General features: G+C 40.5%; 13 protein-coding genes and 5 long non-coding RNA genes across 23 annotated transcripts in view; 7 read left to right on the top strand and 11 right to left on the bottom strand.

The window, feature by feature from the left end:
- LOC124116537 (heparanase-like) overlaps positions 1-5786 on the bottom strand; it is a 6841-nt gene extending 1055 nt beyond the window's left edge. Inside the window, exons 1-8 of one of the 2 annotated variants that reach the window (XM_048394595.1) lie at positions 5732-5786; positions 4896-5069; positions 4265-4424; positions 3966-4016; positions 3408-3605; positions 2777-2888; positions 2386-2495; positions 1058-1201 (exon numbers count right to left, since the gene is read on the bottom strand). In XM_048394595.1, the coding sequence (XP_048250552.1) occupies positions 1058-1201; positions 2386-2495; positions 2777-2888; positions 3408-3605; positions 3966-4016; positions 4265-4424; positions 4896-5046 (926 nt within the window). In that variant the 5' untranslated portion in view covers positions 5047-5069; positions 5732-5786. Of the gene's footprint in view, positions 1-1057; positions 1202-2385; positions 2496-2776; positions 2889-3407; positions 3606-3965; positions 4017-4264; positions 4425-4895; positions 5306-5731 lie in introns of those variants that run through there. The other variant, XM_048394594.1, reaches the window with a different exon arrangement.
- A 51725-nt stretch (positions 5787-57511) lies between these two features.
- Positions 57512-67965, bottom strand: LOC125378672. Its single transcript, XM_048394599.1, has 4 exons — positions 67902-67965; positions 67376-67640; positions 60149-60297; positions 57512-57789 (listed from the first exon to the last, which is right to left on the bottom strand). The coding sequence occupies exons 1-4, from the start codon at positions 67960-67962 to the stop codon at positions 57542-57544; spliced, it is 723 nt and encodes a 240-aa protein (XP_048250556.1). The 5' UTR covers positions 67963-67965; the 3' UTR covers positions 57512-57541.
- A 7760-nt stretch (positions 67966-75725) lies between these two features.
- LOC124129035 (heparanase-like) lies at positions 75726-83231 on the bottom strand. Of its 2 annotated transcripts, none has more exons than XM_048394588.1 (10): positions 83092-83203; positions 81448-81578; positions 80757-80930; positions 79905-80064; positions 79205-79255; positions 78371-78568; positions 77702-77813; positions 77268-77377; positions 76395-76538; positions 75726-76008 (listed from the first exon to the last, which is right to left on the bottom strand). In XM_048394588.1, the coding sequence occupies exons 1-10, from the start codon at positions 83100-83102 to the stop codon at positions 75828-75830; spliced, it is 1272 nt and encodes a 423-aa protein (XP_048250545.1). In that variant the 5' UTR covers positions 83103-83203; the 3' UTR covers positions 75726-75827. The 2 variants fall into 2 exon arrangements, with proteins under 2 accessions (XP_048250545.1, XP_048250543.1); XM_048394586.1 differs by having other exon boundaries at positions 75727-76008; positions 83015-83231.
- A 9537-nt stretch (positions 83232-92768) lies between these two features.
- Positions 92769-100642, bottom strand: LOC124129047 (heparanase-like). The gene is made up of 10 exons (XM_048394589.1): positions 100419-100642; positions 99015-99145; positions 98367-98540; positions 97773-97932; positions 96992-97042; positions 95896-96093; positions 95086-95197; positions 94547-94656; positions 93432-93575; positions 92769-93003 (listed from the first exon to the last, which is right to left on the bottom strand). Exons 1-10 carry the CDS (start codon positions 100604-100606, stop codon positions 92823-92825), a joined length of 1449 nt encoding a protein of 482 aa, XP_048250546.1. The 5' UTR covers positions 100607-100642; the 3' UTR covers positions 92769-92822.
- Positions 100643-114462: 13820 nt separating this feature from the next.
- Positions 114463-124971, bottom strand: LOC125378747 (toll-like receptor 4). Its single transcript, XM_048394705.1, has 3 exons — positions 124951-124971; positions 119224-119251; positions 114463-118150 (listed from the first exon to the last, which is right to left on the bottom strand). Exons 1-3 carry the CDS (start codon positions 124969-124971, stop codon positions 115524-115526), a joined length of 2676 nt encoding a protein of 891 aa, XP_048250662.1. The 3' UTR covers positions 114463-115523.
- A 7571-nt stretch (positions 124972-132542) lies between these two features.
- Positions 132543-136273, bottom strand: LOC124125342. Its single transcript, XR_007220460.1, has 2 exons — positions 135979-136273; positions 132543-133887 (listed from the first exon to the last, which is right to left on the bottom strand). It is a non-coding gene; the product is annotated as an uncharacterized LOC124125342 (long non-coding RNA).
- A 1996-nt stretch (positions 136274-138269) lies between these two features.
- On the top strand, positions 138270-143321 carry LOC125378746 (heparanase-like). The gene is made up of 7 exons (XM_048394704.1): positions 138270-138487; positions 138798-138928; positions 139940-140113; positions 140548-140716; positions 141859-141909; positions 142617-142817; positions 143210-143321. The coding sequence occupies exons 1-7, from the start codon at positions 138270-138272 to the stop codon at positions 143319-143321; spliced, it is 1056 nt and encodes a 351-aa protein (XP_048250661.1).
- Positions 143322-144992: 1671 nt separating this feature from the next.
- On the top strand, positions 144993-145622 carry LOC124116519. Its single transcript, XR_006858116.2, has 2 exons — positions 144993-145134; positions 145431-145622. It is a non-coding gene; the product is annotated as an uncharacterized LOC124116519 (long non-coding RNA).
- Positions 145623-161643: 16021 nt separating this feature from the next.
- Positions 161644-163260, bottom strand: LOC125378676. The gene is made up of 3 exons (XR_007220464.1): positions 163092-163260; positions 162551-162678; positions 161644-161728 (listed from the first exon to the last, which is right to left on the bottom strand). It is a non-coding gene; the product is annotated as an uncharacterized LOC125378676 (long non-coding RNA).
- Positions 163261-164123: 863 nt separating this feature from the next.
- LOC124116507 (serine/threonine-protein phosphatase 6 regulatory ankyrin repeat subunit A-like) lies at positions 164124-187067 on the top strand. 2 transcript variants are annotated; one of them, XM_048394562.1, is made up of 7 exons: positions 164124-164172; positions 178749-178830; positions 179082-179126; positions 179374-179445; positions 179708-179779; positions 182140-182259; positions 182917-187067. In XM_048394562.1, exons 2-7 carry the CDS (start codon positions 178773-178775, stop codon positions 186957-186959), a joined length of 4410 nt encoding a protein of 1469 aa, XP_048250519.1. In that variant the 5' UTR covers positions 164124-164172; positions 178749-178772; the 3' UTR covers positions 186960-187067. The 2 variants fall into 2 exon arrangements, with proteins under 2 accessions (XP_048250519.1, XP_048250518.1); XM_048394561.1 differs by lacking the exon at positions 164124-164172 and adding an exon at positions 165237-165317.
- Positions 187068-195896: 8829 nt separating this feature from the next.
- LOC124116514 (heparanase-like) lies at positions 195897-224331 on the top strand. 2 transcript variants are annotated; one of them, XM_048394568.1, is made up of 10 exons: positions 195897-196312; positions 196450-196580; positions 197880-198053; positions 221359-221530; positions 221801-221851; positions 222007-222207; positions 223103-223217; positions 223482-223594; positions 223780-223920; positions 224121-224331. In XM_048394568.1, the coding sequence occupies exons 1-10, from the start codon at positions 195942-195944 to the stop codon at positions 224272-224274; spliced, it is 1623 nt and encodes a 540-aa protein (XP_048250525.1). In that variant the 5' UTR covers positions 195897-195941; the 3' UTR covers positions 224275-224331. The 2 variants fall into 2 exon arrangements, with proteins under 2 accessions (XP_048250525.1, XP_046340814.2); XM_046484858.2 differs by lacking the exons at positions 221359-221530; positions 221801-221851; positions 222007-222207; ... (2 more) ...; positions 223780-223920; positions 224121-224331 and adding exons at positions 198268-198439; positions 198813-198863; positions 199002-199202; ... (2 more) ...; positions 201132-201272; positions 201530-201738 and having other exon boundaries at positions 195926-196312.
- LOC124116515 lies at positions 205051-206142 on the top strand. Its single transcript, XR_007220462.1, has 3 exons — positions 205051-205358; positions 205507-205637; positions 206130-206142. It is a non-coding gene; the product is annotated as an uncharacterized LOC124116515 (long non-coding RNA).
- A 2137-nt stretch (positions 224332-226468) lies between the features above and the next one.
- On the top strand, positions 226469-234845 carry LOC125378667 (heparanase-like). The gene is made up of 11 exons (XM_048394590.1): positions 226469-226556; positions 227419-227638; positions 228432-228562; positions 231154-231327; positions 231570-231741; positions 231978-232028; positions 232182-232382; positions 233415-233529; positions 233835-233947; positions 234179-234319; positions 234640-234845. The coding sequence occupies exons 2-11, from the start codon at positions 227454-227456 to the stop codon at positions 234791-234793; spliced, it is 1437 nt and encodes a 478-aa protein (XP_048250547.1). The 5' UTR covers positions 226469-226556; positions 227419-227453; the 3' UTR covers positions 234794-234845.
- A 2719-nt stretch (positions 234846-237564) lies between these two features.
- Positions 237565-238183, bottom strand: LOC125378675. Its single transcript, XR_007220463.1, has 2 exons — positions 238128-238183; positions 237565-237805 (listed from the first exon to the last, which is right to left on the bottom strand). It is a non-coding gene; the product is annotated as an uncharacterized LOC125378675 (long non-coding RNA).
- A 47-nt stretch (positions 238184-238230) lies between these two features.
- LOC125378670 (heparanase-like) lies at positions 238231-244106 on the bottom strand. Its single transcript, XM_048394597.1, has 8 exons — positions 243893-244106; positions 243289-243419; positions 241579-241752; positions 241157-241328; positions 240570-240620; positions 240011-240211; positions 239664-239778; positions 238231-238500 (listed from the first exon to the last, which is right to left on the bottom strand). Exons 1-8 carry the CDS (start codon positions 244081-244083, stop codon positions 238381-238383), a joined length of 1155 nt encoding a protein of 384 aa, XP_048250554.1. The 5' UTR covers positions 244084-244106; the 3' UTR covers positions 238231-238380.
- A 5550-nt stretch (positions 244107-249656) lies between these two features.
- LOC124116516 (heparanase-like) lies at positions 249657-262253 on the top strand. Of its 2 annotated transcripts, XM_048394576.1 has the most exons (10): positions 249657-249882; positions 251011-251150; positions 253035-253208; positions 254762-254921; positions 255899-255949; positions 256214-256414; positions 259311-259422; positions 259826-259935; positions 260829-260975; positions 262031-262253. In XM_048394576.1, the coding sequence occupies exons 1-10, from the start codon at positions 249692-249694 to the stop codon at positions 262209-262211; spliced, it is 1467 nt and encodes a 488-aa protein (XP_048250533.1). In that variant the 5' UTR covers positions 249657-249691; the 3' UTR covers positions 262212-262253. The 2 variants fall into 2 exon arrangements, with proteins under 2 accessions (XP_048250533.1, XP_048250534.1); XM_048394577.1 differs by lacking the exon at positions 259826-259935.
- A 4298-nt stretch (positions 262254-266551) lies between these two features.
- LOC124116518 (sodium- and chloride-dependent glycine transporter 1-like) lies at positions 266552-280136 on the bottom strand. Its single transcript, XM_048394565.1, has 14 exons — positions 280020-280136; positions 276935-277189; positions 276356-276487; positions 275501-275792; positions 274452-274584; positions 273974-274108; positions 273233-273336; positions 272159-272283; positions 271136-271248; positions 270283-270414; positions 269530-269629; positions 268963-269063; positions 267630-267800; positions 266552-267501 (listed from the first exon to the last, which is right to left on the bottom strand). Exons 2-14 carry the CDS (start codon positions 277053-277055, stop codon positions 267382-267384), a joined length of 1779 nt encoding a protein of 592 aa, XP_048250522.1. The 5' UTR covers positions 277056-277189; positions 280020-280136; the 3' UTR covers positions 266552-267381.
- A 7953-nt stretch (positions 280137-288089) lies between these two features.
- The window catches only part of LOC125378665 (heparanase-like), an 8080-nt gene continuing 7811 nt past the window's right edge, over positions 288090-288358 (bottom strand). The window contains exon 10 of the mRNA XM_048394575.1: positions 288090-288315. Within this exon, the coding sequence (XP_048250532.1) occupies positions 288135-288315 (181 nt within the window). The 3' untranslated portion in view covers positions 288090-288134. The remainder of the gene's footprint in view (positions 288316-288358) is intronic.

Here is a 288358-nt window from a genome sequence, read left to right as displayed (position 1 = left end):
TTGTGTCAAAGATATATCTATCATACTGATTTGCGATAAGATCGCTGCAGCCAAGCCTGAGGCGACTGTGAATAATTTGACATAATCTGCTTCCATACTTTAAATCCCAGTGTATACCATTATCTCCCATTACGTGAAGCAAATTCTTAAATTGTGTAACGGCCCCCGTCAGGTTTTCTGGTAACATCTTCCAAAGTTGTGTTGTAACTGGTATAAATGCATCTGTATAAGCTTTTGTTTTTTACACTTCGCTGTTTGAAGATTAGTTTTATCCCTTCAGTCATAATTTGTGTTTTCCGAAACTGTATTAGGAATAAGTCTACAAAGATATTCCGGGGAGAAATGGTTATTCATTTTGTAAAATATAACCACTTTTGAACTGTATCTTCTGTCTTTTAATTACTTTCATTGTAAATCTCCTGATGACTCGTACTTTTGACAGCGCCAAATATGGTTCTGAGAGCATGTACTTTTTCCAATACGTAAGCTTGTTCATTGGTACAGTTGTAACAATAATAAAAAATTGGTAAATTAAATGATTTGTACATAGTTTCTAAGGTAGTTCGTAATAGACGATATTTATAACTTCTTAAACAATTAACCAGAGGATAACATTTCCTAACAATATCATCAATGTGCATTTTCCATGTACAATTGCTTTGTAAAGTAATACCAATGTGCTTATGACTTTGCACATCATCGATTTGTGTACCTTTCATATATAAATTAGGTTTGCGACTTGGGTTTACTTTAAGGGTAAATTGAATAGATTAAGATTTGTCGGGACTAAATGTAACTTGACATCTAGCAGCCCATTCCGAAATTCTGTCCAAGTCATTATTTAGACCATGAGCAGCTATACCAGGATCTCCTATGATCACATACAAAGATGTGTCATCAGCAAATGGTCTTATATTACTCACCTATGTCAGTGCCTCTTATCATTATCCTCGGCATTTGACAACATTCACAATGAAATATTTTCTGACTGATGAGTTTGTGATACTTGAAAAATCATTAAGCTAAATGGTTGAAAGAAAACAAATTATATACAAACTGTGATTTCAAATCTCCTCCCTCTGGAGTCAGCCAGAATATGTCCACGCTTTTGATGTTGAGATCCGATATGGTAAGGATTACGGGGTCACTATTTAGGTTAAGGGCATACACTGTTATACTGCCAGGCATGTAGTTGTACACGCTGAAACATAACCGATGATGTCATAACAAATGTCAGTATATATGATTTTTAACATTACGTTCGTGAATTCCAGTTATTTGTTTTGCCAGCCGCTGTTTTGTTTACCGTCCATGCAAATGACGGACATGACGTCATTTTGTGTGATCTGACGTCATTTGTTTGTTAGGTCACAATCGCTCTGTTCACTTGCATAGTCACTATACGTAGATTCTGCTGGCAACCACAGGATTGTCACATGAAATAAAAACATTACATGGAAAAAGGGCTTTGTGGCTTGTGAACTCGAATGAAATGTATTCAGGACATATGCATATCCAAGAAATCTAGCCATTTGATTTGCCAAATTGCCATTTTGTGAACTTTCTGTACAATTCAGTTGGCGACATGTAAGGATATCATAAGAGTCAATGAGCTGAGAGCTTTTTGCAAAGGTGTAATTGTGTTGTTAATTTCAATGTTTGTGTCCATCTTAACTTTGATATAATGTTGTTGTTGTTGTGTTAAACATACATTTATTGCATGTAGAACATTCACACAATTAGATGAAATGCGTACCAGATCTATGAAGTTTACCTTGAATATTTTGGAATGTTGACTTTGTTTGAAAAGTATTTTGAAGTAGTGCTACGGAGGAGTTAGAATATTGCTTTTCTGGGATCATCATTATTTGTCTCTGAAAAACCAAATAGTACATTTACTTTAATTAAATGTATCCATGTCTTCCAAGCATGTCCATGCACTACTTTTCAGTGGAGGTACGGGTCTCGTGTAGGGCACGACAATTCTCTGTGCAGAGTTTCATCCCTTGGTCTCGCAATAAACCAATGATCGTGGGTTCAAATCCCGAATTCACCCCAATTTGTTTCTAGGTTTGTCAGGGCTATACCGGTGCTCGTGGGTTTCACAAGAGGTTTTAAACCTGCATCACTTTGTGCTTTGCTTCCATACCATAACACGCCGTGATATAACTTGAATAGTGTTCAAATTCGGCGTTGAACTGAACTCGATCACTCACTCTAATTCCTTGCTATAATGTTGGTTGTGTCTGTGATTTCTACTGTGATGTCATGGGTATTTCGTAAATTGTTTGAAGGTTGGAAAATGTCTGTGTGCAATTTAGGTGAACGCTTGCTAGTAAACTATTTCAAGAGGTTTAGAATAAAGTGTGTGACTAAACAACTCACTTGTTAAGGTTCGTGCAGTGGGCATACAGACGGAGGTTGTTAGATGAAGATGGAACATCAAATACCTTGTTGCCAACAAGTCTCTTGTAAAGAAGCGTCAACCAGTAGTCCTGTCAAAAGGCATTATGGTGTGCGTCACTATAAGAGAGGCAATGTTGTACTTTAAGCTGTCAAATGTGTCTTGACATGTAAACCAGCAGTTGATGCTGTGATAGGATGATGCAAGTCAAACAGCCTGCTCACCCAAAACCCAATGCAGTCGGCCTTTGCACACAGTAGGTGCAGTTGAATTTTTATGATGCGGAATTCCGACAACGGAGCACCGACACAATGACATTGGCGATCGTTAACGTGACCTAAGGACATGTTTACAGTACATACGTATACTCACGGGGGTAGGGTCGTTGTTATTGTCAATAAGTGAATAATGCCCTCCGAAGAGTGACTGGCGAAGGACTCTTTTTAAGCCGTATTTTGCTGATACACCAAGTTTATCAAGCCACCTGGAATAAGGATATGACAGTCAACATTTTTATATTACATACACACACAGTGATCCTTTCAAAACATGCCACTTTTTGCATCATAATAAAACGAAATATAATTGTTTACAGTGAGTGAGTGAGTGAGTGAGTGAGTGAGTGAGTCAAGATTTAACGTCACATCGGCAATATTTCAGCCATATAGAATTGTTTTGCAGAGGCGCTTCAGACATCAGCAGCAGCGTCATGTAATACCCGTGTAAACGTGAACTTCTACACGTCAAATCGACACGATTTACAATTATTTTTCATTATTTCGAGTTTCAACGGACATAAGAACACCAATCATTACCACCTATCAAGCATAAATTGACAATCTGCATCTACATCAACGTATGCTTGCACTCCCTCGAAGATGTTCCCGCTGACATCCGTATGCTGTATTCGATCTTTGATAGTTTTGTGTGAGCCAGAAAAAGTTTCAATCGAAATCAGAAAGAAATATAACTCGAAAATCAGTAGGATAACTAAAATGCTCACAGATTGCCAGCCACATATCTGTTGCCTATGCCAGGTGTGCCACCCCCATAGCCGGACGATGTCTCTCCTAACCACGCCACCAGACCATTATAGCTTCGGATCGTACTCATCACTGTCTGTAGTTCAGGTATAAGATGATCCATTATAGAATAGTTAGAAAAGTCTTTCAGTTTGGCGGTGTGTCCATCAAAGTAGTAACTGAAGAGATTAATAATTCATACAGCAAATCTCCACCGCGTTTCTGTACATGCAACAATCAGCTGTACAAATGCTCATTTCTGTCTTCATCCCTCTCATTATTTAGTCATTAACACATTCCTGTTCTTGATGATATAGAAGTTACACAGAGTGATCAATTTAATCTTTTCAATCCATCTTCCTAGAATTCTACCAACATGTACAGCAGTTACTATCCCATTGCTACCTCTACCTATTATTTCGGAATATATATGTTGTCATCTGCAATGTGCTGACTATGTAAGTTGACCCTCAATTGTTACACGTGACATTGAAACTGTATTGTAGTCAATGTCCCTGAAGTCCCTGAAGTACACTCACTGATTGATGGTCAATACGTCTATGACACTGGCTCCACCATGGGACAGGAAGCTGGAAATGCACGGCCACATTGGAGAGTTGGTATGGACAAAGAAAGTACTTTAGCATTGCCGTCGTTAGCATTTGTGCAAATAGCACATCTGATGTGTGATGTTTTTTCTAACATAGAGAATGCTAATAAGAGTACAAACTAGTCATAGATATGGCAACAACAAGATTAACAACAACAATCTAGCCCTGATCACCATGCAGCTTATTCCCTCGTTGTACAGGGTGTGCAACGTGGATTTGGTACACACGTTTTAATGTACTTGTCTTTATAACCGGCTATGTCAGGTCCAAGGATGAGACTGTCCTTATAGGCCGTTCCTTGAAGGACTTGTTTTAGTTCCTTGTAGTCGCTTCCCAGCTGAACATCACTGACAGTAGTATTCCAGTGACGATAGTACAAGTTTGGTTCTCAATGAAAAATATGTACAGTGATAATAAATACATCAAGCATGACAGGAAAACCTGTATCAATTGTGGTACATTTGTCGCGAAGTGAATAAATATACAAAATACAGTCAAACACTGTTGTACTCGAAGTATTAACGTACGCCCCTTTAACCTGTACACAACGGTATTTGACTGTATATTAAATCGTTCTTCAAGTATTAACACTGATGACAATATGCATGAAGCAGATAATCCTCTATTTATACGTTGTGTTTGTCTATTATTCAAAGCCGCAACTTTACAGCAATATTACAGTGGGATGAAGGTAATCGGATCAGACAGGCTAGGCTGTTGGAGTACGATATGAACGCTCGCAGATGAACAACCTGACCACCGATCTTTCTTGGTCATCTCATACAGGTCTAAGTTGTTGCCCACAGGGATATTATTTAGGTGTGGTTGATGCGACATACACATGGCTTCAAAACCTACCATTTCCCAGTTCAATCCCTGCAAAAGTGTATCCTTTGTCAGAGGAATACTTGAGCAACTGCTTAGCATTTGATGGGTTCCACTTAGTTCCATCGCGGAGCATCAGGTTGAGACCAATCACCAGTTTTAGCCCAATCTTGTGAACATACATGTTGAGATCATCCCAGGTGTTTACTGAAAATATGTGTTTCTCAATTTGCGTATGTTCTAAAAATACGTTGTTCACGTTCATAAGTTTCAATAATGAGTCAGGCATACTTGCTCATATCTGAATCTTAAAGAGTGACGGATGGAATAAGATTATGTAAATAAAGAAATACATCAGTCACATGGTTATTTGATACAGTGTCAACCAGCAACCTCGGCAAAGTTCTCTGTCAAGCAATGTCCGGATTAACTAATTGTGGGAACAAAGTACTGTTCCTTTCTATACACGTGAGCATCTTCAGCTGCGATGTTCGGAAAACGCGATTTCAATATTACCACGGTCCGCACAAATTAGGTTTCAATGTACAGCAAAATATATAACTTTTATTGTAAGTCAGATGTCCCTACAGGTATAATTCAATCCAACCTTCAGAACCCACTGTGCATAAAACTTCGGTCAAATTTCCATTTGTACAGAGAAAACCAACAGCTGTGGTAGTTTGATAGAATGACCAAAAAGCTTATTCAAAATGAATCGACTCTTGTTGGAGATTGATTATATATTTAGTTGGTATCAGGTAGCCCGGTGTAGCCATTATGGCCTCTGTAGTACCTTTGGGAAGTAGAGTGAAAGTCATTTTTATAAGCTTTTTTTCTAGGAAGATATAACGATTTTATACAGCTATCACCTGGGAGTTGGAACTGCTACCCAGTGGCTATATTGTGAGTCGGGTCAAACACCATCGCGTCCACTGATGAGCCTCCGATTCTCAGATACCCCGGTGCTAAAGCTTTTCCTAGAGCCAGCAGTTTTGGAGAGCTGTTAAAACAGGGAAGTTCTTGAAAATATACTGATGTTCAAATTATAGTGCCTTAGTGAGTTATATTTTATGCGTCTTTAAGCAATACTCTTGCAACATCACGACGGGGACACCAGAAATAAGTTTCACACATGGTACCCATGTTTCGAAACAAACCGGGACCTTCAGCATGACTCTTTAACTTACCACCAGCCTACCCGACAGCCCGGTCAAATAAGAAGCTGTAAATATCGTGAAGAAACAATTGCTATACCGATAATAGCATCCGTAGCTTTGCTATGGCACTAGACACCGATGAGTAAGTACATACTTTAGTGTATAACCAGTCTACTTTGATACATCACTTTTACCCATTACTTATGTCGCATGCATGATGGCTATCTCAACGCCATGTACAGTAGAATACGCTTATAACGAACTCACGGATATTACGAACATAATTTTTGGTCCCCAGCGTTTACTGCCTAGATGTATGTATGTTTTTAACGAAAGACGGTTATAACGAACTTAAAGTTGTGGTCCATTTGAGTTTGTTATAACTGTAGGTTACGGTATCCTGAATCGGGCTCCGAACAAACATGTGACAGTGAAATGGTCCAGGTTCTTCTACGAGATTAGGCATTTTCTGGGATGGATAAGCTAGGATACTGATTACAATGTTTGGTGTATGTGTTGTGTTCTACGCGAACATTGCAACAATTGTTCGACCGTTTTGCTATATCATGAAAATAACTAAATATATATAAGGTGTCAGCTTGATGTGGAATGGATACTCTTTCAAACATAAAGCTACAGAGTGACAAAAATATATCCACAAGACTTCAACTGTCCAGCCAACAACTTGTCCTACATTTCGAGCAATATTCCAACAACTTCAGCCTTCGGTATCGACTTTTCTCAACTTTAGAGGTACAATCCCAGATTTCACCCATATTTTAAAGAGCGTCATTTGACTCAAAATTTGTTCTATTCGTTCAATGTTGCAACATTCAAGGCCTCAGTTTGTTGGTTTGTTGTTGTTTGTAACGCCGCACACACCAATATTCCAGCTGTATGACAGCGGTCTCTGAATAATCGAGTCTAGACCAGACAATCCAGTGACCGACATCATGAGCATCGATCTACGCAATTGGGTTAAGATGGCATGCATCAAACCAAGTCAGCGAGCCTGACAACCCGATCCCGTTAGTCGCCTCTTACGACAAGCATAGTCGCCTTTTATGGCAAGCATTGGTTGCTGAAGATCCATTCTAACCCGGATCTTCACGGGTCAAAGGTCTCAAAACGTTTTATGGAAGACGTGTGGAGGACATTTCAAACTTTTGACGCATCAGTAACAAAAACTATGTTTGACGGAATTCGCTATTTTGACATATGTCCCCGTGTTTTTCAGATAAACAACTGACTTGACTTTGCATGTGTTTGTGACGGGTGCCACCGATGGGGCAGGGTACGCTCACCTTCTTGCGAACACCTTGTATCATCACTATCTGATATTGACTCTTAAACACATACTCATGATATAGCCAAAAAACGTAAAATCGAGATTATTGGTGGCTATGGAAACGGTTTTATTGCTTTATGTATTCTGATGATCCTAAAAAATGCATTCTATGTTTATTTTATTTCCCACCGACCAACCAGGATCCGCGCACAAGCCCGTAAACCACGTGACATACTTCATGCAACAAAACGATCAGACGTAGCTGTACAGATGTTATGTGTACCTGACATTGTGATACTTCAGACTGGACCTCAGTTGACTGCCGGCGATGGTGACGCCAACAATTACCTGTAACACGTGGTCAGTTTTTACCCAGTGAACGACTGTATCCAAGCCAATACAATGAAACACAAGATGATGATATCCTGGAACATGCTGACTGTTACTTCATGTAGAAGTATATTATCTCTGATATCGGCTGAGGTGCTGGAAGACAGCAGGTGCTGCCAAGCCTTGACAACAGATAAGGGAAGTTGTGTATTTCGCAACCTGGAACAATTCTAATGAATATCTAGATAATGCTCAGACTATCTGTCAAGAATGGGGCGTGTGTGTATCTCTTTTGGTATCTAGTCTTAGCTTTATCACGCACTTTTGGAACTGAGTAAATTAGGGTTATTAGGGTTACCACATGTTGGATGTTCTGGAATTATATAGACACATCCCTTGTCGTTAATCTCATAGAGTTACACCTTACACAGACGAGACCAAGGCGAAATTAATACAAACTGAGTAATTTACTCTCACACATTTCATTTCATCAAGACCAGCTTTCGTGTGAGGAGCACTCATAACTTCGAGTTCCTTGCCTAGGCCATCTCTTGACCACTGTCGCTGCTGGGTGGATATATTATTATCACTGAGTTTTGCTATCATCACTCTGTTTTTGTATTTGATACTGACCCATGCCATCATATTATATACTGTCACTGAATAGTGTACCACCACTCTATTGTATACTGACATTGTAACTGCTGTGCAGTAATTTGTAAACCTAGTTAATTTTGTAATACATGTGTTGACTGTATACCACTTGTTGGTTGTTTGATGGTTTCACACTTTTACGTACATATTTTGGGTCAACAAACTGTTTCTTTTTTGGAATCGACGCTTAACAACGTTGAGGCGAAAATATTTGAGAATATGCCACAACTGTACAGGAAGAATGTAGTCCAAGATTGTAGCAACATTGACACCTCCTAACAAGCGAAAGAAAAACAGTGCTTGAGAGAAGAACATACAGTGACATCGATTCATTCCATGGTAATTACTGAAGTAATATGTACTTGTTGAAAGAAAGTCATTCAATTACATATTGACCTATAACTTCAACAGCCAGGTAATTATTATGTACAGTTTGGACAAGTGGTTTGTTTCTTTGCTTAGGAAATAAAATCGTTTGTAATTATAAATATGTAAATGTGAGAATGGAATTACAATACACCATATTCTCAAACTATCTTCAGTAATGATGGTTTCCTCATGTCTGTGTGTCTTTGAGCAAGCGCAGTAAGAGAGATTGCAGCATCAACCTTCTGCTGTGTCAAGTCCAGCCTGTAACGTTCCAGAGCCAAAGACCTGCCGCCCTTGCCACGTCACCGATCTGACATCCGTCTTGCCTTGTCCTACCCGCAGACTTCAAGTGATGATGATTTTCCCTGCATTACGTGTGTCCCAGTCGTCTAAGGCGTCGCAAGTCGCTGTGCAGAGTTGCATTCCTTGGGCATGCCAGAAACCTATGATTGTGGGTTCGAATACCGGTTCGCCTCGATTATGTTTCTAGGTTTGTCAGCACCATACCCGTGCTCCTGGGTTTCACCGAAGTGGTAAACGTCTAACTGCATCACGTCGTGCTTTCCTCCCACATCAAGCTGACACCACGTGATTATAAGTTGAATAATTTAAAACCTGCGTTCAACTCACTCATTCCTCCTGCATTCCAAAGAAAAGATGAAGATATTTGAAACCAGTATATACCGCATTTGGCCGCAGATGACACCTGCTTTGGAGATGGTTCTTTCAGCTTATTGGGGTAGAATAGGTCTTCAGCAACTGGGATCGATGGCATGCATCAACCAAGTCAGAGAGCCTGACCACCCGTTAGTCGCCTTTTACGACAAGCATAGTCACCATTTAAGGCAAGCATGGGTTGCTGAAGACCTATTCTACCCCGGATCTTCACGGGTCTAATGTACATGGGCCATGGGCCATGGTCAGTAGGCCACGTCAACTCGACACATGCACTGTAGTTGTGCACATTCCTCTCCTGATGTTGTTATCGACTGCACGGATTATGCAGGTTTGCGGGCTCTGTGGCCAGGTTGTAACTTTCCTTACATCTGTCTGTCAGTAGTTACTTCTCCTAGGTCTTGTACACGAAATAGTTACACCACAGGGCACAGAACTACATGTTGATATCCACATCTGCTGCGGAGGTCTTATCAAGTTTCCATCATCCTCTTTATCATCAAATTTATTTTGAAATTCGTCATTAAATCATGAATGCTACATCCACTGTTTATTTTCATCACGTTATTTCTTCGGTACAGATAGAACATGCTATGTCAATACTGTATTACATTTTGTTGGTCAACATAGGCATATGAAGATATTCTACTGTGATACATATACAATACATGTAGTATAGGCAAATTGTGAATCTTATCTATAGTTTTTATATTACCAGTTCTTTTCTCTATCCACTTATCAGGTGCTGCCACAACATTTTTGCATGTGTGCATTCAAATAGTAAATGGGAGAAGATTTCAGTTTCAGTGGTGAAAAGAAACATTGTAAGGAAGTTATACTTTTATACTTGTACAAATCGTTATTCGAATAATACGGTATTGGAACCATCTTAGCTGTGTTTTGTTTCTTGTTTTAAATGGTAAAGAGTTGTAGGTTCTCCATATGTCGTCCGGTTTTTCTGTGTTAATAATTATATTTTCACATTTTAATTTGACTCGTTAATTTTTTCGTTTAATACATATTCGTTAAATAGTGAGTGAGTGAACCCCGCTTTTAACAGTATTCCAGTTATATCACGGCGTTTCAGCTTAATGTGGGAGGAAAGCTCGAAGTGATGCAGGTCCCAGACGTTTACCACTTCGGTGAAACACACAAACACGGGTATGGTGCTGACAAACCTAGAAACATAATCGGGCGAACTGGGATTCGAACCCACAATCATAGGTTTCTTGCGTGCCCAAGGGACGCAACTCTGCACAGCGAATCGCGGCGCCTTAGACGACTGGGCCACCCGTGCCCCCTATTCGTTTAATAACGTGCCAGATACTAATCTAGTCTTCTCTTCTTTAAATATAATTTTGAAATTACATGTGATAAAAGGTTCCATGTTTCTTATCTAATGATACAGATTTTGGAATCAATACATGTTTTTTTATAGATTTATTAAGACCTGCGTATTCTCAGAAATTTGATTTTAAAGTATTCTCCTTTCCTTTCCTAGTCATTTCTTTAATGTAACTAATGTACCGTTAACTTTTGTCAGATCATTTATATTTGCGTTTAGGTAGTGTTTGTATATTATTTGTTTCATGTCCAATCAGGATATGTTTGTTTTCCTATATATACTGTTTTGGTAATTCTGCGTTGTAGTTTGTTTGCCGTGACTGTGTTTTAGCCCATGATTCACAGACATCTTTCCCCAAAAACATTTTTGATATTAGGTGAGACATTTTTGCTTAAATATTTTGATCCCATTTCTGTTGGATGCAAGTTGTATGATGGGTTTATTAGTTCAATGAGTGTGCTTAGTTTTTTTAAATTTTTGTAAAGGTTCTTCATATCCAAGATATCTTTGGAGCTTGTATTGTTTCTAATATAAGTGGTACCTTCAGTCCTCCATATTTATATGTTTGAATAATAGCGGTACGTTTACCTTCTCAGGTTGGCCTTCAGAATACATTTAATTTCCTTTCATATTAGTAATAGTGTCGGCAAAGTGTTGTAAAACGATGATTTAGAGATTGTAAGCTTATTATTGTGACTTATGAGAACAGTTATTCTAACAAAAGGTGGAGTAGGGACCACAGTGTCTATATTCATTTTTTTTTATATGGGCAAAATCGAAGAAAACAAAGGAAGATTCTACAAACCTCTATTCAACTGAATCAAAAGCTTTGTCGAAATCAATCAATATGGTATATTCATGCATGCTGTATTATCCATAATGGCGTATACAAATCTGGAGCATTGATCGATGTATGTATCTTCCTTTCATAAAAACGCTTCATATAACTGGAATAATGATAAAAGCGGCGCTAAACCCAACTCACACACTTCTTTCATGAAACCTTTTTGATCGTCACAAATTATATAATGAAAGTCGAAGTATTATCTTATGCGTGGTGCTATTGCTGCTGATACTATCTTATAAGAAAAGTTCAGGGGGGATGTAGGGCAGTAATTTTCAATTGCTCTCTTGATTGATCTTTCTAAGGTATACATTCTAGGAATTTGTTAATATTTTTCAACATTGTTTTTGGAGAATTCTGCCGTGAATCCGGATGGGCCGGAACTTTTTCATTTCTTTCAAAGTCCGAAGCACTTGTTTGAACATATCTTCCAAATAAACATCTGTTGTGTCTTTAGTTGTATGTAAACTGTGCTTTAGTTGTATATGAACTGTGTGATGGTATTTCTGAACATGATCAATAACATCTTTGACATCTGTGAAAAGTTTATTATTGTTTTCAAGTTTAGTAATACCCTTATTTAGGAAATTTTGTTTTTCAAATGATAGAAGGACTTAGTATTTCTCCTGCCAATTTGCTTTAGCTCTCATTATAATTCCGTCAGTTTTAATTTTATGTTAATATTTATTCTTTTCAAACTCTTCATTAGTTTCTTTTTCTTCATTGGTTTTATCACATTTCTTTATTGGTAAGTATTTTATCGTGCATCCTCATACATTTGCATAGCAAAGCTTCCTTAAATAGTTGTCTTTGATGTTTTTCACCATTATTTCTCATTTTGTAGTATTGTTCAACTGTTTGACATATATTACATACTCTGGATCGTATAGCAGACTATTATTTAATGTCCAAAAGGCTTTCCCCCTTTCAAGTCTTGTGATTTTATAAATATATATATACCACTGAATGATCTGTGTGGTAACCCGTTGTCATGTCAGTTGAAACAATTGATTTGTCAAGACTTCTACTCACTAGGAAGAAGTCTGGCCTGTTTTAATATTGTTGTATTTTGTTTTCACCAAATATGTCTTTTGCTATCCAGATTAACTTCCCGCAATGGATCAAAACGATTTGGTTCTTCTGACAAAAAAAAGAACCATGTTCTTAATTTGCGATTATTTAAATGTTTGTAAGTATCCATTTCCAGTACACAATTATAACGCCTCGTCTCTACAAATTTAGGTTGGTTTTATAATCTAGATCATACATGTATTTAGTTTCCTAATGTTTCGATAGAATTCTGGTGAATCCGCATTAGGACCATAACTTTGGTGAGAACTTTGACAGCCGTCTTAATCTTAAGTATCAAATAATTTACATTTTCTTTGTCACTAAATTCTTTTAATATCAGGTACTCGTAATTTTATGATGTTTAAGCTAGTTTGACGTGATTTGGTGTTTTCATATGTTCTACCTTGTTGCAAAAACTGGAGTAGGTTTGAATCTGTCCCAATTTTTTTATAGATAAAGTGGCTGAAACAAGAAACAAAGTGGTCTTCCAAATGAAATGATAAACAGAAAGGACAGACAGAAACAACACGTTAGCTTCCGTCAATAATTGAAAAGCAGGGCGAACTTAACTAACCCACCGAGAGTAGTATTGTATAACCAAAATATTACTTAAAATAAGCCACGAATGCAATACGAAGCCTACATAAGTCATTACTACATTACATAGTTAGTCAAGTGTAGAAAGGAATAATTTGTCGTACTGACTTAGTATTTGTTCCAATGTAAATCCAATTAATCCCTTCTGAATCATTAATGCTCGCAATCAAATATCCCATTCGTGTCGGGGAAACTATGTTATGTATCAACACGTCCAAATGACCATAACCGTGGCTCACAGTTCAACACGTGATGACGAGTGTAGGTTCCCGCACGCGAAATGCACGTTCTTCCTTTGGTACTGATTATAGATGCTCATGATGTCAATCACTGGATTGTCTGGTTTAGGATCGATAATTTACAGACCGCCGTCATATAGCTTGAATATTGCTGAGTGCGGCGTTAAACAACGAACAAACAAACATGCATCAACCATTTCAGCGAGCCTGACCACCCGATCCCGTTAGTCGCCTTTTACGACAAGCATAGTCGCCTTTTCCGGTAAATGTGGGTTGCTGAAGACCTGTTCTATCCCGGATGTTCACAGGTCTGTCGGATATTTGAACAAGCATCATGTTTTCCTCATTTTTTTAATAAACGTTTTCCCAAAACGAATCGATCTTTGTGTTTAAGGAATGTCGGCATGTTAGGTGCCCGTTGAAATATATTAATGAAATTGCTCAAAACAATGAGAGACTCTTACGGAACAAAAATGTCTCGAGTATATATAGAGGCTTTTTTACAAAACACAGATGAAGATGTTGAGTGTGAGTGAGTTGGGTTTAACGCCGCTTTTAACAGTATTCCAGTTATATCACGTCGTGTCAGCTTAATGTGGGAGGAAAGCTCGAAGTGATGCAGGTCTCAGACGTTTACCACTTCGGTGAAACCCATGAGCACGGGTATGGTGCTGACAAACCTAGAAACATAATCGGGGAGAACCGGGATTCGAACCCACAATCATAGGTTTCCGGCGTGCCCAAGGGACGCAACTCTGCACAGCGAATCGCGGCGCCTTAGACGACTGGGCTACCCGTGCCCCCTGAAGTTGTTGAGACGATCTGTTAACCAACATATTTCCCAGGGTGCAATTCGAAAGAAAAACAACAGGGTGATGTAATTAAGCATTTATATTCAAACTTGAAACAAACTTCAAACAATGCAAATAAATACCATGTTCTTGGATTAAGGGCTCAGTAGGTGAATAGATGTTCTGTATCCGATCAAGGATACACTAAAGTCAATCTTATATAAGAAAAAATGCGCTTTAGTTTTAGGTGAGGTGAGGTGAAATGGGGTTTAACGTCGCGTCCAAGATTATTGCACTTATATAGCGACGTGCATGCACGTGTGTGTGTGGCTGCTTGTACTAGTCCGGACTGATGCCGATTTTTAGTGCTAGCACACTGAGTTACCATGACGCAGTTTAACATGAATACCCCACTCAGACACAGTTTACGACTCGGAGCCGACCAGTCCTTGTTTTGGCCCTTTAATGCCGAACGCCAGGCAGGGTAACAACAAGTACCATCTTTTAACGTCTTTTGGTATGACGCGGCCGGGAATCGAACCCCGGACCTTCCGCTCTCCGGGCGGACGCTCTACCACTAGACCACGGAGGCGGTCCACTTTAGTTTTAAACTCCAAAAGGAAATCAATTCATGTTCTCACAACCACTGGCCTTCCATCACAAGGTCTATTAACTCATACTGATAACATTCTCATACTTCCTTCCTTACACATAGGGGGGGGGGACACGGGTGTTCCTGTCGTCTAAGGCGCCGTGATTCGCTGTGCAGAGTTGCGTCCCTTGGGCACACAAGAAAGCTATGATTGTGGGTTCGAATCCCGATTCGCCCCGATGATGTTTCTCGGTTTGTCAGCACCATACCCGTGCTCATGGGTTTCACCGAAGTGGTAAACGTCTGATACCTGCATCACTTCCGGCTTTCCTCCCACATTAAGCTGACACGCCGTGATATAATTGGAATACTGTTAAAAGCAGCGTAAAACCCAACTCACTCACTCACAATCATTGGCCTTCAATCACAAGGTCAACCAACTAATACTGATAAAATTCTCATACTTCCTTCCTTACACATAGTCATGTGCCCCAAGCGGACAACAAATATCTACTTTAGATTATAAATAGTGATGATACCAATGTTCCATTATGAATGTTGCACTGAGGCCTTGAACGTTGTAGCCTTGATCAAACAGCTTTTGAGCAAGAGTCGTATAAGAAACTGCATATGTCAGGTGGACAATACAAAATTAAAATGAGAGGGAGAAAGAAAGTGGGATTCTTTATTTCCTCCAGATGTCATTTCGACGATTACAATGAAACAATATTAACACAACAAAAAAGTCATAACATATTTACAATTACACACAGTTTATCAAATTCAGATACCTAAACGAAGACAGATATTCACTAAAAGATGTTGGTGGTGAAAAAAACCATGAACATATTTCGACACATTACTTTGTTGGCTCGCTTCCAATAGTATTACATTGCAATAATCTGGCACACACGGGTTGATAAAAGACTGTTGTCTAAAATTCAACTTTGTTTCACATTGGTGAAATTTACGCAAAGAAAAACTGTTCAACACATATTTAAGAATAGTTTAAAGAAGCAAAGAAAACACTCTAACAAAAATGCAAACGTGATAATTACTTCTATGCACAAAGCGTTTATGTAAAAAATGCAAAGACATGTACTATTCATATTGTTATGTAGAGATTGCTGTGGGTTAATTTCCGGTCATTGTCAGTTTCAGCAAACGACTGAGACGCTCATAAACTATCGAAACCTGCAATCGCAGAGTTGCACCGTAAGTGTGATTTATTGTTAACAAACAGGATAGACTTCAAAGTTTGAGAGGTTTCGAACATGACAGATTCTAAAAGTCTGGCTGGCAAGGCGAGGGCGATTTCAGGCCTTTCACGAGCGCCTTTTATGACTGTCTTATCTATAGTGCAGACTGGATACCTATAAAAATCACCGAATTCCTGCCAATCTCCAACACATTTTCGGCGCACGTACCCCTTTCAAGACATTGAAAGGTAACAAATTCTGGACATTCGAGTGCACCGATTAATTTTATGAAACCTGATTCTTGTTGCTCTGCTACTTCATCCATCATACACTGCAAACACGAAAACGTCGTTTTTTCACTTATATGGTCATTGGACGGAAAAACGACGTTATTTGGACGCTTTCAAACCATCGTTTTCCGTCCAAATAACGTCGTTTTTTGACATCGGAATTTACTTGGAGAGAATGATATCATCAAGCTCCCCCGTTTTTGATTGACATTGTAATTTGACTTTTGTAATTGTAAACTTAGGATAATGTAATTCTTTAATTATTCATTGGTCTTGTGTGGTCTTTAGCTGATTTCACAATTCAGTTTTGTACGAACCGAATTTTTGGGGATAAAACTTTTGCATTTTAACTTTGAATTCCCCTCTTTACAATATGTATGAGCCGACAGTGATGTGTACCAGAGGATGTTTCTCATACATATATATATATGTGTGTGTGTGTGTGTATTTTTTTGTTGAAGTTGGTCGATACGAAACATTGAGATCTAGAAAATAGACTTTTGTTCTCACGACTACATTGTGGACTTGATGTAAAAGAATATGAGTCGATTGTACGATTCCGACTATATCATGTGTTTATGAATCACTATCAAATAGTGATACCGGGTGTTAGAGAAAAGGTGAGCGTATCCTGCCCCACCGATGGCACCCATCACAAACACACGCAAAAGCAAGTCAAATAATGAATATTCACAGCTGCGGAAGTTTATCTGCAAACTCAATACTCATAACACATTTACTGAATTATTGTCATGAACATGGAACTTATTATATTAGCATGGCCCGACATTTATATATTTTGCCTTTTGACGCCATTTATCCTCGTAATGGTTACTTACCTGCAATATGTACAGCGTGTGACACCAGCCACAATTACCCCAAATTGTTGCTAAAACAGCCAGTGGTGCAATCTTATTACGTTATATTTCTCTCTAATTATACATGTTTGTTTGTTTGTTGGTTTGTTTGTTTGTTGGTTTGTTTGCACTCAGCAATAGTCCAGCTATATGGCGGCTAAATATACATGTATACCACTGTGTGTACAATACAGTCTGTGTGCATGTTCTGAGGGTAAATAACTAGAAACTTCACCAATAACATGTTCCCCATTCAGAAACTAAGGATTTAATCACAATAACGAAGTTGGTAGGAAACCCATCCATTTTCGGACGTCAAAGTGAATGATGACATGTCTCTATTGTAGAGGGCGCAGATAGCCTGGTTTTTCTGGTGGCTGTACATGTGACAGTTCCCGTGTGCCTGACACTGCGTGGCACAGTGTACACCACTCCAGGCCTTGCACTCGTACAGCAGCCCGTCGGAGTATCTCCCAGTCAGGCTGGCTACACCATAATGGGACTCATAGCCTTCACCTACAAACACAAATGTATCTCAGTGTGCGAGGTTAAGATAGCTAGATGTTGCAAGACACTACCATTCAACATGCTTATTATTCCCCTCAAGTTGTTTTTCTTTTCACTGGAATTTCCCAATATATCCAGTTTCGAAAGTCTTTATTAGAAATTGGATCACAGCTAAAAGCTCTCGTAATTGTCATTTGAGATAAGTGCAATGCAATTATGCATAACCCATGTGGTTAGAATTAACAGAGTTCATAAAAATCTACTGATATGCTCTGTTGCAAATATCACTTCACCATTGTTTGGTTACGCCACCTGGACGACATTATTGACGTCACACTAGAAAAGACGCCATAGCTCAAGATTGTTGACGTCTTTCTACAATCGTGGTTTTATGAGACAGCAAAACCCCTATGGCACACATGCTCGCAGAATAGTCTCTTTATCCCGTCACGAATTACAACCAATATAGTCAATACTACAGTGTAACCGAGGTGGTTGTACCTCGAAATTTACCCCTAGGAATTAGCCTTGAGTTTTGGGACAGGTAAAAGTACAAAAGCGTGGGGTAAGGAAGCGCCAGGTGTTGAGATCTGATCCCGCTAGTGATCAGATTGTTATTTCGCCATATACACCAAGACCCCAAGTGTCAAAAAGATGTCTTCCTGGGCAAGTGGCTTTGTTCAAACGTGCCTCTGTTCACCCAACAGGGAACGAGTACCCGATATGTGAGGTGGATGAAGAAACCCACCAGGACTATAGGCACCTCGGGTAGTTGAGAATGATACCCGGAATGCATACGGAGACACTGATCGGGAAACAAATAAAACCCCATTTGAGCAGAGATGTCTGTTTAAGTGCAGAATATACTTGTACACTAGGAAAATACAATGTGAATTATTTATGGGTCACGAGTATTGTCTGCGCTGTAAGACTCGAGTGTAAATATATATTCTGATAAAGTACTGTCACTCATTCTACATCTATTACTTGAACAAAGACAACCAATTCTCAAACCCGAATCACACTTTTCTGCTTGCTATTTCATTAAGATCTGTGCACACCAGTAGAGTGATCAGGAAAATACACTCCCGCCCCAAAATATGGAAAATGATGCAATCATAGTGATGATAAATGTCTTGTAAATTATATTTTCGGGCGTGTAGATCCATTTCTGGCGATCCATGCACGACTTGTACATCTTGAAGGCATTAGGGTGCGTATTTTGTTTGATTGTTTGTTGTTTACTGCAAGCATGGGTTGCTGAAGACCTATTCTACCCCGGTAAGGTTGCCCGTGGCATTAGCCGTTATCCGCTTGAAGAGAAACCCCTACAAGTGTACTTAGTTCTTTGCATTAGTGACAGTGAGTTTCCTATAGGTTCACACACTTTGATTTATGTGTGCACGTGCACAATGTCAAGTGCATGCGTGATGTGAAATTCCATTTCACACATCTACGCTTTTCAATATTTTCTATGAGATAATAGCATTACAATGCAACACCAAGAACAATAATTGATCTGTTGGTAGATACATGAAGCTGATTCTATTGATCAGCCATTATGCGTGAAATAATGACGTCCCCAATTACTTGCTACCGTAAACCCCGGGGTGGATATTCTTGTTTTATTACACTGGATCTGTCCACAGCAGATCAATTTTGTGTATTCAAAAGAAAATGTTCAGAACACAGGGTGATATGTGTAAATAAATGCAGTTTACTTAGTCATAAGGTAATGACGTACGGTGAATTGAAATTCGCCAGTAATAGATAGGTGCATACAGGTATTTCTAAAGTAATGTGTTGGACACTATGTGTCAATAAGATGTCACATTCAACTGTGTAGTCTGATGCTGAATTGCATATTTGTTTCAGTGCTTTAGAAGCACTGAGGGACCCGCCTTTCAATATCCCCCTCAACGTTTGTATGTTTGTATGTATGTATGCTTGTGTGTGTGTGTGTGTGTTTTGGGAGGGTGTGGTGTGTGTGTGTGTTGGGATGGGTGATGCTTACAATAGCACTAACATACCCAGAATGTACTCGACCGTGTATACATATGATGACACCCTGAACTCTTCAATGGGTCCGTTGATTGGTTCATCAAACACAAGCTGCAAGCCAGCAATGCGACCTTCGCCAAACTCCAGACGGCCTTCACCCCACCGGAACCAGAACCACCTGAAAACATCAATTGTAACACAACAAAAAAAAGAATACGGAATTGAGACAAGTTTGTTCTTAGTTGTTTCGAAACTACTTCCTAAAGCGCCGAGTATCAAATAAAGTTTAAAACTCCTTCATATGGTATACGTTCAAACAGATAGCAATTGTTTCCTATTTTTTCATAAAGTGTGCCTGGACCATTCGTAAGCGGCAGTTACGTTTGCTATAAAAGATTAGGAACATCAAGAAAATACGACATTAAAGAGGGTTCTGCCTAACTCACTTCCGACTTCAACAAGTAACGTCACCAGTAAAGGCCTAAATCGTCACTGATGGATAGTGATTCATAAACACTTGCTAAAAATATTATCGGAATCGTACAATGGATCTCTTATAATTAAATTAAGATGGTTCTATGGCTTGTATTTACCTACATGTACAGTACGATTTACTGGACTCTTTGAAATCATTAACCATAAGTGTACATCAGACATTTAAGAACACTTATGACACAGATGAGTTTGAGAGTCACACTGAATGACGACTGCGTGAGATAATGTGCATTTGTTAAACAGTTTGGTTCTTATGTGTATCAATTGTATTTCATAAGTGCTTTGGGGAACTGGGTTCTTCCAAGACAATACAATTCAACAAAGTATGTATAATGTAATTCAAAGTATTGAACATGTCCATGTACCAACAATTCGCTATAATGTGTACGGTGCTCCAGAAAACACATGGCTAAAGTGTAGTGATGAAATGATCTACAGATAATGTATATGTAAATTGTCCAGTTGCACAAACAAACACGCAGATAAATGTACTATGTAGCAAAACGAACAATTTTTAAACTTATCCTATCTTACACTATGCATACTTCTTTCTTCTTTCGATTCTGAGTGGAAACGTGTCTGAAATAAAGGTTTCCAGCTTCTAAAGTTAATCAACCCTGTCGTACCTCACATCGCCACGGTCACCTCCCAGATCTGGATCATGCACCCTATGCATGCTTGTTGTCCCTCTTGCACTGATCACGTGTCTATTCATTTTTTTGTTGTCTTCTTCCCTGCAAATGTACCTTTATCCCTGTTTGGGATAGTTATTCTTCATTATGGACGAGCGGTCCACACGGAGATCTGTCTGCACTTTGTGCAGACGGGTGTCAGATCGTATCTCTAAGACTGCAGAAAAATCAACGGAAACCAAGAAAACACCTGTCAAGAAAGCAAGATCGGGCCGATCACCCTCATCGGCGGGCCAGGATACTAGGGATCCAACTGGTCCCATGATCTCGTTAGACGATGAGGGAGTCTCTGACTCTTTTCTCACAGACGACATGTCTAAAGTCTCCACGAATCCACCTTCAAAAGCCGAACCTACCGTCCACATCCTGAGACTTGGACATTCGACGAGTCCACTCGTTAGACACGAGTGTTGAGCACCGGCTTACGTCAGCCAACGTATCGAGCCGGACCGAGGTTTGTACTTTGTCTCATCGTGTTCTATGACAAACATGGAGCTCGCTCCTGTCATACATTCGGAGGGTACACATAGTACTGGTATCGCTGTCAACTCTACAAGTTCGGTCCGTCGCTCGAAATCTCCCTTTCGACGATCTTCTCAAGACCAAGAGTCGTATGACGATTTATCGGATCAAGAATCCCTTAACTCCCATCCCCGAGAGTATTCACAAGACAATAGAAATTCGTCCTGGGAGCGACTAGCATCGACAGTTAATGCACTTTATTCCGTGCAATCATCAGGGGTTCGGCCTTCAGACCGGGACCATTGGACTTCTCACTCTCGACACCGAGATGATTCACCGGACCACCCACCACGTACTCCCGAACACCAAACCTCTGAACTTGGACCCTCGAAACTCCGAACCAACAGAACCTCGTCCAACCTCTGAAGTTCAACGAACATAATCTGACTGAACCTCGAAGGACATACGGACTCCTAAGTATCGACACACTTCAAAGGAGGTTCAATGGGACATGAGAGATCATAAAACCTCCAAGGATCGGAGACATTCGAGAGATTCCCCTAAGATGCGTTGTTCACCTACAGATTGTTAAGCGTCTTATGAAAAGGCGAGCAGATTATCACTCCCCTTATTATATCTCACACTGAGACTATTCAGACCCATGACGTCTAGGCTCGAAGGATGAACGCCTCGATGAGTCTATTAGTCATCCATCCTACATGTCTCGATCTCTCCTTCAATCATCCATCCGGATTTTCGACGAAGAGAGTACCCTCACATTTTTATATTTTCATCAACGTGGTGATTACCCTTGGAACCCTACATCATGTAGTGCCTACGTACATTGGTTGGAACTATACCCAAACTACAGGGATCCCCAACCTCCAAGGCATGGGTATGCTCTTGATCCCACTTTTCTGGATTACAGACCTTCTCAGTCAAGCAATTTTTCCTCCCCTCGTCATAAGGATTTTCCTCGGTGACATAGATATAGACCACTCCCATCAGCTACCGTGAGTAGATGCCCTTCACCTAAAGATAGGCAGAGTTCTACTTCATCTACTCATCGTACCTACTCCCCATCACCACCTCCGGTTCGATGCCCTCCGGTTTCGTGTGAACCAGAGACTCCTGCTACATCACAAGCTCCACCTCAAGCTATCCCTATATCATGGATCCCTCGCGAGTTTCCTGTCATTTCAGTAGAACAGTGAGTGAGTGAGTTAATATTTAAAGTCACATCGGCAGTATTTCAGCCATATCGTGACTTGAACAAGTTAGGCATTGATATTATATATTAAAAGCTGTCATCGAAGGACAGTACAACAACCAGCAATATATCACAGATTATAATTTTAAAACTAGTTTTAGAGCAATAAAATAATCAGATACAATTCAAACAATACAATATAAAAACGGGCTGTAGATCGCCAGCAACCAAAGTTAGGCCACCATACTAGGGACCATGGGGACTTACGGTACTTCTGCTACCTACATGGTACCCCAGCAGGATTTACACCATCCCTCTGGGCACTGGCGATTATCAGACAGATTAGCCAAAGAGTTAAAATCAACAAAAATACTACGATTAAAATCACAGAGAAAGGAAATGATACCTTGAATGATACTGGACTTACGTACCTTCCCAGGGGGACAATTATTTTACGATACTTCAACCCCCTGTGAAGATACAGCCACTAACAATCTCAGTTATGATTTCATTCCACCAAATTAAAAATCATTTACTTTATACTGTACATATTATAATCAAAATTTATCTATTAATTCTATTTCTTTTAAAAAACCGATGATTAAGGAGCACTGATTTGATTAAAAAGATCCTTTATGGATGTAATTTTGAAATATTTATCCCTTGTGATGGAAAAATCAATGCAGTCAAGCAGGACATGCTTGACCGTGATTCTCTCATCACAAGGGATGCAAAATGGAGGATCTTCACCTTTCAACAAATATTCGTTAGTGTATCTGCTATGGCCAATACGACATCGTCGTAAAATGACCTCCTCAAATCTGGACTGACAACCCAAGTAGGTGTAACCGATAGTTGGTTTTATTGCATGTAATTTATTTGTACCTACTTGGGTGTCCCACTTCTTTTGCATAAGGACTTTGATATAGCATCTAATTAATGGTTTGTAGTCGCTGTATGGTATAAGAAGTGGGGTCACAGATTTGTTGAGAGCTGCTTTTGCTGCAGCATCAGCCATAGTGTTACCCGTGATTCCAACATGACTGGGTAACCAGCAATAGACGATGTCGTATTGGCCAGTGGCAAGAGTATTGTGTAATTCTAAAATATCAAGAGTGAGTGGATGATTTGAGCGGACATTTTTTAATGCCTGTAGGCATGACAAAGAATCAGAGAGGATGATGAAGTTTTTGCAGATATTGTGTGTCTGAATATATTCCAAAGCTGTTTGAATAGCCTTGGCCTCAGCAGTAAAGATAGAACAATTGTTTGGTAATCTGGAAGAAATAGTTTTTGATCCAACGATGGTAGCACTGGCAACTTTGCCACCATCCTTGGAGTGAGTGAGTGAGTTATTATTTAACGTCACATGGGCAATATTTCAGCCATATCGTGACGAGAAAGTACATTTATGATACATTTATGATACATATATTTAAACTGAATAAAAAGCTGTCAACGAAGGACAGTAGAATAACTAGAATATCACAGACTTGATTTAAAACTAGTTGAGAATATTAAAAGGCAGTAAGCATTAATGAACATCACAATTTAAAAATGGGCTAGAAATCGTCAGCAACTGAAGGGAGATCACCATACTGGGGACCATGGGTGCATTGCTTCCTGCATGGACCCCGGCAGGATTTATATCATCCCTTCAGTCACTGGCGACAGTGTACCAGTTAAGCCTTAGATTAAAATAACGAAGATACTACGTTTAAAAGCCTAGTGTGCAGAAAAATACTTCGAATGATTTGGGACTTACATACCCTCTTAGGGGGACAATAATTTTACGCTACTTCAACCCCCCGCAAGGGTACAGCCACTAACAATCTAAGTTATGAATTTCGCACTACCAATTTGTATAACAATACATTGAACACATCAAAATTTATGAAAAAGCTCTATTTCCTTTAAAAAACATAATATTAAACGAAAATTAACATCATTAAAAAGGTCCTTAATTGTTTTTACATTGAAATATTTATCCCTTGTGATGGAAAAATCAACACAGTCAAGCAGGACATGCTTGACCGTGATTCCTTCATCACAAGGGATACAAAACGGAGGATCCTCACCTTGTAATAAATATTCGTGCGTATATCTGCTGTGGCCAATACGACATCGTCGCATAATGACCTCTTCAAATCTGGACTGACAGCCCAAGTAGGTATAACCGATATTTGGTTTAATTTCATGTAATTTATTGATACCTACTTGGGCGTCCCACTTCTGTTGCATAAGATCTCGGATGTAAGATCGAATCATGGGTTTAAAATCAGTGTATGGGATCAGAAGTGGTGTCACAGATTTGTTGAGTGCTGCTTTTGCAGCAGCATCGGCCATTGTGTTACCAATGATACCAACATGGCTTGGTAACCAACAAAAGACGATGTCATATTGGCCAGTAGCAAGATCATTAAATAACTCAAGAATTTGGATTAAAAGTGGATGTTTTGAAGACATATTTTTAATTGCCTGAAGGCATGAAAGAGAATCTGAAAACAGTATGAATTGGTTATGTTTAGATTGATTACCGATATATTTAAGTGCTGTAAAAATGGCGTTTGCTTCTGCAGTGAATATTGAACTGTTATCAGGTAAACGTGAAGAGATTGTTCTGGATCCAATGACAGTGGCACTAGCAACTGCGCCACCATCCTTGGATCCATCTGTAAATATAGATTTATAAGTGTCATAATTGTTTCTTAGTTGATGGTATTCTTGTTGGTATATTAATTGGTTAGTATCTGATTTCTTAAGTTTGGTTAATGTCAGGTCTACCTCTGGCTTTACCATTTGCCAAGGAGGAGATGAGAAAAGTTGAGTAGGAGCTATATCTTGGAGTTTAATATTCGAAGCCGATATTGCAGATTTTATTCTAATTCCGAGTGGTGGATTGAGTGCTGATTTCTTATTGTAAAGATCTTCGTAAAGAGGATGGAATATACATTCAAAAGCTGGATTTGACGGATTAGAATATAATTTAGTGATGTATTGTAGAGATAATTTTAGTCGGCGTTGTTTAAGAGAAGGTTCATCTGCTTCTATATAGAGACTGTGAATGGGAGACGTTCTGAAGGCTCCAAGGCAAAGCCTCAGACCCTGATGATGTATCGTATCTAGTTTTTGTAAATTACTTTTGCAGGCTCCACCATAGACGATGGAGCCATAATCAAGTTTTGAACGGATCAGTGACCTGTATAAGTGTAAGAGGGTTGTTTGATCCCCTCCCCACTTTGAATTGGAAACAACTTTCAAGAGATCGAGTGCCTTCAGGCATTTAGCTTTTAGGTATTTTATATGTGGAAGGAAAGTTAAGTGGTGATCAAAAATAAGTCCCAAGAACTTGGCCTCCTTAACAACTTTGATAGGAGTGTCATTCAGAAATAGTTCAGGGTCCTTATGCGGTTTATATTTTCGGCAGAAATGTATGCAATTAGTTTTTGATTTGGAAAATTTAAACCCGTTTTCTAAACACCATTTGTGAATTTTATTAAGACATAATTGTAATTGCCTTTCTATTGTGCGCATATTTTTACCACTACAAGATAGATTAAAATCATCCACAAAAAGTGATCCATCAACTGAATCATTTAAAACTTTGGACAAACTGTTAATTTTTATACTGAATAAAGTGACAGACAAAATACTGCCTTGTGGGACACCCTGATCCTGATTATAATGATCAGACAGGGTTGTACCCACTCGGACTTGAAATTGCCTGTCTGTTAAAAACTGTGATATGAAATGAGGCAAACGGCCTCTTAATCCAAAATCATGAAGATCTTTTAAAATACCATGTTTCCATGTTGTATCGTAAGCTTTTTCTAAGTCGAAAAAGATCGATACAGCATGTTGTCTATTTACAACGGAATTTTTTATGAACGATTCTAAACGCACTAAGTGATCGATAGTACTTCTGTTTTTACGGAAACCGCATTGTATATTGGAAAGAAGATTATTTGTTTCCAAGTACCACACTAATCGATTATTTACCATGCGTTCCATCGTTTTACAAACACAGCTAGTAAGAGAGATAGGTCGGTAATTTGATGGATCAGAATGATCCCGCCCAGGTTTGGGTATGGGGATAACAATGGCTTTATGCCATGAAGGTGGAAATGTCCCTGCTGTCCAAATATCATCGAATATATTCAACAAAGTTTCAAGACATGATTCTGGCAAGTGTTTAAGTAGCTGATAATGAATATTATCAGCGCCTGCTGCTGTATCATGAGCTTGCCCTAAGGCAGTATGTAGCTCATGTAGTGAAAATACCTCATTGTAATCCTCACCATTATCAGATGTAAAATTTACTTTTTTCTTTTCCTGTTGAAGCTGATATTTTTGAAATTTGGGAACGTAATTTGATGAAGACGAATGTTGAGAGAAAGTTTTCCCAATTCTATTGGCAATAGCAGATTTATCCGTTAGCAAAGTGTCACCATCCTTTAAATGGTTAACTGTAGAATTTGATCCCTTGCCTTTGATCTTTTTGATCATATTCCATACCTTGGACATAGGGGTACGAGTGTTTATTTTGGAGACATAGTTCCTCCATGATTGACGTTTATTTTGCTTAAATAGACGTCTTGCCTTAGCATTTGAAATTTTGACAGTGTTTAAATTATGGACAGTAGGATGTTTACGGAAGTATTTCTCCGCCTTCTTACGACATTTCCTAGCTTGTTTGCACGTGTCATCAAACCATGGTTTACGAACACGTGGGTTGATAGAGGACTTAGGTATTGATTCATCAGCAATTTCATTCAGTTGATCTGAGAACAACTGAATGGGGTCAATAACATCCTGAAAAGACGTAGGTTGTAATTTATCTTTGCATAAAGATTGAAATAAAAGCCAATCAGCCTTCACAAAATTCCATCGAGGTGAAGGTGGATCATCAACGGGATGAATGGGTTTAAGCACGGTGGGGAAATGGTCACTCCCACATAGGTCATCATGGACGGACCATGAGAATTCATTCAACAAAACTGAATCCGTCAAAGACAGATCTAATGATGAATACGTACCAGTTGCAGGGTGTAAGTAGGTGTCCGAGTCATCGTTAAAGATGCAGAGGTCATTATCAGAAACAAAATCCTCGATGACTTTACCCTTTGGATTAATGATAGAACCTCCCCATAAAGGATTATGCCCATTTAGATCACCCATGATGACACAGGGCTTTGGGAGCTGGTCGTACAGTTTTTGGAGATCATTACGCCGAAGATTTGAGGATGGAGGAATGTATAAGGAGCAAAATGTGAAGGCAATATGCAGTGTAAGTCTAACTGCAACAGCTTGCATATTTGTGTCAAGCGGAACAGGACTGTGAACAACGCCCCGCCGCACCAAAATAGAAGCTCCTCCAGTAGCTTTATCTCCCGGAGGAGAGAAGGAATGATACGAACTATACTGCCTTAAATCAAATTTGTCGGTTGTTTTAAGGTACGTTTCTTGTAAAGAAATTGCTGATGGACAAATATCCGTTGATAATAATTGCAGTTCGTTAAAATTGTGCCTAAGTCCTCGGCAATTCCATTGAATTAGATTCGAATGATTCATGGTGGTTCTACCGGAGATCGTTCACGTAAACGTGAAGAGGAGTCACCACTGCTGTGGTGTGAAGATGGGGTGACATCCATCTCAAGAGGCTCAAAGTAATTGTGAACATCTACAGATGTTTCAGTGAGAGTAGGGATCTTCGTAGAAATTTTCTTGTTTTGCTTCTTCTTTTGTTTTTTGGGCATTTCAGTTAATGGTTTGTTGGTAGCTGGTATATCAGGAGTGGGTGTAGATGGGGCCACAACCTGAGTCACAATGATAGAATCTGGAGACATTTCACCTGGGCTGACAGAATGAGTTGTTGGACTGTCACATGATGTAGTCAGAGGCAGCGGGTGTTCAGAATGTGTCCACGTCAAGTCCGTCTGACATTCTATAGATCTACTTGTTGAAGGGCGAGAGACAGCAGCAGCAGCAGCAGCAGCAGCATAAGATTGTTTGGATGAAGGTGTCCGGCTATCAAAGAGTTTTTTTGCATCAAAGTAACTGATGTTGTTTTGACATTTGATTGTCAAAATGTCTTTTTCACGTGTCCAAAAAGGGCAGGATTTAGATGATGCTACATGTTCACCCTTACAATTTGTACATTTCAGGTCTGCTGTACAGCCTGTACCATCATGATTTCCACCACAACGGTGGCAAACAGTTGGACGATCACATGATTTGGAGCCGTGCCCAAACTTCTGACATTTGTAACATCGGAGCGGATTGGGGACATACACCTCCACTCCGATGTTAAAATAGCCCGCCTTAATAGATTGTGGAATTGTTGAAAGAGAAAAGGAGAACAAATAAGTATTTGTTGGAACGAAATTTTCACCATCTTTTCTATTGAAACGTTTCACTGATGTGACACTTTGTCCTTTGAGTTCTTCCAAAATGTCTTCTTCTGACATTTCTGCCAGGCAACGAGCTCTGTCGCGGATGATCCCCCGACTCGAATTCAACGTTCTGTGTTCGGAAACAACAACTTCTGTGTTAGCAAAGCTAGTACATTTTAAAAGATTAATAGCCTGCTGTCTCCGTGCACACTCCACCAAAAGAGAGCCGCTCCGGAGCCGTGAAACATTCTTCACCTCACCACAGATTCCTTCAATGGCTTTAGAAATAGCGAAGGGATTGATTTTCAAAGGTAGTTGATTACGTGATTCCACTACGATAAACCGAGCCCAAGAATTTGAAGTTTGTGAAATAGAAGCATCGTCGTCAGATGAGAAAATCTCAGCTTCCAGACGTCTCTTCTTGTCAGTGCGGTTTGAACCAGTATGATTGTGTGCCATGATGAAAGTAATTGATTCAGCACCCCTGCTCCCCACCCACCATGGAGTGCTACAAAGAGCGATGTGTTCCTGCACCGGATCTCCAACATGCAAACATCAGGGATACAGAGGTGTTATACTCCAGTAAAAACAACATGAATAGCTGCATTTGTCTAACAAATAAAATGCCAGGCTGGTCCGGCCCATGACAAGAAATTGAAGACATACAGAACTCAGAGGTCGAAAGTACCAGATTGGCCCATGAGCCACCGCCTTCTGGCGTAAGACTCTAGGCAATTTATTCAATCCAAAAGTTAGAATTCACACAAGTTATGGATGGCCAAGACCGAAATATACAGTAAAATACAACACACATGTGTATGTACAATATTACGCACAGGGCCTGGCATGACCAGCCGATTGATAAGACCGGGCCCATCTTACCACCCGTCTAGGCGAAGTAAGGGTCGAAGTAGTGTGTTGGGCAAAGGAACACAGTTCCAGGAACCAGTGCCCTCAACTACCAGACTCCCGTCCTCCGCCGACACAGGGACGCAACCCACGGCAAACGGGCTGCCCACTTTGGTCGCCTCTTACGACCAGCAATGGGGTGCTGTGGAAATATTCTACCCCGGTTCCACACGGGGGAAGAGCGATTAGCGTTACCCAGCACTCACCACGAGGAGGTTGCTCTTCACGAGTGCCCCACCATCCTTGGATCCATCAGTGAAAATGGAGCGGTGAGAATCGTACTTTGATCTCAACTGGAGATATTCTTGCTGAAAGACTAACGGATTTGTGTCTGATTTTTTAAAATTAGTAAGTGTGAGGTCTACAACGGGGTGGACTAGTTGCCAAGGAGGGGTAGACAGTAAACGGTACGGTGCAACAAAATCAAGATCAATATTTGCTGCTGTAACATGAGTTTTTATTCTAATCCCTAGTGGAGGAACAAGCTTCGGTTTTGTATGGAATAAGTCCTCGTAGGGAGGATTAAATATGCAATCATAGGCTGGATTAGACGGATTTGATTTTAATTTTGTGATATATTGTAAAGCAAGTTTTAAACGGCGTTGTTTTAATGAAGGCTCATCAGCCTCAACATAGAGACTGTCAACAGGAGAGGTCCTGAAAGCTCCAAGACAGAGCCTCAAGCCCTGGTGATGAATTGAGTCCAGTTTTTGTAAGTTACTTTTACAGGCTCCACCATAAATGATGGAACCGTAGTCTAATTTTGAGCGGATCAAAGATCTGTATAAATGGAGAAGGGTTGTCTGATCCCCGCCCCACTTAGAGTTTGAGACGACTTTCAATAAGTCTAATGCTTTCAGGCATTTTGCCTTGAGATATTTTATATGTGGCAAGAATGTCAGGTGGCGGTCAAAAATAAGCCCCAAGAACTTTGTCTCCGCAACTACCTTTATGGGTGTGTCAGATAGAAATAGTTCTGGGTCCTTGTGCTGTCTATATTTCCTGCAGAAGTGTATACAATTAGTTTTTGTTTTAGAAAATTTAAAGCCGTTAGCAAGCGACCATTTTTGGATTTTATTGAGACACAACTGCAATTGTCTTTCAATAGTGTTCATGTTTTTCCCGCGACAAGAAATGTTAAAATCGTCCACAAATAACGACCCATCAACGGAATCATTCAAAACTTTTGACAGACTGTTTATCTTGATACTAAATAATGTTACAGACAAAATACTGCCTTGTGGGACACCCTGATCCTGAGTATAATGGTCAGACAGGGTCGAACCCACTCGGACTTGAAATTGTCTGTCAGTTAAAAACTGTGATATAAAATGAGGCAAACGGCCTCTCAAACCAAAATCATGTAAATCCTTTAGAATGCCGTGCTTCCAAGTAGTATCATAGGCCTTTTCAAGATCGAAAAAGACTGACACTACATGCTGTTTGTTTACAAAAGCATTTTTCACAAAGGATTCTAACCGTACTAAATGGTCGATAGTACTTCGATTTTTTCGGAAACCACATTGGATATTTGTAATTAGATTATTGGTTTCCAGATACCAAATTAATCTATTATTCACCATTCGTTCCATGGTTTTACACACGCAACTTGTTAAGGATATAGGTCTATAGTTAGAGGGATCTGTATGATCCCGGCCAGGCTTTGGTATTGGAACTACAATAGCATTATGCCATGAAGGAGGAAAATTCCCAGATATCCATATTTGATCAAATATATCTAAAAGTGTCTCCAGACAGGATTTAGGTAAATGTTTTAAAAGCTGATAATGTATGTTGTCAGCACCCGTTGCTGTGTCATGAGCTTGCTCAAGGGCGGTGTGTAGCTCATGAAATGAGAAGACTTCATTATAGTCTTCACCATTATCAGAAGTGAAATTTACTTTGATCTTTTCCTGTTGTTTCTTAATTTTTTGAAACTCCGGGACATAATTTGATGTTGAAGAATGTTTTGCTAACGTTTCTCCAAGCTTATTTGCAATGTCAGTTTTATTAGTTAATAACTGATCACCATCCTTAAGATGATGAACGGAAGATTTGGAGCCTTTGCCTTTTATTTTCTGAACCATGTTCCACACCTTGGACATGGGTGTACGGGAATTTATCTTGGAGACATAGTTCCTCCAAGATTGTCGCTTGTTTTGTTTAAAAGCACGTCGTGCCTTGGCATTTGTAATTTTAACCTTATCCAAATTATGGACTGTAGGATGTCGGCGAAAATATTTTTCTGCTTTCTTCCTACACTTTCTGGCCTGTTTGCAGTCATTTGTAAACCATGGTTTACGAATATGGGGAATCGCAGAGGACTTTGGAATGGTTTGGTCAGCAATGTCATTAAGTAAATCCGAAAACAACTGTATCGGATCTGGAATATTCTGGAAAATGTGATGTTTTAATGTGTCAGTACACAGTACCTCATATAAGGACCAATTAGCCTTGGTAAAGTTCCATCTGCATGATGGTGGCTCATCAGTAGGATTAACAGTTTTAAGTACTGTGGGAAAATGATCACTCCCGCACAGGTCATCATGGACTGACCATGCAAATTCATTATACAAGTTTGAGTCTGTGAGTGACAGATCGAGGGCAGAATAAGTTCCAGTGGCTGGATGTAAATATGTGGCAGAATCATCATTAAAAATACACAGGTTGTTGTCAGAAATAAATTCCTCAATGATTTTTCCTTTAGAACTTGTATTTGCACTTCCCCAAAGTGGGTTGTGTCCGTTCAGATCACCCATGATGATGCAGGGCTTTGGGAGCTGGTCATACAGATTTTGAAGATCAGACTGTCGAAGATCAGAAGAAGGAGGGATATACAAAGAGCACAGCGTAAAAGCAATGTGCAGAGTCAGACGAACAGCAACAGTTTGAAGATTGGTATTAAGAGGGACAGGACTATGTATTATCCCCTGTCGCACCAAGATAGAAGAGCCTCCCGTTGCTTTATCTCCTGGAGGAGAAAATGAATGATAGTCATTGTACTGTCGTAAGGTGAACTGATCTGTAGTTTTCAGGTATGTTTCCTGAAGACACAATGCTGACGGTTGAAAATCCTGTATTAATAATTGTATCTCATTAAAATTATGCCTAAGTCCTCTGCAATTCCACTGTATTATGTTGGACAATTGAGTCATGGTGGCTCAATTGGAGATCGCTCGCGTGAATGTGAGGAGGAACTACTCCTCCGCCTGTCCGGTGAGGACAGAGTAACCTCCATGTCCAGAGGCCCAAAGGAGTTCTGTAAAGGAACCTCTGAAGGTGAAGGGACAATAGGTGGCTGTTTTCTACTCAATTTCTTTTTCTCTTTTTTTTTCAGATTTGCAGGTTGTTTCCCAGACGTTTGGGATTGTGTCTCAGACTGAATCTCAGTCTGAGATCCTGAACTTGATTGACTGATGGCAGGAATAGGTGTGGAAATAGTGGAATTTGGAATTGTAGCAACAGGTTGTTCTGACTTGACCCATGTCAAGTCAGTCTGACACGAAATAGATGATGTTGTTACGGGGCGTGAGACTGCAGCGGAGTAAGAAATAGTTGAAGTAGTTGTGGTCTGATCTTTCAATAGTTTCTTTGCATCCAGGTAGGGTATGTTCCTTTCACATTTCAGTTTCATTATTTTAGATTCAATCTGCCATACAGGGCAAGATTTAGATGAAGCAACATGGGGGCTAGAACAGTTTGCACATTTCAAATCATCTTCGCAGTCAGTGCTCTCATGGTTGGCACCACAACGATGACAAACAACCGAGTTTCGACAGGATTTGGAGCCATGACCAAAACGCTGACACTTGTAGCATCGGAGCGGATTGGGGACATACACATCCACTCCGATGTGGAAGTAACCTGCTTTAATTGACTGGGGAAGGGTTGTACGAGCAAACGTCATTAGATACGTGTTTGTATTGGTGATGACACCGTCCTTCTTGAAAGTAAAACGTTTAACTGCAGTAACAGCCTGGTCTTCCAACTCCGTAGCGATTGCTTCTTCAGACATGTCGGACAGACAACGAGCCCTGTCACGAACAATGCCTCGACAAGAATTTAATGTTCTGTGCACAGACACAGCAACCTCAAGATTGGCAAATGTAGATATAGATAAAAGATTGAGAGATTGCTGTCTCCGTGCACACTTCACAAGAAGCGAACCACTACGGAGACGGGTGACGTTCTTGACTTCACCGCAAATCCCGGACACAGCCTTAGAAACAGCAAAAGGATTCAATTTGATAGGTAAGTTATCAGTAGCCTCAATCACCAGGAATTTTGCCCAGGAATCAATAGTTTGCGAAAGATTTCCAGTTGAAATTTCAATTTCCTCTAGACGTCTCTTTTTTTCATTACGAGATGAACCAGATTGTGGGAGAGCCATGGTGAAAAGAAAATGATTCAGCACCCCTGTTCCCCACCCCCCATCGAGTGTCAACAAGGACGGTGTTATATTGCACCGGATATCCAGGATGCAAACACCAGGGATACAGAGATGGTATACTCCAGCAAATATGACGTGAATAGCTATATTTATCTACCAGATGTAGTGCCAGGAAGGTTCAGTCCATGACAAGAAACTGGAGACATACAGAATACAGAGGTCAACATCACCAGATTGGCCCATGAGCCACCGCCTTCTGGCGTAAGACTCTAGGCAATTTATTCAATCCAAAATGGAGAAGTCACACAAGTTATTCACGGCCAAGACCAAAATATACATCAAAATACAACACAGTTGTGCATACACAATATTACGCACAGGGCCTGGCATGACCAGCCGATTGATCAGACCGGGCCCATCTTACCACCCGTCTAGGCGAAGTAAGGGTCGAAGTAGTGTGTTGGGCAAAGGAACACTGTTCCTGGAACCAGTGCCCTCAACTACCAGACTCCCGTCCTCCGCCGACACAGGGACGCAACCCACGGCAAACGGGCTGCCCACTTTGGTCGCCTCTTACGACCAGCAATGGGGTGCTGTGGAAATATTCTACCCCGGTTCCACACGGGGGAAGAGCTATTAGCGCTACCCAGCACTCACCACGAGGAGGTTGCTCTTCACGAGTGCCTCAGTAGAACAGATTCGTCCTCTGTTACAGGCTGTAACAGCAGCATGTCTTCCACAACCGGCACCTGCTCTACCAACTATGGTACCTCAATCTGCATCGACAGCCACTACATCCCTTTCAGTGGACCAACCACCAGAATCAGAGTCATCAGACCACTATAGCTCCCTAGCTTCGTCATCTGGGAGCAACATTATCGCCTAAGCGTCCGTACTCTGCTTCTTCAGTGGATGATAGGGACCTCGTTCACCTCGACACCACTGTTCAAAGGACCCTCCCGTTGGTCTCCGCTATTTTATCAGCAACTTAAGCACTCTCATTGGCTTTAGCTCATGCATCTTCCTCGGAAGAATCCTGTATTCGAGGTACTGTGACCCTCATCCAGGATAAAACGACAGCTATACTAGGGATCTTTGCTCACCATGAGGGATCTATCCCTACTCTTTGTAGACGTGGGGTGTTACAGCATTGCTCATGGGATGATCAATTTCAGAACAGGCTGTACCAGCTGCCATGGTCAACAGCCTCCCTTTTCGCTGGGCGCATACAGGAGGTCGCCCATGAAGTCCAAAGAGACACTTCCCTGCATGTCACTGTTGACTTACTTAGTCTCCAGAAAAATCAACTGGAAGAGCAAATGAAAGTCCGAAGGCGACTAACCTTTACTCCCTCCCAACAAGACCTTAGAGAGGTTTTTAGTAACAGGTCTACTTCTTTTTGTGGCCGTGGCCAAGGATGCCAACATCAGCAAGGAGGGAAATCAGGCGGACGCACCGTCTCCTTTTCAGGCACTAAAGGAAACAAAAACTCTCCTAAGTCAGGAGAAACTTACCCCAGATGACCCACTTCAGAAGAACGACTGGGACTTTCCGATACAGCCATTCCAATTTTTTCGTTTCCTGTAGGCGGAAGACTAGGCACGTTCCCTTTAAACTGGACCATCCTAGACGACACATATGTGTCTTGTCTCCTACAAACAGGTTAACCTCTACCTGTTGCCACGACACTTCCGACGACGTGCAAACGTCTCAACATCTGTTCCCGGCCAAACAACTTGCAGTTCTCATAGACGCCATAAGCATGTTACTTATAAAGAATGCAATAGAATGTCTGGGCACTTGGCCAATGACACCAGGGTTATATTCTCCATTTTATCTGCTTAACTAGAAGGACAGTCCTCAACTACATCTCATCTTCAACATGAAAACCTTCAACAAACTATACCTGGAGACTCCTCCACACTCCTTGACATCAATCGCCCTACTACGAACGATTATTCATCCCACGACTTCAGGATCCGCCTAGCTCTACAAGACGCGTACTTACACGACCCTATCATGCCAGAGCACCGCAATTTTCGAATTGTGTTCCTAGGCCAACACTTCCAATGGCAAATGCTCCCATTTGGAATTTCCTCAGCCCCGTGGCTATTTACTCGCCTCACAAGACCTACCGTCAAGTTCCTACACACTCGAGGCATCGTCTTCGAAACCTACATCGACGACTGTATTCAAGCCAACAAGGATTTGAACACTCTACTTCGTCACCGCGATTTCTCTCAACGCCTACTTCACCAACTAGGTTGGATCATCAACACAAAAACGTCCGAAACGATTCTAAGTTCATCAGAGCCCTCTTCGACAGTTTGTATCATCAATCTCAGACCCACTAGACTGGGACCACGATGCATTAGCAATCTATATGCTTACACTTTTCCTCCAACCGGCATGCTACATCAGGTTCTACAGAAGATAACAACGACCAATCGCCTCGCTCTTCTTTTGGTTGCGCCCTTCTGGCCAACACGCAGTATTGCAGACAGGAAATTTTACCATCTACATCTAAGAGACAATCTTCTGCATAACCACACTCTCAGCTCTGTCATCCATCGCCAACAACTCTCAATCTGTGCGTTTGGCCTTCCATTACACTTATAACATTCTCATACTTCCTTCCTTACACATAGGGGATACGGGTGGCCCAGTCGTCTAAGGCGCCGCGATTCGCTGTGCAGAGTTGCGACACTTCCGCACGCCAGAAACCTGTGATGTGGGTTCGAATCCCGGTTCGCCCCAATTATGTTTCTAGGTTTGTCAGCACCATACCTGTGCTCGTGGGTTTCACCGAAGTGGTAAACGTCTGAGATTTGTATCACTTCGAGCTTTCCTCCAACATTAAGCTGACACGCCGCGATATAACTGGAGTACTGTTAAAAGCCATCTCACTCACTCACACGCACATTACACATAATCATGAGCCACTTAACGGAAACTTATATCTACTTTAGATTATAAATAGTGATGATACCAATGTCCCATTCTGAATGTTGCACTGAGGCCTTGAACGTTGTAGCCTTGATCAAACAGCTTTTGAGCAAGCGTATGGAAACTGCATATGTCAGGTGGACAATACAAAATTAACATGAGAGAGGAAGAAAGAAAATGGGATTCTTTATTTCCTCTAGATGTCATTTCGGCGATTACAATGAAAAAATATTAACACAACAAAAACTGCCATAACATATTTACAATTACACACAGTTTATTCAATTCAGATACCTAAACGATACAGATATTCACTAAAAGATGTTGGTGGTGAAAAAACCATGAACATATTATGACACATTACTTGGTAAGGTTCGCTTCCAATAGTATTATACTGCAATAAAATGTTGTCTAAAATTCAATTTTGTTTCACATTGGTGATATTTACGCAAAGAGAAACTGTTCAACACATATTTAAGAACAGTTTAAAGAAGCAAAGAAACACTCTTACAAAAATGCAAACGTGATAATTACTTCTATACACAAAGCGTTTATGTAACAAATGCACAGACATGTACTAATCATATCGTTATGTAGAGATTGCTGTGGGTTAATGTCTGGACATTGTCAGTATCAGCAAACGACTGAGGCCCTCATAAACGATTGAAACCTGCAATCGCCCAGTTGCACCGTAAGTGTGATATATTGTAAACAAACTTCAAAATAGACTTTTGAGAGGATTCGAACGTGACAGATTCTAAAAGTCTGGCTGGCAAGGCGAGGGCGATTCCAGACGTTTCACGAGCGCCCTTTATGACTCACTCACTTAGTGCAGACGGGATACCTATAAAAATCACCGAATTCCTGCCAATCTCCACTTTATCGGCGCACGTATTGAAAGACAGACATTGAAAGGTGAATAAATTCTGGACATTCGAGTGCACTGATTATTTTTATGAAACCTGATTGTTGTTGCTGCTGCTACTTCATCCATCATATGACCTTTTGTAATTATAAACTTACGATAATCTAATTCTTTAATTATTCATTGGTTTTGTGTGGTCTCTAGCTGATTTCACAATTCAGTTTTGTACGAACCGAATTTTTTTATAAAACTTTTGCATTTTAATTTTGAAATCCCCTCTTTACAATATGTATGAGCCGACAGTCATGTGTACCAGCGGATATTTCTTATATTTGACGCCATATTTGACGCCATATTTGACGCCATTTATCCTCGTAATGGTTACTTACCTACAATATGTTCAGCGTGTGACACCAGCCACAATTACCCCAAATTGTTGCTAAAACAGCCAGTGCTGCAATCTTATTACGTTATATTTCTCTCTAAATATACATGTTTGTTCCTTTGTTTGCACTCAGCAATAGTCCAGCTATATGGCGGCTAAATATACATGTATACCACTTTGTGTACAATACAGTCTATATGCATGTTCTGAAGGGAAATAACCAGAAACTTCACCAATAACGTGTTCCCCATTCAGAAACTAAGGATTTAATTACAATAACGAAGTTGGTACGAAACCCATCCATTTTCGGACGTCACAGTGAATGATGACATGTCTCTATTGTAGAGGGCGCAGATAGCCTGGTGTTTCTGGTAGCTGTACATGTGACAGTTTCCGTGTGCCTGACACTGCGTGGCACAATGTACACCACTCCAGGCCTTGCACTCGTACAGCAGCCCGTCGGAGTATCTCCCAGTCAGGCTCGCTACACCATAATGGGACTCATAGCCTTCACCTGCAAAGACAAATGTATCTCCGTGTGCGAGGTTAAGATAGCTAGATATTGCAAGACACTGCCATTCAATATGCTTATTATTCCCCTCAAGTTGTTTTTCTTTCCACTAGAATTTCCCAATATATCCCGTTTCGAAAGTCTTTATTAGAAATTGGATCACAGCTAAAAGCTCTCGTAATTGTCATTTGAGTTCAGTGCAATGCAATTATGCATTACCCATGCGGTTAGAATTAACAGAGTTCATAAAAATCTACAGATATGCTCTGTTGCAAATATCACTTCACCATTGTTTGGTTACGCCACCTGGACGACATTATTGACGTCACACTAAAATTGTTGACGTCGTTCTACAATTGTGGTTTTATGAGACAGCGCTCGTGATCAGTGGACATTTCTGAAGGGGAGTTTAAAAGGATTAAGAAATAATGGGTAATAAAGAAAGTATAACAGTTGACGTAAATCATATTGATATTAAGAAACTCGTTTAAGAATTCTGCACCCGGTTGGTAAAATCCCTATGGCACACATGCTCGCAGAATAGTCTCTTTATCCCGTCACGAATTACAACCAGTATAGTCAATACTACAGTGTTACCGAGTTGGTTGTACCTCGAAATTTACATAGGAATTAGCCTTGCGTTTAGGGACAGGTAAAAGTACAAAAGCGTGGGGTAAGCAAGCACCAGGTGTTGAGATCTGATCCCGCTAGTGATCAGGTTGTTATTTCGCCATATACACCAAAACCCCAAGTGTCAAAAAGATGTCATCCTGGGCAAGTGGCTTTGTTCAACCGAGCCTCTGTTCACCCAACAGGGAACGAGTACCCGATGTGTGAGGTGGATGAAGAAACCCACCAGGACTATAGGCACCTCCGGGTAGTTGAGAATGATACCTGGTATGCAAACGTAGCCACTGATCGGGAAACAAATAAAACCCCATTTGAGCAGAGATGTGTGTATAAGCGCAGTATATACATGTACACTATGATAATACAATGTGAATTATTTACGGGTCACAAGTACTTGTCTGCGCTGTAAGACTCGAGTGTAAATTTATATTCCAATAAAGTACTGGCACTCATTCTACATCTACTTCAACGTGGACAACCAATTCAAAACCCGAATCACACTTTTCTGGTTGCTGTTTCATTACGATCTGTGCACACCAGTAGAATGATCAGGAAAATACACTCCCGCCCTAAAATATGGGAAATAATGCATTCACATGAAGGAGTACTGACGATAAATTTCTTGTAAATTATTTTCGGGCGTGTAGATCCATTTCTGGCGATCCATACACGACATGCACATCTTGAAGGCATCAGAGTGCGTATTTTGTTTGTTTGTTTGTTGTTTAACGCCGCACTCAGCAATACTCCAGCTCTATGACGGCAGTCCCTAAATAATAGAGTCTGGACAAGACAATCCAGTGACTGACATCATGGGCAGCGATCTATGCAATTGGGTTAAGATGGCATGCATCAACCAAGCCAGCGAGCCTGACCACCCGATCCCGTTAGTCGCCTTTTACGGCAAGCATGGGTTGCTGAAGACCTATTGTTCCCCGGTAAGGTTGCCCGTGGTATTAGCCGTTATTCGCTTGAAGAGAAACCCCTACAAGTGTACTTAGTTCTTTGCATTAGTGACAGTGAGTTTCCTATAGATGCACACGATTTGGTTTATGTGAGCACGTGCACAATGTCCAGTACATGCGTGATGTGAAATTCAATTTCACACATCTACGCTTTTCAATATATTCTATGAGATAATCGCTTTACAATGCAACACCAAGAACAATAACTGATCTGTTGGTAAAGACATGAAGCTGATTCTATTGATCAGCCATTATGCGTGAAATAATGACGTCCCCAATTACTTGCTACCATAACCCCGAGGTGGATATTCTTGTTTTATTACACTGGATCTGTTCACAACAGAACAAAGTGGATCAATTTTGCGTATTGGAAAGAAAATGTTCAGAACACAGGGTGACTTGTGTAAATAAATGCAGTTTACTTAGTCATAAGGTAATGACGTACGGTGAATTGAAATTCGCCAGTAATAAAAAGGTGCCTACAGGTATTTCTAAAGTAATGTGTGAGACACTATGTGTCAATAAGATGTCACATTCAACTGTTTAGTCTGATGCTGAATTGCTTATTTGTTTCAGTGCTTTTCACTCGCCTTTCAATATCCCCCTCAATGTTTGTATGTATGTATGCTTGTGTGTGTGTGTGTGTTTTGGGAGGGTGTGGTGTGTGTGTGTGTTGGGATGGGTGATGCTTACAATAGCACTAACATACCCAGAATGTACTCGACCGTGTATACATATGATGACACCCTGAACTCTTCAATGGGTCTGTTGATTGGTTCATCAAACACAAGCTGCAAGCCAGCAATTCGACCTTCACCAAACTTCAGACGACCTTCACCCCACCGGAACCAGAACCACCTAAAAACATCAATTGTAACACAACAACAAAAGAATACGGAATTGAGACAAGTTTGTTCTTAGTTGTTTCCAAACCACTTCCTAAAGCGCCGAGTATCAAATGAAGTTTAAAACTCCTTTATATTTCACACTTTGGTAACGTTCAAACAAAACGAAATTGTTTCCCATTTGTTCCTATAGTGTGCCTGGTCCATTCGTAAGTGGCAGTTACGTTTGCTATAAATGATCAGGTTTGGTTTGGTTTGTTTGTTGTTTAACGCCGCACTCAGCAATATTCCAGCTTTATGACGGCGGTCGGTAAATAATCGAGTCTGGACCAGACAATCCAGTGATTGATATCATGAGCATCGAGCCACGCAATTGGGATCGATGACATGCATAAACGAAGTCAGCGAGCCTGACCACCCGATCCCGTTAGTCACCTTTTACGACAAGCAAAGTCGCCTTTTATGGCAAGCATGGGTTGCTGAAGACCTATTCTACCCCGGAATCTTCACTGGTCATAAAAGATAAGGAACAAGAAAATACGACATTAAAGTTGGTTCTGCCTAACTTACTTCCTACTTCAACAAGTAACGTCACCAGTAAAGGCCTAAATCGTCACTGATGGATAGTGATTCATAAACACTTGCGTAAAATATAATCGGAATCGTACAATGGATTTCATATATTTAGAATAAGATGGTTCTATGGCTTGTGTTTACCTGCATGTACCGTACAACTTACTGGACTCTTTGAAATCATTAACCATAAGTGTACATAAGACATTTTAGAACACTTGTGACGCAGATAAGTTTGAGAGTCACACTGAATGACGACTGCTTGAGATAATATGCATTTGTTTGTGCGTGATAAAGTAAATACTTTATTTATACAGCTTGGTTCTTATGTGTATCAATTGTATTTCATAAGTATTTTGGGGAACTGGGTTCTTCCAAGACAATACAATTCAACAAAGTATGTATAATGTAATCCTAAGTATTGAACATGTCCACGTACCCACAATTCACTATTATGTGCACGGTGCTCCAGAAAACACATGGCTAAAGTGTGGTGATGAAATGATCTACAGATTTACGTATATGTAAATTGTCCAGTTGCACAAACAAACACGCAGATAAATGTACTATGTTGCAAAACGAACAATTTTTAAACTTATCCTATCTCACACTATGCATTCTTCTTTCTTCTTTCGATTCTGAGTGGAAACGTGTCTGAAATAAAGGTTTCCAGCTTCTATAAAGTTATTCAACCCTGTCGTACCTCACATCGCCACGGTCACCTCCCAGATCTGGATCATGCACGCTATGCATGCTTGTTGTCCCTCTTGCACTGATCACGTGTCTATCCCAGTCAACTCATTCTCTTTCAAATCGCCACGTAGCGGTGACGTGTTGTTATTACAGGAATACATTTTGGTGTTTTTTTCCTTGCAAGATAGCTTCATATTTTTGTTGTCTTCTTGCCTGCAAGTTTACCTTAATCCCTGTTTGGGATAGTTATTCTTCATAATGGACGAGCAGTCCACACGGAGATCTGTCTGCACTTTGTGCCGACGTGTTATCTCTCCGTCTGACCCTCATTCTCAGTGTTTGGATTGTAGAGGATTATGCAGCTTTTTAGAGCGTTGCGAACTATGCTCATCTATCAGATGAATCATTCCAACTGTACCTGCATAAATGTCGGAGTCGGGTGTCAGATTGTATCTCTAAGACTGCAGAAAAATCCACGGAAACCAAGAAAACACCGGCCAAGAAAGCTAGATCGGGCCGATCACCCTCATCGGCGGGCCAAGATACTAGGGATCTCACTGGTCCCATGATCTCGTTAGACGATCAGGGAATCTCTGACTCTTTTCTCACAGACGACATGTCTAAAGTCTCCACGAATCCACCTTCAAAGCCGAACCTAACGTCCACATCCCGAGACTTGGACATTCGACGAGTCCACTCGTTAGACACGAGTGTGGATGACCGGCTTACGTCAGCCAACGTATCGAGCCGGACCGAGGTTCGTACTTTCGTCTCGTCGTGTTCTTTGACTAACATGGAGCTCGCTCCTGTCATACATTCGGAGGTTACACATAGTACTGGTATTGCTGTCAACTCTAAAAGTTCGGTCCGTCGTTCGAAATCTCCCATTCTACGATCAAGAGTGGTATGACGACTTATCAGATCAAGGCTCCCGAACCTCCCATCCCCGAGAGTATTCACAAGACAATAGAAATAGTGAGCGACTAGCATCGACAGTCAGTGCACTTTATTCCGTGCAATCATCAGGGGGTCGGCATTCAGACCGGAACCAATGGACTTCTCACTCTCGACACCGAGATGATTCACCGGACGACCCACCACGTACTTCCGAACACCAAACCTCCGAACTTGGACCCTCGAAACTCCGAACCTCCGAACCTCGAACCTACGAACATAGGGCCTCCGAACCTCGAACCTTGCACCCCGAAACTTGAACCTCCGAACATCATGGAACCTCCAAAGATCGCCGTACTCGAAACATACATCTTCAGACAAAAAAAAAACAACAGAACCTCGTCGAACCATAATCTGACTGAACCTCGAAGGACATACGGACTCCTAAGTATCAGCACACTTCAAAGGAGGTTCAACGGGACACGAGAGATCATAAAACCTCCAAGGATCGGAGACATTCGAGAGATTCCCCTTAGATGCATCGTTCACTTACAGATCGTTACTCGTCTTATGAAAAGGCGAGCAGATTATCACTCATCCACTTATTTTGTCTCACACTGAGACTATTCAGACCCATTACGTCTAGGCTCGGAGGATGAAAGCTACAATGAGTCTATTAGTCATCCATCCTACATGTCTCGATCTCTCCTTCACTCATCCATCCGGATTTTCGACCAAGAGAGTACCCTCACATTTTTATATTTTCATCAACGTGATTACCCTTGGAACCCTACTTCATATAGTGCGTACGTACATTAGTTGGAACGATACCCACACTACAGGGATCCCCAACCTCCAAGGCATGGGTATCCTCTTGATCCCACTTTTCTGGATTACAGACCTTCTCAGTCAAGCAATTTTTCCTCTTCTCGTCATAAGGATTCTCCTCGGCGAATAGAGATAGACCACTCCCATCAGCTACCGTTAGTAGATGCCCTTCACCTAAAGATAGGCAGAGTTCTACTTCAACTACTCATCGTTCCTGCTCCCCATCACCATCTCCGGTTCGATGCCCTCCTGTTTTTGTTGAATCAGAGACTCCTGATACATCACAAGCTCCACCTCAAGCTATCCCTATATCATGGATCCCTCGCGAGCTGCAGCATGTCTTCCACAACCGGCACCTGCTGTACGAACTACGGTACCTCAATCTGCATTGACAGCCACTAGATCCCTTTCAGTGGACCAACCACCAGAAGCAGAGTCATCAGACAACTATAGCTCCCTAGCTTCGTCATCTGGGAGCAACATTAGCTCCTAAGCGTCCGTACTCTGCTTCTTCAGTGGATGATAGGGACCTCGTTCACCTCGACATCACTGTTCAAAGGACCCTCCCGTTGGTCTCCGCTATTTTATCAGCAACTTAAGCACTCTCATTGGCTTTAACTCGTGCATCTTCCTCGGAAGAATCCTGTTTTCGAGGTACTGTGACCCTCATCCAGGATAAAACGACAGCTATACTAGGGCTCTTTGCTCACCATGAGGGATCTATCCCTACTCTTTGTAGACGTGGGGTGTTACAGCATTGCTCATGGGATGATCAATTTCAGAACAGGCTGTACCAGCTGCCATGGTCAACAGCCTCCCTTTTCGCTGGGCGCATACAGGAGGTCACCAATGAAGTCCAAAGAGACACTTCCCTGCATGTCACTGTTGACTTACTTAGTCTCCAGCAAAATCAACTAGAAGAGCAAAGGAAAGTCCGAAGGCGACCAACCTTTACTCCCTCTCAACAAGACCTTAGAGAGGTTTTTAGTAATACGTCTACTTCTTTTCGTGGCCGTGGCCTAGGATGCCAACATCAGCAAGGAAGGAAATCAGGCGGACGCACCGTCGCCTTTTCAGGCAATTAAGGAAACACCAACCCCAAATGACTCACTACAGAAGAACGACTGGGACTTTCCGACTTCAGCCATTCCAATTTTTTCGTCTCCTGTAGGCGGAAGACTAGGCACGTTCCCTTTAAACTGGACCATCCTAGACGACCCATATGTGTCTCGTCTCCTACAAACAGGTTAACCTCTACCTGTTGCCACGACACTTCCGACGACTTGAAACCGCCTCAACATCTGTTCCCGGCCAAACAACTTGCAGTTCTCATAGACGCCATAAGCATGTTACTTGTAAAGAATGCAATAGAATGTCTGGGTACTTGGCCAAAGACACCAGGGTTCTATTCTCCATTTTTTCTGGTCCCCAAGAAGGACAGTCCTCAACTACATCTCATCTTCAACATGAAAACCTTCAACAAACTATACCTGGAGACTCCTCCACACTTTCGCATGACATCAATCGCCCTACTACGAACGATTATTCATCCCACGACTTCAGGATCCGCCTAGCTCTACAAGACACATACTTCAAGACCCTATCATGCCAGGGCACCGCCATTTTCGAATTGTGTTCCTAGGCCAACACTTCGAATGGCAAGTGCTCCTATTTGGAATTTCCTCACCCCCGTGGCTATTTACTCGCCTCACAAGACCTATCGTCAAGTTCACTCGTGTCATCGTCTTCGAAACCTACATTTACGACTGTATTCAAGCAAACAAGGATTTGAACACTCTACTTCATCACCGTGATTTCTCTCAACGCCTACTTCACCAACTAGGTTGGATCATCAACACCAAAAAGTGCGAAACGATTTCCAGTTCATCAGATCCCTCTTTGACAGTTTGTATCATTAATCTAAAAACCCACTAGACTGGGACCACGATGGGTTAGCAATCTACATGTTTACACTTTTCCCTCAACCAGCATTCTACATCGGGTTATACAGAAGATAACAACGACCAATCGCCCCACTCTACTTTTGGTTGCGCCCTACTGGCCAAGACGCAGTATTGCAGACAGGAAATTTTACCATCTACCTCTAGGGACGATCTTCTGCATAACCACACTCTCAGCTCTGTCATCCATCGCCAACAACTCTCAATCTATGCGTTTGGCACATTTACAGAAATCATTGATAGCTAAGTGTTATTATGAACGAGTGGCCAAGACCATTGCGGAGGCTCACAGATCATCTATGAAAGCACTATATGACCATAAATGGAAGGCATTTGAATTGTATTGTCATTCACATGACATTTCCACTACTGCCACGGCATCCCCGCAACAAATTGCTGAATACTTTCACTATCTTCGATCATCTCATAAACTAAAAGGTTCTGTCATCACAACTACAACTGGCACGAAGATTTCTACAATCACCGGATTAAATTATTGATCAGATTGTACAAGTTTGCGGACCAAACATCACGTTTTCGACACACAACTTAGGATCTAAACATCATACTTCGCCATCTCACTTCAGCCGAGTACGAGCCTCTCACCAAGAAAGATTTCAAACACATTTCTTTGAAGACAGTTTTTCTCCTGGCCCTTGCAACGGCGGCTCGAGTGAGTGAAATTCACGCTTTAGACGTCACACAGAGTGCGTTTCGAACAAACAACACATGGGAAAGTATTTACGATAGAATTTCATCGCCAATAATCAACTTCCTGGTCAACCCGATCGACTATTCAGCATCCCACCTTTGACCACCATCTTAAACCCTGACGAAGACATATCGATGTGTATGGTACATGCATCGATGTGACTGGAAGCGACGAAACCACTTCGTCGATTACGTAAGAAGTTATTCATCTCACTCTCTGGGGCAGCTACAACAGAAGTATCCCGTACCACAATCTCTTTTTGCATACGCTAAGTGATCCTTCAAGCCTACACCTTTGCTGGCCTGCTACAGTCGCATTAAATCCTTACGAAACCTGTGCTGTCGCTTCCAATAGTAATTGCTCCTTGACCGCAATTATGGAGGGATGTTTTTGGAAATCGGATACAGTGTTCGCATCCCATTACCATCTCAGTGACGGACGTTCAAGGCCTTCACCAGTTTGGACCCTTGGTACTCGCGCAACAGATCTCGAAGACACACCTGCGCAGGTAGGGAGATGCATATCACATTACACCCTTCTCTCTTTATGATAAACATTTGTCTTGATTATTTGTGTTTACTGTATTCATTCGGGCTTCCGAGACTGAGCAGCCGGTTGGAGGAGATAATCACTCGTCTGTAGAGAACTTGGTCTTCAACTTAAAGTCGTGATTAGACGCGGGCGATCTCTTATTTCACACACCTCTACTTTAGTTATGTGTGTTGAATAACGGATCGATTTTCCTTTTGTGGATATTGTCGATCGTTTTCTCTTCTCGTTATTTATCCATCGATTCAATCACTGAGATGGTTGAAGGCTTAACGAAGTGATAAAAGAGATGCCGAGCGGGTGCAACTTACTGTCTTCTGGAAATAGGAATACCCCGTCTTGTAGATTCGACGACTAGATACATACTCTCTCAAATATAAGTCGTACTCGTTCGTTTAAGACAGACGATTACGCTTCCTTACGTTTGAATATGTTACACATATTGTACCCGACTTTTTTGTGTTTTAGTTGTTTGCGTACCAGGATCTCAACATTCTTTGAGAGTGTTCTTCTTATCCTGTCTACATGTTTGTTTGTTTTTGTCTTACGACACTTAACTGTGTTACTGTATTACGTATTATACCACTGTTTAGTTCCAGCTTCCTCGTACATATCCTACGATTGTGATCTATAGTCAAGGGAGTTGCGCACCACCATCCAACCGTGGGATAAAATGCATAGTGTGAGATAGGATAAGTTTTAAAATTTGAAAATGTTATTATAAATTGTATATTTATATACTTATCCTATCTCACACTGTATATGCCAACCCGTCCATCCCCGCATGGCAATTCCTTGGTCTATATGCCTTGAAATGAGTTGAGTGGGATAGACACGTGATCAGTGCAAGGATAGGATACGTATATATATTACAATTTATAATACAATTTTCAACATATCCTAAACGTTGTTTTTTTTAATTAAAAAAGTAACATCGCAGCAAAATGTAATACAGTATCCGTTTTCAAAATCCCTTCCGGATACCTCCCTATAGTTACCCAAAACGCATCCGGGTTTACAGTGACAGATACCCTGCGATACGTTGTATCTGGCATTCGACACCTCAGTGGAAAGCATGCCTACTGGAATTCGGGTATCTGGCACTGGATACATCACGGGATACCTCAATCTGGGTGTCCAAGGATTCGGTACCGGACACCCTACTGGATACCTCATTCTGAGTATCCAAGCACAGCAAATAAAGTGTAGGCTAAAATTAAAATGTCACAATTTGTGTGTGTGTGGGGGGGGGGGGGGGGGAGGCATTTTGTACAATTAAGTGCTAAACCCACCAAAACATATTTGAAACTGGAGGTATCTGGATGCATATGTTCTTCATGTCTTGTTTCTAGTGAATAATGTTAGCCTGGGCATATCAAATAGCTGTAGTAATATGCTGTGTTATTTTAGTTGTAAATATACTCTTGAAGCTGAAATCTCTGGGCATGTACTTTTGGAGAAAATATATTTCAATTTCATATGTATTTCTGTTTAGATGTTAAGCATATTAAATGAACAACTATGAGTCCAGGTATGATGATATCCTTAAATATCCTCTTCATATTCCCAGTTTGTTCTAGCATAGTCGTTGAAGCGTTTGATTCGCCACATTGGTACAAGGTGTGAAGCCCATTGCTTGGTGTCACCCATCATAATATTGTTGGAATATTGCTACTCACTCGGACAAAAAAATGAAAGTCATTGGGCTCACTTGGGCCTTTGTTCCTGGTAAGATTAAATAATTAATATTTGGAACGGTATCAGTACTTGTTACATCTAGACAGACGAATCTTATCGAAGTTCGAAACAGAATAAATCTGCCCAAAATAGTTGCATAAGTGAGTGAATGATTTGGGTTTAACGTTGCTTTTTACAGTATTCCAGTTATATGATGGCGTGTCAGCTTAACATGGGAGGAAAGCCCGAAGTGATGCATGTCTCAGACGTTTACCACTTCGGTGAAACCCATGAGCACGGGTATGGTGCCGACAAACCTAGAAACATAATCGGGGCGAACCGGGATTCGAACCCACATCATAGGTTTCTGGCGTGCCCAAGGGACGCAACTCTGCATACCGAATCGCGGCGCCTTAGACGACTGGGCCACCCGTGCCCACCATAGGTGCATAAGACTAATGGTATCCACAGAAAACACATACTCGAGTACAGGTACATAAAAATATCATTGTAAGTTTTTTACTGTCAGGGAAGTAAAAGCTTTGTTCAGTGAGCTGTATTATTTGTGGGAAAACATTCAGGGCATGAGTATATTTTATATATGTTCACCACCTATGCTATGGCTGATTTAACTTATATTTCTTTGTCGCTTTTAGTTTCAACAAAATCAGTAAATGCACTATCGTGTCCCTGGTCCATCACTTGATTTTTGGTTCATCTAAAGGTTGCCGTCGCATAACAAGAATGTTGCTGGGCGACTTCAGGCAACAAACTCTTACATTTATCAATATCGATTCTGAAATATACACATGTATTCCTAAGAATAGAAAGTAACCCATGATTAATGATACTCAGATAGGTACATATTTACACAGCTCAAGTAAGTCAAAGTATTTGTAACATAATCATTTACGTCTTGATAATTAATACAATTTGAACCCATGCGGGGATCTTACCTGAATTCATCGCAGTGTATGCCTCGCGGGTTTGAGTAGAATTTCTCAGTGCCGTAACATTCACTACACTGTCTGAACCCGGTCTCTGCCCTCTTCCAGGTACCAATCTCATAGGAGTTGGTGGGTGTGCCGTCCCCAAACCACACGTGTACCTGGTCACAGGCCTTGATCTGTAGTGGCATCGTCGTGCAAGACCTGATGTCGACGCCGTACAGGGAGGTGTTGATGAACACCCAGTCTCCAGGTGACGTTATCCGCAGGGAAGCTAAACACATATGAAGATATATAAGTCAGTAAGACCTATCCTTAGTGAACTATCTCGTTCCGAACACCATACCACCTTTCGAAATTTATATTACGTATTGATACAAACTGCACAATTCCTAAACAATCCAAAATCAGCCCAAAGCAAGTGTTTGACAACCATCCCACACAAACACAAACCATATTTTGAAATATTTGCAAACACTGCACGCTCTGTCCACTCTTATAATGAGAACGTTGTCCTTCAATGTCATATGTTCACCTTCGGTGTTATTTAAGGTGAGAATGACCAAGAGTAGACACACAATCACTTTGGACGTCATAACAGGAGGCCAACCGAGTGTGTGTGCTTCGCTGCAGAAGACCACAGAAATGTGAACAATCCTAACTGGACGTCAATGTTACAGATCAATATGCATTAAGTTATATATTTTTCAGCAAGTACACATTACTTCAATTAGTGCCATAAATCAATAAGTGTAAACTGTAAGCTATATCTTAAGATTGCTTATAGTAAATAACTGTCAGACAGTTGGATTAGTACATAACAAATCAAGTATTGAGGCTGTAAATTCATATTCAAACAAGGTAGTTTTACTTGTCCTCTGTTGCACGAAGCTTTGCAAATATAGCATCCCAACCGCCGTCATATAGCAGGAATGTTGCTGAAATGGAAATAAATCAGAGCATCTCAGTGATGAGAGTACCTGGAACCTGACACACAAACTGATCAATATTACTTTTTACAAAGCCAGTAGATATTTTAGCAGTAGAGAGAAAAGTCAACAAAGCGCCATCAAGTCAATACACACATATGATTGTGTTGATTTCATTGTCCGAGTATATGCTTCTGCGGTCGTGACGTGTATACACGTTTCTTTTGAGAGGTGGCTATTTCAGCCTGTAAGCTTCATCTGTAAACCCACGCAGCCGTGGGTTCATTAATCAATGAAAAGCAAAAAGTAGGCCTTTTTCCATCCTTAATGATGGGCCGCTAGTTTGTCATCGATTTTCTGAGATTTTACAGTTAGATCACTCTTTCTGGATTGCTATAGGATAAATATCGCTCTGAATTGATTCCCATTAACTTCCTAACCAACCAAGAAGTAATTTTACAATTTCATCAGATAATAACATTTATTAATACCTATATCCTACAAATTCTTCCCGAAATTAAATATTCTTGGAAAGTACCTCCAACGAAAGTGAGTGAGTGAGTGAGTTAAAATTTTACATCCCATCGGCAATATTGCAGCCATTTTGCGATGAAAACAAGTTCATTATTATTAATGCATTGTTTATTAAAGGATAGTAAAACAGTAAGTCATGTATCACAGATAATGTATAAAACAAACCAGTTCACAATAAAAACAAAGAATTCTTCAGTAGATTAGGTACAAGATAAAACTGGGCTATATACCACTGGCAACCAAAGCTAGACCACCTTACTGGGGTTGTGACACCGCCTTCAATAATATCACTTGTTAATAATATCACACTAATTTAAAAGAATTCAAAATTTAAAATTTATCAAATAACAAAAAAACGAGAATTTAACGAACGTTGATATTATTAAAAAGACGTTGAATGATAATAAGTATCCCTTGTGAGAGAAAAGTCTATAGAGTCAAGCAAAATATGCTTAACTGAAATTCTCACATCACAGGGGATGCTAATATTTATGGGTATAACGGCTATGGCTAATGTGACATCGTCGTAAAACAACTTCATCGTGTCGTGACTGGCAACCCAAGTAGGTATATCCTAGAGTTGGTTTTATTGCATGCAGTTTGTTCTTACCAAAAGTCTGGAAGATAATTTAAGGTACCGTTGTTTACTACAATACCTGAAAAACTATTGGACCTACCCCAGTCAAAGTCCAGCCATCTGCATAATGCTACCCCTGTGTTACAGGGCCATATGACACAGTTGAACCAATCAACTCATCTCGAAAGGGTGCACTGGAATCACGCAAGCACGAATACGGTGTTAGCGTTGGGGGTCTCAACGTGCGTGATTCCCGTGCACCCTTTCGAGTTGAGTTGATTGGTTCAACTGTGTCAGGGGTAGCATTATGCAGATGGCTGTTTTAATGAATGCTCGTATCACACGTGACGAACAGGTCTGGTTTTTGACGAAATATGGTGATAGCTAAATAGACAGATTTTTTATTCATGCGGCGATTGTCTTTATATGTAATATCCAGTTATGTATGACTGTTTAATAATCTCATACCAACTTTGACTGGAGTAGGCCCAATAGTTTTTTCAGATATTTTAGTAAACGTTGGTACCTTAAATTACCTTCAGACTATAACTGGGTATTCCACTTTGTTTGTCTTAAATGATTTAAATAATCTTTTATTCAAGATTTAAAATCAGAGTGTGGAATCAGGATGTTAGAGACAGACTTTTCAAGGGTAGCCTTAGCTGCAATGTCAGCTTTTGTATTGGCCACGATGCCAACATGGCTTGGTTACCAACAAAATACGATGTCGCACTGGCCAGTGGACAGATCATTGTACAATTTTAAAATGTCAAGAATACATGGATGATTTAAAGAGACATTGTTTAGTGCTTGAAGGCATGGAAGAGAATCAGAAAAATATGATAAATTGTTTACTGTTAGACTGATGTTGAATAAAGTCCAAGGCTGTTTTTATAGTGTTTGCCTCAGCAGTAAAAATAGAGCTATTGTCTGGGATTCTTGTAGATATGATTTTTGATATAATGACAGTGGCACTGGAAACTTTGCCACTATCCTTGGATCAATCCGTGAAGATTGAACGATGTAAATCATATTTGTGTCGTAATTGTAAATATTCATGTTGGTATTTTAAATCATTTGTGTCAGATTTCTTTAACTGAGTGAGTGAGAGGTCCACTTCCGGTCTGACCAACTGCCAAGGAGGATTAGACAGTCGATGAGAAGTGATTAAATCTAAATCTATATTAGCAGCAACGACATGCGGTTGGATTCGAAGCCAATTGAGTGATAAATTGTAGAGATAACTTTATACGGCGTTGTCAGCCTCTGTGTATAAACTGTCAATAGGAGATGTTCTAAATGCTCCAATACAGAGCCGTCGTCCTTGATGGTGTATTGCATCTAACTTTTCTAAATTGAAGTAAGACGAGTTCTATGGATGAACAACTTCTTTCTTACAATTAGTCCGACGTTTCGGTGTAGATCCTAACACCTTTATCAAGCAAGTGATCACTTGCTTGATAAAGGTGTTAGGATCTACACCGAAACGTCGCACTAATTGTAATAAAGAAGTTGTTCATCCATAGAACTCGTCTTACTTCATCACTCCAACTTCTAAATGCCACTCAAAGAAATTTTCTAAATTGCTTTCACAGGCTCCACCATAAACAATGGAGCCATAATCAAGTTTTGACCGGATAAGGGAACGATATAAATGAAGGAGTGTTGTTTGATCCCCTCCTCAATTTGAATTGGAGACAACTTTGAGTAGATCAAGAGCCTTCAGGCATTTAGCTTTAAGATATATAATGTGTGGTAGAAAGGTTAAATGTCTGTCAAATATTAACCCCAAAACATTTTGCTTCCTCCACAATGTTGATTGCATTACCAACTTAATACATTAGGTGAGACATTTTTGCTTAATTATTTAGACCCCATTTCTGTTGGATGCAAGTCGTATGATGGGTTTATTAGTTCAATGAGAATTTATATGTTTTAATAATAGTACTGGTACGTTAAACCTTCTCAGGTTAACCTTCCAAATACATTTAACTTTTTTGTTTATTAGTAATAGTGTCGAGAAAGTGTTGTAAAACGATGATTTAGAGATTGTAAGCTTATGATTGTGACTTATGAGAACAGTTATTCTAACAAAAAGTGTAAGGACCACAGTGTCTATATTCATTTTTGTTAAAATAGGCAAAATCGAATCAATCAAAGGAAGATTCTACAAATCTTATTCAACTGAAACGAAAGCTTTTTCGAAATCAATCAATATGGTTTATTCATGCATTCTGTATTACCCATAATGGCGCATACAAATTTGGAGCATTGATCGATGTATGTATCTTCCTTTCATAAAAATTCTTCATATAACTGGAATAATGATAAAAGCGGCGCTAAACCCAACTCACATCTGTCCCAATTTTGTTTACAGATAAAATGATTGAAACAAGATACAAAGTGATCCTCCAAATGAAGTGATTAAAAGAAAGGATAGACAAAAGCAACACATTAGCTCCCGTCATTAATTGAAAAGCAGGGCGAACTTAAGTAATCCATCGAGAGTAGCATTGTATAGTATAATATTACTTAAAATAAGTCACGAATGCAAAAAGAAGCCTACATAAGTCATTGTTACATTACATAGTTAGTCAAGTGTAAAAATGAATAATTTTTCTTGCTTACTTAGTATTTGTTCCAATGTAAATCCAATTAATCCCTTCTTAATCATTAATGATCGCCATCAAATCCCATTCGTGTCGGGGAAACTATGTTATGTATCAATACGTCCAAAAGACTATCACCGTTGCTCACAGTTCAACACGTGATGACAAGCCTAGTTTCCCGAACGCGAAATGCACGTTTTTCCTTTGATACTGATTGCGTGGATCAATGCTCACGATGTCAATCACTGGATTGTCTGGTCCAGACTCGACAATTTACATACTGCTGACATATAGCTGGAATAATGCTGAGTGCGGCGTTAAACAACGAACAAACAAACATGCATCAACCATTTCAGCGAGCCTGACCACCCGATCCCGTTAGTCGCCTCTTAACAAGCATAGTCGCCTTTTCCGGTAAGTGTGGGTTGCTGAAGACCTTTTCTATCCCGGATGTTCGCAGGTCTGTCGGATATTTGAACCAGCATCCTGTTCCTCAATGTTTTAATAAACTTTTTTCCCAAAACGCATTGATGTTAGTGTTTTAGGAATGTCGGCATGTTAGGTGTCCGTTGAAATATGTTAGACTAATAAAATTGCTCAAAACAATGAGAGACACTTACGAAAAACTCAGATGAAGACGTTGAGACGATCTATTAACCAACATATTTCCCAGGGTGAAATTCGAAAGAAAAACCACAGGGTGATATTTTTGAGCATTTATATTCAAACTTGAAACGAACTTCAAACAATGCAAATACAATACCATGATCTTGGATTAAGGGCTCAGTAGGTGAAAGGATGTTCTGTATCCGATGAAGGATACACTTAAGTCAATCTTATATAAGAAATAATGCACTTTAGTTTGAAACTCCAAAAGGAAATCAGCCCATGTTCTCACAATCAATGCCCTTTCATTACAGGGTCAGCTACCTCAAACTGATAACATTCTCATACTTCCTTCCTCACACATAGGGGGGATCAGGGTGTCCCAGTCGTCTAAGGCGCCGTGATTCGCTCTGCAGAATTTCGTCCCTTGGGTACGCCAGAATCCTATGATGTGGGTTCGAATCCCGGTTCGCCCCGATTATGTTTCTAGGTTTGGCAGCACCATACCCGTGCTCGTGGTTTTCACCGTAGTAGTAAACGTCTGAGATTTGTATAACTTCGAGCTTTCCTCCCACATTAAGCTGACACGCCGCGATATAACTGGAATACTGTTAAAAGCCATCTCACTCACACTCACATTACACAGTCATAATCATGAGCCACTTAACGGAAACTTATATATAGCCTTGATCAAACAGCTTTTGAGCAAGAGTCGTATAAGAAACTGCATATGTCAGGTGGACAATACAAAACTAAAATGAGAGAGGGAGAGAGAAAGTGGGATTCTTTATTTCCTCCAGATGTCATTTCGATGATTACAATGAAAAAATATTAACACAACAAAACTGCCATAACATATTTACAATTACACACAGTTTATCAAATTCAAGACAGATATTCACTAAAAGATGTTGTTGGTGAAAAAAATCATGAACATATGTCAAACCATTACTTGGTTGGTTCGCTTCCAATGGCATTATATTGCAATAATCTGTTGTCTAAAATTCAATTTTGTTTCACATTTGTGACATTTAGGGAAGGAGAAACTGTTCAACACATATTTAAGAACAGTTTATAGAAACGAAGAAACACTCTAGCAAAAATGCAAAAGTGATAATTACTTCTATGCACAAAGCGTTTATGTAACAAATGCACAGACATGTACTAATCATATCGTTATGTAGAGATTGCTGTGGGTTAATTTCTGGACATTGTCAGTATCAGCAAACGACCGAGGCGCTCATAAACGATTGAAACCTACAATCGCCGAGTTGCACCGTAAGTAAACAAACTTCAAAATAGACTTTTGAGAGCATTCGAACGTGACAGATTCTAAAAGTCTGGCTGGCAAGGCGAGGGCGATTTCAGGCCTTTCCCGAGCGCCCTTTATGACTCACTCACTCTATAGTGCAGACGGGATACCTATAAAAAATCACCGAATTCCTGCCAATCTCCACTTTATCGGCGCACGTATTGAAAGACAGACATTGAAAGGTGAATAAATTCTGGACATTCGAGTGCACTGATTATTTTTATAAACCTGATTGTTGTTGCTGCTGCTACTTCATCCATCATATGACCTTTTGTAATTGAAAACTTACGATAATGTAATTCTTTCATTATTCATTGGTTTTGTGTGGTCTCTAGCTGATTTCACAATTCAGTTTTGTACGAACCGATTTTTTTTATAAAACTTTTGCATTTTAATTTTGAAATACCCTCTTTACAATATGTATGAGCCGAGAGTCATGTGTACCAGCGGATATTTCTTATATTTGACGCCATATTTGACGCCATTTATCCTCTTAATGGTTACTTACCTGCAGTATGTTCAGCGTGTGACACCACCCACAATTACCCCAAATTGTTGCTAAAACAGCCAGTGCTGCAATCTTATTACATGACATTACATTTCTCTCTAAATATACATGTTTGTTCCTTTGTTTGCACTCAGCAATAGTCCAGCTATATGGCGGCTAAATATACATGTATACCACTTTGTGTACAATACAGTCTATGTGCATGTTCTGATGGGAAATAACCAGAAACATCACCAATAACGTGTTCCCCATTCAGAAACTAAGGATTTAATCACAATAACGAAGTTGGTACGAAACCCATCCAGTTTCGGACGTCAAAGTGAATGATGACATATCTCTATTGTAGAGGGCGCAGATAGCCTGGTGTTTCTGGTAGCTGTACATGTGACAGTTTCCGTGTGCCTGACACTGCGTGGCACAGTGTACACCACTCCAGGCCTTGCACTCGTACAGCAGCCCGTCGGAGTATCTCCCACTCAGGCTGGCTACACCATATTGGGACTCATAGCCTTCACCTGCAAACACAAATGTATCTCAGTGTGCGAGGTTAAGATAGCTGTATATTGCAAGAAACTGCCATTCAACATGCTTTTTATTCCCCTCAAGTTGTTTTTCTTTTCACTGGAATTTCCCAATATATATCCAGTTTCGAAAGTCTTTATTAGAAATTGGATCAAAGCTAAAAGCTCTCGTAATTGTCATTTGAGTTAAGTGCAATGCAATTATGCATTACCCATGTGGTTAGAATTAACAGAGTTCATAAAAATCTACTTATATTCTCTGTTGCAAATATCACTTCACCATTGTTTGGTTACGCCACCTGGACGGTATTATTGACGTCACACTAGAAAAGACGCCATAGCTCAAGATTGTTGACGTCTTTCTACAATCGTGGTTTTGTGAGACAGCGCTCGTGATCAGTGAACATTTCTGAAGGGGAGTTTAAAAGAATTAAGAAATTATGGGTAATGAAGAAATTATAACAATCGCATGTAAATCATATTGATTTTAAGAAACTCGTTTAAGAATTCTGCACCCGGTTGGTAAAATCCCTATGGCACACATGCTCGCAGAATAGTCTCTATATCCCGTCATGAATTACGACCAATATTGTCAATACTACAGTGTTACCGAGGTGGTTGTACCTCGAAATTTACATAGGAATTAGCCTTGCTTTTAGGGACAGGTAAAAGTACAAAAGCGTGGGGTAAGCAAGCACCAGGTGTTGAGATCTGATCCCGCTAGTGATCAGGTTGTTATTTCGCCATAAACACCAACACCCCAAGTGTCAAAAAGATGTCATCCTGGGCAAGTGGCTTTGTTCAACCGAGCCTCTGTTCACCCAACAGGGAACGAGTACCCGATGTGTGAGGTGGATGAAGAAACCCACCAGGACTATAGGCACCTCCGGGTAGTTGAGAATGATACCTGGTATGCATACGTAGCCACTGATCGGGAAACAAATAAAACCCCATTTGAGCAGAGATGTCTGTATAAGCACAGTATATACATGTACACTATGATAACACATTGTTAATTATTTACGGGTCACGAGTACTTGTCTGCGCTGTAAGACTCGAGAGTAAATTTATATTCCAATAAAGTACTGGCACTCATTCTACATCTACTACTTCAACATAGACAACCAATTCAAAACCCGAATCACACTTTTCTGGTTGCTGTTTCATTACGATCTGTGCACACCAGTAGAATGATCAGGAAAATACACTCCCGCCCTAAAATATGGGAAATGATGCAATCACAGTGAATGTGTACCGACGATAAATTTCTTGTAAATTATTTTCGGGCGTGTAGATCCATTTCTGGCGATCCATGAACGACATGTACATCTTGATGGCATCAGAGTGCGTATTTTTAAAAAAAAAATTATAGCCGCACTCAGCAATACTCCAGCTATATGACGGCAGTCTGTAAATAATAGAGTCTGGACAAGACAATTCAGTGGCTGACTTCATTGGCAGCGATCTACGCAACTGAGGTAAGATGACATGCATCAACCAAGCCAGCGAGCCTGACCACCCGATCCCGTTAGTCGCCTTTTACGGCAAACATGGGTTGCTGAAGACCTATTCTATCCCGGTAGGTTTGCCCGTGGTATTGGCCGTTATTCCACTTGTAGAGAAACCCCTACACGTGTACTTAGCTCTTTGCATTAGTGACTTTGAGTTTCCTATAGGTGCACACACTTTGGTTTCTATGTGCACGTGCACAATGTCCAGTACATGCGTGATGTGAAATTTCATTTCTCACATCTACGCTTTTCAATATATTCTGTGAGATAATAGCATTACAATGCAACACCAAGAACAATAACTGATCTGTTGGTAAATACATGAAGCTGATTCTATTGATCATCCATTATGCGTGAAATAATGACGTCCCCAATTACTTGCTACCATAAGCCCCGAGGTGGATATTCTTTTCTTATTACACTGGATCTGTTCACAGCAGAACAAAGTGGATCAATTTTGCGTATTGGAAAGAAAATGTTCAGAACACAGGGTGACTTGTGTAAATAAATGCAGTTTACTTAGTCATAAGGTAATGACGTACGGTGAATTGAAATTCGCTAGTAATAAAAAGGTGCCTACAGGTATTTCTAAAGTAATGTGTGAGACACTATGTGTCAATAAGATGTCACATTCAACTGTGTAGTCTGATGCTGAATTGCTTATTTGTTTCAGTGCTTTAGAAGCACTGAGGGACTCGCCTTTCAATATCCCCCTCAATGTTTGTATGTATGTATGCTTGTGTTTGTGTGTGTGTTTTGGCAGGGTGTGGTGTGTGTGTGTTTTGGCAGGGTGTGGTGTGTGTGTGTTGGGATGGGTGATGCTTACAATAGCACTAACATACCCAGAATGTACTCGACCGTGTAATAATATGATGACACCCTGAACTCTTCAATGGGTCTGTTGATTGGTTCATCAAACACAAGCTGCAAGCCAGCAATGCGACCTTCGCCAAACTCCAGACGACCTTCACCCCATCGGAACCAGAACCACCTGAAAACATCAATTGTAACACAACAACAAAAGAATACGGAATTGAGACAAGTTTGTTCTTAGTTGTTTCGAAAACCACTTCCTAAAGCGCCTAGTATCAAATGAAGTTTAAAACTCCTTTATATTTCACACTTTGGTAACGTTCAAACAAAACGAAATTGTTTCCCATTTGTTCCTATAGTGTGCCTGGTCCATTCGTAAGTGGCAGTTACGTTTGCTATAAAAGATAAGGTTTGGTTTAGTTTGTTTGTTGTTTAACGCCGCACTCAGCAATATTCCAGCTTTATGACGGTTGTCTGTAAATAATCGAGTCTGGACCAGACAATCCAGTGATTGATATCATGAGCATCGAAGCACGCAATTGGGATCTATTTCATGCATAAACGAAGTCAGCGAGCCTGACCACCCGATCCCGTAAGTCGCCTTTTACGACAAGCATAGTCGCCTTTTAGGGCAAGCATGGGTTGCTGAAGACCTATTCTACCCCGGAAGTAACGTCACCAGTAAAGGCCTAAATCGTCACTGATGGATAGTGATTCATAAACACTTGCGTAAAATATAATCGGAATCGTACAATGGATTTCTAATTTTAGAATAAGATGGTTCTATGGCTTGTGTTTACCTTACATGTACCGTACGACTTACTGGACTCTTTGAAATCATTAACCATAAGTGTACATAAGACATTTTAGAACACTTGTGACGCAGATAAGTTTGAGAGTCACACTGAATGACGACTGCTTGAGATTTTGTGCATTTGTTTGTGCGTGATAAAGTAAATACTTTATTTAAACAGTTTGGTTCTTATGTGTATCAACTGTATTTCATTTTGGGGAACTGGGTTCTTCCAAGACAATACAATTCAACAAAGTATGTATAATGTAATCCTAAGTATTGATCATGTCCACGTACCCACAATTCACTATTATGTGCACGGTGCTCCAGAAAACACATGGCTAAAGTGTGGTGATGAAATGATCTACAGATAACGTATATGTAAATTGTCCAGTTGCACAAACAAACACGCAGATAAATGTACTATGTTGCAAAACGAACAATTTTTAAACTTATCCTATCTCACACTATGCATTCTTCTTTCTTCTTTCGATTCTGAGTTGAAACGTGTCTGAAATAAAGGTTTCCAGCTTCTATAAAGTTATTCAACCCTGTTGTACCTCACATCGCCACGGTCACCTCCCAGATCTGGATCATGCACGCTATGCATGCTTGTTGTCCCTCTTGCACTGATCACGTATCTATCCCAGTCAACTCATTCTCTTTCAAATCGCCACGTAGTGGTGACGTGTTGTTATTACAGGAATACATTTTGGTGTTTTTTTCCCTTGCAAGATAGCTTCATATTTTTGTTGTCTTCGTGCCTGCAAATTGACCTTAATCCCTGTTTGGGATAGTTATTCTTCATAATGGACGAGCAGTCCACACGGAGATCTGTCTGCACTTTGTGCCGACGTGTTTTCTCTCCGTCTGACCCTCATTCTCAGTGTTTGGATTGTCGAGGATTATGCAGCTTTTTAGAGCGTTGCCAACTCTGCTCATCTATCAGACAAATCCTTCCAACTGTACCTGCATAAATGTCGGCGTCGGGTGTCAGATTGTATCTCTAAGACTGCAGAAAAATCCACGAAAACCAAGAAAACACCGGCCAAGAAAGCTAGATCGGGCCGATCACCCTCATCGGCGGGCCAGGATACTAGGGAACCTCGAACCTACGAACATAGGGCCTCCGAACCTCGAATCTTGCACCCTGAACCTTGAACCTCCGAACATCATCGAACCTCCAAACATCGCCGTACTCGAAACATACATCTTCAGATAAAAAAACAACAACAGAACCTCGACGAACCACTGAGGTTCAACGAACATAATCTGACTGAACCTCGAAGGACATACGGACATACGACTAAGTATCGACACACTTCAAAGGAGGTTCAAAGGAGGTTCAACGGGACACGAGAAATCATAAAACCTCCAAGGATCGGAGACATTCGAGAGATTCCCCTAAGATGCATCGTTCACTTACAGATCGGTTACTCGTCTTATGAAAAGGCGAGCAGAATATCACTCATTCACTTATTTTGTCTCACACTGAGACTATTCAGACCCATTACGTCTAGGCTCGGAGGATGAACGCTACAATGAGTCTTTTAGTCATCCATCCTACATGTCTCGATCTCTCCTTCACTCATCCATCCGGATTTTCGACCAAGAGAGTACCCTCACATTTTTATATTTTCATCAACGTGATTACCCTTGGAACCCTACTTCATATAGTGCGTACGTACATGAGTTGGAACGATACCCACACTACAGGGATCCCCAACCTCCAAGGCATGGGTATCCTCTTGATCCCGCTTTTCTGGATTACAGACCTTCTCAGTCAAGCCATTTTTCCTCTTCTCGTCATAAGGATTCTCGGCGAATAGAGAAAGACCACTCCCATCAGCTACCGTTAGTAGACGCCCTTCACCTAAAGATAGGCAGAGTTCTACTTCACCTACTCATCGTACCTGCTCCCCATCACCATCTCCGGTTTGATGCCCTCCTGTTTTGTGTGAATCAGAGACTCCTGATACATCACAAGCTCCACCTCAAGCTATCCCTATATCATGGATCCCTCGCGAGCTGCAGCATGTCTTCCACAACCGGCACCTGCTGTACCAACAACGGTACCTCAATCTGCATCGACAGCCACTACATCCCTTTCAGTGGACCAACCACCAGAATCAGAGTCATCAGACCACTATAGCTCCCTAGCTTCGTCATCTAGGAGCAACATTAGCTCCTAAGCGTCCGTACTCTGCTTCTTCAGTGGATGATAGGGACCTCGTTCACCTCGACACCACTGTTCAAAGGACCCTCCCGTTGGTCTCCGCTATTTTATCAGCAACTTAAGCACTCTCATCGGCTTTAGCTCATGCATCTTCCGCGGAAGAATCCTGTATTCGAGGTACTGTGACCCTCATCCAGGATAAAACAACAGCTATACTAAGGCTCTTTGCTCACCATGAGGGATCTATCCCTACTCTTTGTAGACGTTGGGTGTTACAGCATTGCTCATGGGATGATCAATTTCACAACAGGCTGTACCAGCTGCCATGGTCAACAGCCTCCCTTTTCGCTGGGCGCATACAGGAGGTCACCAATGAAGTCCAAAGAGACACTTCCCTGCATGTCACTGTTGACTTACTTGTTCTGGAACTGGAAGAGCAAAGGAAATTCCAAAGGCAACCAACCTTTACTCCCTCTCAACGAGACCTTAGAGAGGTTTTTAGTACTGGGTCTACTTCTTTTCGTGGCCGTGGCTTAGGTTGCCAACAGGAGGGAAATCATGCGGACGCACCGTCTCCTTTTCAGAAACTAAAGGAAACACTAACTCCTAAGTCAGGAGACACTTACCCCAAATGTCTCACTACAGAAGAACGACTGGGACTTTCCGACTTCAGCCATTCCATTTTCCTTTAGGCGGAAAAATGGCACATTCACTATAAACTGGAGCATCCTAGACGACCCATATGTGTCACGTCTCCTACAAACAGGTTATCCTCTACCTCTTGCCAGGACATCTCCGACGACGTGCAAACTGTCTCAACATCTGTTCCCAGGCAAACAACTTGCAGTTCTCATAGACGCCATAAGCATGTTACTTGTAAAGAATGCAATAGAACGTCTGGGCATTTGGCCAATGACACCAGGGTTCTGGTCTCCATTTTTTCTGGTTCCCAAGAAGGACAGTCCTCAACTACATCTCATCTTCAACATGAAAACCTTCAACAAACTATACCTGGAGACGCCTTCACACTTTGGCATGACATCAATCGCCCTACTACGAACGATTATTCATCCCACGACTTCAGGATCCGCCTAGCTCTACAAGACGCGTACTTCAAGACCCTTTCCTGCCAGGGCACCGCCATTTTCGAATTGTGTTCCTAGGCCAACACTTCCAATGGCAAGTGCTCCCATTTGGAATTTCCTCCACCCTGTGGCTATTAACTTGCCTCAATAGACCTATCATCAAGTTCCTCAACACTCGAGGCATCGTCTTCAAAACCTACATTGACGACTGTATTCAAGCAAACAAGGATTTGAACACTCTACTTCGTCACCGTGATTTCTCTCAACGTCTACTTCACCAACTAGGTTGGATCATCAACACCAAAAAGTGCGAAACGATTTCCAGTTCATCAGAGCCCTCTTCGACAGTTTGTATCATCAATCTCAGACCCACTAGACTGGGACCACGATGCGTTAGCAATCTACATGCTTACACTTTTCCCCCAACCAGCATTCTACATCGGGTTCTACGGAAGATAACAACGACCAATCGCCTCACTCTACTTTTGGTTGCGCCCAACTGGCCAACACGCAGTATTGCAGACAGGAAATTTTACCATCTACCTCTAGGGAAGATCTTCTGCATAACATCACTCTCAGCTCTGTCATCCATCGCCAACAACTCTCAATCTATGCGTTTGGAACATTTACAGAAATCATTGATAGCTAAGTGTTATTCTGAACAAGTGGCCAAGACCATCTACGAAAGCACTATATGACCATCAATGGAAGGCATTTGAATCGTTTTGTCATTCACATGACATTTCCACTACTGCCACGGTATCGCCGCAACAAATTGCTGAATAACTTCACTATCTTCGGTCATCTCATAAACTAAAAGGTTCTGTCATCACAACTACAACGGGCACTAAGATTTCTACAATCTGGTGTCTGGTACGTGCACTTCGAATCTATATGGAAGCGGCGAAAACACTTCGTCGATTACGTAAGAAGTTATTCATCCCGCTCTCTGCGGCAGCTACAACAGAAGTATCCCCTACCACAATCTCTTTTTGCATACGCTAAGTGATCCTACAAGCCTACACATTTGCTGGCCTGCTACAGTTGCATCAAATCCTTACGAAACCAGTGCTGTCGCTTCCACTAGTAATTGCTCCTTGACCGCAATTATGGAGGGATGTTTTTGGAAATCCGATATAGTGTTCGCATCCCATTACCTCCGAGACATCTCAGTGACGGACGTTCAAGGCCTTCACCAGTTTGGACCCTTGGTACTCGCGCAACAGATCTCGAAGACATACCTGCGCAGATAGGGAGATGTGTATTACATTACACCCTTCTCTCTTTATGATAAACATTTGTCTTGATTATTTGTGTTTACTGTATTCATTCGGGCTTCCGAGACTGAGTAGCTGGTTGGAGGAGATAATCACTCGTCTGTAGAGAACTTGGTCTTCAACTTAAAGTCGTGATTAGACGCGGGCGATCCCTTATTTCACACAACTCTACTTTAATTCTGTGTGTTGAATAACGGATCGATTTTCCTTTTGTGGATATTGTCGATCGTTTCCTCTTCTCGTTATTTACCCATCGATTCAATCACTGAGATGATTGAGGGCTTAACAAAGCAATAAAGGAGATGCAACTTATCGTCCTCTGGAGACAGGAATACCCCGTCTTGTAGATTCGACGACTGCATACATACTCTCTTAAAAATATAAGTCGTACTCGTTCGTTTAAGACACACGATAACGCTTCCTTACGTTTGAATATGTTACACATAGTGTACCCAACTTATTGTGTTTCAGTTGTTCGCGTACCACGATATCAACATTCTTTGAGAGTGTTCTTCTTATCCTGTCTACATGTTTGTTTGTTTTTGTCTGACGACACTTAACTGTGTTACTGTATTAAGTATTATACCTCATTCTGAGTATCCAAGCACAGCAAATAAAGTGTAGGCTAAAAATTAAAATGTCACAATTTGTGTGTGTGTGTGTGTGTGCGGGGGGGGGGGGGGGGGGGGGGCATTTTGTACAATTAAGTGTTAAACCCACACAAAAATATTTGAAACTGGAGGTATCTGGATGTATATGTTCTTCATGTCTTTTTTCTAGTAAATAATGTTAGCCTGGGCATATCAGATAGCTGTAGTAATATGCTGTGTTATTTTAGTTGTAAATATACTCTTGAAGCTGAGATCTCTGGGCATGTACTTTTGGAGAAAATATATTTCCATTTCATATGTATTTCTTTGTAGATGTTCAGCGTATTAAATGAACAACTATCAGTCCAGGTATGATGATATCCTTAAATATCCTCTTCATATTCCCAGTTTGTTCTAGCATAGTCGTTGAAGCGTTTGATTCGCCACATTGGTACAAGGTGTGAAGCCCATTGCTTGGTGTCACCCATCATAATATTGTTGGAATATTGCTACTCACTCGGACAAAAAAATGAAATAAGTGAGTGAATGAGTGATTTGGGTTTAACGTTGCTTTTTACAGTATTCCAGTTATATCACGGCGTGTCAGCTTAATGTGGGAGGAAAGCCAGAAGTGATGCATGTCTCAGACGTTTACCACTTCGGTGAAACCCAAGAGCACGGGTATGGTGCCGACAAACCTAGAAACATAATCGGGGCGAACCAGGATTTGAACCCACAATCATAGGTTTCTGGCATGCCCAAGGGACGCAACTCTGCATAGTGAATCGCGGCGCCTTAGACGACTGGGCCACCCGTGCCCACCACAGGTGCATAAGACTAATGGCATCAACAGAAAACACATAATCGAGTACTGGTACATAAAAATATCATTGAAAGTTTTTTACTGTCAGGGGAGTAAAAGCTTTGTTCAGTGAGCTGTATTAATTGTGGGAAAACATTCAGGGCATGAGTATATTTTATATATGTTCACCACCTATGCTATGGCTGATTAAACTTATATTTCTTTGTCGCTTTTTATTTCAACAAAATCAGTAAATGCACTATCGTGTCCCTGGTCCATCACTTTTTTGGTTTATCTAAAGGTTGCCGTCACATAACAAGAATGTTGCTGGGCGACTTCAGGCAACAAACTCTTACATTTATCAATATCGATTCTGAAGTATACACATGTATCCCAAAGAATAGAGAGTAACCCATGATTAATGATACTCAGATAGGTACATATTTACACAGCTCAAGTAAGACAAAGTATTTGTAACATAATCATTTACGTCTTGATAATAAATACAATTTGGACCCATGCGGGGATCTTACCTGAATTCATCGCAGTGTATGCCTCGCGGGTTTGAGTAGAATTTCTCAGTGCTGTAACATTCACTACACTGTCTGAACCCGGTCTCTGCCCTCTTCCAGGTACCAATCTCATAGGAGTTGGTGGGAGTGCCGTCCCCAAACCACACGTGTGCCTGGTCACAGGCCTTGATCTGTAGTGGCATCGTCGTGCAAGACCTGATGTCGACGCCGTACAGGGAGGTGTTGATGAACACCCAGTCTCCAGGTGACGTTATCCGCAGGGAAGCTAAACACATATGAAGATATATAAGTCAGTAAGACCTATCCTTAGTGAACTATCTCGTTCCGATCACCATACAACCTTTCGAAATTTATATTACGTATTGATACAAACTGCACAATTCCTAAACAATCCAAAATCCCACCAAAGAAAGTGTTTGACAACCATCGCACACAAACACAAACCATATTTTGAAATATTTGCAAACACTGCATGCTCTGTCCACTCTTATAATGAGAACGTTGTCCTTCAATGTCATATGTTCACCTTCGGTGTTATTTAAGGTGAGAATGACCAAGAGTAGACACACAATCACTTTGGACGTCATAACAGGAGGCCAACCGAGTTTGTGTGCTTCGCTGCAGAAGACCACAGAAATGTGAACAATCCTAAATGGACGTCAATGTTACAGATCAATATGCATTAAGTTATATATTTTTCAGCAAGTACACATTACTTCAATTAGTGCCATAAATCAATAAGCGTAAACTGTAAACTATATCTTAAGACTGCTTATAGTAAATAACTGTCAGACAGTTGGATCAGTACATAACAAATCAAGTATTGTGGCTGTAAATTCATATTCAAACAAGGTAGTTTTACTTGTCCTCTGTAACACGAAGCTTTGCAAACATAGCATCCCAACAGCCGTCATATAGCAGGAATGTTGCTGAAATCGAAATAAATCAGAGCATCTCAGTGATGAGAGTACCTGGAACCTGACACCCAAATGATCAATATTACTTTTACAAAGCCAGTAGACATTTTAGCAGTAGAGAGCAAAGTCAACAAAGCTCATCCAGTCAATACACACATATGATTGCGTTGATTTCATTGTCCGGATGTATGCATCTGCGGTCGTAACGTGTATACACGTTTCTTTTGAGATGTGGATATTTCAGCATGTAAGCTTCATCTGTAAACCCACGCAGCCATGAGTTCATTAATCAATGAAAAACAAAAAGTAGGCCTTTTTTCCATGCTTAATGCTGTCCGCTATTTTGTCATCGATTGTCTGAGGTTTTACAGTTGGATCACTCTTTCCGGATTGCTAAGAGGGTATGTAAGTCCCACATCATTCGAAGTGTTTATATGCATGCCAGAATTTTAATACGTAGAATTTTTGTCATTTTAATATTCGGCTTCACTGGTAAAATATCGCCAGTGACTGAAGGGATGATATAAATCCAGCCAGTGTCCATGCAGGAAGCAAAGGGACTGTAAGTCCCCATGGTCCCTGGTATGGTGATCTCCCATTTGTTACTGACGATCTCTAGCCCATTTTTATATTGTGTTGTTCACAAATACTTATGACTTTTATATATTCTCAACTAGTTTTAAATTAGTGTTATTGATGTCATTTTGCAAACTGATAAGCATGCCTTAGGCCGAAAGATCCATATTTAAGTACATGCATCAGGTGGTCGCTAAGTGGTCGAACCGGTATCATTCCTGCCCGACACTTGGAGTGTGATTTTGTTCCAACGGAAATAAGACTTATGAATGACAAACATGGTCTTGATGTAACTGAGCATGAAATGCATTATAACACGTGAAGTGAAATTTTCCCATGGGTCGCAATGTCGCGTTGTCGTATTGTCGCGCTTTAAATACTTGTACTACTTTATATTTTCCCAAAGGGCAACAACGTGACAAAATGACATCTCTCAAGGTCAAAACATGTTGCGTTGTCGCATTGTCGCCCCATCTAAAAATAAACAGAGCCTTTCAATTGTGCGACAACGTGACAATGTGACAATCTTAAATATTGCTAACGTCTTGTTGTCGCATTGTGGCCCTTTTCGATAAATGGTGCGCATGCCTAGTAGGTGAATTATTCTACGCATAAGTAGAAATGGTTATACTACGTTTCAAACTTCAGTGGTCTTTTGTTAGCTGCAATGGTTCTAAAACCAAACTACCCAAGGCTATATGTTGGTTGCTTTTCTCAAAATTAAAACAAATCTGTCATCGGTGCTTCAGAAATTATTTCATATATCGTTGTTGTCGGTGTCGTTATTTTAATAGAATTTTATAAAAAATTACTCTCGATTTTCACCGCTATTTTGCCTTTTACACCTTATGGAATCTGTTTCGTCGCATTATCGTGACGGGTTATTATCTGGAGTTGACGTTTTATAATCACTCAAATTGTTTACCAGTATACAAGTCCTCTACCAAATGGCATTACATGCCTAGGCTCAATAAACCAGTGATTGTTATAATAATCGAGCCCCCACGCCGTAGTGGTACGATGACAAGGCAATGAGTCATATCGTATGGTTATATTGTATCGTTACGTATAGTGAAATCTTTTATGGCTGTATATTAGTTTTAAATAATATTCTGTGATATTCTAGTTATTTTACTATCCTTCGTTGACAGGCTTTTATTGTTTAAATGTATATATTATGTATAACTTTTTGTTAGTCACGATATGGCTGAAATACTGCCGATGTGACTATAAATTTTGGCTCATTCACTCCAGGGAGCTAACTCTAACCAGGAATAATTCACTCACGTTTAACCTCGAGGCTCATAAGGAGGATTTATTTTACACATTAAGCATTTCCCTAAATTATATAATTACATGGATGCAGATAATAATGCACTCCGCATGACATCACACATCCATTTCAGAAACACACTCCTTGTGGGTAAGGGGCCGTCGAGTAGCCTAGTGGTTAAAGCGTTCGCTCGTCATGCCGAAGACCCGGGTTCGATTCACGTTGCTCAGGCAGGGATAATTTGTAAATAAGAAAACAAAGGACTTTATTCAAATAATTGAATCATTAAAAATGTGACAATAAATGTCAGTTTCCCCACTGTTTGTGCAGTTGGCTCCAGTGTATCCTGCCCCACTGGTGGTAACCGTCACAAACACATGCAAGGGCAAGTCAATTGTTCACCTTGAAAAAAAACACAGGAACATATGGTACAAGTCAAAATATGGAATTGCATCTGACATCATTTTTGTCACTGATGCGTCAGCCACATGTCTACCATAAAACATTTTGAAGGTCTTACCGAGGGCTTGATCAAACAACTTCTGAACAAGAGTTGTATGACGCTCTTTGAAATATTGATAGGCACAACATGCTCGATTGTACCTTAAAACTGGCGACCCCAAGGGCTGGAGCAGCAGGAATATTGCTCGATACAAGGGGAAAGTTAACTATTGGACAGCTGAAGACATCTCTTGTCATTTAGTTTTGTCACAACTTCTTGGTGCTTTAGAATAAGTCAAATATTCTTTCCAGTCATCATACCTCACCGACACAACAAAACAACATAAATCACATCGAAATCGTGATTTGAATGTTTGTTCGATGTATAGTTGATTTATAGACACATGTTTATGATAGAGTCGGAATCGTACAATGGACACTGCTTTTAGTGGAAATTTCTATTTTTTTATGATTATAGAATGGTGTTTGTCGTTGTTTTTTTTGGTGGAATCACAATGATTTGACACGCAAATCCCCAAATGGACATAACGTAAATACAGCATGAATGGACTTGTACATAAAGTGACAGTACCTCAAGGACTTCAGCTGATAAAGTCACGAACACTCAGTGAAGGACATGATCGTAGTGCAAGAACTCCCGCTGATAAAGTCCTTGGCACACAGTTGACATGGCCGAAGCTCAAGGTTGGTTGGTTGGTTTGTTGTTTAACGCCGCACTCAGCAATATTCCAGCTATATGACGGCGGTCTGTAAAAAAATCGAGTCTGGACCAGACAATCCAATGATTAATATCATGAGCATCGATCCACGCAATTGGGATCGATGACATGCATCAACCAAGTCAGCGAGCCTGACCGCCCGATCCCGTTAGTCGCCTCTTACGACAAGTATAGTCGCCTTTTACGGCAAGCATGGGTCGCTGAAGACCTATTCTATCCCGGATCTTCACGGTCCCGAAGCTCAAGGACTACAGCTGATAAAGTCTGGCTCACCCAGTTTGTGACCGATGTACCGAAGCTGTCACGAGTGACAACCACCTACATTCATCGCCACCTGGGGCGGTCGAGTAGCCTAGTGGTTAAGGCGTTGGCTCGTCGCGCCGAAGACCCGGGTTCGATTCCCGACATGGATACAATGTGTGAAGCCCATTTCTGGTGTTCCCCGCCGTGATATTCCTGGAATATTGCTAAAAGCGGCGTAAAACCTTACTCACTCACTCACTCATCGCCACCTACTTTGTTTTAACTTTCGCTCACGTGATTATCTCGTAACATTTCCATCAAATGCATGCTGTTAAGTCACCATATCAGTGACTGAGTGAGAGAGTTAAGATTTTAAGTCACATCGGCAATATTTCAGCCATATCGTGACTTTCAATGGTTATACATAATAAATACGTGTAAACTACACAATCCTGTCAACAAGGGACAGTAAAATAACTAGACTTATCACAGATTATTATTTAAAACTAGCATGGAACCATAAAAATACATCACTAGACAGGACAATACATTATATAAACAAAGAGCTATAGATCGCCAGCAACTGAAGGACCATACTGGGGACCATGTGGACGTACAGTACCTTTGCTACCTGCATTGACCCCAGCAGGATTTACATGATCCCTTCAGTTGTTGGCGACAATTAGGGAAAGTCACCATATCAAACTATCATATATACCACAACAAATGACCAAGATAACGAAAATCTGACATGTGACAATGTTTTTGCTTCTGCTAGCGGTAGTATTCGACTGTAAACCTGAGAGTCAGTTGAATGTAACTCGTTGGATTTATGAAAATATGTATCCCAATGGGGCAACCTCTTCTTACGTCTGCTTGTGTTATCACAAATTAGTCCCCGTGCATGTCGTGCGGGCGAAACCATCTATTTTTCTTAATGCACTGATTGGTATTTGGTTAAGGCTAAGTATGAATCAGAGATACCGATTGTTGATTCATTTCAGAAGGAAACCATCACAGATTTCATTTCTGTTAAGCAGAACTGGACATGGTGTGTGATGCCTCTCCTCTGACAAACAGAACAAGAACATTTTTACACAAAAGTCGAATTCCCTTGGACATGTTGGAAGAATAGTTTGAAAATATGTGTTTATCGTTTATTTGTACTATCATGCACGTAATGTACATGCACACAGTCAGCACAAAACAGAGCGTGAGAAGTATGCACACTGTGATTACAAGTACCTGCTTTTTTGCCGCTTTGAAACCATGTGCGTCTTACTACTTTGAGGTATGTAACACGCCTCGGAAACGTGAGGGCTCCAAACTCGAGACCATTCATTGTCTATGTTTAAGATTGTTACGATGTGACATTACAGGGTCGTTATAACCGCTTAAATTCAACAAGTGATAAAGATCGTTGGTGTTGGATTAAATGTCCCTGAAAATACTTGGAACAGAGTTTCACGAAAATGAAAATGTTTCACTGTCCTTAACAGTCATTGTTTTGTGTAAAGAGAATAGTTCTGCTCCTTTCAGAGACACAAAATGCATGTTTTGATGATCCCAGCACTTGTGACAAGCATGACACCCAGAATCACCACAGAGGAAGGATAAAGAATAACATCCATTTGGGTGAGCTAGATCTTTGGATTGCGTATAGTTATAACAGGCGATAATCCCGAGATCGTATATTTCTCGATTTTCCATTAACTGACTGTCCATTCCCGGTTCGGTTCGGCATCGGGACACAGGTGGCCAGGCGAAACCTACATGAGGAAAGTCACGAGGGTAATACTCTCTTCATCGTTTGATGTCATTTTTAAATTGTTTTAATTTTTTGACGTAATTTCACTCAATGAAGAAGCTTCAGAAATCACTGAAATTAGAAAATTATGAAAGAAATGTTTGAGTGCACCGGCCAATTTACCATATGGTACCAAATGATTTGTAGCGCTGTTTGTAACCATACATTGGACACCACTATTTAAGTATATTGGGAACTTTAGTCAATATTATATTGAGAAAGAAGGCATCTTACTAAAGAAAATCTTGATGTTTCTTGAAGAGAATGATTTAACACAGAAGGGAGGGGTGTCGTTATTTTCTTTAAGCATGGTGTATAGTCTTCGCACATGAAGGATAAAAGTACCGTCACTGATGTGTACACACGTCGATACATCACACATGCGTACAATGTGTGAAGCTCATTACTGGTGTTACGGTCCCCATGGCCCCTAGTATGGTGATCTACCTTCATTGCTGGCGATCTATAGCCTGTTTTTATACTGTGATGTTATGTTTAGTGCCGTCAATTTTATGATTCCATACTAGTTTTAAGTCTACTTCTGTGATAAGTCTAGTTATTTTACTGTTCTTCGTTGACAGTTTTTTATATAAATTTGAATTATGCATTATATTTAACTATATATAGTCACGATATGGCTGAAATATTGCCGATGTGACTTAAATTTTAACTCACTCACTCACTCTGGTGCTACGGGCTGTGACATGTACAGGAAACATATTTACACTGTCGTTGTCTTCTGCTATCATGACACACCCTAGACACAATAGATGAACAGGCTGGTACGTCCAGGACAGTTACTTTTGCACTAATCGATCGTAGCATTATCTCCATACGTATCTTCACGTTGTAGAAATTGATCTTGATCACGTCTGTTTGGAGTGTACTCATATAATTTCCGATTATCTAACATGTTATCGACCCTATTTTTTTCATCTGTTGTCAAGCTTGTCAGAATCTGCTGTTTTCCAGTACCACAGCCGATATAAGAGACACGTTAGGGACACAACACATGTGTAGCACTATGTCTGATCGGTTTGTTTCATAAAGGTATGTTACTTAGTTTACGGCTTTGTTCTCAAATCGTTGGTAAGCCAGGAAGCAAATAAACAAAGAATACAGTTATAAGGTTCAGCAGAATCTGTAAACCAATCTTCCGCGAATTACCTTTGTGTTTAGCCTTATCCTTTACAACTGAATGATATTACATCAAATAACTACATTCATCTTCATTGAAGACTCGATTGTTTATGGGTTGTGGAGATATATCAGGAATATAATTAAAGCGACAAAACTCCTTCCATATCCCATAGAAATCTCTTGCATAAATGTCATGAGCAAGTGTGGATGAATCACTATAAAATAGGCCGTCATATAGGTGGAATATTGCTGAGTGCGGCGTCAAACAGCAAACGACTATCAAATAGTGATGATACCAAGTGTTCGCTAAAAGGTGAGCATATCCTGCCCAAAACGGTGACACCCTTCACAACCACATGCAAAGGCAAGTCAATTATTCACCTGACAAAACACGGGAACATAAGGTACAAGTCAAAATAGAAATTGCATCGGACATCGTTTTTGTCACTGATGTGTCAAAATTGAAAATGTCCTCCGCATGTATACCATAAAACGTTTGGGAAGCTTTACTGAGGTCTTGAATGTTGTAACCTTGATAAAAAAAACAACTTTTGAGTAGAAAGTAGAGAGTAGCAAGAGTAGAAAGAGCATGCTCGATTGTATCTCAAAAGTTGTGAAATGTAAACACCAAAGGCTGGAGCTGCTGGAATATTGCTCGACATGAAGGGGAAGTTGAAGTCATCCCTCTTGTCATACAGTCTCGTGGAGAGTGTTTTGTCACTCATAATTTTATGCATAGATCTAAATATGAAACAGATGAGGCTATCTCTCTGGTCACCTTTATTTCTAGTTCAGGTGGGTAAGTCAGTGTAAGGGAATTTGCTATGTGAATATTATTGAACGATATCACATCCTCGATACCAGGGGGCACGGGTGGCCAGGTCGTCTAAGGCGCCACGATTCGCTATGCAGACTTGCGTCCCTTGGGCACGCCAGACACCTATGATTGTGAGTTCGAATCCCGATTCGCCACGATGATGTTTCTAGGTTTGTCAGCACCATACCCGTGCTCGTGGGTTTCGCCGAAGTGGTAAACTTCCGAGACCTGCATCGCTTTGCGGTTTCTTCCCACATTAAGCTGACACGCCGGGATATAACTGGAATAATGTTAAAAGCGGCGTTAAACCCAACTCACTCACTCTCTCCAAAAGGATATCTAGTTTGGAAAACATTTTGTTCGGTAAGTGTCAGTTATTTATTGTTTTACGCAGTTTCCTTAGTCAAACATATTTCAATATATATACCGTCTATATCCTCACAACACAAACATCATAGCGTTTATTGAAACATTTAGGAAAACAGACTGCTGGTTCATTTATCCGATAATTGGACCGTGGCTTTGTGAACGGCATGCAGCTATGTTGGCGTTTGGGATGACGATGAACCCAAAGGAGTTTCCAGGTGCTGTCATCGTCCCTGTTCCCAAAGCTTTTGGCGTCATGTGTGGTATTTGGTTGTTGACAAGTTGCAGTGTTTTGCCATTGAGCTGCACTTTTCTGATAAGAAATACATAAAAAATGTCTATTGGTCTCCATATTATACAGTGATTAATTATTCCTCCTTTCAATCGTTGTCTCATCTGTCTATTTTAAATGTGTACGTCTTCAGTTACTTCGTCTGATCCTGCAGTTAGTTCTGTTGGCCATAGTGTGCATTCTCCCTGATCATGGACAATTGCTCATGTCAGGCTCAGATTGACTGCAGCAAGTCAACACACACTCACCCATTTCTGTTATAGCTGCTGTTTCACAGTCAAATGTGTCCCAGAACTATCCTCAGCGTTCACAAGGAACCATTGATTCATGAAGTTATTGCAACATATTGTGAAACTTGAACCAAGGACAAAACCCTTTGGTTGAAAGAAAAGATATTATATACAAACTGTGACGTCAAATCGCCCCCCTCTGGTGTCAGCCAGAATATGTCCACGTCTTTGGTGTTCAGATCCGATATGCTTAGAATTACGGGGTCACTATTTAGGTTAAGGGCATACACTGTGATACTGCCAGGCTTGTAGTTGTACACGCTGAAACATGAATCGATGATGTCATAACAAATGTCGGAATCAGAATATATGATTGTTAGTATTATTTTCGTGAAATCTAGCCATTTGATTTGCCAGTAGCCATTTTGTGTAAATCCAACAGGTCTGTAAGGACATCGTTACGTCATAATGTTTTATGTGACGCCATGTGCTTGTAACGTCACGCATAGTTTCATTACCGCGATTCAACTGGTACATGTATTATCACATGGACACATTACATCGAAGTATGGCTTTGTAGCTCGTGAACTCGAATGAAATATATTCATGACATATGCCAATAGCGAAAGAGTACATAACATTCAGATTGTAAATTCATTTGCCTAGGTCTAGGCTGTTTTTTTCAATGTTTGTGAGGATATTGACTTTGATATAATGTTATTGTTATGTTTTCTTATTGTGTTAAACATATATTAATTGCATGTTGCACACTCACATGATGAGATGATATGACATGATGTCCGGCCCTCAACGATAAATTGAATATTTTGGAATATTTGTTTATAACTTATATTTTGGGTATCATTGTTTCTTTCTTTCTGTATTTGATATAATGTTGATTGCTAATGATTTGTAAGGTGATGTCATGGTAGGCCAAGACACATTTCGTTCAGTGTTTGCCACTTGTTAATGTCTGAGTGTAATTAAGGTAAAACGTTGCTAGCAGACTCTTTAAACAGGTTGGGAAAAAAATGTGACTAAACAACTCACTCGGTAAGCTTCGTACAGTGGGCATACAGTCGGAGGTTGTTAGATGAAGACGGAACATCAAACACTTTGTTACCAACAAGTCTCTTGTAAAGAAGCGTCAACCAGTAGTCCTGCCCAAAGAGAGCTTCCATACAGAAAGACAATATTGGCATTCATGTGTGTTGTTTTGTGCCATTGTCAGCAAAATGAAAAATGAAAAACATATCTGGGTATGCAAACCAATGGTTGATGTTGTGATAGTCGAAATAAGATGATGCATAATAAGACAAGTCAAAGAGCCTTATCACCCAATACCCAATGCAGCCGGGCTTTACAAACAGGAGGTTCTGTGACATATGATGATGTGGAATTCCGACAAAGGAGCATCGACGCAATGACATTGTTGAACGACAGTGTGACATTATGACATGTTTACGATACATGCGTGTACGCACAGGATTGGGGTCGTTGTTTCTGTCAAGAAGTGAATGGTGCCCTCCGAAGAGTGACTGGCGCAGGACCCCTTTTAGGCCATATTTTGCTGATGCACCTGGTTTATCAAGCCACCTGGAATTAGGATATAGCAATCAACACTATCAAATTTCATGTACGTACAATGATCTTTCGTAATGCGCCGTTTATGTAACAGGGAAAACAAAGCGAAATTTAATTGTTCACACATGTACTGCAGACATTATCAACGGTATATCATATCAATGTATACTTGAACTTCTACACGTCAGAACGAGACGATTTACAATAGCTTCACAGCATATCGAGTTCCAAGGTTAACCGACAATTAAGATCAACGTATGCTTCACCCACTCGAGGGGCGGTCGGGTAGCCTAGTGGTTAAAGCGTTCACTCGTCACCCGGAAGACCCAGGTTTGATTCCCGACATGGATACAGTGTGTGAAGCCCATTTCTACTGTCCCCGCCGTGATATTGCTGGAATATTGTTTAAAGCGACGTAAAACCATACTCACTCGCTCACTAACTGCTCCGGCCTGTATTCAATCTTTGATTGCTGGCTTTTCTTAAAAAGATCCTAATTTGAGACAGAAACCGTTTAAAAACCTTTTAAACCAAATTCATTTGGATAGCTAAAACGTAGAAATACTCACAGATTGCCTGCCACATATCTATCACCTATGCCAGGAGTGCCTCCCCCATAGCCGGACGAGGTCTCCCCTAGCCACGCCACCAGACCATGATGGCTTCGGACCGTACTCATCACTGTCTGTAGTTCAGATATAAGATGATCCATTGTAGAATACTTAGAAAAGTCTTCCAGCTTGGCGGTTTGTCCATTAAAGTAGTAACTGAAAATAGGAAGGTGATGTTTTCACCGAAATGCTAAGCGTGTTACTGTATACACAACAATGAGCTATGATACTATTGTTTGTTTGTTTGTTTGTTGTTTAACGCCGCACTCAGCAATATTCCAGCTATATGACGGCGGTCTGTAAATAATCGAGTCTGGACCAGACAATCCAGTGATTGATAACATGAGCGTCGATCCACACAATTGGGATCGGTCCATGCATCAACCAAGTCAGCGAACCTGACTACCCGATCCCGTTAGTCGCCTTTTACGACAAGCATGGGTTGCTGAAGACCTTTTCTACCCCGAATCTTCACGGGTCTATGATACTATTGCTGTCTTTGGTCCTCTCATTATGTTTCATTCAAAATTCCTGTTCTTGTTGATATAGAAGTCCTACACAGTGGTTAGTGATCTATTTAATCTATTAAATCGATCCATCTGGAAATGTAGGTTACTAGCAGTTCTTGGCATTTACTGTCCCATTGATACTTCTACCTATCATTTCAGCATATATGTGTTGTCATCTTCAATTTGTCGTTTGTACTCCATGACCTTTAATTGTTGTGCGTGACATGAAAACTTCATCGTGGTCCGTGTTCGTGATTCTTCACCCGGAAGGAAGTATACTCACTGATGAATGGTCAAGACGTCTATGACACTGGCTCCCCAATGGGACAGGAAGCTGGAAATACACATTGGGCAGATAGTAACTATTATGAATAAAACTTGTTTGAACAGTCGTTCACGGCGTGACAGCTTGATGTGAGAAGAAAAGCACAAAATGATGAAGGTCGCAGATGCTTACAGCTTTTTGGTTGTTTTTTTCTTTTACGCCGCACTCAATATTCCAGCTATATGACGGCCCTCTGTAAATAATCGAGTCTGGACCAGACAATCCAGTTATTGACATCATGAACATCGACCCACGCAGTTGGGATCGATGACCTGCACCAACCAAATCAGCGAGCCTGACCACTCGATCCCGTTAGTCGCCTCTTACGACAAGCAAAGTCGCCTGTTACAACAAGCATGGGTTGCTGAAGACGAATTCTACCCCGGATCTTCACGGGTCAGCAGGGGCAAGGTGCTCACGAACGTTAGGGGCAGAAGTCTGCACTGTAGTTTGTAGCCGCTAATTCGACTGGTTCATAGGTGCTCCCTTGTATGCTATTGAATCAAGGCCTTGCTTAGATTCTTAGCTGTAGCATGAGAATAACAGGACACGTTTGGCATAGATATGGCTCAATCTACAAACAAGCTAACTCTCGGTTTATGACCACAATGAACCTTACGTTCTTGCATAGGGGATGCAATGTTTATTTTGTACGTACTTTTTAATAAACGTGTCTTTATAACCGGCTATATCAGGTCCAAGGATGAGACTGGACTTATAGGCCGTTCCTTGGAGAACTTGTTTCAGCTCCTTGTAGTCGCTTCCCAACTGAACATCACTGACAGTAGTATTCCAATGTCGGTATAACAAGTTCGGTTCTCCATGAAAAATACGTACGATGATAATAAATAAATTATGATACATTTATGGCGAAGTGAACAAAGATACGAAGCATATTAATATCGTTCTCCATGTATTAACAGTGACGAAACTATCATGTTGCATTTAATGTCAATGTAAAAATACGCAGACAATCCTGTATTAATATATCGGGTTTGTCTACTGCTTAAGGCCGCAAAATTCCAGAAATTAATCGGACCAGAAAAACACAGAATTATGTGCAACTTCCCATGGCCAGGCGACCCGTGAAGATTCCGGGGTAGAATAGGTCTTCAGCAACCCATGCTTGCCGTAAAAGGCGACTCGACTATGCTTGTCGTAAAAGGCGACTAACGGGATCGGGTGGTCAGGCTGACTTTGCTGATTCATTTCATCGATCCCAATTGCGTGGATCGATGCTCATGATTGTCTGGATTATCTGGTCCAGACTCGATTATTTACAGACCGCCGTCATAAAGCTGGAATATTGGTGAGTGCGGCGTTAAACAACAAACCAACCAACCATGGCCAGGTCTTCGGGTACGATGGCCAGCAATGGACCAGTCTGACCACCGATCTATTTAGTCACATTATACAAGTACATGATGTTGAGCGCCTCTATAACTCGGGGGTCTACAGGGATATTATTTAGATGTGGTTGATGCGACATATACATGACTTCAAAACCTACCATTTCCCAGTTCAATCCCTGCAAAAGTGTATCCTTTGTCAGAGGAATATTTAAGCAACTGCTTAGCGTTTGATGGGTTCCACTTTGTTTCATCGCGGATCATTAGGTTGAGGCCAAGCACTAATTTCAGCCCAGTCTTGTGAACAAACTTGTTGAAATCATCCCAGGTGTTTGCTGAAAATAGATGTTTGTAAATCGGATTTACCTACATTCTAATAACATATTGTTTCAGTTGTATATGTTTTTAGAATGAGTCAAACCACGCTTGTGGATATCTGTATCTTGAATTGTGACGGATAAAATGAAATTGCGTGAATAAAGAAATTCAGTAGTCACAGGGTTATTAGATACAATGACAACCAGTATCACCCAGTACTGTTCCTCGTAAAGCAAAGTCCTGATTAACGAATTTGGGGAACAAAGTAATATTCCTTTCTTCACATGTGAACGTCTTAATTTTTGTTGTCAAATAAGTAGAGAGAAAACGAAAGCAATGTCAGTGTCATAAAATTACATTTCATTTCAAACCAGTAATTCAAAATGAGTAGACTTTTGTTGGATATGGATTAGTTTCTATTGAGTAGCCCAGAATAACCATTATGGCCTATGTAGTACCGTTTGGAGGTAGACTGGAAATCTTATGATTAAATTATTTTTCTTGGACGATGTAACAATTTAAAACAGCTATCACCTTGGAGTTGAAACTGTTGGCCAGTAGCTATGTTGTGAGTCGGGTCAAACACCATGAAGTCCCCTGATGTGCCTCCGACTCTCAGATACCCAGGTGCTAAAGCTTTTCCAAGAGTCACAAGTTTGGGAGAGCTGTTAAAACAGACAAGCTTTCTAAGGTTTTGATAGTATATACTAAAAGTCAGTTTGAAGTGCCCGAGTCAGTTCGATTCTACATCCTTGATTGTGTTGATTTTTCCATCACAAGGGATAAATATTTCCAGGTCAAAACTATAAAGGATCTTTTTAATACTATAAGTACTCATTTAGTTATTGGTTTTGTAAAAGAAATTGAATTGTATCATAAATTTTGTTAATATGATTTGTGTATAATACCTTTTTAAAATTAATAGAATTAATTTATATCTGAGATTGTTAGTGGCAGTATCCTCGAAGGGGGTTTAAGTACTGTAAAATTATTGTCCCCCTGAGAGGGTATCGTAAGTCCCTGTCATTCAAAGAATATTTACATTTACTACGCTTTTAAACGTAGAATATCTGTCATTTTAATTGTGGCTAAAATTATGGACAATCGCCAGCAACGGAAGGGATGAGATTTCTGTGATAAGTCTAGTTATTTTACTGTCCCTTGTTGGCAGTTTTGTACGTAAGTCCCTATGTATTTATATGTTTAACCCTTTATAGTCACGATATGGCTGAAATATTGCCGATGTGACTTTAAATTTCTAATTCACTCACTCACTCACTCACTCACTCGATTCTACATCGCTTTTAGCAATATCTTGCTACATCAGGGTGGGGAATCCTATATACGCGTCACACATTATACTCATGTTTGTAATCAAACCTTGGCCTTCGACGTGAATTTTTCACTTAAACCACTTACCAACCGTTCGATAAAATTGGAAACTGAAGAAATATTAAAGTTGGTCCCGCTAACTGATGACACCAGGTGTCTTCAGCAACCCTTGTTTGCCGAACAGAGGCGACTATGCTTGTCAGTTCAACTTTTTCCAGTGATGTCATAAAATTAACTTCCAGTTATATCATGGCGCAAAAGTCTTATGTCATGCATGTCTTAGACTCCTACCACTTTGATGAAAGCAACGAGCACGGGTACACTGTTAGCACACATAGGAACAGTATCAGGACGACTATGGGAATCGAAACCACAACCATATGTTTCAGACACAAGTAGGTGACACAACTCTGCACAGCGAATTCGGCGCCTTTGACGATTTGTCCATAAAAGTCCATAGTTGGTAAGTGAGTGAATGTATACTCTCCACACGACACTCACTAATATTCCTGATGGATCTTCATAATCCATATACAAATCGAGTTTTCAGGAAGGTGAATGTGGTAATTAAATACAATTTTGTCTCACAGATTTACTTTTGTGTCTAGCTTTGACTTCAAACTGGTTGACAGATCCTCCCAGAAATATATTCTATATTTTATATTTTTTTCCCCACCTACCGACAAGGATTTTCGCACAAACCCGTGAACCAATAAACCAATTTAGATAATATACCGATCGGACTTATTTCTACATATGTTATATGTACCTGACGTTGTGATACTTCAGATTGTACTTCAGTTGACCGCTGTCGATGGTGACGCCAACAAACATATCACCAATTACCTGTAACACATGGTCAGTTTTTACCCTGATATGTTCTGTGTGCAGGGACGCAGTGAACGGCTGTATCCACGCCAATCCAAATAAACACAAGACGATCCTATCCTTGAACATGCTGACTGGTACTTAATGAAGAAGTTTATTATCTCTTATATTGGCTGAGGTGCTGGAAAACTGCAGGTGCTACCAAGCCTTGAGGACAGATAAGGAACCCAGACACGCGTATTTCATAATCTGAATGAATTCCAATGAATATCTATATTATGCTCACACTGTAGGCACTCATAAAGGGCAGCTTACATAAAGTGAGTGCTTGGTAACGCTTATCGCTCTTCCCCCCGTGTGGATCCATGAGAGGATGTGTCTTCAGCACGCCTTTGCTTGTCATATGAGGCGACTATATTGGGCAACCCATTTGTCATGAAACATATATAAATTTCAACGGGGCTATGTTGGTATTTTTCAGTGATGAGGTCAATACATCATTAAATGTATATTGAGTTTGTAAAAAAATTCCTCACCTATGAACATGCATGAACTTCAGTGAATGAGTGAGTGAGTTAACATTTAACGTCACATCGGCAGTATTTCAGCCATATTGTGACGAGAACTTTATTAATAAGACATATATTGAGACGAAATAAAAACCTGTCAACGATGGACAGTACAATAACAAGTATATCACACATTTGATTTAAAACTAGTTGAGAATATTGAAAGTTAGTAACTATTAGAGAACAACACAATGTAAAAATGGGCTAGAGAACGTCAGTCACTGAAGGGTGATCATCATACTAGGGACCATGGGGACCTATAGTACCTTAGCTTCCTGCATGGAGCATGAACTTCAGAGAAAATGTGCTACTAATTTTATATGACATTTTATCCAGACGTAAACATGAGAACAATGTCGATTATTTCTTATCGAACAACTTATCGAACAAATGGAATTGTTTGCATTACTAAATTACAGACTGATGTTTGAAACATGCGCTAGTACACATATATATATCTGATTTCTAAATTGAAACTTAAATTGTCTTGAAAGAGGCATGCGCATGTGCTCCGTTCTTGAAACCGGAAACGTGTTGGAAGCTGGTAGGAATCTGGTGAGTTTCGATAGAAATCCCGTCTGCAGTTTGCAAGTAGGTAAGACTTAAATCAAGTTGTAAAGGGACTCAAATTGCCATCGTGTTGCCAGCCAGCCTTTCAGAATCTGTCACGTCACGAACCCTCCCCACCCCAAATGTTGACCTGTCAAACTATTGACTTTTTCATTTTACCTAAATTTTACAAATGTGATTTTTTTTTGAAAATTTTACATTAATGTGTACATTTATATACTTATCCAATCTCACAATATGCACTAAAGGTTTTCCAGCTTTTAAAACCATTTCACTCACACACACCTCGCATCACCATTGTCACTACCCAAACAAATGCGTCACACATTACAATCCTGTGCATCGTGACGTAAGCAATTTGATCACCTGACACCCTGTGCCATATCATTCTCTGTCTTGGATCTGACAGGCTATTGTTACTGATGCCGATCTGGATAGCCGGGCATAAAACGTGTGAGATGTTCAAATGTTAAAACTTATCCTGTCTCACATTATGCAATTTATCCCAGGGTTGGTCTGTGGGTCTCAGAAATACATCAGCCGGTAATGGTCTACAACCGAGAAATATGAGATAACCCCTTTATGTTACTAGGATATAAAGTCATAACCCGGGTACCACATGTGTTATGTTTCTTTACATAGAACATCATTTCCAGAACGACTGCAAAGGTTTGAAGTAAGGAACCTATTCAACCACCACCAATTCGGAAGGGGTCTCCTGTCAATTATTTCTACAAGACTAACAACCACATAGGCTCTAAGACATAAGGCTGATCAGCTTGGCATCTCTTTGAAGATAGGAATCCCACTGTGGGATTGAAGTATGCGAAGGGATAAAAAAAAATCCAAAAGGGTCTTAAAACCATTACTGAGACATCACATGCACAAGACAGAGGTGTGCAGGTAAGTGTTTCGGACACGAACGAAACCGCTGCAACTTGCGACAACTTCATAAACAGACACTCGATCTGGGAATCTGAACATACAAACCATAATAAACAAGGGTGTGGCAACTTCATTGATAAAGACCAATGTCTTTACAGACGCTGGATCTGGGAACCCGAACTTACAAACCATAATAAACAAGGGTGTGGCAACTTCATTAATAAAGACCAATGTCTTTCCAGATACTCGATCTGGGAACCCGAACTTACAAACAATGATAAACCAGGGTGTGGCAACTTAATTTATAAAGACCAACGACTTTGGGAACTCGAAAGTCTGGGAACTCGATCTGGGAACCCATAATAAACAAAGGCGTGGGTCTCAATCATTTTGATACGAAGTACGAGTCTGTTGTAGCAGGAACGCGTATCAGTTATCTGCGTTGGTGAATCTGCGTTAGTTGCTGTGCCAGGACCAGCAGATCAAACTGATGGAGGCCAAGTATATGAGTAACAGGGAGATATGAGGTAAGTATTTGACTTCTAAAAACATCCCCACATGATGGCGTTGAGGGTGCAGTTACCGTGCAGTGCAATTGTGGATGCGATAGCTCTCGTCTCGTGTGGGTAAGACGTCTGAGGCGGAAATAGGAAATAAATTGTTTATCATGAAATATGACAATGTTATTAATCCCATGGCTCATGGGCCAATCTGGTGATACGGACCGCTGAATTCTGCGTTTTTATAGAAAAATGCCATGGGCCGAACCTGCCTGACATTTGTCCTTTTTATTAACAACAGCTTTTCATGTCTTTATTTCTGGAGTATAACACCCCTGTAACTCTGGTGTTCCAGACTGGTTTCCACTGTGGCACTGTCCTTGTTGACACTCGATGACGGGTGGGGAGCAGGGGTGCTGAAATATTTTCTTACAAGATGGCTTTCAATCCTCATTCTGGTTCATCTAAAACAAACAAACGCAGGTATATAGATTCTCTTTCATCTGATGAAGATGTCCCTTCACAGGTAACTGACTCATGGCCAAGGTTCAGTGTCATCTCATCCGCTGATGGCCATTCCCTAAAACTGAACCCTTTTGCAATCTCAAAGGAAATACAAAGTATTTGTGGGGAAGTAAAGAACGTCACATGTTTACGATCTGGCTCAATCCTTGTGGAATGTGATCGGAGGCAGCAATCTGTTAATCTGCTGGGTCTCCAGCAGTTTGTTAACACAAAGGTTGTCGTTTCTGAACACTGAATACACAGCACTGAATTCAAGCAGAGGCATTGTGAGAGATCGTGCTCGCTGTCTCGCAGACATGACAGAGGAAGACATTGCAGCTGAATTGAAACACCAAGGTGTCACTACAGTCAAACGTTTTACTAGAAAAACTGAAGATGGAAATATTGTAAATACTCACACCTACCTTTTCACGTTTTCACTTTTAACTCTCCTCAAATCAATCAAAGCTGGTTAAGTTTCCATCGGAGTGGAGGTTTATGTTCCCAATCCACTCTGGTGTTAGAAATTCGGTCACGGGGCTAAATTTACACTGCCAAGACAAGATGCTTCTGTTGCAGTGGAACTCATGAAAGTTCTGATTGCACAAATGACATCAAATGTGCCAACTGTGATGGAAAGGACTTGTCTTCATCCCAATCCTGTCTGGTTTTTGAACACGAAACTAAAATACTAAAACTTAAAAGTACAAACAATATTTCTTACACAGAAGCAAACAAGTTCCTTTTTCCATTCCTGACTCCAAACAATAAAACCTATTCAGCTGTTGTGTCTTCCACAAAACCAGCTCCCACAATGTCAATGGCATCCACTCAAACAAACATCTCTTGGGCACAGGCTGACCTCATAAACCTTGGTGACAAATTGACAACTGCTTCCCAAACAGAGAGTCTAACCCCATCTAAGCCATCAGAACCAGACAAGATACATGGAATTGAACATGTTCAGGGTAAAGCCAATTTGTCCAAAATCAAGCAAAAAAGCAAATGAAAAGGGCCAGGGCACTTCAACACTTGGAGGTGCCTTCTCTTACAAATACCCCTGTAGAGGTTCATAACCCTTTTGAACCTTTGGCCATGGGTATTGTTCCCTCAGTCCCAGTCCATGGGAAAGAGTCTTCATCTCGCTCACGATCTCCAGTTGAGCCACAATGAACAGCTCCTTCCGTATTGGTGAGGCAGGGTATTATAGATATCCCTGTTCCTCTAAATACACCCCTTCAAGCTGTTGCAGTTGGTTAACTCTAAACATTGTATTTACATTATGCTCGCTTTCTGTTCCTCCATCTTCCCCTCTTCAACAAACATGTGACGTTAAACCTTAACTCACTCACTCACTCTTCAACAAACTGACCTTCAAGCACTATATGACCAGATCCCAAAGCCCTGTTTCATTATGGGCGACTTAAATGGACATACTCCACTCTGGTGAAGTGCTGATTCCAACCGAAAAGGGAAGATACTAGAAGATCTCATTTCTGATAATGCTTTATGCATTTTTAATGATAACTCTAAAACCGATTTACATCCTGGTACAGGCACCTATTCCTCACTTGACTTATCACTTACAACCTCAGACTGGCTAAATGAATTTGAATGGTCAGTCCACGACGACCTCTGCGGAAGTGACCATTTTCCAACTATTCTCCAAACAATAGCACCTACTGATGTTCCTCCATCATCAGGATGGAATTTCACATTTGCTAACTGGTCTTTGTTCGAGTTACTCTGTACGAGCAAATTAAATCCTGATCGTTTTGTCGATGTTCCTGATTCAATAAAAGTGTTCTCTGATGAACTAAACAAAATAGCTGATGAATGTATCCCCAAGTCCTCTGCAAATCCACACATTCGTAAACCATGGTTTAATGATACGTGCAAGCAAGCTAAAAAGGCACGGAAGAAATCTGAACATTATTTCTGTCGGCATCCTATGGTGCATAATATAAATAAATTCAAAATTCTAAATGCTAAAGCACGGCGTACATTTCAGCAAAATAAACGTATGTCTTGGCAAGCTTACGTTTCAAAATTACATTCACGAACGCCAATGTCCAAGGTATGGAACATGGTAAGGGATCTAAATCTGGCATTCCCAATCTTAGGATGGGAATGAGTCGTTAACTGATAATCTGTTAATCTGATATTGCAAATAAACTGGGTGAAACTTTGGCCAAACATTCTTCCCATTCCAATCATGTGCCTCAATTTAATAAATACCGAAAGCAGCAGGAAAAGAAAACTATTAATTTTAATTCAGAAAATGGGGACAATTACAATAAAATATTGTTCTATTCATGAACTACATACTTCCCTCGGACAATCTTACGATACTGCTGCTGGAGCTGATAACATACATTATCAACTCCTGAAGCACTTACCAGAATCATGTTAACAATCACTGTTAAATATTTTTGATGAAATTTGGACGTCAGGACGATGTCCAACGTCTTGGCGTGATGCTACTGTTGTTCCAATACCTAATCGAGGACGTGATCACACAGATCCATCAAATTATCGACCAATTTCAATGAAAAGCTGCGTCTGCAAAACCATGTAACGCATGATAAATAATTGACTTGTTTGGTACTAAGAAACTAATAATCTCATTACAAATATACAATGTGGTTTCCATAAGAACAGAAGTACTATCGATCATTTATACGTTTAGAATCATTTGTTATAAATGCCAAAATAAACAAACAACATGCAGTGTCTATCTTTTTCGATCTCGAAAAAGCATATGAAACTACAAGGAAACATAGTATTTTAAATGATTTACATAACTTTGGATTGCAAGGTCGGTTGCTTCATCTACCCTGTCTGATCATTATAATGAGGAACAGGGCATCCCACAGGGCAGTATTTTGTCTGTCACATTATTCAGTATAAAGATCAATAGTTTATCGACAATTTTAAATGGTTCAATTGATGGATCACTTTTTGGGGGTGATTTTAATATTTCCTGTCGTGGCAAAAACATGCATACAATCGAAAGGCAACTGCAGCTATGCTTAAATTAAATCGAGAAATGGTCCTTGGAAAATGGATTTAAATTCTCAAAATCTAAAACAAACTGCATTCATTTTTGTAGAAAATATAAACCGCATAAAGATCCGGAACCTATTTAAGATAACACTCCTATTAACGTTGTGAAAGAAGCCAAGTTCCTTGGTATAACTTTCGATCACCATTGACTTTTCTGCCTCACATTAAGTATTTGAAGAATAAATGTCTGAAGGCCCTGGATTTACTGAAAGTTGTCTCAAATTCTAAGTGGGGAGGAGATCAGAAAACCCTCCTTCAACTATACAGAGCACGTATCCGCTCCAAATTAGATTATGGCTCCATCATTTATGGTGGAGCTTGTAAAAAGCAATTTAAAATTCCAGATCCTAGTCACCACCGAGGCCTGGGGCTTTGCCTTGGAACCTTCCGAACTTCGCCGATACAAAGTCTGCATGTGGAGGCTGATGGGTCGTCCCTTAAACAACGTCGCATAAATTGTCTTTGCAATATATATCTATATTACATTCTTTGAAATCCAACCCAGCTTATGATTGCGTTTTTAATGCTCTATACGAAAATCTCTACCAAACAAAGTCATCTCTTCTTCCACTGCTTGGAATAGGAATAAATAAATCGCAAATAAAGCTTGAAAACATTGCCCCCACTCAGCTTACATTAACGTAACATTAACCAAACTAAAGAAATCTGACACAAATCAACTAATTTATCAACAACAATATCATGAATTACGTAACACATTACTTACAAATCTACATTCACAGATCGACCCAAAGATGGTGGCGCTGTTGCCAGCGCCACGGTCGTTTGATCCAGGACTATCTCATCCCGCTTACCATTTAACTGTTCAATTTTTACAGCAAAAGCAAATACTATTTTAACAGCACTTAAATACAACAAAAGCCAATCTAAACATAAACAGTTTATAATTTGTTCAGATTCTCTTTCTTGCCTCCAGGCTATTAAAAACATGTCATCCACGCATCCACTTATAATTTAAATTATTGAGCTGTTTTATGATCTTGCTACAGGCCAATGCGTCATCGTTTTCTGTTGCTTACCCAGCCATGTTGGAATCACTGGGAACACAATGGCCGATGCTGCTGCAAAAGCAGCACTCAACAAATCTGTGACACCACTTCGTATCCCATACACCGATATCAAACCTCTTATCAGATGTTACATCCGAGATCTGATGCAAAAGAAGTGGGACACCAAAGTAGGTATCAATAAATTACATGAAATTCAACCAACCATCGGTTACACCTACTTGGATTGTCAGTCCAGATTTGAATAGGTCGTAATGCGACGATGTCGTATTGGCCAGATCAGATATACACATGAACATTTATTGAAAGGCGAAGATCCTCCATTTTGTATCCTTTGTGATGAGAGAATCACGGCCAAGCATGTCTTGCTTATCTGTATTGATTTTGCCATCACAAAGGTTAATTATTTTAAATCTTCATCTGTCAAGGATCTTTTTAATGATATTAATTCTCTTTTAGTCATTGTTTTTTTAAAAGGAATAGCATTGTTTGAACGTTTTTGATTAATCTGTTTTGCAAAATAAATAAATGTTGTTTTGAATTGGTAGATTAAAAAAGCAACTGAGAGTTCTGTGCCTGTATCCTCGAAGGGGGTTAAAGCACTGTAAAAGTATTGTCCCCCCAGAGAGGATACGCAAGTTCCACATCTCCACATCACTCGAAGTACATTTAGGCCTACCACGATTTTAATCGTAGTATACGTGTTAGTTTTAATTAATGACTAAACTTGCATACAGTCGCCAGTGACTGAAGGAATGGTGTATATCCTGCTGGGGTCCATGTAGGTAGCAAAGGTACTGTAAGTCCCAATGGTATTAGAATAGTGATCTCCCTTCAATTCCTGGCGATCTGTATCCCGTTTTTACAATGTATTGTTATGTTAAGTAATAGCTTTTATGGTCACATACTAGTTTTTGATAAAATTGATATCTGTGATAAGTCTAGTACTTTTACTGTCCTTTGCTGACAGGTTTTTATATAGTCTAAATTTATGTTTTCTTAATGTATTGATTGCTTTAGTCACGATATGGCTGAAATGTTGCCGATGTGACTTTAAATATTAGCTCACTCATGATCAAGGTAACAGCTTTCAAGGCCAGAGTGAAAGGAACATCTGGTTGCCTCCCTGTTTGATAATGATTAATAAACACGTGTAAATGATATAGTCAGAATTGTACAATGAACTCACTGGATTTTTCATGATCACTGAGAGGGTTTGTTTTTGTTTTTTTGGATACGGGTTGTAAAATGAAGTAATTAAGTGAGTGAGTGAGTGAGTTGGGTTTAACGCCGCCTTAAACAGTATTCCAGTTATAACTCGACGTGTCAGCTTAATGTGGGAGGAAAGCCCGAGATGATTCACGTCTCAGACGTTTACCACTTCGGTGAAACCCACGAGCACGTGTATGGTGCTGACAAACCTAGAAACATAATCGGGGTGAACCAGGATTCGAACCCACAATCATAGGTTTATGGCTTTCCCAAAGGACGCAACTCTGCACAGCGAATCGTGGCGCCATAGGCGACTGGGCGACCCTTCCCCCCTTAAGTAATTAATAAATAGGCCTTAAGATCTATGTTATAAAATCCTTTTCATTATTCTTCATTGTTAGCACGGGTGATCTAATTTGGGCATGGTCCGCTGATTGCACACATATGTTCAATCCTATATGCACCCCATGTACGATCAGTACGCTCTATCCGAGCTCAAAGTGGTAAACCTCTACATCTTGTACATGTGTCGCTATTGTAATGTAGAAATAATATGGGACCGCCTCCGTGGTCTAATGGTAGAGCGTCCGCCCGGAGAGCGGAAGGTCCGTGGTTCATACCAGCCGCGTCATACCAAAAGACGTTAAAAGATGGTACTTGTTGTTATACCTGTCTGGCGCTCGGCATTAAGGGGCTACAACAAGGACGGGTAGGCTCGGAGTCAGTACACTATGTCTGAGATGCGTATTCATGTTAAACTGCGGCATGGTATCTCAATGTTCTAGCACTATAAATCGGCATCAGTTCGGACTAGTACAAGCAGCCACACACATATATGAACGTGCATGCACGTCGCTATATAAGAGCATTAATCTTGGACGCGACGTTAAACCCTATTTCACCTCACCTAGTAATAAAATATATCTTATGTGGCTAACTTGTTGTTAGACAATGTATAATATATAAGGACGATGTATAAGGACGATAGTATGAAAATATTCCGGAAGTAAGTTGGCCTTCTGACAGCAGAAGGGCAGTGTTTGTGAGAACATAAAACAAACAGACTTTTTGTTTCATATTTAAGATTGACTTCATCGGATATAGAACATCCGTTCACCCTCTGAGCCCTGAATTCAAGAACATTTTATTGTGTTTGCATTATTTGATTACAAATGTTTACTTATATCACCCTGTGTCTTTTCCGTAGAATTTTACTTTGGGAAATATGTGGGTTCACTTTCAAAAATGAGATTTGTTCCATAAATGTCAGTTACTCGTTGTTTTGATCAGTTGCATTAGACTAGCTTACATCAGCGGACATTTTTACACGCCTACATTTTGAAAACACAAACATCATGGCGTTTCTTTGACACATTGTTTATTAAAACGTTTAAGAAAACAGACTGCAGGTTCAGTTATCCGATAATGGAACCGTGGCTTTGTGACCGGCATGCGGCTATGTTGGCGTTGGGAATGACGATGAACCCAAAGGAGTGTCCAGGTGCTGTCATCGTCCCAGTTCCCAAAGCTTTTGGCGTCATGTGTGGTATTTGGTTGTTGACAAGTTGGAGTGTTTTGCCATTGAGCTGTACTTTTCTGATAAAAAACATCAAAACTGTTTTATTGGTCTCCATATTATACATTGAATAATTATTTATAAAACAATATTTGTCTCATCTATCTTTTATATATGTGTACAAATTTGTATGTCCAAGTTCGTCTTCAGTTACTTTGTAAGGTCCTGCAGTTATTTGGGTTTGCCACAGTGTCTGTTCCAACCGATCATGGCCAATTGCTCATGTCTGGCTCAGACTGAATGCAACAAGTCAATATATGCTCACCCATATTCTGTAATAGCTGCTGCTTCAGAAACAAATGTGTCTAAGCACTATCCTCAGCATTTGACAACATTCACAAGGAACCATTTATATCTCTGATGAAGTGATGGCAAGATATTGTGAAACTTGAACCACAGGCAAAATATTTAAGTTCAATGGTTGAAAGAAAACATATTATATACAAACTGTGATTTCAAATCTCCCCCCTCTGGAGTCAGCCAGAATGTGTCCACGCCTTTGGTGTTAAGATCCGATATGGTAAGGATTACGGGATTACTTTTTAAGTTTAGGGCATACACAGTTATACTGCCAGGCTTGTAGTTGTACACACTGAAACATGAATCAATGATGTCAAAACAAATGTCAGGAAATATGATTACGAGCGTTACTCTTTATGAAATTGACCATTTGATTTGCCAGTCGCTGTTTTGTGAACATTCCATACATCTGACGGACCTGTAGGTACATCATTACGTCATACTGTTTGATGTGACGGCATTTGCATGTAAGGTCACATTCGCTCCGTTCACACTCATAGTCACTATACTGAATTTCAGCTGGCAGCCACAGGATTGCCACATAAAAAAACATAACATGGAAATATACAAGACATATGCTTTTTAAGACAAGTAAAGAACATTCAGCTTTTAGAATCATGTACACCTTTCTGCTGTTCCGTATAATACCTAAACAGTATTGTGCTAAGGTCTAAACTTTTTTTATTTCAATGTTTGTGTGGTATTGACATGGATATAATGTTATTCTTGTTTGTTATTGTGTTATTTATTGCTTGTGGAATATTCACACAATTAGATGAAATGACATAGATGACAAGAACTCTAAAGTTTAATTTGAATATTTTGGAATGGTATCATATACGATAGTACGAGAGTATGAACATGTTATTGACGGTTTCATTATTTCTTTCTTGTGTGAGTGTGAGTGTGTTTATTACGGTAAAGGGGCCACCGGCCCATTATACATGAAACTTGACATAATAAGCGCTTCAAAACCGAATAGTATATTTATTTTAAAACTAAACGGGTTGCTTTTCCACTTTTTCGAGAGGCCAACTATCCAAGTATGTTCACAGTGAACGTACTTCTTTCTATTCCCCAATAGTTTCTAATTAGTTTCTAATTCAATATTTGCTATAACGTTGATTGTAAGTGATTTCTGATGTGATGACATATTCCGAACATTGTTTTCAAGTTGGAAAGGTTTGTATATACCTAATGTAAAAGGTTTTATTAGCAGACTCTTTTAACAGATTATGAATAGCGTGTGACTAAACCACTCACTTGTTAAGCTTAGTGCAGTGGGCATACAGTCGGATGTTGTTAGATGAAGATGGAACATCAAATACTTTGTTGCCAACAAGTCTCTTGTAAAGAAGCGTCAACCAGTAGTCCTGTCAAAAGGCATAATGGTGTGCGTCACTATAAGAGAGGCAATAGTGTCATTTAAGCTGTAAAATGTGTCTTTACAAGTAAACGAGCAGTTGATGAATGATGCAAGTCAAAGAGCCTTCACACCCAATACCCATTGCAGTCGTCCTTCACACACAGTAGGTACAGTAGTCCTGTCAAAAGGCATAACGGTGTGCGTCCATATACGAAAGGCAATATTGGCATTCATGTGTGTTTTAATTGTTCCATTGTCAGCTAAAAACGTGTCTGGGCATGCAAAACAGTGGTTGATGGTGTGATAGTCTAAATAGGATGATGCATAATAAGACAAGTTAATGAGACTGGTCACCCAATGCCCATTGCAGCCGGACTTTACAGGCAGGAGGTACTGGTGACATTGTTATAGTGTAACGTTACATGCATGTACGCACAGGATTAGGGTCGCTGTTGTTGTCAAGAAGTGAATAGTGCCCTCCAAAAAGTGACTGGCGCAGGACCCCTTTTAGGCCATATTTTGCTGATACACCTAGTTTGTCAAGCCACCTGGAATAAGGATATAACAATCAACACTATTATATTACATGCACACACAGTGATCCTTTCTTAATGCTACCCGTGAAGATCCGGGGTAGAATAGGTCTTCAGCAACCCATGCTTGCCGTAAAAGGCGACTATGCTTGTTGTAAAAGGCGACTAAGGGATCGGGTGGTCAGGCTCGCTGACTTGGTTGATGCATGTCATCGATCCCAATTGCCTGGATCGATGTTCTTGATGTCAATCACTGAATTGTCTGGTCCAGACTCGATTATTTACAGACCGCCGTCAAATAGCTTGAATATTGGTGAGTGCGGCGTTAAACAACAAACCAACCAACCAACCTTTCTTAATGCGCCGTTTATGTAACAGGGAAAACCAAGCGAAAAAAATTGTGTTACACAGGCCTCACAGATATTATTAACGCCATATCCTATCCATGTAAAATTGAACTTCTGCAGATGTCAGAACGAGACGATTTACATTTGATTCTCGTTATATTGAGATTAAACGTATCATAAACAATCAATCGTCACAATTTGACAAGTATAGGCAATATGCATCTACATCAACGTAAGCTTCACCAACTCGAGATGCTCTAGCTGACATTCTTATGCTGTATTAAATCTTTGATTGCTGGCCATTTAAGAAGTCAGAAACTTTTAAAGAAAGTTGATTTAGTTAACCTTAAACGTAGAAATACTCACAGATTGCCGGCTATATATCTATCACCTATGCCAGGAGTGCCAGACCCATAGCCGGACGATGTCTCTCCTAGCCACGCCACCAGACCATGATGGCTTCGGATCGTATTCATCACTGTGTGTATTTCATGTACAAGAGTATCCATTATAGAATACTCAGAAAAGTCTTCCAGCTTGGCTGTTTGTCCATTGAAGTAATACCTGAAAAATGTTAGCTAATTCGTACGGAATTTTTTACCAACGTGTATAAAAAAAAAGATATGACATCAAGCTATACCAAATGTTCCTTTAAGAATGAAATGAAAGTTATTAATGTGGAGTGGAACTAAAACTAGAAAGATGATATTTTCGCTAAACCGTTTTACTGTATATGCAACAATCAGCTTTTATACAAATATTCCTTTCTTTGTTTTCAGCTCTCAATATTGTTACATTAATACATTTGACCCGCGATGATTTACGGGGTAGAATAGGTCTTCAGCAACCCATGCATGCCGAAAAGGCGACTATGCTTGTCGTAAAAGGCGACTAACGGGATCGGGTGGTCAGACTCCCTGACTTGGTTGATACATGGCATCGATCCCAATAGCGTGGATCGATGCTCATGCTGTCAATCACCGGATTGTCTGGTCCAGACTCGATTATTTTACAGACCGCCGTCATATAGCTGGAATATTGCTGAGTGTGGCGTTAAACAACAAACAAACATTTATAATTTTTTAATTTGACGTTTACACGATATATGGCTTTTCCATTGGACGAGAGGTCTGACACATGACTGCGAAGTTGACGTTCATACAGTTTGGCCCTCACTCTATGCAGGTTCATACTCCAATGAACTCAAACAAAGTGAAGGTCAATTCTTAAATACATGTCTTGTTGGTATAGAAGCTCAACACAGTGGTGAGTGATCTATTTAATCATAAATTGATCCATCTTGAAATCTAGGTAACTATCAGTTATTAGCATTTACTATCCTATTTATACTTCTATCTATCACTTCGACGTATATGTGTTATTATCTGCAATGTGTTCGGTGACCATTAAAACGTCATTGTAGCCTAGTCCCTGATACCTCACCCGGAAGAAGTACACTCACTGATGGATGGTCAAGACGTCTATGACACTGCCTCCCCCATGGGACAGGAAGCTGAAATACACGGCCACATATGACAGATAGTAACTCTTTTAGAAATAAACGATGAAAGGGAGTTGTTTATCCTACAATATAACACTGTATGGAGAACAAGGTTCTATCGTGAAATAAACCACGCTTCGTTCTTCATTGTTCTTTGCGATTTATGGCATATCTATCTCATATCATGTAATATAAGCTGTTAAGCTATTGAGTAGTTCACGCTGTGACGGCTTGATGTGAGAGGAAAACCGGAAGTGATGCAGGTCGCAGAGGTTTACTGCTTTGGTGAAACCCACAAGCACGGGCAAGGTGCTGACAAACCTAAGGGACACAATTCTGCATAGGGGTTTGCAACGCCTTAGACAACTTGGTCGACCGTTCTCCCTTGTATGCCATTGAATCAATTATTCGTTTGGATTCTGACATATAGCATGAGAATAACAGTGCACGCTTTGCATAAATATGGCTAAAACTGAAAATATACAATCTAACGCTCGGTCTGTAGTGAGTGAGTGAGTGTGTATGGTTTTACGCCGCTTTTAGCAATATTCCAGCAATATCACGGCGGGGGACACCAGAAATGGGCTTCACACATTGTACCCATGTTAAGAAATCAACCCGGGTCTTCGGAGTGACGAGCGAACGCTTTAACCACTTGGCTACCCGACCTCCCCACTTGGTCTGTAACCACAATGAAGCTTATTCCCTTGTTTAGGGGATGCAAAGTGTATTATGTACCTACTTATTAATAAACGTGTCTTTATAACCGGCTATGTCAGGTCCAAGGATGAGGCTGTCCTTATAGGTCGTTCCGTGGAGTACTTGTTTCAACTCCTTGTAGTCGCTTCCAATCTGAACATCGCTGATAGTAGTTTTCCAATTTCGGAAATACCAGTTCGGTTCTCCATGAAAAATACGTACGACGATAGTAAAAACATCACGCATGACAGAAAAACCAATCTATATACAAAAGAATATCAATTATGGCCCATTTAACGCGAAGTAAATACATATATGGAGCATATTAATGTCGTTCTTCGTGTCTTATCACTGACACTATCCTGTTGCATTTAATGTCAAAGTAAGAAACAGATAAGCCTGTATTTATATATCGCGTTTGCCTATTGTTTAACGACTCACAATTCTACACAATAATCGAACCAGACAAACAAATAACTAATACAGTGTGCAACATCCCATGGCCTGGTCGTTGGGTCTGACCACATTCAGTCTTCTCATACACGTACAGGTTGTTGGGGACCCCTTCTGATCGGATTCCGTACTTGGATATTATTTATGTGTGATAGATGTGACTAATACATGGCTTCATACCTACCATTTCCCAGTTCAATCCCTGCAAAATGATACCCTTTGTCAGAGGAATATTTGAGCAACTTCTTAGCATTTGATGGGTCCCACTTTGTTCCATCGCGGAGCATCAGGTTGAGACCAATCACCAGTTTCAGCCCGGTCTTGTGAACAAACTTGTTGAACTCATCCCAGGTGTTTGCTGAAAATAGATGTTTGTAAATCGGATTTGCATACATTCAAACAACATGTTGTTCGAGTTCTATATATTTAATAATGAGTAAAACCTCACTTGCACGTGTCTGTATCCTGAATCTTGACGAATGGAATAATTCGTCAATCACAGGTTATTACTTACAGTGGCAACCAGTATCACCCGGTACTGTTCCCCGTGAAAGTCCAGATTAGCGATTTTAGGGGAACAAAAATGTTCCTTTCTTCACATTTAAGCATCTTGAAAAGTAATGCTCGGAAGATTTGGCTTCCTGATTAACGGGAATATTTCGTTCCAAACCGGTATTTCCAAATGTAGCAACTATTGTTGGATATGGATTCGTTTGTATTTAGTAGCTCGGAATAGCCGTTATAACCTCTGTAGTAGAGTTTGGAAGTAGATTGGAAATCTTTTTAATTATTTCTTTTCTTGGAAGACATAACAATCTTATTCAGCTGTCACCTTGGAGTTGAAACTGTTGGCCAGTAGCTATGTTGTGAGTCGGGTCAAACACCATTAAGTCTTGATATGTGCCTCCGACTCTCAGATATCCAGGTGCTAAAGCTTTTCCAAGAGTCACAAGTTTGGGAGAGCTGTTAAAACAGACAAGCTTTCTAAGATTTTGATAGTATACTAAAAGTCAGTTTGAAGTTGGGTGAGTTGGATTTTACGCCGCTTTTAGCAATAATCATACAACATCACGAGGGGAAACCAGAAAAAGGCTTCACATAATTGTACCCATGTTTAAAATCAAACCTTGTCCTTCGACGTGAAGCTTCAACATACCATTAGCCGAACCGGAGCTCCGATCAAACATGTGTCCCGCTAACCGACACATATTTTTATTTCATCCGTAACTTGGGTATGACACAAGTGTATTATATCATCAGTCTACTTTCATAAATCACTCCTATCAATTACTTGTCTTGAGCTTAATCTGATCAATGGCAATTTCGAGAAATAGTGACCCCTGAAGCTCCCGCTGGAGAATAGGTCTTCAGCAACCCATGCTTGCTGTTATAAGCGACTCTGCTTGTCGGAAGTGGCGACTATGCTTGGCTTAAGAGGCGTTTAACGAATAGACTTGTCAGGCTCGCTGACACGGTTATTGCGTGTCATCGTATCCCTATTTCGTAGCTCGATGCTAGTGATGTCAATCACTGGATTGTCTGGTCAAGACTCGATTATTTACAGACCGTCGTCATATGGCTGGAATATTGCTGAGTGCATCAAACAGACAAACAAACAAGAATAGGCATTTTCAGTACTTGCAAAGGTAGATGTCATGTGTTCTACAGGAAAGTGCAACATCAGTTCAACCTCTTGCAGTTATACAGTAAAATCAGCTTGTATTACGGTTATATCACGGCGGGTCAGTGTGATGTCATGTCACTTTGGTGAAAGCAACGAGTACGTGTATGATGTTAACACGCCAAACATTATCAGGGCGAATCTAGGAATCGAACCCACAACGATATGTTTCAGACGCACGTAGTTGACACAACTCTGCACAGCGAAAAAGCGGCGCCTTTGACGATTGATCCATAAAAGTCCATGTTGAGTAAGTAGGCGAATGTATACTCTTCAACACCACACTCACTGATATTGAAGTGAACGTGGTAATTAAATACAATGTGCAGTATAATCATTCAGGTTTCAAGGATAAACCTAGACAAAAAGTAAATCAGTGAGACGAAGGTAAATTGATTTTAAAACTGGGTTACGGACCTTCCAAAATATGTATTGCATTTTTATATTTATTTTTTTCCCGCCTACCTACAAGGATTTGAGCGCAAACCCGTGAACCAATAAACATAATTTAGATAACATACCGATCAGACATATTTCTACATATGGTATATGTACCTGACGTTGTGATACTTCAGATTGTACTTCAGTTGACTGCTGTCGATGGTGACGCCAACAAACTTGTTATCAATTACCTGTAACACATGGTCAGTTTTTACCCTGATATATTCTGTGTGCAGGGACACAGTGAATGGCTGTATCCATGCCAATCCAAATAAACACAAGACGATCATATCCTGGAACATGCTGACTGTTACTTCATGTAGAAGTATATTATCTCTTATATCTCGCTGAGGTGCTGGAAGACAGCAGGTGCTGCCAATGCCAAGCCTTGACAACAGATAAGGAAACCCAGACACGTCTATTTCGCAAGCTGGATGAATTCCAAAGAATATATAGATCATGCTCAGACTATATGTCCATAAATGGGGTTTGTGTGTATCTGTTTATTTCATTTGTACCTTTTGTCACGGGGCACGGGTTGTCAAGTCGTCTAAGGCGCAGGGGCACGCCACATATGAGTTTGGGTTCGAATCTCGGTTCGCCCCGGTTATGTTTCTAGGTTTGGCAGCACCATAACGTGTTCGTGGGTTTCATAAAAGTGGTAAACGTCTAAGACCTTCATCACTTCGGGCTTTCCATTAAGCTGAAACGACGTGATGCTTACTGGAATACACTACTGCCTAAAAGTTCATTCCCCTAACACGCGTTGAGAACGCGTGAAACACGCATGTGACACGGGTATGCAACGGGTGTGCAGCGCGTGTACAACCCGTTGAGCACGCTTGAGTCACTCGTTGCACATGCATGTGAAATGCGTGTAACACGGGACAGGGTTTCAGTTGAGGTTGGAAAATATATCAAATGAATAGTGAGATAAATCAAAACCGTGAGATGTGAATCTTGAGTTAATGAGCGGCCATTGACCTGTGTTCACCAGACCATAAACACGGTCGGTCCGTCTTAATTAGTGTTCCGTTGCTGAACTTTTATGGCATGAACCGTTCCACAAGGGTCCAGCTGCAGTCTGGCCATCGTGGCTCCCGACAGTAGAACAGTAGTGAGTTTAGAAGCGAGTTTATTGCTTGGGGAATCCACGAGTTGACACGATTGTCGTGGGTTGGTAAATGCTCGCCATTGGTGAAGTGATTGTTTGTGGATTGCGGACATATTCGTTTTATGTTTTGCCCACGGGAGTCATTGAGGGTGACTATAAATATAATTTTTTTCGTTCGCCAAATTTATGCTTTATCACTAATTGTAAGAGGATATTGGAAATGAATATGAAGAGCCATGTTGTCTCACTGTTGATAGAATTTTAGGGGGTGTACTCTTTTTGCCGGTGTCACGAAATATATTTGCCCCCAGAATAAAATCTCCCCCCGGCGAATTTATACCGGTACAGTTCCGCCCCTCTCGAAATAAACTCTCCCCCGCCCTAGGAAATAAAATCTCCCCCAAGAATATTTCCTCCTCCCGTCGTTTTATACTTGCCATGCAGTTGCCAATAGATTTAATGTTAATTTGTTTATGTGTTTTTTTTATTCAATTTATTATCTCCTTTATTTTTTCTGGGTTATACATTTAGTTACTTGTGTGTGTGTGTGTGTTTGTGTGTGTGGTGGGGGGGTATTTGTTGATTTTTTTTATTTTTATTGATTTTGGAGAGTGGAAGGGGGGTGGGGTGGGGTGGGGTGGGGTGGGGGGTCCCACCTTTCCTTTCGTTTTTCATAATAATATATTTTTAAGTTGTACATAACGTATGAATCCCTTCTCAGATTACTTTATCTCAGTTCTATATGACGTACTATTTTACTTCTCTGTGTCGTTCTTGTTTTCTCCTCAGTGTGAGGTTAAACTGTATCATTTTTACTATTTGGATATTTTGCACTATGTTGTGGTCATCAGTTATGCAAATCAGTTTCGGTGTGTCTTTTTAACAAGATGTTCTTCATTAATATTCACCGCCAGCCCCATTGTAACAATTACATGTACATTTTGCTTTGATGATGCCGGTTGATGTTGTTCAATACAGGTGTTTTTGAATCTATTCTACATGCTAATCATTTCGGGAAGATGATACACATTTATCTATATTTTGGGTTACTTTGCTTATGAAGATTATACATATAAACGTACGCAGTCTTAGTAGATTTTAAAGTAGATTTAATCAGTGCTGAATTAGATAGTTATGATGTTGTATGTTTAACAGAAACCTGGTTGCACCATGATATTCTAGCCACTGGTATTACACTGATACCATTTTCATATCGTAGCCTGTATTAAGGAATATATTTTAGATCTTAAATCAGAGTATAACGGCGTGGATATGTTGACAGTTTTTACGTAGTTAGTGTTAAAACCGAATGTTTGTGAGGATTAATGAGATTTCTGAAATCAGTTACATCAGTAGTTCCGGTGTCACGAAATATGTTCGACCGACCCCAGAATACCCACCCACCCCACCCCGGTGAATTTATGCCAGTACAGTTCAGCCCCTCTCGAAAAAAACTCTCCCCCACCCTACGAAATATACCCCCCCCCCCCCCCCCCCCCCTAAACTTAAAACGGTACTAACTAGAGGTATTAAAATTAGAATGCCAATTAAGGGAATGTTAGTGGTAGAAAAGAGTTCTCCTGTTTGTAGATTCCCAAGGGTTAGCTACCAACCAAACCCCCCCCCCCCCTCCCTCCCCCCCCCCCCCCCCCCCCCCCCCTCCGATTATTTATACAGACGTGTTATGCAGTTCAATAATTTTAGGTGTATTAAATGCTTATGCTATGCAGTGTCTGTGTGGTAATTTGTGATAGACCTAAATACTAGATAAGGAAATGTATGTGGTAAGAATGTGTTCAGCTGTTTGTAGATTTCCGTCGTCTAGCTGCAAATCCTGTGATGTATTAATGGTTGAAGAATTTTGAACTGAACTGTCCGAAAGTGCATATCTAACATTTTGGAATTGAAGACAGTGATAAAGTCTTATATCAATATGTGGACTCATAAATATTGGTTTTATGTTTTAACGGAGATAGTATATTTTCTTATGAAATATCGAGTAATAGAGTAATTTGCATGCTTTACTATTCATTGTACCATTCTAAACCGTGTGAATGTTGTATGTCAGTCAATCGGGTGAGAAAACAGCCCAATCCTCGCTCTATAAAGGACTATGTCAATCATTTTGCAAGTTGAAATGACCCCTGATACTTTATGAATACTTTATGACAGTTTATTGAGTAAAAATCAATGCTGATAAGTCAAACCGCTGTGTTGGGCTTACCATGCGGTTCAAGATAATCGAGCACTGTTCGACTTGTTTTTAGCCGATCGGTCCTAACAGCGCCAATGGAAATACTACACCATAAATGAACTGTTTCGATTTGCCAATGGAAATACTACACCATAAATGAACTGTTTCGATATGCGCGGTTACACCAACTGCTAGCCCCTAGCGGTTGGCATTTGGTGAAACCGCGCCAAACCGCGCACAATGGAAACTAAGTCGCCGAACTTTTAAGCATAGTTTTGTATATAGGCATTTCACCCGCCTTCCTAAACGTGCCCCAAACCGCGTGGCAAACCGCGCACATGGAAACTCAGCCTAAAGGGCGGCGGCTTTTACATGAGCCAGTAAAGCTTGTTTGTCAATCCCCATTCATATATTTAAAAATCTGTTGAAACAAAATACATTGAAAAGCCTGGTTTGTTTGCATTAAAATCAAAACAACGTAATCTGTAATTAAAATGTGTAAGTAAAAAGCTTTTACATAAAAGAGCAAAATACAGGGGGGGAGAGTAAATACATAATTCTATATAATTTTCTTGAATGGAGCACCTTTGAGAAAAAAAGATAATCCAAGCATATGCGATATTACCGTGTTGAAAGAATTTATATCAGTCATATATTTCTAACTTAGATCACCGGTATGTAATCCAGGTAAAGCATGCATATCGGGGAACATTGTAATGTTGGTACAGTTTATCATGTCTTCGGCTTTAGCATTACACATTGGCTTTTCATATTCCTCAAGATTTTAATGTTTATTTGTTTATGTACTTTTAAAAAAAAAAATTTCTCTCCTTTATTTTTTCTGGGTTAAATATTTATCTAAATATACATGTAGTTACTTGTATGTGTAGGGGTGTTTAACAGAAACGTGGTTGCACCATGATATTCTAGCCACTGATATCATTTTTAAATCGTATAGCCTGTATTAAGGAATATATTTTAGATCTTAAATCAGAGTATAACGGACAGCCTGAGCAGGAGGCGCGCATGGATATGTTGACAGTTTTTAAGTAGTTAGTGTTAAAACCGAATGTTTGCGAGGATTAATAAGATTTCTGAATTCAGTTACAACAGTAACCGTACATGTATTTCTTACATTAAGTCATTTCATTCAAATTTGTTTGGTATGATATATATCTTATAATTATTTTAGGATGGAAGGTACAGTTACCAAATAAAATATACTGAAATATCAATTCATTATGACCATATTTCATAATCTATTTTTTAAAGCAACCCTCCTTACAGTAAAGATATCTATTTAAAGAATATAGTACTTAAAGACATTGCAACAAACCGAATAATCAGGGGGGAGACTTTATACTGAGGGGGGCGCGAAATATATCCGCCCGGGGGAGATGTTATTTCAGAACAGATTCTCCGGCAGCAAGGTGACGAAGGTTATCGGCAGTAGAGAAGATCATCAATTTGTTGTTGTCTTCAGAGTGCAAAAGGAAGCGGTATCCGGTTGTTGTCTGCCTGTAGTTGTCAGGAAGGTGGATGTCTGATCGCATGGTTGGTAGAGGCGGTCGCACCTTGGTCCTAGACTTATAAAGTACCGTGTCGACTTTGTAGAGGGTTGGAGCGGCCTGCACAACTTATCACCTTCATAAGTACGAAGTTCTAAAAAAAATAGAAATAAATTTATGAATATTTATATAAATATTAACTAAATGTAGAATTTATGACAAGAAAAAAGTAAATTGAATATATAAAAATTATTAACTTAAATATCTAATATGATGGTAAAAATACTTTAAATTCAGCCTCAAGTTTCCCACGAAGATGATATCGAAAGGACAAGTCATTACATCAATTTTATTTAAACACAGATGCATTGTATTTATCCATTAACTGACAACAGACAGTAGTTTCAGATGTAATTGGAGAATTATATTTTGCGTTACACAATTTTAGGTCTCATTGTGAGTAATTAAACTTCATATGAAAGAAAATATTGTTGTTTTTTTCTTGCAGGGTTTTAAATAGATAATGTTTATTTTAACTATGGTAATATCTGCAAAATTCATTTGTTTTTTGTATTTAATTGAAATGCAGATATTTCATCAAACATGGGGTTAGCACTCGGACATTTGTGTGTAAATTTGGAGAACAATTTGAGCAAGGAAAACAGGCTTTGCAGTGCAAGAAAACAATGTAATTTCTGTGATCACTTATTATTACAAATACAACAAATAGCTGTTATCAATCACAAAAGTTTAATGCTATGTAAAGTCATAACACTGAAGTATACAATTAAAAATGTCTATGCATTATGAAAAATATTTATTTATAGATTTTATAATATAATTTGATAACAGAGAAACATTTATTGCACAAAACCATACAAATTGTATATCAAAATGTGTGGAATTTAGTGCCTGACACATTTCATTACATAAAATTTGCCTAGGAATTGTAAATTCTGTTTTTCATGCTTATTTGTGAAATTTGGAGCCAATAGGAAGAAAATGGCGGCCATCTTGAAAATGGCGGCCAAAATGACATTTAGCTGGACACGTGAGATGTCCATCATGTGATTTCATGAAGTGTGGACATCAGGCTATCTGAAAACCACAATGGAAATTTGTCCCACCATTTGGTAGTCAAACATAAAAATCAGGGGTCTGGCTCATGGACTACTTACTGTTAAGCTCTTCTTGATAGATAGTAGGGACTGGTCTGTGATCTAATTTCACGAGATCCTTCAGGCCATTGATGAATAAGTCCACCTTGATCATGGCATCGTCTGCTACATGGTTGTGGGTGTTCCTGTATGGTCTAACCAGGTTGTTGGCAGTGTTTATGGTTGCAGGACAACCTTTCTTACAGCATCTCCAGTGGACAGTTCGATTTCTTCTAGATCTTGACTTCACTCTGATCCTTCCACAATTAATCCTCTAGATCATCCGTGCCCATGATGATAAATAATGAATAGGATTTTAGAAAGTAGTGTAAAGTCCTAGTTCTTAATCACCTGATTTTGCAATCTTTTTTTCCCAAAAAACCCGACAAAACACTTTCATTAATCATAAAAACACATTGAGTCCATTGTACAAATCCGACTATATCCTTAACATGTGTTAATTCATCACTAACGAGTGAGTGAGTGAGTGAGATGGCTTTAACGCAGCTTTTAACAGTATTCCAGTTATATCACGGCGTGTCAGCTTAATGTGGGAGGAAAGCCCAAAGTGATGCAGGTCTCAGGCGTTTACCACTTCGGTGAAACCCACGACAAACCTAGAAACATAATCGGGCCGAGCCGGGATTCTAACCCACAATCATAGGTTTCTGGCGTGCCCAAGGGACGCAACAGCGAATTACGGCGCCTTAGACGACTGGGCCACCTGTGCACCATCACCATCATGGTGGAGGCCAACCCAGTTCCTGTGCTCCCTTTCAGAAGCTCACGGACATGTGGACCATACTTACTGGACGTCGATGAGAAGTTACGGATCAATTAGAACGTTGAATTAAATATATCTCTGCAAGTACACACTGCTTTAATTAAGATCATGGAAAAAATCGATATGTATGTTTTATCTGAGACACTTTTGATACTTACTCGAGGTATAGCTGTTACATATACAATCGTAGGGTAGAATATGTTCTTTAGACTGTTGCATTTTCTCATATTCCAAGATTGTAGACAGAGTCTTTCGATCGTCTCTATACATGTATATATACATTGTGTACCTGAATTTCAGTCAGTTTGGTCAGTACATATTATATGACCAATTGTAGACAGTGACGGAATCTGGAAACTAACACGCATCTGATCAATATTACGTTTACAAAGCCAATTGGCATTGAGCCAAGTCAACAAATCTCATTTAGTCAATACACAGATATTATGTTGTTTTAACTTAAGTTGTTAATGTATCTGTGGTTGTGACTGGTGTAAACGTTTCTTTTAAGAGGTTGGTTGGTTGGTTGGTTTATTGATTAACGCCACACTCAGCAATATTCCAGCTATATGACGGCGGTCTGTAAATAATCGAGTCTTGACCAGACAATCCAGTGATTAATATCATGAGCATCGATCCACGCAATTGGGATCGATGACATGCATCAACCAAGTCAGCTAGCCTGACCACCCGATCCCATTAGTCGCCTTTTACTACAAGCATGGGTTGCTGAAGACCTATTCTTCCCCGGAATCTTCACGGGTCTTCTTTTGAGAGGTGGATGGTTTAGCACATAAGCTTGTTCTGTTAAACAATGTTCTAAAATATGTACTAAAAGTAGGCCTTTCCCATCTTAAATGCCAGATCGGCTTTCGTCGATTGCTGGGTGGTTTTAAACATAGAGTAATCTTTCAGGTTTGCTACAGGATCCCGCTGGCTCTATACCCGTTCACTTACAGACCATTACAAATCTCAGAAGAAATAATTCTACAAATTTATAATATAATAATATTTATTAGTTGGTTGGTTGGTTTGTTGTTTAACGCCGCACTCAGCAATATTCCAGTTGTATGACGGCGGTCTGTAAATAACCATTGTTTTCAAAATTGAGATTGAAGTAAAGTATCTTTTTAAAATGTCATCATATCATTTTTGACAGTTCTCAAAACAAACATCTATTTGAAGGCCAGCTAATACATAAATGCTCAAACATTTAACATTGTTCAAATTTGATGTCTTTAACTGTTGTTTGGTTGGTTATTTTACGCCGCACTCAGCAATATTCCAGCTATATAACGGCGGTCTGTAAATAATCGAGTCTAGACCAGGCATTCCAGTGATTCATGTCATGAGCATCGAGCCACGCAATCGGGATCGATGACATGCGTCAACCAAGACAGCGAGCGTATTGCTCAGATGCCCGTGGATCTAGTCTCCGGCTCATGTAGCGACTCTCTGGACATGTCAGTCTGTCTGCAAACAGATCTTTTTTCTATTGGTCCAAGCTCTGTTTTGATCACTGTGTTAATGACTAAATCCCTTTCTGGAACTGCCAGTTGCTTGAGTTGTGATGATGTCTGGATCCCCAGTCCACAATTGTGTTTTGTAACCCTAATAAGAATTCCGCTGTAACAACTAGATGTTTGTGTGAACAAAATTCCCACAGTTTCTGTGTACTGGTCAGTAGTTGTATTGACTTTGTTCCATTTGTAAGAAACTGAGTGAGTGGGTGTGGTTTTACGCCGCTTTTAGCAATTTTCCAGCAATATCACGGCGGGGGACACCAGGATAGGCTTCACACATTGTACCCATGTCGGGAATCGAACTCGGGTCTTCGGCGTGACGAGCGACCGCTTTAACTACTAGCTACCCTACCGCCCCATTGTTAGCATCTGCAGGTGTCTCAGATAATGTGGGGGGCGGTCGGGTAGCCTAGTGGTTAACGCGTTTGCTCGTCCCGCCGAAGACCCGGGTTCATTTCTGGTGTCCCCCGCCGTGATATTGCTGGAATATTGCTAAAAGCGGCGTAAAACCACACCCACTCCACTCCACTCAGGTAATGTGGTGCTGGAAGAACTGCTTGAACAGTCGAGTTCAATTTGCCTATCATTTGCGCTAGTTTTCTCAATGTGCAGTTTCCTGCCGACAGTTCTCTGGAATCCACCTTACCTTGTCTCGGGGAAGAGAAAGTGTCGTTTGTATTGAGATGACTGTGAAGTCCAGGAACTAAATGTTTTGTGAGGGTGTCGAGTGGGATTTCCCCCAAGTTTATTCTGACACCTAGGTTTTGAAGGATCCACAGCGTTGTGTTTCTCTCAATTAATATTTTGGGGGGATTGTGATTTAACAAAATGATAGATTATCAACCTGATGCCGATGCGTCTGAGTACTGCCACCACAGGCTTCATAAGTGTTGTGAAATGTCAGATATGATCTGTGTCTTGCGTGTATGCTGAAGCATGCATCCTTGAGATCTATCTGAATCATATAGTCTCTGTGTTTGATTAAGTCTTTCAGCATTGGCAACACTTCCATTTTGAAGTGTTAATAAGCTACAAACTGTTTTAGTTGTTCAGATCTTTAGACCAATCTGTGGCCAATCAGGCTTTCCTCCCACATTAAGCTGACACGCCGTGATATAACTGGAATATTGTTAAAAGCGGCGTTAAACCCAACTCACTCACTCACTCTACCAGAGCTTTGCCAGAGGTCCCCTAACATTGATGAATATCAACCTCTGGCACTGGGTTTTCCGTCCAAACAGAGGATTTTATGTCCTCTTCCTTGATATATTCGCGGCCATGTGTATCCAAATAACGTTTCATGTCAGAAGATAAATCGTAAGCCACACTCATGTCATTGCCTGCTTTGAAACGTTCATAATCTTCACTGCATGAAGAAACTTTATCCATGGTTGAAACAGAGGAAGATGACGAAGTATTATCTGTCACAAATGACGAATCATTATGTCACCACGTTAGCCCGTTTGCGTTTATGTTTGCTAGACTTAGATTTTGGGCATTTGTAGCAGTCACGTTCACCCTGCTGAGGAATTTAGTAACCTTCCCAGTTCGAAAATTGTCATGATGTGACTTCACTTTACCCACTGCATCAGTTACACTTGTCTTTTGGATTTCGTTTGATTCTTGGCTGCTTGTGTTTGCCTCTTAAATGCTTGCACACAAAGTCAGCGATCTAACCCATTCAGCCACCGAGGCTTCCACAAAAATGAAAGTCCGACAACTGGTAGTCTAGATCACGTAATTTGAGTACCCCTCTATTTGTTACATTTGACAACTTTCTTAATGGCATTTTGTATTCATAGCTTTCGGCCATAGGACCCGTGCCAATTTACACTTGTCAGAGGGGTACTCAAAGTACGTGATCTAGACTACCAGTTGTCGGACTTTCATTTTTGTGGAAGCCTCGGTGGCTGAATGGGTTAGATCGCTGACTTTGTGTGCTGGCTATAAGGTGCCTCACGCTGGCAAGTGTGGGTTCGAATCCCGGACGGGAATCCACAAAAAAAAGAACGAGAATCTGTACTTTACTAAGAAAGCGTTATCCCAAATATAACATTTGTTTAATCTCTAGATGACCAAAGCTCATCCAACTAATCCTCCCTATCAAAACCTAAATCCAGAACATAAACAGCTGGGAAAATAATATTCAACAAGCCAGGATGGGATTGATGCGGAAAACGTGTCTTGTCGCCGCGAAGCCGAAGGAAAAGATGGCGTATCTCGCTCGTTACGCGAGTTCCCACTTTGAAAGGCTTGAAGTATACGCGAACTAAGGGACTAGCCTGTTTATACCTTACTTCGGTGATGAAATAAAACTTAGTATTTTGCGTCAAGCGAGTGACGTCATATTAGGGCGTTCTATGGCGTCATGAAGCTGTTATTGGTTTGTACAAGCGATTACTCTACATAATGCTTTATTCATGTATGGGAGGCTGCCACGGAGCTGTGCTTCAATGATCAGGTATGGCACTAAATAACAATAAAGTGATAAATAACGTGGTAATAGGTTCACAGGTTTATTGAATAACTAGTAATTATACTAATGGTTGACAATTACAAAAAAATCCTCTCTGCGCTCATACCGGTCACAAATTAATTCTATCAGCGCAAATATAAACCAAGTTTGAGCCAAACAACTATATAACAGCTATAATAACAGAAGGTAGCTAAAACAAAACTTAGACACGATGTGGACCCGGTGAGTCGACTGCCAATTATGTCGGCTGCGACTAATTAACACTTGAGTCAATTAACTCTATGCTCCTATGAGAGAATGAAGTACACAAAAGGGAAATAAACACCGAAAGCTTATCCCTAAAGTGAGTCACTTAGACTACAAAACAAGACGATTTCGTCTCAATAAAAACTAGTCTTAATCGACTGAAGTTCCTGAATGAGCAAGAAATACTAAAGTACCTAATAGAACAAGGAAATACTAAAAGTTCCAAAAAGAAGAAGGAAATACTAAAGTTCCCAAATAGAACAAGGAAATACTAAAGTTCCCAAATAGAACAAGGAAATACTAAAGTTCCCAAATAGAACAAGGAAATACTTAAGTTCCCAAATAGAACAAGGAAATACTAAAGTTCCTGACTCAACAAGGAAATACTAAAGTTCCCAATTAGAACAAGGAAATACTAAAGTTCCCAAATAGAACAAGGAAATACTTAAGTTCCTAAATAGAACAAGGAAATACTAAAGTTCCCAAATAGAACAAGGAAATACTAAAGTTCCCAAATAGAAGAAGGAAATACTAAAGTTCCCAAATAGAAGAAGGAAATACCAAAGTTCCCAAATAGAGCAAGGAAATACTAAAGTTCCCAAATAGAAGAAGGAAATACTAAAGTTCCCAAATAGAACAAGGAAATACTAAAGTTCCAAAATAGAACAAGGAAATACTAAAGTTCCTGACTTAACAAGGAAATACTAAAGTTCCCAAATAGAAGAAGGAAATACTAAAGTTCCCAAATAGAAGAAGGAAATACTAAAAGTTCCCAAATAGAAGAAGGAAATACTAAAGTTCCCAAATAGAACAAGAAAATACTAAAGTTCCCAAATAGAACAAGGAAATACTAAAGTTCCCAAATAGAACAAGAAATACTAAAGTTCCCAAATAGAACAAGGAAATACTAAAGTTCCCAAATAGAAGAAGGAAATACTAAAGTTCCCAAATAGAACAAGGAAATACTAAAGTTCCCAAATAGAACAAGGCTATACTAAAGTTCCCAAATAGAGCAAGGAAATACTAAAGTTCCCAAATAATCACGGGAAAGTTGGTATCCACGGATTACTAGAAAAACAGAGTTTTGGAAACACTAGTCACTAAGCGCCTAGTCAAACACTGGAAGGCTGGTTATCCACGGCTTACTAGAAAAACACAGTATTACAAACGCAAGTAACTACGTTTAGTTCAGTACAACCAGACTAAGTCAGAATCTAGATGACAAAGCCCCGAACCAACTTACCGACGAATCCTGATTAGCGAGGCAATCGTGAACGATTTAAGGTTACACACAACCAAATATTTTCCCATAGACTTCTATAGTAACGTTATATTTTTTTTTAAAATACCTAAGCATTCCACAGCTATAACCTGTACGTGTGTGCACAGTTTGGCCTTAGAGCAGCAATTAAAAAATAAAAATGACTTGCTTAGCCAGCTCCTTTTCCGAGTACCGGAAGCTAAACACACCACCCCCAGTTTGGCACCAAATGTCACCTACTTGAAAATAGCTGTGGTCACATTCAGCATAAGTCATCATGTTGAAAAAGACAGTACTAAATATAGAAAAACATGGTTAGTTTTAATAACTGGATGGATGTACATTTGAAAGAGCTAAAAATCTTACAAAATATCCTCCAATCACAGCCTGCAGATGTCTCTCATTCTGCACTGAAGGCTACGAAAACCGCACCCTACGAAATCCGCACTGTCCAAACTGGTTCTGATTTGATGTAGTAGAACCTGTACGAAGTCTGGACGTCAGAGGAGACATCCTGTCGGGGAATACAACTGACGGGGCCAACAAGCTAACGTGTGTTTGTAAACCCGGGGAAAACACGAATAGCCAACTAACTACTATATCCCCACTTGAGAAGTAATTATCAACATAAGCTATCCAACAGTACCATTAAAGATTCACTAAAGCTATGTACAATTATTGACGAGACAAAAATTACTATGAATAAATGAGAAATATCTGAAGGTAGATATAAATTCCCCTAGTGTTTGCAAATCATAAATAGGCAACATCCACACTGGAGAAGTAATTATCAACATTAGCTATCCAACGGAACCATTAAAGATTCACAATAGCTATGTACAATTATTGACGAGCCAAATTTACTATGGATAAATGAGAAATATCTGAAGGTAGATATAAATTCCCCTAGTGTTTGCAAATCATAAATAGGCAACATCCACACTGGAGAAGTAATTATCAACATTAGCTATCCAACGGTACCATTAAAGATTCACAAACGCTATGTACAATTACTGACGAGAGAAAAATTACTATGGATAAATGAGAAATATCTGAAGGTAGATATAAATTCCCCTAATGTTTGCAAATCATAAATACAAAAACATTTTTAATACCAGAACATGGTATTGAACATATGAGAGACAACATACATCCAGTCATTACATGGTTCGAGAGTGTCATGAGATTACAAGAGAGAAAAATAGTTGGGCCACTAATTCTCTAATACCAAATGATCACAGACTGTACAGGGGGCACGGGTGGCCCAGTCGCCTAAGGAGCCGCGATTCGCTGTGCAGAGTTGCGTCCCTTTGGCACGCAAGAAACCTATGATTGTGGTTTCGAATCCCGGTTCATGATTATGTTTCTAGGTTAGTCAGCACCATACACGTGCTCGTGGGTTTCACCGAAGTGGTAAACGTCTGAGACCCGAATCACCTCGGGCTTTCCTCCCACATTCAGCTGACACGTCGGATATAACTTTAATACTGTTAAAAGCGGCGTTATACCCAACTCACTCACTCACTCACTCACTCACACTGTACAATAGCGACCGCCGGAGATTACCGGAAATAACGTCGGGGAACATTGCGGCACTGGACTGTGACATGAGGCCCATGTACATTTCAACTTATAAATACAGTAATACTCTGGTGAGGCAATTGCATCAAAAACAATATTTAGGGATAATATTAGGTTTTTGAAGTGCGTGGTAATAGAGCTTCCTTCACAGTCGTCTAAGGGGCCGCGATTCGCTGTGCAGAGTTGCGTCCCTTGGGCACGCTAGAAGCCGATGATTGTGGGTTCAATCCCGGTTCGCCCCGATCATGTTTCTAGGTTTGTCAGCACCATATCCGTGCTCGTGGGTTTAACCGAAGTGGTAAACGTCTGAGACCTGCATTACTTCAGGCTTTCCTCCCACATTAAGCTGACACGCCGCAATATACCTGGAATACTGTTAAAATCGGCGTTAAACCCAACTCACTCAGTCACTCACTCACAGTCATTTATATTACTTAAGAGATTGTGTAGGTATATAATTAACACAAATGTTGACAAATAACCTAACAGCAATATCCTTTGTCTGAAAGAGACTCAACACACAGCCCTGTCGGACGCTGTCAGTAATTCGTATTATCTGTAAGAGGAGTTTTTGATATCCTGACAGCCTACTGAACTGGAAGGATAAATCCTTGAAAACCACAAATAAACGACTATGTATTCCATTTTTTTCATTAATGAATACCACAAGAGCTTGTTCGAATCGAGGGCTTATCGGAAATCAACAAACAATTTGATGGGTTTGTACAAGTGATAACTGGCCAATTGGATGGCTAGCTTTGTTCCAGAAGGATCCGTATATAATTACACGCGTCAGCTTGTCGCCAATCGCATTACTTCAAGACACTTGGAAGTCACTGATTGTTTGAGCATTCGCTGTTCAACCAGCATCATGCGTACACTGAGACATCAAGTGGTATATCAAGTGGTGCTTCCGGAAATGCATATGACTCGTTTCAGATGTAGATGGTTTTAACCTTCAGTTCATTTGGGGAGATGCACAAATGTCCCATAACTGAGTGAGTGAGTGAGTGAGTGAGTGAGTATGGGTTTACGCCGCTTTAGCAATATTCCAGCAATATCACGGCGGGGGACACCAGAAATTGGCTTCACACATTGTACCCATGTCGGGAATCGAACCCGGGTCTTCGGCGTGACGAGCGAACGCTTTAACCACTAGGCTACCTGAAATATCAATGAAGAATTTCAAGTTAACTGAGTAACACTGTACTCGCAATTCACGCGAGGTGCACATTTACATCTTATTGCTATGGAACTGATTACATGTCTGCTGATGACATCCGAGAAACTGATGCCCACTTCAATGATCACATCTAATATAGGTACAATGCTCAAACCCATTCTGCTGAACGTTCTAGAGACATATGCAACCATCTCAGAAGCTAACTGCAGCTTTGATCTTCTCCCAAAACTCCCTTTTATCATTTTCAACTGTTGGATACTTAATATAGGTGTCATAATTGATCTGGTCCCGGATATCTCTACTGAGGATTCTCGTGTCGGGTATGTCAGTATACCACAACACACACAGGACGTCTCTGCCAGTGTGGATACTCTCCAGCTTAGCCATGTGGACTTCATAGTCACACCAGGCGCTCTTTGCAAAGTCCGGTGACAAAACAGCAATGGTCTTCCTGCTTGACTGAATAGCATTGATGATGTTGGCAGTTATGGCTTCCCCAACCATGAAATCACGGTGATGGATGCACAACCTCAAGCCATAGTGTCTCTCCAGTACAGTTCGCATGTCTTCGATAACGAACCCTCTGTCTCCATCAGCATAGGAAACAAAGGCATCATAAGTAAAATGGTCTTCACCTTCTCTCAGTCTCTGGTAGCCTCTGTACTTCCGTCTGGTGGTGTAGTATAGATAGCGCAGCTTCCATCGATATCGGTATACCATACCAGCTCCAAATATGAACATTGAAAATAGTATTCCAACCACTGCTGTGGATATCAGAGGAATTGCAATTTTACATCGTAGCCGGAGCTTCACTATAATGTCTTCTATATCTAGAAATGTAATGATTTCCCCATTTGATAATCTGCATTGTGTACTGCCAGGTTCTTTTATGGAAATATATGGATTGGTAATCCACTCTAATGAGCCCAGTGTCGTACAGTCACATTTCAAGATATTGTCCTTGATGCTTAGTTGAAGACTGTCGTTTCTATGAATCATTATTTGGTCAATTTGATTTGTTAGTTGTATTGGTATGTCTTCATATCTGTTTTCAGATATGTCTAAGGTATGGAGCTGCGTCATGTGGCTAATCTCAACAGTCCAAGAGGTCATCATGTTCCAACTTAAATCAAGAACCTGAAGTCTGGTAAGTCTCTTGAATATTGATGAAGGCAGTTCCCGAATAAGATTATTTGAGATTCTTAGTACTTCCAAGTTTGTTTGGTTGAACAATATCCGCCCTTTTCTGTCCGCTTGAAGAGCCACTGAGAGGTAATTTCTACTTATATTTAAGATTTTTAGGCCACTAGCAAACATGAAAAATGAGGGAGCTATATATGTACAGTAATTGTCAGAGAGATCCAGGTATTCAACTGTGTGAGATTCATGTAATGGCCCTATCCACCTTGTAAAGACATTGTGGGATAAATCGACTGTTCTAAGTTGGTTTCTATTAAAGTTGAGCTCACCAATGTGATAGTTCAATTTACTGTTGCTAACATTTGCATATGTTACATTTGGAGGTAGCGGTATTTTAATACTTAAGTCAATGATTATGTTTTTTTCATATTCTGCATTGTAATAATAACTATTATGATAGTTCCAGCACAAAGAGCTATTGGTACATTCTGCCTCACAGGCACGCGTGCATATTCGTGAATATTGAACCACTGGTTGAGCCTCAGATGAAGGCAGCCTCGGATTCTCGGAGGGAGTTGGGACTGTACCAGAATCAACAAGAGGGATATTAGATGCGTACTGGTTTTCAACATAGATTGTACGTAAATTTGTCAGTTCATTCAGACTCAGGAGATAGGATCCAAATGTCACTCTGTTGTGTTTCATGGATACCAGTTCCACAGTTTTTAAAAGTCTGATGCATTCCTGATCGATCAGTTCCACTCTGTTTGAATCTATATAGATCTCCTTTACATTAAGATCAGTGAAATACCTCACATTGTGTTGCTTTATGTGAACTCCTATGGCAAATGTTGTCTCAATCCTGTTGATCTTTAATACTCTTAGAGATGAAAACCGAAGCCCATATACAGCTTCACCAAGGCTATCAAATCCTAGATACTGATTGTTGGAGATGTCTAGAGTATCAATATGCCTCAGTGGCCAAAATGCACTTGTTTCAATAGAGTAGATTCCACATTTGCTGATGTCCAGGTACCTGACAGATGGAATGTGAAGGAAAGATGTATTCAGCAGCTTCTGAATTGAACAGTTGCCCCTTTCCCCTGATACCGTAAGCTTAGTAAGATTCTTCAATTTCGAAAATCCATTCCCAAAAGTGGCATTACGTACACAATCAATGACAAGTGTCCGAAGAGCAGTAAGATCACCAAGAGCTTTATCTGGGTACACTGAATCTGCGACCTTGCTGTTCTGTTCAATGTTCAGGGTACGCAATCTTTTCTGCTGTCTGAATATCCCCTCTGGATATGCTGTCTCGTTTAGCGGAAGATTGTTTCCATGGAGACTCAGTTGTAGCAGGTTTGTAGCTCCGATAAAAGTGTCCACTTGCAAAGTTCTTAGTTGATTGAAGGATAGGTCAAGATGTTCCAATATGGTGAACCGTTGAAACGAACGACCTGGCAGAGGATTAATTCTGTTATGAGACAAACACAGGTATGATACTGAATTTGGTATCGTTTCGGGGATGGAAGATAGATGTTTGTCCGAACAATTGGCGATAAGTTTTCCATTGGATGCCACACTACACACACAAGGCTTGCAGCTGATGTTGAGATGTCCTCCTTCAGACAGAGTCAGGCAGCCAAGGAACAGACACAGGACGCAAAGTAGCATCTTAGCTGCAATCAAGAAGCAAATTAAAGCTGTCATTACTAATATGAGATGAACCCTATAATGTTTTCGTTAGTCATCTAGGATGCTCCGTCATAAATGTGGTTCTGTCATATGTTACATAATACACTAAGTTTTTGTCATATTGCGGCAAAACCACGGAGAAGACGCCAGAAATGGGCTTTTCGGATTACATCCATGTGGGGTAATCGAACCTGGGGCTTCTGCGTGACGGGTGAACGCTTTAACCACTGTGCTACCCTAACACCATATTGTGTTGTAACTCGAATCTGATTTAGCAGAAACATAAAACAACAAGCAAAGCGTCAAAAGAAACGCGAGCCATCTTATCTACTAACAAAGGAAGAAACATCTTATAATTATTTCGGTTGTGAATTGGGATACCTTATGATAAATGTGTTACTGTCTTGTTTAGTATATTACATAATTTGTAATGAGTGAGTGAGTGTTCCTCCGTGTTTTGCAATATTACAACAACATCAAGGCAGAAGACACAAGAAATTGGCTTCATACATTGAACCCGTGTAGGGGAATCGAACCCGAGTTTTCTGTGTGATGAGTGAACGCTTCATCTACTAGGCTACTAGGGCTGGGACGAGTCCAAATTTACTACCCGGGTACCCACCCCACTAATACCCGACCCTACCCGGGTACCCACTGTAGGTCTCAGGAGATGTCTCTAAATGTCCGAATGGGAACATTTTTAGGATAGCCCTGGCCAAACGTATTTAGATACATGTACACGTATTATTATTAGTATACAATCTGGTCATTCATAGACTGAAGTTGAATTAAGTTATATCTTTATTCAACGATATGAAAAGTCAGAAGGAATGGGCGCAGAGTCAGAAAGAAATGCGAACATGAGTGACTTGTAGTGTAACCATAGTGTTCTAGATAATTTTGGTCACCAAACAATATATCACGTGACTAACCACGGGTCTGGGTAGTCCTGTGGGTACCTGGGTCCTACTCAGTACCCACCCGACCCGGGTTACCCGTCCCAACCCTATAGGCTACCCAATCACCCCATATTTTGTTAGAACACGAATCTCATTACGTAGAAACATGATTACAAGAAAAAAAACCTGTATAAGTAGATACTTTCATTGGGTCCCTACCTCGAACTTTATTCATCCTCATTTGTAAACTAGAATCGTGTAAAAAAAACCAAGCATATAAATAGATCACTTCCTTGTTGCTCTGTGCCCATTTATATTGGACAAATTATATGGGTCATATGGGTAGTTAAATAAGAACGGCGAATCAGTGCATGTCACCTTATAACAAGAGATAGCGTTCAAGTAAATGTTGTGTTTGCATGTGTGTTGTTTATCGCCACACTTACCAATGTTCCAGCCATATAACTTTGGTCTGTAAATAATCGATTCTCGATCAGATAATCCAGTGATTGTCATCATGAGAATCGATCTACGCATTTGGGTTACGAAGATATGCATCAACCAAGTCAGCAAGCCTGACCACCCAATATTGTTCTTACGACAAGCATGAGTTGCTGATGACCGATTCTATCGTACTAATTTTGCTATTAATAAATTACTGAACTTCTTGTGAAAGATGGACAACTACTTGATAGCTACTTCTTATTGCTGACTTCTAATAGCACACGGGATCACGGGTGGCACAACCATCTACGGCGCCTCACGCCAGAGGGTTCGAATCCCGGTTCGCCCCGATTATGTTTCTAGGTTTGTCAGCACCATACCTGTGCTCGTGGGTTTCACCAGAGTCTGAGACCTGCATCACTTCGGGCTTTCCTCCCACATTAACCTGACACGCCGTGATATGACTGGAATAATGTTAAAAGCGGCCTTACCCCCAACTCACTCACTCTTATTGGACATCGTTACTGCGATATTGGTGGTGTGGAAAGTTGGAACATCTTGTCGGGCGAGCAGCAAACGGGACAAAAATAATTCTTTTTAAAGTCAGTTGATTTGTAGCTTATCGACAGTCGATTGTATTTTTAATGTGAAATATGTTTTAGTTCTTCAATTTATACTATATAATGACCACCAAATGTGTAACCTCTGTCCGGTATATATGATATATATTCGTATTTAAAAACATATATATTTATTCACAACTGAAGAATGTTTTCAAACAGCAATTTTGTGACAATGTAATATGGATGTCCAGTTAGTAAATATATTTTCAAACTGACGGATGAGTGTGTGTTCTACTTACATCTGTACCAGGAAGTATACAGTTATGACTTGTGCTATAAACGTGTCACCCTGGCCCTGCCTCTTAATCTAGATATAGATACACCGGACATTGTCTTACTTATTGTCTATTGTCGCTTGTTGGTTGGATAGCATGGCGGCGTCGTCGTTTTTTACTTGAGTGTTTGTCTTTGTCATAGAAATGTTTTTATTCAATATTTAACTGATTGAAGACAGCTTGTAAACGATATTTCATTAAGGAAGTTGTTTTTGTTTGTTACTAAGACAGTTGTTTTTAAGTCGTTACCATTATGTAAGTTCTCTACTAAATGTTTTAGGGCGGTCGGGTAGCCTAGTGGTTAAAGCGTTCGCTCGTCACGCCGAAGATCCGGGTTCGATTCCCGACATAGGTACAATGTGTGAAGCCCATTTCTGGTGACCCCCGCCTTGATATTGCTGGAATATTGCTAAAAGCGGCGTAAAACCAAACTCATTCACTCACTACTAAATGCTGTAACATGCATCCGTGAAGATCCTGTCGAGAATACGTCATCTGATGTTTGCTGAGAACTAAATATGTGAAATTCTGGACTTCTTCATAGATAAGATCCATGATCAAAATTAGTTTAGGACAGTGATCCGTTCATATAAATTTCACTGCTTTCTTGCCTCTTACGCCCAAAGGAATCTGTTTCGTCGAATAATCGAGACTGGTTATGGTCTGGCCTTGACGTTTCATATTAAACAGAAATTTCTGTTTATAAAAAGGGTCATGTCGCTTATATTTATATCACAAGAAACAGCAAACTTTATTTCGGAGTTAACCAATCCGAATGAATTATTTGAAGCATGCATCCCTAAAAGCCAGTGAAATCATTCTTTCTTGATGTTACTGAATAATATTCGCTGAACAGAATTAAATACCTCAGTGGTGTGGGGATCCTATTATCATTTCAGTCCGCATAAATATTGATTAGTTTGCTCGCAAAAATAATCTTGGCCTCGAAATGATAAGTATGTATGTGCTTATGGTTTTCACTGACGTGACAAATGTCTGCGATTTTACACTAATTCACTTTCGTTGATCTCGAGAAATATATATCAATATTAGTTATAAAAAGAGGATATGTATATTTCACACATTTACCTAACTGATAAACCCATGCATGCCGTAAAAGGCGACTATGCTTGTCGTAAAAGGTGACTAACGGGATCGGGTGGTCAGGCTCGCTGACTTGGTTGATGCATGTCATCGATCCCAATTGCGTGGATCGATGCTCATGATATCAATCACTGGATTGTCTGGTCCAGATTCGATTATTTACAGACCGCCGTCATATAGCTGGAATATTGTAGAGTGCGGCGTTAAACAACAAACCAACAACAACAACCAACAACCTAACTGATATAATTGCTATATCTTAGTAAATCATCGCACACCAGATGTATATGTTTGTATTTAATATAATGATACGACTATGCTTATCGTAAGAAGGCGACTAAGGGCATCGGGTGGTCAGGCTCGCTGACTTGGTTGATGCATGTCATTGTCTCCCAATTTCGTGGATCAATGCTCATGACATCAATCACTGGATTGTCTGATCTAGACTCGATTATTTACAGACCGCCGTGATATAGTTGGAATGCGGCGTTAAACAAAAAAACAAACAAACAAACAAATTTATCAATATTACACATGTTCACAGGTGTCTTGTTAGCCTATCATAAGGAAGTTAAAAAAAGAAGAAGAAAAGTAAATACTAACCTGCAACTTGTGTTTCTACACACAGTCTAACAGTGAGCATGTGCGTGTTGCTGCTGTGGAGGGAGTCACGGCATCTGCGGGATAACTATCATGATGCGCATACCATAGGGGACAGACCACGTGCCATCACACATCCGTTACCGGAACACATTGCTTGTGATTCGTTCCGGCCATAAAGCATTGGCGTTTGTGCCACTTAAGACAGTAGAAATGGGTGTTTCGTGTGAGCAATATGCCCTTTGTAAAATATTAAGTGTAGTTTACTGATGATCTGGAAAAGACTGAACCTGCTTATCGTTGTTATCTAGTATACATCGTTACATACATACGTATGTACATACACACACACACACGCACACACACATGCACACGCACACACAAACACAGACATACAACCCCCCCCCCCCCACACACACACACAGACACACAGACACCCACACACACACATACATACACACACACACATACACACACGCACACACAAATGCACACATGCACACACACACATGCACACACACACACGCACGCACACACACGCACGCACACACACACACACGCACACACACACGCACACACACACACACACACACGCACACACACACGCACGCACGCACGCACACGCACACGCATGCACGCACACGCATACAAACGCACACACACACGCAGACACGCACACACACGCACACACACACACACGCACATACACGCACACACACACGCACGCACACACGCACACACACGCACACACACACGCACGCACCCACACACACACACACACACACACATTGTATAAGTTCTCCTTTAATTATTGTTGTTTAAAGGATATTGAATAACATTTTGCTAAATAATCTGTTTCGTACAATAACTATACTGAACAGCATTGAAAACGCACCAGCAATAAATCTTGAAATATTACAAAAACAACTTGAGCAATGACCGATATTAATTAGAACAGACATAGACGGATTATTAAGAAAGACGACAAAGGAAACAGTAATATCACACAGTAATTACATTTACGTCATCAGTGTAAGGAAGACACATAGGGTTAAAATGAAAATTCAATACCTGGTATGTCCGCCATTGGCAGCAACACAGGCCATGCAACGTCTTCTCATTGATCGAATAAATCTGCGAAAAGTGTTCTGGGGCATTCCACTCTTGTTGTAGTGTATCTTCAAATTCTCTCAGGTTCTGTACTTGCGGACGACGTGAGAGGCGTTGACCCAGGTAATCCCATAGATGTTCAATTGGCGATAGATCGGGTGACAGAGCTGGCCATGGAAGCAGAGGCACATTATTGTTCGCTATGTACTGTGTTGAGCCAGGTGCTGTGTGCGCTCTTGCATTATCTTGCTGGAAGGTGTGCATATCCTGGTGCTGAGGAAAGAATGGGGTGACGTGATTTGCAAATAGGTTATTCCTGTAGTAAAGGACATTAACTCTTCCACGACAAACATGGTTATGACTGATGCCGCCCCACCACATGATCTCCCCCCCCCCCCCCCACACACACACACATACACACACACATCAATCTATCTGTTCAACGCAGTCATTGTGGTAACGTTCTCCACGTCAACGCCACACTCGCAGTCGACCGTCAGCATTCCGTATATGAAAACGGGACTCATCAGAAAACAGCACACCATGCCACTGACGCAATCTCCAATGACGATGCCTTTTGGCCCAACGCAGACGTTCATTTCGATGTCGATCAGTGTGTATGGGTCCAACATATGGACGTCGAGCACGTAGCCCTGATGAGCGGAGACGTCGACGTACGGTGTCAGCGCTGATCAATTCCGTCGGCCTTGTACGGTTGCTGCAGTCCTGGTAGCCGGAAGTGTACGATCACGAAGATGCCGACGAACAATATGGCGATCCTGACGTGGTGTAGTTACACGACGTTGACCCGGACGTGGTCGATCTCTGGTGGTTCTTGTCTGCTGGTATCTGCTCAGTAGCCTGAGGACTGTTAAATGATGGCATTGAAACCGTTGTGCAACGACTCTACTTGACGTACCAACTTGAAGCGTGCCCAAGGCACGTTCACGTTCCTCTGCTGTTAATCTTGGCATTTCTTGTGTCAGTACCGTTCACGTCTGCAGCAACAAGTGATGTGGCTTTTAAAAGTCTGTCTTTTATAGCCCTATTCTGCATGCTTCCCGTAAAAACAAAACACGTTTTCCATGCCGTGCACGCAATTTGTCTCGTTTTGGCGATTTCGCTCGCAAAAAGACTTGGAATGTGTTTTGACGAGCTGTTCTTACTCATGCTTTGTCCAGAACGTCGTATATTACTCATTCACTTATATATTTTCATATGACTTAAGTCCGGATAAAAATACATCCATTGTCATGGTGGTGCGTTTTCAATGCTGTTCAGTATATGTTTTAAAATTGGAAGATTAAATTAGCGACTGAGACTGTTAGTGGCTGTATCCTCGAAGGGGGTTAAAGTACAAATAAATTATTGTCCCCCTGAGAGGATACATAAGTGCCACTTCTTTCAAAGTGAATTAGAACTATCACATTTTTACTCGTAGTATATTTGTAACTTACTGGTGGTTCATATTGGCTACAATCGACAGCGACTGAAGGGATGGTGTAAATCCTGCTGGGGAGCCGTGCAGGTAGCAGAAGTATCGTAAGAACCCACGTCCCCTAGTGTGGTAGCCAAATTTGGTTGCTGGCGATCTATAACTCGTTTTTATATTGTGTTGTTGAGCTATAGTTTATTCTATTATATGCTCTCAAACTAGTATTAACTAAAATCTGTAATATTTTAGAAAAAATCATTCTTATTTAAGTGCGCGCACGTTAGCGTTTCGAACCAGCAATTTCATCATTGACATAAAACTGAATGGCGAATGTTAATATATGTCCTTCTTATCACAGTCGGAAGCTGTTGTAAATATTCTAGGTTGTTAAATAAACGTGTATTCGTGTCTACATTAACCATACATATCAAATATCTACGCAAGAAATAGCAAAGAACAATGAAAAATGGTGGTTGTTTATTTCGCGATAAAACTTTGTTCTATCATGACGTTATTTCTGGAGATTCGAATGTGCGCTCGCAACTTGATGACGTCGTAAATTGAACGTTATTTTTGAGAGGGAAGTGTCCATGTGAGTTGCTTCCCTTAGATGTAACTGGGCAACGCAGATGAACGCAATTTGCCGAACGATCACATTCAAAAGAGGGAGAGATATCACAATCGGTATTGGGAGAAAAGACAGAGATGATCGACGTGATAATTGTGAGACTATCCGATAAGTAACAAACGTAGCCCCCTTGTCCGACATTGTTGAGATCGGATTATATTCAGGGAGTCATCACTTCGTAAATACGGGTAAGTAACTTGTAAAAAACTTGTACATAGAGGTTATCACGATTGTCTGTTCGGGGATGGTAAATATCCAGCATTAGGAATAAACATTGTATTTAGCGAGCTTTGGCAATACAGGATATTTACCATATTTACCATCCCCAAACACACAAGCGTGATAACCTCTTTATCACATAATGTCAATCTGTAATTCTGTGCTTCAAAATCGCTTTCCCTCTCTTACAAACATTACCGAAACATTGCGAGTTTTCCTGGAATGCGCGCATTAATATTTATTACGTCACAGGTTAAGTGATGTGTCAGTCGGACAGTGACAGTAGCCCATATAGTTCCAACCGAAATCTGTTTCTTATACATTGGCGAAGCAACATATACGCAAAACAACAATTGTTTTTTATTGCCTTTCGCGGCAATCCATTGGTCTGTTTGCTGGAGTAACTTTCCTTTGTCAAAGGGAAGCTACTCTAACCCTAGTCTATGAAACGTCACGGCCACGTTCAGACGTTGTTGACAGTCGGTCTGTCCTGTCATAACATTAAGAAGTCCCGTCTGATGTACACACAGCGCCAAAACGAAACAAGGTAACAATCCATACATATTTCGACTAAATCCAACTATTTATATTTGTCGAAAAGGTTTCAAGCCGCAGAGGTCTACACGGACAGATATGGCTACTGATCCCGCTTGACTAGTGCCCTTGCAAAACTGTTTCGAAATTTATATCTAAGTTGCCAAAACTTATAAAATGCCTCAGTTACGTCGCAGATCGACATTGATTTTCAGTATATAAGACGGTTAATAAGGATGGTTAATTATGACTCGATCGCCGAATGATAAGTGCGACGCCATGTTTGTTTATAAACACTGAAAGTAGTCCCTACTTGACCTTTGCTATTTGCATCGCTAACCGCATATGATCCCAACGGATATCGTGTTTATCCGTTGGCCTTATCCTGCCGAGAAACATACCCATAATATGATAAATATCATTATCACTCTTGAAGGGGTTGTACAAAATGTTGATATATCATGTAAGAAAGAAACGACTCATGATCGTTGTTTATCGTACAATAAATCATTGTAGTGTTATATTTTACGATAAACAACTCAAATTCGTCGTTTATTTCAGCATTATCAGAGGCACATAAATCAACTGTCCCAAATGTACACGATATCATACTTAATGAAATTATTGGATTTTCTAGGTTTCATTCTTTTTATATTTAAACAATTGTACAATTTCACTTCCTTATGCTGCAAGTGCTAGTGTTATGCTCACTAAAAAAATATAAGTTTGATGTATGTGTTTTTTCGTTTACAAATGAGTATCATATGAGAGAATGTTTTTAAATCTTAAGCAAGAACTGAAATACATCCCTTGTCTCAAAGAGTTTCATACCCTAAATATTCTTTTAAATGTGTTTAAATCGCCTTCATATGTGAACCGTGTTTAGAGTAAGTGAGTGAGTGAGTTCCAGTTCCAGTTATATCACGGCGTGTCAGCTGAATGTGGGAGGAAAGCCCGAAGTGATGCAGGTCCTAGACGTTTACCACATCGGTGAAACCAACGAGCACGGGTATGGTGCTGACAAACCTAGAAACATAATCGGGGTGGACCGGGATTCGAACCCACAATCATAGGTTTCTGGCGTGTCCAGGGGACGCAACTCTGCACAGCGAATCGCGGCGCATTAGACGACTGGGCCACCCGGGTCCCCGAAACGTGTTTAGAAACAAAACATGTACAATAGTGTTTAATTCATAATTGGCATGTTTGACTTCTTGGCCAAATAATCTTGATGTTGTCGAAGGCAAGAAACCTGTAAAAGTGTTACGATAGGACAACATCAACACCAACGACAATTTCCGCAAGGATCTGTCCACAATTTAGGAACGAAATAGTTCTTCAGAGAACCAAGTATTTAATGTGCACAAATATTTGGAACGGTAGGTATCATTAAAATATGAGTACATGTAAAAAACTTGGAGGTGAAGTGACATGAGCTTCAGCGTCAAGATAATTCCACTTAATAGCGACGTGCGTGCGTGCGTGGCTGCTTGTACTGGTCCGGAAGAGGTCATTCTAAAACGATGTCGTATTGGACATTCCCGATACACCCACGAGTATTTATTGAAAGGGAAGGAAGCTCCGTTTTTGTATCTCTTGTGATGAGAGAATCATGTGCACGGTCAAGCATTTCGTGATTGACTGTATTGATTTTGCAATCACAAGGGATCAATATTTCAACGTTTCATCAGTCAAGGATCTCTTTAACATAAACTCTCATTTAATTCTTGGATTTTTAAAAGAAATTGAATTGATTAATATATTTTGATGTAGAAAGTTATATATTTTACAAATTGGTTCCATATGATTATGACCTGAGATTGTTAGTGGTTGTACCCTTGATGGGGGTTGAAGTAGCGTAAAATTATTGTCCCCCTGAGAGGGTGCGTAAGCCCACTTCATTCAAACTTTTTTATATATATAAGGTTTTTAATCGTAGATTATTTGTTTGTTTTAATTTTGGCTAAACTTCTCCATAATCACCGGTAACTGAAGGGATGGTGTAAATAATGCCCGGTTCCATGTAGGTAGCAAAGATACTGTAAGTCCCCATAGTCCCGAGTATGGTGGCCTACCTTTAGGTTGCTGGTGATATATAGCCCAATTTTACATTGTGTTGTATTGTATTGTATTGTATTGTATTGTATTGTATGAATCGTCAAGTTGTATGGTCATTAACTAGTTTTAACCTTCATCTGTGATAATCTAGTTCTTTTACCGTCCTTTGTCGGCAGGTTTGTATTCTAAACTGATGTATTATCAAATTTGATATAGTCACTATATGGCTGAAATAATGCCGATGTGACTTAAAATATTACTCACCCACTCACCCATTGTACTGGTCCCTCTAATGCTGTTTTATAGTGCTAACCCACTGACATACCATATAGCAGTTTAACATGAAAACCCCACTCAGACACCGTATACTGAACCCCGAGCCGGGAAGTCCTTGGTTAAGCCCCTTAATGGCGCACGCAGGTAACGCCTTTTAACGTCTTTTAACGACTTTTTGGTATGGTGCAGCCGCTCTCTGGGAAGCCGCTCTACCACTTGGCCACGGAGGCGGTCTACATGTTTATGAAAGACGACTTAAAGTATAAGCTTCATACTTGAAAATACTTGCACCATAGATCAACAAGTTTTTCCCTGTTGTGCACGACTTCATTGTCTTGTGATGAACCTTCCCCAAGGCAGGTCGTAACAGAAATACTGTTCAAAGTGACCTGAACCAAATGTCCGAACCCCACCCCCACCCCCCCCACACACAGACACATACAGACACATACATCACTCGCACATACACTCAGACACTCATACACTCACACACACACACATTCTCTCTCATAAACCCACATTCTCTCTCACACACACACACACACACACACACACACACACACACACACACACACACACACACACACACACACACACACACACACACACACACACACGCGCGCGCGCGCGATTACACACAGACACACAGACACACACGACCGCCTCCATGGTCTAGTGGTAGAGCGTCCGCCCAGAGAGCGGAAGGTCCGGGGCTCGATGCCCGGCCGCGTCATACCAAAAGACGTTAAAAGATGGTACTTGTTGTTACCCTGTCTGGCGCTCGGCATTAAGGGGCTAAAACAAGGACTGGTTGGCTCGTAGTCAGTATACTGTGTCTGAGTGGGGTATTCATGTTAAACTGCGGCATGGTATCTCAGTGAGCTAGCACTATAAATCGCCATCAGTTCGGACTAGTACAAGCAGCCACACAAACACATACACGTACATGCACGTCGCTATATAAGCGCAATAATCTTGGACGCGACGTTTAACCCAATTTTCACCTCACCTCACCTCACCTCACCTACACACACACTTACACACACACACACTAACACATACACACATGAGGCTGCTCATGAATGATATACGAACCCAGATCAGCAGTAAATACACAAGTAACGCACTTCCTTGACTCGTGAAAGGAAGCTATTCTTCATTATGTCCCCGGGCCGGTCGGGTAGCCTAGTGGTTAAAGCGTTCGCTCGTCACGCCGTAGACCCGGGTTCGATTCCCGACATGAGTACATTGTGTGAAGCCCATTTCTGGTGTCCCCCGCCGTGTTATTGCTGGAATATTGCTAAATGCGGCCTAAAACCATACTCACTCACTCACTGTTCCCCATTTTAAGTGATCAACTTTAGATTTTGTACATAGTTCTAATCAAACCTTGAGCGAAAAATGTTCTGCTCTGTTCTGACTGGTTTGGCTCGATTATTAAAGGCTTCCGAGATAGACAATTACATGCACGGTTGGGGATAGATTACAACGAGACATGGCTGGGGTCCGTGCAGGTAGCAAAAGTACTGTAAGTCCCCATGGACCCAAGCATGGTGATCTCTCTTCGTTTGGTTGGCGATCAATAGCTCATTTTTATCTTGTATTGTTACGTATGGTGTTATATTTTTATGGCTATCTACTAGTTTTAAATATAATCTGTGATAAATCTAGTTATTTTACTGTCCATCGTTGACAGGTTTTTATTCATTCTAAATATATGTATTATTCAGGCTCGTTGACTTGGTTGATGCATGTCATCGTATCCTAATTGCGTGGATCGATACTCATGATGCCAATTACTGGATTGTCTGACTCGATTATTTACAGACCGCAATCATATGGCTGGAATATTGCTGAGTGCGGCGTTAAACAACCAACCCACCAACCAATCAGGACATAGACTATCAAGTTCAGGAAAATCAGAGTGTGATGAAACACCTCCTAACATAGCATATGCACATACTGTAATTCAGTTGACGCGACGGCAACATGTAGCCATTTAGAGTTAACACAGATCCAGAGCAAAGCGAACAAACACATATCTATACGATATCAGACAGGCGGACAGACAGATCTCACCCGAGTATCTTTTGATATCAAATACATATACACGAGTCGATAAAAGTTTAACACACCGAGGCTTGCCGGGAACTTTTATTGACGAGTGTTGATATATTTGATATCAAAAGACATAAGGGTGATATTCTGTTTATCATCCAGCATCATTCTTCCAACTTTTTCAGTTTGTAGACAGTAATGATCAGTGTCTTAAGTGTAAAAATACTGCTACGAGTAGCAGAGCCATTAGTGATGTCATTTGATTGTGACGTCATGGTAACAATGACGACACAATGGTCTGCAAAGCATTGTGATGCAATTTTATTGCAGCGATATCTATAATAGATATTGCTTGATCTCACCCAAGCGATATCTCCTGTGGGAGCCTGTTTTGGATGATAAATAAATATCTTCTAGACGCTGCCTTAGTAATTTACAAAAGAAGAAACATTTTTATTGTTACAAGGTGAAATCCATACATGGAAAAAGCCATTCGCTGACAATACAGACTTAACTTTACAATACCAGTTGTTCGTGTGATTACCTGTCGTCGTATACATTTCTTTTAATATACAATTAGCAGACCAATATTTAACCATTACATACTTCACGTTGGACATTCAATGGAACTCTCCCCAACTCCCACATACCTGCACATTACTAGTACTATCCTCTACACCAAGATTCAATTTACAAAATTTGCGATGTACTCTCTCAATACAATCAGCCTTTTTCCATTCCGATACTTCATAACCATGAGTGAGTGAGTTATGGTTTTACGCCGCTTTTAGCAATATTCCAGCAATATCGGGGCGGGGGACACAAGAAATTGGCTTCACACATTGTACCCATGTCGGGAATCGAAGGCGGGTCTTCGGCGTGACGAGCGAACGCTTTAACCACTAGGCTACCCGACAGCCCCTTCGTGACAGAGCTATCTGAATATTGCACGCAGAACTCTTTACAGAAGCTTGACATAACGACCTATTGTTGTTTGAGTAGTTCCCCTGGACAGGCTTATCTCTGCGCATCAGATTATTTGTGACACAACGACAAAGTTAAACATGATCAAACAAAGATATATGTAACATTGCACTCTGCGTTGGTAGGGAGAAGATATATCTTACCCATCGCGTGAGCGTTCGGCGCAGTTTATGTGATCACGTTACACTATCTTCCGCTTCGCTCTCTCGACTGTCATTGATACTATGTTATACTCACAATCAGGGACATCAGGTATGTAATTTATGTGTCTTTGAAGATCGTCCAGTACAGTATTTGCGAGCCGCGACTTCGGACAGATCGATAACCATATAGACTGAGATTCTGATTTTTCCCCACATCATCCACACGTCCACACAACAATTTAATTCATTCTTTACTGCTTGGTTGTTGGTTGGTTTGTTGCTCTAAAACCGTAATTTTGTTCAAATTGGAATTTTCTTACAGTCCTTTCTTTATTAATTCATTCAAAGGAAAAATGCAAACACTAAGCATTAAAGGGGCACGAATCTCTGGCTTCCATGCTGTTATACTTTTAACACACTTGTGTCTAATAGTTCTGGAGAAGATTTCACATTTAATTTGTTTTTATCACACTTATTAAAGCATTACATACCCTTAATCCCTTTTCTGATAACACTTTGATAGCTTGGGTATGATTACAATTGGAAACCAATAAAAAAAATAATATTTAAACTGTTTTACTATTTCAAGTGACACTAATTCTTATAAAAAACTGTTTGTCTAATGGTTAATGTGATTTTCTGAAAATTACAACTTTAGTTTGGTCAATATTGACAGTCAGCCCCCATTTGTTACAGTAATGGGCAAGTTTTTCAAGTTCAAGTTTCAAGTAAGTAACCAATACAGAGATAAATGTTTCTCTATAGGTCCTAAGTTGTTTTGTCTGACTTAATCCAGACAAAAAATTCTTGCAGTGATTTAACTAATGTTATTCCTTTCCTGTGGAGTTAGTCCCCTTCTCCTGTCTACAACTACCCTGGGGTATTTCTCGAATCTTTGTCAGCTGATATGGGAAAGTATGCACCCAATATCACTATATAATCAGCATTCTGTAAACAACTCGGAGTCAACTGAACAAACACAATTCTAGAGTTGTTTGAAACATATTTTATTTCACAAATGTGTGTAACTGGATTGGTAAACAAGAAAAGATGTCAATACGGCTCCAGTTGTCATTAAATGTCATCAATTATAATATACAGTCAAGTGTAAATAATAATGTAATTATTTTTCTAAAAACACAGCCGTCGACTCCGAAAATGCTGCAGTATAAGCAAAAATCAGATACATGAGAGACAATGATAGTTCGCACTGAGGTAAAATTAGAAATCTGCCAGAGGCTTATATGACATGTTAACAGTTTTTAGCATTTCTAAATTAATCTTTGCTGTAACATTTACATTTTCATAAAGAATGGAGTGTAGATCATAAGCTTTTGATTAAAAATACATGTTTCCTCTTATACCAGTGTAGTTGGTACAAGTAAAGAAATAGTGAGGTGCGTCTTCTTGGAAGTAGCCACAAGGATAATTTGGATTAGCTGATATCAACCTTTGAAACCTGCCACCATAGAGGTCAATGGAGCCAAGTCTCAGGTGACAGTGCACAATTTGGTTGAACCTAGGGCCATAATTAAATCAAATTTGTTGCAATGCATTTCATTACATTTTATCATCCTTTAAAATCATTCAATGTACTGTCTTCAGTATATGCAGTAGGCAAGGAATTCAAGAATATTAGAAAGAAAACTTTAAGACTTTGCATAGCTTGCTGTTCTGCAATGTAGATTCTGTAATTTAGAGCTATTCCTTAGGCTGCAATCATTAGATCCTGATACTTTAGGTGGGACGAAATCAGAGAGATAGCAAAGTGCAGGGTTATTGGACACATACACCATACAAACACAGATCCATAGCCAGTTGTACAGACACATATAGTGAACCATCTGTACAAACGCTGAACTAAAGTCAACAGAACAAACACAGACCATGAGCTAACTGTATACACAAGGGAGTATGAGACAACTGTTCCAACAGATCTTCAGTCAACAGTACAAACACATGTCTGGAGTGAACTGCACAAACATATCTGAAGCCAGTTGTATGGGGACAGTGCCGTTTGAAGTCACCTGTTTAATAGATGCAGGTAGGGAGGAACTCATACATTTCATGTGTTCTTCTTTGGTGATTTGTCTCACTGCAGGGAGCGAGACCCGCGAAACATAATTATATACGTGTGAATGTTGACCGCTCACAGTCTTTGTCTACCACACAGCTGAACTTGGTCTTCGTGGCGTTATCGACGACCACCTGGACTTGTACAACTCCCATAGCAGTTTTGCTGGTAAAACCATATCCAGGTATAGTGTAATCTTTGTAACCAAACACAATACCAGGGCAGTAATCCACAGCTTGCTGTGGCCTGGCGTATATCTGTAAAACATAATGAAGTTATAAAAAGATATTGAACGACAATCTATTTGGGGAGTATTCTGGTTTTATCAACAAATAGGAACACACCCACCACAAACCCACTTAAACATCATTCCAACACGTTTGTTACCTATTGCCTTCTACAGCCTAGATAATGTATTGCATTATTTATTAACGATATACCTCCGATTTAAGCCGATACTAGATGATTGATAATTTGTTCTGAGATAATTGTGCCCCGTGTCCAGTGGAACCACGTATCGAGTAATCATGTTACCAAAGAAGTTACCATGGAGTTGGAAAACACATGATTCTGACTGATCAATCAGGGGTTTCAAATGAAAATAAACACTTATAATTGTTACAGCTGATTTGATGACCGCATCACACCGGAAGCTAATATTAATAGCAAATGCTTTGGTCAGAAAATATCGTAGAAATCGACAAAGAGAGTGTATTTCAAGTTTTAAGGCAAGCTGAGTTATTGAAACCTTTGTTGCAAAACGAATATATTTCTTAAATGTGTCTCTCTTTTCTAAGTAGTAGAATCTCTGCATTTGTAAGCAGCAAACGTGATTCGAAACTAACATATTTTGGTGTTTCGTTTTAATAAAATCAGCCAACGTGCTAGCGTGTCATTAGATCGTCTAATCACTATCACTGGACTGCCTGGTCAAAATTCGATTGTTTGCAGGCTGCCTTCGTAAGGCAAGATTTCTGCCTCAAGCAACAAACATACACTTATTTTATATGCAAATTATTTGAGTGGCTGGTGCTACTGGTGGAGCAAGGTATGCGTACCCTTTTCGCGAACACCTGCTGTCAACATATAATGTTCACCGCTAGTTTGTTGCCTTTCACGCCCAATGGAAAAAAAGGTTTCTGCTGAATGGGCTGAAGTCCCCTTGTTTCAGCATGAGCTCACTAGCATTTATGTATTTATCAATTACGCCAAATTACATGTTTCAAACTGCACACTCCAACACCCCCCCCCCCCCCCCACCCCACCCCACACACACCCCCACCCCCACACACACCAATCTCACCCGAAGGTCTTTTGATATCAAACATATCAATGAGTGTTGATATATTTGATATCAAAAGACACAAGGGTGAGCTTTTATGTATCATCCAACATCATTCTTCCAACTTTTACAGTTTGTAAACAGTTGAGTGTTCATTGTAAAACGTACTGCTAGCAGCTTCAGTATCAGAGCCATTGGTGATGTCATGTGATTGTGACGTCATGGTAACCAATGACCTTACCATTGTCTACAAAGCATTGTGATGCAATTTCATTCAGCGATATCTACAGTGTAGATATCGCTTGATCTCACCCAAGCAATATCTCCTGTGGGAGCCAGTTTGGGATGAAAAAATCTACATCCGACTGTGACTCGTGTCTTTTGCGAATCACATATGCGAATAAAGCGTCAAGATTTAAGAAACGCTGTGTTTGAGCAGATACCGCACCATATGTTGTCTACTTGCTGGGTGTACACTTTATGTTAGCTTATGAAGTAGCTGTGCTGCACACTCTCAGTGTTAGATTTTTACATCTAAATTCGAATGCATACAGCTTCGTACTTTGTCTAAAGTCTATTGTCGGTGGTTCATTAATTCAGAGCAACAGCCAACTTCAACATTGAACACAACCCATTCACTCATATCATTGATAATACCAAAGTGAGTGAGTGAGTTTGGCTTAACGCCGCTTTTAACAGTATTCCAGTCTTATCGCGGCGTATCAGCTTAATGTGGGGGAAAAGCCCCAAGTGATGCAGGTTTTTAGACGTTTACCACTTCGGTGAAACCCACGAGCATGGGTATGGTGCTGCCAAACCTAGAAACATCATTGGGGCGAACCGGGATTCGAACCCACAGTCATAGGTTTCTGGCGTGCCCAAGGGACACAACTCTGCACAGCGAATCGCGGCGCCTTAGACGACTGGGCCTACCGTGCCCCCGATAATACCAAAGAGTTCAGGTTTCATGTTATCATCATAAACACAATGTGTTTTCAGTATAGACCTGGGTTACTTGTAGATTTAACCGCGCTGAAGGGCGTCGTATCTGGATCATTTGACTCACCTCGATGATGGCTCTGTGCAACTTGTTCCACATTATCAGGCAGCACAGAGCTTGTGACCAGCCCCACACACAAGATCAGTACCAGGAGACTCCACGCAGCTGTCATTGTCCAAATGGTTGTGATGTTTCGATGTCGTAAAGGCATATGTGTATCCACTGGGGGGTGGCAGTACTTATAGGAAAAGAATCGTGACGCTGTTAATAGTCTCGACACAACCTGTTGAACATGAACTGACGCAAAGACACGGATTTCAAAAGAACGTATTAATAGCACACAAGTATATATTACCGTGTGTATCCTTTATACATCCTGTTGAAAATGGCTGAACAATTCTCATTGGTTGAGATGTAGAAAAAGGAAGTGCGTAAAGGTTCACTTAATAATATAATGACAACACTCGTCTTTTCATATTGCAGTCACGAAGCACACAAGCAACTTCTCTTTGCAGATACATCGGCTTCAATCTACAGCACAGTTGGATGGGTATATGCAACGTTTGAGATAAATCCATGTGAACATTTTATCGTCGAGTTGGTATTAAATTACAAAGCAGATAGCACGATATTTAATATGTCAGAGTTTCTATTTTAGTTGTCTGTTAAGACATGCAGTGGGGGTGCAGATCTGCGTCGAATAAATTAATAACTAACAATATGTCTGTAGGAAAAAGTTTAACAATTATGTAAAAACATGTGTCAAGTTGAATTTAGGTTTGTGTTTTCTTTTGAAAGATAAGAATAAAAGTTATATAAGTATTAATTAGCCTACGATTTAAAATAATGAACCCACAACTTTTCCTGTGACTCTTGTCTGCAGAGAGAATGATAAACATTAGTATAATTACGTCTTACTTGTTATAATGTGATTATAATAAATAACTCACTAATAATCTACAGAACCATTTAAAAATGAATTATCCGCCTCATGATATATGCATAGACGCGAAACCGCATCTAAACGGGGCATTCGCCGGACGTCGACCTGTTGACCCAGACTATTTACACGTCCCAGTGCGATATCCTTTGATTCTTAATCTGCTTAACTGTTGTTATTTTCACGGATTAAAACTTGTGAATTTAATCAAACATGGGTTCGATTCCCGACATGGGTACAATGTGTGAAGCCCATTTCTGGTGTCCCCCGCCGTGATATTGCTGGAATATTGCTAAAAGCGGCGTAAAACCATACTCACTCACTCACTCACTCACTCACCATCCTCCAATAGAGAGTTTGATTGGTAAAAAAATTAGAACGTTTGTGAAATAGTACATTAATTAATTGGATACTATTTGAGATCGTACAATCTAGGTCTCAGCCCTGCCTGAGTATTTAGCATCAAAACCCGACGGTGAAATATTTGTGTGTCAAAATAAGATCTATCGTGCAACTACCATCATATTCACCATTTATATATGCTACTCATAGTATGAAGAGTGTCAGTTGTAATTTGACAAGCAAGTGACGTGTATGACGTCATGATATCTGTAGAGACAGGCCAACCAACCGGGTTTCTAGTGAGTGAGTGAGTTGGGTTTAACGCCGCTTTTAACAGTATATCAGTTTTATCACGGCGTGTCAGCTTAATGTGGGAGGAAAGCCCCAAGTGATGCAGGTCTCAGACGTTTACCACTTCGGTGAAACCCATAAGCATTGGTATGATGCTGACAAACCTAGAAACATAATCGGGGCGAACCGGGATTCGAACCCACAATAATAGTGAGTGAGTGAGGTTTTACGCCGCTTTTAGCAATATTCCAGCATTATCACGGCGGGGGACACCACAAATGGGCTTTACACATTGTACCCATGTCGGAAATCGAACCCGGGTCTTCGGCGTGACGAGCTAACGCTTTAACCACTAGGCTACCCGACCGCCCCCCACAATTATAGGTTTCTGGCGTGCAACTCTGCACAGCGAATTGCGGCGCCTTAGACGACTGGGCCACCCGTGCCCCCGTTAATGTTAATGACAAGCCTTCCTTTGATATGTGACCCCAAGGTGTCAAAGAGCAAAGGAAGGAATAGTTCGACTCTGGAGATAACATATGTTTATTTCCATTCATCGATTTGCAACACATTAATTTCCTAGCTTTACCCATGTTTGGCCGATGTCAAATGAAACCTATTAAAAATTGTGATGGGCAATTTACCACACAGAAATCGGGAACAATGGAGTGTGACGGAATAAACACAAAATCATAATATTACTGAACTTCAAAACAAGTAATAAGTGAAGAATAGGAAAACTGATTTTTGTGAATTATTAGCAGATAAGATAATAAAATTCGTAATGTCAGCTGGCAGTCTGGTAATCCAGAAGTATAGGAACACGGCCTCTGACCTCGTCGTGCGGTTCTGTCTTATCTCGTGTTCCAGCCAAACAATGGCTGCAGTAGGCATGTTACTACTGGCGACGCTCAGTCTCTACGCCTTGTCTGCTGTCTGTGAAACGACGTCTGTGTCTGTTGAAATCCACACCGATTCGGTCCTTCATACAATAGACGACAGGTTTGTTGGTGTCACATTTGATGCCATCCTAATTCGGAATGGATTCCAACAAACTGGTATTGATTTAGGTAAGATAATTACAACAAGCAGTGGCGCCTTGATATCACTGAACTACTTTTCAAATGGGAGTTTAACCAAACTGATTCAGAGGACATAATTGTTATTTTGTGATAAACGCTACGTGCGTACACGTATATGTTACCGTTGTTGCCGGATTGGGATGGGTAGTGTAAGTGTGACATGCTTTCAGGCATTTGTTTATATTGACGACCTGATGTGTTTCTACTACAGATTCCATTTTGACATTCAGGTCGCCACAGTTAAAGACCCTTGCCCGAGCATTTTCTCCCTGCATACTCCGCATTGGGGGCACGGATGCAGATGGCGTAACGTTCACCCCAAGTCTGCAGGCACCAAATGTATCTAACAGTGTACTCACAGGTGACCAGTGCACGTAATTAACTCAAAAACAAAAGACCTAATTTGTGCTCACATTGCTACCAACGCTTTTGTCAATATTAGCCGTCCAGTAAGCATATGCAACATCCTTCTATATACTGCTAAAAAATACCATTTGGATAACTATATAAAGAGATATACTGATAGCCGGTCGTTCCCAACAAAATCGGCTTGGCGAGCTTTTGTAATCAGACGTCTATCAGAGAATGAACAGTACATCTGGAGAGAGAGACTAGCACAGAGACCGGATCTTTCACGATACCATAAAATTCATAAACGGTTACAAATGCATGTTTTTTATAATGTAATGTATCTCTATCCACATCTAAGACAACCCCTGCAACTTTGTATTAAAATCGGATCAAGAGCAAAAGTGTCAAAAGAATGTAACCATTGCAATAGACATTGCTATGACTATGATTGCCATATTCTTTTGCACTGTGAAATGTTGATGCCTGACAGAAATAATTTCTTCTCATGCCTGATTGATAAACTTGATGTAGATGTATACGTGAAATTAGATATGCTTGACGATGATGATATGCTTTCATTCTTTCTCGGTGCAGATGTCCATGACTTGACTAACGAACTAGATTACGATACTTGGCAAAGCATCATAATGACTTTCTGCCACTTCATATGGAATTTAAAGAAATACGTTATGTATATCTACTAGACACTTTACTGCTCTCAAAATGTACATCGTAAATTATCTATTCATAGCAGTGTAGAACAAAATTTCATTGTATATAGTCAAGTAATTTCATTGATGTATTGTAAATAATGTATTTGCCCATCTAAAATCTTCGGATTGAACTCTGGAGGAAATAAAAAAATTCCTTCATTCAATCATTCATTCATAATCAATTCAAAGAAGAAATACGGACGAACATCCTCGTACTCAGTATTCCGCCATTAGATAGCTAACATCCATGTTTGGTTGTTAGGTAATACACATGCATGTATGTGATGCCTTATTTATTCACATTTCAGGTCATGTTTGGGACGAAATAAACAATTTCACCAAAGATGTAGGCTGGGATCTCATCTTTGGTCTTAGTGTGCTGCAGCGGAAAGATGGCCACTGGGATCCGAGCAATGCAGACCAACTTCTCGACTACACCAGCCAGAAAGGACATGACATCTACGGCTTTGAACTGGGCAATGGTATCAAAATACATTACACATAATATTTAACAAACTGAATTTGGTAATTCACCACCTTGTACTGGGAACATGCGAAGCTATTGTTAGATATTGCTATCTCCCATCCAACATAGCATCTCGATTCATGACCTGTTTTATAGAAATATTAAATATAAAAATTCAAGATGTGACCAAAAAGAGTAGTATGATTTAAATACCATATCAAGCAAAAAACTGTATTATATTGCAAGGTGAGGTGCGAGGATGTAAATAAGAAATATCTATTCATGTTGTCAAGAAACATGCTTACATGTTTTACGCGTAATGTACATACTGATACTTATCTTGTTTGCTGGTGAGCCCAAATATCACCTGAAGTCCAAAACTTGTATGATTCATTGATGTAATAATGTCCGTTTACTGTAAGCATGTCCATGGGTGTTCTTGTTCTACAGAACCTATCAACCTTCCTGATCATTACAATACAAGCATTTCTGGCGCCCAACTGGGAAGAGACTTCCTCACCTTTCACGACAATCTACGAAAGCGTCCCTACTTTAAGGATACGTTGATACTCGGACCTGACATATTCCACATTGAAAAAGGGATTTCATTCATGAGGGAGTATGATTGTCGTAACCATCAACAAAACATTCCTAGTATCTCAGGTAGACGTGGGGGCACGGGTGGCCCAGTCGTCTAAGGCGCCGCGATTCGCTGCGCAGGGTTGCGTCCCTTGGGCACGCCAGAAACCTATGATTGTAGGTTCGAATCCCGGTTCGCCCCAATTATGTTTCTAGGTTTGTCAGCACCATACCGGTGCTCGTGGGTTTCACCGAAGTGGTAAACGTCTGTGACCTGCATCACTTCGGGCTTTCCTCCCACATTAAGCTGACACGCCGCGATATAACTGGAATACTGTTAAAAGCGGCGTTAAACACAACTCACTCACTCACTCACTCAAGAAGACGTTGGTGCTCTACCTGATATTTCTCTTTTGACAACACAAGTCCGTCTGTGGGTCCACAACGTTTATTCGTGATCTTAACATGTCTATATAACTACACAGTAGTATGGCCAGGCATGATCTCTGAGGCGTAAATGGGCCAACCTGCCTAGCTGCTGTCCGAGGGTCAAGTCCCGACTCACAGAAAGCGTTCTATCTTTAACCCTCACTGTCGGACTACCATGTATCGTGTTGCGTTACACATATGGTCAGCCTGCAGTATCCTGCACCTCATCCACAAAGTTAAGCTTCAGTGGCCAACCGGCCATTCTCTGGCATTAATTACAAACTGCCTATGATACTAGCTTACACGTAATTTATGTTATCAATAACAAACGAAGCAGATGGTGGTGTATACTTAACATTCATTGTATCATTTGATGTACGTGTTTAAATGAATAAATAACTTGCAGAGTAATCAAAGACACATACATTGTTGCTACTCAGTATTCATGTTACATTCGGGGGCACGGGTGGCCCAGTCGTCTAAGGCGCCGCGGTTCGCTGTGCAGAGTTGTGTCCTTGGGCACGCCAGAAACCTATGATTGTGGGTTCGAATCCCGGTTCGCCCCGATTATGTTTCTAGGTTTGTCAGCACCATACCCGTGCTCGTGGGTTTCACCGAAGTGGCAAACGTCTGAGACCTGCATTACTTCGGGCTTTCCTCCCACATTAAGCTGACACGCTGCGATATAACTGGAATACTGTTAAAAGCGGCATTAAACCCAACTCACTCACTCACTCATGTTACATTCCCCAGCTTCCTGACATCTGGAGGGGCCCTATCCGTTGATGCCATTACATTCCATCAGTGAGTGCTAGTCGTGTACTGCAATATGTACATTGAATATACTATACATGTATATAGATGCTAGAGCCATGCGAACGTGTCCTCATGTATACGTATATTTCATTTGCAATCATAACGTTCGATGTTGACAAATCTCATGAAAAGTGGAAAGCAACTTAATCTCATCATTGTCTCAAACATGCGTATCTATTGAAGGTGAATTTTGCTTTATTTGGTCACTGGGTGTAATGAATGACCCCAGCGTTCAAATGCACACCAGTAAGCCGGGCCAGGATCCGCGGAAAGTGGGTTCGAAGCTGTGATTCACCGCATTCAATTGTCAACACAATGTGCCTGTTTGTGATTTATGACATGAGTCACATAGTCTTTCAGTGCATATTAATCTGACATGCCATGATATGACTGAAATAAAGTTCAAAATGGTAAAACGGGACACAGGTGGCCGAGTCCGTATAGGCGTTCGAATTTGCTCTGTGGTTTGGTTGCTGCATACTTACGCTTGGTTTCTTGGTTTATCAGCACCATAGTCAAGACATGCAACGACATTAAAGCTGTTGAACACACACACCACCACACACACACCACACACCACACACACACACACACACACACACACACACACACACACACACACACACACACACACACACACACACACACACACACACATAAGATTGCTGACTCTGAACTGAACTTTCTGATCACAGCTGCTTTGGTAATGGCAAGGAAGGCAGACTTGCTGACTTCACAGACCCTGTGTTTATGGATAGGCTGAAGGTGGCCCTAGACACTGTATGTAACGCTACATCAGACGCGCCTGCTGGGACGCCACTTTGGCTTGGAGAGACCGGGTCCTTCTTTGATCATGGTGTGATGAATATGACTAATACATATGTGGATGGATTTCTGTGAGTGTACATTTTTAGATAATGTTAGTATCAGATTAAATCTAAGCATATGCCATTCGGATGACAGCAAGTATTGGTCAAAACAGATTACAAGCACAACTGAAAGAAATTACTTCACAAGCCTTCACGTTTCAAGTGTATTTAGTTGACAATTCATCAGCATATTAAGTTGTGACCATCAGATGAACTTGTTATAGGCAAATTGTCCATATATGTAGAATATCAGATTTTCAGTTATTCATGTAATGCCATGTTTAAATATCTTATTATTCGCAATATGCATAATATTAATATTATAATAGAAAGAATAAGAACATTGTGTTTCTAAAGTACGTCAGTATATGTCAGAATATACACTGTAACTGGATTCATTAACTACCTCAAATGTTCAGATGGTTGGACAAACTGGGTCTCTCAGCCCAGTCAGGCATCACGAAAGTTATCCGTCAAGATTTCTCTGGTCCTGGTTGGGCGAACCTTACATCAACTATCCGGAGACGGTAAACTACAGCAATCTTATGTGTGTGTGTGTGTGTGTGTGTGTGTGTGTGTGTGTGTGTGTGTGTGTGTGTGTGTGTGTGTGTGTGTGTGTGTGTGTGTGTGTGTGTGTATGTGTGTGTGAGAGAGAAAGAGTGTGAGGGTGTGTGTGTGAGAGAGTGTGTGTGAGTGTGTAAGAGCGTGAGAGTGTGTGTGTGTGTGTGTGTGTGTGTGTGTGTGTGTGTGTGTGTGTGTGTGTGTGTGTGTGTGCGTGTGCGTGTGCCAGAGAGAGTTAATGTTTAACGTCACATCGGCATTATTTCAGTCATACCCTGACGAACACCAATCTTAAATGCAATTTCGTTCGAATAGCGTATAGTGACAATGTCTACGATTATTGTTTCATTGTGTGACAAAAAATAGACTGCCGGGAAAACTAAAGTATACACTTGAATAATGGATCTGACCCAAAATTAAAAAACGTTTTTTGTCGAAATGGGTATATATGGTTCTGACAAACCTAAAACAGATTTCGCACAACGCCACTTCTCTGCTATATGAAACTTGTGAGACCGTCTGGATTGTCAAACCAGTAGACGTCGTCATGCACCACAGAACCGTCAACAGCCGAAAGCTGCACGGGAGGGACGAATGGCAACGGATTCGCAATGACGTCGTCAGCCGGCTAACGCTATCAAAGCATTTGTGCTCGTGGTAGTCATATTGAGAATTCTGGTATCTCTGAACCAATCCCACTCTGCTCACTACTGAGTACTGTGAAATTACGACCGCATGTTCCTTGAGACGTCATGTGCACGTCACTTGTTGTGAGGTGCTGATAAAATGCATGTAATATCGCCTATGATATTCGTATTAAGTACGTCACCATCGAGTAACTATATCTTGTGTGATTCATTGTTAGCGTCCATCAAACATGGGTGTATACTTCCATTTGCAAGGCAGTTTAATATTCACTTTGTTTCACCTATGAGTGATGGGAATTGTTGAATGTGTTCTCAATTGTATGCTTGAAGTCGGCTGTTGCATTAAATGTCCTTATACTATAATCAGTTCTGTTTCTCTCCTAGGACTACTGGCTTACTCTCATTTACAAGCAACTGGTTGGCAATATTGTATTTAGCACAAAGGGCTCACACAACATCAGAATATATGCCCATTGTACAAAGAACAACAAGTAATGTTCCTCACATATATAGAAACCGTATTCGACGTAATAAGCGCCCAGGGCGCTCTCAAAATAAGAAATAGGGGGGGGGGGGCTCTTATTAGAATATTACTTTGGTGGAAAAAACAGAGTTGAAAGATAAATTTCGTGGTTTATGCTGACAGTCTGAACTGTTTATATACGACAGATATATTTTTCGAGAATATAAATGCCCATAATTAAGGGTGCATATAACACACGAGTGTGTATTATACACGAATAAATAAGTCTTGTGTACCTTGATAAATCGGAAGGGGGTCTATTGGGATTGTTCACTAGCCAATATATTAGCAAATATCGCCGTGGGCGCTTGTTAGAGCGGGGCGCCTTTTACGTCGAATACGGTATTTCGAATATTATATTGTGATATAATGATCAACAATTTCTGAGTATCCACATTAACAAAATCCCTAATATTACCAAGATAAAATAATTAAAATGTTTAAAGCACGTATTTCAATCTGCCTTCAGTAAATATGGCTATCCATCTGGAAGTGTCACGGTCTATGCAATAAATCTTGACACCAAAGCAGCGTCCGTCACCTTTCCAAAATCCTTAAACAGTCGCATGGAGTTGTTTTGGCTGTCCGCAGTCGGTGACGACCCCCGAGCAAAGTAAGTGGTACAAACACAATTTTATTAAAGTCGATAGAACAGTCTGTAATTTTCAAAATGGCATAATACGCATTCACTCACTGTGGAATGATCCTTAATTGAATTCTGCAATTCTAGCGACTACTATCCTCGCGAAACAGAGCTAAGTCATGGGAGCATCAATACATGCATCAAATCAATGCAGTCAAGTCACATTTTCCCATGTACATCCTCTCATATTATTGATTGTAAATGTATTGTATCTAGGAATATGTTATGTAAAATGTTTTTACATTTACCTTCCTGTTCCTATACAGGAATGTACTTCTGAACCGCGTACAATCTCTATATATGGTGAACAACAAGATCCCTGTCTTCCGACCTCGATCCAAGACAGGAGGACCACTCCTCCTGCCCCCGCGGACATACGGCTTTGTTGTCTTCCCTGATGCTGATGTCGCTGTCTGTCACTGATGAGTGACCGTAAATAAAACATCTCTTGCATGACACACCAGTCTTTCTCGTCTCGTGACTGCACACCCTTCCTGATGAAAGGGTAAATCGAAAAGTGTGTCACCCCATAGATACAGCCCCGTGAAGATCCGGGGTAGAATAGGTCTTCAGCAACCCATGCTTGTCGTGAAAGGCGATTATGTCTTGTCGTAAGGGGCGACTAACGGGATCGGGTTGTCAGTCTCGCTGACTTGGTTAATGCATGTCATCGATCCCAATTGGATCGATGCTCATGGTATTAATCACTGGATTGTCTGGTCCAGACACGAGTATTTACAGACTGCCGTCATATAGCTGGAATATAGCTGAGTGCGGCGTTAAACAACAAACCAACTAACAAACCAACCCTTATGTGTCACCTCATAGATACTGTTCAATGTGAGTTTTCAACACCTGTATGGATACTATCATGTTGTGATAGCTACAGACTGATATTATGGCATATGTTTCCGAGAAGCCATTTTGAGATGTTGACAGGGATGAGATAAACTGATAAATGAGCTGCAGTTAAGAACCTGCATGAAAAGGACAAATTACCAAAGTAAATACACGAAAATATGATACCATGCCTCTGTATGACTGCCTATCATGTTCAACTGTTACGAAATGGGCTGCTGAATTTAAGCGAGGCAGAAGAACCACAGAAGCAGACCCTCGGTCTGGTCATCCTAATTATAAAGATGCCAAGCTTGAGTGGTGGTTTCCCACGGCGTTGATATATAATACATTGTGGTGAACGTTTGGACAAACGAACAGTTTTACCTCTCATAATTCAAAAAGAAAAACATGTCTATTCAGACAACACACATCTTTAGAATGTTCTATCCAATCGTTGGGCAATGTCGCCATGAGGGTAGGTCATTTTAAATGTCCATGATGGGTTTCTAGTGAGTATCGTAGACTTTGTTTTCTTTGTGAAAACACCATCATGTGACATGTCGCTTGCTACAGATCAAACTTTATTGTTCCACACGTGATCGTCAGATGTACACAAGATGACATTTTATCAATGGTTTGGGGGTTGAGGATGTGACTTATTATTTGGTATTAACAACATACCACCAAGAAATTGATACAACTAATTTTCGCTGTCATTTTCACTTCACTCATTTTGCGATATCTCTTTTTGAACAACCTTGTATTTTGTTATCTATAGTGATACACAAATACTGATTACTAAGTCCTATTCAATCTATGGTTTATCAAATATGTATTTATATATTTTGGAAACTACACCAGCTGTGTTTTTTTCTTTATCGATATTGATGCTGGATACTAAAAATGTAGATACATAAACAAACTAGACTGGGAATTACTGTTTTGCAGCACTTGCGGCGTATGACAAACCATCTTTTGTACTTGGTTACTCATAACCAGATGAAATTGAAAGGAAGTGGGAGAGCGTAGAAATATGGAAAATTAACAAGCTGCATTTGTTTTGACAGATTATTGTACTTTTTTAAGATATGTGCAAAATATGATTGTGTGAGTGATCATTACCCCACAGCCACGTTGGATCATAAATATGCAGGCAGATGAATGGGTACAGACACTGATGGAAAGGGCACAAGTTGGAGAAGAGAAACGTGTATTTCCTTTCCATAATCATAAGAAAGAGACCACTATAGAAAGATTCCGACTATTATAACTTTTTCTTCACATGAAGCTTTCATAAAGAATGTAAAACACACACACATATGTTCATTCGTTTTTGTGGAACAATATTCAAACATTTCAGTGCTTTTCAGTCTAGTATTAATATCAATCTGCAAATGATGACATACCATCAACTTGCCACTGAGAATAAGTAAAGTACAATTAAAGAGTGTCTCCAGAGATTAAAATGGATCCATACAATGTTCGCTGATGTTTCATTTTGTCTTGCAGCGTCAAGATTTGATGTTAATGAGAATTTTGCAGAATACATTTTCTCATTTTATCAACTTCATCATTTTGAAATTGTCTAAATCTGAAAGCATACGTAAACATTTGACTAAATGTAAGTTCATTCTGACATGGCAAGAGAATTCAGGGTTAGAACTATGTTTGTTGTAACGAGGGCAAACACTCTGTCCAACACGTAGCAAACCAAAAGAGAACATAGCTTATGACACAACAACAGGACAACGTGTGTTGTGTAACTCGGCTGACCCTGTATTTTACGACAGAGTATATCTCACATTCTCATATTTCCTCACACACTGAATAATAGAAGCGACAAAATCCTTTCCATATTTAATAGAAATCTCTGTTGAAAGCCTAGTCGATTTACGATTCCGACTATTCATGATCATGTGTTTACGAATCACTTTCAAATAGCGATGATACCAGGTGTTCAAGAAAAGGTGAGTGTATCCTGCACCCGTCACAAACACATACAACGGCAAGTCAATTGTTCACCAGAAAATGCACGGGAACCTATGGTACAAGTTACTATAAAGACATGCATCAGTAATTATTTTTGTCACTGATGCGCCGAATGTGGAAATGTCCCCCATGGGTCTACCATACAACGTTGTGAAAGCTTTTCTGAGGCTTTGAAAGATGTAACCGGATCAAACAACTTCTGAGCTCTCTTACACATTGGAAGAAATAGCATGCTCGATTGTATCTAAAAAGGTTTGAAATGTAAACACCAAAGACTGGAGTTGTTGAAATATTGCTCTCCATGAAGGGGAAGTTGACTTTTGGACATTGAAAGTCGATCCCTCTTGTCATCTTTATGCATAGATCTAAAAATGAAACAGATGAAGCGGCCTCACTGGCCGCCTGTATTTCTGGTTCAGGGAAATAAATCAGTGGAAGGAATTGGCGATTTTTATGGCTATTGAACGATATCAGATCCTGGATATACCTGAAGCTTAAGTAATACCTCTTGGCTAAATACGTCAAACTTGGAAATGTCCTCTACATGTCTACCATAATGTTTTGGAAAAGATTACTGGGCCTTGAATATGCTGAAACCCTGACCAAACAACTTAGAGCAATAATAGTATGAAGCTCTTCCAAATCTTCATAGAAGATCATCTTCAATTGTACCTCAAACGTTGTGACATATATACACTAAAGGCTGGAGTTCTGTTTCCTCTTTTTGTTTTCCTCAATTTGTTCATTCTTCCAGTGGTAACATCATGCATTACTCGTTCTGTTCTGTAACAATGTAACTAGTCCTTGCCCTGATAGATGTAACTAACTGACATGACCTGCAATGTAACTCGTCTTGTCGCACTTCAAACCTCCTTGCCCTGATAGATGTAACTAACTGACATGACCCACAATGTAACTCGTCTTGTCGCACTACAAACCTCCTTGCCCTGATAGATTAACTAACTGACATGACCTGCAATGTAACTCGTCTTGTCGCACTTCAAACCTCCTTGCCCTGATAGCTGTACCTAACTGACATGACCTACAATGTAACTCGTCTTGTCGCACTACAAATCTCCTAGTCCTGAAAGATGTAACTGACGACTGGCTAAAAAAAAATCAGAATACGTGAGAATGTATTTCATTGGCGGGCCTGAGGAAGTGATCAAGACAGACACCTCGTTTTCTTTTTTAATGACAACCTTTAACGAAAACCGTTTATTTAAATATTCCTGGGTATTTGATAATTAAGTATGAGTTTAATCACAGTAGTTTACAAACCATTTGGAGGTTCCTCTTTGTCATCTACTCGATCAAAATAGGTTTTGCTTCATTTGCCTGTGATTTTGTTTGATAAACGTGTTAGACATATAAATATCGAAGTTGAAATGTAAGAGCAAGTAATTTAAAAAAAAATAAAACTCTTGTTCTTTGTCTGAAAGTATTGAGTGTGCCTGGCTCTACTAAATAGATTATATAACGAATTGTCTTTCTCTTCCTATATTACCTGTAGTATCGGTAAATCGCCCTAAAATGTTCTTCGCATGAGCCTGTAGCTTGCTTTTATCGTATTCAAACATTCTATCGTTCAGTCATGTACTTTCATTCAGTAAACCATCCTATGCAAATGAAACTGAGGTTTCAAATAGCCCCTACTGAAAATAGCCAATGCTTGTTGCATAAACCGATATTGTTCACATGGCAAATATAACTTCCTTGTGTAATACAACTGCCTATATCACGATCTTACTATTAATAACAGTAAGAATGGACGGTAACCTTCCTACCACTTAGCTTTGTCGAGACACGTAAAGCTTCATGCAAATAGTTATGTATGTGTACTGAATCGAGGCATGTTATTTGTATCACATGCCTCCTGACTTCAAAACACAGGCTCATATAATTATTTCAACATCAAACATGTGCTTTCTATATAATCATTTGTTATTTGTTTCCAAATCTGATTCAGACCAAATAAATACAAATATTTCAGGTTCATGATACCACATATTATGACAAGGAATAGTGACCAGATGCGATAGCTCCGGTGACCCAGTGATTTATAACCCTGATATTCCTTGTGCACAATTTCCTCGTCAGAATCCCATCTTTTCAATATGTGATCACTTGCGAATTACATAGAGTCCCTTTATAAGCTGTATAACATGAGCACATATGTATACACATACATCTATGTACACATCTACCTCTGACATATAAAGCTGAATAACATAGGCACACGGGCACAGGTACACATAGACACATAATGTAAAACCCTTCTCTGATACACACAGCTGTATAACATAGATACAAGTGTACACACAGATACATAATGTAAAACCTACCTGTGAGATACACAACTGTGTAACATAGATACAAGTGTACACACAGATACATAATGTAAAACCTACCTGTGAGATACACAACTGTATAACATAGATACAAGGGTACACACAAACACATAATGTAAAAACTATGTATGATACACACAGCTGTATAACATGGATACAATTGTTCATACAGACACATAATGTAAAACCTATCTCTGATACGCAGTTATATAACAGAGATACAAGTGTACACACAGACACATAATTTAAAACCTATCTCTGATACATTCACCTGTATAACATAGATACAAGTGTACACACATAGACACATATTATGAGACCTATTGATGGGATACACAGCAGTATAACATAGATACAAGTGTACACACAGATACAAAATGTAAAACCTACCTGTGAGATACACACCTGTATAACATAGAAACAAGGGTACACACAAACACATAATGTAAAAACTATGGATGAAGCAAACAGCTGTATAACATGGATACAATTGTTCATACAGACACATAATGTAAAACCTATCTCTGAAACACACAGCTGTTTAACATAGATACAAGTGTACACACAGACACATACTGTAAAACCTATCTCTGATACGAAGTTATATAACAGAGATAAAAGTGTACACACAGACACATAATGTAAAACCTATCTCTGATAAATTCACCTGTATAACATAGATACAAGTGTACACACATGGACACATATTATGAGACCTATTGATGAGATACACAGCAGTATAACATAGATACAAGTGTACACACAGACACATAATGTCAAACCTATCTCTGCTACACACAGCTGTATAACATTGATACAAGTGTACACACAGACACATAATGGAAACCTATCTCTGATACACACAGCTGTATAACATGGAGACAAGTGTACACACAGACACATAATGTAAAACCTACCTCTAATACATTCACCTGTGTAACATAGATACAAGTGTACAAACAGACACTTAATGTGACACCTATCTCTGATACACACAGCTGTAAAACATATATACAAGTGTACACACAAAGACACTTCATGTAACACCTATCTCTGATACACACAGCTGTATAACATGGAGACAAGTGCACACAGAGACAAAACGTAGAACCTACCTCTATTACATTCACCTGTGTAACATAGATACAAGTGTACAAACAGACACATAATGTAACACCTATCTCTGATACACACAGTTGTATAACACTGAAAAAGAGATACACACAGACACATCTTGTAAAACCTACCTCTGTCATACACAGCTGTATAACATAGATACAAGTGTACACACAGACAAATTATGTAAAACCTATCTCTGATACACACATCTGTATAACATGGATACAAGTGTACTAAGAGACACATAATGTCAAACTTATCTCTGATACACACACAAGTTTAACAAACATACAATTGTACACACAGACACATATTGTAACACCTATCTCTGATATACACACAACTGTGTAACATTGATACATGTGTAAACACAGACACATGATGTAAAACCTACCTCTGACATACACATCTGTATAACATAGATACAAGTGTACACACAGACACATAATGTAAAGTCTGTCTCTGATACACACAGCTGTTTAACATGGATACAAGTGTACACAAAGACACATAATGTAAAACCTATCTCTGATACACAGAGTTGTATAACAGAGATACACGGGTCAACACAGACACATGATGTAAAACCTACCTCTGACATACACATCTGTATAACATAGATACAAGTGTACAACCAAACACATAATGTAAAGCCTGTCTCTGATACACACAGCTGTTTAACATGGATACAAGTGTACACAAAGACACATAATGTAAAACCTATCTCTGATACACAGAGTTGTATAACAGAGATACACGGGTTAACACAGACACATAATGTAAAACCTGTCTCTGATACACACAGCTGTTGACATAGATAAAAGTGTACACACAAAGACACATAATGTAAACCCTGTCTCTGATAAACATAGCTGTATAACATAGATACAAGTGTACACACAGACACATATTGTAAAACCTAATCTCTGATAGACACAGCTGTATATACGGGGAACCACTAGGTTGTGACCACTTCACAATAAATATAACTGTAGGAGACGTAAACATCCCAACACCAACCCAAAACCAGGAACCTAAATTCCACTACAACAAAGCCGACTGGGACAAATTTCAGAAACATTTGCAACCAGGCTAACCTAGCTGACCTAGAAAGTAACGACCCCGAAATCTACTGTAAAAACCTCACTGACTATATAATAAACGCAGCTAAAAACTCCATTCCTTTCAAAACAACCAACATAGGCAAACAAACTAGACGTAAACGCAAATCCGCATTCAATAAAGCCAAACGTGACTTCAAACACCTAAAGATAGCACATGAACTAAATCACAAAGTACAAAGCTTAGTTAAAACAGCTAAAACAAGAGACTGGAAAACAATTTGCGAAGAAATTAACCACCATACAGACGCCAGAACAGTTTGGCGCAAAACCCACGCCATTAGGGGCATTAAACGTCATAAAAAAACTCCCAACATAAACAATTCAACAAACCCCAAAAATCAGAAACCAAATTTACCAAAGAGCCAAAAGATAATAACCTAGAAATTAATCTCCATTTCACAATGGAAGAACTACTCCACGTCCTACAAAATAGGAAAAAGGGCACACCCCTAGGCTGAGACCTTACTTCATACCAGATAATTAAACAACTACCACCAAAACTACTCCAAACTCTTCTGAAACTCTATAACTTCATATATCTAAACGGACACGTCCCATCACCTTGGAAACAAGCCCTGGTCATACCAATCCCAATAAACCCAATAAACCAGCTGACCAGGCTAATTCATACAGACCAATCTCCCTAACTTCTAACTTATGCAAACTAATGGAATCAATGGCAAAAAACAGGTTGCAACACTACTTAGAACAAAACAACATAATAAATCCAGACCAAAGCGGTTTCACTCCTGGACGCTCAACCTTAGATAACCTCGCCCGACTAGAGCAGGACATTAAAACAGGCCAACTTAACAAACAATATACTACAGGCATCTTTTTAGACTTCTCCAAAGCATTCGACATGGTTTGGCATAACGGGTTAATACAAAAACTACAAAAAATAGGTCTTAAAGGTCAAGTAATTAACTACATCCAAAGTTTCTTAACAAACCGCAAAATCACCGTGGGCATAGACCAAACGCTATCGGACCAATGTCCCCTAGTAAATGGCATTCCCCAGGGCAGCATCCTAAGCCCAACACTCTTCAATAGCCCAAATAAAATATTAAAACCAAAACTACCTTATCTAACAACCACCCAACACACACAGCTCCCTTAGTTCGTCCCCCACCCACTCTTGGCATTCTTTCCAAAGCTCAAAATTTCAAAATTACTATATAAGCAGCCCCTAAAGCCCCCTTCCTGGGTTGCACAAACTCACTTTTCCCCTTTTTTGAAACACATTAAATGGCCTGGCCGGGCCCGTGTGCGATATACGCTTGCAGTCGGAAAGCGCACGTTAAATCTCCAATATAAGTAAGTAAGTAAGCAGCTTGTACATCGTATCTCAATTGCGTAAGTCGACGCTTATGATGTCAATCACTAGATTGTCTGATCCAGACTCGATTATTTACAGACCGCCGTCATATAGCTGGAATATTGCTACAGTGCAGGGTAAAACAACAAACAAACATGGTTACACCAGCCGACGACAATAAAGAGGCATTCACACGATACAACTACATGTAGTTGTATACAATTTGTTGCATGCAACACATTGTATCGTGTGAACAGTCAAGTCGGTCCAACTTTTGACGTATGCAACGTTTTTGACGTGAGTTGTACGGAAAGGTAAAAGGTGTACGTACGCAGCCAATCAAAACGCGTATCGAAATCACGTGATATTTACACGTCAATTTGTGAACAAAAATGGCGGCTCCGATTCAGGTCGATAACTTCTGCTTTTCGGCATCCTAAGTGTCACCACTCAATAAAGGACCTGTGAAAAGTAGGTGCGTAGAATAACACTGTAACAAATTATATATTTAGACATTTGCATCGGTCTAATTCTCCAGGTTAAACTGTTCAAAGTGTTATTTGAGACGACAGGCTAAGTGACTGTACACTGTAGTGTAGACCAAGATGAGATTAGGTCCATAATACGCTTCTAAAACTTCAAATACATCATACACCCGAAAACACGTCACAGTTTTGGATTCGGTGGGAAAGTATCTATCATGTGAGCCACTAACAACTATTTTAAGCAAAGCATACATATGTACGTACGGCAGTCAGACATTGTGAGCTCAACCCTGTTGTGTCTATCTTTACTAAATGGACAGGGTTCGTGGCAAGACATAACACAACATTCGAAAGTACAGATTCATATACGTCATCAGCGGAGATAAATGCTACCTCAAGAAACCATCTGTAGAACAACAAATACTTCTGGATTCCAAAAACGCAACCTTCCAATACTCATCCGAACGCTTTAACCACTAGGCTACCCGACCGCCCCTTCACAAATTGTGTAAAAGGTTCACTTAATTCTCCAATATAGTCTGCATCAATATCTGTATCAACCTCTATGCCATGAGTGTAACAAGTGGCAGTCGGGTAGCCTAGTGGTTAAAGCGTTCGTGATGTCTTGTATGCAATTCCCTGGTATGTTCGGCATGGTACCTATCTTATGATATATTGTTTGCAATTCACACTGAATGTATCTCGTTGGGATTTCGGGCTCGAATTGGTCTCTAGAAACCCTTGCTTCTTCTGCAAGGCGACTGAGGATCTGATTGTTTTATGTCAATGCACCATTCCAGCGTAGCAGAGAAACATGTAGGTCTGTCTTTTGTCAACTGGAAGTTGTGATTTCCTCTTATGGTAACACATACCATCGAAAACTGCTGTATGTAAGACGGCGATCGTGATCATACTACGATAGGCGGCTGAGTCCTTAGTCCTTAGTCTATCTTCATTGTATGATGGGCTGCTTTGACGAAGTACTCGTACGTTGCAAATGATTTTTCAACATAATCCCCTTTGAGGGACACACACGCGTGAGTGCCATGGACCCACTGGTGGAGGGTTTCCTGCAGGCGGTGTGAATACTCCATCGCACAAAGGACGTCATCATCCTGTGCATAATGCTTTATTATACATTTTTGGGAAGAGGCGGAAGTCTGATGCTGCCAACTCTGGAGAATACGGACGATGCTCTATTAACTTCAACGACGTTAAGCCTTGATATTCTTATGCAGTTGCCTGAGCAGATTAACTGCTAATGGTCTGACATTCTGGAGGCTAGTCCACTAGAAGAATTCCATTGCAATCCCAGTAAACCGTTTAACTTTGCGAGGAAAGTTGCATTAATCATTTGCCCATCTGTATATATTAGAGAAACTGTAGGACATATTACTGTCATGGGATATGCAATCTTATACCCAAACGAGTGAGTCCATGTTCTTTTACGCAGAATTCAGTAATATTACAACTATTTCTTTGCAGACTGTAAACAATCCAGTCTTGACCAGATAAATAGGTTGCTGATATTTTCAGCAGCGACTCAAGCCGTAGAACAAAATCATGCAACTCTCCGAACACCATCTGATGTAATTGTGTCGCCTCTTCTGACAAGAATAATATATTACTTGGGAAAACGCCTAACCTGCCAACGGGGCTGACACAACCGAAATGAAAGAACGGATAGTCATGTACACTTCATAGACAATCTTGGTAACTCGGAAAGTGTTTCTCTCTTGTTCTTTCTGACCGCCTCCGTGGTCTTGTGGTAGAGCGTCCGCCCGGAGAGCGGAAGGTCCGGGTTCGATCCCGGGCCGCGTCATACAAAAAGACGTTAAAAGATTGTACTTGTTGTTACCCTGTCTGGCGCTCGGCATTAAGGGGCTAAAACAAGGACTGATCGGCTCGGAGTCAGTATACTGTGTCTGAGTGGGGTATTCATGTTAAACTGCGGCATGGTATCTCAGTGAGCTAGCACTATAAATCGGCATCAGTCCGGACTAGTACAAGCAGCCACACACACACACACACACACGTGCATGCACGTCGCTATATAAGTGCGATAATCTTGGACGCGACGTTAAACCCAATTTCACCTCACCTCACCTTGTTCTTTCTCGTTCTGCTGATTTTCAGTCGTTGCTCAAACAAACATAAGATGAACATGTAGAGTTATTTTCTCCTGTCGTTGCGCCTTATCACTGCTTCTAACATCCAATAGTACAATCATTGGCAATGTAACCAGATGATATTCATTAATTTAAATACTGGCAATCTTTTGGATTTCAAACAAAAATCTTCCAAAATGATGTTCGGTATTCCTGTGCAGAACACTTGTGATAACAAAAAGATTCATCATAATTACTTTATGGACTTCATACAGTGGCAGTACGCTCTTACAGTGGGCGGGCCCACGACTCGAGGCTTGAACACGGCGTTGCCCACAAGCTTCTTGAAGAGAAAGGTTAACCAGTTGTCCTACAAAAAAAGAAATTAGGTTATACAATGATCATTTTTTGCTTGTTGATAAATCGAGTTTGCACCTGACAATCCAGTGATCAGCATCAAGAGCATCGAACCACGCGACTCAGACGCGATAAGATGCTGCCAAGACAGTGTGTTGTGATTAACACAGCTTTAAACTGTATTTCATGTCAGGTGAATGCATGTCTTAGTGAAACACACGAGTGAGTACGTGAGTAAGATTTTTACGCAGCTTTAAGCAATATTCCAGAAATGTAACGGCGGTGGACATCGTTTGATTGACACAAACGTCCCCACGTAGGGAGTCGAACCAGAGCCTTCGGCGTGACGAGAGAACGCTTTAACCATTAGGCTATCCCACCAATCCCGACTAGCATGAGCACGGGTATCTGGGATACTCGCACAACTCTGGCACAGCGAACTGCACTGCTTTTAGACAAGTACACCGTCGGTGCCTATATTTGAGAACAGGTATATTGCATAATCTATGAAACATCTAAGGACTAACCATTAACCATTTCATATATGGAGGTGTGTGTGTGTGTGTGTGTGTGTGTGTGTGTGTATGTGTGCGTGTGTGTGTGTGTGTGTGTGTGTGTCTGTGTGTGTGTGTGTGTGTGTGTGTGTGTGTGTGTGTGTGTGTGTGTGTGTGTGTGTGTGTGTGTGTGTGTGTGTGTGTGTGTGTGTGTGTGAATAACCCAAAAATCCTACCTCTAGAAAAAGCCCGTCGTAATTGAAGCACATGTAATGTATACACACCGGTAGGGGGTCGTATGTGAATGACTCCAACAGGCGATTGGCTGATCCAAGTCCATACAATTCCTGCCTGAACACATTCTGAATGCCTGACTGGGCGGCCATGCCGAGCTTGTCCATCCATCTATAGGTGAACATTAACACATAGATCTCAATCACCTTCATGATATGCGCTGGAGACTCATGGAGTGGAATCGTTTTCAGCAAGAAAGTACAGATATTTTGTACGTGAAGCATGGCTAGATATCACAGCAAATGAAAATGTATATCCTTCTATACATTTAGATAGGGGTCAAGCAGTACCAAACTGTTGTAGGTTGGTTGGTTGGTTTGTTGTTTAACGCCTCACTCAGCAATATTCCAGCTGTATGACGGCGGTCTTTAAATAATCGAGTCTGGACCAGACAATCCAGTGATCAACCAAGTCAGCGAGTCTGACCACCCTATCCCGTTATTCGCCTTTTACGACAAGTATAGTCGCCTTTTACGGCAAGCATGGGTTGCTGAAGAACTATTCTACCCCGGATCTTCACGGGTCATCCAACTGTGGAGCTGTTTGTGACTATTGTCTGAAATACCCACAAAAATCCCCCCAGAAAGGTGTCCGTCATGTTCAGCACTCCGCCATGGTAAAAGGAACCTGTTTCGCCCAGGAGAAGAGGTTTGTTGGACGCCAACGCTCCTGTAGCCTTGTGTGCAGACGTAAAGGAAGCATTCAGTGTATCCATGAAGGTTGGGTCTGTAAACATCTCTTTGGTTGTATTGTCCCCACTTCCAAAATACCTCGAGATAATAAAATGTCAGTGTGCTTGTATCACTGAAAGTATAAATCTCAAACAAGCAGAAGGAAGAAAGGTGTTTACTTTGCTTACTGTCAATACATCCCTCGTTTGTACTACCGTACATTCATCGACTTTAAACTAAAATCATGATTTAGTAGTGGGTGAGTGAGTGAGTTGGGCTAAACGCCACTTTTAACAGTATTCCAGTTGTATCACGGCGTGTCAGCTTAATGTGGGAGGAAAGCCCGAAGTGATGCAGCTCTCAGACTTTTATAACTTCGGTGAAACCCAAATATATTCGCATAAAGTTGGTATATTAGTGTAAGTTACATTCAAGAAATGAAATATTTTTCTTGTCCCTCTGATTGTAAAGATATGTATTGAACCTTGTCAAATATGCAAGACAAACGCAAGTAAAATGTGTATCGTAAATATGTATTTTTTATACGAAGGAGTCGTTTATACAGACACATTCAAGTGAGATGTGTCACGTACACGAGTATGTTTCCTTTTAAGGAGTCGTTTATACAGACAAATACAATGAACATGTGTCACTTCAAAATATGTTTCCTTTTAAAGAGTCGTTTATACAGACAAATACAAGGACCATCTGTCAAGTACACGAATATGTTTCCTTTTAAGGCGTTGTTTAAACAGACAAATACGAGGAACATGTGTCACGTACACAAGTATGTTTTTTCATTTAAGGAGTTGTTTATACAGACAAATACAAGGAACATGTGTCACGTACACGAGTATGTTTCCTTTTAAGGAGTCGTTTATTCAGACAACTACAAGGAACATATGTCACGTACACGAGTATGTTTCCTTTAAAGGAGTCGTTTATACAGACAAATACGAGGAACATGTGTCACGTACACGAGTATGTTTCCTTTTAAGGAGTCGTTTAATCAGACAACTACAAGGAACATGTGTCACGTACACGAGTATGTTTCCTTATAAGGAGTCGTTTATACAGACAAATACAAGGTACATGTGTTACGTACACGAGTGTGTTTCCTTTTAAGGAGTCGTTTAAACAGACAAATTTCCTAGGAACATGTGTCACGTACGCGAGTATGTTTACTTTTCAAGGGTCAAATGTACATATACAAGAAACATGTGCCATAGACTTGTGTATGTATACATTCATTAGTGGCGAATAACCTGAGTGTTTTGTCCTTAAATATCGTAATGTATTTCATATTTTGCATGAAATATAACGTTTTCTTTTCCAAATCCCAACACGCATCTCGTAGGCAGTTACGGCTGACTGCAAAAGGGGTTTGGATACATCAAACAAACATTTGATGAGCTGATGACAACATCGACTTTATTCATACTCACTGGTGGAACGTTACCCCATCTAGCGCACTGGCTCCGCCTGCAGCTAAAAACCTTAAATGCGAAATTAAAACAACAACAGATGTGAGATATTTACAGAAATACCAAGAAGCATATGTATGAGGAGCATTCGTTTCCATATTTCAAGGGGCGGTCGGGTAACCTAGCGGTTAAAGCATTCGCTCGTCACGCCGAAAACCCGGGTTCGATTCCCGACATGGGTACAATGTGTGAAGCCCATTTCTGGTGTTCCCCGCCGTGATATTGCTGGAATATTGCTAAAAGCGGCGTAAAACAACACTCACTAACTCACTCCAATTTTCAATGAGAAAGTTGACGACAGATACAATTGTCATTGTTATTTGTAAGATCCATATTCCTTCAAGGAACCAATACTGCTATTATTAATAGATATGGATTATGATTGTTAATTATAGAAATACTAAAACATATACACTCAACATAGTTAGATTTTAGTTTTCCTATTCCTTCAAAAATGATCATAATCTTTTTCACAAAACAGGATAGAAAAATGTTCAATACACAAAACGGTCATGTGGTGTTGCATATTTCGAATAAGATGTGGTCGGGTGAAATATTACTCTTCCATCAGGCCAGTTCTTGTTCGATCCCCCTTAATGCCTATCACCAGGCAGGGTAACAACAAGTACTATCTTCTTACCGTCAATTTGGTGTGCCGCGACCAGTAGACCGAAACAGCCACCCCCGCTCTCCTTCGAATAGACATAATCATTGCATGGGGCAGTAGTGTATGCTTGCTGTTTAAATGCACCATGTTAAATCAAGGTCCATCCACACAAAGATATTTTACACTGAATCTTTGAAAACAAACTCACTCTTCCACATATGAGATGGTATCGTTTGATAAAATGCCCGCAACATCTGGCCCTAGAATTCGAGTGTTGTTGAAGTGTGGCCGATCTCTGAGCACCTTCTCTAGTGTTCCAAAATCCTTTCCAAGTTGCTGGGCCGACACTGACTGGTAAAGTTTTTGGGGAACATCCGAGGCCCTAGGAAAGTGACTAGTCTAAGATACCACAGATCAAATATCAAACTCATTTGAATAAAAACTTACACATTACCCATATAAAACTCGCAGAAAAGCCACGAAACATGAATATCACTGTTAATCAAATTTCGAATAGACTGCAAGAAATATATAGAAATATGAAAAAAATGTAGAGAGCAGGATTTTGAGATCCTATTTCATAGTCCTGAATGAACTAGTGAGTGGGGTTGGTTTCATGTCCCCGTCAGCACTATTCCTGTCATATCATGGAAGGTGACACCATGAACGGGTTTCAAACCACGTTATTCACTATCAATCCCCTAACCAGATTTTGGCATGCAGTATGTATTGTCCACACATGTATGCTGTTAACATGACATTCTCTGGTAAGATTTACAGTATATTTTGTGCTTCTCTTCGTCCTGAACCTTACCGGGCGGCACGGGTGGCCAAGTCGTCTGAGGCGCCACAATTCGCTGTGCAGAGTTGCGTCCCTTGGGCACGCCAGAAACCTATGATTGTGGGTTCGAATCCCGGTCCGCCCCGATTATGTTTCTAGGTTTGTCAGCACCATATCCGTGCTCGTGGGTTTCACCGAAGTGGTAAACGTCTGAGACCTGCATCACTTCAGGGTTTCCTCCCATATTAAGCTGACACGCCGTGATATAACTGGAATTATGTTTAAAACGGCGTTAAACCCAACTCACTCACTTACTCACTCACTCACTCACTCTCTCCTGAACCTTACCACTCTTATGCCCCACCTACCGTTGCCAAGTTCTAGACCATACAATTGATATCATTTCTTGGATGTGTAATTAAGGAATAGCTCAGCGTTGGTAGGGTCCCACTGCCCATCTCGTCTTTCTAGGACATTCAGGCCAAATATCAGATCCCATCCAACAAGGGATGTGAAAGCGTTGATTTCATCCCAAACAGAAGCTGGAAAAACATATACATACGTTCATAAGAGAACAATTGGCTCGCAGACTTGGTTGATGCATGTCATCGGATCTCAAAAGCGTAGATCGTTTCCTCGTGATGTCAATCACTGGATTGTCTGGTCCAGACTCGATCATATCACACATTGTTTTCTCGATAAACTTTGAAGAGAGATGTAACTATATGAATGATTGTCATGTGGATCCGCAGTGAACAAGAAAAACAACAAAAACAAAACATTTTGACATAAATGAAGCTGGGTCTTTTCTGACATAAGAAAAAAAATAAGCGAACCATTTGCAATTTTAAGAATCATCATGATATTAAATGCATTTATCTCCAATACTTTCTATGAATATAAAATTTCCTTCCTAGCTTGTATTCAGGATAAAAATACGTTTGCTAGACCCAGCAATTACTTTGTACGGATTTTTATGGAGCTTGGAATTCAATACTTAACAGGAAATAATCTTCCTTGATGTGTAAGAGGTGTTCTTCCAGTTTGGTTGCGGGTTGATGGGTTCAGGTAAGAATAATATAAGTCCCCAACAACCACTACTTGTAAGAGGTGACAAATGGATCATGTTTCAGTCTAACTGACTTGGTTAATCGCATGTCATCGTATCGCATTTGCAAAGGTCGATGTTCATGATCTTACTCACTGGACTTCCAGGTCCACACTCGTTTATTCAGAGACTGACGTCATTTAGCTGGAATACTGTTGAGTGCACACAAATAGACACAAATAGACAAACAATAGTTTGTCCAGTTTCGAATATGTTAACCTGATCTCAAAGATAAATAAGAAGGAGAAATATATACCTGAAAGATCCCCCTGGTTGTTTTCTGTGACGCTATTCGGGTCAAAGGAAATGCCATCTTCGGCAGTCCCGCCGATTCTAAGGATGTTCGGTTGGAAGCCCCCAGCCAGATTAAGCAATTTGGGTGATCTAATTGAAAATAGCATGGATTAAGAAACGACTCGATTAGAGGTGAAAATGATATGTGAGAAAGTCATTCGGACTTTAGTTGAAATGTCATTAATATACGTTGAATTGCACAACCAACTGGCACAGAATCAGCTTAAGTGAGTGGCTGAGTGAGTGAGTGAGTGAGTGAGTGAGTGCGTGAATGAGTGTAACGATAACGAGTACAACAGCTTCTCAGGTTAATATTTCGAGAAACTCCAGTTTGATGCAGGGAGTAAGCACCCACCCATGACAGAATGAGCTCAGGTGTCTTTGTGACCTTCATTGTGACATGTCAATGATAATAAAAACATCGAACACACAATTGTGCAAGGCGAAAGAGGACCACTAAGGACGCATATTCAGCTAATTTGAGAAAAAAAAAGAAAACTCACGACAAGTTGAGACTGCTCTTTTCCAAACCAGTTTGAATAATGCTGGAGTCGAGGGTGACGCCAACAAAGTTGTCCTGAACTCTGTTGAGGACAACGTTGGTGTCGATGTAGATATTGACATTTAATCCCCGAGAATCAGGGAATAAAGCCACGCTAAAAAATAGCAGATGGCCTAGCAAAGCCATGTACAAAGTCGTCCACAACCAGTTCTTTACTGTCTCAAACAGATAACAATCATGGCTGAATACTTATCTGAGCATTTCATTTGAGACTATCATCTTATCTGCAGCTTTGGTTTCCATTTGCACAGTTGAACTTCAACATTCCTTAATACCAACATTTTGATAGTGCGGGTTCAACAGGGAAGCTAAGTAATGAGACAAAACACATTACAAGGTTTACAGACCGTCGTCTTATAGCTGGAATAATGCTGAGTGCGGCTTAAACAACAAACAAACAAACAAACAAATTATAACATAGAAGTAATTCCGGATAATATATATATATATATATATATATATAGAGAGAGAGAGAGAGAGAGAGAGAGAGAGAGAGAGAGAGAGACAGAGAGAGAGAGAGAGAGAGAGAGAGAGAGATCAAAAGCTTCGCCAATAGAGTTTAATCTTGAGGAATTAATCATTTTGCAGCAACAGATGATCGAATATGATTGCGTGTGGACCCCCCTCCACACACACACACCCACCCCCCACCCTGACTCACAACCACCCCGACCCAACCCCCACCCACCCCAACTGCACCACTTTGGTCGACCACGTGTGTATGTCAGAATTATACGAAGAAAGTGTCCCCGACAATCCTTACAGATTGTCTTCCTAGTCAAGGCAAGTAACTCTTCAGAGGATAACATCAAGCGGTAGTTATGAGTTACCGAGCTTTAGTAATATAAAATCAACACGAAATCCACATTGCATTGTAACGCATTACAAAACTCACATGCACAGCATAGACATATCTTCTCTGTGAGGAGCCCCGTTCTCCTATAGTGTATATATAATTTGGGTTTGTCCACACTCGTACAGTTGGTCTGATCCCAGGCTATGTATCAGTGACTTCATTAACTGTAAGTAAATATAAAGTAGCCTGCCATTCTAATTAATTTGAGGGAGTGGCATTTGTATAGATGTACTTGTCTATAGTATGCTATACACTGCTGAATGTTTTTTATATCACGAAAATGGGGCCCTGGCGAAACCGAAACTAGGTTTAAGTTGATTATATTGCTTATGAGACGCGCAGGTTCAAATGTGTAATTATAATCCCTTCTGGATATTTATGTTTATAATCCTATGGAACGACCTATAGCTTTGTCCTATCCGGGCTACACAACCGGAAGAAAAAAAAACCCAAATGGAAACATGGAGGACATTGATCTACGTCAGGCAGTAGCCAAGAGCTGAGAACCGTTGTGTTCCCACAAGGCACTGCCTCCACTACACCCTGGTCACTCTCTCACTTACCCCCTGAACACTGACTCCACTACTACCTGGTCACTCTCTCATCTACACCCTGAACACTGCCTCCACTACACCCTGGACGTTCTCACCAATACACCCTGAACACTGCCTCCACTACACCCTGGACGTTCTCTCCACAACACCCTGAACAGTGCCTCCATTACACCCTGGACGTTCTCTCCAATACACCCTGAACAGTGCCTCCATTACACCCTGGACGTTCTCTCCAATACACCTTGAACACTGCCTCCACTATACCCTGGACGTTCTCACCAATACACGCTGAACACTGCCTCCACTACACCCTGGACGTTCTCTCCACAACACCCTGAACAGTGCCTCCATTACACCCTGGACGTTCTCTCCAATACACCATGAACAGTGCCTCCATTACACCCTGGACGTTCCCTCCCATACACTCTGAATACTCCCTACACTACACCCTGGTAAATCTCGCCCAAACAACCTGAATACTGCCTCCGAATATGATGGCGTGTGGACTCCCCCAAACGATCCTTACAGATTGTCTTCCTAGTCAAGGCAAGTAACTCTTTAGAGCATAACACCAAGCGGTAGTTATCAGTTACCGAGCTATCCACATTGCATTGTTACGCTTTACAAAACTCAAGCACAGCATAGAGATATCTTCCCTGCGAGGAGCCCCGTTCTCTTTAGTCATAGATAAGTTGGGTCGTCCCACACTCCTACAGTTGGCTTGTTCCGAGGCAATGTATCAGTGACTTCATTGACTGTAAGTAAATCTAAAGCAGCTAGCAATTCTAATTAATTTGAGAGAGCGGCATGTGTATATATGTACTTGGTTACAGTATGCTACACAATGCTGAATGTTGTGTATTTCACGAAAATGAAGCCCTGACCATACCGAAACTACTATATGATAGGTTTAAGTTGATTACATTGCTTATGAGATGCGCAGGTTGAAATGTGTATTAAAAATCACTTTTCAAATCGGGATATTTATGTATGTAATCCTATGGAACAACCTGTAGCTATGTCCTGTCCGGAGTACAAACCCGGAAGGATTAACACCCAACTTAAAACATGGAGGACATGTATCTAGGTCAGGTCGTAGACGAGAGACGAGAATCGATGTGAACCAACGGAGAAGGCATGACTCGAGATTACGGCGGAGAATACTTCCTTCATTACTGTGCATATTGTGGTGATTAATTACCCCTCGTGCATTCTGAGATTTTGATAAAGTAACTTTCTATAGTTTTATGTGTTAAAAATAGATATGGATATATACACCCTATACATGCAGAAACATATATACATGCATGTCATAACAGTATGACCCAAGCTGTAGACTTGGAACTCGTTCATTTTATATTTCAGTGTCAATGTGTTGTCACGGTGCGTCATAAACATACCTCTTACCCACTTACACCCCGACACTGCCTCCAATACACCCTAGTAAATCTCTCCCCAACACCCTGAAAACATCCGTCACTACATCCTGGACCCACTCTCCTCAACACCCAGCCTTAAAACAACCGCCACCACAATCTGTCCGTTGTCTCCCCAACAACCTGAAAACAGCCGTCACTACACCCTGGGCGTTCTTTCCGAAACACTCTGAATACTGCCTCCACTACACCCTGGTAAATCGCTCCCTTACGCTCTTAATATTGCCTCCACTACACCCTGGTTAATCTCTCCCTAAAACTCTGAATATTGCCTCCACTACACCCTGGTAAATCTCTTCCCTGCACACTGAATACTGTCTCCACTACACCCTGGACTCTCTCATCTACACCCTGAACACTCCCTCCAATATACCCTGGACTCACTCGCCTCAACACCCTGAACACAGCGGCCAATACACCCTTGACGTTCCCTCATATACACTCTGAATACTGCCTCCACTACACCCTGGTAAATCGCTCCCCTACGCTCTGAATATTGCCTCCACTACACCCTGGTTAATCTCTCCCCTACACTCTGAATACTGCCTCCATTACAACCTGGTAAATATCTCCCCTACACTCTGAATACTGCCTCCATTACAACCTGGTAAATATCTCCCCTACACTCTGAATACTGCCTCCACTACAACCTGGAAAACCTCCCCCATGCACTCTGAATACTGCCTCCACTACACCCTGGTAACTCTCTACCTTACACTCTGAATACTGCCTCCACTTCACCCTGGTAAATATCTCCCCTACACTCCGAATACTGCCTCCACTATACCCTGGTACATCTCTCCCCTACACTCCGAATACTGCCTCCACTACACCCTGGTAAATATCTCCCATGCACTCTGAATACAGTCTCCACTACACCCTGGTAAATATCTCCCATGCACTCTGAATACTGCCTCCACTACACCCTGGTAAATCTCTCCCTTACACTCTGAACACTGCCACCACTACACCCTGGTCACTCTCACACCTACGCCCTGAACACTGCCTCCACTGCACACTGTTCACTCTCTCACCTACACCCTGAACACTGAATCCATTACACACTGGTCACTCTCTCACCTACGCCCTGCACACTGCCTCCACTACACCATGGTAAATCTCTCCTATGCACTCCGAATACTGCCTCCACTACACCCTGCTAAATCTCTCCCCTACACTCTGAATACTGCCTCCACTACACCCTGGTAAATCTCTTCCCTGCACACTGAACACTGCCTCCACTACACCATGGACTCTCTCATCTACACCCTGAACACTCCCTCCACTATACCCTGGACTCACTCGTCTCAACACCCTGAACACAGCGGCCAATACACCCTGGACGTTCCCTCACATACACTCTGAATACTGCCTCCACTACACCCTGGTAAATTTCTCCCCAACACCCAGAATACGGCCTCCGAATATGATGGCGTGTGGACCCCGCCCCGCTTTGGTCGACCACGTGTGTATAGGAGAATTATACCGAGGAAGTTGCCTCGACGATCCTTACAGATTGTCTTCACAGTCAAGGCAAGTAACTCTTCAGAGCATAACACCAAGCGGTAGTTATGAGTTACCGAGCTATAGTATTATAAATCAACACGAAATCCACATTGCATTGTAACGCATTACAAAACTCACATGCACAGCATAGACATATCTTCCCTGCGAGGAGCCCCGTTCTTTTTCTTATAGTCATAGCTAAGTTGGGTTTGCCCACAGGCCTACATTTGTCCTATTCCGAGGCAATGTATCAATGACTTCACTGACTGTAAGTAAATATAAAGTAGCTAGCAATTCTAATTAATTTGAGAGAGCGGCATGTGTATAGATGTACTTGTCTATACTTTGCTATACAATGCTGCATGTTGTTTATATAACGAAAAGGGAGCCCTGACGAAACCAAAACTAGGTTTATGTTTATTATATTGCTTATGAGACGCACAGGTTCAAATGTGTAATTACAATCACTTTTCAAAGCTGGATAATTATGTATATAATCCTATGGAACGACCTATAACTTTGTCCTGTCTGGGCTACAAACCCGGAAGAATAAATAACCAACTAAAAACATGGAGGACATTTATCTAGGTCAGGTCGTAGCCTAGAGCCGAGAACCGCTATGTTCCCAAAGTAAAGGCACTGCCTTCACTACACCCTGGTCACTCCCTCACCTACACCCTGGTCACTCTCTCACCTACACCCTGGTCACTCTCTCACCTGCCCCCTGAACACTGCCTCCACTACACCCTGGTCACTCTCTCACCTGCCCCCTGAACACTGCCTCCACTACACCCTGGTCACTCTCTCACCTGCCCCATGAACACTGCCTCCACTACACCCTGGTCACTCTCTCACCTACACCATGAACACTGCCTCCACTACACCCTGGTCACTCTCTCACCTACATCCTGAACACCGCCTCCACTACACCCTGGTCACACTGTCATCTACACCCTGAACACTGCCTCCACTACACCCTGGTCACTCCCTCATGTACACCCTGGCCGTTCTCTCCAATACACCCTGGACGTTATCTCCAATACAACGTGAACACTGCCTCCACTATACCCTGGACGTTCTCACCAATACACCCTGAAGAGTGAACGTTCTCTCGAATACACCCAGAACACTCCCTCCGTTATACCCTTGACTCACTCTTCTCAAAACCCTGAAAACAGCGGCCAATACACCCTGGACGTTCCCTCCCATACACTCTGAATACTCCTTCCACTACACCCTTGTAAATCTCTCTCCCCCCCAAAAAAACAACAAAACAAAACACACACACTCACTCCATCCCACCCGAACTCCCACCCACCCCAACTTCACCGCTTTGGTCGACCACGTGTGTACATGAGAAGTATAAGAAGAAAGTTGCCCAAACGATCCTTACAGATTGTCTTCCTAGTCAAAGCAAGTAACTCTTCAGAGCATAATACCAAGCGGTAGGTATGAGTTACCGAGCTGTCCACATTGCATTGTAACGCATCACAAAACTCATGCACAGCATAGACATATCTTCCCTGCGAGGAGCCCCGTTCTCTTTAGTCATAGATAAGTTGGGTTTGCCCACACTCCTACAGTTGGCTTGTTCCGAGGCAATGTGTGTGTGACTTCTTGACTGTAAGTAAATCTAAAGTAGCTAGCAATTCTAATTAATTTGAGAGAGCTGCATGTGTATATATGTACTTGGTTACAGTATGCTATACAATGCTGAATGTTGTGTATTTCACGAAAATGAAGCCCTGACCATACCGAAACTATAGGTTTAAGTTGATTACATTGCTTATGAGACGCGCAGGTTGAAATGTGTATTAATAATCACTTTTCAAATCGGGATATTTATGTATATAATCATATAGAACAACCTGTTGCTATGTCCTGTCCATAGGTGGCAGAAACCACTAAAAATCGAGACCAACAAGTAGACGAAGTCTTCAGGGTTGCATTCTCCTCATCAGAGGAATCCTCTAATGCACGTTTTTTTTTTTTTGCGTGTGCCATGGTTAGTGTAGTTAAGGTTCATCACCCCAGCTCCCCACCCACCACGGAGTGTCATAAAGACAATGCTAAATACCAGTGGACCTCCAACTGGCAGCACCAAGGATACTGAGGTGATATACTCAAGCAGAAGAATTAATTGAAAATTAATTAATCCACCAGAATGGCCCATGAGCCATTGCCTTCTGGGCAAACGACTCTAGGCATGTTAATGATTTGTCAATCAAAAAATCAAGTTTGGGTACATAAACAATATGTCAAGACCTAAAGTAAATGAAATTTGAATACAAATTTTGTGCAAATACAAATAATGCACAGGGCTCGACATGACCAGCCGATTGATAGAACCGGGCCCATTCTACCACCCGTCTAGGTGAAGTAAGGGTCGAAGTGGTGTATTGGGCAATGGAACGCTATTCCTGGAACCAGTGCCCTCAACCACCAGACTCCCGTCCTCCGCCGACACAGGGACGCAACCCACGGCAAACAGGTTGCCCATTTTAGTCGCCACATACGACCAGCAATTGGAGGCTGTGGAAATATTCTGCCTCGGTTCTACACGGGGGAAGAGCTATTCGCGTTACCCAGCACTCACCACGAGGAGGTTGCTCTTCACGAGTGCCTCGCCGGTGAAGAAGAAATCGTGATGTATTGCTAAACCACACTCATCTCCAGTTTCTCAAATTCAAAGGCTGTAAGGTATGCCACCGACAGGCAGCAAACGTTACTGTGGTGGACGTTGAAGGGGCGTGCAACAGAAGACTGCGATTCCTCTCTTTGGATATGTCCTATGGCGATGTTCCGATCGGCAGCGCTGAGTCTCGGCATTTTCGAACTTTACAATTTACAGTTTACAATTGAATGAGAAATTATTGGCTTATGCTTGCCTTTTTATAGCAACTACGAGTTACGAATGCCATAACTTGCATTTTGCTTTACTGTTTTCCTCCATGACATTTTTGAACAAGTGTGAAATCAGTGCCGTTTAAGACATTGCAAATCGACATTGGCTGCGTTTCGACGCACCGCTTGTCGAATATCAGGCCACCAACATTTTCCAATAACATATATCCAATTTATATACCAGATTTTTTGTGTAGTCAGGTTCAATGAACTACATATTATCTGTGCGTTTCTTGTTTTGAAGAGTGTATATTATTCTCATTTTGTTATACTGATGGGAAATGTCTTTATAGATTATTTAGCGTGACGTTACCTCTACAATAGGTACACGAAGTCTATTAAGTTTGAAAAGCGTCATTATAGCTGACGTTCAAAAATAGGGTTTCGTCTAAATAGTTACGACGCAAGAAACTTACTTTGAATTAAATTTGAGAAGCAATGCCACTCAATCTACTTTTTCCAGTATAACACATCAATCTAATCATACATGTCGTTGGTCATATAAACCTGAAACCTATGTCTACACTTGAATTGTGCTCGGACATGATACCGGCCTATGACCTTAAACCTTTCCGGGAACCTGTTCCATAAAAGGAATAACTCATGCATATTAATGACCCTACGTACTTGTTTTGCGAGGTTCGTAGAAGTGAGTTTCTTCGCATTTGCACTTTGTAATCCAATTAAAAGTCACAATACTCTTTTTGTATAGACAAAATGGTTGTTCTTGATACGGGTCTATTTACGTAGAACATAATCTCTGCAACAAGTGCGATTAGTTTCGAATGTTGGCCCAGGTCGAACTTTCAATTAGGCAAGCGGAGTTAGCTCTCTTCTCGAACCATCAATAATGCGGTTTCGCCTAACTTTATGCCATCTTCATCCAAATCTTGCACTCTTCCATGGATAAGCACCATCATATTTGAATATGTGCAGCATGTTATATTCATAGACTTCCATACTTTCTTTGTTTGTCGAATGGGTGTAGTTGACTGCGTCAGTCTTCTAATTTTGATTCTCATGCACAGGAAATTGATTTACATCACGTGACAGATTGCAAACACGTGTTTTTTTATGTTACCTTTTCTTTTCAAATTCATTTAATTTCATTTACTATTTCTTCTGAAAAGTAACATTAAATGTAAATGTTTATCCTACCTTAACTTCATTTATTTAGCCTAAATTTAATTATAAATATTATAGGGTTCCACCATTTATATATTTTTAACTGTCCATATTTATCGCTGTACGAATTATAACATATATTCATTGATAATTCTGTCCGAGTTGATAATTCTGTGTTGAATATCATGCCAGGTGGTGGAATGTTTCATCAGGATTCCATTCCCCCAGAACGCTTTCCCAGCGGAAGGTTTCAATGCTTACATATTTGTGTTCAGTTTCCAGTTTTATCAAAACAGCCGATCAGTTAGGCTGGGTCCCTATTATCATGTTTGTGTTTGTCTATTCCTATTTTCGTATTAGAAGTTAACACAGCTTTAGATCGGGCTGCGATTATACATCCGTGTGCATATCCACCCGTCCTTGACAAGCCTGTTGACCTGGTTACACACCCGTGTGAACAATACAGGCATTCAAAGCAAAACAGGTTTCAAATATCACAACAAAGATTATATTGTTAGGTGGTAGAATTCCAGGAAAAGGAGTTACTGTACACAGAAGGATGTCAAATAGCTAGACTGTTGCTGTAAAAACAATCTAACATGCATATTATTTTATCAGAATCGCACAACGGACTCCAATTCCTGCAGAAAGGTCCGTCGATTTAGCTGACACTCATGATATGACTTACTTACTGTTCGGCGTTAAACCCAATTCACTCACTCACGATCAATGCATATAATTTCAAAGATATGTTAAACGCCACGACATCATACTTATCTCCACTATGTTTTCAACAACCATATGAATCCCTGCCATAAGTCTGGTTTCGTATATATACCCGAACCTTGATATCTCGAACCCCGTTACCTTGAAAGTATCGATATCTCGAACCTATTCTCCGGTCCCGATCGCCCCACGATAGAAAATAAGTGTCCCCCGCCGTGATATTGCTGGAATATTGCTAAAAGTGGCGTAAAACCAAACTCACTCACTCACTCACTAGAGCATCTCGAGCATCTGGATTGCCAGTGGTGGCAGTATCCGTCAACACATAACTCAGGTTGAAACTGGTAAAGGGAGTTGTTATTGAATGCATGCATGATAATAGATTTAAACAACAAGGATAAGCTGGAATTGAATAGTTACAAAATATATTAGAGAGGATGAACAAGTCAGTAACAACTGCTAAAAGATTCAATAAAACCGCAAGAGAGCAGCCATGTATAATCTGATCATCTAACAGGCATAGTCATATACGTTTGGTACATTTGGTACGATGTATTTACAAATTTATTAAAATATAGTAAAAAACTGTACAGAGCCGTTGATGGGATAATGGTCCAGTGTTGTTGTCAAAGAAAATGAATTTATATCTCTACCTGCCACCAGTTGGACGACATATGTTTCTCCTTTTGTCTTGGATTGCACAGACGTGGCGCATTTGTATACATCGCATGTGGCCAACCCGGTCTGGTCATGTGACTTATTGTAACTGAAGGTAACACTATAAAGTCAGGGACTGGCATAATGCGGTGCTGTAGTTAGCGCTAGTACAGGACTCAGGCAGTGCTTGGTCACAGCTGGTAAGTATCGCTGATCTTTTTACTAATGATATACTGTTATAAGCTCGTAAAAGATTGATCATTATAACACCAAGCTCTTCATCCTATTTTTATGCAGTATATGTGATAAGTTTAAGAATGATTAACGGCTAATGGCTATTGGCATGCTTCAAACTGGTAGGATTCAACTAGAGGTGGCCAATATGGTCGACGTGTCTCAGTCCGCGATTTGCAGACACAAAACGTTAATGATCGGCCTCGCACAGGGCGCTCTTGTTCAATGTAGAACACAAAATAGTAATATTAAGAGTTACTTAAGGGATAACTTTAAAAATTCATAAAATGGGAACTGGCATTTCTGCAACATGTTAAAACGTTTCGAATGAAAACAAGAGGAATACTAGTAAAATGTAATTGTTTTGCCTCATATATGGTTACCATCGTACTTACTGAATACATATTATCGAAATCGGTGAAATAAATGCAGTAGACTATTCAGGTCACGTCTCACTTTAATTATTGAGATACCTTTTCTAACACATTTTATGAATTTAGGGCATTTGTTACAAAGAAAACTAAACAACTAACGATATAACGGGAATGTATATGTTTGTTTGTTGTTTAACACCGTAAGCAGCAATATTCCAGCTATATGACGGCGGTCTGTAAATAATAGTCTGAACCAAACAATCAAGTGATTGACATCATCAGCAACGATCCACGCAATTGGGATACGATGACATGCATCAACCAAGTTAGCGAGCCTGATCACCTGATCCTGTTAGTCGCCTCTTACGACAAGCATCGTCGCTTCGTACGGCAAGTATGGGTTGCTGAAGATTTATTGCGGGTCAACGGGACGGTATAAAACACATATTCCATACATGAATTGTCATACTTAAATCTTTCATGAAAGTAATGTGCGCTGCTGCCGCTCCAAATATGTATCGAGTGAAATCGAGGAAATATATATCGAGGAGATGTTATCAATGTTTGGACACGCACCGTCTACGTCATCAATATGCACTAACTGAACACATAACGGTTGTTGGTAAGGAGTTACGCCGCTTTTTACAGTACCGGTATTCCAGTTTTATCACGGCGTGTCAGCTTAATGTGAGAGGAAAACCCGAAGTTATGCAGGTCTAAGACGTTTACAACTTCGGTGAAACCCACAAGCACGGTTTGGTGCTGACAAACCTAGAAACATAATCGGGGCGAAACGGGATTCGAACCCACAATCATAGGTTTCTGGCGTGCCCAAGAGACGCAACTCAGCACAGCAAATCGCGGCGTTTTTTAAACAACATTTATCATTGTTAAAAAATTAAATTCCCTACCTCAAGTACACCATTGACAGTAGTCCTGTATATCGGCTGTCTCTTTTTACCTTCAACAGAAGTCCTCTCCACTGTAAACTATCCACAACCAGTTGCAAAACTAATTTGGCAATGATGTAATAGAGGTAGTAGTCATAGACTTATTAACAATGTTAACTGTTGTTTCTTATGATCCTTGGTTCGAAGCCGGGTTCTCCCCGATTATATTTCTAGGTTTGTCAACACCATACCTGTACTCGTCCAGCGTGGTAAACCAGCTCAGGCATCGCGACATAACTGGAACATTGTTCAAAGCGGCGTTAAACGTAACTCAGTCACTATTTCCTACACTTTGTGTAATTCCAGAACGCCGAATATTATCTAGGCCGCCAGCATTATTGACCACAGACGAAACTGGCGCATTTGAACAAACAGGGGTCTCCACCGCTGCCTACAGAATTACGACTGTGATGTTTTGTTTGATTTCTTAGAAGTTGACGGATGACCAAAATGGACACAATTTATGGATAACAACATCGTTATTTCACTGTAATAGCAACGTTTCGGTATAGGTCCTCACACCGTTGTCAAGCGTCATCATTTAGGTGCTTTACGTCCACTTCAGAAAGTTTCAATTTCGTACATGGGTACAGGTGGGTTTAAGGAATAATATATAATTATAGTGAATAAAGATATAACACACCTGGACCAAAAAACTATAACCTAAGGTAGTGCCCATTTAAGTAATATGTTAAGTTACAGAGAAGTTGTTACTTATATACAAGATATTAAATAAGTACTTGACATGGATGTAGAGGAGATGTATTCTATTTAGTATGTATGGAAAATAGTGGTAATACGGTAAATATTCAGAGTAATGATATATAGGTAAATAATAAGGAAATGATAGATAGATAGATAGATAGATAGATAGATAGATAGATAGATAGATAGATAGATGGCATTTTTTTAAATGAAATTTGTTATTGATATGAAGACTGACGGAAGATTATTGGACTTAAGAGTATAGGCAGAACATTTTAAAGTGTACGGGAAGAGAATGGTAAAATCGAGGATGGTGAGCATGTTATAGGGGACACCAGTATGCATGGTTTAGATCCTTGGGTGAATTGCATTGTTGGCATTTGCCATCAGTGTGTCTCTTTTGTTTGTATAATGTATATTTTAAATTTGCTAAGCCACGGAGAATTCTGGAAATAATTGCATCTAAAAGTGTGAAATTTGAACATTTGTGCATTTATACTTGGAATTTCTCCATGGCCAGGGGAGAATCTGTACCGGTATAAAATCTAATTGGTCGACGCGCTACCACTGGAAAACGAGGGATATCACGTGTAATCAGTGCTCGTTTAACGGGTCATAAGCACCCCATTGACCCTCATGCGTAATTAAGTAAACAATGAATTGCGCATGCGTGTGACGTCACGGTCCGCTCTCCCATTCAACTTTTCTTGAAACCACACCCGCCACACTCCGGCGCAGTGGTGACTTCATAAATAACACCACTTCCACAGGCTAATTTGCATATCACGTGACGGGACTTTTTCTTGTTTGTAAACAAACTCGCTTTAACGGACTAATGCATTTGGTATTAAAGTATTTGGGGGCGCTTTACATATTGTTTTGCATAGTTATAGAAATATGCTACTACAACTGCAACAGTGAGTTTCATGACAATACATACTTACACTTAAAAGTGACCGTATCGCTGAAAAACAAATGCAATATCTTGAATGGACTGTGGAAGATGTGACGAATCGTCACATGGCGCTGGCCTGTGGGAGAGGTACTATGCTGGTCGCATGGAACTCTGGGTCCGACCAATCGAATAAACCGGATTAAAGTTTTTGAAAAGTTAAGAATGCATGGCTAACCCTTGCCCAAAGCAAAGCTAACCAACCCTAAGGACCGAAAAGGGGTGTTTGATCGTAAACACGTGTTGGTTTCCCTAAGACCGAAATTGGGTGTTCAGGGATAATTCTAGGCTGGGATGCTTTTAGCCCCTAAAATTTGAAAAAAAAGGCCCACATTTTCAAATACAATGGGGAATTTTAACATTGTGCTGCATGGGCAAGTGTGGGTGTACCAAGTGAATATATGAAATTTCAGATTAAAGGCCCATGTCAGAAAATTCCTTGAGTGAACCCTGGGTTTTGGATCGAAAAGACGTGTAAGTTTCCCTAAGACCGAAAAGGGGAGTTGGATCGTGGAGATCGGGATGTGCCTGGTAAACGGCATTATTGCCTAAACACGGTCACGCTCGCAAGATGGACGCCCCGTCGATCACCTGCCTATTTGTCAGATTATGTAGTTGACATGAATCATGAACTTTATGAAATAATGACAAAACGATCTTCATGTTAGGTCCTAGCCGAGTAGTTGAGGCTCATTTGTTGTCTTCTATGTAGGTTTGAGGTGGAGCCTGATAGTAGTAGTAGTAGTAGCACTGTGTGTTGGTAGGACCAGGTCTCCATGGCTAGTTAAGTGTTTCATATTGTATTGAGCTTGGTTTATTATGATTAATAATTGATATTGAGTTTAATACCGGAGCGTGGCACAGACCTAATTAGATTGTATAAGTGTTTGGTATATGTTCAAAAGGGTTTGTTCCTTTTTAGGAAAGTAATGCCTTCGTTATGTAGGTGCATTTTGAGTGTATAATTTGGCATATATTTGTTTCTTAATAATATTCTGATGTAGCTGCATGAAGTGCGTGCAACACCATGGCCCTATTGTTAATGCACTGGGTGCGTTTGTCCGAATGATACATGTCTCCCGACTAATGGTTTGCATGTCCTTGTTGTGATCATTTTGATCCGGGAAATTTGTCACTGACGCTGTAACACATTAGACCTCTTCAATTTGCACTTCTTCGTCCACTTATTTTGCTTTTATTGCCCAAAATATTTGTTTTTCGTTTCTTTTCTTTTTAAGAGTATCGACAGTTTGACAATTTGGAGTAATTTGGAGCATTTGTTTATTGAGTAGGTTTTGATTACTGGTTTACAGTCCAATTTATAAAATACACCTTTAGTTTGTCGCAATTACAGTAAAATAAAGAAGTTTTTATTAATAAATTGTGTCTCCTTTGACTGCCCTGTGATTCATTTTGCAACAGCTGAAGAGCTAGTTGGAACGGAGAAAAATGTAGTTGTTGACTTTTGCTTCTGGCGTGTCATGATGTCCAGTCAAGAAAGTTGAAGCAACAACACCAATATCATTAAATTCAGATGTTAGCGCTCTCTACCGCTACACTTTGGTCTGAGGACATTTTATAACAGGTGACGTCGGAATGACCTTGTATCCGACCAAACAGAGTGTCGCTTACGAGATCATGAAAGCGAATGTCTGAATGTGTTTTCTGATCATGCAACCTCGAAAAGTTTAACACGAGGCACTGCAAACGACAGTTACCAATATCACCAACTTCACGCCTGTTCGTATACGCCTCTCTTCAGGGTTCGGGTGCGCATGTAGAGGAACAGCGGCCTCAGGGATGTGGTCCGACATGAAGCGCACATGGCACATCAACATCTTAGCAATATACTCTGGCAGGATCGCCTCCAGAACATCCAGCTTGCCATTTCAACCGACAACATCATAATGGTGCGGTTTCTAAGAAGGTTTATGAATACTACTCCCCCCCCCCCCCCCCCCCCCCCCCCATCCCCCGATCATTTTGGTGCGCAGCGATATTGCAACAACACTTACGTAGTACTTTGAGTACTGCTGCTAGTGTTGCATAAATTCATGCTGTATGGTTGTAAAAAGTATTTAGAACGTGCATATGTCCACAAGAAATAAGCATACCAAACTATACCACATATATTACACATGGATTAGTGATGTCGTATGGTAACTATAGCTTAGAGGTATTGAGGGCGCTGCTGTGTGAACAATTCATGGTTTTGTAGCCAAAACATGCTATGATCTTACGCGCACTGTGTGCATGTAGACATAATTTAATATAGGTTGCATTTTTCAAATGTTGCACAGCTGCATGTGTTATATAGCTAAATCGAGCCCTGGTAGACGCATGACATACACTATTCGAGTAATATTTCTTATTTTTGAGTAGTTCAATTCCAGGTTAGAAAAGGTTCCCAAAAGTCTTCTGACCAAATGGATCGATAGGACATCCTTGGTGACTTGGTTGTTGATTATCATTGCATCCAGACGAATTGTGGCATAATATCAACAACTGGTTTGTATTTACAAGCCGCCATTAGATATCTGGAATATTGCTGTGTTCTGAGTAAGACAACAAATAAGCAACCTTAGTTTCAAATAGTTCACTCAATATTTTGTATTTCAGTTGTGACACCTTGGTGAAAGAAGGATGACAACAAAACAAAAACATGATGGAATCACAGTAATCTACAACAGAACAGTGGCAGGTAACCTTTTTGTTTGCTTTTAGGAGGGAGAGAACCAACCATCTGGTCATTACCTCATCTGAATCTGTATAATCGGTCTTTTATACTTGCCTTTACATTTATTTTCCTATATATTTTTTCACTTACTGTTTTTTCTTTTCAAATTACATAACCATTATTATGTACATTCCAAGTGTTTATGAAAGCCATCATAATGTGAAGAAACATGTTGTATTTTGGTGATATGAATTGATGTTTTTGTTTGCTTTTAGGAGGGGGCGATGGAACCACAGTACCCGACAACATAACAATGACAGGTAACCATACTTTCAGCACTATAAACGTTTTGTACCAGAAAGAACAAGCCATTTGGTCATTACCTCATCTGAATCTGTTTAATGGGTAGTGTATATTTGCCTTTACATTTATGATCCTGTATATTTCTTCACTTATATTTTTCTTTTCAAATTACATAACCAGTATTATGTACATTCCAAGTGTTTATCATGTGAAAAAACATGTTACTTTTTGGTGATATAAATTGATGTTTTTGTTTGCTTTTAGGAGGGGATCATGTGCATCATCAGAATATGGCTGCTATAGTTGAGGGTGGTATGGGGAATAACACCACCAACAGTATGTATTTCAGCACTTCTTTCCCATATGTTAACTAGGGACAACTTGCATAAACATATTTTTATATTTTCGGACATAATTGAGAAGTCAAACATAATCGTTTCATCCGTAGACTTAGAACTTAGAATACTAAGCATATTTAATACACTATTTGGGTATATTCTAAGTTCTAAATGTTCAGTTGTTCTTCACCAAGTGTTTATCATGTGAAGAAACATGTTACTTTTTGGTGATATAAATTGATGTTTTTGTTTGCTTTTAGGAGGGGATCATGTGCATCATCAGAATATGGCTGCTATTGTTGAGGGTGGTATGGGGAATAACACCACCAACAGTATGTATTTCAGCACTTCTTTCCCATATGTTAACTAGGGACAACTTGCATAAACATATTTTTATATTTTCGGACATAATTGAGAAGTCAAACATAATCGTTTCATCCGTAGACTTAGAACTTAGAATACTGAGCATATTTAATACACTATTTGGGTATATTCTAAGTTCTAAATGTTCAGTTGTTCTTCATTAACAAAGGACACATCAGTTAGTGAAATACAAATATATAATACCTCTCTGCTGGAATATGTGTGTCACAGTCTGTGCTCAATGATCAGGGGTGTCATAGAATAAGACTACAGTGATAACGAAAACGTGGTAACATGTTCACAGGTTTATTAAATTAGTACCAATTATACTCATGGTTGACAATTACAAATAAATCCACTCGGCGCTAATGCAGATCACACATTGTGATAACACTTTCTTAGTAAATAAAGATTCTCGTACTTTTTGGGGGGTTGAGTCCCGTCCGGGATTCGAACCCATGCTTGCCAGTGTGAGGCACCTTATCGCCAGCACACAAAGTCAGCGATCTTACCCACTCAGCCTCACTCTGGCATGTGTGTTTTCGAATCCCGGACGCGGCTCAACCCCAAAATGGAAGAGAATCTGTACTTTACTAAGAAAGTGTTATCCCAAATATAACATTTGTTACATTTGACCACTTTCTAAATGGCATTGTGTATTCATAGCTTTCGGCCATGGGAGCCGTGCCTATTTACACTTGTCAGAAGGCTACTCAAAGTACGTGATCTAGACTACCAGTTGTCGGACTTTCATTTTTGTGGAAGCCTCGGTGGCTGAGTGGGTTAGATCGCTGACTTTGTGTGCTGGCGATTAGGTGCCTCACTCTGGCAAGTATGGGTTCGAACCCAAAACGGGACTCACCCCCCCCAAAATAAGTACGATAATATGTACTTTACTAAGAAAGTGTCATCCCAAATATAAAATTTATTACATTTGACCACTTCTAAATGGCATTGTGTATTCATAGCTTTTGGCTATGGGAGACGTGCCAATTTACACTTGTCAGAGGGGTACTCAAAGTATGTGATCTAGACTACCAGTTGTCGGACTTTCATTTTTGTGGAAACCTCGGTGGCTGAGTGAGTTAGATTGCTGACTTTGTGTGCTGGCGATTAGGTGCCTCACTCTGGCAAGTGTGGGTTCGAACCCCGGACGGGACTCAACCCCCCAAAAACGTACGAGAATCTGTACTTTACTGAGAAAGTGTCATCCCAAATATAACATTTGTTGCATTTGACCACATTCTAAATGGCATTGTGTATTCATAGTAAATCAATAATAGACTCAACAAGAATATTTCTTTGTTGTTGTGGTTGACTGGGGGTGATTGTGGGTAAATATATATATTTCAGAACGTAGTGGGTGGGTTAGTTTAAGGGGGAGTTAAACGGCTGACGTAGTACCTACCTTTGTAGTCCTTGTGTAGAAGCTTATGCCCACGCGGGCGTAGTGGCTGCGAAGACGTGATGATGCCACGCTTCTTGCATGCTCGGCTAGGCGGAAGCCATGATTGGGAGAGCCGAGATGTAAGGAGCGTGTTCGTTTGTTGTGTCCGTTTTCCTGGTCACATGGTCCGCGTGTTGGCCTTATTTAAGCCTACCCTGGGTAGGGAATTGTCAGTCGTCACTCACCAGTACCTGGTAAGCACGGTCGACTCCTGCGTCCTTTTATTATTTATTATAGGGCTTTCGTTGAGATGTTAGATTAGGAGGTATGGGGTGGGGAAAAGTAAAGTAGGTATTAAATAGGTTTGTTTTATAGACGTTTTACTTTTGGGAGTTAAGTTAGAGGGGTGGTTAAGAGAACAAGTTTAACTAATAAGGTTGAATGGGTTTACGTAGGTAGGGAAGGAGTAAAGATTACGTAGGTTATAGAGTAAAGAAGGATTTTGCCCCTGTTTGTGTTTGTTTGTTAAATAAACTTTTAATCAAACTTCACTCTTTGTGTTTTAAATACGGCAAAATACGTATCCTACATCTACACCGTACACACCTCTACCTTTTGTAGGAGATGCTGTCGGTTTAAGGAGTGGACAGGTTGGCAGGGATACATATCTGGGGTCAAGCTATAATGTACCTGCACATCGGAACGCTGATTATCGGTTGTTGGGTCACTCTTTACCAGACGGCATCATGACGGGTGGCCGTTCTGTTCATTTCAGTACACCAGAAATGACGCAGGATAGGTCGAGGGTTGATTTTCCCAGTCCAAGAGGTTTTGATAGTGCAAGGCCATTAAATACAGCAGGCACGGTTTTGTCAGAATTTGAGAAGACTAGGGTTTCTCATCAGGAAGTAGACCTGACAAATTTGTTTTTTTACATTACAGCATTTCAGTATAAGGTTCAGCAGTTTGGAGATGTGACGAATGTGATCTTCAGCGCAACGCAGAACACTGGTCAATCGGAGGACGAAGAGAAACCACTGACCACAGTACAGAAGATCAGGAGTGAGTTCCAGAGGATAACAACTCCTCCCAATTATAGTCATAAAGCATTAGCATGAATTACATGATGAGAGAAATAGCATAGCCATCAGACATTAGCCTTGAAAATAATGATAGATACAATCTAGTCATCAAGCATGAAGCATTAACATGGTGAAAGTATAGTGCAGCAATAGTTAGATAGGGATAACAGACCAAACGCTGCAATATAATGGCTGCTCAATATACAGCGAATTCATTTGAAAAGTTTCCATTTCTCAATCATGTTATATTTCAAAAATTCTGAACCATTACTCTTTCAATCTTAAAAATATACATTACATGTCAGGAAAATGAGATAAATTAAAAACAATTATTGTAAATATGAAAAGTAACATCAAGTAAACACGTTTTGTCTTGAAGAAAAGCTTTTGTTATTTCCAAAATTGTTTTACATAATAATTTACATTTCAATTATAGATGAGAGTGAATCTCAGATTCACATTTGCGATTTAACCACTGATTCGTAGCTCATTTACTAATACATGACACATTGATCCGTTGTTTGATCAGATAATAACTTATCACATAGTACAGCAAGTTTGGAAAGTATTTTAGTGGATATCAGGCCTGAAAAGATTATCAGATTTGTAAGTTCGAATATATTTTGCGGTTTTTCAGAACGAACAGAATCAAGGATACAGTCATGGACCCAAGGTATGGTTAAGACACAGGCACATCAGGAGGTGATGGAGAAGATTGACAGAGGAGCAACATGGGTGACAATAAAGGGAAGACCAGGAGAGGGGAAGTCTACAGTGGCCTACATGGCCCTCAGAGATCTGCACAGCCAAGGGAGACAAGTATTCCAAGTTGTGTCCCCAGACGAATTCAATGAGGTAACCAGGACTTGTACCAACCCGGTGATTATGTTGGATGATATATTTGGTGATCTGGAATTTGACGTTGCAGAGTGGACCAAGTGGAGACCCTCTCTTCGGCCCATTCTTGATTTGCAAAAGCCTGACGTAGAGCTGAATGGAGCTTTGAATGCGTCAACTGACATCAATCCAGAGCAAAATAGAAAGAAACAGTCTTTATTTATTCTTGTAGGACGTGATTATGTACTAAAATCCTCTTTACCAGACCTTGGAAGAGTGAAAGAATATCTTACAAGTAGTAAACATCTTGTCCAACTCTCACCAACCAGAGGTCATGAAGAAAAACTGAATATTTTGAAATCAATTTTTCGAATGGAAGGTGTTGACTTTGAGGAAAAGGTCATGTTTGAATTGAGCCACATTGACTGTCCACATGGGTTTCCACATGTCTGTAGACTTTTTGCAACAACCTTTAAACAGAATCCCAAGGTATCAGCAAAGGAGTTTTTCGCGAGTCCTCTTGTATTTCTAAACCAAACGTTGCAGAAATTAATAAACAATAAATCAAAGGGTCAACTCCTGAAGGCAATGATCCAAGGAGATGGGAAAGTGTCTCAGTCTGAATTGTATAAAGACAAATACAAGATGCATGACTGTGTTTCATCTGCCAATGAGCTTGTTGGGTCATATCTGAAGCTGGAAGATGGTACATACATGTTTGACCATCCATCAATCTATGACAGTGTTGCATTTCTTCTGACTGAAAAAGATCCAGTATTTGTCATTGAGAATTGTAGTCTCTCATTCATCAACCAGCGACTGAGGCATGGGACTGTTGAAAACCAAGAGTTGGTTGCAGACATCCCACTTTTCTGCATTGACAACTTGGTGCAGAGATTTGCCCTGGAGATTCAGCTGGGCAACTTGGCATATGTAATCTCACACCAAGTCTGTTGTGATCCCGACTTCATTGATAAACTGATGAACATACTGAATGTACAATATCAAATATCTGTAAATACATTTCTGAGGAACACTGATAAAGAAACACTACAATCCTGTTTGGAGTTGCTTCCAAGCAACAAATCTTCAACCATGGTGAAATACATACTGGAGAAGGGAAACATTACACTGCAACAGATGGAGATAGATGAGATCTTATTGGGTGTGTGCAAACATGCTACAGGTAATGTGCTAACATATCTGACAAAACATGTAAAACTGGACGTCGATGCTACATACGGACACAGTGAGCAGACCCCGCTGATGCTGGCAGCTGAGACTGGAGATTGTAACTTTGTACACCAGATACTTCGCCTTCATCCTGATCTGAATGCATCTGACAGATATGACAAAACTGTGTTGCATTACCTGTGTGAACATGGTCTTGTGTCAGCTGTGGAGTATGTGATCGACAAGGGTGTAGATATTGATGTTACAGATCAGATGCGTCAAACTTCACTTTTTCTAGCGTGTTGGTCTGGTCACAAGGGCGTAGTGAAACTGTTACTGGATAGAGGAGCAGCAGTAAATGTGGATAACTATCATACGTCTCCTCTAGATGCGGCTTGTCTCAGAGGCTACAAAAAACTGGTGCCGGATAGAGGTGATGATGATTCTATGGTTTTGACATGTTTGAAAGGAATGGAGGAAACAGAAACGTTTTTGCTGGACGTAAGAAGACTTATTCCTTCTCTCGATAACCCTTTTAAGCCTCTGTATGCAGCATGTACGCGTGGACATACCAACATTGTTAAGACTTTACTCTTAGCAGGAGCTGAGCTTAGTGGCGACGAAGTGTGTGCTGCATGTACAAGTGGGAATCTGGATATTGTTAAGATGCTGTTTGATGAAGGGGGGACAGTCAATATGATATCGAAGGACGGACAACTCCCTCTTCATGCAGCATGTGAAAGTGGAAAGCTGGATGTCGTGAGAGTTTTGACGGGGAAAGGAGCAAATGTCAGCATGGTGGCTCCAAATGGAAATACTACACTGCACGCAGCGTGCAAGCGAGGAAGCCACGAAGTTCTTTTATTTTTACTTGAAAAGCTTCATACGTCTCACGGAGAAGAGGAAGAAGACGTTTTCAGGCAGCAGAAAGCTGACATAAATTCCAATATACAGACAAGAGACATCCCGGCAGTGAATGTAGAGGATAACACAAGAAACACACCACTTCATGGAGCATCAATGTGTGGATCGAAAGAGTGTGTTGACATGTTACTGAAGGCTGGGGCTGATGTAAAAGTACAAAACAAGACAGGCGACACTCCACTTCATGAAGCATCAGGGTGTGGATCTCAAAAGTGTGTTGATATGTTACTGAAGGCTGGGGCTGGTGTGAATGTCGAGAATACAACAGGAAACACGCCACTTCACGGAGCATCAAAACGTGGATCGAAAGAGTGTGTTGACATGTTACTGAAGGCTGGGGCTGATGTGAATGTACAGAATACAACATCTGGCGTATCGTGTGGATCGAGAGAGTGTGATCATCTGTTACTGAAACCTAGGGCTGATATACAGATACAGGATGGAACAGGCGACACACCACTTCATAACGCATCAAGTTGTGGATGTCAAAAGTGTGTTGATCTGTTACTGAAGGCTGGGGCTGATGTAAAAGTACAAAACCAGACAGGCGACACTCCACTTCATAACGCATCAGGGTGTGGATCTCAAAAGTGTGTTCATATGTTACTGAAGGCTGGAGCTGATGTAAAAGTACAAAACAAGACAGGCGACACTCCACTTCATGAAGCATCAGAGTCTGGATCTCAAAAGTGTGTTGATATGTTACTGAAGGCTGGAGCTGTCGTGAATGTCGAGAATACAACAGGCGACACACCACTTCATAGAGCATCAAAACGTGGATCGAAAGAGTGTGTTGACCTGTTACTGAAGGCTTCGGCTGCAATACAGGTACATAATAAAAGAGGCGACACACCACTTCATGGCGCATCATTGTATGGATCGAAAAAATGTGTTGACATGTTACTGAAGACTGGGGCTGATGTGAATGTACAGAATACAACAGGCAACACACCACTTCATGCAGCTTCGGGGTATAAATCGAAAGAGTGTGTTGACGTGTTACTGAAGGCTGGGGCTAATGTGAATGTACAGAATACAAAAGGAAACACACCACTCCATTTCGCATCAAATAGTGGATCGAAAAAGTGTGTTGACCTGTTACTGAAGACCGGGGCTGATGTGAGAGTACAGAATACAATAGGAAACACACCACTCCATGGCGCATCAAACAATGGATCGAAAAAGTGTGTTGACCTGTTACTGGAGGCTGGGGCTGATGTGAATGTACAGGATACAACAGGAAACACACCACTTCATGAAGCATCATTGAATGGATCGAAAGAGTGTGTTGATCTGTTACTGAAGGCTGGGGCTGATATACAGGTACAGAATAGAAAAGGCGACACACCTCTTCATAACGCATCCAGGTATGGATCTCACAGGCGTGTCGATATGTTAGTGAGGGCTGAAGTGAAGGACGACACACCACTTCTTGGAGCATCAATGTATGGATCGAAAGAGTGTGTTGACCTGTTACTGAAGGCTGGGACTGATGTGAATGTACAGAATACAAAAGGAAACACACCACTTCATTGCGCATCATTGAATGGATCGAAAAAGTGTGTTGACCTGTTACTGAAGGCTGGGGCTGATGTGAATGTACAGAATACAACAAGGAACACGTCACTTCATGGCGCATCATTATGTGGATCGAAAGAGTGTGTTGATCTGTTACTGAATGCTGGGGCTGATACACAGGTACGGAATATACAAGGTGACACACCACTTCTTAACATATCCAGGTGAGGATCTCAAAAGTGTGTTGATATGGAGCTGATATTCAGGTATAGAATTACACTTGCGACACACCTCTTCATGGTGCATCACTTCCCGGATGGAAAGTGTGTTGCACTATTACTGAAGGCTGGAGCTGATATTAAGGTACAGAATTACACTGGCGACACACCACTTCATCACGCAGCAGTTCCCGGATCAAAAGAGTGTGTTGATCTATTACTGAAGGCTGGAGCTGAGGTCAATGTACAGAATAGCAGAGGCGACACACCACTCCATGGATCATCAATACAGGAATAGAAAGAGTACGTAGATATATTACTGGAGGCTGGAGCTGGTGTGAATGTACGGAATAACACAGCAACACACCACTTCTTGGCGCATCAATGTCACGATGGAAAGAGTGTGTTGACCTGTTACTGACTGTTGGAGCTGATGTGTATGTACAGAATAACAAGGGAGCCACACTGTTTCTTGGAACATTATGCGTAGGTGCATGGAGCAGCAATGCGTGGATCGAAAGAGTTTATTATGTTACTGAAAATCGGAACTGTTGTAAACTTACACAACAAACACAAGCGACACACGCCTCTGCATTAAGGAGTGGCTCTCAAAAGTATGTTGATATGTTACTGAAGGCTGGAGCTATTTTGAATGTACAGAATAACAATGGGGCCACCCTGCTTCTTCGAACATTATGCGTGGGTGACAAAAGGTTGTGCACTGGTTATGTACCTCTTCATGAACATCGAGGAGCGAATAGAAATGATGTTTTGATATGTTACCGGAGTTCATATAAATGTAAATAATAACACAGACGTCACACGAGTCGATAGAGCATCAGTGAGTGGATCGAAAGAATGACTTCACATGTTACTTATGGCAGGAGCCGATGTAAATGTACAACATACCACAGGTGACACATCATTGAGGTGAGGGGTGAGGTAAGGTGAGGTGAAATGGGGTTGAATTAAACCTCATTGTGCTTGGCCGTCAGCTGACTGTGTATACCGCTCAGTGCCGTATTGTGATGACGTCGTACATTGTATCCAAAGCGTTACAACGTTCTTATTTCTCACCCTGTATAACATCCATCTCTTGTTGATTCTCTTTCCAACGGTATATAAAGTCAGCAAATTCAAACGATACATGCACGGAACTAGCCAACGGTGAAAGTAACGCTATTCTAGGTTTGGTACTTTTTTACATTAATCGTAATATGGAAATGCCCTTATGTGACAACTGAAGTCAACCAAGCGCAGGAGTTTGAAATCTAACTGGCAAATAATTCATATCATTGAAAATATATATCATATCGATAATAGGCATTTGACATTTATTTCAAAGTATACATTCACTGGGGTTTGTCCACGAGATTAATTTATCGAAAAAAAGTCCAAATTAAATTTCAGTGTTTTGACGTAAAAGAAATTGACGGTGGTCGTGATTAGTTCATACGCAGACTGCTTCAATGAGTATGTTACAGCACGAATGACAGTTTAGATTAGATATCCTGACACTAAGGTAAAGCCATAGATTGCTATAGACGGTCACTGTCAGCCCAGATACGGATCGAGTCGATACTTCGATAGTGTGGATGTGCATGTCTTCGTTTTTTTCACTAAGGTTCGGTCGTAGCGAGGATATTCGTAATCGTTCATGCAGTCAAACCCTCTGACGTTGCTCAATGTATACTGAAACGCTGAATTTAAGATTAAAGGCTCTAAATGATCAGAAAGAACGCTTCTGTATGTATTCTTGCAAGGGAATTCCCAGAGGTTTCCCCAGGAATGTGGAAGTCGTCCGTCAGTGTTTACGTCATTTCAAGAAAACGGTCTCGTGAAAAACGTATGAACGTCAATTGTATCGTTACACATATGAACGGCAATTTCGCGGTCATGTGACAGATCTCTCGTCCAATGGAAAAATTAAATTAAAAAACATATAACCTGATAAAAACCTGATTACCTCCAATCAGTTTCAGTGTCGGTTCTCTTTCATTTGTGATAACCACAATTCGAGGAAATTGACATCCAACATTTTCAAAGGACAAAAAGTAAATTGGGCTATATAACCTAAACAATACTCAAATTGATGACCAAATATCGAACATAATTTATTCTTTACTAACAATGAAAATGTTTATTCTATCGTACGATCACACAGGAGTAAGTAAACATAGATTCTTTTATGGATTGAAAGGTTTTCATACGCAGCAAATCTTTTCAACAAAGCTATTTCCGATCACTGTCTCCGTTTGCGTTTGTCTCTGCGATCGTCGAAAACTGATGTTTACGTCAGCGATTTTGGCTGAATTCGAAATTGGGTTCCTCAATATGCTGACGGTGCTGAAAGAATAGTTAGAAGAAAATGAGATAGCTCCACTGTCATTGTTGCTAACAGTTGGACAAAGGCAACAACATCCAAATCTCTGTCATCATGATGTTTGTGGTCGTAGAGAGCAAGCTTCCATGTCAACAGCTGCTGCAATACCCTCACGACTTTTCATGTTAATGTCATTTTAAAGTATGGCCTTTTACATGAGGTTTTAGAACTGCAAGGAATATCCAGGTCACATGGCCGCATTCACGTGTCTTAAGAATCAAGATTTATATTCAGATTTCATGGCTACGATATATGATGCGATGCGATTTAAAAGCCCCCTGATTGATATATCGCAAACCAGTCCCCAACTAACAATCACATTGGCGCTGTCAGTGAGTTTAACATGACATAATATCACTTGATACTTAAAATCGCAGACGCAGACCGTATTCGCAAACGCAAACGTAGGCAAAATCGGTGACTGGCCCTAACTCGGGCGCACACACGCACCATGCAAATCGCTTATTCATACTTCGTGTGTTATGATGTGTTGTTGATATTAATATCTCATTTATGAAAACAAAAATTACACCAGGAACTTACACAGGTGAAAGAAATAATTGTTGTTCTTACAGTACAATTATTATCAATATCGAGGATACGTGAAAGACAAAATAACGAAAATAGGAATTACCTCGATTTGTATTGTATTGTAGTGCATTACATTGTGTTGTATTGTATTGTATTGTTCACTGTATATACTCTTCATGTGCTAAAAAACCCAACAAAATGTGTTTCACAAAGACCACCAGGAAACACATTCTCTTATATTTCTCACTTGGCTGCCTACATTTGCGCAAAATATACTTGTATGGCCAATCCGTGAAATAACACTTTTTTGTTCATATTTCTTTTTATAAATGATAATTGTATTTGAAATAGATAATGACCGTAGATCAATGAACTAATGTATACAATCAATATACATGGAATAGGTTTTTAGTAGTGAACTATGAAAATAAAACTAGCAACATCGTTAACAAGTGGTTTTCAGTAATAATAGTGAGTGGGTATGGTTTTACGCAGCTTTTAGCAATATTCCAGCAATATCACGGCAGGGGACACCAGAAATGGGCTTCACACATTGTAGCCATGTCGGTTCAGTAATAATATCTTTCCCTTTTTTCCCTTTTGGCCAAGCTAAACTACATCATATGGAGGGAACAAATATAATCCAGAATTGTTAGGAAATCCCTTTAAATAAAGGCAAGAATCGATTCATCTTGCTCTCAGACTAGAGTCCACAGCCGTGATATTGCTTAAATATTGTTAAAAGCGGCATTACACCATACTCACTGACTCACTCTCTCAGACAAGATATATTTTTTACATGTAATATTTTTGAGTAAGGATACAAAATAAATCAAATATTACTAAATACGAATGTAGATCACACTGTATTGATCGAAGTAATTGATAATTTAGATCATGCAGGGTAAATAAAAGTATAATGAAAACTATTTAAAACATCAACACCTTATTACATTTACAATGAAAACCTTTTGTCATTCAGAAATCTGTTATCTATATATTGTGTGCAGTTACAATTTATATTATTTATTGAACCATTCGAGAATGATATGTGTTGCTAAAATAGCTATAAAAGGCTGTGTAGTCTTGGATCCAATTTGACAGCTTTCTCACTGTAAAAGATTCCATTCCCGTACTCAACTGTATGTACATTATTGTTTTTGATTTTATGATTGTGAATATGTTGCTCAGACGTGGGAGCTTGTTCTCAACTGGTTAACGACATCTGTGGAAGGGAGACAACTCTCTCAATGTAGTTGTATTACTCATCAAATGTATTGTGTTTAAACAATCACGAAAGGGTTTTCAGGTAAAGTTGAAATATATTCAACATGAAGTAATTAGATACTACAATATGACCAAATTAATTGCCTCCTCAAATTGCAATTATACAGATTTCTGTATCTGCCTTCCACAGACTTTTCAATCCTAGGAAAGAATAATAGTATGATATTATATTTTGTGATTGTCTATATTCACAATATGTTTTGAAAGGGAATGGATTTTGAATAATGTATAATTGTTGAAATGTTGCACATTGTATTTTTATTTGAAATGTGAATAAAGATTTAAATTTGTAAAAAAATAAAAAACGCATTGTTTTTAAAAGCACACCTTCAAACAGACATGAAAAGCACATGTTAACGTACCAAAATTAGACAACTGTGCCAAATTCTAACGGTGTTAGTAAAGCGATAAATGATCTCATTTAGTTGCCGGTCCCCGTGGAAATCTTCCCAAACGTGATGTACTAGATCTACGTTCTAGTTCAGATCAGTTAAGTCAAAGAATATTATTATTTGAAGATGAAACAACGTACATGTACGTATAAAAAAATAATTTGATGCAATGGCCGGAAGAAATTCCAATATTGTGTCATTTTAGTTACAGGTTTCACTGTATATATTTAAAATTATAAGAACAATAAGCGTAGCACTTTGGTACAGGTGACTGCTATTGCCGGATATTTTTACGTATGGAACAATTTGACCAGTCACCGTAGGGACTTCCCGCGCTACATGTATTTCGATTGTGAAAACGTTTTGTTGACATTTAATATACATGTATATATATCGTGGACCATGAGGAGCTTATAATTATATGCCTATTCGGGCCCCCTTTAATTCTATATCTGGCCGAGATTCAAGGTTCATCAAGCCACCTGGAAACGAGCTGCAACTACAGTTACATATATCAACTATTATCAGTTCATGCACGGATCACATATTGCTTTTATACACAATGTACCACTGGAAAGACTATTCCTGTTCTAGTGAGTGAGTGAGTGAGTATGGTTTTACGCCGCTTTTAGCAATATTCCAGCAATATCATGGCGGGGGACATCAGAAATGGGCTTCACACATTGTACCCATATCGGGAATCGAACCAAGGTCTTTGGCGTCACGAGCGAACGCTTTAACCACTAGGCTACCCGACCGCCTATTCCTGTTCTTAATAAGAACATGAGATAGTGTCACAAAACAGGTTGCTACCTTGCTTTTGTGCAGCAATGTCAAGCGTGTGTTATACAATAATGTTATTATTAATTATAGTTATATTATCCATAGGAAAATAAGGCTATGTAATATTATTATGAAAGAGAAGTGTCAATTAACTATGATAATTATGAGGATCTGGTTACCATCTTGCATGCACGTGTAATATGTAAGAATGATGTTAACAACTCCTTATAACCATTGCTTGCTTATAGTACAGGGCCCAGTTGCTCTGGCGGTTACTGACCTTGTCATTTTACACAGTCGCCTTCTCCCTGATCCGGTTAGTTTAAGTTTGACTGTTTCAGATGGGGGCACGTCCCTTGGGCACGCCAGAAACCTTTGGTTCGAACCCCGGTTCGCCCCGATTATGTTTCTAGGTCTGTCAGCACCATACCCGTGCTCGTGGGTTTCACCGAAGTGGTAAACGTCTGAGACCTGCATCACTTCGGGCTTTCCTCCCACATTAAGCTGACACGCCGTGATATAATCCCTAGGACAGGAACAGATAGAATGAGCCGATTTCTAGCTCAGCACTTCTCAATATCCAATCGTTGCTGGCAACATCACTGCAATCAACCAAGTTGCCCTGTAGCCCTGATGTTGGACCTCATGTTTGACTCCACCAATGTCTATATCCATGCAGGCTTAAAACAGCACATTGTATATATAAGGATTGAAGTTGTATTTTCTTGACGTTCATCAGCTGATGAAGACAGTGCCTCACGTGAGCAAATTTACCACGAAGCTGTTAGAACTTCAACAAATACAACATCAATCCTTATATTGACAGATACATAAATCATAAGAAAATAACCCATTAAACATCAAAATTTAATTATTTAAAGCGAACTATATCAACGCGGCGAGTCGTGACGTCGTAACGTCATCCGTTCCAAACATTCCATTTGAAGTGACATCCCTTGCTTTTATAAACGGCAGAACATGGCGGCTCCCGCAATGTCATTCGCTGGAAATAAAAGTTGCACCCAGTAAAGTTAGCGTTGGAAAGAAATCCAGACCCAGCTGATGCTGAAAATGGATTGCTATTAATGTTCTGTGAACTTTTGGAGTGTGTTTGAGTCATACCCAATTGCCGCCAGAGGCGGAGTGGTTGGATGTCCCGAAGCAATACACGACAGGGTGTGGACCTCAATGATTTCTTTTGGTAAGTCGAATATTCTCTGTCATAGCTTAGAATGGACGCTGCGTATCACATACATGATTCGTCTGGCCTCAAAACCTGCACCATTCATAGCCTGAATCGATGTGACTCTCATCGGGAAATGAACGACAGTCAGCTTGGTAGTGTTCACCTAAGCGAGGTCATCCGCTACTGTCAATATTTAGGTATGGCTTGCACGTTATTGCTGCAAGATGATGCAAATCGCTATTGAACCACGAACACCATTTACATTGTACATCGTTAAGACTTGTTCGAGTCAGAAATAATGGTCGAAAAGGTTCATGCTCGCACAAAGTAGATCAATGTTCAAACTGTCAAGCTGACCTGGACGTGTCAGTCTGGATATGTCCGAACATATTCCCTACATGGCTACTTGACAATTTACCGGTATTCAATACCTTCCATGGTTAGTTTTGTTAATTGTTTTCTGACTTGTCAGTTGCATACACAAAAGGAGATTTATTGACATCTGAACATGCCTACGCATACTCATTGCTGTCTCTCTTTCACATACGTGAACATTTTATAATTTGTCACCCTCGGGAATTCTTCATTGTGATATTGAGAACGGTGTTAACGTGAAACAACATGGACGTCAAACAAACTCGTTAACTTGACCTCAGAAAAAGCAGCATTTCGTGTAAAATGGTCATGGATAAAATATTGTTGATACATTCGGCATAAGTCATATGCCACTTTACTAGTTGACATGGTTTTGTTTGTTTATAGATTCACATCATGGCATCATTAAATGAAATTATTCAGAAGGTACGCTATAATTAGAAAAACATATCAAAACCCCTGATGTCTGTGACGAATCATGAAAACGAATCATAATTTTTAATTTTTTTTTTTAAAAACAACAACAACAAGAGTGTACAACGTTCTGAATCGTGAAATAACATGAACGTAAAATTCGACCTCAGAAAAAAACAGTAGTTCGTCTAAACTTAGAAACTTAATTGATAAAATATTGTTGATACATTCTGGATACAGCAATTGTCACTTAACTAGTCGACATGTTTTTTGTTTTTTTTAATATGTGCATCGACATCATGGAAAATTATTAGGACTGCATACTATAATTATTAAGATAGACATTTCGATGCCCATGATGCCGGTAACGAGCCGAATTCAATAAGAAAACATTGTTCAATGTAAAAAGTTATTACTTCACGACTAAAAGTGACGTCGTAAAGTGAGTAATATATATTTTAGTTTGTTCGCTTAAAGCAGATTTAACAATATTCCACCTCTATGATGGCTTCTTGTTAATAATGCAGTTTGGATCTGACCCTCCAGCGAATGATATCATGAGCAACCATCCATGCAATTGGGATTGGGTTGCAATCAACCATGTCACCGAACCTGACCACGCGATCCATTTAGTAGCTTCTTTCGACCAACATAGGTTGCTTGGGACCTATTCGAATCCAGAGTCCGCACGAAGCGTACTTTCGACCAACATAGGTTGCTTGGGACCTATTCGAATCCAGAGTCCGCACGGAGCGTACTTTCGACCAACATAGGTTGCTTAGGACCTATTCGAATCCAGAGTCCGCACGGAGCGTACTTTCGACCAACATTGGTGTTAACACACAAAACAGCATCACAAATATTAAATATGTATCTTTCGAACAGTAAGATAAGGTATGCACACAATTACTGACCATGCGGCTCTTTACAATATAACATTCAATAAAAAAAGGTGATAGTTATGTCATGGCTTCATTGTTCTGTTGATTGTGAATGTTGTATACAAATATATACAATGATAAATGGTCGCATGTTGTTTTTTTTAAACCTGAATATGTTTAATTATGAAGACATTGTCATTTCTTCACCTTTTCAAGGCAGTATCATTGTACACTGTCAAACTTGATAAACTGGTACAATTAGCATAATACATAGGTTCATTACGTTATGTCAGATATATCTGGGTCCATAAAAGCATTTTATTATACTTTAAAAAAATCCATCATCGTACTGAAATAAGCAAGTTGTTTTATCTGTTCTGGCTTATCAGAGCTTTGCCATTGACACGAGGTCAGTCATTCACATTAAATGTTATACTTCTTTATATAGGTACTAACATGCAGTGCTGAGGACGCCATGACTGTGAGACGTGTGCTTGTTATACTCTGATCATTGCATGATTAATGTACAGTGAGTCAGTCTGTTCCGTTAGTGCAAGTAAATGTGATCTTATCTATTCAATTATATTCTTTTCAGCTACACATTTTATTTGACTAATATAAAATCTACAACATTCAACGATCGCCAGATATGCATGTACAATCCTTTATCATGTCATTTAAATAAGCTGAAATATCTTCATTTCAATATCGTCGTCTTTGAAGGTATAATAATGGAAACTCAAACTGATAAACTTGTGGAATGAGAAGACCAATGCAGCAATTAACATTAATTTACTCCCTTGTAAGACATATTTCTCATTTTAACTTCATTTTGCCATCCTCGAGAAAAGAACGCAGCTGTTTCTGGCATTCCTGGCTTATCAGAGTCAGTGCCCCAGATCAAAGGTCTTATTTCTATATCTCCATTTACTTTACTGCTGACACCATGACTGTGACACGTGTGCTCGTTATACTCTGCTCCTTACATGTGCAATGTACAGTGGGCCAGTCTGTTTCTGTCACTGTTGCTACAGACAAGGAAATAGCAACGATAGATGACCATTTCGTTGGAGTGACATTTGATTCCCAAATGCTACCAATATCTATTAATTGGATGGGGCTAGATTTCGGGTGAGTGTATCATTTCCTTATGTGTTTCAGTGTAACACTATTTTACATAAATATGATTAATAATCTTTCAAATTTGAACTAAAACAACTCTTTTTAGTTTGTGAGAATACATGTTATTGTAAGACTTGTTTTTCTAGTTCACCTAAAGTGCAGACGCTTGCGAAAGCATTGTCTCCGTGCTACTTGAGGATAGGAGGAACACCTGGAGACTTCATGACCTTTGACCCAACGGGTCATGGGGGTACAAGTCCAGACTCCACTTATACTGGTATGATTCTAGGCAGTGATGATCGAAGTTTATTCAATGCCACAATAGTCAAAACTAAATATTGTTGAACTGGTTCATAGCTGTCATTATTTCATAACGGTTGAGCTGGCAGGGATAATTACGATGACAGAATTGATTGAAAAGCTTGGCATGTTTACATGACATACACGTGACTCCTGGTTTGAAAGTATTCAATACCACAAGAATCATAACTGAATAATGTTGAATTGGTTCAAGACGTTTAATATTTCAAAGCGAACCTATTGCCTTCATTTAAACCGTGTGTTATTTTCCCTGAAGGAATAGAGCGCCTGTGAAAGTGTAATGTGGTTACAATATCACTGACACTTTCAATAGGGTACAGACAACTGCAACGTTCAAACCCATACATGTACATGTCAGCAATTAATTCTGCAATGCATTTCCTCACATGAATACACTAGAAAGATAAATAGATATAAATTTCGCGCAAGTGGGTTCTGGTTCTATTTGTATCGGGAATATACATGGTATTTAGCAAACGTTTGCGTGCTATGTTTGATTTATGTTTAAAACCGCACTCAGCAATATTCCAGCTTTATATACTGTGTTAATAATCGAGTCTGAACCAGACATTCAAGTGACTGACATCATGAGCATCAATCTACGCCATCAGGGTAAGATGACATGCACTAAGCCAGCGAGCCTGACCACCCGGTCCCGTTATTTGCCTCTAAGACAGGCATAGTCGCCTTTTATGGCAAGCATGGGTTGAAGACCTAACCTGGATCATCACGGGTTCGCGAGCTAATTAAGTACATAGTTTGTAATATCTTAGTACACACAAGTGTGTTAACCTGTTCGTCATATAATGTCATCATACATCTATCATCGTAATGCGTATTCTCATCTCTGTTCCAAAACAAGTGTTCCTGGAATGTGTGCATTGATACGATATTACATCATTTAGCCAGTGATTAGTTTGTCGGATGGTGCCAACTGGCAGTTAACATGTTTTCAGAGACTGGTGGACTATTATTTTGATAATGATTACAAACACGTTAGCAGTCTGTTCTTACGTGGTCTTGGTGGTGGTACGTACGTTAACCGATGTCTTTCCAACTGTCCCACATAATGATTTGACTTCTCTGGGACTGTAATTTATATATTGGGCGATGCCATGTTTTTTTTGTAAACACCGAAAGTAGCCCTTACGTGCAATTCTTCTCTTCGCATATTTATCCGGGCATAGCTATCCCTTGGCTTCATCATGCCGCGAACGGACACATTGTATGGTACATTTGGTTGATTATTTTTGAGGTGCTGAATGGGACAAACTTAATAACTTTCTGGAGACTGTGGGTTGGGACTTGGTGTTTGGCCTCAACGTGCTGAAGCGGAAAGACGGACAGTGGGACCCTGACAACGCCAAAGAACTGATGACCTATAGCAATGCCAGAAACTACAAGATACCCGCATTTGAACTCGGAAATGGTAGTGAACAGGGAAAGAGTTGTAATGCTCGAACAGCATAACATCTATCTATTTCACATTCTATTTCTCCAAGTGACAATATAACTTGTTTAAATCCCGTGCCATAAGAGTACATTGCAAATCTTAAATTGTACGTTGAAAATATCAAACTGTGTAGTTCAATGGGGAAAAAATGACATTCGTAATTCTGTACTCTACTTCGTTTGGTCTCTAGAACCTTCATATTTTCCCGAACCCTTCACCGATACAATATCTGGAGCACAGCTTGGGAGAGATTTTGCCCATCTTAGGGAAATACTCAAGTCTACTACTGGGTTCGAATCCACCCTGGTGATTGGACCAGACGTTACAGGTATCACAGGGAAGAAATCATTGGTGTTCCGAGAGTAAGTGGAAGTGAACGTGACAGCAATGTCAAGATTGGTAACAGCAACAAGAGCGTTGTTATTTGAATGTAAATGAAAACGTCAAAATCCTTCCATATTCATAAGAAATCTCTGCTACCAGCAGATTCGATTGTACGATTCCGACTATATCATGACCATGTGTTTATGAATCACTGTCAATTATGTCTCATAAGCATAGATAAATGTTCCCAATTGCTTTGTTACAGCAATATGTTAAATCAGATATTTTCAATATTTTGAAGTGTCTCTGACACTATCTCATTTCCTAAAATAAGAGTCACTGACAATACCCAATGTATAAAACAATTATAAAACGGCTCTGATTCTTGGATTTATTTTTACTGTTTTACAGTTTCTTCAAAGGAGAAGGAAGCAAAGCAGTTGATAGGATAACATTCCACCAGTGAGTCTTGAACTGGAATCATTCTCTATCCAATTATGTTCATTCAATCACTTACTTTTAAGTTCACTTTTTTATATGACTGTTTCTTAATCAGTATAGTGGAGACACTTTGTGGTCAGAAATCAATTTACTGTGCAGGTACTACGCCTACAAATCATTTGGTACACCGGACGCCTGTACAGACCCCAAGGTGATGGACAGTCTGATATCTGACATAGAAACCGCGCGTAACGTCACCACCCCCTCCAACCCCGACACGCCCCTTTGGCTTGGGGAGACATCGACATTCTATGGCGGGGGAACTCCTGGTGTATCTGACAGATATGTCGCAGGATTTTTGTGAGTATTGCCTGTCTTTTCAAGGTATCTTTTCTTTAACTTATAACGATTATATTGCATGAGTGAGTGTGTATGGTTTTACGATTCTCCTAGCACTATCCCATATCTCGGGTGGGGAGGGGGGGCTACAAGCAATTTACCCATGTGTGGAATCAGACCTGGGTCTACAGCGAGCTTTATCCACGAGTCTACCCAATCGCCTCGTTTGTTATAGATGAATGTTTTGTTATGATACAGTTAGATATAGTCCAGACATAGTGAAGCGGACTGTACATAAACTAGTCAGGCCAACCAGAGCTTGACAACACGGTTGGTTGGCAGGTTGGCTGTTTAACGCCGAGCTCAGCACTATTCCATATGACGGCGGTCTGTAAATAATCGAGTCTGGACCTGACAATCCAGTGATTAATATCATGAGCATCGATCCGCGCTTTTGGGATCGATGACATGCATCAACCAAGTCAGCGAGCCTCACCACCCGATCCCGTTATTCGCCTCTTACGACAAGCACAGTCGGCTTTTACGGCAAGCATGTGTTGTTGAAGATCTATTCTACCCCGGATCTTCACGGGTCTTGACTTCATGGACAATCAGGGTATGATGCCACACAATCAGCTGGACCCTGCATGGTAACCACCTGATCCTTATTCATATCGGGTTCTTATGCCGAGCATATCCCACAGAGGAATGTACTTGGCACATGCATCTCACGACCATACTGGAACTGGAGCAGAAGCAGCAAATAAACACAAAAATACTGATGACACTTGTCAGCTGTTGAGAAGTTATATTGTCTCGTCTTGTGTAAGCTGGTCTGGGAGTGTGTAGGTCGCAGGTATGATGCCTCTGGCTACATGACCATATATGTTGTAAAACCTGCTGGAATGAATGAATGTGAAACCGTACCTCGAAGCCATGGGTCGTCTACTGAACGTAAAATCAACGCCACCCTGTTACAGTATATGGACTTACCTTGATCTACGCCTACCTCAATGAAATGCTATTTCAGATGGTTAGACAAGCTCGGGATTGCTTCACGGATGGGACTTAAGGGTGTTTTAAGGCAGTCTTACTATGGAAAAAATTATTCTCTCATCGAGATGAACTCGTTTGAACCTTATCCGGTAAGTTCAAATAATATCTTATCTTTTGATCTAAAATTCATATTTTCTGTTCCTTAATCTGTATCTGTGTCTGATTCGAACTGTGAAGAACTCGTTGGATATCGTGAAAGTTTCAAAATGACTCATATCCCTACTCTTTAAGCGCATACATGTGAGTGATACACTGGATTTAATTGGAACCGTACAATCGACTCTGCTTTTAGAAGAGATTTCTTACGAAAACGGTTTTGTTGCTTTTATTTGATGCGAGACCTTTTTCGTTCACAATCATTCATATCTATATTAAGTATACATGTGTGTATATGTATGTCCTTTGTGTGACAATGGCTACATTCCAGGACTACTGGCTGACTTTGCTCTACAAGAGACTGGTTGGGAATAAAGTGTTATCTGTGCAGACCAACTCAACCAACAGTTTCAGGGTCTACGCCCACTGTGCCAATCAGAACAGGTACACCGTTGGAATGTGTTACGTGGAACAGTCAGAGACGAGTACCGACTTTTTAAGCGCTCTCTTTTTACTTCTTTGAATGGCATTTAGAAGTTGTAGTACTAAGTATGGATAAGAATTTATGGATGAACAACTTCTTTATTACAATTAAGAGCGACGTTTTGGCGTAGGTTCTAATACCGTTATCAAGCATTCTTATCCTTACTTACTTCCATTTTACATTTTAACCGTCAACTTCTAGAACATAGATGTCTGCTTTGTAGTCACACATTTCCGTGACGTACTGGAATTTAATGACGTCTGATGTGTCTATATTAATCCTTGTGTCTCACACTTTCCCATATGTTTACATAGCGTATACAACTACAAGCCGGGAAGTGTTGTAGTCTACATCATCAACGTCAACATCTACACCACCGTCGTCACCTTCCCACAATTCCAAAAGAATATGGATCTCTTCTGGCTCAGACCAGAGTTCATTGACCTTACTTCAAGGCAAGTATGGGATACATGATCATTAATATGCTGTAGAGACTAATATGTAGCAGAACACCAATACTTCATGACAAAGGCTAATATATATGCAACGACTTTGCCGTCATATAACGTGCTACCTACTTAAACGTGACCTGTAATGTCACATACATTTCTATCGAACATCAAACTGACTGATGTGTTATCGGTGCTTTAGTCTGCGTCTTATTGGCACAAGAGGAAGCATTGATTCCAAGATACTAACGTTGTAATTTCAGGAATGTGACACTAAATGGTAAACGACTGGATTATGTGAACAACACCATCCCCGACATGCCCCCTCAAAAGGCCTATGGCGGGCTCCTCATGCTACCAGCAAGGACCTTCGGGTTTGCCGTGTTCCCTGATGCGGATGTTGATATCTGCAAATGATGCTGACGGTACTTATTGTAATGTGTTCGACATTAAACTAATATTACATTGCAAATATTTGCTTTCCTATCTTGTTAGAATGCTATACCTAGTCGTGTAACGTTCCTGTATATAATAGGCTGAGAGCATCGAAATTATCAAACATTGTTTCGGTGTTCTTATTGACAGAATGCCTATATATGTCAAAAGTATTTAGTAGTTGATTAGTTTCCAAATGAGGTTCAACCCAAGATGGAGGTTGAAAAGAGTGAGTGAGTGAGTATGGTTTTACGCCGCTTTTAACAATATTCCAGCAATATCGCGTCGGGGGACACCAGAAATGGGCCTCACACAATGACAAGAAAGAGAATCATTCAAACCCTTAATATAACACTCTGGTGCCATCACATTAACATTAGATAACAATACACATCGCAGCTGTATCCGGTTAAGTATCAAGCTACAATAACAACAGATACTTTATCAATAAAATAATAACAGTCTGTTAAAGACGTAGGTCGAATGATCGCGTGGGTGGTCCAGGCGTGTTAGTGACAGATCTACCCTTGCTTACACTTTCAGGTTCGGGATTATATGATTCCAAATATGATGAAGAGGGCTGCTCCAAGCGTGCATGAAAGAATGCTCGTATAGAGTCAGATACTGATCTTAAAACGATGGACTTATTTAACACAAAATGCTAATCTGGTTTTAGCAAAAGCCTGATAAAAGGTATGGTTAATACAAGAATATCATTTTGAACACCATGGATCCTTTGTGTCACCTCTCTCCTGTTTTAAACAGGTGAGTCACCCTGATGATCTAGACATTTTCGACCTCCTCGAAACTGATGGAACATTCTCAATGCATTGGATTTGCGTTTTATAACACGTTTCTTAAAGAAGTTAACCCACATGGGAACCCTGAGTAGATAAGAATGTGTCCTCAGCACTACATTGCTGGTCGTAAGAGACCAGCGAATTGGGCTACCCGTTTGCCGTTGGTTGCGGCCCTTTGTTGATGGAGGACGGGATTCTGATGGTTGAGGGCACTGGAGCCAGGGAGAGGTGTCCCTTTTGCAAAACACATCACTTCCACCCTTACTTTACCTAGATTGGTGGTAATATTGGCCCGATTCTATCAATCAATCTTTATTTCTGGAGTAAAACACCCTTGTAGTCCTGGTGTTTGTAGTCAGATTCCACTTCAACACCGTCCTTGTTGACACTCCTTGGTGGGTGGGGAGTAGGGTTGTTGAATAAACTTCCTTTCATTACGGCTACATGACAGTTCATTGGTTCTCGTACAAAATCAAAGAAACGACGTATTGATACTGCTGTGTCTTCTGATGAGAAATCTATACTCAGTGTTGACTATTGGCCACGATTTCTGGTTGTTGAAGGCGTTGATGGAGAACCCCCCAACATTAACCCCTTCATCATTTCCAAGTCTATTCAGGGAATATGTGGTGCTGTCAAGAATGTTACTCGTCTCCGATCCGGTTCACTACTTGTGGAGTGTGCAAAGAGACAACAATCTCTAAATCTTCTCCAAGCGCATTATGTCGCAAATACTGAAATTCATGTCGAGGCGTTGTACGCCTTTAAGACATGTCAAAAGAGGAACCTTAAGTTGTAACATCTGTGAAGCAATTTATGAAAAAAAGATGGTGATAATCTTATTAAAACCCAAACTTACCTTTTTACATTTGCTTTAACAAAACTTCCTTCATCAATCAACTGGTTATATACCAAATCCACTCTGTCGTTTTAAATGTCAGCAATTCGCACATGGGGCTAAGTCCTGTCATAACTCATAATTTGTTCCCGCTGCAGTAAGCAGCATGACTGCACAGATAACAAACTGCAGCGGTGACCACATCTCGTCATCAAAATCATGCCCCTCTTTTGTGACACAGACAAATATCCTAAACCAGCCATTTCTGCTGCCAATATCAATCTTCAATATATAGCTCTAGCTCAGCATTTGTCATCTCGTCCATGGCAGTTGGTACAGATACAGGTTGACCTGTCATGAACTAAACTTAAGAAATCTGAAACAAATCAATTTATTTATCAACAAGAATATAATCAATTAAGACACACTGATACTTACAAATGTATATTTACAGATGGATCCAAGTATGGTGACGCAGTTGCTAACGTCATCGTCATTGGATCCATGACTATATTATGAAGATAACCAGCTAACTGTTCCTTGTTTATGGCCGAGTCAAAGGCAATCTTGACAGCACTAGAATATCAAACAATTAAACCATAAACAGTTCAATGTATTGTCAGACTCTCTATCCCGTCTTCATGCAATTAAGAATCAGTCTTGCAAACATCCACTTTAATTAACAATTATTGAATTGTATAATGATCTTGTAACTGGCCAATAGGACATTGTCTTTGGTTGGTTACCAAGCCGTGTTGGAATCATTGGTAACACAATGGCCGATGCTGCTGCAAAAGCAGCACTCAACAAATCTGATCTGATCTTTGAGTCTGTGAATGAGCTGGCTCGCATCAAATTAGGCTTCAGCAAACGCAGAAGATATAGAAGGATTATTCTTCTGATATGGACTCAGGAGGTAACGCCCTGGACACTGAGCGAAAACATTTTAACAGAAAGTCATCGAAAGATTTCCATTTCATTTCTAAGCCTAGTTGCCATTGTGCCAAAAGGTGAGAGCCAAAGAATAATAATTAAGCTTTCATTCTGTATACGCAGCTCAAGATGGAAGGCTTGCGCCTCCTGAGAGATTTGACTTCGATGTCAAAGAAGCATATCAATATTGTCTGAAACCTGAAGGATTATCTCCACTTTCACTGGGATGGTGTTTTTTACCAATTCTCGTGCATTCCATTCCGACGAGGTCCGGTCGGCCTCTTTGGTCTAATGGTAGAGCGTCCGCCCGGAGAGCGGAAGGTCCGGGGTTCGATCCCCGATCGCGTCATACCAAAAGACGTTAAAAGATGGTACTTGTTGTTACCCTGTCTGGCGCTCGACATTAAGGGGCTAAAACAAGGACTGGTTGGCTCGGAGTCAGTATACTGTGTCTGAGTGGGGTATTCATGTTAAACTGCGGCATGGTATCTCAGTGAGCTAGCACTAAAAATCGGCATCAGTCCAGACTAGTACAAGCAGCCACACACATACATACACGTGCATGCACGTCGCTATATAAGTGCAATAATCTTGGACGCGACGTTAAATCCCATTTCACCTCACCTCACCTCCGACGAGGTCCTGTTACTCGATAACAACACGAAACAACCAAAACCAGCAGTCAGTCCAGGAATTCGAATAATGTATCGATAAGAAACTTATTCCTGGGCGACATTATTTGCCTTACAGAATCGTCCAACTTCAAATTTTTCCTTCACCAAGGTCGTAAACTAGTTGTTTTATCACTTCTGGCTAATCAGTAAAATGGCCTTGACTCGACATCAGTGATCCAGATTAAAGGTGATATTCATTTATCTGCATTTACTTTACCGCTGACACCATGTATGTGAGACGTTTGCTCGTTATTCTGTGTTCCTGGTTTGTGCAATGTACAAAGAGTCAGTCTGTATCTGTCACTGTTGCTACAGACAAGGAAATAGGATCGATAGATGACCATTTCGTTGGAGTGACCTTTGATTCATCCATGCTTCCAATATCAATTGATTGGAAAGGACTTGATTTCGCGTGAGTGTACTATTCAAATAATGATAAATAGATTGTATTTGCTTCAGGTAACAGTATAATACATGAATATGGTGCAAATTATTTGAAGTTTTAAATAGCAACGCAACTATTTCCAGTTTCTGATGAATATACTTTATCTTAAAACTAGATCGCATAAAGTGCAAACACTTGCTAAAGCATTGTATCCGTGCTACCTGAGGATAGGAGGAACACCTGGAGACTTCATGACCTTTGACCCAACGGGTCATAGGGGTACAAGTGCAAACTCCACTTATACTGGTATGTTTATATGACTTATATATGTGACGTCATATGCTTTTTTTGTTTTGTTTTTTTGTTTTGTTTGTTGTTTGTTTGTTTTTGTTTTTTGCTTGTTTTTTGTTTTGTCTTGTTTTGTTTTGTTGTTGTTTTTTTGTTGTTGTTGGTTTGTTGTTGTTTTTTAGGGGGGGAGCTGTACTCAATACCATGACAATCATAACTGAATAATGTTCAACTGGTTAAAAAAGTCAAACGGTTTGAGCTGACAAGGACTTACAAAGTCCGTTACAATTACAATTCCGTGAAGCCTGGTGGTAAAATTCCCATTTACAATCTTGACTTTATCTGCTGTGAAATCATCATACGTGAGCTCCTGTTTAAAAACGTTTTGTAATTTAAAATCCTTATACACAGCGACACAAATCAATCAATCAATTAGAATAACTGTTTACTATTTGCATGAATAAATATTACTTTCGTTGGAAGTACATGCTTCTTCTTTTTATCTTTGAGGTGCTATGTGGGAAATCTCAATGACTTTTTGAGGATCGTGGGATGGGAATTGGTGTTTGGTCTCAACGTGTTGAAGCGGAAAGACGGACAGTGGGACCCTGAGAACGCCAAAGAACTGATGAGCTATAGCAATGCCAGGAACTACACGATACCGGCCTTTGAACTCGGAAATGGTAGTGTATAGTTATATAGGTCATAAATATACAGCCAAGCATTCTTGTAGACGATATACTTTTTTCCTGGCTTCTTCATCTGCGTGTGTTACTAAAACATATCGTGCTTGTCTCAGAGTCAGCTATGGGTGCTTTATGAATACATGTGTTTCGAATTCATGAGTCATTTCCTTGATTCAGTACTCTACTTGGTTGTTCTCTAGAACCTGCATATTTCCCCGAACCCTTCACCGATACAATATCTGGAGCACAGCTTGGGCGAGATTTTGTCCATCTTAGGGAAATTGTCAAGTCTACTCCTGGGTTCGAATCTACCCTGGTGATTGGACCAGACGTAACAGCTATCTCAGGGCCAAAATCGATATTGTTTAAAACGTAAGTAGAAAAATACAAAACATATCTTCTCGTAATCAGTGCAATTGGTATTATGGCCTTAATAACAACAGATGAAAGCAGCATTATTGTGATAAATAATTACTGATTACAGCAATATGGTATACTGATTTTACAGTAAAACTGACACCATGTATGCAGATACTTCCTTATGCCCGATGTTCTCGGTATGGATGAACCAGTATAAATAGAAGAGTCGTATGGTTAGATTCACATGTATTCCCTTACAGTTTCTTTGAAGGGGACGGACGAAAAGCGCTTGACAGGATAACTTTCCACCAGTGAGTAAGCTATTATAATTTTCTTACTTATATATTCAATTAAGTTTCATTTGACAACAGATACTATTAATCAGTAATGAACATTGAGATGCGTTGTAAAGGAGATATTTAATAATTTGTGCCAGGTTACATTTGTGGTCTAGTAGATGGAGTGCCTGCCCGGAGAGCAGAAATTCTGTGGTTTGATCCTCGGTTCTATCATACTGCCCACGTTATCCTTGTATGTGACGTTAAACCACAGTTCACCTCCTCTCACCTAATTTGGAATTATTGAATGTCTAGTTATTACGGCTTCGAAGGCAATGCTAAAGTGGACACCTTTATCGACCCCAAAGTGATGGACAGTCTCATAAGTTTCATTGACATAGTACGCAACGTCACCACCCCTGCCAACCCCGACACTCCCTTGTGGCTCGGGGAGACGTCTTCTTTCTCTGGAGGCGGAGCGCCTGGACTGTCGGATAGATATGTGGCCGGCTTTCTGTGAGTATTTGTCAAGAATGTCTACTATAGGTTAGCATTTCGTTTCTTATAACTCACAACAATGTCTGGTGAACAAATGTTACGTACACATGGAATTCATGTACAGTAAACTACGTTTATAACGAACTGGCGGATTTAACGAACAGGTTTTTGGGCCAGGCCATTTGCTGTATATATGCTGTTTTATAACGAACTACGGTTATAACTGTGATCTATTTTTGTGTATTGGCCCTCAACTTCATATGAATTCTGTTGCAATTTTTTGGGACATGTGTATGCTTTGATACCTAATTAATTCAAAATCTGTTTCAAATAATTGTAAATCCCAATCGCGTAATCATCTGACGTTGCCTTTTCATATTTACAAACTTTGTTACCAAACGGTACATTTAATGTTCTCAGAAAACCCTTTGAAGAGAACAACTGAAACAATTCAATCTACACTTCTTTGGTGCACTTCTTTGATGTGTTTTTTTAATGTACATGCGATTGATAAGTGTTCCTTTAGTACACACACAATTGTTAAGAACCCTTACCATGAAAGATGAGTTAAAAAAAGAAGTGATATATTTGAAACTGGAGAACACACTCTTAACAGTGAACGGTTCATTTTCATAAACCTACAATTACTCGAAGTTCTCTCAGCCGAAATTTGTTTTGAACTTTGTAAGTTGCATGTGTGATAATTCAGATTAAAGGTTTAACAACTTTCGTGTGTCACAAGAGCCGCCACCAATATATGCAGTTGTACCTCGACATCGTTCGTTGATCATAGCATTATTATGGTCTCGGTAGTTGAGTATTTAAAGGCCACAGTGATGTATCTGGAATGCTGCAAATTGGAGTGTAATACATCACCTTTAGAGAGGTATACTGCTGAATCGAAATCAAAACGTGACTGTATTACTTTTACACCAACATGTACATTGTAATGATGTGAATATTTCAGATGGTTAGACAAGCTCGGTATTGCTTCACGGATCGGACTCAAAGGGGTTTTAAGGCAATCATTCTATGGACAAAATTATTCTCTCATTGAGATGAACACGTTTGAACCCTACCCGGTAGGTACATATAATATCTTATCAACATCGCACAATGTGTTTCTTTCGGGAATGTGTTGTGAACCACATTGTCAATTATACCAACTGTTTTCATTTACCTGGAACATTTTACTGTGTGAAGCGTTAAACAGGCAGCTAATACTGGAGAAACCGTGGAATATCAGCAAGAACAGAAAACACTAGATTACCTCGAGACCACAACTATTCGACTGCCTCCTTGTCCTGAGAGAAAAGTTGAGTGAATTGTTGTAACTCAATTAGTAACAACGACCAGAAGGTTAGTAAACAGCGAATTTACTATCCTGCCTGGTAGATTTCACGAGGCAACCGTGGAGAGAAGGATGCTTTCTGCTCACTTCCACCTTTGGCAGTGTCGCCACTTTAAGACATTGAGATGATTATGAATCAGAGTACAATCTATATATTGGCTTTGTAACGTTGTTAATGTTAATTTTTCATGACTGTCAAAATGATGAATTTTATAGCAAGGACTCATTAACGAAGGGATATTAGTTCAGTTTATTTTTTAAGTATTGTGTAACTAAACATGGCTTCCCTGTCTTTGACCAGCCGCTAACTGACTTAAACACCACTCCCTTGATGATAGAACAAGTTCACGAAAAATGTGTGTCGCCCACGGGATTCGAACCCGCGATGTCTACGCCGAAAGCAAACGGATGTAGTCCCCTGCCATGGCGACATGGAAGCCGCTTTGTGAAATGAACAACTGTACATTTACTTACTTACAAATTGTTGATCCGATTATGAACGGTGTCAGGTTTCTTTGAATGAATGTCAGCCACGGTGAAGGGGAACATTGCGAAGTGGCTTAAGACGTTGTATGGAATTCGCTGTGCCGACGTTCCTTAGTCGTGCAAGAAATCAATGGTCATGTGTACTTATCGCAGTTCGCTTTCATTATATTTCTAGGTTTGTGAAACCCATACGCGCACCCGGGTGATCGTGGCACGCTCTCACAAAATTGTAGTATTGTTCAAAGCAACCTCAAACCAAACTCACACGAGTTCAGAGTGTTATGTAGCAACAATTTGTAACTGGAGTACTGATAAAAAGAGGTCAATCCATACTTACTCACATATGTGTCAGCCATTAATCACAGACTAAATAATTCTTAACCTAATTACCACAGACCCATGCCCCTGACAGTGATACAAATATAGAAAACACATAATGCTATAATGTATTCAGGTTAACAGGTATTTGACGTTACATGTATATGACAATACGCTTGAATGTGTCACTTTCCAGGACTACTGGCTGACCTTGCTCTACAAGAGACTGGTTGGGAATAAAGTGTTATCTGTGCAGACCCATTCAACCAACAGTTTCAGGGTCTATGCCCACTGTGCCAAACAGAACAGGTACACAGTTGGAAGGTGATGCATGGGTTAGTCAGTAGTGCTTTTTATATTCAGATATGATTCAGACCTACGTGATGCAAAGACAATTGTCACTTTCCAGGACTACTGGCTGACCTTACTCTACAAGAGACTAGTGGGGAATAAAGTGTTATCCGTGCAGACCAACTCAACCAACAGTTTCAGGGTCTACGCCCACTGTGCCAAACAGGAAAGGTACAAAGTGGGTGTGCTAGATGGTGTGCTCAGTATACAGGAGAAAATATTGACGATTAAAACCAAATAGGAGGGACAGGTAAATTAATTATCATAATTTATTTCTTAATCATCAACATCTGTATTGGAATTACACCATATCTTCCCAGGCCGCGTCATACCAAAAGACGTCAAGAGATGGTACTACTTGTTACCCTGTCTGGCGCTCGGCATTACGGGGCTTAAACAAGGGCTGGTCGGCTCAGAGTCAGTGTATTGTGTCTGAATCTGGTATTTATGGTAAACTGTGGCATGGTATCTCATTGGGCTAGCACTGTAAAATCGGCACCAGTCCGGAATAGTACAAGCAGCCACACATGTACACACACACACAAACACGTGAATGTTCGTCGCTAGGTAAGTGCAATAATCTTGAATGCGACGTGAAACACAATTTCACCCCGACTCTCGTGAGGAAATGGGTGATTTCTGATGTCCTGGACAGCATTGTCCCTTCACTCACTATGGCCATCATGTATTGTTACAGCGTCTACAACTACAAGTCAGGTAGTGTTGTAGTCTACATCATCAACGTCAACACCTACACCACCGTCGTCACATTCCCTCAATTCCAGACCAATGTGGATTTCTTCTGGCTTAGGCCTGAGTTCATAGAACTTACTTCGAGGCGAGTGAATACACGCGTAATGGTTATTTATAGCAGAACAAGTTTACAAATTTCGCTAAAACCTGGTGCATCATTCATATAATTTTCACCACTATTTTGCCTTTTACATTCAGTGGAATCTGTATCGGCGGATAATCAAGACTGATAGTCAAGAACATATATAGAACACTTTGAACAATTTGCAACGAACACCAATGGAAAGTAATACATTCTGAAAAGTGATTTGTGCTGTAACACGCATTGTTTGATATTCTGATTCTGTCATCATTGTACAAACTGCATAACTGATAGGCTGTTGTTGATAGGACGTGGCTTTCTGTCGCATTGCGCGAGAGCTCACATTGATTCTTTGCCACTGATGATGTAATTTCAGGAATGTGACACTAAATGGTAAACGACTGGATTATGTGAACAACACCATCCCCGACATGCCCCCTCAAAAGGCCTATGGCGGGCTCCTCATGCTGTCAGCAAGGACATTCGGGTTTGCTGTGTTCCCTGATGCGGATGTTGATATTTGCAAGTGATGCTGACTGGTATTAGACGTCACGTGTAGCAAACTATAAACGGCGTTCCATTACAAACTTGGCTTTCTGTTCTTGTTTGACATTCCACAGTTATACGTGTGACATGTATAATGCTCAAAATACACATATAATTGTAATAATGGACAAGTACTGGAGGTAGATACAAATGAATGAATGAATGAATGAATGAATGAATGAATGAATGAATGAATGAATGAATGAATGAATGAATGATACCTAGCGCCCAAGGCGACAATGTCCAAAGGAACTAATATTTGACTGTCAGCATTGCTTTCTACAATATGTGACTGCCTCCGTAGTCTAGTGGTAGAGTGTCTGCACGGAGAGCGGAAGGTCCGGGGTTTGATCCCATGTCGCGTCATATCAAAAAACGTGAAAAGATGGTACTTGTTGTTACCCTGCCTATCGCTCGGTATTGAGGGGCTATAACAAGTACTGGTCGGCCCGGGGTCAGCATACTGTGTCTAAGTGGGGTAATCATGTTTAACTGCGGCATGATATCTCAGTGGGCTGGAACTATAAAATCGGCACTAGTCCGGACTAGTACAAGCAGCAAGAAAATACCACACACACTTGTGCATGCACGTGGCTATGTAATTGCAATAATCTTGGACGCGACGTTAAGCAAGTTTTCTCCTGGCCTCAACTTTTACAATATGTTCTGTTGAACACTGTCACACTTGTTAGAAACAATTGTTGTGCCAAACAACGCCAAGGATTAGTCAACATAGCAATCTCAACTCAGTGCAGTTTATTCTGCAACCATTAACATCGAGAGAAACTCCGGAAGGTCCGGTTCAACATAAAGTTGGAATAAACAAAGGCGAACGCGGACGCATGTAGTGGGGAAAACCAACATTTGAAGAGCATTATAATCATTAGTGTTTTCGTTTCGTCAGTGCAGAGGATATACTGTCTCTGATAATACATAGCTTAAAACGCACACGATTTCATTTAAGTCTTTCTTTGTTATATTCTATACGATAATGGACCTAATGATGTCCTTTTAAGTACGAGACTATAGCTATACTGCTGACTGCATCGAAGAACGTGTATCTAAAAATCGGAAAAGATCGGTTTTGCATATATACATGCCGACTCGACCGATAAGATGATGATTCGAACTCGTACCTGCATATTTGATGCGTATCCATACAGGATTCTTTATGGAGATACTGGAAAGCATGGACAGAGTGTTGATGCCTGTGACTTGGTTGATTGAGTGTTTTCCTACACCGACAGCGTTGATCGTCCACCTTTTGTTTGTGTTAATATTTACTTACGCAGACATCAGGAGCAAATGCGAACAGTTCACGTCAGTGGCTTTCCTGTTTTTCCGACAGATGTTTTACTGTCGTTCAACAAATGTTCTAGTTGTTCTTTGATGATTTCCTTGTAAACTTTCCATAAATGTTGTAAATAGTGTGTTATAAGTACGTAATCACTACATGTTGCATATTCCAATTTTACACCACATGTTTCTCTCTTCACCCAACAATTTTCATACCAATTTTGATGGCTTTTCGATTAGGAAAACCCAGTGATTGACATCATGAGCATTGATCCACGCAATTTTGGACACGATGACACGCATCAACCAAGTCAGCGAGTGTGACCACCCGATCCCATTAGTCGCCTCTTACGACGAGCATAGTTGCTTCCTACAGCAAGCAATGGTTGCTGAAGACCTATTCTAACTCTATTCGAACGGGTAGAAACAATAAGAATACTTGATAGAATTGCAAGATCTGGGGTTGAATAACTTGTGAATCAGCTTTAAAACAGATAAGATAGTAATGTCAGTCTGGTAATCCAGGAACATAGTAACACGGCCTCTGCCCTCGTCGTGCGATTCTGCTGTCTTATCTCATGTGCCAACCAGACAATGGCTGCCACAGACATTTTACTCTAGCGACGCTCAGTATCTTCAGTCTTGTCTGTAAATCTACGTCTTTGTCTGAAGACATCCGTTCAGACTCGGTTCTTCATACATAAAACGACATTGTTGTTGGTGTCACGTTTGATGCCATTTTGACTTGGAATGGATCCCAACTAACTGTTCATTTTTGGCAAGATAAGAATGTCGAAAAGCCATCCATGTCGTATACAAACGGGAAAAGGTTACCGTGCTTCATGTAACGTTCGATAAAACTACATATATTCCCTTTCAATAGGCATATTCATGAAGACATCTCCTCGACTTTCAGGTCGTGATTCACAAGGGATGTTTTCGAGTTTGTTGGGAGCATGATACTCATGCACGTAGGTTTGTATGGGAACATCACTCAATGATTGTATAGGTATCCGGTGCTAAAACACATTCTGTTTAATGATAAATAACGCTGACGCAGTGCCACGGCTTGCTGAAAAATCAACATCTACTCTGTGGATATGCTGCAAACAGGATTGGCGCAAAACGAAGTTGCGACACATTTTCATGTTCATGAAAACACAATAGTCTTTGGAGACTTAATCTACAGTGGGTAACACTCATGATATGCCATGAGATGGATGTCCCCGTGTGACGTCACGTCAACAAGACAACCATTTTCGGTTGGTGCATTTACGGAATCGTAATACCAAACTGCCACACTGACAGCACTACCTACGTTGAGACCAATTAGTGGCAGGATCGTATGCAACCGGATGAGGGAGCTTAATATCAGGCCCTGATGTCCAGCGATACGCGTAATTGTCCTTCAACGTCAACGGCAGGCACGCCTAGCTTCGTATAGACGTTCTGACGTTCAGAAGACAAGACTTGGACAGTTTACAGTTCACCGCGCCAGGTTCCACCTGGACAGCTCTGGTGGTCGTGCAGGGGTCTATATGCGTTTAGAACGCTTCAAAACGGCGTTGTTGGCTCGTTTTCATGGGTAAGATAGCACGCGCTCACGTAGATGTTGGGATGTTGTCACGTAGATTACAATGGGTCGATGCGTTGGTATTCGATTAGTCGTGTGACTTGATTTCAGACATTGTTCATATTGATGCCCAACTGCGGAATCCGTGTTGACTCGAGCGTTTTCTCCCTGCCATCCCCACGAGGAACGGATACCCATGTGTGCAGGCACAGAATATATCTAACATTGTACTCAAAGGTGAGTAATATATACAATGACATAGTGTTTTGTGCAGGCTGCTACATGTTCAAATATTTGAGGTCACAATGATCACTTAATTTGTAATGCAGATCAATACGTAATTCAAAGAAGAAACACGGACGTACATCCTCGAATTCTCTGTATGACATCATTACATCATTAAATGGCTATCATCCATGTTTGGTTGTTAGGTAATACACATGCATGTGTGCAATGTGACCACCGTTTGCGTTGATACAGGGTCGGTAGCGGCGGTGCACGGAAGACACTAGCTGATGGAAAATAGGATGAGGGCGGTTGTTCCAAGTGTCAACCAAATATTGTCCCATCTGAGCTAGATTTACTGGCTGGTTCTTGTCCTGTCGTAGGCATCCCTCCATCTCATCCCAGACAGGGGTCTTATCTTTTGGCTTAGGGTGCTTCAGCAGAAAGACTCTAGGACCTGAACAATGCAGATCAACTGCTCGACTACATCACCCAGAAAGGATATGACATACACGGCTTTGACCTAGACAACAGTATTTTGTTCTTCACAATACATGAAACAAAAAACTCACCAACTGAAATGCGTCATTCCCCACCGTGTAATAGGAACATGCGAAACTATTGTAAGACATTGGAATATCCAATCCCGTATAACGTCTCGATTCATGATGTATTTAGTTTTTAGTTTGATTCAAGATATGATCGATAAACGAGATATGATTTTAAATGACATACAAGGGATGATATGAGGAAATGAGGACCTATCGAGTTTGTAAATGACGTGTTTGTATGTAGTACGTTTGTTTTTTGTTAAACACTGCGCTCAGCAATAGTCCAACTATACGGCGGCGGTCTGTAAACAATTGAGTCTGCACCAGACAACCCAGTGGTTGATATTTTGAACAACGATCCACTCTATCGGGTTTCGATGACACGCCATCAACCAAGTCATCGGACCTGACCACCTCATCTCATTGGTCTCCTCTAACGACCAGGAAAGTTTTCGTGGGACCTATTCTAATCCGAATGCGGTGAGGTGTCGATTACAAAATTGAAACAATATGCTAACCCAGATATCTGTATCAAGTCTTTGAATGGCTTTTAGAAGTGATTCACATAAAAAGAGAATTTATGGATGTCAACTCCTATATTGTAACACAACGTTTCGAGTATATACTTACTCCTTCATCAGGTAATGTTATGAAGCATGTGAGAACATATATATGTACCTGTAAGAACAACAAAAGTAATAAGATCACAAAGGTTGAAACTTAACAAGGGAAACCAACAGTTAATTGGCGCTGATAGGATGACAGTTGGAAGCCAGGACTCAAATTATCACTGATTGGTTATGGACAATGGTCAAACGGGAGGCAGGGGGCAATAAGCACTGATAGGTAGTAGCAATGGAAACGGACTAATGAAAGCCTGCTGGATAATTACCACAGACAATAATCAAAGTAATAAGTTCAAAGCAATGGGCAGATAGGTTCCCTGGCCACGGTTAATGGCTGGCTGGTGTCTCCTGGTGTAAATGGCTTCTTCATTGTCGCCAGTTGCTGTTGATGGTAGATAGGACTTTGGTGGCTTCCAACATGATGTTATGGTATGGGTCTTGAGAGGTATTCGGAAATGGTGGACTTTGGGTCTAGTTTGTTGACAGAGGTCTGATGTTCTTTGAGTCTGGTGTTGAGGGATCTGAAGGGTTCTACGATGTACTGGTGGCCACAGTTGCAGTAGATCTGGTTTATACATCCTCTAGAGTTTGGACAACGCCCACTCCGCAACCATGTCCTAGAACCACCAACAATAAGACAGTAGTTAATTTGAACAGCAAGACTCTCATATCTGCACAAATATCCCTCCTCGCCAAAGGCCTGAAGTATGCCCAGTCAGTGCCAAGACCAACACAGATGCCTTCTGCACCAGCATCGAGGATGGCCTCCAACAACTGGCTCCAAGCGACAGTGTCGACTACCTCCACCATCAAATTATAGACGTCATCAAGAATGCCACCAAACCACAGTGGCACTGTGGACTACTGTTTCTTGTCTGTAAATCCCTTTATAGCCAAAATCACACTGAATGCTCACTCACTCATTGATATAAATGTTTGAAAAGATTTCACTTAGTACATGGTATGGGAATATAGTTCATTGAGTGGTCATGTAATTATATTTTGTGAGATATTCAGTTAGGCATGTTTAGTTGTGGCACGTGTGAGATGTCCACACTGGGGTGTATTTGTATCCATATCAGTAGGTGCTGGACAGGTAGGAAGACCCAACACAAACCACCAGGTCGACTTGGCGCCTGTATAATTATTTGACATGGATATACACAATTGCTTGAATGCAAAGTATTTTTTTCATATGTTGAAATTTTACATAAACCTGCTATGATTAGTATGATTGAAAACAAAGTGGAACACCAGTGACTCTCAACGTAAGTATTTGATAGATCTGACATTTCTCCGGGTAAAATTTAACTTCCTTTCAGATTTGTAACGGGCGCTTGATGTCATATGTTAATTCAAAAGTAATATACACAGATGTATGTCGACAATCTACTTCTACCACTTCAAGTATGAAGGTCACATGAAGACCTGAAAACTTCAGCGCTGTATGCCAAAACAGAACAGTAGAAATAGAATACTGTGAAAATGCAAGGGATTGATTTGAGCCCATTGGGGAGTGATTTGAACCTGGAGTGAGTGTTTCCTTTTAGTAGTGGGGAGTGACCTCATCCGAGGCTCTATCAATCTAGAATCAATCTGAATTCTTAGTGGATTGATTTATTGAGAATTAGTGGTCCCTTTGAGCTCGTTTTAACCGCAGTTGGACTGTATGCCAGAACAGAAGAGTAGAAGTAGAATACTGTGAAAATGTAAGGGATTGACTTGAGCCTAACGGGGAGTGATCTAAGCCTGAACTGAGAGTGTGGGGCCAAGTAGAGGGGAGTGACCTCAGTCTAGATACAATGACATGAAGTTGTTCAGGGATTGATTTGTTATCGTCTGTTTTACGCTATTTTCCTATTGCAATTTTTTTTTATCAAGGATTTGTGATCAAATATGCCCTAGAGTATCAAAATCCGCAACGTTGCTGTGTTGAGTTTACTTGCTCTTTAAGTATTTGATTGGGCAATCACTTCTCAAACATTACAAGTACAAGGCAGGTACCTACCTGAGCTAGAAATAAAGGAAACCAGTAATCATGAGACCGCCTTATCTGTTAATTTAGATCAATGCATAAATATTCAGAGTGACAAAACACTCTTCACAGGACAACAGGGATGACTTTAACTTTCCAATAGTCAACTTTCCAATAGTCAACTTTCCAATGGTCAACTTTCCAATAGTCAACTTTCCCTTCATGTCAAGCAATATTCGAAAACCTCCAGCCTTTGGTGTTTAGATATTTCACTTCTGAGATACAATCGAACATGCTCTTTCAACCAAGATTTCAAAGAGTGTCATACGAGTCTTGTTAAGATGTTGCTTGATCAAGGTTACAACATTCAAGGCCTAAGTAAAACTTTCAAAACGTTTGAGGGTGGACATGTTGAGGACATTTCCACATTTGACGCATCGATGCCAAAACTGATGTCCGAAGCAATTCCCAATTTTGACTTGTACAATATGTTTCCGTGTTTTTTTTCAGGTGATGAATTGACTTGCCTTTGCATGTGTTTGTGGCGGGTGCCAGGGTGGGTCAGGATACGCTCCCCCTTTCGCGAATCTTAATGTTTTGACAGTGATTCAAAAACACATGCTTATGATATAGTCGGAATCGTACAATTGACTCTGCTTTATGCAGAGAGTTCTATTGCATATGGAACGGATTTTGTCGCTTTATTTTCTGACATGGACTTCTATGTCCCTGAAATAAGCAAAGTAAACTGGTTGTTTTATCAGTTCTGGCTTATCATCACTTTATCATTGACACGAGGTCACTCGTTCACATTAAATGGCATACTTCTTTATGTAGATACACATTACCATACACGAGAGCTGCTGACACCATGAATTTGATACGTGTGCTCGTTATACTCTGCTCCTTACATGTGCAATGTACAGTGGGTCAGTCTGTTTTTGTCACTGTTGCTACACACAAGGAAATAGCAACGATAGATGACCATTTCGTTGGGGTGACATTGGATTCATCAATGCTAGCAATATCTGTTAACTGGGAGGGACTTGACTTAAGGTAAGTGTATTGTGATTCACTGTTACACTATATCATATGAGTATGATAAATAATCTTTAAGTTTGAAAGAAAAGAAATATTTTCAGTTTCTGAGAATATATTTCATCTTAAACAATGTTTTAGTTCACCTAAAGTGCAGACGCTTGCAAAAGCATTATCCCCGGGCTATCTGAGAATAGGCGGAACACCTGGAGACTTCATGACCTTTGACCCAACAGGACATGGGGGTACAAGTGCAAACTCCACTTATACTGGTATGTTAACATGACATGAGATGATATATATACATATGATACCTGGTTTTGGAGTATTTAGTATTTAGTACCCATGACAATAATAACCGGAGAATCGTCTCGGACATCATTTTCGCCACTGGTGTGTCAAAATTGGTAACCTCCTCATGATGTCTACAATTAAACTTTTAGAAACCTTTACCTAGGCTTTGAATGTTGTAACACTGATCAAATTACTTTTGAACAAAAGTCAAGTAAAGCTCTCTGGAGTCCTCGATTGTACCTAAAATCTGCAATGTTCAATATAATACCTCTGCCACATGTACATATGAATCAGTGACCTACAATACATTGGTTAAAAAGAATATCTTCTTGTTTTTATGAGAAAGATATATGGGGGTTATGGCGCGAGTGTGTTTTGGGATGGTAAATATCCTCTACAAGGAGTGAACATTGTACATTGGGTTTAACTTCCAAGCACACACAAGCGTGATGACATCTTTACCGTATAATGTCATTCCTAAAACTATTATCGAAATATGTATTCTCATTTCGTACCAATGGTTCCTTAACTCTGCAAGGTTTCCTGGAATGTGCGCATTAATAATAAGTAACAATTTTAGTGATAAATCAGAAATAGAGTGACAGGAGGTTGATAAAACATTTGTTTTTAGAAACTTATTGTCGGCTTTATGGACATAATTGTACTTTGTTTGTTTGTTTGTTTGTTTGTTGTTTAACGCCGCACTCATAAATAGTCCAGTTGTATGAAGGCGGTCTGTAACTAAACAAATCGTCCAACAATCTGATTGACATCATGAGCATCGATCCAACCAAATGGGATACGATTACATGCTTTAACCATGTCAGCTAGCCTTTTACGGCAAGCACGGGTTGCTGATGACCTATTCTACCCCGGATCTTCACGGGTCGATCATTAGTTTTAGAAGTGATAACAAAAACATGATGTGACAACATGCTTCAACGAACATTTTGAAGTTGATCAATGTTATAAGAGATACGATATAGTAGGCAAGTCGGACGTTGGTTTGGTGGTGGAATCAAAGTAAGGCTATATCGTTCACGTTGTCCTACAGGAACAGTTCTATTACTCAGAACCTAGAATGACTTCTTTATAGAACTGTGATATATTATCTCTCAAATAGTTCCAGATCCCTGATGTTCCCTTTTAACTCGATCGCGGATACACAAGGGCGACGCCATGTCTGTTTCCAAACACTGAGTGGCGTTATGTTTGCATGTTTATCCGGCCTTTTTTTTTGTTGGTGTCATCCCGCTGAGAATCTTACCCATTGTATGATAAATAGAGGTTACCACGCGAGTGTGTTTGGGGATGGTAAATATCCTGCATTAGGAATAAACATTGTATTTAGCGAGCCTTGGCGAGCTAAATACATAGTGTTTATTCCTAATACAGGATATTTACCATCCCCAAACACACAAGCGTGATAACCTCTTTATCATATAATGTCATTCTTTAATTCTGTGCTTCAAAATTGCTTTCCCTCTCTCACAATCATTACCGAAACATTGCGAGTTTTCCTGGAATGCGTGTATTAATATATATTACGTCATAGGGTAAGTGATGTGTCAGTCGGACATTGACAGTAGCCAATATAGTTCCAACTGAAATCTGTTTCTTATACAGTGGCGAAGGAACATATACGCAAAACAACAATTGTTTGTAATTGCCTTTCGCGGCAATCCATCGGTCTGTCCGCTAGAGTAACTGCCCTTTGTCAAAGGGAAGCTACTCTAACCCTAGTCTATGAGACGTCACGGCCACGGTCAGACGTTGTTGACAGTCGGTCTGTCTTGTCATTACGTTAAGAAGTGTAGTCAGATGTACACAAAGCGACAAAACGAAACAAGGTAACAATTCGAACATATTTCGGCCAAATCCAACTATTTTAATTTGTGGAGAAGGTTTCAAGCCGCAGAGGGTTACAAGGGATATCGTTTTTATCCGTTGGCTTTATCCTGCCGAGAAACCTACCCATTGTATGATAAACTTGAATATCTTATGTTTGAGAAACTAAATGGGACGAGCTTAATGCCTTTGTGAAGAACGTTGGGTGGGATTTGGTGTTTGCCCTCAATGTGTTGAAGCGGAAAGACGGACAGTGGGACCCTGACAACGCCAAAGAACTGATGACCTATAGCAATGCCAGGAATTACAAGATACCTGCATTTGAACTCGGAAATGGTAGTGTGTGGTTCTACAGCTCATTTCATATCATACACAACGTAGCATTTTTGTATACAATATTATGCTTTACCAAGTATGTGCAGTTATACCTGGATAATTCCTCCGCCTACCTTGATCATTACTCCGTATTTATTACCGTCACATATGTGTACGGTGTAATTCGTACCAACCTCGAAGACGATATGTTTAGAGCATGACTAACGTACGTACTATAACGACCGTAATCATATTCTTGATATAATACTCTAGTTTCTTTGGTCTCTAGAACCTGAATATTTCCCTGAACCCTTCACCAATACAATTTCTGGAGCACAGCTTGGGCGAGATTTTGTCCATCTTAGGGAAATCATCAAGTCTACTCCTGGGTTCGAATCAACGCTGGTGATTGGACCAGATGTAACAGGTATCTCAGGACGGAAATCCATATTGTTTCAGAAGTAAGTGGAAACTTAGAAAACATGTTTTCATGATTGGCACACATTGTCTTCTGGGTACCAGTAGCATGATACTGATGTGAAAGTAACATATGATACATCATGGACATGGTCAATCTTCTCAACTGTTTTAATGCGGTGATATGATAAGCGATATATAAATCATTGTAAAGTATCCATGACACCAATCCAGTAGCTCACGTCATTCAATTACCGAAAACGGAATTCACAATTATGAGTTTGATGCTAGAATTCCTATTGATGATTTTTTAGTTTCTTCGAAGGCGAAGGAAGCAAGGCCGTTGACAGAATCACCTTTCACCAGTGAGTCTTAAGCTATGTCATCTTCTGAAACATGTGTTGAATTAAGTTATTGTAACAACACATGTTACTACTCTACGCTTATTAATATTGCTGTAGGGACACTTAATAAACGAGCTTTCCTTAGCGTCACATTTGAAAATCCTTTAAATGTTTAGGTACTATGCCTTTGAAGGCGATGCGACAGTGAACACCTGCCTCGACCCCAAGGTGATGGACAGCCTGATATCTGACATCCACAGAGTGCGTAATGTCACCACCCCCTCCAACCCCGACACTCCCCTTTGGCTTTGGGAGACATCGTCCTTCTATGGCGGGGGAACTCCAGCGTTATCTGATAGATATGTAGCTGGGTTCCTGTGAGTATTGTCTCTCTTTTTGAAAGTTACTTTATTTTTATAAAGTATAACAATTTATAGAGCGAGTATGTACTTACACCTATTCCATCAGTAGAACATACCAGAAACTGGCTTCACGGAACCTACCCGTGTGAGGAATGGAACCTGGGTCAACAGCGTGACGACCAAACGGTTTATAGTTACCCCTGTTTATAGTGCATTGGTGTTCTTTTACGAGGTAGTTAGAAATAGTCAAGCTTTAGCGGTGCGTTTTGTAAATACACAATACTGGGTCTGGCAAACCAGAGTTTGACAGCAAGACCAGTCGGTGCATGGTGACACACAATCAGCCAGATCCTGCATGGAGACCTACTCACGCTCATACTCCTGAGGATATTTGTAGTAACCGGTTAGTTGACGATATGGACCTGGACCAAACAGAAACAACAAACACACATAAAACTTCGGCCAACATCTGTCAGCTGAAAAAAAATATACACAGCCTTGTTTAATCTGGTGGGTGTAAGTGAATTGGGTTTAATGCCGCTTTTAACAGTATTCCAGTTATATCACGGAGTGTCAGCTTAGTATGGGAGGAAAGCCCGATGTGATGCAGGTCTTAGACGTTTACCACTTCAGATTAACCCACGAGCACGGGTATGGTGCTGACAAACCTAGAAACATAATCGGGGCGAACCGGGATTCGAACCCACAATCATAGGTTTTTAGCGTGCCCAAGGGACGCAACTCTGCACATCGAATCGCGGCGCCCTTGACGACTAGGCCGCCCGTGCCCGTTTGAGGACTTTTATTGTTGTGGATAGTGCCAGAATGAATGCGCAACCCTACCTCGACAAGCATGTGAGCAATTATTCATCCCGCATTTGATTCACCTAGCTTCAAATTAATATTTCAGATGGTTAGACAAGCTCGGGGTTGCCTCACGGATGGGACTTAAAGGGGTTTTAAGACAATCATACTATGGACACAATTATTCTCTGATCGAGATGAACACATTTGAACCTTATTCGGTAGGTACAAATATCATGGCATCTTGTTCCGTCGGGACTGGCTAAAATCTTTATTTTCCACCAGAAGTTACATAATATACATAATTAATCAAACGTATTCACACAAACTCATATTACCTGCACATATATACAATACAAGACAGTAGCACCAGTGTCATGCATGAAGCGTGAAAGTCCTGTATTTTCAGAAACTTTTCTGCGCCACATATTTTCTTCCGATACGATTCAGACCTACGTGATGCATAGACAATTGTCACTTTCCAGGACTACTGGCTGACCTTGCTCTACAAGCGACTGGTTGGGAATAAAGTGTTATCTGTGCAGACCAACTCAACCAACAGTTTCAGGGTCTACGCCCACTGTGCCAAACAGAACAGGTACACAGTTGGAAGGTGTTGAGTGGGATAGTCAGTGTCCTTTTTATATTTGAACATTAACTTCTAGAACATAAATGTCTCCTCTGTTGTCATCCATTTCCATAACGTGCATGTAATGTGATGACTTCTGATGTGCCAAAATATTGTAACTTTTCGCTCCAACATGTTTCCATATCTTTGAATAGTGTATACAACTACAAGCCGGGCAGTGTCGTAATCTACATCGTCAACGTCAACATCTACACCACCGTCGTCACCTTCCCACAATTCCAAAAGAATATGGATCTCTTCTGGCTCAGACCAGAGTTCATAGAACTTACATCAAGGCAAGTAAAGGGATACATGATGATGGTCAGAGACTAATACACAGCGGAACGAGAACACTTTATGATACAGGCTAATATTACGTGCGTTTTACTTTATATAATGTGCTACATACTCAAACGTGATCACTCATATAACTAACGAGACTATGGTTTATCGTCGCTAGTGTTGTCCTTAATTTCAGTTGACATTGTAATTTCAGGAATGTGACTCTAAATGGTAAACGACTGGATTATGTGAACAACACCATCCCCGACATGCCCCCTCAAAAGGCCTATGGCGGGCTCCTCATGCTGCCAGCGAGGACCTTCGGGTTTGCCGTGTTCCCTGATGCGGATGTTGATATCTGCAAGTGATGCTGACTGGTATTGTTTGCCACGTGTAGCAAACTATAAACGGCGTTCCATTACAAACTTGGCTTTCTGTTCTTGTCTGGCATTCCACAGTTATACGTGATGTATAATGCTCAAAATACACATATAATAGTAGTAATGGGCAAGTACTGGAGGTAACTGCCATCACATACATAATTGAGCAAAAAAACATTAACTCTGGTTTTCAAAGGTGCCACAGAACTATCAACACAATGTACAGTACAGGAGAATGATACCTAACGCCCAAGGCGACAATGTCCAAAGGAACTAATATTTGACTGTCAGCATTGCTTTCTACAATATGTGACCGCCTCCGTGGTCTAGTGGTATAGTGTCTGCACGGAGAGCGGAAGGTCCGGGGTTTGATCCCCTGTCGCGTCATACCAAAAAAACCCGTGAAAAGATGGTACTTGTTGTTACCCTGCCTATCGCTGTTGGTGATTGTTACAAGTGGAATGTGTAATGCGTAATAAACTAAAGCAGTGTTCCATTACAAATATATGCATTTCCTTTGTTGGCATTGCGTTCTTCTTCTTGTAACGTCTTCAAGATGACAGACTTATGCCTCCTTTAAGTATTTGACCTCGACCTCAAGGACGCTGCCCAGTCGGGCAGGATATGCTTACCCTTTTCGCGAAGACCATGTCATGACTGATTATCAGTTGTCCATTCATATAATTTTCCTAGCTATTTTGCCCTTTACGCCAAATGGAATCTGTTTCGGGCATTGAAACATAAAGGAAATATACACAAATCGTGTTCTTGCATGCATTTCCTCCCATATTTGCGTTTGTTTGGTGTAAAAACCGGTCCCGTGGGTGTAGAAAATCAATAAGTGTGTCAATTATATGGACACTTTATAAGATGGAAACATGACATTGTCATTGGCAACTGAGTCTGAAAACCCGTGCGCCTCTGACCTTGGTATATATTCACCCAGGTGTCAAGCTCATTTGTTCTGTTCATCGGGATCTGTTCCGCTGTCTAAATGAGACAACTGACAATATGTACATTAGACTGACCTCGGTCTTTTTCAAACAAACTTTCTGTTATTGTGTCAATTTAACTAAGAGACATTTCTTCAGAGTTTCGTTTTCATGGTTTCGTTTTCCACAACACAAGCATGCAACCTAGCAATGTGTTCTACATGTACATATATACGTTTACTGAACTGTCAAATTATCTGAATATGTAGTTACTTCACATCTACTTTCACTGGGCCTGTGATAACTTTCGGTAAAATCGTAGGCCACAAAACTTGGAAGAGACTCGTTTTGGACGTCTTACGGATGTAAAATCCCGAAGTAAATGTAGAACACATTACTCTTCACAGCGCCTGGAATGGCACTGTAGTGCAGAGGAGTTTTACGGCTATGTGGCTAAGTTTTATTAAGACTGATTGATAACTCAAGACTCAAAGCTTCTTATGCGTCTGCATATCTAACTGTTGTTAATGATGTTAGCATCCCAATATGTAAAGTGAAGTGACTCAAGCATTGCGGTAGGCGTAGGTGACTCCCCTCGTGTATTACCGTATTACCAATCGTTAGCACAGAGAGTGCTTGCCGTAAGAGGCGACTATGCTCGTCGTAAGAGGCGACTAACGGGATCGAGTAGTCAGGCTCTCTGACTTGGTTGATGCAAGTCATCGATCCCAAGTGCGTGGATCGATGCTCGTGATATCAATTACTGGATTGTCTGGTCCAGACTCGAATATTTACAGACCGCCGTCATATAGCTGTAATATTGTTGAGTACGGCGTTAAACAACAAACCAACTAATACAGATAAATATATCACTAGATAAGGGTGTCAAGGTAAAAGGTCATGAAAGTACAACATGACACACACATCTGGTACACGATAATCTTTCACTTTAGTTATGTAACTTTTTAACATTTTATTTATTTATGTTTATGTTATTTGAATATGCATGCTCATTTGTAAATATATTTATACTTAAAGTACATGTAGGTGTGTCACATTATGATGACTCGCGGGCCAGTCTGAAATCTGACCACTTTATGCAATCTAGTGGCCTCTAAAGACCAGGTATAGATTGCTAGGGACCTTGAAATAGTGACATATGGCTGTTTTTTTGCAGAATCACATTGTCCTACTTATGATAAATGTTGAATCATTAGCACAATGTCATCTCTTAGACGTTATCTACAGCAGGGAAACACTCAGGGCTTGCAACAAGCTGGCCATCCAAGTCTGACGTCACGTCAACACGTCACTGGACATGTAGGTAGCAGAAGTATCGTAAGTCCCCATGGTACCTAGTATGGTGACCTACCTTTTGCTATTGATGATCTATAGCCCATTTTTATTGTGTAAATTTTATTATGATATGCTAGTTTTACAATCTACATCTGTGATAGTCTAGTGTTTTTACTGTCCTTTGTTGACAGATTATAATGTCTATATTTATATATTATTGATTTACAACCTGATTTAGTCACGAAATGGCTGAAATATTGCCGATGTGACTATGAATCTCACTCACTCACTCACGCATCACTGGAACAAGTTGTTCAGAAACTATCATATTGTTGTGTGTACACGTTGACATCTTGAACGTTGGGGACGCAACGGTAGGAGGAACAGCGAAAACACGTCCTGAACGTGCTACATAGTAAACGTCGTTGTTGACTGACAGGATTCACTACTTCCTTGCTTGTTTGTTTGTTTGCTGTTTGACACTGTACTCAGCAATAGTCCAGCTATATGACGGTAGTCTGTAAATAGTCGAGTCTGGACTAGACAATCCACTGATTGGCATCATGAACATCGATCAACGCAATTTGGATACGATGACATGCATTAACCAAGTCAGCGAGCCTGACCACCCGATCCCGTTAGTCGCCTCTTACGACAAGCATAGTCGCCTTTTACGGCAAGCATGGGTTGCTGAAGACCTGTTCTACCCCGGACTCTTCACGGGTGTTGCGAAAAGGTGAGCGTATCCTGCTCCACTAGTGGCTTCCATCATGAGCAGTTCATTTCTGGTTTAAAAAATTCCATCATCGAACTCAAGTAAACCAGTTGTTTTATCAGTTTATCAGCAGTTTGTCGTTGACACGAGGTCAGTCGTTCACATTAAATGGTATACTTCTTTATATAGATACACATTAACATACATGCAGTGCTGAGGACACCATGACTGTGACACGTGTGCTCGTTATACTCTGCTCCTTACATGTGCAATGTACAGTGGGTCAGTCTGTTTCTGTCACTGTTGCTACAGACAAGGAAATAGCAACGATAGATGACCATTTCGTTGGAGTGACAATTGATTCAGCAGAGATACCAATAGCTTTTAACTGGGGAGGACTGGATTTACGGTGAGTGTATTAGTTTATTTATGTAGTTTACTGTAGAGAGGATATTTCATGTGTCGAGTGAAATATCACGGGTGAAAAGGATATATCTCATTTTTCCCCGTCACGCGATGAGAGAAACATAATATTTTACGAGACATAAGAAATATTCAATTTTTTGATACTTTTTGTGTAGTTGTCTACCGGTAAATATTTCATTACAAATGTAAAAACTTGAAACGTAAATTCTCCCTACCTAACACACAGGGATGGTTCACCACCCCCTGTATTTGCAACTGGAGAAGTAGTTTCGTGTTTGCATAATCTTTAAAAAATATGAAGAAGAGAAGCAAGACATTTTTAGGGGCACGAAACGTCTCTATCATACATATAGATATGGTTATATACAAAATCAACTTTAACAAAAAAAATATACTTGAAAACTACCAAACCGCTGTTTGAAGCGAAAGAATACACGCTGGTCAAGAAACAAAATTGCGCTTTGCGAAACGACCAGTCTCGATTGACGAGTTAAGTGAGAAATTTACAGTATATAACGAAACAATCTCTAAGAGAATAACATACGGCCTGAAGCGATATTAACTCCATAAATGGCAACAGAGAAATATCAAGTGTTATGTTCAGTGCAGTGAAATATCAATTGCCATGTTCACTGCAATGAAAATATCAAACTCAGTCTTTCACACTTAAGTTTATGATAAAACATTATATATCATACGAATATGGTGAACAATCGTTCACGTTTGAAAAAGAACAAATCATTTTGATGATATAATATTTGAAATTAATTTTCTAGTTCACCCAAAGTGCGGACGCTTGCTAAGGCGTTATCCCCCAGCTATCTGAGAATAGGCGGAACAGCTGGAGACTTCAATACATTTGACCCAACGGGTCATGGGGGTACAAGTGCAAACTCCACTTTTACTGGTATGTTTATGTGACTTATATAATATATACGACACTTCGTTTTGGGAGTATTCAATGCCAGAAAAATGAATGATATCAATTGGGTCATAACATTCATCAAGTGATAAGGTTCCTTCGCCGTGACAACGTTTTGAGTTGTTAGGGATTTACACTGCTTATAATAATCCTGACGCCATCCAGAGTCTGTGAAATATGCAGTTAATGTAGAGCAGAGGTCTCAAAAATTGTCACATTCAATGATTAGGAATGTAATCTGTACTGAATCCTGCTTTAACTGCTGTAGTAAGATCATATGCAAACCCCTGACATTGATTCCGTGAGTAAGTATAAGGTAAAATATAGCTGTAAGCAGCAATGTCGGGCTCCTTAGACACAAAAGCACGGCCTTGGAATGTTGGTGGTATCTGGAACGCAACTGTCTACATACGCAAACAACATTTGAACATAATCGGGCAACTCAGTGGACGAGAAGCGGTGCTTACACAATGGTGTGGGCGTGGACGACACAAAACGACAGTTTCAATACCACTATCGCTGAGCGAATGAGCTTCAGTAACTGCCTGAATGAAGAAAGGAATTGAGTTTACTGCCGTTCCTGCGGACGCTCAAACATAGCCAAAGACGGGATCCCGAACCCCGCTAAGCAAGGGCTCTCCGCCTCGGTTTGGGTTGACACGGGCGCTCGCCGACTCGGCTTGTGTGGCGCACGACGTAGAACCCCAGGAACCGCCGCTATGAAATTGGCGTGTGCCAGTGTGTCCAAGGGTGTTCTAAAGAGTGTTCCTCCATGTTAAAATCCTCGAAGGGTTTGCTTGTACCAATGCTATCCAACGTAAGGCACCGAAGCAATTGCCTATTGGAAAACGAATACATGCATCAACAAATGCAACAAGCCTGACCACCCGATTCCGTTAGTCACTTCTTACGACAAGACAAGCATGGGTTTGCTGAAAACCAGTTCTAACTCTATTCTTCACGGGTAATATACATAAAACTGACGACATTTGTGACAAGATTGTGTATTGCTCTTGGCTCTCTAATTAGACAGTGAACGGGGGTTAATCAATAATTGTGGGGCGCTTATTATTAGTAGTACTCAATTAGAGTACTAACTTGAATCAAACATAACTGCCAAGCAGTACTACTTTTACCATGCAAACAAGAACAAAACAGATATGATATTTAAAGTAAAATTTATGAGAAATAAATTATCAAAATCAAAATCCAATATATCCGCAACTAAAAAGATATCCAAAACCGGCAATACATATTTAATGTGGCATGTATTGAGAGAACTCTCAGAGAGTTTGGAAGCATTTTATGCAGTTGATTCAGAGAGTATGGATGTAAAGACATGCACCAATCCACACTGTGAAACCATGAATCCATAATGGCGACTAAACCACGTGACAGATGACCAAAGACAAAGAACAAAAAATGTCAAGCACCTAAAGCAGCAAACACATTCAGAGTGAGTGAGTGAGTGAGTGAGTGAGTGAGTGAAATTTAACGTCACATCGGCAATATTTTAGCCATATCGTAACGAAACAGTTATAATAATTATATTTAGATTAAAAAAGCTGTCAACGATGAACGATAAGATAACTAGAGTATCACATTTTTTTAATTTACAACTAGTTGAGAACAGTTAAAAGAATACACTTTCAATCGGGCTTTAAATTGGGCTATAGATCACCAGTAACCAAAGTAAGGCCACCTTACTTGGGACCATGGGGACTTACCATTCAAAGAGTGTAAGTAATCGGACCAGCAATTGCAGACAGTAGGGCGACATATATCATCAAAACCTACTTGTTATCTGCCCTTCGTCATTGGCCCTACGGATTTTGGGCGGAAGCTAGTATCTTGTGGTAATTTTTTGCTATCCCTGGTCCAAAAATCAGTTTACACTGATTACAATAGGCCAATGTTCAAAATTGTACTCCATATCGATCAATGATCTCATTTACATTTGTTTAAATGAATATTTTATTGTTTTCAAAAGAAGGACATATAGGGGTTATCACACGTGTGTGTTTTGGGATGGTAAATATGTTCTATGAGGAATGAACACTGTACTTAAAAAGTACATAGTTTTTAACATCCAAGCACACACAACCACGATAGCCACTTTGTCTTATAATGTTATTCATGAATCTATTATCGAAACTTATCTTGGAATGTTCGCATTAAAATATTATGTCGCAATGTCAGTGATCAGTCGTTTTAAACTGGCAGCGAAGACATTTGTTTTCTGAAACTGATATTCGGCTTCGACAGCGACATGCTTCAAAAAGCGTTTCTGCACGTGAACAATATCTTCGGAAAGAGGCATAGCCGGACGTTGGTTTGGTGGTGGTATCTAACTTAAACTAAGACGTTCAATCTGTCTTTCTAGAACATTTATATTGAACTGAACAAAGAATGACTGCTTAATATTAATTCTGATCGCCGATAAAAAAGAGCGACGCCATGTTTGTTCGCAAACACTGAGTTTCTACATGACATTATGTTGCTTGTTTATCCGAGTTTATTTATTGGCTTCATCCAGCTGAGAAATGTACGCATAACAATTCTATTTTATTAATAAGGTGCTATATGGGACAATCTGAATGACTTTGTGAGGACCGTGGGATGGGACTTGGTGTTTGGCCTCAATGTATTGAAGCGGAAAGACGGACAGTGGGACCCTGAAAACGCCAAAGAACTGATGAGCTATAGCTATGCCAGGAACTACAAGATGCCCGCATTTGAACTCGGAAATGGTAACAGTTCTACAGCTCATTGAATAGAACATACAACGTAACATCTTTGTGTATGATATTATACTTCACCAAGTATGTGTAGTCATACTTAGGTCATTCCGCCGTGTTTACTACTTTAAGATATATATGTGCACGTTATTCTTCAATCTCAAAGTCAAAAAGTGTAGAGCATGACGAACATATGTACTGTAACGACCATAATCATTATCTTGATATAATACTCTAGTTTCTTTGGTCTCTAGAACCTGAATATTTCCCTGAACCCTTCACCAATACAATTTCTGGAGCACAGCTTGGGCGAGATTTTGTCCATCTTAGGGAAATCCTCAAGTCTACTCCTGGGTTCGAATCCACGCTGGTGATTGGACCAGATGTAACAGGTATCTCAGGACCGAGATCCATATTGTTCGAGAAGTAAGTAGAAACGTGCAAAACAGAAGTTCAAAATTTTATCTGGGGGTTGTTAAATTAAATTAAAATGTGAGGCCTCATGGTACCCAACTGCTGTATTACAGCAATGTGATAATCGATATATAGATGAGCCATGCACCACTCCAGTACATGATATTCAGTCACATATTTCATGTTCTATACCGAAAACGGATTTTGAAACGAGTTTGATGCTGGGATTCCTAATGACTATTTTACAGTTTCTTCAAAGGGGAAGGAAGCAAAGCTGTTGACAGAATCACCTTTCACCAGTGAGTTTTAAGCTATATCAGTTTCTTACTTATTTATCTAATTAGGTTTTTGTAACCACACATGTAACGGCACTACGTTTGTCAACCATTGCAGTAGGGACACTTAAAAACAAACTTTTCTCTGCGTTGAATTTGAAATGTTTGAATGTTTAGATACTATGCCTACGAAGTCGGTGTTACAGTGGACACCTGTCTCGACCCCAAGGTGCTGGACAGCCTGATATCTGACATCCATAGAGTGCGTAACGTCACTGCTCCTACCAACCCCGACACTCCCGTTTGGCTTGGGGAGACATCGTCCTTCTATGGCGGGGGAGCACCTGATATATCTGATAGATATGTTGCAGGCTTTCTGTGAGTATTGTCTGTCTACATTATTTTCATGGCGAAACAAATTTGGTGTGCGCGAGTGACTGAGTGAGCTTTAAGCACTATTCTATCAATATCACGGCAGGGGACACCAGAAATGGTCTTCATAGAAGTTTCCAATGTGAGGATTCGAACCTGGGTCTACAGAGTGACGACCGAATGGTTTATCAATTGGCCAGTTTATAGTGCATGGATGTTCGCTTACGAGACAGTTAGAAACTACAGGGGTGCGGATTGTAAAGAAGGTATTCTAGGCAATCAGTCAGTTGCCTAAATGGTAACCATCTGATCCTCATGCGCATTGTATTCCAATTGCGTGGATCGATGCTCATGTCAATCACTGGATTGTCTGGTCCAGACTCGATTATTTACAGACCGCCGTCATATAGCTGGAATATTGCTGTGTGCGGACTTGAACAACAAACAACCAAACCAAACTCATGCTGCTGAGGTTATATTTAGTACCAGCTTCCCTCCGGGTATTGACCATATGGACCTGGACATTGCAGAAAAACACAGACACACATAAAACACTGAGTAAACAGTTGGTATACATTCTTGTCTTGTTAATGATGTTGAAGCAGGATTAAGCTGAACGCCGCTCTCAGCATTATTCCAGCCATATGACGGCTTTCTGTAAATAATCGAGTCCGGACCTGACAGTGCAGTGACTGATATCATGAGCATCGATCCACGCAATTGGGATAGATGACATGCATCAACCGAGTCAGCAAGCCTGACCACTCGATCCCGATTGTCGCCTCTTACGACAAGCATAATCGCCTATTACGGCAAGCATGGGTTGCTGAAGACCTATTCTTCCCCGGATCCTCACGGGTCAGCTGTTTTTGTTTTGTTTTGGGAGTTGCCAAAATGAATGAATGTGCACGACGACATGGATAGTCTAATGAACGCAAAATCGTCCCCTCCATTTCATTTGTTCAAATCGCTTTGAACATAAAACATAAATGTTTTGATTTACACTTACCTGGACTATTAATGATATTAATATTTCAGATGGTTAGACAAGCTCGGGGTTGCTTCAAGGATGGGACTTAAAGGGGTTTTGAGACAATCGTACTATGGACAAAATTATTCTCTGATCGAACCTCACACGTTTGAACCTTATCCGGTAGGTACAAATATGATATCATCTTGTTCCATTATGATTGACTAAAACTCATCTTTGCAAAATACGGTAATACAGTAAGAAATACGTTGTCAGTTTACCGAATGTCTCTGACTTTAACTGTAAAGACACCATTGGATATCGTGAAACTTTCTATCTATTTTTACGTAGGCAATTTATGGTTCAATGTTTCCAGTATTTGATCATTATTGGTAAACCTGCTACCCTGTCACCCGCTCTTGACCCTAACTGTAACTTTCATGTGATAAATCTTAATTTGTTCTTTGCGTAACATTGTCACTTTCCAGGACTACTGGCTGACCTTGCTCTACAAGAGACTGGTTGGGAATAAAGTGTTATCTGTGCAGACCAACTCAACCAACAGTTTCAGGGTCTACGCACATTGTGCCAAACAGAACAGGTACACAGTTGGGAGGTGTTGAATGGGATAGTCAGTATGCAGGAGACAAATATTTATGTTTCAGTCACTTCCTCTCTATATTCAATCATCAGCATCTAGAACATCTAACATAACTGCACTGTCATCACACATTTTCATGAGGTGCTTGTAATTTAATGACTTCGAATTCTGATGTGCTTAACTATATAAACCATTTTTTGTCCAACAATGTTCCACATATTTTGTTCACAGCGTGTACAACTACAAGCCGGGTAGTGTTGTAGTCTACATCGTCAACGTCAACATCTACACCACCGTCGTCACCTTCCCACAATTCCAAAAGAATATGGATCTCTTCTGGCTTAGACCAGAGTTCATAGAGCTTACTTCAAGGCGAGTATACGGATACGTGATGTCACAAAGAAACTATTTAGAACACTTTAAACACTTTGTAACAAAGGCTAACGTCGGTCGGGTTTGCCAATATTTCATGCCATAGAGATAAAAATAATAATAATAACACCTAACAATAACGCTTCGTCCTTGCCTTTACATTACGCGCTACATAGATAAACGTGACCTATAATGTCGCGTTCATTTTATTAACCATTGTAATCCGAATAGCTGATGTGTTGTCGTCGTTTGGGAAGTGGTTGGCGTCTTATTGGCACAGATATGCCGTTTGATATAAGACACTGACATTGTAATTTCAGGAATGTGACACTAAATGGTAAACGACTGGATTATGTGAACAACACCATCCCTGACATGCCCCCTCAAAAGGCCTATGGCGGGCTCCTCATGCTACCAGCAAGGACCTTCGGGTTTGCTGTGTTTCCTGATGCGGATGTTGATATCTGCAAGTGATGCTGACTGGTATTAATTGTAATGTAGATTACATTAAACCAATGTAACATTACAAATCTTTCAAATTTTCCTTTGTAGTTAGCATTCCGCACTCGGGCACATTTTATATTTAATGATTACAGTAATAGACAATACTAGACAAGTACTGAAGGCACATATGTTAAAACACAACACATACACTTAAAGTATATAGAATCCGCTTTCAATAAATGCCACAGCCCCATCAACACATGTACAATGTCCGCTTTGAATTGGATGCAAGGAAGAGTGGTCCTGGAGAATGACACCTTACGTCCTAGGTTTGATTGTTGTTTAACGCCGCACTCAGCAGTAGTCCAGCTGTATGACGGCGGTCTGTAAATAATCGAGTCTGGACCAGACAATGCAGTGATTGACATCATGAACATCGATCCATGCAATTGGGATCGATGACATGTTTCAACCAAGTCAGTGAGCCTGACCACCCGATTCCGTTAGTCTTACGGCAAGCAAAGTCGCCTTTCACGGCAGGCATGGGTTGCTGAAGACCTATTCTGCCCCGGTTATCACGGGTCATGCGAAAAGGTCAGTGTATCCTGCTCCACTAGTGGCATCCGTCATGAGCAGTTCATTTCTGATTTAAAAAATCCCATCATCGAACTGAAGTAAACCAGTTGTTATCAGTTTATCAGCAGTTTGTCAATGACACGAGGTCAGTCGTTGCTGAAGACTTATTCTAACCCGGATCTTCACGGGTTAACGTCCTGGGTGACAGTGTCCAAAGGTATCAATGCCAGATGTTAGGAATTGATATCTGGCTATAAGTTTTGCTTTCTACAATGGTTTCTGGTACACCCGTTAGAAACATGTGCCTGCCCCATGTAGCCAACACTTCGATTATCACGCATCTATCTCATGGCAGAGAATTGCCTATCACAGCTAAATATTTACATTCAGTACTGTTTATTATTACCCTAATATATGCAATGTGATCATTGCATGTGTTATGCACACGGTCGTATTTACAATATCTCTGTTTTAACCCCCTGATCTATAGGTAATGTATCCAATTATGTTCGTTGAAATTACTAGATATTGCTATACCTGCTACTGCATCGATAGCCGGGAAGATCCTGGGTAGAATAGGTCTTCAGCAACCCATGCTTGCCGTAAAAGGCGACTATGCTTGTCGTAAGAGGCGGCTAACGGGATTGGTGGTCAATCTCGCTGACTTGGTTGATGCATGTCATGGTATCCCAATTGCATGGATCGATGCTCATGACATCAATCACTGGATTGTCTGGTTCAGACTCGATTATTTACAGACCGCCGCCGCATGACATAATGGTGGGTTCTGACGTCAAGCTGAGACGCCATGATATAACTGAAATATTGATTAAATACGCGTGAAACCAAACTGACCGACGTTATGATAAACGTAGCATGAGCTTAGATTTATTTTACCTTTACAATGAGTTGTTGTGGCGGGGTGGGGTGGGTAGTGTAAGTGTGACAATCTTTCAGTCATTGTTGATATTGATGACCTGATGTGTTCCTTCTACAGATTCCATTTTGACATTCAGGTCAACACAGTTAAAGACCCTTGCTCGAGCGTTTTCTCCCTGCATACTCCGCATCGGGGGCACGGATGCTGATGGTGTAACGTTCACCCAAAGTATGCAGGCACCAAATGTATCTAACAGTGTACTCACAGGTGACAAGTGCACGTAATTACATACTGTTTTGTAAATAGTGATACATGTAAACTATTTGGGGATAAAATGGTCAGTGAATGTACCTTTTTATCACAGAATCAATACTCAATCCAAAGAAGAAATACGGACGTACATACTCAAATACTCAGTATCAAATCATTTAATAGCTAACAGTGATGTTTAGTTGTTGGGTAATACTCTGCAAAAAATAGAAACAGAAAAGCAGAAAAATTGTAAATATAAATAGAGTGTTTCCGACATCCATAAAAAAAATTAATACGTAATACGAAATAGTCATTTCTGCATGGATTGGGACTGATTTGTGTGAAGGAATGAGGTATTGAAGAAATTTGGTGAAACGATTGACAACAAACAGGTAAATCATATTTGGTCGTAGCCAGGCTTTTACACGTAGCACATGGCACAATTACAAGACTTCGAAACCGTCATCAGACACACTGGACAACATGTGGCTTTCCCAGATCCGGTCAACCACATATCACAAGTGGAGCGCAGGACAGGTTCATACAGCTACGCCACTTACGCGAAGGAACCGACAAAACCACCCCTACAACTACGGCAATACCTGGACAGTGACAGTGAGGAACCGTTGAAGGTCTTCCCGCTAGACGGACAAGTTCGAGGTGTCCTTGTGACGTCGGCTTGGACGTCGATGATGTGATTATAGCCACAACTGCGATGGTCGCTTTTTTATGCTTCGCCGTGAGGATAGAAGACATCGTGTTTTCAGGCTTCGCGGGGAACGCTATGCACGAAACTGCATGCAGAAAATGGACATATATTAGTGGTGGTTGTTGGCAATCATCTCTTACACTGGTAGAACAGACTTGGTGCAAGTTCTGGGGAATTTAACGACACAAAATTACACGGTGGAGTTTTCGTGCAACAAGCGAACGTCATTTTCCAACAAGGCAACGCTTCACAAAGCAACAGCCTTTTTCACAAATCACAACATCCAGGTTCTCCTTTGGCCCTCTAGGTCTCCAGATTTAAACCAAATCGAAGATTAAAACAAAGTACAAGATCTATGCAATGATTCAGTCGGACAGAAACAGATAAGTGAATCAATAATATTAAGATTTATTTCCATAGCAAGCGCAGACAATACAGGTTTGTTCTCTCATTCTCTGAACGTCATTACTGGCTACTGCAGGAGGCTACGTTAGCCTCTGGGAAGACGAGGAACCCGAATGACTTCCCGGGGAAGGTGATGGTGTTTTCTTCTGTCCTGTAAGGTTTCAGCTCCGGCAGCGAATTATTGACAAGGTCAAGCTGCTTGTTGTTCAAGGCCACCTTCCTAACATAGTAAAAACAGAGAACTGAACATGAGCTGACATGCTACTTTGTGAACGATTATAGTTTGTAACGTTCATGTATCACATGTGTATGTTATAGTAAACCAATACATATATGATAATTTCACGAATGGTTTTCTGTGGTTTTCAAGAAGAAAGTACCGACTTACTCTTACAACCTGCAACTCATTCATATATTAGTGTAAAAGTTAGTTTGGGAAATTACATACTAGTGACATCGATTGGTGTGAACCAGAGGACGTCTGGTGAGTCCAAGGACAAGTGTGAACTAGACGACTTCTATACCTTCGCTGGGAATCTTACCTGCTAGTGAGTCCATCGACTGGCGTCAACCAGAACACGTCTACAGGTTGGTTGGGGTCTTACCTGCTAGTGAGTCCATCGAACCATCCCTGTCCATCCCTGTAACCCGCAATAATCTTATGTTAAACCCTGTTTTATGGTATCTCACCTCACATAGCCTTTATCTCATTCGATAGTTTGTTATTATGAATGTTCGTGTTTGCAGCCTGATGCATTACGATGTCTGGTTACAGTTGTAATTTTGGTTGTCAAGTTACATGGAAGGCTTTGTGCAGTGGGCGTAGGCCCTGATGGTGCTGTTGTCCACGGTCGCCTCTACTGAAAACACGGCGCCTCCCACGAGTCTCTTATACAGGACGGTTAACCAGTAGTCCTGCAGTAAAAAAACAGATTGAATAAAACTAACTCATCATTTGTCATTAATATCGATGTAGAAAAAAAAATGCACTGCAACTACATTTCGCTATGTTAAACGTTCATTTTTTCTTAAGGTACTTAGGTTGTGACATATACAGAAGAGTGCGTCTTGGAAGAGGAAAGGCTTTATCACACTGACTAAGCTGAAATATTGATTATTGTAACATGTTTTCAATATTTCAGCTCAGTCATTTTTATTCTCTTTCTCCACTCATATTTGGTCATGTTTTCAACTTGAGAAAATGATTATTTTTCATCGATACATCAGATGATAGTGAAGATAATGGTTTGCTAATATAGACGTCTATATGTCCAAGAAGGTCATAACATGATAACATCAATCGAGTGAGTGATTCTTGCGTCGAGCCGCATGAGCAATCTTGCAGCAATTAGTGAGTGAGTGAATATGGTTTTACCCCGCAATATTCCAGCAATATCACGGCGGGGGACACCAGGAATGGGCTTCACACATTGTACCCATGTCGGAAATCGAACCCGGGTCTTCGGCGTGACGAGCGAACGCTTTAACCACTAGGCTACCCGACCGCCCCAGCAGCAATTAGGCTTCATCATCCTTAGAAGGTGGCTAATGATTTCATTCCATGAGATAAATGCATAACACTCAACCCACTTTGACCAATTGTGTCACAACCTGTTGCAGAATTATCAGTCAGATTACATGGTCGTGATTCACTCATACCATAATTATACAACGCCAATGCTAGAGAATAACCAGTCTCGATTTTAAAAGCGAAATAGATTCCATTTGGCTTGAAGGCAACATAACGGTGAATCTATATTCATGCAGTACTGAAAATCAGTGATTGTTTTTTATAGATGCTACATATATGTCTGATATTCCAAGTGTACCTCCATCATAACAGGAGGATGTCTCCCCAAGAAAGAGTAGGTTGGCTGGTACGTCTTGACACATCCATAGCTGTCTCTATATAACTGATCAGGTGATCCGTTAACATGGAAACGGTAAAATCAGAGTGTGCAGTGTGATCACTGAAAGTAAGGAATGACACCAAGAGGAAAGAACTGTCCAGAAGATGTGACGTCGTGTAAATGTATATTCAAGAAAGAAATAAGAAATCTGGTTGGTTCTGTACTTACAGGCAATGGCTCAAACGTATCATTGTCAATAAGTCCATAGCTTGCTGCGTAGAAATCCTGTCTGAGAACTGTCTTCAGTCCCATCCGAGCAGCAACACCAAGCTTGTCCAGCCACCTGAAAAGGGTACACTTTCAACAGGTGGTGTATATGTTGCATCTAAACACACACACGTCTATTCTATTACATCACAACCGTCCTTACATCCGAAGACAAATCTTATCTTTGTGTCATCTCTTCATATCTACAATATTTCAGCCCTAGATAGACGACATGAACCAATATTCATTATCAGTATGCGTGTATAGTTGACCAAGGTAGGAAGTGTATATGCTAAAGTTGTACGCACAGAAACCCAGCGGCATATCTGTCTGAGATTCCCGGGGCACCGCCATGATAACAGGAGGATGTTTCTCCCAACCAGACTGGGGTAAGTGGGTTGGTGCGTCTTGTCACATCCAACACCGTCTCTATATAAGTGACCAGGTTATCCATTAACTTGGAATCAGTAAAATCTGTGAGGTTTGCCGTTTCGCCACTGGTGTAGTATCTGTTAGAAACATCGATAGGTTTGATGACCATGGTTCATCTTCTTTGGTTGGTAGGAAATGTCACAAACAGGTAAAACATGTACATATACTTGGTGGCATGGCTTACGTTATTCAATCAGTTAATGTGATGATAAACAGAGATGGTTGACTTTTTTAGAGCAGAAAGTAAACTTCCTGTGTAATATTGCATTTGTGGACTTTCCTAGATTTGACTTGGGCAACGTGTCAGTATTCCATGAACTTTATACAAAGCATTTTAATTACTACAAACATAATATTTGACCATTCACTTAATGAAAAACCGGTACAGGTTAAGTAGTCTAGAAAAATACATAGATTCTAAAGTAAACAACCTACTGGTGAAAAGTTATCCTGTCCACGGCCTTGTCTCCCCCTCCTGTGAAGAAACTGAGGAAACAAAGTGGGCATTGTTGTGTGAGTTGCTGTAATCTGTTATGTCTTCAAACAGCGATTGTGCATGTATGTTACTTCAAACCATAGATCGAACTCTACGTGACAAACTGACGAATACGAAGGTAGGTCTTGTCTCTTCACAACACAACAAATATTTCTACAGCAACCACGTGAGATAAACCAGTACTATACGTATTTCAGAACTAAAAGGGACTACGATTCTACATCCATAATTCTCCAAATTGATATATCACATTGACTGGGAGGCTACAAAAAGCATCCGTTTATTATAATATATTAATTATTTAGGTATTTTTTTCTACTAGGTTCTACAATGGGTCCACCATCGTGTTCCACGTGCAGGTGGTGCATTTGTTTGTGTTCGGGTGTTATGTTTTGCGACCAGGATTGAGGTTTACTCTTTTGTCAAACTTTACACAAAGATTGTAAATGGCATAACGCGACATGGTTCATGTAAACTTTATGGCCACGGCCCTTACGTAAATTCATTGTCAGTTCAGTCTACTTACTCAGCAAAGAACTGTGATTTTGCTCCAGTTATAGAGGCAATGTCAGGTCCGATAACTGGTGTTACCTCATACCCTGGTGTCGATCGGAGCAGCCTCTTGAAGGTATAGAAGTCCCTACCTAACTGGCTGCCACTGACAGTGATGTTATATTGCCCAGGGAATAAGTCAGGTTCTGTAACCAGTTACACTTCTGAATAAATGTCACGAGATGTTATTGGCAAGTCATAAATCTTGTAAAATTGTGATATTTTCCTTGATTTGTTTGTATGAAATTAAGGAGTAAAGGGTAATTTATCAGATTCATGAAAAGAAATGTCATCAGATGTTAAAACGTTTTGGCACATTTTATTTAATTTCTTTTTTAGTTGTATATTGAATTCATATTCAATCATATATATCCGTGTATTTAGTTATATACATACCGTTTCCGAGTTCAAAACCTGCCAGCTGGTACCCCTTCGCACTGTTGTATTGCAGCAGTTCCTTTGCGTTAGTAGGGTCCCACTGTCCTTCCTTCCTCTTAAGGGCGTTCAGACCGAATATAAACTTCCACTTCACATCCTGGGCAAATGTATTTACAGCATCCCAGGTAGCTCCTGCAGAAACAACTGAAGTAACAGCACCCAAACACATCTGGTAGCTCCTGCAGATACAACTGTTGTAACAGCACCCAAACACATCAGGTAGCTCCTGCAGATACAACTGTAGTAACAGCACTCAAACACATATGGTAGCTCCTGCAGATAAAACTGTAGTAACAGCACCCAAAAACATCAGGTAGCTCCTGCAGATACAACTGTAGTAACAGCACCCAAACACATCTGGTAGCTCCTGCAGATACAACTGTTGTAACAGCACCCAAACACATCAGGTAGCTCCTGCAGATACAACTGTAGTAACAGCACCCAAACACATATGATACTACTGCAGAAACAACTGTAGTAACAGCACCCAAACACATCTGGTAGCTCCTGCAGATACAACTGTTGTAACAGCACCCAAAAACATCAGGTAGCTCCTGCAGATACAACTGTTGTAACAGCACCCAAACACATCAGGTAGCTCCTGCAGATACAACTGTAGTAACAGCACCCAAACACATATGATGCTACTGCAGAAACAACTGTAGTAACAGCACCCAAACACATCTGGTAGCTCCTGCAGATACAACTGTTGTAACAGCACCCAAACACATCAGGTAGCTCCTGCAGATACAACTGTAGTAACAGCACTCAAACACATATGGTAGCTCCTGCAGATAAAACTGTAGTAACAGCACCCAAAAACATCAGGTAGCTCCTGCAGATACAACTGTTGTAACAGCACCCAAACACATATGATGCTACTGCAGAAACAACTGTAGTAACAGCACCCAAACACATCTGGTAGCTCCTGCAGATACAACTGTAGTAACAGCACCCAAACACATCTGGTAGCTCCTGCAGATACAACTGTAGTAACAGCACTCAAACACATCAGGTAGCTCCTGCAGATACAACTGTAGTAACAGCACTCAAACACATATGGTAGCTCCTGCAGATAAAACTGTAGTAACAGCACCCAAAAACATCAGGTAGCTCCTGCAGATACAACTGTAGTAACAGCACCCAAACACATATGATGCTACTGCAGAAACAACTGTAGTAACAGCACCCAAACACATCTGGTAGCTCCTGCAGATACAACTCTTGTAACAGCACCCAAACACATCAGGTAGCTCCTGCAGATACAACTGTAGTAACAGCACTCAAACACATATGGTAGCTCCTGCAGATAAAACTGTAGTAACAGCACCCAAAAACATCAGGTAGCTCCTGCAGATACAACTGTAGTAACAGCACCCAAACACATATGATGCTACTGCAGAAACAACTGTAGTAACAGCACCCAAACACATCTGGTAGCTCCTGCAGATACAACTGTAGTAACAGCACTCAAACACATCAGGTAGCTCCTGCAGATACAACTGTAGTAACAGCACCCAAACACATCAGGTAGCTCCTGCAGATACAACTGTAGTAACAGCACCCAAACACATCTGATGCTCTAATATTTGAACCACCTCTTATCCTACCTCAGTGACAATAAAATCAACAAGACAAACTATATATATCTTTAGTAGATGTACGCACCTGTAAATGAACGATTGACATCTACTGTGCCATTACCGGTAGGGTCAAAGGTCAGGCTGTCACCTTCAGTTCCTCCAATCCTCAGATAGCATGGAGACAAGCCTTTAGCCAGTGTCTGAACTTTTTGAGAGCTGGAGGTAAAGCAATAGCGTGATACACGACATACGTCATAAATAATTGAGCAGGTTTATATGTGCTATACCGCATGCCTTGTTTACCTATCCAAAGAGAATACTATTTATCTAAATACATTAACGAACAACAGAAGTAGCGTCATGCATTTATTATATATTTATATTTTTTTTTCTGTGATAAACGGCTTGGAAATCATTATTATTGTAGACATCTGCTTTGCTAGTTTGAACTATGCCGTTACAAAAATACAAGAATACAAAATATCAATTTCAAATGAAAGGAATCTTCAATAGCTCGATTAAAACAATTATGTCTGTTTCATATCAATTATGTGCATGAATAAAACTAGGAATATGATGTGTCCAAATCTCAGCTATAAGTGTGAATACAAATGATGGATTTCAAATCAAGGAATCTTCAATAACTTGATATCTATTGTCATCTATGGCAATGACCTTCACTGACTTACCTGAAGTCCAATCCTTTCCAGTGTTGTGGGGTCGGCAGGAGACTGGAGTCAAGTGTGACGCCCACAAATAGTTCATCAATAAATGACACTGCTTGTGTTGTGGACACCGTGACACTGACATTCACTGCTCCCGATGATGTGGAGGAAATGAAGGTGGTGACCAGGAGGAGCACTGACAGTGTTACCTTCATTGTCTCTGGCTTGTCTTATCTGACTGAATGTCACACATAGTCTATATTCATGTGAGGTGGTCTCATATAGACTGTGTTGTGTCGTTATTGAGGCATATCGTGTTGTGTAAAAAAAATTACACATTATGTTGTGTCATCATTGACACATATTCTGTTGTAACGTCAAAAAAACATATCGTGTTGTGTCGTCATTGATAAATATCATGTTGTGTTGACATTGAGGCTTATCGTGTTGTGTCGCCATTGATACAAATGTTTTGGGTCGACATTGATACAACTTGTGTGCATATATTAAATCATATTGTGTCCGTGTCGACAAATATGTCTTCGAAATTGATGTCCGAACGAATTACCAGTATGGCATGATAGTAAGTGACAACAGTGCTTGGAAACACCTGCATAAGTGCTTAAGTACACACTTGCGTCCCCTACATTACATGATCATGCGACCCGTGAAGATCCGGGGTAGAATAGGTCTTCAGCATCCCATGCTTGCCGTAAAAGGGGACTATGCTTGTCGTAAAAGGCGACCAACGTGATCGGGTGGACTCGAATATTTACAGACCGCTGTCATATAGTTGGAATATTGCTGAGTGCGGCGTTAAACAACAAACCAAACAACATGAACATGCATTAATGTGTCGTTTGTCGTTCTTTACAATGAAGAGCAAATTGCAAGTTTTAGTTCTAGTTCATTTGTTCTAAGCATACTTCGAGCAACAACGGTGCACAAAGAGACATGTAAGGGAAAATGTCATTACATTTTATGCATGAATTGGTTTAGCAAATAGATTGTACAGATGCGCGTGTGGACATTAATGTGCACCATCATTAATGGACTGCAATTTTATGTCAAATCTGTCATTAATTATCTCTTTTAAAGGTCAAGAATAATATATAATATTTAGACATAACACACACTATATATTAGTGATGGTTTATGTAACTCTGTGTTCTAATCTCAATTACTGATAGCAATGTGGGCTGGTTATTCCCACTTTAATAGACAGCTTCGGAGTAAAGGCATGTTGATGCCTTCAGTTATCGGTCTTTAATATTGCTGCTGAGGACGGTGTTAAAGAACAGACAACAGCAACAATATTACATCAGTGTTTTTTAAAGTGAGCAATACACAAGATGAGTATTCAGCTTAGACATTGTCAAATGCTGCAGTATCTATCATTTTACGTGCCGTCCTGAGACAACTTTTTTGTCCTATACACGGCATTGCCATTACGCCTCATATAATGTACATGTAGCTGTCTGAATGGCCAGTCTCTGTCATTCAGGACCCTTAAAAGACGGCTGGTTAGCCTGTACTGATATCATGACGTCATACATTGACGCTCTTCATAATTCCTGTAACCATACATATAGTATGACGGTGGTTGCAAGATAGATTTTATTGTGACACACACAAAGTTCACCAGGTGGTCAGCCAGGTTTGAGACCTTGATCGTACGATCTCAGTTTATTATGACAGGAGTTCTATTTACCTTAAGGACAGTCGTTTTACTAAAAGGTTTACAAAATTACCAGTGAAAGACTGATTATAACATACATGCATGAATTTATCTGAGAACATATTGTAAATTTAGTACATGAGTTCCAAACACACAGGAGTGGCTAATAGATTGCTGGCAGTTGTATAACATACGTGTTGTATAACAGTTGTTAATAGCAGTTGTATAACATACGTGTGTCGACCTTGTTGTGTCTGGTTTTCTTGACATGGATTTCTGCTTTGTCGACAGAACGTGTGAAGTTGACTATCGAAATAGGTCAACAATTTTTCTGTTATCGTAAGTTGTAAATGGTATTTGCTGAAAGCGCTGTTTCTCTGTGCTTGAGACTAGGGCGTAACCGTGGAAGTCCGTGATGACAATGCTCCGCCATCTTGTATACTCAATCTTCTTATGCACTGTCCTTCATGGTGCAGATGCTGACATCTACATCAACACACAGGCTGCCGTCAACAAAGTTCATGATAAATATGTGGGTGTGACACTCTACTCCAGTGTTCTTGGTTTTGTTGTAAGTGGACTTAACCTGACGCGAGGATTTGTAAGTGAAACCATTGTATGTGTATATTGTGTCATTTCTTACAAAATCAATAGCTAAATAATAAATTGAAAACGACACAGTTTCACATGTTTGAAGGTACGCGTAAACTTTAATTAGTTAGCTGGTTGATAGGTCTGTATGTAGATATGTCTGTAGGTCTGTAGGCAGGTAGGTAGGTAGAGAGGTGTGTAGAAAGGTAGGTAGATGACTTGCCACGTGTAAATTCCAGCAATACGAAATCACGGAACAGCGATGATAGGATTGGCATATTTTACCAATGAAGGAACAGAAACCTAATACTGAACATTAATGGAGTTGAATATCATAACTTTGATCAAACACCTTTTGAGCAACAGTCGTATGTATGGCTTTCTTACTACTGTTCATAGGAAGAGTATGTTACAACACATACAAAATAACAGACATGAGCTTGGAACTATGTATACCGATTCTCTCATTTACATGGTCACATTGTTACACCTTTGGAAAGCCATTATTGTTGGTACATGCGGCAACACAATACGTTACACAGAAGTGTAAAGGCAGGCACACTAACCCTCGCCCAGCGTGACGGTTACACAGCAGTGTATCGGCAGGCACACTAACCCTCGCCCCGCGTGACGGTTACACAGCAGTGTATCGGCAGGCACACTAATCCTCGCCCCGCGAGACGGTTACACAGCAGTGTATCGGCAGGCACACTAATCCTCGCCCCGCGTGACGGTTACACAGCAGTGTATCGGCAGGCACACTAACCCTCACCCCGCACGCTGATTACACAGCAGTGTAACGACAGGCACACTAACTCTCGCCCTGCACGCGGGTTACACAGCAGTGTAACGACAGGCACATTAACTCTCGCACCGCACGCGGGTTACACAGCAGTGTAACGACAAGCACATTAACTCTCGCCCAGCACGCGGGTTACACAGCAGTGTAACGACAGGCACATTAACCCTCGCCCCGCATGCGGTTTACACAGCAGTGTAACGGCAGGCAGACCAATCCTCGCCCCGCACGCGGGTTACACAGCAGTGTAACGACAGGCACATTAACCCTCGCCCCGCATGCGGTTTACACAGCAGTGTAACGGCAGGCAGACCAATCCTCGCCCCGCATGCGGGTTACACAGCAGTGTAACGGCAGGCAGATCAATCCTCGCCCCGCACGCGGGTTACACAGCAGTGTAACGACAGGCACATTAACCCTCGCCCCGCATGCGGTTTACACAGCAGTGTAACGGCAGGCAGACCAATCCTCGCCCCGCATGCGGGTTACACAGCAGTGTAACGGCAGGCACACTAACCCTCGCCCCGCATGCGGGTTACACAGCAGTGTAACGGCAGGCAGACCAATCCTCGCCCCGCATGCGGGTTACACAGCAGTGTAACGGCAGGCACACTAACCCTCGCCCCGCATGCGGGTTACACAGCAGTGTAACGGCAGGCAGACTAACCCTCACCCCGCACGCGGGTTACACAGCAGTGTTACGGCAGGCAGACTAACCCTCACCCCGCACGCGGGTTACACAGCAGTGTAACGGCTGGCACACCAATCCTCGCACCGCATGCGGGTTACACAGCAGTGTAACGACAGGCACATTAACCCTCGCCCCGCATGCGGGTTACACAGCAGTGTTACGGCAGGCACACTAACCCTCGCCCCGCATGCGGGTTACTCAGCAGTGTTACGGCAGGCACACTAACCCTCGCCCCGCGTGACGGTTACACAGCAGTGAAACGGCAGGCAGACTAACTCTCGCCCCGCATGCGGGTTACACAGCAGTGTAACGGCAGGCACACTAACCCCAACCACCGCATGGTGGTTGATTGTATTTCCTCAAGCCGATGTCAGTGTTTGTAGAAGTGCTGTTTGATCAATCTCTGTTCATCAGAATGATGAGTCAGGAAATATTACCCAGGAACAGTTACGTGGGGGCAGATGATTTGATATGATCTCCAGGCATCGTCGTGCCAAAATATATTGAATTATGGTACTTGTTGTCACTGTGTCTGGCGCTCGGCAAAGTACATGGTACATGTATGTTAATTTCGTCTGTATTGTCTTATAACGGGACATGTTTGTCTTCTTTGAAACATATGAGAGCCGTTAATGTTTACGACATCGGTAAAACCTACGAACACGGGTATGGTGCTGACAAACCTAGAAACATAATCGGGGTGAACCGGGACTGGAACCCATAATCATAGGTGTCTGGCGTGCCCAAGGGACGCAACTCTGCACAGCGAATCGCGGCGCCTTAGACGATTGTGCCACCCGTGCCCCCCCCCCCCCCCCCCCCCCGACACACACACACACACACACACACTACACACACACTACACACTACACACACACTACACTACACACACACACACACACACACACACACACACACACACACACACACACACACACACACACACACACACACACACACACACACACACACACACACACACACACACACACAACACACACACACAACACACACACACAACACACACACAACACAACACACACACACACAACACACACACACACAACACACACACACACACACATGCGAATAGAAGACTGTGACTGTATTGTACTAAGCTGACGACCATGTCAGGCGGACATTATCGGGAACCTACCATTCGAAAGGGGCTTACGTTGTGGCAATTGTTACAAGAGCAGTGGCACCTTAGAATCCTGTACATGTACCTGAACTGTCTCATCGTCTTTGTTTATACATTATTAATTTTCATATTTCAACTACATGTATTTATACACTTAAACCTATGACTGCGTGCAAATCATTCAAATAAATTAAATTACTGATATATATATATATATATATATATATATATATATATATATATATATATATATATATATATATATATATATATATATATATATATATGTTTTGCATGTCTGTGCGACTCCCCGGCGTGACTGGAGCAAGTAACAAAGATTCAATCGTTCATTATACATGTATACATATAGTCAGATTCCGAAGATGTCGCTATGAAAGGACGGGCTTTTACTCTTACAAATATATTTTGACAGTTTTTCTCCTGGCTCTTCTTTGCTTATTGAACATAAGCTTTATGATTATTTATGTTTATTGTTACCATTTTATTAATAATAAGATCTGAATGATTTTATTTACCATTTTACTTACTGGCGTTTTTTGTGCCACAACAAAAATAACAACTGACGGTCCAGGGAAAAAAACACGTCCCGTTCAATCTGATACAAAATGTCACTTGAAGTCGTCCATCAGGCAGTTAATGTCATATCAGATGAATCACTCAATGACAACAACATTGTCGCGGATCATGTATTCTCTTAACATCATCACGAACAATCATTTAGAGGCCAATTATCGCAAGAAATACAACGATCTTGACATATTTATAGATAGTTAAGATTGGCGAATTAGCGAATACAGTCCTACTTTTTTATTTTCATGATAAGTTTATTATCTAGGCACACTACAGCCAGTCCCAGACAGTCAGCGCCATAGCCGTAGCAGGTCAAGCTCATAACTCTAAATATGGTACAGGTGCTAGGTCCGATTCGGTTCCTCGTGTTGCTATGGATACCAACGTTCACCGCATCGCAGCAACACCAAGTACATGTGACAGTTTCTACTGACAGCGTTGTGCATGAGGTCGACGACATGTTTGTTGGGGTGACCATCGACAGCTATATCTTGCGGGCAGGGTTTGAAAGACACCATCTCAGGTTTGATATGACCCGCGTTATAAATAGCTGATCCTACGTGACTTTCACTTACAAGCATAGGTTCTGTTTCCAAAATCAATCTGCTTTGCTGTTGTAAAGCTATTTGCATCGTTGATCATGGCAGTCGTTGAGACCAAGGTCATGGTTGATAAGATAAATACATGTATCATGTGTGAAAGTGTATGTTTGATTTTACGCCGCATTTAACCGTATTTCAGTCACACAACGGCGTGTCGGTTAAATGTTAGGAGGAAATCCCGAAGTGATGCAGGTCTCAGACGTTTACCACTTTGGTGCAACCCACGAGCACAGGTATGGTGCTGACAAACCTAGACACATAATCGGGGCGAACCAGGATTCGAACCCACAATCATTGGGGTTTCTGGCGTACCCAAGGGACGCAACTCTGCATAGCGAATCGCGGCGCCTCAGACGACTGGGCCACCCTATCCCCCAGAAAGAAACGAACACGAATTAAATTATCACAGCCGATCCCACCTGGAATCCAAGTTTATGGCGCACCCAAGGGAGGCAACTATGTACAGCGAATTGGGACGAACATGGCCTCTAAACATATCATCAGAAATCTGTATAATAAACTGTTTTTAAGATTGCTTTATCAACATCACTGAGTGAGGGGTGCTTCGAGCCACATGCACGTTATACTATGAACGCTTTATACAAAAGTCATCATTGGCAGACCTTCGAAACAGTACCAAGCATGATAGCAGAGTGAGTATGGTTTTACGTCGCTTTCAGCAATATTACAGAAATATCAGGGCTTCACACATTGAACCCATGTGGAGAATCGAACCTGGGTCTTCGGCGCGATGGTACGCTTTAACCACTATTCTACACCTCCCCCCCTCCCCCCCCCCCCCCCCCCCCCTCCCTACACACACACACACACGCATAAAGAACGAATGCGTTGACCCATAACACAGCCAGTGATTGACATCATGAGCATCGGACTGCACAGTGTGGATACAATTACATGTATCAATCAAATCAGCATGTCTGACCCACTCGATCCCATCACAGGTATGAAACACTATAAGATTAGGTGACTGTATATTTTACCTCTCAGCAAACACGTCTGATATAATTTACATCTGTATCATTGTACAGTTCACCAAATCTCCAGAAGCTTGTGAAAGAACTCGTTCCCTCATATCTGAGGGTCGGGGGAACCTCGGCTGACCATGTCGTGTTTGATCCCCATGCCACACAGCATAGCTCCAACGCAGCATCGCCGTTCAAACTATTGGGTGAGTAACCTGTAGCTGTTTAAGAATTGTCGGCCTCAAAAGTTCCTGAAGAAATGAGTAAGAAGATTCGTATCAATCAATCTTTATTCATGGTACTTATGAGGCCAAAGGCCTATAGTACATTGTCTGGGGCGTGTTACAAATTCATACATTTTCTTAGTTTCATAGCATGATAAATGAACATTGATACATTTCTAATAGTTTCTGTACAATCACAAGTCATTAATTTACAAAATTTGCAATTGTTACCGATTGGGTTACGGTAGAAATAGTTATTTAGATATTTTGCTCGTAAATCTTTATACACTGGACATACATATAAAAAGTGATATTCATCTTCAATACAATCAGTTTTACAAATCCTACAAAGTCTATGTTCTCTTGTAATACCTTCATATCTGCCTGTTTCAATAAATAGATCATGTGGGCCAAAACGAAATCGAGAAAGAGAAATTTACACTTAATAGATAAGGTTCTAGTATAATAGTAGTCTTAAATGTAGTGTAGTAATTTGCTTTTCTAGAACTGGACAAAGAACCATGCCATTTTGGGATGTACATATATTTTAAGGTCTGTGTCAAACGGTGGAAGAAATGCTGTGGCATATCTATATGTTGCTGTAACCAAATATAACCATATCCACTTTCGTATAACATGTTTTTGACTTTTGTTGCCCGATTTTGCTTCCCATTGCTATCGTAGAGAAGCATCATATTATAACATTTTCTAGGGTATCTTGAAGATGGCATATTTAATAGCTTGACCTAGTAGTTTATAAGATTTAAATAACTATTCGTATCATTAACAATATACTTAATCATTGAAGGAGACATGACGATTTCTGTTACCTGTGTCCTTCCTCTGTAGTAAAATACCTTATTGTCCTCGCCACTGAACATAGAATCACGAAATATCGCAATGAGTAGTTGACGAAGATAGCTGCATGTGTGCTAATAATTATAACGTGAAACAAGAACTTCAGCCAATAAGGAGTATTACTTATAGTCAAGACAAAAAATGCAAAGTGATTTTTTTAAAGAAATAACACTACGACATTTGTAAGACTGTGATAAACTATATAGTTACGATCGTAAAGCTACGAATGCCTTGTGGAAAGGGACACCGATCCAGACTGCAGTGCAAACTCACGCTTGCAATGACACTCAAACACATATAACGCTGTCAATGCCATAGATAAGTCGGTTAGATTTCAATATGTGCATTTGACACGATGTTATAGCAATTTTGTCAACAACATCTGATAATCATATCGGTACACTGCCTGAATACAATAAACTTGGATGATTTGACTCTTCAACAAATAAGAGACCGCCTCCGTGGTCTAGTGGTAGAGCGTCCGCCCGGAGAGCGGAAGGTCCGGGGTTCGATCCCTGGCCGCGTCATACCAAAAGACGTTCAAAGATGGTACTTGTTGTTACCCGGTCTGGCGCTCGGCATTAAGGGGCTAAAACAAGGACTGGTCGGCTCGGAGTCAGTATACTGTGTCTGAGTCGGGTATTCACGTTAAACTGCGGCATGGTATCTCAGTGGGCTAGCACTATAAATCAGCATCACACACGTGCATGCACGTCGCTATGTAAGTGCAATAATATTGGACGCGACGTTAAACCCAATTTCATCTCACCTCACCTCACCTCACCTCAACAAATAAGAACCAGTCATAGACAGTTGTGGTACAATAGTCTGTCTCAATGCGAAGAATAAACTTGATATCACCGTGCGCCATTGTGTCACCTGTTCCGGTTATGTACTGAGCATGTAATGTACAATTAATGGAAGTCAAGTCAAGGAGTATTTTGATGACATTTTTGTGTCCTCGCTTTATGCATTGATCCCTTCAGATATTTGTACTTCATCTTGCAGCTGAAGACTGGGATATTCTTAACAAGTTTGTTCATAACACGGGGGTGAAGCTTATATTCGACCTTAATATTTTACTGCGGAAGCAAGGAAAGTGGGACCCATCGAATGCTGAATTGTTGCTTAAATACTCGTCACAGAAAGGCTACCATATTGCTGGATTCGAACTGGGAAATGGTAGGTTACGTCTTCAGAAGTAGCAGCATGTCTGTCACGTTGGGAGACCGCCTCCGTGGTCTAGTGGAAGAGCGTCCGCCCGGAGAGCGGAAGGTCCGGGATTCGATCCCCGACCGCGTCATACCAAAAGACGTTAAAAGATGGTACTTGTTGTTACCCTGTCTGACGCTCGGCATTAAGGGGCTAAAACAAGGACTGGTCGGCTCGGAGTCAGTATACTGTGTCTGAGTGGGGTATTCATGTTAATCTGCGGCATTGTATCTCAGTGAGCTAGCACTATAAATCGGCATCAGTCCGGACTAGTACAAGCAGCCACACACACACACACACACACACACACACACACACACACACACACACACACACACACACGTGCATGCACGTCGCTATATAAGTGCAACTATCTTGGACGCGACGTTAAACCCCATTTCACCTCACCTGACACGTTGTGCTATTTCCCAGTAGGGACGGTGGGATAGTCTAGTGGTTAAAACGTTGTCGCTCGTCAAGCCGAAGTCCCGGGTTCGATTCGCGACATGGTCACAACGTGTGAAGCCCGCCGTGATATTGATGGAATATTGCTAAAATCGGCGTACAAACTCGACCCGTGAAGATATGGTTTAGAATTGGCGACTAACGGGATCGGGTGGTGTGGCTCGCTGACTTAGTAGATGCATGTCAGCGTATCCTAATTGCGTAGATCGATGCTCATGAAGTCAATCACTGGTTTTTCGGTCCAGACTTGATTATTTACAGCCGACTGGATTATTGCAGAGTGCGGCCTTAATATATCAAACAAAACACTTACTCACTCACCAATTGTTAGTAAAATGGTCAGACACAGCTTAATCCAAATCCTTACAATCTATAATAATGAGTGAGTGAGTTGGGTTTAACGCCGCTTTTAACAGTATTCCAGTTATATCGCAGCGTGTCAGTTTAATGTGGGAGGAAAGCCCGAAGTGATGCAGGTCTCAGACGTTTACCACTTCGGTGAAACCCACGAGCACGGGTATGGTGCTGACAAACCTAGTAACATAATCGGGGCGAACCGGGATTCGAACCCACAATCATAGGTTTCTGGCGTGCCCAAGGGACGCAACTCTGCACAGCGAATCGCGGCGCCTTAGACGACTTGGCTACCCGTGCCCCCACAATCTACAATAAATAAGAAAGGAACAACTATAAATCTTTAGAAACATTCACTTCACAATGCCTATAGAATTACTAGTATATAAGTGGCAATGCATTCTGTATGATATTTATGCTGAGAACTGTTATACAAGGTCGTGTAAACCTTCTCCCAATAACAAACTGATGAAAAAAAGTGTTACTGTACATGACTGTACACAATGAAGAACTACGCAGGGTCATATATTAACGGCCACATGCGACAGTACATAGTTGGAACAGCAATACAAAATTTGGTTTGTTGTCGAACTCTACTGCAACAATAGGATGAAGCTATAATCAAGAACCCAAAGCACCAGGGCGAGTAAGACGACGTCCATCTGCTTCCACTGTTAGCTTGTACGTATCTGCGTTTTGCCTAGAACCAAATGTGTTTCATCACAACGCAAACATCACATTATCGGACGCCCAACTCGCCAATGACTTTGCACAGCTGAAGCGGGTCCTCCAAGGTACGTCGTATAAGTCCAGCCTCATCGTAGGACCAGATGTGACTGTCACTCATGCATCTGGGGTAAAAGGGTAAGTGTCTCAGTTTTACACTGGTGGTTACATGGCAGAAGACGTTATATCACGTCGTGGGTGAAAGCATCTTCCCGAGGCAAATGAGTTAACTGACTATAAAAGTCCAGTTTCCACCCTTGCCGAACTTGGCTGGTGTTATGGAGTTACATTTTGGCTGGACTAACGAGTCTCTGCATAGTCCAATCAAAACCGTGCTCCGAAATCAAAACACGGTTCGTAAATACGGCCGATTGCAGGATTTGCAAAACATGTGCACCGCTAACTCGTTGTCAACAGAAATTTTCTAAAGATTTTCATGTTTTTAATCAAGGTGCTCACGTGATGTGATCGATTCGCGATGTAAGACTCGTTTTATCACAATATACAGATCTTGATTATCCATCAGATCCTCTTGACTGGGCGCCCCCGTTTTGTTTGAAGCAAATGCAAGTGATACGTGAGGTGGAATCTGATTGGTCCATAGGAGAGGGGCAGAAGGGACATAACTCGTAATAGCCACTGGTGGCGCTGCGATCGAGCCCAGGAATTCCAGCGTAGTTCGGCAAGGGTGGAAACTAGGCTTTTAAAGTCAATTAACTCTCTTGCATTAGGAAGATGGGGTGAAACGTGAAGTTTTTACCTTTGTCTGACAATCCATATGGTGTCACTGAATAATAATCAGAATCCTTATTATAATAAAATTCGTAGTCTCCTTTTCCTGTATTAAATGACAGATCCGTGTTTGTCTCAAGCTGGTTGACTGCATTTTGTCTTGTAATTTTAATACATTCATGAAAGTGTCCGGAAACAGAATACACAGTCAACATAGGCACAATGCTCCCTTGCTATGCCAACGGTATCCAGCGACTAATCTGTCAGCAGGCATACAAATATATACCCGGAGAACACAATCCCAATGTAATTGCTACGAGCATGTTAGACCTGGGATGTGGTAACGCCTCCATACAGAGTTTCTGATTATTTGTGTGTTGCAGATTTTTGTCTCATGGTGGGGCAAGCGCGGTTGATGTCGTGAGCTTCCATCAGTAAGTAAGGGAACATACAGGAACAAACTCTCCCTTTCACTTTCTATCAAATTCCATCTAGTATATACCACTAAATAGGCAAACTCGCAAACTCTGAAGCATCACTTACTCTTAAGCATCAATCATGACTTTCCACGAGATGGTCAATAATTCCTCAATTCCATCAATAATTATTGATAGGAGTAGTAGTTATGTTGTAGTCGTAAAGTAGTAGTAGTAGTAGTAGTCGTAGTAGTGTTGTAATCGTTTGTCATTGGTTTCCAGCTATTACGTCAATGGTGAAACCTCGAAGGTTTCTGATTTCTCACATCCTGCAACACTTGACAGTCTTGTAGGACTGGTAAAGAGCGCTATTGCCGCCGTGCATGCTGTTGCGCCAGGAAAGCCAGTATGGCTGGGGGAGACAGCATCAGCTTACAAGGGAGGCACCCCCAACGCCTCTGATAGATACGCCTCCGGTTTCCTGTAAGTGAGTGAGTGAGTGACCTGGGTTAAATGTGGGTTTGAAACGAATATCAGTAAGATCAGGGCATTCCTGCACGTTATCCACCACATTCGAAAATGCTGACGCAAGCAAATGAAATCACCAAAGCCGTTTCCAACGTCAGAGGATATCTCAATTGTGATCCCAACTATATTAAATCCGTTGGACTATTCCGACACTGCCAAGCCATACAATCTACCATTTTCCGTATATTTCAAGATTCTTTATTCAGTATTTTGGGCCTAGAGTTCAATTACAATTACAATAATTGCTGCGTCACGTGATGTCAGGAAAATAAATACAAGTAGTCTTTTTTCACATCGAATACATGATTTAAGTATAAGGCCAAAGCCTTTACAATGTCGATATTTTTGGAGTTAAGTAGATTACATAAACTGTGATTATCATGATGGACATTGGATAACCAAGGCAATTAGTGGTTTCTGACAGAAGAATATTTTGAACATAAAAACAAAACATGAAATTCATCCTCTAATTGCCTCCCTTTACAGTGGGTACATAGATATAAACTCAAGTCTTCATTTTTATGTTTTGACTTTCGTAGCATGTTAATCTTAAATCATTGTTTTGGATATCGACATGGATTCATATGTAGCAATCTCAACCAGTATTTTAGTACGGTTATTTTGCCAAACACGAACATATCTAATCGCCCAGTTTCACCAAGAATAGCTTTATTAGAGGCATATTTTCCGATACAAAGATAGTTTTTAAAATAGGACATATGTACTTTTTCTATACGTTCATAAATTTTGCCCCCCAGATTTCAGCCCCATAAAGTAATAAAGGAGCAATCTGACAATCAAACATTGTACAAGCTGTTTCGAATGTTATATAGCTAGTTCTTTTGAAAGCATGATAAATGGCTCTAGTGGCATTAGAAGCCTGTGATGCTAGGCTTTTACAGGCCATTGGCCAGATTAGCCTTGAGGAGAAAAATACTCCAAGATACTTGTAGTAAGTGACAAGTTTGACATTTATAGAACCATAGAACCATTTTTCATTTTTTCGTATAATACCACCGTTTCGGAATACAATTTTTTTTGTTTCATCAAGATTCACACTTAGGCCCCAGGTAATGCAAAATGTTCTTAAGATATCTAATTGTCTTTGTGACCAATAACTGTATATGAGAACATAGTCACATCGTCGGCAAAAAGGAGTAGCATAATATCTTCAATACTTTCTGAAACAAACACACCATGACAGCACGTTTTGTAAATCTCAGTTACAAGCTCATTAATAAAGAAGATAAACAGAAGTGGGCTTAAGATACAGCCTTGTCTTACACCGGATCTAGTTGTAAACAAATCTGTTTTACCTTTGTCTGTTTTTACACAAGCCTTAACAGCAGAATACATACTAGCTAAGACATTATACAACTTGCCATGGCAACCTTTTTGTAAGAGCATATATAATAGTTTTTTCCTTTCCACAAAGTCAAAGGCTTTCTTGAAATCAATGAAAGCACAATAAAATCGCCCCCCTCGCTTTGTTAAATATTTAGTACAAAGGGCCTGGAGTGTGAAAATGGTGTCTGTTACTGAATAGTTGGATCTGAATCCAGCTTGTGCTTCATGTATTAAATCGTTTATATCCATCCATGATCGTAGTCTTTTTTCAAGTATTGACGTGAATAATTTCCCAGTTGCATTTAGCAGGGATAATCCTCTATAATTGTTAGGGTCAGAGGTAACACCAGATTTATGTATAGGTATTATAAGTCCAATGTTCCATGCTTCAGGAAATATACCGGTATCTAATATTTTATTAAATAAAGGTCTCAAGTATTTAATAAGAATTGTTTCTGAAAGTTTAAAAAATTCAGGAGGGATTCCATCTTCACCAGGAGATTTCCCATACAATCTACCATTTTACGTATATATTGTATCATAGAGTAAAATAAATAGAGAATCTCACGCGAGTGTCTTTTGATATCAAATATATCAACACGAGTTGATAAAAGTGGAAAAATTCCGAGGCTTGCCGAGAATTTTTGTCACTTTTATCAACGAGTGTTGATATATTTGATATCAAAAGACACGAGGGTGAGATTTTATTTATCATCCAACATCATTCTTTCAACTTTTTCAATTTGTAGGCAGTGTCTTCAGTGTAAAAAGTACTTCAGTAGCAGAGCTTCAGTAGCAGAGCCATTTGTGATGTCATTTGATTGTGACGCAATGGTAACCAGTGACGTCACAATGGTCTGCAAAGCATTGTGATGTAATTTCATTGCAGCAATATCTACAGTGTAGATATCGCTTGATCTCATCCAAGCGATATCTCCTTTCGGAGCCAGTTTTGGATGATAAATATCGGTTTGACAGATCTCGCGAAAATATACGGGAAGAGTGACTGGTGTCTGGTAGGACGTTATTGTAAAGTTGACCGTGCCGGTGGCAGTGCATGGCTTTCCCAAAGGTGCATGGTAAGGGGTAGTAGGTATTTATACTACATTTACCCCTCATATTCAATGAGAATCAGCTTTGACAAAGTGCTTGTAGAGAATGTATTTGTAGGGACTATATAGGTTCCTGGCGCACAAAACAGAACGCAACTCTGCAAAGCGAGTTGGGGCGGCTGAGACGACTGGGCCATATGTATTACCCTTGTAGAAAGCAAATGCTAAAGACAAAATAATATTCTTCATCAAGTTATTTCATCAAATATTGTCTTTTTGTTGCTAAAGGTAAGTGCTGTATAATGCCGGTAGCTTCTGTGTATTTTCTGGTGTTATATTTAGTAGGGAAAATTATATTTATATCTAGTGGCATTAATAACAAGCATTACTTGTGGCATGGCCTAGCGATATTGACGTAACTAAAAGCAGGTTCATTGACCTTTTGGTCTTAGGTGGCTTGATAAACTTGGTGTCTCGGCTAGATATGGAATTAAAGGCGTATTGCGACAGGTCCTCCTCGGCGGAAAGAATGGGCTTATAAGTTCGTCCAACGATCCTCTACCTGTAAGTTTAATTGACAATACTTTTATTAATTTCACTGCCATCCAAGGTGTATGTATATGTATTTTGCTCATAAAAGATGCCATGTACTTATAAGAACATTTGATATCTTAATTGCGTTCGATACTTTGGCGTATTGGTTAATATGCAATTCATTTTTTGTGCATTTGCTGAAAGCATTAATATTGCTGTCCTTTTTTATTTGCTTAAGAACGTTTGGTAGAGTAATTATAGCTTCTATTTTTTAAACTATATTTTAAGATGTGCATACCGTATTCTTCTTACATTTGGAACTAACATAATGTTAATTTGAAATGTGCATTTTACTTGTTAATATTCTGATATCTTCAAGTTTGGTTGATCTTACATTATATATACATATAAGAAGCTTGTTTTGTATATTAAGGATTTCTGGCTGACTGTACTGTACAAGAGGTTGGTTGGTAACAAAGTATTTGATGTTCACTCTTCAACTAAAAACCTCCGGATCTATGCCCACTGCATCAAACACACGAAGTGAGTTCAAGTGATATATCAAGCGAACATTTGTCTGGTAAAACACGAGGAAAACATAGTTTTACAGTATCTTTCAGAACAGTACATAAAATGGATAGTTAACTGAGCCTACCTCTTGGAGCACTTTGAAGATGACCGATGACGGCACACTCACTTACTTTTCAATTCATAAAGGAAACCTTTTGATTGTTTGCTTTGAACTGAAATGTTTTACTGTATTTGCAGATGTTTTGTTTGTTTACTTTGAACTGAAATGTTTTACTGCATATGTAGATATTTTGTTTGTGGTCAGTGAACTAAAATGTTTTACTGTATATGCAGATATTTTGTTTGTGTGCTGTGAACTAAAATGTTTTAGTGTATATGCAGATATTTTGTTTGTGGGCAGCGAAGTAAAATGTGTTACTGTATTTGCAGATACGTTGTTTGTTGGCTGTGAACTTAAATGTTTTTCTGTATATGCAGATATTTTGTTTGTGTTCTGTGAACTAAATTGTTCACTGAATAAGCATATATTTTGTTTGTGGGCAGTGAAGTAAAATGTTTTACTGTATTTTCAGATATTTTGTTTGTGGGTTGCGAATTAAAATGTTTACTGTATAAGCAGATATTTTGTTTGTGGGCTGTGAACTAAAATGTTTTTCTGTATATGCAGATATTTTGTTTGTGGGCTGTGTTCTAAAATGTTTTACTGTATATGCAGCTATTTTGTTTGTAGGATGTGAACTAAAATGTTTTACTGTATATACAGCTATTCGAATGACATGAAAACGTAATGAATAACTGCACAAGATGAAAGCTATAAAAACCCATTTCATTTCTACAAGCACGTGTGTGCTTGTGTGTAAATGCGTGTTATTGTTTCTGAAACGTTTGGTTCATTGTATTTCCAGCATGTACAACTACAAACCAGGAAGTGTAACGGTGTATGTCCTGAACGTGAACACGGCGTCAGCACAACTCCACTTCCCACATCTACACAGCCAGCATCACATGGACGTCTTCTGGCTCACTCCTGATTGGGGGAATGTGGAGGCAGGGTACGTACACTCACTCAGGAGTTGTTGGTCTGACAGTTTTAGTCCATCGGGGCTTCCGGGCAAAATAAGACCCTTGCTTGTACACTTTGGAGGCCGAGGAGTAGCCTTGTGGTTCAACTGTTCGCTCGTCCCACAAAAGACCCGGGCTCGATTCCCCTAATGGGTATAATGTTTGAAGCTGATTCCTGGTGTCCCCCGCTGTGATATTGCTGGAATATTGCTAAACACAAATATTGCTAATCTTCTGAACATCCGAATTCTCAACGTCAGAAGAATGAATCGTTTTTTTGCATACTCTGATACTCCAACTTAATCTTGGATCATTTGTACATCCGGAGACGGGAGATAATTACTTAAATTAAGAGAATGGCGGGTGCTACCGGTAGGGCAGGACATGTGTGCCTTTTTAGTGACCAGTGTCATCACTGATTTTCAGTGGTCCATTCATATAATTCATACATATCATACGAATGTGAGAATATTATATTTACACATGTGTGCATGTTATGATTTTTGTGTTTGTTTGATGTTTGACCTCGCACCAAGCAATAATGCCAGCTACGTGAAGGCGATATGTAAATCATTGAGTATGGACAAACTAGTATGGAACATCTATCCACACGATCGGGGTACGAGACACTCTATCAACTAAGTCACTGACATACAGATCCATGAAGTCGTACGAGAAGCATACGTTGCTTGGGTTGAATTCTAACCCTGAATCCCCAAAGGAGCGCATATTATACAAACGGAGTGGACACTTCTCTCGATATATACATTGCTATATTATAAGTGTGTGCTTTAGGAATACTATCTCATCCACATATCTCATAAATATTAAAGGGGCGGTTAGGTAGCCTAGTGGTGAAAGCGTTCGCTCTTCACATCGAAGACCTGGGCTCGATTCCCGACATGGGGGACAATGTGAGAAGCCAATTTCTGATGTCCTCCGCAGTGATATTGCTGGAATATTGCTAAAAGCGGCGTAAAACCAGACTCACTCACTCACTCACTCACTCACTCACTCACTCACATTATATGGACTTCAATTTCAGGAAGGTTCATCTCAATGGAAAACTACTGACGTTCGTCAACAGCCAGATACCTCAACTGTCACCGAAAACTGTCACAACCGGGTCAGTGACTGCCCCCGGAAAGTCCTTCGGCTTCATCGTAATGCCTGACGCTAATGTTGCAGCATGTAAATCGCAAAGTCACGGCCCAATTATTGGCTAACAGTGCAATTGTAGTTGTTATTGCAATAAATATTTTGTCTCACTTATTTAGAGTTTGATTCGAGGTATGGAGGTGTGTTCGCCAACCATGACCAGATAATTAGAACACGGAAGAATACATTGTAGTAATAGATATGAAATGCAATCCTCAACCACTACCAAACAATAAAACCAAACTTGATATTCTTCAATGTACGTACCTCAGTACAAACAGCTTGTGATATGTTCAGTCTCAGTACAGAAATAGTAATACATACGTCTGTCTCTTTTCACAGAAAGCTATGCGCAGTACAACATGTGGTTTATCAATATCAGTTTGCTCTTAGCGTGAAGGTGACCTGGTGAATAAATTGTGTAAGTTCATAGCATTGTCTTTCTTTTTGACAAAACTTTGAAAAAAGAACTCAGCACAGCTAATTGACTTGGCCACATGTTCCCGCTTATCTATGATTCGTCTATGACAGCAATGAAGAAATATCCTTAAATACTGTAACTGGCAGTTACGTGAATCATGATTTGCATACGTGTTAATCAGGCTATAGTGCAAACTGTTCAAATAATTATGACTATCCATTGTACAAGCGATAAAACCTTATGACTTATATACAGGCACACATATGTTCATGACTTGATGTATGCCGTAATCTACTATTTCTATAAAAAACATGTTCGAATCCCGCATGAGATTCAACGCCCAAAATACGAGAACCAGACTAATTTATTCTGTACTTAACTTAGAAAGTGTTATCCCAAATAAAACATGTGTTACATTTGACCACTTCCTAAAAGGTATTGTGTGTTCATAAGTAGGGTATTGTTCATTCCTATCATATATCGAGGTTCCTGTGGTTGTTCCTTATAATCCCAAATAATTAAATTTTCGTTGTGTTCATTGAAATTCCTGCATTCTGATTAGCCTAATTGGTCACGTGTTATTGCATTCATTTCCCAATGGATGTAAAAAAATTAAGCCACGCCCACCGAGGCGCACTACTTTTATTATTACAGAATGTCGGGGAATCCCAATATTACAGTCGAGGGAATTCCGTTTCTGCTCACGTGCATCGTCATGCACAGGACATTAGCGACTGTCATGCATATTCATTGTCCAAACAACCCTTTGTAACCGAAGGCCGAGAATGCATGAAACAGCAAGCGTTCAGGCTCGCTCACTTGTTTTTTCCCCGTTCAACTTTATGTCTTCGGGTTTCATTTCTAACTGTCATTTTTTCCAACTCTGTTTTACTGTAACAGGGAAATTTGAATTTGGCGGTAACTGACCATGTTATTTGAAACAGTTGCCTTCTCCCGGACATATTTCTTCCGGCTAGTTACAGTATGACTCTTGCAGTTCTTTTCGCCTCTTGCCGTAAGTGACAGGTCCAAAGAACATTGTTTTCATAATACTCTCAGTTGATTGGCTACTGACTGTATAGGCGTGTCAAGTTATATGCATAAATTAAACGATCACCTGATTCATGTCACGCCACAGGATGTATTCCTACACGTTGAATGTTTATCAATCGTCTGTTTTGATATCTACAACTGTGTTTTGGTTAAACAATTGTAGATAAAACATGCTTTACTTTGGCGAATTAGCGGATTCTTAAAAAAGTTTGCACATCGGTTTTTCGATTCATACCTCAATGAACCGAAAAAAATACACAGTCAATCCTTAATTACCTGAAATTATAACAATGGCGTTTTGAAATCCATACATAATGTCGTTATAAACGTGGTGCTATTTGACCGAGTCGTATGAGACATAACGTATAGTATCCACCATAGCTCCCCAGTTATCGTGCTGGTCAGCGTCAATGTAATCATTTCAATAAAGACTATTGGCACCCTTTATTTTCGTTTTGGCTTTTTTGAAGATATTGACTTATCCCTCGGAGAATATCGTTTGATATTCAGTCTGGGTGACAAGGTTACCCTAAGCCTACATTGCCATGTTTATCGTGTAGCAAAATTAAAAGTTAAACATTACGAATTTTCGCTGTAAGGAGTTTAAATTGTCACTCTTGACTTGGCAGCGCTTCCTGGGATAAATCCCATTCGCTGTCTGGGCTGCGTGTAGAGGGGGCAAGGGCCCTGAGCTGATGATGAGCCTAACCAGCCTGTGCCAGGATCACTCAAACCCTCTTTGATGCATTTTTAATTTTAATCTGTACATAATAATAATAAATGATTATTCATTTGAGCTATTAAACAACACTTTGGCTTCCTCCATTGCTGCAGACATTAACAACATTAAATAAACATCTCAAATACGGTAATACATGGCCACCTGCTTGGTCCTTAATTTGTTTGATTAATCTAAAAACTCCCAAACATATTTTCACCCACTTTGAAAACATATGTCAAATAACATCTTCAAACTTAACCCTTGATGATTTATACGCCGAACATTTTGTAAAAAATAATGATCCGAACCCTTCCATTGCTGAGCGTCTTATATCCAATTGCAGGAAAAGAGCTCGGAAATGGTACGTCCATGTGATCTATTCCTGCAACGAGAAAATTCTTTTCATTGATATATGCTTGTTATTGTTTGCCCAAAGCCCTACTTGATTCTTGTCATTTGCCCGTGTGTAGTAAAAGTCCAATGGAAACTAGTTTCACGATACGATCATTGTAATATGACTAAATGGAGATATCTAATAAACATTTAATCTAAGAAAATGGCCAAAGCGTACCTACACAGACAAAGATAAACTTCTTTCTTGTTCAATGACGTCTGATTTATTACGACATCTTTGAATAACTAAGTGATAACATCATTGAAAATCATTTTCTTAAGCACTTTACTCCTGCTGTGGAACTTGACATGGAACCAAGGTAACTCAGCAATTGAAAGTACTATTATTATTTTTTACGTTTGCGCAGCACAGCTAGGAATGGACTACAACAGGTGCTCCAGGGAGTTAAGCCTCATTCTCGGACCAGAAACCTCTCACAATCAAGAGTCCGACAGGAGATGTCGACTTTGTTTCAACCATAACGTGTGTTCGAAACATTTTCAGACAAAATTTAATTTACCGTCAAAGGTTCTTGTGTTGTGTTCCCTTTGGCTCCTCGATATAGATTGAGTTGAATTGTTGTCACTAGGCATACGGAGGCATGGATTTGTCATGACCAACAAAATGGAATTGTTTGTTTTATCTACATGAACAAGATCATCTTTTCCGCACTCACAAGGCCAAGGTAGATTAAACTCATAATACAGATTCCATTTGGCGTAAAGGGCAAAATAGTGGTAAAAGCATTATTAATGGAGTACTTAATCAAGTGCAGTAGTAAGTTTTCTCAACACTGCATATTAACATGGTAGCTTTATGGCAACTGAAAGGCTTATGTTGCTGAACGGTTTTTGTTATACCTCTATTAAGAATCTTAATCCGTACCACGTGACGAAGCAATACGTTTGGATGTTGACCCAAATATCATGTTACTGACACTGACCTCGAGCATTGACTCATCCTGTCACGTGATAGATATTGACTCGTCTGCTAGAAAACAAGATGGCGTCTGGTTAAAAGGGTGCTTGTTTTGTCAAATTGACCTCGTCAAGAGTTTTCATTCGTTTCGTTACACCGAAATACACTTAAAAGGTAATGAAGCCTTTAAATCGTCCTAGATTTCCTTAACGTGATCTAGCTGCGAACCATTAACAATCTTGTTTTCAATATTCAATTGTGACAAGTCGATATTATTCATGGAACGATAATCAAGGTTAGAGTCAGTCACGTGATTCGGGGATCTACATTGAAATGTTTTGTTTCGTCACGTGGTACGGATGAACCAATGAAATTGCAAGTTTCTTAATGGAGGTATAACAATTGATGGTATTTTGTGGTTTCAGGCGGGATTCATCAAGCTTGAACACTCCCGTGAGACTCCGGGGTTTGGGTTCATGCATCAGACTTCGGGTAAATGATGACACAAAGTCTTGTGGAGAATATAATGAATTCAATGAATAACCAACGAAAAACAGTTTACACAATATTAAATGAACCGACTCAACAATCATGCCGAAGAAAGCATCTTTTCTCAAATATCTATTAACTAAATAAACCTACCTCTAAATCTACCCATTCTCAAGTTTTCCCCACGTACGTTTGTGAGTGAGCGAGTATGGTTTTACGGCGCGTTTAGAAATAATCTAGCATTATCACGGTTGGGGACACCGGAATATTGGCTTCACACATTGTACCAATATGGGGAATCGAACCCGGGTCTTTCGTCGTGACGAGTCAAAAGCTTTAACTACCAGGCTACTCCACGGCCCTTCTCCCATAAGTACCCCCGCCCCCCCCCCCCCCCCCCCCCCCCCACACACACACACACACACACTATATCAATGATAAACCTACATATATACTACTTTACCTACATCTTAATCTCTCCCCAACCCAACTACACATTAACACATTCTGAAACTTAAATAAGAGGGGGACATCTTGTTTGTCAAGAGTTTGTGAAATAGCCTCGTAATAATAGACAAAAGTTTCAGTGTTTGGGAACTCGAGGTGATACGACACTGAATGCTGCAGTACCAGGTCCTTATATACCACTATGGCTGACGGCCATTGGCCAACAATATTATGATTCGCAGACCATAAATCATGACGCGCGGCATACAAAGTGATAAACACGCGGCTCGGGCACCAAAAGCCCAAACGACCGTGGAGAACTAATTACGGCCAACGCGTAATTATAGTGAGTGAGTGAGTGGGTATGGTTTTACGCCGCTTTTAGCAATATTCCAGCAATATCACGGCGGGGGACACCGGAAATGGGCTTCACACATTGTACCCATGTCGGGAATCGACCCCGGGTCCTCGGCGTGACGAGCGAACGCTTTAACCACTAGGCTACCTGACCGTCCCCGTAATTATAGCGACAAGTGACTACAACATACACACACATTACGTACTTATATCAAATTTATAGGATGATTCAAATTCTTTTTTCAATTAACCAACGGATGTCCCTGGCCGAATACAATTCCCTGCCCTTGGTCCCTAAATAACGCGATTTCCTACACCTAATGTGTTTATATACATAGTTTCATCCAATGATCGAGACTGATTAGTATCTGTCATTGACGTTTTATATCTGTGCAAATGATAAACATCCATCTGGCAATATTACTGACGATAGTAGCTCTATGTGCAACTTTTGTCAAGTAATACATCTGCTGTTGTCTCCTTCATCTCGTAGTTGGTAAGTGTTTCATCAAGTGCTGGTCGCCATTCCTTCCTAGGTTTTGTAGTATTGATCAGCCTCTGAAGAGTAATTATCAAAGATATCAAAGCTTTGTATCGTCTTCATTTTAACCTTAAAATAGACCCCTTTCGATTCAACTAAAATCAGGATTTACTCACATGAGCTACAGAACAATAATTCTCCTTACCTCTTTGAAAGTGGTACCTTGTTCCTTCCAAATGGCAAACGCCATTCCGAATGGAATCGGAAGAACGGGGCACGTGGCGATGATCCATCCAATACTTTGAGCCCATGCCGGATAGCCTGTCCCACCAAGTGTGACTGGCGAAAAGTTTATGAGTCCTGCTATCAGCAATGCCTGTCATGGAAAATTCAAATTTAAAAAAATGTACGACATGCACTGGCTACCTGTGAGACTCAGGATCGTGTTCAAGCTGATCATGTTTGTCTACAAATCGATCCATGGGCTATCCCCAGTACACCTCCAGGAACTCACTGCCCTTTACCAACCTGGCCGAACACTGAGATCTGCAAACAAACTACAGCTTGCTGTTCCACCAACCAGCAGAACAACATATGGCGACAGAATCTTCCAAAAAGCAGGTGCAACTCTATGGAATGCACTGCCCATTGATGTCAGAGGGTCTGAAGATGTCAAAACTCAAGACCATCCTCTTCACAAGAGCATACGACTGAGCGCTCTTGAGCAGGCAGTATGTCTGGATAGGTAGCGCTATATAAATGCGTAATTTGGATTTGAATTTGATATGTGATATTACTGGAATGTCAGAATTGCATCACGAGAAGGAGGGTTTTGTATTACGTCATGTACTCTTCACCAAGAGGGGGGGCACGGGTGGCCCAGTCGTCTAAGGCGCAGCGATTCGCTGTGCAGAGTTGCGTCCCTTGGGCACGCCAGAAACATATGATTGTAGGTTCGAATCCCGGTTCGCCCCGATTATGTTTCTTGGTTTGTCAGCACCATACCGTGCTCGTGGGTTTCACCGAAGTGGTAAACGTCTGAGACTTGCATCACTTCGGGCTTTCCTCCCACATTAAGCTGACACGCCGTGATATAACTGGAAAACTGTTAAAAGCGGCGTTAAACCCAACTCACTCACTCACTCACTTCACCAAGATAATGTTTCTTGGTTTGCCAGAACCATCCTGTGCCCATTGGTTCTAAGCCTAAGTCCTGGATCAGGTCGGGCTTTCCACCTCAGATGCTAACAGGCTGCGATACTGAAAAACTGCTCACAGAGACGTTGTTCTAAGCTCACTCACCCACTCACTCAGTTATATACTTCTAAATTTGTTATGGGGCGGTCGGGTTGCCTTGTGGTTAAAGCGTTCGCTCGTCACGCCGAAGACCCGGGTTCGATTCCCGACATGGGTGCAATGTGTGAAGCCCATTTCTAGTGTCCCCCGCCGTGATATTGCTGGAATATTGCTAAAAGCGGCGTAAAACCACACTCACTCACTCACTCCATTTGTAACAATTAAAATAAATGGCAACTCACAAAGACTAACAGGGGAGTGAGGACGAGCCACATGGGCTTCCATACAGGAGACACTCGATAGCCAATCATCATCGTCAGATCATCATACAGGCGATTTACACCTGTGTCAGAAGATAACAACGTTTAAGAACATATTCTGATCAAGTTACGTGTAAGCGTGCGAGGTTATGCCAACATCATGCTTTGGTTCATTTCCTAGCCATCAAAATTTGCATTCTTTTGTATGTCAGAGAATCCATGTGAACAGATCTGCGGGCAATAATACAATGAAAGTATATACAGTAAACTACGGTTATAACGAACACGCTTATAACGAACTAACGGATATAACGAACTAACTTTTTAGTCCCGACTATATGCTGTAGTTATGCTGTATATTTGCTCATAACGAATTACGGTTATAACGAACTAAAATTAGTAGTCCCTTGAGTTTGTTATAACCGTAGTTTACTGTATAGCGGTATATATAAGGGAAACTAACATTTTTGATATAACAAGACTGGGAGTCTTGGTTTACATAGAACTACACAAAACACGCAACTGGCTTCATGTAGAAAGCTGTCTTACCATATATCCACGCTAGAACCAACATTTCCGACATCGCCAGCACCATGACTGAGATACTCCCGATGTACCAGTCCATCAGTGTCAACACGTAGATACCTCCCTGGACGGAACATTGTTAACGTTGTATATGGTTGGTATTGTCCACATTTTTATTACGGACACGTAAGAATAACATCAACGAATACTTTCCCGCGATTTGGGATGTAACATGTGAAAATGTTTCCCCCGAATGAAGGGCTGTCTGTGTCTGTGACATTGCTCAACTGAATTAAAAATTCTCTTGAAGGATGAACATAGCTCACCTGTGTGAAGGGATTTTCATGTAGGTGTGAATATAGCTCACCTGAGTGACCTGATGTTTGTGTAGGGTTGGACATAGCTCACCTGAGTGAAGGGATGTTCGTGTAGGGTTGGACATAGCTCACCTGAGTGAAGGGATGTCCATGTAGGGTTTGACATAGCTCACCTGAGTGAAGGGGTGTTCGTGTAGGGTTGGATATAGCTCACCTGAGTGAAGGGATGTTCGTGTATGGTTGGACATAGCTCACCTGAGTGAAGGGATGTTCGTGTAGTTGTGGAAATATCTCAACTGCATATAGGGATGTCCATGTAGGGTTGGACATAACTCACCTGAGTGAAGGGATGTTCGTGTAGGGTTGGACATAGCTCACCTGAGTGAAGGGAACTTCGTGTAGGGTTGGGCATAGCTCACCCGAGTGAAGGGATATTCGTGTAGGGTTGGACATAGCTCACCTGAGTGACACAGGAAAATCCTAGGAGAAAGCCTACACCGCATACGATAGCTGTTATTGGTAACTTTCGATGACCGAGAGATCTTGGGAAGGCGTCTGTGATGGCACAGACTATCGTCTGAACGTGAACGAACTGAAGCATGAAAAGAGTTAATAACCTTAATATATAAACTTGTTGAAATGTTAAGCAGGGTCATGCACGTTCAGGTGATCTCATTGTCGTTACTATAGTTAAAGTTAAAGGATCGAGTACTCTAATCACGTCTCATGCTCAAGGTTTTCGGGGCGGTGGGGTAGCCTAGTGGTTAAAGTGTTCGCTCGACACGCCAGTGACCCGGGTTCGATTCCCGACATGGGAGCAATGTGTGAAGCCCATTTCTGGTGTCCCCCGCCGTGATATTGCTCGAATATTGCTAAAAGCGGCGTAAAACCATACTCACTCACTCACTCAAGGTTTTCATGTCACCAACATTCTTTCAAATATAAAGGCAACTGTTATTGTAACGTGAATATGTTTTATGTGAATGGCTGACATGGTGCTGATGCGACTCACTCACAATTCATCACATGTTAAAACTATGTTAAAGAATCTTGAATCATAAAACGCTCAGGTTCGATCCATTTTCATGGCCCTTTAACACTCATCTATGTATGTCTTGTAGTTAATTGTTTGTAGACCTCCATCATCAATGGAGTTAACCGACCAGTTGTCATGCTAAGGCACAGACTCAGCTCGCTGATTGAATACAATGTGTAAAGCCAAATCTTGATGTCCCCCGCCGTGTTCCTGAGTTAAGTTCTTTTTCCGTTTAACGGGAAGTTTCTGGAAATCAATGGAGTGTCTAAGAATCTACCTGACTGTCCATACCGACGAGGAACAGCATCAGGAAAAACAGAACTGACCACAGCTGAGACACCGGCATTGTCGCCACAGCATCGGGGTAGACCATAAATGCCAGACCAGGACCTGTGGTGAATAACACATCCACCATCTGATTGCAGTTGAACAGTCAGTCATGTTTTAATGACGAAAGTTTGTGTTGCATTTGGTTGGTTTGCTGGTTTGTTGTTTAACGTCGCACTCAGCAATATTCCAGCTATATAACGGCGGTCTGTAAATAATCGAGTCTGGACCAGACAATCCAGTGATTGATATCATGAGCATCGATCCACGCAATTGAAATTGATGACATGCATCAACCAAGTCAGCGAGTCCCACCACCCGATCCCGTTAGTCGCCGTTTACGACAAGCATAGTCACCTTTTACGATAAGCATGGGTTGCTGAAGACCTATTGTACCCCGGAATCTTCACGGGTCCGTGTTGCATTTGGGGGCGGTCGGGTAGTCTAGTGGTTAAAGCGTTCGCTCGTCCCGCCGAAGACCCGGGTTCGAATCCCGACATGGGTACAATGTGTGAAGCCCATTTCTGGTCTCGACTATCTGCCGTAACAGATATCTTTGGGCGCAAAAGGGAAAACAGTGTTGACAACTTACTATGAACATGGATCACCCAAATGTGCAACGTGGAGATGGAGTGAAATAGGTGGTGGTCTGTTCACGTTAATGCCTTTTTAACCTTTACAATTCTTCATGCTTGTTTATGCGACAGTTGCTACGAGTGAAGTGCGTCTGACTATTCTTGGCTGTACACTTGCGAAATGGCTTACAGTCGAGACTGGTTATTATCTGGCGTTGACGTTTTATATTTAGGTCTTTGGTGTGGGTGACCAATGCAATGAAAATACAATATTTTATGTTGCAACGTAGCGTGCAGGCTATGACTTATTTAAACGCTTCTAAAAAATAGTATCATGAGATGAACCATGACCTTTTTTTGTCGTATTGTTGCTTCTTTATTTTATGGATCACACGCACCTTCTTTGACAACAGCGGAGATAGGCAGGTTGGATTGGTTGGCCATGTAGCCCAGGAACACGAAGATGATGAATCCTGCAAACAAGCTGGTGAGGCAATTCACCACTGGGATCACTAGAGCGTCTCTACAAGGAAAAATGAAACCCACGTAGAAAGATGGACCAAGATGTACCTTGTTTGTGCAGCGCGTAGTGATATTATATCATCAACCATCGATGTCTTAAGGATAATTAAGGTAATTAAGGTATCATATAAATTTGTTATTTTGGTTGGTTGGTTGTATAACGCCGTACTCAGCAATATTCCAGCTATATGACGGCGGTAAATAATCGAGTCTGGACCAGACAATCCAGTGATTGATATCATAAGCATCGATCCATGCTATTGGGATCGATGACATGCATCAACCAAGTCAGCGAGCCTGACCACCCGATCCCGTTAGTCGCCTTTAACGACAAGCATAGTCGCCTTTTTACGGCAAGTATGGGTTGCTGAACATCTATTCTAACCCGGAATCTTCACGGGTGCAAACTTCCACAAAAGAATGAATACGATCTATATCAAGCCTCTTTCCGCTCCAACAATTTGCTGTGATATAATTGAGTTTGAAACTTGTGACTGAGATATAAAGGACATATTCTCTTGCAAGCTGAAGAATTTTGGAGAACAAGATAAAGAAAAAAGCTGTATATCCAAGCTAGGAAACAACAGCATGGTTTTGGGTTTGGATGGTTTAAAATACGAAACTCCAAGATGACACAATACACAAGTTGCATATCGTCATCATCAAGTGTTCACGAAAAGTGTAGATGGTCAATGTGACTGATATGCTGCAATACAGACGTCAATGTAGATGAAACAAAATGAGCACTTATGAAACATAATAGCGAGTGAGTGAGTTTGGTTCTACGCCGCTTTTAGCAATATTACAACAAAGTCACTGCGGGGGACACCAGAAATGGGCTTCACACATTGTACCCATGTCGGGAATCGAACCCGGGTCTCCGGCGTGACGAGCGAACGCTTTAACCACTAGACTACCCGACCGCCCCTAAAACATAATAATGTCCATACCTGTAGCAGTTATTGTGGAATCTGTTGTAGCTAGCCAGGATAGATATTCCTCCCCATCCAATACCCACAGAGAAGAACACCTGGGCAGCGGCATTACGCCATACCTTAAACGCAATGTTAATAACACCTCTGTAGTTCTCAATACGCCACCTTGTGTACCATGGCAAACATCCTACTGATGATTAGCACTTATTTGCAAAGCAATTTACCAAAGAAACCTTTTGCTTGATATTTGTATTATTTCAGTCAAGGGAACGTCTTGGGTGGCCACTCATGTGCACTTTTACTTCACCACATACATGTAATTCATCAAATGGAATTCAAACTCAAGAAGGACCGCCTCCGTGGTCTAATGGTAGAGCGACCGCCCGGAGAGTGGAAGGTCCGGGGTTCGATCCCCAGCCGCGTCATACCAAAAGACGTTAAAAGATGGTACTTGTTGTTACCCTGTCTGGCGCTCGGCATTAGGGGCTAAAACAAGGACTGGTCGGCTCGGAGTCAGTATACTGTGTCTCCGTATACTGAGTGGGGTATTCATGTTAAACTGCGGCATGGTATCTCAGTGAGCTAGCACTATAAATCGGCATCAGTCCGGACTTGTACAAGCAGCCACACAAACACACACACGTACATGCCCGTCGCTATATAAGTGCAATTATCTTGGACGCGACGTTAAACCCCATTTCACCTCACCTCACCAAACACAAGAAGCATAATATTTACTCAAAAAGAAAATAACACCTTAATATCCAAAAGCTTTTCCCACTGAGGTATAACATAGTATCTGATTCCTTCCACAGCACCCGGCAGCAGCAATCCACGAATAAGCAGAGCTATGAGAATCAAATACGGAACTGTGGCTGCAACATACACAACCTGCAATAGCATATACATTAATCATCAATGTGCCAAATAAATATATATATAAATCTTACACAAAGGAAACGGGTAGCAAATGGTCTTACAAGGATAGTGCTGAATATATTGGTGTTATATTGGTAATTATTAGGTAGTTAAATGATCATAACAAACTTCCCAACAGAACTAAATAATAATACATAACAACACATGGAACGAGTAATCGCGCAATGACGATACCTTGCCCGATGACTTGATGCCCTTTATAAGACTGAGGAACACCGCCAGCAAGGCTCCCAGTAAACACAGAAATAGCTGCCACAGCATCAGACATAGTATACACTTCTTGTAATGACAATACCTTGCCCGAGGACTTGATGCCCTTTATAAGACTGAGGAACACTATCAACCAGGCTCCCAGTAAACATAGAAGTAGCTGCCACCGGACGCTTCCGGCTTCACCGATTCCTGAGGACATCTGAAGAACGTGATTGCTGAAATGTGCATACAAACAAATACCGTTCAATTACATAAAACGTGTTATTCACTTCACTGGCCATTGCAGCTACATGTACGATAACACCCATCCAGTGTCACGACATGTCAAGAGTATTTACATTGTGTGCGCGCCGGTTTCCACGTTTCCACCTCCATAAAGGGATGTGATGAAGTCTGTTCAATATGAATAAATGACCACAAAACCCACCTACTTTATTACCAGCCAATAGGGGAAAGGAGAGTGGAGAAGATATTTTTGGAAGACATTAGATATGAGACAGGCCTTTGCATGTGTTTTGTGACGGGTGTCAGGATATGGTCTTTTTTTCGCCCGCGCCTGGTATTATCACTGGAGATTTCTAATGACTATGGACATGGTTGCCACACTTGGGTTCGGATGGGGATGGGGGTGGGGATGGGGGTGGGGGGGACTGGTTTTATTTTTTAAAGGGTAACAATCATTAGTCCTTACTAATGTGTGAAAACAAATTTTCCCCAAGTAAAAGAAATCCCGAAAGATTATTCATTCCTGGATACGTGTAACTATTTACCTCATCAACCGGTAATCATTTATTAACTATAATCCCATTTCTCTGATGAGGCTAATGACCAATCCTTCCAATGTGATCTACATGAGGTAGATGTTTTGTTAAATTAACCATGAAAAACACATTGTCGATACATGATATTTGCCTATACAGGTCACAAAACATGTTTATGTTGTGACAGACATGAAAAGAACATGCATTTGGGGCCTGGGATGCCAGGCAAACGTAAGCCTATCGTGAACATACATGTACATAAAACTAATCATAGACAACGTAAATCATGGCACAATGAATGATTACCTTATGTTTGTAACAGTTTATCCTGCCTAAATACATGGTTAACAGAATGTGTGCAATAACGAACCTCCAGTATTCTTCAGAAGACGAGACCATTTGGATTGTGCTATTAGTTGACAGAGTTGTGACATTGACGCGCCCTGATGAAGCACTCAAATACGATGATTCATTGGCGAGAAGAGACGAATGTGTTTGATTGGTCGCGCTTTGACACAGGTCAGTGTTCCACTCGTTACCGCACGTGCTCCAAGGAAGGACTGTACTAAATGACTGCACAAGGTAGTAGAGGGTCCAGGCGAGGATGACGTTGTAGTAGACGCTGACGATAGCGGTGAGGACAACCATGCCATATCCTATGCCTTGAACACAGCGAAATTCAATGTTAGCGATGATAACGACTCACATATATAAATAAAAGCGACAAAGAAGGCTTTCAATAATTATAATAAACCTCTGTCAAATGCACATATCATAGCATATGTTTATGCATCACTATCAACTGGTGATGATACTAGGTATTGAATGGTGAGTGTGTCCTGCCCAATCGGCACCCATCAGAAATACATGTAAAGGCAAGTCAACTGTTCACCTGAAACAAAACGAATATATGGTACGAGTCTAATTGCATCAGTCACTCTTGCTCAGGCCGTGTTTGTTTTGACTGAGTGAGTGAGTTACTTTAAACGCCGCTTTGAACAGTATACCAGTTTCATAACGGCACACTGTAGGAGGAAAGCCCGAGCTCATGCATGTCTTAGACAAGAAATACTGCTGACAAGCCTAGAGTCATAATCAGCGGCGTCTTGTCACATCAGTTTGCCATTGTTAATCTCATTATCTGACTTCCAGAACTAATCAGATTAACGTTTATCTGTTTATCAGAAACATGCGTTCATGTCGTTCCAGACATTGCCTGTCTTACCTTGAAACAAAGGGCAGATAATCCACACACGTCCTGGACCGAGGTTGGAATACTGACAGTATAACACTTCCAACAAGATGGCGGGCATGGCGCACACAAACATGGCCACGAAGTAAGGGATGAGGAAGGCGGCTGTGAGGAAGCACATGGTTACAGCACATCAGGTTTTAAAGTCCGATTCAAACAATTTGTGAGTACGTTGGGATTTTAACCCCCCCTTCCCGAAAAGAGTGAATATTCCTTTGAAACATATATCCATTATTAACGCCCAGGACACATTGAGAATGTATGTGCCCTGCATGTATTCACCTACGCCATCTCTATATTCCTTCAAATTTTTCTTCTACCAAATGTCAATAAGTTTCATGTTCTTTTATCTACAACCAACACAAAGCTGATTATTAATATCGCTAAATATCTGTATCAGAGTGAAGAAGAGAGAGCACGTATTTTATCATTGTGACTGTTGTCATAAATATGCTAAACATTTTGTGCAAAGGGTCTGTGCCCTGTTCTGTGCTGAATGAAGAATTAATTAATAATATTAAAACCTTGGGTTTTATAAATTAAAATGCTTACCACTTCCGCTTTGAAAACAGACGTAGGGGAATCTCCATATGTTGGACAGTCCGACCAAGCAACCGATGATGGATAGGAAATAATCCAGCCAGCTGGACCAGTTCTCTCGCTTTGTCGCCATCTTTGCTTACACCAACAGTAATTCCAAGAACTAATATGGTGTCACTGGATTCAGGGTTCCCTGGCAACAAGTTCCAAGGCCAATATCACTGCAGCATCAGCATCACAAGAAGAGTCTGGCAGGAGTTGTTGATTCTGAGACAAAGTAGAATATTCTTTTTAAAAAGTACTATGTTGTTCAAGTAAATTTCCAGTTTTTATCACCAACCAATTGACAATTCTCACAACATTTCCAGTTGAGCTACAGTGCCGTAGCAATACGAATATAAAGAATCAAACATGTTGTTTGTTCGTTGTCTGTTGTACACAAAATGGAGAAAATTGGAGAACAATAACCCCGTCTTTAAAACTTGGAACAGCTTGGAATATGTTTGGTATATAATACCCAACAGTTTTCAACATACACAATCATTGGGTTGAAACGGATATATCGTGGCTATAAAATAGGATGGTATCATTAACCTTAACAAGAAGAGAAATGACCATTCACGTTCGAAGATACATTTACCAGTGAATGTAAATATCGTAACTGATAAATGATTGTCATAGGTGTTGACAATGACATTGATTCAGGTTTAAAGTAGGCATCACGTTTAAGATAAGGTAAATGAACTATGTATGTGTTGTTTGTTACGTTAGGAGATATAATTGTTTCTACAAATACACCGTCCGTGGGGAATACCATATAGCTGGGCCGAAAATGCAATATTGGGTATCCTACTCTGATATTATGAGAGTAAATTTGTTTCAAATGATTTGCAACTGGTAACATCACATGTTAAGAAGTACTTCAAGAGATGTACTGGAACATGTGTTAGAAGATTCTAGTGGAATCAGGCACACGTACCTAGAACATATACCGGATTGAAGTGAAGGATTCAGCGAGAACAGGGGGGAGGGGGTTTGCTCGTGGGTCATACTTAGTGATAGTGATGTTATGTAATATGTACAAGAAAGCATATTCAAGTATCCAATTGATTTGATTAGAATATACTTGCGTCAGTGAATTTTTTTAACGCATTTGTTAAACACATACAATAAGAGATCAGATACACGCATAGTGCTTTGACTTACAACTATGTCCTCCAGTGGTAGGAATTTGCTGGGATCAAGTTACCACAATACCTTCCATGTACATGCACTTACGCTGGACGCATGCCACATGATGACAGCAGATGATTAATGTCCACAAGATGAATAAAGAACGGCACATATGTGATTTCAAAAAAAAGAGAGAAATAAGAACATTAGCACAAATAAATCACTTTTGAGAAATAGTGATGTGGTCTGTAATGTGACAGAGAATCAGTGAGTGAGTGAGTGAGTTTGGTTTTACGCCGCTTTTAGCAATATTCCAGCAATGTCACGGCGGGGGACACCAGAAATGGGCTTCACACATTGTACCCATGTCGGGAATCGAACCCGGGTCTTCGGCGTGACGAGCGAACGCTTTAACCACTAGGCTACCCGACCGCCCCTAGAGAATCAAGAAGTCAATATTTTGTAATAACATTGTGTAGAGGATAAGTTAGACACAGCTGTTAATATCAAGATATTAAAAATGCAACTGATCTAAAACAACAAATAGTTATAAGGACTTATAAAAGAAACTACACAGCCTCCTGAGTGGATTCTGATTGTTGTTCCGTAACACTAGACCACTGATCATACCAAACACTTGCCAAACGCAACAATCAAGTTAAATTTTTTAACAGAATTTCTTAATTCAAGATAACATCAGAGGAATATAGGCGTTAATCAATGTGTAAACACAGGTTGTACAGGTAAATGTACCACAATGTTACGACAGAATGTTGATGGTTTTATGTGCCGTATGAGCTTCATGGAGTTTGTTTGGACAACAATGGACATTGTTAATTCTGTCTTCGTACCCAGACGATGCGACCCTACGGTGCCCATAATTTCAATCATAGAGTGAGTGAGTGAGTTGGGTTTAACGCCGCTTTTAACAGGATTCCAGTTATATCACGGCGTGTCAGCTTAATGTGGGAGGAGAGCCCGATGTGATGCAGGTCTCAGACGTTTACCACTTCGGTTAAACCCACGAGCACGGGTATAGTGCTGACAAACCTAGAAACATAATCGGGGCGAACCGGGATTCGAACCCACAATCATATATTTCTGGCGTGTCCAAAGGACGCAACTTAGACGACTGGGCCACCCGTGCCCCTTCGTGTCAAAGCATATCATTCAAGCCAGAACTTGTATCACTTCAGTACGGTTTATGCATATTCATTAACAGTTAACAATTATAAGAGTAAGTTCAAAAGGTTCAAGGGAAAATGTTCGTTGATGACATTACATCCATTATCAGAAATTTGTTTCGTCGTTATTCGTCTATGAGTGAGTGAGTGAATGACTATGGTTTTACGCCGCTTTTAGCAATATTCCAGCAATATCACGGCGGGGGACACCAGAAATGGGCTATTCGTCTATGATACCTCGATTGTTTTTGTGTTAGTTCCTCAAAAACATTGATATTTATTGATTCATAAATATAAGAGAGTGTCACTATTCACAGTTTATATGTTTAATTGTGTTATTTATGGCACATCACACCATGTTTGTACATTCAGGTATGCTCGCATGCTGAGAGGAGAAACGGGAGAGAGAGAGACAGACAAAGACAGACAGAGCGATAGTGGTTGGTTGGTTTGTTGTTTAACGCCACACTCAGCAATATTCCAGCTATATGACGGCGGTCTCTAAATAATCGAGTCTGGACAAGACAATCCAGTGATTGACACCATGAGTTCGATCCACGCAATTGGGATCGATAACATGCATCAACCAAGTCAGCGAGCCTGACCACCCGATCCCGTAGGTCGCCTCTTATGGCAAGCAAGAATGTTATGCAGAGCGACAGTGAGTAAGATAGAGAAAGGAGGAAGGGGAGAGCAGAAAGTGGCACAGAGAGAGTATCTGCGAGCTGTTTCAAAATTACCTTGTTTTACACAGTAGACATCAGCCTTCATAGTCTCCCCATCCGTTTGAAACAAGCTGCTCCCATCAACATATAGGGTACGTCTGTCAATGGGTCTAGCTCGACGCTGTGTTATGTATGCAATCCTAGCAGGGACAGTGTCGCATGGACGCGCTTTGGTAAAGTTTGACACAGTTTGCTTGTATTTGTGAGGGCGACAATGCGACAACCATGTCCCTTCTAGGGTTCCATAGTTATCACAGTTTCTTGTCTTATGCTTTATATGTATATATTTAGCTTCCATTTCATGAGAGAGACTTCCTGTTTGAATTTAATACATGTCAATGCAGGTGTCTTCTGTATGCTCGCAGTGTTCAGGTATTTCGATGAATGTGGGTTGATTGTAGGTATACACTGAGGGACTATACAGTCATGGTGAACCTTTTCAAGTGTAATTGAAAAGACACAACTGTCAGATAAAACTCGGTATTTCGAGTAGCTTTGTGTTGCAGTCAAGTCGTGCCACACGCGAGGTGATTAAACTATGACTGTTTGTGGTTTGTTGTTTAACGCCGCACTCAGCAATATTCCAGCTATATGACGGCGGTCTGTAAATAATCGAGTCTGGACCAGACAATGATTTATATCATAAACATCGATCCACGCGATTGGGATGGATGACATGCATCAACCAAGTAAGCGAGGCTGACCACCCGATCCCGTTAGTCGCCTTTTACGACAAGCATAGTCGCCTTTTTACGGCACATCATGGGTTGCTGAAGACCTATTCTAACCCGGAATCTTCACGGGTCTTGAATGTTTTTTAGGTGAGGAGAGTTCAGTTATGGCATGAAGTACTAAAATGCTATCATAAGGGTACATTCTTACGGTTAGTTCAAACTATTCTTGCAAATATAAAATCATGTGTCATTGAATGGTGTTGAATGAGATTATTTCCCGTGTTATTGAGGCGTACGGCAAGGGGACAATCTATCACCTTGTCTATTTTGTCTCTTTATCAATAATCTTGAAAAAATGCCTTATGAAAGACGGATGAACGAGTGTTAAAATTAGCGATGTGAACGATGTGCATGTACATTTATGTGTCTGTTTCTTACCCCCTCTGTATGCTGATGAAACTGCCCTCATTGTTGATTCTGCAGGCGATGAAACTGTTTTAATTAATAACAACACCAAACAATCCAAACGCCATAGCCGTATATCTCACATGACCGTACCCCTTACTGTACCTTGTGTGAGATCAACATGTCCGAACGTCTTTTTCCTTTAGGGTTAATTTTAAACATGACCGGTAACATTCTGAATATAACTGGCTGTCCTTTATCGTGTTGTGCATGACGTGACAAATTGTTTTATAGGTATTACTTACGTAGGTGAAACGTTCATCAGCCATCAAATCAGACATTTCACCAACTGTCCTAATCACAACATCAACTGGGACAACTCCAAATCCTCTCCAACAACCTCAATGATTTCAACAAAAGAAAACTAACAGAAGCAGTCCACATTCGCCGCCACAAGCCATCAATCAACAGAGATCAAGGCTACATTGTATATCATCCCATCCGCCTTCTATGAACTCATCAAACAATAATCACTTACCCTGTTTTATTGGCTTCCACCTAAGTGTTCTCTGACCATCATGATGGGACAGTATTGTCCTTCTGTTGTCAACACTTACTCATGTTATCCCACTCATGTATGCAACTATTGTTGTTACTGTTAATCCTCCACCGACTATATATATTCTGTACAATGTCCCTCATTCAGTCTTGCTTGACAACGGTATAAGGATCTATACCGAAACGTCGCTTTTTACAGTTTTAAAGAAGTTGTCATCCATAAAATTGTGTCTACCTTGTCATACATATACAGTAATATTGGTAGTTCTAGAAGTTGTAGCAGCAGTAGACGCTCACTACGGATTAAGCATTAGAGGAGACTGGTAATGCAAGCGAATATTTTTGGACAACTGGTAGACGTCATACGAGACGTTACGATACCCTTTAGCTCGGTTAAATCTACAAGTAACCCAGGTCTGGAGTGAAAACACAATATGCTTATTTATGACAGACTTTAGACAAATGAAGACGCTGTATGTGCCCAAACTTAATTTTAATAAATCTTAGTTCTTTATTCCCATCGATAGATACTGAGAGTGTGTAGGTTAGCTACTATGTAAGCAAACAAAAAGTAGGCGCCCCTAAAGCAAGACAATCTGTCACTGTGTCTGCCCAAGCATTGGTCTTTTTCAATCTTATACTTTATTCGCGTACGGCTATTTCATAACTCAACATGAAGTGTACACTTTGAAAAGTTTCGCTCTCACTCGTTGCACGTCACACTGTGTCACAAGTACTAAAAAAACACGAGTTACGGTCGGGTAGAGAGTACAGTGTTCCCTCGTTATTGCGCCCTTCAATATAGCGCTAACTCGGTTATAGCGCGCGGTAAAGCATGGCTCCCAAAATTTACTAACATTTTCAATAAACTCAAGTATTCCAATGACACGATGTTTTCCCCCATCTCAGAAAACATTATCACCGCGATCACGTAATACCGGAAATGCCAGTCAACAAATCCAAACTGAAATACGAAATTTAATCCTATTATTACAATATCTGGTGATATTAAAAAAATGTTCATTGGACATTATCTGGACTAATGTTTGCAATAAATATTTTTTTAATTATATTCAAAATTTCATTCAATAATTATAATAATGTTAAAATTATTTTGGCGAAATCGTATACGAAGTGATCGGTAGATCGCAGAACTCACCGTTATTAACAGCAACCACGGTCAGATTACCGCTATTGACGCATTGAAATGAAATTTAGTTGCAAGAGAATTGATACACATATCATAAATGCCGTACCATGACCCGCTAAAAGTCATATTTGAGGAAGTTTGACGATTAAATGTCAACATAACGTTTTCACAATCGAAATACATGTAGCGCGGGAAGTCCCTACGGTGACTGGTCAAAATCGTTCCATACGTCAAAAAATATCCTGCATACAATCTGCACCAAAGTGCTATACTTGTGTGTGCATAAGACGTCAACGCCAGACAACGAGAATTGAGAGGCCTGGCTCGAGCAGTTTCAAACTGGTGCTGACTCAGCATAATTGCTAAATGCTTTTGAGCTTAAGCTGAAACTTAGCTACTTCAGTTCATAGAGCGTGCAAGGTCATATATTAGCGGTGAACATTATCTAAATTGATTGATAACAGCGGGTGTTCCCGAAAAGGATAAGAATGCCCTGCTCCACAGGTAAAACAAGCCATTAAAGTAATTTGCCTGACCTGGAACTCCTGCCATACGACAGCAGCCCGTAAACAATCGAATTCTGACCGCGTCATACCAAAATACGTTGAAAGATGGTACTTGTTGTTACCCTGTCTTGCGCTCGGCATTGAGGGGCTAAAACAAGGACTGGTCGGCTCGGAGTCAGTATACTGAGTCTGAGTGGGGTATTCATGTTAAACTGCGGCATGGTATCTTAGTGAGCTAGCACTATAAATCCGCATCAGTCCGGACTAGTACAAGCAGCCACACAAACACACACACGCACATGCACGTCGCTATATAAGTGCAATAATCTAGGATGCGACATTAAACCCAATTTCACCTCACCTCAAAATGGTTTCACTATGTTTAACTTTAAATGAGTACATAGAAAGGTGCTCATAGATCGTCAGGCCTGTCAGGAGATCTGTCATAGCTAAGTTAATCTACATGACGGAGAGGGGTTTTGTACAGTACCAGGGGAAGGAAATAAAAGGAAAAATTCCAAATCATAGAACAATTGCCGGAGGAAATCCGACAATACCGAAGGATACTCTAATGCCTCTACTCGGAGATGTGAGGAACAAAGGTCAGAGAGCTTCAATGTCAGATGATAAATTGTATATTAAGAATGCATTGCATACTGGCCATTCACCGCCACCCTACATAGTGGCCCAGAACAGACGACCGGAAGACAGCAGATTGATGCTCTCAAAGGAACACGCGGGTGGTCGGAGTAGCAAGGCCTGCCACACACTATCCCAGGACTGGATCGTTGAGAGAATTCCCCATGTTATAGGGCCAAACTTGACACACCAAAGAATCACAGACAGTCATAATCTTCAAGTACTGTGAGTACATGCCCAAAGTTGACTCTTAGATAACGACAGTAACTCAGTATTGTGTGTTTCCCGCATGCGGTGGGAAGTAGAGTTGCTATACATTCTTCTCTCACACAAACCAAAGAAAACTCTCTTACAATTTGCCATCACGTGGATCACGTTTAACTGACAATTTTAAGTCTGTTGTTAAATCTACAGAGATAAACTTACCCTCACAAAGCAAAGTAGCTTCCAGCAGCACAATTTGTTGTTGAGAATCAAATCACGACATTAGTGTCACTGAATGTTTCACTGACCACTTGTTATTCTTGTCAGGTAGGGTAATGTTAATCCATCAAACCTCGTTGATGTAGGTCATGAGCATTGTATTACCAATACTCAGAATATTATAAACACTACTGATGATGTGAATTATGTACATGTAAATAGTGACCAAAATTTGGACAACAATGTCCTCGTCATTACAGATCTGGACTCTGTGCGTGACAAGCCAAATCACGATGGTGCCAGTACTGATCCGTGCAATACCTTCCGGCATGCAATGTTGATTTTCAAAGAAGTCACCGTAGTATCAGTGATGATAGTACTAACTTAATTGACCGCCCCCCCGTGGTCTAGTGGTAGAGCGGTAGTGGTAGAGCGGAAGGTCCGGGTTTCAATCCCCGGCCGCGTCATGTCAAAAGACGTTAAACGATGGTACTTGTTGTTACCCTGTCTGGCGCACGGCATAGAGGAACTAAAACAAGGACTGGTCGGCTCGGAGTCAGTATTCTGTGTCTGAGTGAGGTATTCATGTTAAACTGGAGCATGGTATCTCAGTGAGCTAGCATTTTAAATCGGCATTAGTCCGGACTAGTACAAGCAGCCACACACACACACACACACACACACACACACACGCACACGCACACACACACACACACAAATACACACACACACACACACACACACACAAATACACACACACACACACACACACACACACACACACACACACACACACACACACACACACACACACACGCTATTTAGGTACAAAAATATTGGACGCGACGTTTTACCCCATTTCACCTCACCTCACCAATTTAATCACTGACAGTATAACTGACGGTGGTTATGGACTTGATGTTGTTCGTCTCGCAAGTCGTAGTGTATGTGGTCTCAGAAGACGGCTTGAATTCCCCGAATTTGGAAATCTTATTCACACTCATGATATAATAGGCTTTCAAGAAACGATAATTTGCATATGATCCTATACATATAGGATCATATGCAAATTGAAGGCAAAAGCTGTTTTTGCAATATAGAACAGCGGAAGGAAGAAGATCAGGAGGTATTGGCCTTAGGGGATAGGATCATTATTATAAATACATCACTCAAGTTGAAGAGGTAAATGATTTCTGTATGTGGTTTAAATTATTAAGATCCATGTTTGGAATTGACAGTGATGTGTATTTAGGAGTGGTGTATCTGCCCCCAGAAGGATCAAATTTCTGTTCGGACGATTTCTTTTACCAACCAGAACGTTCTATACTGTCAATGTTTTCTGCTTCTTTAAACTCTGGCTGAACAAGAAACCTAAGCGATGATACAATGTTTGATAAACATATGCTCGAAGAATCATGATGAAAGGCTAACTGACATTTGTAAAACTTTAAATCAATTTATTTGTTACAGTTTATTTGCAAATGCATGTACTGTCTCCTTGAGAAATCTTGAAATATCAGTCTCCCACTCAATTGTATTATTACAGCATAAAAGAAGGAGTCCAGCCGCAAATTTAAGGAATTGTATAAAGTCAATAGCGATGTTTTGAATCGATTATTATGGCGTTGCTTGCGGAAACCGGTTTAGATCATCTATGAACTCAATCTGCTTGAGTTGGGTTTTTTTCATTTGGGGCAGATACTTTGATATTTGACATGGCGATAATAAAACAGGTGGCTTGTTATGCATTTATTTTTTTCTACTTTTGCAAAATCTAGGGTAGGCGGATCTGTAAACCAATTTATATAAAAAGAAATCACCTGAGGTTAAGAGACCTGCGGTTTCTCCTGCATACTTAACAGTTCCTTAAATTGGAATCCTATCTTGGTGCAAATGAAAAGCGTCAAACACAGGAACGATAAAATCCCGTGATTAAAATTAATATTGACACGATAACCTTTGATGCCATCGTGAGTAATTGTAAACAACGCGTTTTATGTTTAAAGAAGTGGTTTTACCTGTGTAGGCCTTTACTGGTGATGGGACGTGATGGTAGAGGAAGTGGAGTAAGAGAGTCATTAATGTAACAGCTTTAATATCGCATATTCATCCTCCTCCCAATATTATAATGCAAAAGTTGGTTGGTTGGTTTGTTGTTTAACGCCGCACTCAGCAATATTCCAGCCAAATGACGGCGGTCTGTAAATAATCGAGTCTGGACCAGACAGTCCAGTGATTGATATCATGAGCATCGATCCACGCAATTGGGATCGATGACAGGCATCAACCAAGTCAGCGAGCCTGACCACACGATCCCATTAGTCGTCTTTTACGACAAGCATAGTCACCTTTTACGGCAAGCATGGGTTGCTGAAGATCTATTCTACCCCGGAATCTTCACGGGTCTGGGGTAGCCAGCCTGAGTGGGAGATATTCCGATGGGCTGCTGTACGAATGCAAGGCCTGGAGTGGTGTACACTGTACACATATTTCAACGATCTGGAAAACTCTCCTTGCTGTTCAGTCAGGACTTGATATCTTTAACTAGTAGTTCAATCATTTACTCATCATTTGATAATCATTACAGATATATGTATAATAGTTTCCACCGCCAATAACGATACTTATTGAGACAGTGGAATTATTGCCATGTGAATTATAAAAACCTCAACGGAATTGTTTGATGTTTCGCAATATCAGAATAAAACCAAGTTCAATTATGTCAATACATTTCAATTGTCAACTTTGAACACAACTATTATAGACGACAAACTGTCATTTGTCACTAAACATGATGACCACAGGACGATAATTGAAAAAGTGAAAGCAAATGTCATGTGACATTTACTGACAAAACAATATGTGAAATATTGAAGTTCCTCATTGAAAACGTCTATGTTAAGTTTGGGGGTAAGACATTTGGATATTTCCAAATGAGAGGCATGACGCAATTACCCTTTTTGACTTGTATCATATGTTCCTATGTTTTTCTGGCAAACAATTTACTTGCCGTTACACGTGTTTGTGACATGTTGGTCAGGATACGCTGACCGTTTCGTGAACATTTGGTATAATCATTATTTGATAGTGATTCATAAATATATGTTCATGATATAGTCGGCAACTATTTCTAATAAATATGGAAATTATTTTGTCTTTTTTATTTACACACAACACTTGCCTTCACACGTGCTTGTCACTTGAGGGGCAGGACACGCTCACTTTTATGCGAACACCTGGGATAATCACTTAATGTCATCATTTCATAGTGCTTCATATATACATGATGTAATTGGAATTGTAGCACTGACTGATATTCTAATTCCTCATTGTGGGAACGTGTTGTTCTAAGTTCGATGTGTACAGCAGGTGCACCAAGATTCGCCTATTGTACATGTGTGATAGAATCCTACTTACGCCCCGATGATTCTTGGTATGTCAGTTCGTTCGTCAGTTATCCGATACTGGGTTAAGTGTATCACCCTTGTGTGTTTTCTGTCGAATGGCATTCTGAAGATGTGGGATAACTCTTATCAGAACGTCTTAACATATTCCTCTTGGTTATTTGTTACAAGCAAACCATTTTGATAACACTCTGTACGTCTAAATATCAGTTAAATGTGTTCAGAGTGGGTTTTTTTCAGATGTCTATTGTATGTCAACGCACGTCCAACAGAAGGTCCAGGTGCACTCACCATCAATTTAAAAGCCACAAACATAACGATTTGGTGAACAATTTATTACTGCTTTTTATCTTAACAGGACGCTTGTTCAATTATCCGATAATGGGACCATGGCTTTGTGAGTTGCATGCCGCTATGTTGGCGTCGGGAATGACAATGAACCCAAAGGAGTGTGGAGGCACTACAATCGTCCCAGTTCCCAAAGCTTTTGGCATAATGTGTGGTATTTGGTTGTTGACAAGTTCCAATGTTTTGCCATTGACCTCTACTTTTCTGAAAAAAAGATGTGGCAAAGGTTATTTTGGTATGCAGGTAA

This window comes from Haliotis rufescens, unplaced genomic scaffold, assembly GCF_023055435.1.
Source record: "Haliotis rufescens isolate VD_foot unplaced genomic scaffold, xgHalRufe1.0.p SCAF_13, whole genome shotgun sequence".
Classification (NCBI taxonomy): domain Eukaryota; kingdom Metazoa; phylum Mollusca; class Gastropoda; order Lepetellida; family Haliotidae; genus Haliotis; species Haliotis rufescens.
This window is presented reverse-complemented; position numbering and strand designations above follow the sequence as displayed.

Bases quoted from the DNA above. Each gene is read 5' to 3' on its own strand.
- LOC125378672 (XM_048394599.1), bottom strand. From the start codon at position 67,962: ATGACGTCCAAAGTGATTGTGTGTCTACTCTTGGTCATTCTCACCTTA. The intron at 67,641-67,901 runs GTGAACATATGA...ATATGTGTTTAG, and splicing joins CACCTTAAATAACACCGAAG to CTTCCCTGCGGATAACGTCA. The intron at 60,298-67,375 runs GTAAGATCCCCG...TGATGTTTTCAG, and splicing joins ATACACTGCGATGAATTCAG to GTGGTTCTGGTTCCGATGGG.
- LOC124116507 (XM_048394562.1), top strand. From the start codon at position 178,773: ATGACAACAAAACAAAAACATGATGGAATCACAGTAATCTACAACAGA. The intron at 179,780-182,139 runs GTATGTATTTCA...TTTACATTACAG, and splicing joins GGGGAATAACACCACCAACA to CATTTCAGTATAAGGTTCAG. The intron at 182,260-182,916 runs GTGAGTTCCAGA...GCGGTTTTTCAG, and splicing joins CACAGTACAGAAGATCAGGA to AACGAACAGAATCAAGGATA.
- LOC124116518 (XM_048394565.1), bottom strand. From the start codon at position 277,055: ATGGCGACAAAGCGAGAGAACTGGTCCAGCTGGCTGGATTATTTCCTA. The intron at 276,488-276,934 runs GTAAGCATTTTA...GCTTCCTCACAG, and splicing joins CTGTTTTCAAAGCGGAAGTG to CCGCCTTCCTCATCCCTTAC. The intron at 269,064-269,529 runs GTAAGACAGCTT...CTTCTGACACAG, and splicing joins GGTTCTAGCGTGGATATATG to GTGTAAATCGCCTGTATGAT.
- LOC125378667 (XM_048394590.1), top strand. From the start codon at position 227,454: ATGACTGTGACACGTGTGCTCGTTATACTCTGCTCCTTACATGTGCAA. The intron at 231,328-231,569 runs GTAACAGTTCTA...TTTGGTCTCTAG, and splicing joins CGCATTTGAACTCGGAAATG to AACCTGAATATTTCCCTGAA. The intron at 234,320-234,639 runs GCGAGTATACGG...TTGTAATTTCAG, and splicing joins TTCATAGAGCTTACTTCAAG to GAATGTGACACTAAATGGTA.
- LOC124116516 (XM_048394576.1), top strand. From the start codon at position 249,692: ATGGTACAGGTGCTAGGTCCGATTCGGTTCCTCGTGTTGCTATGGATA. The intron at 249,883-251,010 runs GTTTGATATGAC...ATCATTGTACAG, and splicing joins TTTGAAAGACACCATCTCAG to TTCACCAAATCTCCAGAAGC. The intron at 253,209-254,761 runs GTAGGTTACGTC...CGTTTTGCCTAG, and splicing joins TGGATTCGAACTGGGAAATG to AACCAAATGTGTTTCATCAC.
- LOC124129047 (XM_048394589.1), bottom strand. From the start codon at position 100,606: ATGTTCCAGGATATGATCGTCTTGTGTTTATTTGGATTGGCATGGATA. The intron at 99,146-100,418 runs GTACATATACCA...CTGTTTTAACAG, and splicing joins CTGAAGTATCACAACGTCAG to CTCTCCCAAACTTGTGACTC. The intron at 94,657-95,085 runs GTGCGTACATGC...GCCTTTTGACAG, and splicing joins ACAACAGCGACCCTAATCCT to GACTACTGGTTGACGCTTCT.
- LOC125378746 (XM_048394704.1), top strand. From the start codon at position 138,270: ATGTCAGCTGGCAGTCTGGTAATCCAGAAGTATAGGAACACGGCCTCT. The intron at 138,929-139,939 runs GTGACCAGTGCA...TTCACATTTCAG, and splicing joins ATCTAACAGTGTACTCACAG to GTCATGTTTGGGACGAAATA. The intron at 141,910-142,616 runs GTGAGTGCTAGT...TTCTGATCACAG, and splicing joins GATGCCATTACATTCCATCA to CTGCTTTGGTAATGGCAAGG.
- LOC124116514 (XM_048394568.1), top strand. From the start codon at position 195,942: ATGAGAAGACCAATGCAGCAATTAACATTAATTTACTCCCTTGTAAGA. The intron at 221,531-221,800 runs GTAAGTGGAAAC...ATGATTTTTTAG, and splicing joins AAATCCATATTGTTTCAGAA to TTTCTTCGAAGGCGAAGGAA. The intron at 222,208-223,102 runs GTGAGTATTGTC...TTAATATTTCAG, and splicing joins AGATATGTAGCTGGGTTCCT to ATGGTTAGACAAGCTCGGGG.
- LOC125378670 (XM_048394597.1), bottom strand. From the start codon at position 244,083: ATGAAGGTAACACTGTCAGTGCTCCTCCTGGTCACCACCTTCATTTCC. The intron at 243,420-243,892 runs GTAAGTCAGTGA...CTTTACCTCCAG, and splicing joins TGGAAAGGATTGGACTTCAG to CTCTCAAAAAGTTCAGACAC. The intron at 241,753-243,288 runs GTGCGTACATCT...TTGTTTCTGCAG, and splicing joins TGTCAATCGTTCATTTACAG to GAGCTACCTGGGATGCTGTA.
- LOC124129035 (XM_048394586.1), bottom strand. From the start codon at position 83,202: ATGTTCAAGGATAGGATCGTCTTGTGTTTATTTGGATTGGCGTGGATA. The intron at 79,256-79,904 runs GTACGTACAAAA...GTGTATTTCCAG, and splicing joins AAAGACACGTTTATTAAAAA to CTTCCTGTCCCATTGGGGAG. The intron at 77,378-77,701 runs GTGCGTACACGC...CTCTTTGGGCAG, and splicing joins GAAACAACGACCCCAATCCT to GACTACTGGTTGACGCTTCT.
- LOC125378747 (XM_048394705.1), bottom strand. From the start codon at position 124,971: ATGTCAATGATGAAATTGCTG. The intron at 119,252-124,950 runs GTTCGAAACGCT...CTACTTATACAG, and splicing joins TGTCAATGATGAAATTGCTG to GTTTTTTTTCTTGTAATCAT. The intron at 118,151-119,223 runs GTAATGAGATTC...TCTTGATTGCAG, and splicing joins TCTTGTAATCATGTTTCTAC to CTAAGATGCTACTTTGCGTC.